Raw genomic sequence first — 288,358 nt, forward strand, 5'->3', positions numbered from 1 at the left:
CACTGCAGCCTTTTCTCAAATGTAAAAACCTGCTTTCTTCAGTTGCTTTCTCCACTACGTCTCAGTGACATATCTGTGTTATAAAGTCATATTAACATATTTACATTTCACATCTGAAAAGTGGGACTTCACATAAGCTTACCATGTCAGAAATGTTGCACGTGATTTCACATACTAAAGTAGAGGCAGACTGAAGCAAAGTGAGACAATGGAAAAAGATTGAACATTTATATACATCTATTTAAAACAGAGTTGCATGTCTATATGGAGAAGTGTGATGCTAATAACTAGTTAATATTGTAGGTATTCAGTCTAGTTCACTGTAAAATATGCAACATTTTCCAAAAAATCGTTCCAAAGTTCTCCTTATTTTTGCGCTGTAGTGCATCACATGACGTTGTCATCTCAAGGTTCGGCCACTATGTCAAATTGGCTTCAGAAAGGACCCATGCCATCTGTAGACACACACAAATGACCAGAGGTAACTAAAACACAACTATTCTCAATATGATTGTACACTAATGAAAACATAGTATACTCCATTTCTGGCAAATTCTGCCAACAAATGCCCATAAATCTGGACCAAAGGGCCAGTAGCATTGGGGATGAGTTTGAATGCTGCTGTTGGCATGTTGGGCCAGTAGTTAGAAAATGTATCTGAGGTGGGAGCTGTGAGACAGGGGGAAAAAATTAAAATTCCTCATTGGCCTGCTGTCAACCTGCGTCTGCTGACTGCTCAGAGGAGCTGCTGCGTGACGGGATTCCTAATGACACTGCAGCAGCCATTGCCACAAATTGCTTTGACTTGATTTATTTCTCCTTTTACAACCCCCCCCCCCACCAACACCACCGCCGCCGCCACCACCACCCACCCACTGCTGCTCCTCCTTTCTTCCTCCCAACATCGCCAGTCAAGCATTCAGTTTCTCTCTCTGTCTGTCTCTCTCTCTGTCTTTCCGTCTTCACAGACACATAACTGTGTGCACATGGGATACCATCTCCTCGTCTGCACCATGCCAGTGGCAGGGAACATCTGTCTCTAGGTCCCCCTGCCACACAGTGTTAGAGTCAGGAGAGGTCGCTCACTCGACTGGCCAGTCTGGAAAGGCCTGTGGGCAGAGCAGGACAGGACTGGCTTGGATATGAGGGCGTCCAGGCGGAAATTTGTCCCCAGGTCCATCCTGCTTTGCCTGCCTCATGCCATTTGTATCTGTTTGTGTGTGTCTTTGCATTTGTGTGTGTGTGGAGATTTTGCCAGCACAGACATATTTTGTAGGTCAGAGGGCACCAAGGCATCAAAAACAACTAAAGGCTGCTTCTATGTGTCCTCTTGCTCTGTGTGTCTTTTGCTGAGCGTCTCTGATGCTCATGTCTTTCTGTTTGACTTTGGGAAATTCGTGTGTGCCATGCACAAACCGCCTTGTGTGTTTCCCATTCTTGCAGCAGTGCATAACTAGCAGTGATGCATCCCTGTGCTCAGCCACTGTTTGGCCAGTTTTAATCTCCTTACATTTAGACTGTTTAAATTGTCTCAGTTCAGTTAAGTTCCTATTTACCTAACCAAAGTGGAATGCTATCAGAGGCAGCAGGCAGTAGTCTGCCAGTCTCACAGCAGATAGCTCCTTCATGCAGCGACAGCCCAGATAAGGGGGAATGGGGGGAAAGTACTGTTTAATCAAACAGTGGAGGGAATAGGGGATGAGCACAGGGAGCCTGGACTGGGTTCCACCAGCTATTCATAAATCCATCACTAGGTTTGTGTCTTAAGTCCTTCTCAGTAACTACGAGCCGGCTTGTGAGAAGCGATTTATGTGTGTAAATCGGTTGCTTGGAAACATCTGTAGCACTGTTCAGTCAAAAGCAATCAAGTAATAAAGAGGACGTCATTGCAGCATCACAAGCTGTAACTTAACTGCAATATGACCATTTTAGAATGAGCCAAAATATATATTAAATTTAGCAGTCAGTTCTTTGTAAATGTAGTTATGACTTTGTCTTATTCATACAGTCAAAGCTGTGTGTTTCAGATGTATTAATGCAGTTTATAGTGAGAGGGAAATATCTGTTTATGCTAACCTAATGGATGTCATTTAGCTAACTTAGTCATGTAGTGTTACATTTTGTAATTTAAGGTTATTTTTGTATTGTAGGTTATTATTTTGTGTCATTAACAGTATGTAGATATATTGACTATATTTCATAATTTTTACTTCTCACTCTGAACAGGTCATAAACAGTATTAGCAAGCAGATGTTAGCCTTGCCACTAAGTTCAGTTGGCTACACAGGCCTGGTTTTACAAGGGTGCAGAAGCATGCATTGCAATGGGAGTCTGTGTGACCACTAAATACATTGTGACATTTAAACTTCCTCGTCATATCCTGCCCGAACTGTTGGCTACACTGCAACACTGCCCCCATGACTACCTGTGGCACTGCTCCATTTCGTCCGTATCTAAAAGCTTTCAGAAAATGTGCAGAAATACAGATTAAATGAATCCATATCCATACGTGTATCTAACATTGAGTATAAATGAACCTTTAAATACTCTCTCAGCCATTCACATCACTGGTCTCGTAGCTGTGAAACAGCTGTGCCAGTCACAGTTAAATGTGATAATGACAGCTCAGCGAACAGAAAGCTTTACCTCAGGAAATGTGTCGATGATTCAGTGTGTCACAACATGAACACACATCACCACAAATCTGCACCCAGACATATGGAGTATGATTTTCCGTCACGTTATTATAAAAGTGCTAGAAATACTGACTTTCCCGCTTTAACCACATTAGACATTATTTTCTATGCCAACTGTGTTTGGAGACTTTGTTTAACTGAAACAAATTATTTATATTTTATGCATGAATCCATTGTTGCAGCAAGTATTTAGTTTGAAAGACAGGCGCCTGATTAACTAGCATACTGTATCAGCAGCCTGTTTAACCCTCACAAAACAAAGGGATTTAAATAATTCATATACAAATAAGTTCATTTCTGTTGGTTTTTTTTAAAGGAGAACAAAAACAGATTTGGGACCACCACAGTAGTATTGTTCAGGTTGTTCATTTTATATCCTGTTATGCTCTTTTATGTCAGTAGCTGGTCGTATTTAGTTGTGATTTCTCAGGGGACCAGAGTTTAAGGGTGTGGCTGCTGCTGTGAGTCATAAAGAAAACTGTTGCTGAAAAGGAACAACGCTTACTAAACTTTTTCCAGCTGTGTTTCAGCATAATCTTTTCATCGGGGATCAAACTCAGACCCGTAACATCTGCACTGTTTTTTCATGCGGTTGCTACTAGAGCACCACCAATAATTTCAGATGCGCCCGAAGTCATTTTGTTCTGGAAGTGAACCTGTAGTTATGTACATAACACTTACCCTTGGTAGTCAGTGTAAATATTTAGTTTGTAAAAACTGATCTCAGTGTCGAAACTAGTTAGTTTGTTTGGTGCAGTTTCTATTTTAATTTAGTGATGTATAAATCTTCACTCAGTAAACACTCAGCTAAGTTTGAATTTACGAAGAGCAGGTGCAACTGACTCCTGGTGCACTTACCGGACATTTCTACTCTGTCGTCTTCTTCCTTGTTGTTCAGTCTGTTTCATTTGTCCTCATTTTTCTCCTTCCATTCTCTAGCTTTATTTCCCTTCAATCACTCCATTTTGATATCTGTAACTGTCTGTCTCTTTCAATATCCATCCATCCATCTTTTTCCGTGCCCTTTTCGGGAGGTGGGGTATTTATCATCTCTATACCTGGAGGTTTGAGGCCCATGCATTGGTCTGATAGATGGGCCGGCCACTGATGTGCAACCACCTCAGGAGACACAAACCAGACAGCTATTTAGTATCTGAACAAGACACATTGCTTTTCTTTTATTGTTTTCAGACTGCAAGGATGTGTGTGTGGGTGAGTGGGTAGGTGGGGAGAGGGAGGTTTAAGAGGAGGAGGAGGAAAGAAAGAATGGAAAAAAAAGAACAACAGATGCTCCTTGGCTGTCCAGAAAAATGCAGCAACTGTGCACAAGATGGGCCATTATCCATCTACAGTGTATCACTATGTTGTTGACAAATCAATGGCTCTGACAGTGATGATTCTGTGTTACAGCAAACATAAAGCACTCAGACAGTCTCCCTGCCTGCCATGGAGACTGCAGCGAGGGAGCACTCGGGGCAAGGGTGCTCATAGCCAGGAGGGGTGTGTGTGTTTGTGTTAGTGTGTGACAGAGAGAGTTTTCATTGAGCACATTTGTATTTTCTGTGCTTCTGTGCAGGCGTGGGTGTGAAATTTTAATGCAGATGCACCAGAGTTGCTCATGAAAGCTTCATGCCATTGATCACATTTTATGAATCATACATATTATTGCTAAGGCTAAACATTAACATTAATTGGAAATACCTCTCACTCTGCCTGTCTCCAGACATTTCCCAAGTTTCCAGAAGTAGCAGGGGCAGTGCAGCACTCTAATTCTTTAACACAAATCACTCTTTTCAGGAACCGTCTGCAGAGGCTTTAATGTGAGGCAGACTTGACCTGCTCCTGGTTAAAGCTGCTCTGCATTAATGTCCTACAGATGAGACATCTTCAGACGGGGTTGTAGCTCAGCTCAGTGAGGAACCACGACTGCTGCCTGTAGCTGGATGTGCTACAGAACAGTAATCCATTCATGCAGACTTACTGTACAGTATGTGGGATTTATGGTTAACATGCAGCGTGCATGCTGAGACAGGGAGGCGCTGCGCTCCGGTGGGCACGTATAGAGATATCATCTGTGTGTGGAAACTGGGAGTCAGAGATGGGGTGGGGGTGGGATGTAATGAGTTAGTCAAGACTTGTATCGTGAGTCCTAAGAAAGGGTTAGGGGCGGGGGGGGGGTCGTCTGAGTTTGATTGACAGGTAGTCTCAAAGCCCCCTGTGGCAGGTGCCAGGGGCAGGTCAGTGGGGTGAGAGCACTGTTACCCATCTAGATATAAACGCTTGACTGCTGTCTTTGGCATATGGGCCTCATGATGTTCAGGACATATGAGCCCATCGGTTTCTCATTCCACAAAGAAGATAAGTGGCTCAGTTATGCTGGTTTATTAATTTATTCTCTTATTTTTTTTCAGGGACAGTTCACATTCATGGACAGAGAAACTGTAAATGTTTTTTTCTGTTGTCCTTGTTCAGATAGTTACATACAGAGTTACATAAAATAACAGTAATATTTAGCATGCATAGTACAAATGAATGAGCATAGAGGCATACAGTACAGCAGAGGAAACTGACAAAGAAATCCATATTATATTATATTGTAAACTTCATTAACCCTCATAAACAAGCACAACATTTTTAATCTGTTTTCAAAATAATAAACACAGTCTTTAAATAGAATTAAACAGTAAAAGTAGCAGTGACAAAACAAACACTACAGACTTGATTGTTTAAAATTCATAATTACCATGTAAAAGTAAGGTTCTTAAACAACGGTTTCACCATCAGATTGATTTCGTGTTTGGCCAGGTTTTAAGATTTTTTGCCTCCATCAAAAAAATAAAAAATGTATTCAAGTCACAAAGCTAACCATCTGATTTTCTGATAAATAAATCTTTAAAAAAAAAAAACAGAGGTCATTTAACAACACTCTCTGCTGTTTTGATTGTTTTTCTATAATCTCTTCTAACCATCTGGATAAAACAAAAGATTTGTAACCAGTTTGCAGCCGTATTTCCTATCCTGCAACAAACAAAAGAACAGAAAAAAGACAAAAAGAAAAATATCAGCATTTGTGTGATATATACATTATTGAAAAGATAAATTCATTAGTGATTAACTGATATAACTGATCATTTTTAATTTTGGTTTATGTTGTGCAAATTGAACCAGGAGTTATGTCATTTCTGGCTTTTGTTTACATTAAGAAGAAGAGAAGCAAAACTTTTATCATATTTTTTCATCCAGATGGTTTGAAGAGCCTTTGAGGATTTTTGAAATATCTTCAGGACAGAGGTAATTGTTGATTAACAAACTTATGTGTTTTTTAAAGATCGAAAATCAGATGCTGAGCTCTGTAACTTGACTATTTAACTGAACTGATGGTCTTTTCCTAACCTTAACCAACGTGCTTTTATTGCCTATAACCTACCAAAAATCACAGTCTCGCCTTACTTTAACCAACACTTTAGCTGGAGGAGTCTGGCAGTTCTGTGGTGTTAAAATCCTGCACTTTATACGCCCTCCATCCACCACAACCACCTCCTTGTGGATACAGCACTTCATATAAATGTATTGTTCCAAAGAAACATTGTCTGTGAACCAACAGTAATCCAGGCAGGAATTACATAGTCACAAAAACACGATTTAAAGAAAAAATCAGTAATACACAAACAAATGCAGGAAGTTAACATGGACATGTTACTGGAAAGACATGTTGCTGTTAATTTTAAAAAATATATTTTTCATATGTGTGAGTGCCTGAAACCAGTTTATCATTTCTCTGGGAGGTCAGATCTCAGGGTTGAGTCCCTGTACTCAACACAGCACCCTGCTGCCCAAATTACAGAGGCTACAAAATCTATTGTGATGTTAAGCAAACAGAAAGAGGCAGAGAGACAAAATAATGCCAGAAGTAAAAAGCCCTGCGAGTGTAATTCTCGACTCAACTAAGCGGCCGATGCCTCTGATGTTATCCAGAGAGGGGAGAGGACAGGGGGAGCTGGAGGGGTTAAAAGGGAACAACGTCAACGGCGCACAGGCAAGAAGACAAGTGTCGACAGCGACAGGAAAAAGACGGAGGCTGCCCGTGTGCCTATGTCCCCTCCACCCGACCCCCACTACCCCCAACCCCCCTCCACTGCAGACAAGCATATGTGGGCTGACAACATGACATTGCCAGTGAAGAGAGGGAGGGAGAGAGAGAGAGAAAGAGGGAGGACCAGGAGCCTCTGTAGCCCTGACATCCCCAACTCTGACAGCTGATGGAGGCAGATTAGGCTCATGCAAGCACACAACTGTCAACCATCTCCCACCCCACACCCATCTCCTCAATTCTACACCCCTCCACCCCATCCAAAAACCCCGCGCAGATGCCGTCCTCCACTCTTCCGCATCCCTCAACTGCTTCTCCTCTCTCCATCCTCTCCCCCTAGTCACGCAAAGAGCGCACCGACCCCCAAACTCTCCTCCCAAAACAAACACACACACATCACAGTTTTGGGAGGATTACTTTTAAAATGCACTCCACCACAGATCACTGAATGCATGTCCTGACATGTAATTTGTAATATATTCCATTAGATTACTCAAATTAAGTAACACATTTTCTATACTTTTCAATGTTACGTTTGGAATACTTCAAAATCATCTTGAGGTTTTTGTCTGGGTCATTTCATGGAAACATCCCTTTACTGTTCTCACTAGGTCCCATAGAGCTTGTTATGCATGCCACACACACACACACACACACACGCACACACACACATTCAAAGACTGAAACGTGAATTGTGTTGAATATGTGGATAGTATTTGCAGCCAATTAGGCAGCTAGTTACCAGCCAAAATAACGACCGAGGCAAATCATTTTTTTTCTTTTAGATAGCTCAATCTATGTAAACGACATCCTCTGTCAGGATGACACTAGCATGAAAAAAAGATAAATTAAAGGAGACATTTCTAATATATTTGCTGTAATAAATCCTAAAATGACCATGACATGTCATCAAAGATTAAAGAAACACGCAAAGTTGAAACACTTGCATCTCTGACAACAACACTACAGCTGCAGTGTCCTTGTTTGACATTTCTGTTCCAGCCATAACTTCCCTTTTCATGTTATTAAAGTTCAAATTAATCAATTTATGAGTCATAAGAAATCATTAACAATCTTTTAGAAAGTGTAGAAGTTTATAATAGTTAAACTGAGCAATATGTTCATGGAGTCACTGAGCTCCAAGATTTGACAGTTGTAAACAGTTGATCAACTTACAGTGCAGGATTCACCATCACGTGTTATTGTCAAACTACCATGTTGTGCTTTTCTTGTGCTCCTGCAGTCGTCCTGCAGCTTGTCTGAGTTTTCTCAAGTCTGTGGAGGAGGGGGCAGGAAGAGACAACTCATTTTAACCATGGGTCGTGCATTAAATAGGATTTCAGAAAGCAACACCGTGATGTTGTAACTTTCTTGACCATGTGTTTAGGTGCAATGTTCTTTATATTTCCATGACAAAAGCACATTCCTGACTGTGTCCTGGCTGTGTATCTCCTCTCATGTGGTGTGTGACAGGTGTACTTCACACACACACAAATTGTCGCACATTTTTAATCATTTCTTTTTGGTAAATGTGTGTCTCACATGAATTTTAGAGCAAATAGAACCAAACCGAATAAAATAATTCCTCCAACTAATCTGTTTTTAAGGACAGTAATTCAGATTATCACCAATTTAAACTGAAAATCAGTCCCTCCAGTAAATTGCGATGTTGGAATCACAATAGTTTACGCAAATTCAACCAATCCCTGAGAATTCTGCATGACCTTGCAATTTTGTTCAGTCACCACAAGTTTTCAACAGATTGTGTTGATTTGTTTTTTGTTTTTTTATTTTGTAACAGGGACTTTCATTGTTAATGACATTTATTAATGCTCTGTACACTTCTCTATTTTATATGTAATTTTGTGCTTGGTGATTTAACTGAGTTTGAGCTCCAAAAAGATTTTTTTGTTTCTGGAACACACCACAGGCGCACTTCTTTATTTACAAATGAATGATATTTTATTAGATTTTTTGTAATCCTGAGCCTTTTTGGTAAACCTTCATAGGACACTTAGAACAGAGAGCAGTTTTTTCTCTCCCTGGAACAAGTTGCCTTTGATTTTTAGTCAATTATACATAAAATGCTACTTTTTTGCAATTTACACAATTTGATTTTTAAAAAATCCTAAAAACATTGCCACGTGCGTCGCATTTTTTTTAATGAAAGCTGCCCTGAAAATTAAGCATTTGAACTTGCAACAATCCCTAAAAAAAACCTTCAAAATCCTGGAGGGACTGTAACCGTAACGCAGTACAGTTACTCATATTTTGTAACCGAAATTCGAAACACCACTTGTATTCAGTTAGCCCTCATCCCTGCACTTTCACACATTTTTTTTCCAGAGAAACAGGGCATCACAGTCTCAGCAGCACTGAGGGGATGATGTTATAGCCATAGGCTGGTTGTACTGATGCAGTGTTTATGCTTTTGCTTAGCCAGCTCTGACCCAGCTGTATTGACAGCCGAGGTCTAACTATCGAATCAAGATGCTAGTCAGAAACAACAATGTGGAGACCCGAGCAATTTCACACAAGCCCTGTGCCTGTTACTGTATACAGCAGATATCCATTACGGTAATGTCTGTAATCCCCGTGACTCAGGTGCCCTCACACAGTCCAGGCGCCTGCGCTGGGGTCAGCTGGATGTATGAACACACTTAGCTGGATTAGCTGTACATATACATATAACTAGACTGTGCATCAAGGGTTTTTTTTTTTTGCACTAGTGTCTTATCCCACTGTGAATAATAGGCTCAGTTTTTCTGGTTGGAAGTTACTGTTTATGATTTTAAAAGAGGAAGAAAGGAAGCCATTTCGTGTGTGTGTGTGTTGCTTGTATATTTCTGAGTAAGAAACAGAAAGCTAACATTTTACTCTGACAGATAGAAAGAGAAAGAAGGAGTGTGTGTGTGTGTGTGTGTGTGTGTGTAGTGGGGCAGACATCCACCCTGGGACAGTATGTCATCGATTGAGCTGCAGGAAGAGGCCTATTATCTCCAGCCATGGTTCAAGCGGGGGAGTCAAGTGTGTCATATGTGTTGGCTCTAATTGGCAACCCACCCTGGTGGAGGCTGACTGGGGCGAAGGCAGAGCTGCAGTAACTCTCACACCACCTCCACCCACTGTTGCCTCTGGATACGTTACATTGTGCTGTTCGAGCTGTTGTTTTTCTGCCCTGACAAAGAAATTACACATTTGTGAATGCATTGAATGGAAAAACACAAGGTGACTGCAATATAGTGTGCTGTAATGTATTGTGCTGTGTGTGTTGTGTACAGCGGCGCGTGTTGCAAGGCTTATTGCGTTAATTTTGATTAGCAGGCTGCACTTAACTGTCTGACTGTTGTATTGTGAGTCAGTGTCTGTTGTTTTGCCGCTCAGTATTTTACTCTGCGATCCTCAGGGTCATTATTTTTCCATTCTTCAAACATCTCTTGTTAGACAAACCCTCACAAGTTTTCTCTCTCTCCCCCCCTCCTCTCCAGCTGAAGGTTTACATGATCTAAGACTGCCCTCTGCAGGCGACAAAAGGCACAACATCTGCTGCAAAAACTAGAAAATACTAATAATCACAATCTTAATCTTTCTATGGGTGGATGAAGGCTGAACAAAAATCAGAAGCCAGCGGGTTAACGGTCTAATTAAAAAACACAGTTTGAAAAAAAGTCTGCAGTATATCAGATTTGTAAAAGGTCACATTCAGTCTCTTTTGGTTATTCATTATTAATTCGAAGTGGGTTTGTTCATTTCAGCCTTATTTTTATTGTTTGAAAATCTTTAGTTTTAATATAGTTTTCAGATTTAGATTTGTTGTTATTGCTTTTTTTATATGGGGGAATAATATATTAGGGGCAAGATCTTTTTGCACAGACTTTTATACTGTTTTATGATGTTTACTGCACATACCGTTTTTATATCTACCTCGGTCATCTTGTTTTTATACTTCCCTCTTTCTTTTCTTTTCCTTTCTTTTTTCTCTTTTCTTTGGGAGGGGATTTGGGTTAGTTAGATTCTTTTTAGGTCTCTTTTAGATGAAGGTCCTTTTGATTCACGGTCAGCTGCTTGTGTCAATAAAAAGACAAGACTTGACCAGACCTCTTTTGGGTACAAGCTGTTTTAGGGGTCATAACAATCATATGTACTAATGCCTCCTCATTCTTGTTGTTTTGATTTATTTGACCAAGTTACCAAAAAATTAAAGACATTTTCTGTATGTTTTTTAGTTAGTTTTATAAGTACACAATATACAACATTTAGTCAGTTTCAGTCTAATTTTAATGTTTATTTCTTTTAACTGAAATGTGCTTACTTTAGATTTAGTTTACTATAATAACTTTGGTTCAAGGTGTCTGGACTTGAGTCTAGAAGACGTTTCACTTTTCATCCAATTTCGAAATGAAGAAGCCTCTTGGATGAGAGGCAGAACGTTTTCTACAACTCAATCAAGTCCAGTCGCCTACAACAACCTTTTCTATCAACCTTGGTTCAAATATGGAAACTTTTTTGTGTGATACTTATTATAGATGAGACATTTTCGCAACAAATTTGCAAAACTTGCGACGTTCAACAAATGTTTTGGCAGCCAATCAATGACTCACACTGATGATTACAGTATCACTTCTACATTATACATGCATAAATTATATTACTGCTTTGCAATGCACTTCAAAGGGTGTTCAAGCTTTGGTCTAATAGGCTGCTTACTTAGTGGCTGTTATACTTTGTTGTCAGTTGAACTGACTTCTTGTCAAGGAGGCAAGCAGGCAAAAATAACCCTGATAATAACCGTAACCCTAAATCAAAGTCATAAACAAGTCCAGTCATTAGCCATTAGCTTTCTTGTAGAAGGGGCTTTCCAAACTAATGATTTATCAACACAAGATATGGTTGAATCAATACTTGTTCACAAAGAAGTCAAGAGATTCAAGCTGAGGCAGCCACAAGTAAACAAGCAACACAGGCTATATAGATAAATGAAAGAAAATACAAGTGAGATGACTTGTTAAACTTCATATGAGACCAATACAGATTTCTTTATGTGATTTTTGAAAGTCTAATCAACCCTTAAAGAGGGTATTTGGCTGTTAGAGGAGATTTTTCCTTACAGAGAAACAAAAACATTATATTTTCCACATCAAGTACTGTTAAAAATGTACAAAATAATAATATGTTTAGGTAAAACAAAATGCAAAAGACAGAAAGAGCAGATTTTCCAGATGGTTCACCACTTTGTCTGTCACTGGCATCGGTGATATAGTGTGAAAACGAGTACAAGTTTCCTCTGCCTCCCTCCAATATTCATCATTAATGGTGTTACTGTGTCCCCGGTGAGCCAGACAGCTAGCAGGTTAGGTTCCTTATTTCCTGATCAGTGGGGCTCCTCCTGTGTGTTCAGAAGAAGAATATTGCGTAGTGATCTGACTGCAGTTTCAAGAGCACCACAACGTCTTCTTCGCTATTATCGCCTCAGTGGGACCCTGCACGAACAAGCCTTTGAAACTCACGATCTCATTTCAGCGTGTCCTGCCAGGTCTGAGTAACTCAAAGTTGTCACTGTGCTTCAGTGCGTATGTGCTGCTTTTGCATTTCATCTCCTTTCCTATATAATTAACATTTCAGAAGTTCCTGTGTTGCTTGCACTGTCATCAGCATAAATATATTATACTATACTACTCACCAAACCTGTTGAACCTCTCCTGCCAAAAAGAAAAATATTGAAGGCTCTGATGCTTGTAATTTCTTTGAATTGTAAACTGACTTGACAGATAATTCTGTCACTCGCTTAATTTGTCATAGACTGAATCTTGCTTTCATTCTGAATGACTAGTTTGGATGTCAAGCATATTAACCCGCACAGCAGCACCAGAAGCTGATCCATTTGCAGTATTAGCAAGTACAGCGGCCTCGAAAGCTCAAGACACTGCAGCATACCATCAAATTAAGATTTATTCTTGTAGTGAAGGGTTCATTGCATGGGTGAAACAGTCTCAACAAAACGATCTAAAATGCAAGTCTCCTTCAAAAACAGTCAAGAATTTTGGTATTATTGGATATAATGTTTTTTAGGTTTAATTTTAGGTACATTATACATGACTAGTTAATTTAATAATAAAGCATTGCATCATATTTTATAAGCTCCCTGGCTGTTTTGCATGTAAAATCTAAATCTGAAAAGTAACTAGCAACTAAATACTAGTAATAAAAAGTACAATATTTATCTCTGAAACGTAATAAAGTAGAAGGTATATATAAAGTAGCATTAAATGGAATATAGTGCATGTGTAAATGTACTTTCCTTTAAAGGTTTAATCAGTATGTTTTGTCCAAGCTGTTCATAAACACAGCAGAAAGATACTAAGATTGTTGATTCTCATTCCCAGGATGTCAGATAGCAACAATCAGGATTGATAAAGTGTCCAAAGCACAGCAAAATAATGAAAAATAAAGGCAGAGGGTATGGTGTCTGCAGATATAGACACTGCCACACACTCAATTTCATGTGAAAATGGATGCTGAGATAAAGAAAATATATATTCTTTTCATAACAAAACAAAGAGGATAATTTGTTCATTTCATTCAATAGTGCCACAATTAAATAATCAACTCAGGATTATTGATTATAGATTCATTTTTTGCACACATTTATTGTTGTTATCTACAGTTTGTCTCTTTATAAATTGATGTAAGCTGTTTTTTTGGCCAGCAGTGGGCAGCAGAGCGCTGTCTCTGTAACTGCAGGGAAGAATTTTCTAATAGGGTGTCAGTAATCAGTTTCAACTTTTAACTTAAGTATCACATTTGGACCTGGGCTTATTTCTTAAAAAAAATAAAACACAGAAAACTTGTACAGAAAACATTCATCTAGATTGTTAAGCACACGCCACATGAGATGTGTGCATGCACTGTGGTATGAGAGCCTGTTGTTAGAAAAGTGTGTGTGGGGGGGATGACGGCAGGGAAACATCAGGGCGGCTCCTGCCAACTGCCTCTGCCTGAACAGACAGAGACAGGTGCTGCAAAATCACCCCTTTATACCACAACCCTCTCTCTCTCACACACACACACACACACACACACACACACACACACACACACACACACACACACACACACACGCTCATGGACACGGTGACACATGGAAGCATGCTGACACCCACTCGGAGCACACACAGTTTGCCTGCCAACACACTCAATTATTTCACTGCTGTACTTTCTAGCACGAGAGTTTCTAGACTGTAGTATCAACAGTATCACCGTCTCCTGTGTAACTCAGAGAGTTTCATGTGTGGAGCTGATTCCATGTTTGTAACTGTGGTATTTAAAGGTGCAGTAAGCAATTCAGGAGAACGATGTTTAATTGTTGAATCTTATCGACCTGTGATTGGCCAAAGTCTCTTCTCATTGGTTAGACTTTCTAAAGCCTGAAAACAAAGGCAAGAGGAGGAGCAGAAATCTAGTTTTCTCTTCTTTTTCCATTATGTTTCAAGGTTATTATGATTTATTTTTGCTCAGTGACACCAAAAGTAAACTGTGTACCCCAGCTTAACACACATTACATGAGCATTAAAATGTCTAAAAACAACTAGACCTATGTTATATACAGAAACAGAACTAACTGTAATGTTAATAAAAACTTTAATTTGTTTGTCACTGAGTATGATTTCTGCCTGAGTCATATCAGACTGATTTTTATCAGGAATGGTGGTTAAACTGCAGGCACCTAGGCTCACTGTCCCGGTCCAAGTGTGTAGGAGGAGCTAACGTGGCGCAAAACTTGTGCAAAACAAGAATCGAGAAAGGCTGTGTCTAAAGCCAGTGTTTGGTTGGTCTGTTCTGGACTTCTGTAGAAGTCCTCAGTCTGTCCTGTCCTGTGTCCTCTGTCTGCTTTGCCTGTGTGTGTGCAGGAGTGTGTATTTCTCTCTACAGCTCTCGCAAAGAGAGAGCAGAGGACAGAGATGGAGAAAGCAACATAACTGTTGGTGGCTACAATTTTATAGAGCCTGACCTCTCAACCTGTACACTAACTACATTGGCTGGAGGCTAAAAACCACTGCCAAGCAGATTGATCTCCTGAAACGTCCCAGACACAGCAAACTATGAGAAAACAAGAAGGGCAGAGTCTCTACAGATATAGACACCACCATACATTTCTAGAAAACGGGTCAGAAGTGATGATTGACCTTCTTGTATGAGTCTATACATAAAAATCCACATAGTATGCCATTAATATCCACATTTGTCTTCACTTTTGGTTTTTAGTATGAATGGATGTCTGTCCTTCAAGTAAAGGAGCTTCTCTGTGATGAAGGAGAAACCAGTGTGATCTGAAGATGTTTACTCTTTAAAGATCCGTATCGACCTTTGACATGTGACCAGACTTGCTGATAGGGTGTTGAAAGTAGCGTTGTGGGGATCTGGACTCCTTAACCCCCCCCCGCCCCCTTGTCTAGCCATCCCATAATGTCAAACACATCTTTCCTGCTTGTTGTGTCTCCCCTGAGAACATATGTATAACTTCTCACTCTGTTTTTCTGCCTAAGGAGGGCATCCGCGTCGTCCTGCAGCAGACGTGGTTACCTGAAACACTCATCAGTCATGGCAGCGTTTCAGTCAAATTTTAAGCATCGCACACATGGCGATCTCTGCTTTGACATCACCCACGGAGCACCATAGATCTTCATCTTCTGCTTTGACAGAGTGTTCAAAATAGCAGGAGATCAAAGAGTCCTGGCTGAATGTTCTGAATGTGTGAGGGCACGACACGCACCACACCGGACAGGGAGGTTACGTATGCGGCCCTGTGACATGAAGGTTGATCCGGCCAAGAAGGATTTAAGAAGAAAATGAGCGCTAAGCTACTTAAGACTGTAAACACAATACGAGTATGTTGTCCTGTCAAGTGAAGAAAAAAATTTATTGGTATTTTCCTCTCAGTGTGGCAGCAACAGATGTGAAAATACTTTTGAACAGATCGACGTGGAGTGTGGTCAAAAGGAACTGTTGAATTGATTTTTGTGGCAATTTAGTTAAAGGATTGACATCTTAAGCTGTTTTTCAGTTTTAACAAACATAAAATCGGGGTGATCTGTTTACAGACTGCTGAAAGAAAGAAAAGAGAAGCAAATGGATCTCTGCAATTCACAGAAACAACTGAAATCCAGGCTCTGAAACATAAATTTGCGGTTTCCATTTTGTGTCATGTTGGCTTTTGTGTGCCCTCTTTGCCTCATCTGTTTCCCCAGCATTGAAATCAGGTGCATATAAATGTCAGGAAACCTGAGGCCTGGTCACATGCTGATGTCCATGAACTGCTGTTTTTTTGGTTGTAAGGATCACTGTCAAGTCCAACTGTCTTTAATTTACATAGATGATTAATTGTTTTACTCCCAGTTTCGCAATTTCCCCTCGTAAAGGTAGCCATGTTGCAGGATGTTTAACCACTCAGCCCAACTAAGGGGGCGTCTCTAGGTGGGAGAGTGACATCAGTGCATACCCTCTATTTCTTCTAAGAGGTTCTATTTTGGATGTATAATTTGTATAATAGTTCTGTGTAGTGCTGAAATGATTAATGGATTTATTAATCAACTGACAGAAAATCAAGTGGGAACAATTTTGATAATAATTTAAGGTACAGTGTGTAAGATTTTTGGGAATCTCTTAGCAGAACATGGTGAAAATTGAGTATAATATTCATATATATGTTTTCTTTGGTGCATAATCACTTGAAAATAAGAATTTTGTTACCTTAGAATCAGCAGAGGACATGGCTCAACTTCCATGAAGTCTGCCAATGTTGCACTTCCATATTTCTACAGTAGCCCAGAACAGACAAACCAATCCATGCCTCTAGATAAGACATTTCATGTTTGTCCTACATGTTTGGAGGGGGAGGGAGATATGAGATGTTTGCAATCTGCAAGCTCACTGCTAGATGTCACTGAATCCTACATACTGGTCCTTTAATTGTTTAATAATTGACTCTTTTTCTTCTGGTCTCGGCTTCTGTTTATATCTGTTTCCTCTGTTTCTGCTTGTCTGTTTTATATCATTGTAAGCTGAAAATCTTAAGATTTTGGACAATTATTTCACTGAAATTTCATATTCTCTGCTTTGCATGTGTCCCGAGTTTACATATTACCATAACTTTCTTTATGTTTTCTCTTCTTTGCTTTGTGTCTCTCATTTTTCAGAAAAGTGTTGAAGTTTACTTACTTTTGACCAGTGAAGACACTGTTTTCTGTCCACACCACCAACAGCTGCCTTGCTTCCCTCTTCATCTCTCTGTCTCTGTCTCTCTCTCTCTCTCTCTCTGTCTCATCGGCCTGTGAGTGACAGCACATGTGCTGGGGTACATGGGAGGGCTGCTGCTGAAATTCTAGCCCCTTACCCCACGACTGTGAGACATACCCCAGCCATGGACAGGGAGGAGCTGTGAGAGACGAACGCTTGGGAGAGGAAAGGAGGGAGACAGACAGACAGACAGAGAGAGAGAGACTGGAAGTGCAAGAGGACAGAGAAAGAAGAAAAGAGAGGGACAGGGTTGGAGAGTTTGGCCTTTTTGCCCCAGTAGAGCCGCTCAGGAGCCCGGTCGTTATTGGAGGAGCCTCATTCAGTCATCTGAGGTCTTTTCATACTGAGCTTCTGAGTGCAGGTCCTGAGGATGGCAACACGGATGTTGATGGTGTGCGTTGTGCTGGGGACTCTGCTTTGTCAGGTAAGAAAAATCAGTGTCTCTTTATAGCTGCTGTCGACTAAAATGGACAAAATACTGGGGCTGCAGTTAACAGTTATTTTCATTAATTGTTTAGCCTATAAAATGGCAAGAAATTCTGAAAAAGTATTGTGCTCATCACAAAGTACCCAAATTACGTCTTTAAACCTCGGACTCTTCATTTACTATCACAAAATACACTTACTTATTTGAGCATTGAAGAACGTCTGTGTGGTTTTATGTGTTATATTCAGTGTCCACTTGACTGCGGATGAAGGGAGACTTAAAATAAAAAAGATATAAAGTTGTCCTTAAGTTGATTGCGGCGTCTAATGGAAGTTTTGCAGACAATATAAGCTTAAGCTGTTGATTTTGTTTAACATTTGACTCTATCAGTCCCACCAGGAATTTGCGATGTTTCACCTGCCGATTTTGCATGACCTTGCAATTTTGTCCAATCACCGCAACTCTTCCACAAATTTGACCAATCATCGTAGCTTTCCACAACTTCCACCAATCATAGCAGCCCCCAACACAAATGTCACACGTGTACATCTCAATGAACTGACTCAATTTTTTTTTGTTTTTTTTTGTTTTGTTTTTTTTTTGTCCAAGGTACTGAAAAGAACACAAGGTTTTTCATTGTTATTGACATTTATCAATGGTCTGTGCACCTTTATATTTTATAAATTTGTGCTCACTGCTTTGACTAAGTTAAAGGTCCAAAAAGATTGTTCTTATTTGTGGAATACCCTTGAGGTGCACTTTAGAAATAAAGTGTACTTTGTTAGAATTTTTTGGGGCCTGAGGCTTTTTGGTAAGATTACTTGAAACACTCAGAACACAGTGTGGTTTCATTCTTGCTGGGAATTGCCTTTGATTTTTAACAAATTATCCAAAAAAAAATGTAAAAAAATACAACTTTTTTTTGCAAATTCATTTGCTCCCACAATTTCTTTGAAAAAGTTGAAAAGCTGCCCTAAAACCAGACATTTTAGGCCACAACGATCCCCCCCAATCCCACCCACTGTATGGATTGTACAAGCTGTTGTTAAGGTCCCCCACTTGCTCTTAAGTTGTATTGCGTGGCACTGCCCCACTCTCTTCCCATGTAATATGCAACTAGTTTCAGCCTACAGCCCCAGACTTTTCACTTCCTGCCCCTTCAGAGTGATGCTGGGTAGAGATTGGCCTTCAGCTGCCCTGCTCCTCAAACATACAGTTTATGTTTTTACCTGAGTGATGTCTTCAACCAAACATCAACTGATTTTCATCAATAGAGGCACTAAACTGGCTCTGCAATCAGAGGTTGTGGCTGATCTAAACATTTCATCCCCGTTGGAAAGAGGATGATGAAGTGTTTTGAGGAGGACGAGACTCCAGATGTGTACAGAGGGCTCAGGGCATCATTAGTAGCTGCTGTCAGCGGACGCCATGGTGGGATCTAAAATGGATGACAATGTAAACTGACGTATTACCTACAGCACTTCCAACCACCATCAGTCTTTCTCTGTGTTTGGAGTAGTAATGGAGCCCAGGTTGGGAGGGCGAGTGAGTGAGTTGGCCTCCAAGTCTTGCTATGTTGTGCTCAATAATTCATCGTAAATGTTGCAGATGTTACATATATTGCTGTGAAAATGAATAATTCAGACCTTCTTGATCAGCAAAGTGTCTCTGATCTTGTCAGTTGTTAAAAAATTGTGCAAAGTTTTAGTGTTTGTGCGAGTGGAAGGCTTTACAGTGAATTTATGTTGCTTTTGTGGTCCATTTTCGTATTCCATGGCAAATTGATTGTGGAGAAAATCACTAAAAATATATCTGAACACAGAAGTGATTGATCAGTGACACAGCCACAAGGAAAACCAGTTTGTCACAGTGAGACCTTAGCCACTGGTGACATTTCACAAAAGATATTTTGGTGAAATCCCCAGGTCCTTATAATGATTTTACTTATTACCGTTTATATAAACATAAATAAATAAACATGTCAGTGGCTTAAAAGACCTGTAAACCCTGAAGCACAACCTTCAAGTTGCAGGAGAACTACTAAAGCTCTGTGTAGTGAGGCTGATACACGGTTAAATTGCACCTTCAAATGCCAGAGGTGTTTCAAATCCGATACGGGTGATAACCAAATAACAAAAAGCAGCTCTTCCAACTTGTTTACTGTGTTGAAATTTTGATTAAATCTATCTTTCGAGTATGAATCATAAAGCCCAATGGAGGCTTGAACGGGGGCTCTGAAAAACTTATATCTGACTCTTTCAAACAGCAGCGTTAGTTTGCTCCGATGGCAAGCCAACATCACAGCAAAATTAAGAGCTTTAAATCATCTCAAAACATTCAGACCAATAGCCCCCTTACCAGTTAATCTCAAAATACACTTTGTCCATTGAAGACATTGAAACTGCCACTGAGAAACCAGCCGTAAACTTTCAAGACTGCGGTGGTAAAAGCAGGGACTGAAATACAGGGGAGCTACAGGCTCCACTGTAAGCAATGCGAGCTACCCAGAAAGGCACATTTGAGGAATTCAGAGGGAGCTCTAAAATATCTTAATTGTTTGTTTTCTGTATCTATAAATTCATATTTTCCTGTATGATAGGCTAATAGTAAAGCCCGTGTCAATGTGCATGTTTATTTGAGCATAATATCATCATGAGATACAACCTGATCTGTTCAACAAAGTAACCGAACTATTGCCTGTCCACTGTACGTTCATATTTATGTTGTTTCTCTGGGGAGAACAGCTTAAAAAAACATTGCGATGTTTCTGTTTTCTGTCTGTTTCATTTACATTCATGTATTCATGTGCATGTGTACAGGACCCTCCCACTCCTGAGAAACAGGGCTCCCGAAAACCACAGTCTAATTCAAACACTGCTCAAAAGATACATTTTTGGTGGAATATTCCTTTAATGAGCAGAGTTCAATTAATAGTGGCCTTTTACGGTCTCCATTTCTCCCCATGTTGGAAGAGGACAAATGTCTTCATGCTAACAACATTTCTGTTAACTGATAACTGTTATTTCTGGAAAGAAACCACAGACCAAATATAATTTGCTGTTTTACTTTTTGTATCACTGCACATATTTTCTTTGTACAGTGATTCCCAAATATTGCAGGTGGCTATGTTGGGTCAATACTCAAAAACTTTAGGTATATCTTCTATTCTAGTACATGCTTCATAAGTAAAACATATAGACAACTGTCACTCTTACAAATAAACAGTCAGAGTAAAATTACTTCAATCGTCAGCAGCTGTCAAACTAATCGAAAGGCTTCGATCAGTGTCACCCGATAGCTTTCAGTTGTGCTCTTTTCATTTCCAGTAAGCTGGTGTTGTTTTGAACTGGTCAGTGGTGGGGCCTGCTGGGCGTATGCCGTGGTGAGGAGTGGGCAGCAGCAACAGCTGTTCCCAGATGCATACGTGATGCCATTTGTCCCGCTCTGTAATCCCCCTTGCGGAAAGAGGAGTGGGCCGCTCCTGGACCATGAAATCGGGTACAAATCAAGAGTGTGTAGCGGCGGCCAGCTGGTGCTGAGGTCTCACTCATCGGAAACAATCAGTCAGAGGATTTAGAGTCTGAATCACAGGTCCTGCTGGGTGTGGGTACCTGCAGGCTGTTTTACACTGACTAGGGTTTCAGTGGGAGCAAAGGGTAGAGAGACGACTTCCACGTCATAAAAACTAGTCGACTGAAGTCAGTTTCCTTTTTTTTGCCTCGTTATTTTTCACAGACGGAGACATGAAAGACCAAGTGGAGACAGTTGTTGTTTTATTGGTGAGGCACAAAAATATGTCAGGAGCAATATTAACATGGGTTTGTCACTTGTGCCATTTGGTATCCCCAGTAAGTTAATTATCCCATGTAGAGAGGTGAAAAAAAGAACTGTAGTTAATACAAAATGATCTCGCCACTACACAAGCATTTTTTTAGAAAGTGGTAACAGTGATTTTGAATATTTTTACATTCATACAAACTCAATCTGATGTAGCTGGTATCTTTGGCAAGTTTATTTTGTCTACTAAAACTTTAAGAGCTGTGTTATTGTGTGACTTATTGGTATTTTCAATTTGGATTTACCAAATTCGCACAATAACACAAAGAAACTAATGAAATGATCTAATCTAATCTACTGCTTCTGCTAAAGGAGTCTGGTTGCTTTGATTTTTTTTTAGGTGGCCATTCTTTCTACATAACTAAATACATTTTGCTGCTGTCCCAGCCACGGGTCCAGTAGAGTTGTTTGAATGAAGCGATTTTGGAGAAAGGTGGTTGGTAAATCTCATTTTCAAGGCATCGGATACTGTCGTTCTGCGTTGCTCGCTTGACCAAGATCAGAATCACTTATGGCATCTCTAAATAGATTGTGTTTTTGTTCGGGCATATTCCAAATACCAGAATCTGTCTGATGACATTTCTTTTTCCAAAAATGTATAAGGTTTCCAGAACAGTAGAGACGAGGGACAGTTCAGTTCATTGTATCACTTTGATTGTTAAATCAAGCAAAAAGATCCTTCCCCATCCTACATTAAGTAAAGAAATTATTATCTTTAATTTAATCCACCACTTTAGTTGTCAGATGACATTGTTCTATATTTTTTTAACTCCATGTTTGCACCCCTATAAAGCCTTATTTTTAGTCTAATATTATAACCTTGCTCAGCATTCCTAAAGCTCAGACATCTGCTCCATGGGAGACTCACACTTGTAGTGGCACCATAAATAGTGTGTCCATGCCCATGCCAGGCAGTCATGACTTAGCAAAGAGTCAGGGTGTGGGACCAGTGACTGACTGGTTGAGTGTCTGTGTCTGAGGACCAGTAACAGAAGTGACCACAAGGACACCTGTGTGACCTCTGACCCTGTGGCCGAAGGGACTGTCAGGCATGTTGCAGGCATCACCTCTCGACTGGACGGTCTTTTCTTGGAATGACTGTTCCACTCAAACATATCTGGAGAGGAGACACTCAGGACAATGGAGATTTAATGGAGATACACAGCTACTCAGCTGCTTTTAATGTTTTATCACAATTACATTTCTTTCTTTTTCATCTCTCCACATTTGTAGTGTGGTGTAAACATTCCCCAAACATGATACCATTACTTTAAACTTGTAATATTGCTGTTTTAAAATGCACCACAACTAAGGTAGTTAGAAAATAACATGACAGGATAGGCAACTGTGATAGTTCATGCATTAAAACCAAATAGCAGCACTTGAAAATTACAAACATGCATTCAAATTAAGCACAGTTGCAGCACTGGCAGAATGGAATTCTACTTTAATTTTAATGCTTGTATGTACCTTTGTTTCTGAAGCTTGGAAAAAACATCAGGATGGTTTATTTGTTTAGTATTATTTGGCATTTATGATGCTACTCTGGTTTTTGGTCTCCTTTTCTAAATAATAGTGTCTTGTAAACCTGTTTGGACTGGGTATATTATTTGTGTGTAACACAATAATTTAAAAAAGCTTCTGCAATGGCAAAGCTTGGAAAGTAAGTTTACAGTTACATGTATGTTAGTGTGTTTATTAGTCTTACACTATTTGTTTGAGTGAAGCTGATATGTGAACCCGACTCATCTCATCTATGTAGGTATGTAGTGTAACTATAAATAACATTACTTGGGAAATGCTACTTATCGGAGAACCTAATGCATTATGTTTTTGTATTAGTTTTTTATTAATACAGCTGTGACATCATTACAGGGTCTATTCGAATGATCCATTTAAGATTGCATTCATATTTTTATATATAGATTCAAAATCTGACTATGATACAGAGAGTGAATTAGTGCACATCCTTTGATTTAAAGTCTTTGAAATGAACCAGAATACTGTTTTCATTGTGACAGTACACTTACTTTCTCCAAAGCCACCATCAGGGAGATGAAATCGAACTTTCTCGCACTCGTAAACACTCCTCAGCAGCAGAGTGCCTAACGGTTCTTACTGTGAGGGCATATCATCCTGAAACAAGCTGTCCATACTCCTGTGAGGGCCTGAGGTGAAAGGCCAGGCTGTAAAAGTTTCTGGGAAAAGCCTCTGAAACAGTTAATCTGTGTGTGGTGTCATCGCTCAGCCTGTCAGAAGAGGCACTCATCGGTCTAATTGGTAACATGACACTTTGCTGTTACCGCATCTTGGTCTGGTAAAAACATTAAAACAGAGGCAGATACTTTGGTGGAGCCACAGTGCAGAACAAAGTGACGTGTTGAATTCAGATTGAAGGCGCAGGATGAGACAAGGAAGTGTGCGAATGTTGAAAGCTTTTCTGACTCATTAATGTTTTATATTCTGAAAAAAAAACTTTGTTGTTGTTGTGGTTTCAACATTACTGCTGTTAGTTCATGTACAGCATAAATGTGAATGTCAAGGTGGTCACATTATCCCAAAAAACATGTAGCAGACCTTTAATCCAGTACACACTGCTTTATTCACCAAATTCAATTAAATTGTCTCTAGCGTCCTTATACTGTATATGATCAATTGATCAGTAGTGTGATGTATAGATCACCACTGATACTAAACACACAAAACAAGATTGCCATCATAATATTAAATTACTGTTTCCATGAGCAAGATTTACTTACAGTATACACTTACAAGAGAAATATCAGTTATCACAAATCTTTTAATGCAGTCTTTTAATCATCAGTGGGTAAAATGGTTAAAAATCCTCTTTTCCTAGCATTGTGGCTCTAGAGAGGCTGATTTTGGTCTGTCAGTTAGCTGATCAGTCTGTTTGTCTGTCGGTCCACTACTTTTTATAGACTGTAATATCTACTGGACGGATTCAGTTGAAATTTTGTATAAACATTAGTAATCCACAGAAGATAAATTCTGCTGACCTAAATTATCCCCAGACTTTTCCCACAGTTCCATGCTGACATTTGTGTTTTTTAAGTGACTTGTTTTGACGGCTATTAGATGGATTGCCATGAAATTTGGTGTGGACATCCATGGTGTCCAGACGACGTGTCCCATGACATTGGTGATCCCTGAACTGTGCTTGCAGCTTCTCCTAGAAGGTCAGAGTTTCACTAACCATGTGAAGTTTTGTACAGACATTCATGGACCCTAGCTGATGTCCTCCAGTAACTTTGGTGTTCCCCTGACTTCAGCACAATCATGGGATTTGCATTTGTAGTTCTGACTCAATGGCTACAAATAACTCTTACAATATAGGCTTATGTTAATAGATATATTCATCTGAGCCCTCAGGAAACTCCTATGATTTGGCTTGTAGTGCCTCTTCACTTTGCATTCTTTCGTCACTGCAATGCATCTGTTGCACAATAAACACTATTGTGTAGTATTAGTTACACAATAGTATTAGTTATCAAATGTGTGCATGCTGAACTAAGAGGTGTCAACATTTATGCACGTATCAGCTCTAAGTCTTGAAGACCTAGTGTCCATAAAGGTATAAATTTATAGTATTATTTCACTTGATCATGGTGTCTGCATCACTTAATAATAAGCAAGACGTCCTGGATTTTGTATTTTTGCTCGTTCACATTTCCACGCAGTTTATTCAAGTCTCTTCCATCTCTTCATAGTAATGGATTATGCTAATTTCACTCAGTCATGTTCACCCTGTGGTTAACATTAACACATTCATTCTTTAACTGAATTCCCTGTTCATTTTGTGAATACAGCATCGTGAACTGGGGAAGAGTTGTGTGATGATGTGTACATAAGTTTGATTAATTTGTATTGAGGCTCACACCAGTCTGCACCTCCCTGTGTGTGCATTCTCAGCATCAGAAAAAGGTGATCATGTTAGCCCAAGTGTCTACAAACCAGGCAAACTTAGAAAGTGCTATACTTGGAAATGCAACTGTGATGCAGCTGTTATTGATGTTGAGGTTTGAGTAGCAATGCAGAATGTGTGCTATGCCAACAGAAGTTTGAGAGCTGATACATCCACAAGTCTTATGTTTTTAAGTCGATGGCAGCTATCAGGATGAATCTGTGCGGGCGACATGCTCTGCTGGAATGTGAGTGTAAACATCTCTGTGAGAGTGTAGATGACGATGGCTACATAAAGTTAAATAGGTAGGGGTCGAGAATATAGAACAGGCTAAGATTAGCCTGCCCTCTGACTCGGCCTGCACATGCCAGCCATGGTTGCCATTCTTCTCTGCACTGTCCAGCAGCGTGCCAGAGGATCAGGATATCAGATCACCCAGCCAGAGACAGGGCAAGGATCACTGGCCATTCACAAAATATTCACAAATTTACCCACTGATCCATCATTAAGCGTATTTGTACAGCAGCAGATAGAAAATTTATATTCAAGTAAAAGTACAAGTAAAAATGAAAAAACCTGTGTTTGAGAATCCTACTCAAGTTAAAGTAAAAAAAAAAAAAAAAGCACCTGTTAATAAATTACTCAAACCACAAGTTAATGCAGTTATGAAAATGATGCCAACATTGAAGGTGGGATTACGCACACCAATTTAAAAGCCCAACACACCACTAGTTACTGGAGGTGCACAGAGGCATTATTTGTATCTGTATCTTTATCTGTTCGACCAGCAAAATTATCTGTATCTACATTTGGATGGAAGACCAAAAGTGGACACATTTTTTTACAGGAAGTCACATTAAATTGGGCAAATGTTTTATTTTCTAACTTAATATTCAGTGGCAATGCAATTGTTGTGCCTACAAAGCATTGACATGATTTAATATCGGCATATGATTAATTACCTTTCACCGCTTTCATCATCTTTTTATTTTTAGACAAACTAAATTTTATGAATTGTCTGAAGCCCACCATCGTCACTTTTTGGAGTAATTATTTTTTTTTTTTCCATGTCCATAGAATAGTATACTCTGCATGCTTTCATACTTGACATTAATCAAATAAAATAATTTTGTATTCTGTGTATTATATTCACTCTAGTTTGCTAAAGTTTTCAAGCTTTAGGAGTAAAACTTTCCTGTACTGTGCTATTAAGACTAATTCCTCATTTTCATTAAACCAAATTAATTCATAATTTTTGGTCTGCATTTTTACAAAGATGCATGCAGGTTGTTAAATAAAGTAACCCACAAAAAAATAAGTACAACTGATATGGGGCACATGTCATGACATTCAAACATTAGCATGACAGAATGGTGCTAATTGGAAGCAGCAACCTACAATACAAGTTTTTAGGGAGTCCCTGTGTGACTTTTGTCTGTAGATTTTGGTATAAAAAGAGCGCCCTGGATTGTAGCTGGAAGCTGCCTCTTGTTCTGGGTTTTGCTCCATCATCATTGCATCGCGGTTACAAGATGTAAATCACGTCAAAAGATTCAGAGCAAGCAAGTTGTAACAAAGGTACAAATGGAAAATGTGGTGACGTAAAAAGTAAATTATACTGGCTCAAAATATACCTGAGTAGAGAAAAAGAACAGTTTAATAAAGGATCATGAAAAGTACTCGTTCCACAAAAAAATACTATTTTACTCACGTTTCTCATAACTCATTACTAATCACCCCACTTTATTTATGGTTCACATAAAAATCTATTGAAACAGGCTATAAATCGATATGGAGTTATATTTCAGTGAAAACACAAAGAAAAAACAGCCAAAACTTTTTGGCAGGTTAAGACATCCACATTTATCTCTGGTTCTATGGACTGTGCCTTTGAGCTGTTGAACATCTGGGATATAATGCTGAATCCAGTGAGTTCCCACAGAGGACGGAAGCAACTTACATTACGGAAATGTGTGTACTGTATATATGCGTGGGTGGGTGTTTTGTTACTGCATGCATGTCAGCCTGTGTGTGTGTGTGTGAGAGAACGCGTATATATGAGTGTGTCTGTGGAATTCCTACAGCAGAGCGGATCCGTAAGGTGACCCCAAACTCCCAGTCAGGTGCAGAGCTGAGCATAAAGGGGAATTTGTGAGTGTGAGCGGGAATGCGGGTGGGAAAGCACAGGATCTAAATCCATAGTCGACAGCTGTTGTGGGAGTGTTGTGTGTGGGTGGGTGTGTGTGTGTGTGTGAACGTAGTCAAGACAGCAATGTGGTGAATGAGGGCCTGTGAAATGAGCATGAGTGTTTGTGTTTCCTCGTCCTGAGATGAATTTGCACCCACATCAAAGGAGGCTGACAAAGACTTGTATTAGTGTGTGAAACCTGAAGCTGCTCCGGACAATCCCATGGATTCCACATTACTGTAGCCTCAGTGCCACAGCTAACATGCAGCCGTTCCCTCAGGCCATTGGGAATGTTACAGCCCTGAATGAGACTCCTGACATCAATTCAAACAGCTGCAAATGTCTATAATGACATAATGTGTGTCTTCCATGGAGGAAAATATATTAAAAAATGCACTTCCTGTGATCAAGCTTGCTCACATGCATTATATCGCATTGTCTGATTAATGGAGTTGGATGTGTGTTAATGTCTAATTAAAGGTATAATATATAACATTACTCCTTTAAAATTTAAAAAAAAGTTTGGCTGAGCTGTGTACTCAAATCATCCCAACTGTTTCCAACAATTATCAAGCCCAGAGAAATCTGTAATTAAGGTGTTTTTAGTTTACTGTTAGTCGCTAGATGCTGTAACTTCCAGGAAAACATGGGATACATCAGAGAGTGAGGAAGGAAGTCTGCAAACGTGACTAAATGTAATGAGAAAAAAACTTTAATAACCTCATCTGTGAGCATGATTTCTTTTCTTGGACATAATTCGAATGATCCATCAAACTACTACCTTTGTTATTGTTTTAATGTGAGAGACTGTATGTTCCTGTGACTTTCTTATGTGAGACCCATGCTGTTGTTGTTTCCTTCAGGTGTGGAGTTCTGCAGAACCTCATCACGATGAGGACGCGCGGCATCCTCGGATTCTGTACCCGTGGAGACATCGAGGCAGAGGGGTGGTCAGGGTGAAGAGGGACTGGATTATCCCTCCGATCAGAGTGCTGGAGAATAGCAAGCAGGTTCCTGAAGATCTTGTCCAGGTAAAAATGCCAAATTAAAGCTTTTGATAGTAGAATTTCATCAGTGGATAATTGTTGCGTCATATCTGGTATCAATGGCACATAAAAGGTGCAGGGTGTCAGATTTCGGTGGATTTACTGGCTAAATACATCAGAAATTCAGCATAAATTCATATGTATGTTTTCATGCGGCCACACTTCGACACATCTAAACCATAGACTGTATGATCTGAACCAATATGGGATTGTCTTGTGAGATGTAAAGTTTATTGTGTAAACTGGCAATTCAAGAGTGAATGAACTGACAGCTGCTGTGTTTATTGTGCAACAGATGCATTGCAGTGATGAAAAAATGCAAAGTGAAGAGGCACTGCAAGCCAAATCATGGCGAGTTTCCTGAGGGCTCAGATGAATATATCTATTAACATAAGCCTATATTATAAGAGTTATTCGTAGCCATTGATTGACAAAGTATTCTGTGTGGCCCGCAAACTCCCAGTGCTTGCTATTAGAATAGAATAGCTCTTCTTTAAATTCTTGGCTCACAATTTTGCAAGTCCATCTAAAAAAAATAGTCAGGTGCATATGTGTAAAACATTAACATTTATTATTGGAGGCAGTGAAAAACTCTTATTTCTTTTCCATATGAATAATAATGTATGTATGTAATAGTCTATGATGAAAATTAGACTACTATTGCTGTTTTTTTTCTTCTCAACATACAAGTGCTTGAATGAGCTGATGGCTGATTGACTGTAACTGTTTGACTTTATGGAGCTAAACGATACTGAACCCAGTTAAACTCAGTCCTATATAGCCTTGCACTGATGACTGTAATTCTTCATCACAGTGTTTAAAAGACATGTGAAATGTAAATGTTGTGTTAAGGCTGTTACAGACGACCAGTGAGTGTATAAATCCTGCCGTACAAGGAGAAATATTGAGCCACTTTTACATGGTGATGAAAACACAGCAGAGACCATATGTCAAAGAAAGTGAATGCAAAATGCATAAAATATAGACTCCTTGCTATTATTAGTCCAGAATCTCATTTCCTGCTGTATGTCAAAGACCTCTGTGAGCTTAAACACTCCTGTGTCAAGGTCCCTGACTGTCAACATGCTCACATCTGGTGTTACGACATGTTCTTTACAATCCTGCCCCTACCTTCCCCTGATGATCATCCACTTCATCTCCTCTCTTTGTCTAGATCAAATCAGACAAAATCTTCACAGGTGAGGTGATCTACAAGTTAGAGGGACCCGGGGTGGACCAGGAGCCCAAGAATCTGTTTGAGATTGATGATAAAACAGGAGTAATCAGGAGCAAGCGGCCGCTGGACAGAGAGAAATACAGCTCCTTCACGGTAAGAGAGCCTTTACAGGAGTTACACTTTAAATCAGCCAGACACTTCAAATGTGTTTTAAAGCACAATCAACAGAAGTACTTAACACAAACTACAGTGCACTCAACGCGACCTTACGTCACGTTTCTCGGAGCACAGGTCCATGTTTTTGTCTTTGAGCATACATCAGTGTCTCAGATGCTAGTACAAACAGCCAGAGGTCAGTTTCTGAGGGCCTTTATGGGCAACGAGGGAGAGACTTCAAAATGTTTCGGGCCAGATGACTGTGATGTAACCCAAAAAGCTGAAGCAAACATCCTGCACATTTCTTTCTGCCATGTCCATCATAGGTTGTGTACAGCAGGCCCCTAACAAGAGTATACCAGGGAACACTCATGTATATCCCTTGGAATAATTAATGTAGTATTTTTTTGAACTTCTAGTCTTAGTTGTGTCAAGGAACAACAGATGAGAAATGTTTTGGAAAGATATTAGACATACTTTATAAATATTTCTCAATCTCAATGCAGAATACCCAGAAGACTCTTCAATTAACATAAATTCAATTTGCTGCAAGGAACACTGGACCTAAACAAAATATTAAAGGCAAATCAAAATAAAATATGCCCATTTTTTTCTTATGTTTGTTTTTGTTTTTCATTTTCTTAATTTGTTGCAGTGGCTGGTCATTTTAAAAATCTGTCCATCTTCGTACCGAGATTCACGCTACATCAAATACCTGCATTCATCTTAAGCTGCCTGTCTGTTGTGTCTGTGTGTGTTTTGTGTGTTTGTGTGCAGCTGAAAGCCTTTGCACTCTCCCCCAGTGGAGAGAGACTGGAGAATCCTACCACCATAGAGATCGTGGTCCTGGATCAGAACGACAACAGACCTGCCTTCACCCAGAGACAGTTTTTTGGCACTGTCTCTGAGTTCTCAGTCCCAGGTACATCCATGTATTATATACTGTATTACAGTTTTTTTTTCATTTTTTTTCCTTCTTGAGCCATTTTAATTTCCTTCATGAGGTAGCTTCAAATATTTATAAAGTAGCTTTGACTGAAGTATAACTCCTACTATTTGATAACTGTCTGTTTGTTTCAGCGTCATTTAACTACAGTACACTGTAAAACTGCTTAAAGCTGCCTTAATTAATATTTTTACAATAACAGTGGATCACCTGACAGTGTGTATGTGAATGGTGACAAATAATTAGCTCCCACAGAATGTTTTAAAGTTGTTCAGCTCATTGGTTTGGTTTTACAGCCTGCGATTGTTTTTGGTTCACTCTTACCACTCTCACCAGCATCACTTTTAGACACAGCGGGCAAATGTTTTCAGCAGACACACAAAGTTAGGGACTAGCTGGTGAACATTATGGAGCATTTGGCGGCTGGACAGCCCAATAGTTCCCTCAGGAGTTGGTAGAGACCAAAACAGAGCTTAAAGAGTGTCGATATTAGACTTACTTGTTAATGTCTTAGTCATACTATATGAATTTCAAAATCGTCCGTTGACTATACTGTTCAACTGACACAACTTCTGTCTTGTAATTGGGAATCTTAAAGTCATTGTGGTTTGCAAGTTTGAGCTGTAACTGCTACTTTTTGCTATTTTTTTATATATATGGGCTTTTCTGGCTGCTGCTCTCCCGCTCTATCATCTCTCCCTCCCCATCTCTCCTTCTCAACTCCTCTCCTCCCTGCTCTGATTGGCTATAGCTGTTGCGTGGCTCCTGAACCAGTTCCCAACACAACCAGAATTCAAACCTGCTTGATATCTTTCAGGCGGCTGCAAGGCATTGGCAAGCTCACATTAAGCTCTCAGATCACATCTTTGAACAGTTCACACGTAGTGATCATCATTCATGATTTGCCTCTGATCTGGTGACTTTTGTCAACAATCTCCACAAACAGCGAGTGGAAAATCTAGGCTAAAATCCTGTAGTGTTAACTCAGCTTAACAAGTTTGCCAAATCAACTTACATCAAATATATAATAGTTTCACACTGCCTCAAAATAAATTTAGTTATTGCATCCTTAAGTAAAATATTCAAATGCTGGATGGCATTTATCAGTGGCTGCACTTTCTATTTTTTATTTTGTGCACAGTTACCCTGTTCTTGAAAAAAGGCAGAGCAAAACAGATCACAACTAACACCGAATGGATCACTTAAAATAAACTGATTTGCATTGAACTAATTATTCTCACCTATAGAAAGGCACATTGTCTTTCCAATCCAAGAACAGTGCACTTTAGGACTGTTAAATGCTTTAATTACTTTGTAATTCAGTGAAGTCCTGCAGCCTCAGCACATAATGACATACATATCCACAATTCATTCTGACGGATGTTTCCAGCTGATCAAAGCTTTCTTTTATTTTTGGCAGGCACGTCAGTGATGTCAGTGTCAGCCACTGATGCAGATGACCCAATGACAGAAAATGCTTTTCTGAGCTACTCTATCATTGGCCAGGAGAGCATTCCTGCCAACGCTGTTACCAAGACGATGTTCGGAATCAACAACCAGACAGGAGCCATTTACACGAGAGACGTGGGCCTGGACAGAGAGGTAAAATACAGGTTGAGGTTAAGATGTATATTTCTGTAGAACATAATGCAATAGTTTGGTGTATTTCACTGAAATGTGCTGTATTCTGTCGCAGGTGGTGAAAAGTTTCAGATTAAAGCTGCAGATTGCTGATATGGGGGGTATGGGATTAACAAGTGAAGGCGTGGCGATCATAAATGTTTCTGACATCAACAACTACGCCCCACAGTTCAGCCCTGACTTGGTGAGTCTCAGACAACAACATAAGACAGTTATCATCAACTGCTATTTAAAACAAAGACGATTGTTTGAATCTTTTGTTGTTTTGTATGTGCTGCCTGCAGTACACTATGATAGCAGTGGAGAACCAGCAGGACTATGAGATCGGCCGTGTGAACGTGACGGACAGAGATGATCGTGGAACAGGAAACTGGGAGGCCAAATACTTCATTTCCAACAACCCTGATGGACACTTCGCCATCAGTACGGATCCTGCCACCAACCAGGGCGTCCTGACAGTGGTGAAGGTACAGTGAGGGGGGGGCGGGGTGACACATTGTGGCTAAATGTTAGAGTGACGACAGTGTCTGTGGTTTCATCCATTTATATTGGGAGATCAAATGTTTGGAGTCATGCCAAACATCCAAAGTCACAGTGATGAATTTAACAATAAAGTAAGGAATCTGCGTCCTTGTAAGAGGCCCTGCATGTGGCGCCTGTAGTCGTCACATCTGTCTGTCTGTATGTGCGTTTGATTTTCTCAACAACCATTCATCTGATTGACTTCACACTTGGTGGTAGTATTGAGTGCAGTGCAGTCAAATTTGGTGCAATTTGGTCAGATGGTGGCACTATAACAACAAACCTTTACATTTTGGCCTGTAACCTTTGGAAGCCTCAGCAAAAAAGGAAAACACTGGATTCTGTGGGACCCGACAAATCTATCAATACAAACCACGTCTATTTGTGTCTAGATTGATTTGCTGTGATTTTTAATTTTTTTCAAAATCTGTTTTGTTTTTTTTCTCCACTTTTCCAATAAATTTTAAGCAGTTGACACCAAATTTGGTACAGAACATCTTTGGACCAAGCTATATACAAGCTGACTCCTGCACACTGACAAGACGTTGGATATTTAATAAATCAGCAGAAAGCGAGACAGTGCGCGGGAGTCTTTCTGGTTTTCTTTAAGTTGGATCTTCCTCTGACACACCTGTTATACATTCAGGTGTGCAGAGACCTTTTTTAATACCTATAATTACTTCCCAATTAACTGGATCTTTCTAGGACCCAGACTATTAACTTATTAGGAAATTACTGGAATTTTACACACCTATAACATAATATTCACGTTGCTGTGAATGTAAACTTGTTTTCCATCCACAAATGAGAGCTTGAGGACCTTTGGCAAAATGAAATGTGACCATTGCTGAAGCTGGTGTGACAAGGTTTTACGAGGCAACAACATCAAGTTATTTCTGTGCTCCAAGACAGTTCAGTCAGTTTTTTAAAGTGCCAACCATCCATAAAAAACATCCCTCTTCACTAATGTTTTTCCCTTAAGTTGTTTGTCACAAATGTTGACTGATCTGATCATTAATGTAATGATTTTTTAGAATTGGAGGTATTTCCCTTCAAAGTCAAAATGTGCTTTGAGGCCTTCAGACACAACTCAACAACACCCTCTTGTGGTTGAGTTTTAAACTACCAGTTACTCAGACAAAGATGCTTATTTGGATTTCTTTACATTATATGCAAGTTATTAAATTAGTTTGAAATGACTGAAATGTATATCTTGATTTATCATCCTTCCACAAACAGTCTTCTCTGCTCTGTTTTGTCTTGCAGCCTTTGGATTTTGAAGCACAGGATAAGTATGTCCTGACTCTGACGGTGGAAAATTTAAATCCTTTGAGCAACAAGGTTCACAATCTGCCGGTGAGCACGGCGACCGTGGTGGTGACTGTTGTGAACGAGAATGAAGCTCCACATTTCAGGGAGGACCCCATACAGATTGTGGTCCCTGAGTCTGTGGCTCCTGGGACGCTACTGAAAAACAATATCGCCTACGACCCTGATAAATCTGACCTGAGGTATGATACAGCATCAAAACCACAGGAGCACTTTTGTGTTTCAGAAAATGTTTAAGTGTGTAAGAATGAGATTAAATTAATAGTAGAGTTTGTGTGTCTGTCACATTAACTCTGCTCTCTGTGGCAGGTATGAGATTATCAGAGATCCTGAGAGGTGGCTGGAGATCAACAAAGATACAGGAGACATTTCTACCAGGCGAACCTTTAACATGCGTTCTCCACATGTTAAAAACAACATCTACAATGCTGCTGTCAAGGTTACAGGTCAGTTAATCTACTTAAAGGAGTAGTTTTGAATTTTTTAAACTAGAATTATATGAGGTATTTATCTTTGGTCAGTGTATTACCTGCAGTAGATGGACTGATATTTTAGACTAATTTGTACATCATGCAAGAACTATTTATACAGTTATAAACTGTTGGGTGCTTCCTAAATTTATGTTTCCTTACTTTTACATCCACACTTTGTAACAATGTCCTCAAACAAGTACGTCCTTATGAACAGCAGTCTAGCATGTTACTGTTGCTACAATTTGTCAGATTTGTCATATCAAACTACAAACATTACTAAGTATAAATAAGTAAGTAAATAAGTTTCAGCCATAAAATTTGTTAAGGTTTAACTTTTGCTAATTTATCTTGGTCTTGGTCGTGGACTGTTTTCACAGTCTTATTTTTACACTCTCGTACAGTTTGTTATTGTGTGACTTTGGTGTTTTAAATGTTAAGTTCAGATTCACCACAATAGTCACACAGTAACAAAAACAAGCTAATCAGTCGAGCAGTGGTCTCATGTTCTGCGAGGTAAAATTCCTGTTTTTGCCAAAGGAGCCTGAGAGAGTGACATTTGGCTCATATAGCAGCAGTCTTTCGATGGAAAAGGCTGTCTGACAGAAAGGTTAAGCGATGAAAATATTCTAAATACAGCAGACACTTAAACTGGTATTGAATTTTTTGCTGCTGACCCTGTCCACAGCAGTACATTTCTTACACTGGTACTGTGGAAAAGTACCTCATACCTGAACTATAGCTTTAATCTGCCAAACAGGTGAAATTAACACTTTTTTTCTTAGAAGAGGTGTAAAACCTGCTAGGCAGGACAAGATAAATATTTAAGTGACTTGTTTGCACTTAAAGATGAGTGTTGTGAGACAGACATAAACACTGAATAAGCTGTTGTAACTTAACGTGTCATTGCTGTGTATGTATGTTCTCTCATGCAGATGCTGATGGTGTGTCAACCACTGCCACAGTGGTCATCACACTGACGGAGACCAATGACTTCGCCCCTCAGCTCTTCCCTCTGAGTGGTTCTGTATGTAAGGAGGCGAGCCGGACGGGCTCTGGTCTGGTTGTGTCTGCCGTGGATGAAGACCTTCCTCCGCATGCTGCACCTTTCACCTTTGAAATGCCCGACGATCTGTCAGTCAACTGGACTGTTGTTCCAGTTAACGGTAAGGCAGGAGCATCAGGGGGTGAAGGTGGAGGAAGAGGTGAACGAATGAATCTCCTAAAGTCACTCCTTTCCCTGTTTTCCTTTCCTCTGCAGATACTCACGCTGTGCTGCGCCCTCGCGTGGAGCTGGAGGCAGGAGAGTACGCGGTCACAGTGTTGGTGTCAGACTCTGGCAGTCCAGTTCTGGGTGCTTACGCTCAGGTCAATATCACTGTGTGTGTCTGTGACTCGTTTGGAGACTGTAAGTCTGAGGCAGGGGCTATCCTTGGATCCAGTGTGGGAATCAGCTTCATCGCTCTCATCATCATCATGGCCAGTATAGCACTCCTACTGTGTAAGTCTCGTCTTCAACACGTGGTTGTCTCTTTCAAAACCTTTTTTCACCAAGAATTAAGCAAACAGGACCCTAATTTAAACTGATGTTTTCAGTCGTTTCAAATGGAAATCAAAAACATAGTAGATATTCCTTTTTTGTTAAGATGATTCTTAAAACAGGTGAAACTACATTTTAAAGAACTTGATATAAATGACTTATGAAAGGTGTGCTTTTTTGGAGGTCAGTATACAAATAATCACAAACCCTTCTTATATCTAATTTAGGGAGGCAAAAACTGTCATGTCATACACTAACTATGTAGAGCAGTAATCCACAGTAATTTAAGCAGTTTTTCAAGCAAAAATCACCCCAAAGTTGCTGTTTTCAGCCTGTCATGTATGATTATATTCTGCATTTCTCTGTCTTATATTATTGTAAATTTAATATTTTGGGATTATTGACTGTTGGTTCCACAAAACAAGACAACTGAAGATGTAACTTTGGACTTTGATGTATATTTTTCACTATTTATTCCATGATTTTTGTAAAAGATCACTTAATTATAATCTGCAGATTTATCAAAAACTAGTTGCAAAACTATGGAATGCAATTTAAGTCAATATTAACTAACTAAATAAATAAATATGTCTGAAATACAACATAAATCCTGATATAAATAAATGTAATTAATATATAAATAAATGTAAATACAAATACATAAATGAGTCAGTATATTTCAATAAATAAATTAGTTTAAATCTATTTTAATAAGGATGTTTTTCAAAGGACTACTTTTATTTATTTCTCGGGAGTTTTGCTTCATAAAGCCACTTTGATTTTCCAGCTCTTTTAAATTCCACCTGTTACATTCAAACGATACTTATAAATAAATGAATACTTGATGATTTCCCTCTGATTGATTGCAGTGCTGCTCCTCCTGGCTGTGGCGGTGACCACCTGCGGGAGACGACACCATATCAAGAAAGGAACAGGTCTGCTCGGCGGGGAATCAGAGGACGACGTCCGTGACAATGTCTTCAACTATGATGAGCAGGGAGGCGGCGAGGAGGACGAGGTAAGGCTACACGATCCTGTGGTCAAACTAAAATAGATGCTGATTATAGAGTGTGGGCGCAGGCATTTTCCATTTTCACCACAGATTCCGACATATCCACTTTTGTTATTGTGGGTTTGTTAAGTTTGTTTTTGTCCAGTCCATTATTTTTCGTTTATTTATTCTTAAAGCACATGCAGAGTCAATCTGTGGCCTCTCGCCCTGCAGAACGCCTTCAACATCGACCTGCTGTGGAATCCACATGATTCACCTTCAACCCCGGGATCCTACTACCCAGGCTGCGGTGTTCCTCGAGGAAAGCAGCCCCTCAGGAAGGACGCCCCACATAACCTGCCCTCACCCACCTACCCACGGAGGCCTCCTGCAGATCCCACTGACATCGAGGACTACATCAATGATGTGAGTGGTTTCTACCTTGACACAGTTTGACCTAAAATACATCATGAAAGTGTATTTTAAAGCCCTCAACCATAATCTGATGTTATATAAAAGGGTATACCCACCATAAAAATTCAGTAATCACTCCCAAAGTTACTGACAGGTCTTCAAAAAAGACAGACCAACACTGGAAAACTACATCTTGGCATTATGTGTTTTTTTGATGATGTTAAAAGTTTGTTTTGACCATGCCTATATTTCCAGTGGGGATCACTTTAAAAATACACTAAATGCTTATTTTTTTTCATTTTTAAGTGAAACTTTAAGTGGAATTAAAGGGAAACTCCACTGATTTTACACACAAATCTGTTTTACGGGTCTTGGGTTTACAGCTGCATATGTGAAAAAAAGTTCATTGAAGCTTTCTGTGGCACCAGAGGAAGCTGTGTGAAGTTTGATAAATTGCTTCAAGTATCATTTTGGGGTTGAAGACTACACGTTTGAAAATGAAAAATATCTTGGGGTGTGGAGAAGTGAGCATACGACACCTCTGTGGCCTGTCGCTCATCCCTGCCTGAGGCTGACAGCTCAAGTCTTCATTAGCAGCCACTAGTATAACCCCAGTCTCAGACCAAACTGTTGGCTTTGACTGATGTTCAGTAGTGTCTTTTTAAGAGAATACTGGCTATAAATAATTGCATTACTTTTTTTTTTTACCAAAAAGCATGCAGAGGTGTAATTTCAACCAATTCAGAGAGCAGATCCATGGCCTCTATGTAGCCTGATATGTGAGACCAAAGTCAGATTTTGGTAAATAAATCAAACCTTAAAAGTGAGAGGGACAAATACAATCCTTGTTTTTAATACATGATCCTTTCTGTGATGGCGGTCGCAAATAAATACATTTTCCAAGAAGTAAAAGCAATGGGAATTTGAGTTGAGATGTTATCTATCTGATGTAATGTCAGTATTACTAGTATTAGATGACAGTAGTGTTTTTAAATTAGGATTCTGGATGTTATTCCATCCAGTGACACTTTAGAGGAAAAAAAACCACTCATCCAGTATAAGACTTGGCTGAGGTGATTGAGCTACAGATTATCAAACTGAATGAAGAAAATATTTGCATAACATTTATCTCTATTGTTGTGTATTCTGTCTGTGAATTTTCGTGTCTAGCCACACAAATTGACCTGATTGACACAAGTGTTTAACCTTTTGTACTGCTGCATTCGCCTAATACCTGTTGAGACCTCGAAGAGTCTCTGACTGAAAGCCTGCTAATATTACTGATTTTTTTCACAAATTTATGCGTGCAGGTGCTTTTTTCAGACTAAATCTAAAATATTTTATCTATTCACGATTACAACTGCATTACCAACAATTTGCTTTGCCCCTGTCATTTAAAAAAAGTGTGTAATGTTTCTTCCCTCAGGGCCTGGAGGCTGCAGACAATGATCCTAACGTGCCTCCATATGACACAGCTCTGATCTATGACTATGAGGGCGAGGGCTCACTGGCAGGCAGCCTCAGCTCCATCGCTTCAGGCAGCTCTGATGGAGACCAAGACTACGACTACCTCAACGACTGGGGACCACGCTTTCAGAAACTGGCCAACATGTATGACCCCCGTTAAGGTGGACCGCACCCTGCAGAGAGAAGTGCGGTGGGAGGGACACAGATCATGCCTCAGGTGTTTTTTTTCCTGGATAAAAGAGATTTCGGTCCAGGATGAGATTTGAAGTGTGCCAAAGAAAAATAACCACAGGCCTTTAATCTAATGTGCCTCTGGTTTTTTATTGAGGATCATTTGGACACAGCTAACAAAATGGCTCATTGCAAAGTTTTGTGGTCAGCTCAGGAGAAGAAAATCAGACAGTAAAATCATGTGTTGACATGATCAGCCACGATGAGAGGAGCCGTGCATGCTACAGGGCAAACAGAATGTGTGTTGAAATGATTGTCCATGTCTGGTTTTGTTTAGCCTCAGACTTGGATTGCTCAGTAATGATGCAAACAACAAGCCTGAAAATGTATTTCTTTTTTTATATAAGTGATTATTTTATAAGATAAATTTGCTTTGATATTGATTTTGTTTGTTTTTCTTATCACAAATCCTCCATTCCAGCCTCCGTTAATCTTCTTGGACTCTCAGCATAAAACATTACTCAACAAACAAATTGTACCACAGAATATTCTGTAATCTATTCATTTGGAGGTGAAGATTGTGAATGATCTTTTTTAAATATGTTAATTGAATTTAGATTTTACCGGTGTCAACAGAATAAATGTAAATCTTTTATTTTCTGTGTGTATTGTTCATTGAGAAGTAAGACCCCCTTCACAGGCTCTACTATGTTTACTCTATATATTACATGAGACACACAATATTTAAATAAAAATTTATTTTAATATTTAGCAACATCATCCTTTGGGATCACACATTCATTTGAGGCAATCAAACCAATACACAGCCCCTGATACAAATACTTAATTCAAAGAAAACACTAAGTCAGCCTATTCCATCTACTCACTCTGTGTATCTTACAGTAGGTGAAGGAGCAGGGTGTGTTGAGTCATATCTATCACTTAATAATCAACGTGACAGATGCTTTGATATTTCAGCCTTAAAGGAGTATTTCAAAATGTAAAAATGTTGTTTTACACAGCAATCTACTACAATCTTACTACAGCTCAGTCCAATACCAATCACAATAATAATGGATCTTAAAGTGATAGTTTGGATTATTTGATGTAGGGCTGAATGAGGTACTCATCGATGATAAGTCCTGCAGTAGATGGCGGTTGACATGCCCCTAGTATGGAGAGGCAGAGAGGAGAACCAGCATGTTAAGCGATGTAAAGCTATGGACGGGGTCAGCATCAAAACAAATTTTTGACACTTTAAAAAGGCCCACCCAAAAAATTCAATGTCAGTTCAAGTGTAAGCTATATTTAAAATATTTTCACCGCTTTACCTTTCCATCAGACATCAGAAACCACCATTCTATAATATACCACTGCCTCAGTCTGTATGTTTGTGTTATTGTGAGACTTCTGTGTTGTAAAAGATTAGTTTGAAAGTCACACAGTAACACAAAGAAGCAGTTGTAGACCAGCAACCCCTGTGTTCTGTGAGGTGAAATTACTGATTTTGCTAATGTCTGGTTGAGCGAGAAAGAGTGATATTTGGCTTATATAAAGGTAGTTTCCTGTCAGGAAAAAGCTGTCTGGCAACAAAATAAAGTACTTAAAATATTCTGTAATATAGTGTACATTTAATAGATGGATCCTTTTTTTAAGTGGCTAAAATACATTTTGTTGCTGATCCTGTCCACAGCACTACATTGATTAGCTTCGGTGCTTTAAACTGGAGAACTCTACAACCCCACTTCAAAATCCAAACTATCCATTTAATGTGTTTGTGTAGATATGAGTCACCTGAATGAATACAAATATATTTGGTGCATATAATCTCTCTGACAAAGTACAGTCACCCCTGAAGTCAACTTTTTTTTTCAGTATAGAATGGCTTGAATTACAAAGAGCTGGCTGCTCCTTTGCTAAGTCATCTGCAGATGTGAAATAACATAAATTCTGAAATATGATACTTGAATCCAAGCCTGTATAAACTACAGAGTGTTTGCATAAAAATGACTCCACATCTGTTTCATGTATTAGCACGCTGTGTTTGGGAATTCTAAGACGGAGCATTTAATTGTTGATTTTACATACAGTAAATGTTGATTAGAGGGCTTTTCTAGTTAGAAACATTCTGTTTAAAAGGACCACTGCAGAATGATATGGCCGTGCAGCAAGCACATGAGAAAAAAGATGGAATCCCTCCCGAATAATCATTTTCAAAGTTGCACTGGGTTGCTTGGGCCTGTTTCAGATTATCTAAATGGGTCAGCTAACTGGAAAAGGTCTGCATGGACTGTAGAATTTTAAAAAACTTTGATGATTTCACTTTCAGGCCTATAAAGCTTCAAAGTCAGGAATCAATGCCAGGTTTTATGAAATTCACCCAAGCCCTGATAACCCCCACAAAATGCTGCGGCTGGAAAATAATTCAGAGACATATATTTGAAGATCAGACCAGCTGTGGATCCATGTCATCTTCTCTGCGTTTGCGGGGAGGCGGCGGAGGTTCGTCTTCTCCCGTGTCTTGTTTGTCCCTCTCAGCCTCCACCCAGCTCTGTGGGACTATCATCTTCTTGGGCCCGTGGGGGGGAGGACCCAGCAGGGCTTCGATGTCATCGTAGTTCACCACCTCACGCTCTAGCAGTGCATTGGCCAACTGGGAAGACAGATGCAGACTAGTTGTGACTTACAATTAAGACTAAACCAAAAGGAAAAAAAAGCTACGGTCTACACACAAACTGACCAGTGTGAGCTTGTCTCTGTTGTCCAGGAGCAGCTTCTCTGTGTGCCTGTAAGCACGAGCTATCAACATCTTAGCCTCCTGAAAGAACAACAAGTGCTGTCAAATTCTTTACGACCACATGCAACAACATTCACTGTGTTCTGGGTAAAAATTAACAGAGATGAGGAGTGCATTACGGTAAAAAGCTAAAAAAATCAAATAAAATACTTAAAGGTGATAACCAGAACTCATTCTGTCAACATTCACAGTGTGTTAATGTGGGCTAACAGAGAACTGATCTAATTTTAGAACCCACGTGGTCCATCTGCTCCTGCAGGCCCTGGCTGAAAGGACGGCGTCCAATGGCACCTTGCTCCTCTGTCTCCGGGAACGAGACCTGGCCAACACTGTCACACATGCCATACTGCTTCACCATGGAGTAGGCCACACGTGTCACCTTACGCAAGTCATCTTGAGCTCCTGGGAGAAGGGAGTGAGGATAATTAACACCAAGGTATACAACACAGTCTGAAAAGTTCAGCAAATTGTATGGATGTAAAAATACCAAAAGCAGGTTCGATGATAGAACTATAAAAAGACCACAGTATGATATTTATTGCAATACAAAAAGTAAAGAAAAATTGACTTGAAAAAATGTCTTTAAATAAATAAATCTGATGCGTACATCAATTTTGTTTCTATAAAATCAATTTTCCTTTTAACTTAAAGTGCTTCTGCTTTCTTTCTTTAATGAAATAAAATAAAAGTAGCCAGCAATGACCTAAGAATGTGCAAAAAATGGCATGAATTATATGTCTGATTTTTTTTTATTATGTACAATTGCAAAATAAAAACACTGTCCTTTTCTAAAATAAAATAATTAAAAGGTTTGAAACAAGATTTCTAAAATACAGATTTTAAAAATTCTTGTCATTTCAAACAATCAAAACAGTCTCACTCCATATCAGAATAAAACACAACAATAATAATTTGTAATAATGATTGAGAGTGAGGATGAATTTGAGCAGCAGAAAGCTCTGAAATAATTCCAGAGATATCAGAAGGATACGTGAAATCATCAGATTCATCAGGAGGCGATACAATAGATGGAGCGTACCTGTTGTAACCTTGTTAAAGGTGATAGCCTCAGCTGTTCTTCCTCCCAGAGCCATACACATCCTCTCAAACAGCTGCTCTTTGGTGAACAGGTACTGATCACGAGGTAGGATCTGAGCAAATCCCAGAGCTGCATTAGTCCGCGGGGCAATGGACACCTGAAAAACACACCACATGATCCGTCTGTGATTTCAACAAAGGTTAAGCTATTTCAGGACCGTTTTCAAGTTCTTTCTGTGTTATTTAATTGTCTATCACTCTGTGTATTAAATGTTTTTTTTTTGTTTAAGTCTGACCATGTGGGACGGGCCAAACATTTGGCATGTCAGAAATAAAACTGAACTAAACTAACTATTCAATCATAAACGTACCGAGGTTGAGATTTATGGTGGCTCATCTGGCAGGCAGTAACAATCTTCTAATGTTAACTGAGTGTTAAACATTTAACACATGGCTTGATGTCCTGGTCAGTCTGATTTTGACACATAGTCAGATGTGTGAATGTCTGATGGAGCAAATACTAGTCGAGGCAGATCAGCAGAGAAAAGAGACTTTAAAGAATAAACAGTTCCTTCATCTATATGAATTGCAGAAAAAGAAAAATTCAAGAGCCACTCATATCAGTACAGTGGAGAAATGGCAGATGAAACGTTGGTAGCTTTGGAGGAGAATTGATACTGAGTTGCTCCTCTTAAACAATTTCTTTAGTTATGGTGTCTGACTACTTTTTAATGTAAATTTACACTTAATCTATACTCTCAAATAAAATGCTAAAATACAAGCATCAATTAAGCCACACTGTGGAAAGTTACAGACTTTTCTCTATAGGACTAATCTGATTGAAACAAAATATGACAGACATACTATTGTTTAACACACAGGACACATCATATGTTGCATTCATGTGCTTCTTGGATGGTCCTGAGTTTATAAGTCATCCTTCCAACTTGATGAGTCATAATGTGGAAACAACATGGACCCTGCACCAGTACATTACCTGAAACACTACAGTATTTCTTTACCGTTATCAGCATTAATGCTTTTCTAACTAATCTAAGTCACTTAATGTGGACAGCAACTAACTGTTACAACCTAATACCATATTATAAATACAAGAGAACAAAAAATTGATGCTAAATAGTTGAAATATAGTTATCAACCCAATTTCACTTTGGACCACCATATTGCATGCCAACGGACAACTTCAGGGGAAGTGAATCGTCCCAGTCGGGAACTAATTTTTCCAGTTATTCCAAGAATTAATGCATGATTACATCTCAAATGACAACAAAAACTACATCGAGAAGCGGTCGAACAGAATCGTGTTACCTTCATGACTGCCTCTGTGTGCTCAAGTAGCCATCCCACTAAAGCATGTCCAGACTCATGGAAGGCAACCACCCTCTGCTCCTCTTTAGACAGGATCTTACTCTTCTTTACACTTCCTAAAACACACACACACAAACACACAGATTTGTCAGATTTTGCCACTGAGACATATGAAATGTGTTGTCTTCCTCATAATACAGTAGACCATCCTACCTGCTATCACTCTCTCCACTGCATACTCAAAGTTAAAGGTATCTATGGACTTGTGTCCCTCTCTGGCAGCATGCAGCGCAGCTTCATTACAAATGTTAGCAATGTCTGCACCTACGGAGACAAAGTGGATGGACAACAGAGATTTCCTGATCACCACATGAAGGAATGTCAGCACACATCGACAGTGTTGCAATGCCCAAAGATGTTTCACATTTGTTGATTGAGAGCTTATGTTTATTTGTGGAGGTTTATAGCTGTATGAATACCACTGAAGCCTGGGGTGAGCTCAGCCAGACGCAGAGAGTAGAAATTAGCTGGTTGTGTCAACTTCAAGATCTTCAAATGTTGCTCAAAGATCTCCTTCCTCTCCTGAGAGACAACCATAAAAAGGAGACAAACTAGATTTCATTGACAATCTCTTTAACCAACTAACCTGCTACACAGTTAATATGGTTTAGTTGTCTTGATATGATGAAGTTTGTCTGCTTGAGATAGAGGAACAGCTTAACAGGATACAAATTTGGGTAAAAGGGATGTAATGGCTCACAAAAAGAAACATGTTTTAGTTTGTGTTGAAAAGTTAAAGTGGTGACATCATTCAAGATATTTTCAAAGCAGCAAAAACAGAGGCTGTGTCTCATCTAAGATTCTAAATTAAGCTATGGAGTTTCCTCCCACAGAAACAAAGAACAACGTTTTGCTTTACAATAATACAAAAACAGGAAATATGATTTCACCTCTGCAACCGCATCACATAAGTACCTTCTGCTGCTATGTGTCACATCAAGACAATAACCAAAGACGTAGTCATATTCATCATTCATCTACAGTCTAGTTTTTATTTCAAACTAGTTTTAGTTTAGTTTTGGTTAACTATAATAAAAATGGCTGAAGGCTACCTGCAGTGTGGGCAGATCTATAAAGATGTGTCTGTCCAGTCTGCCTGGTCTCATGAGAGCATTGTCCAAGATATCGGCTCTGTTAGTGGAAGCAAGGACAATGACATGATCCGTCGTCCCCATTCCTGCAAAGGAAAAGAAGAGTTCAAAGTTTCATTATTCTGTTTGAAAAGTCGCCTCAGGACAAATTGCAGTTAAAGTTTTGCTCACCATCCATCTCTACCAGCAGCTGATTGAGGGTCTGCTCCTCTTCAGTGTTGGAGAAACCTGACATGTTGTTGGAGCGCTTCTTTCCCACGGCATCGATCTCGTCGATGTAGACGATGCAGGGCGCTCGGCTTCGAGCTTCCTTGAACAGACTCCTGACCCTGGCAGCACCCAAGCCTACACACAAACACAGTGTAAGTTGCTGCAAAACTTCTAACTGTCTATTTACCTCTAATGCTTCAGACAGCAGGTTCAAGATTTGGGCCACAATGAGGCTCACTGACTGCTGTGCCTTTATGAGAGAAACTCTAAAAGACAACTCACACTGAAACAGAAGGACTTTTTTTTTTATATCTATAAAGGAGACACAATTTCTATCCAGTGATAACAGGTAAATTTATGAGAAATACAAAAGAAATATGGATTGCAAAGCTTCACCAAATTTGTTTCTAGACTCTACAGTGGATTTGGAAATAAATCAATCTCTACATTAAGATTGAAGCAAGAAAGTTCCATGTCACTGACAGAGGAGAATGGGAGTCCATCTGTACTATCCAATGGCAAACAACTGCTGCTGTGAAGTGGCGAGAATTTTGCTGGAAGAATGTGATGCATTTTTTTATTACATCAACTAAGAAGAAAACATTTTACAGATGACTTCAAGTGCTGGAAGTCATATTTTTTGGGACTGCAACGTTATTCAGTCCTTTTGGTAGATACATGTGGTTACAGATACTGTATATTAAGATTCCATTCAGTTTCAGTAAATAATACTATGGACTACAGACCAATTACCTAAAAACATAATTTTAGGAAGACAAGCATTTATTTAAAATAATTTTCGCTGCAAGTAAGAAAGACAGAACTAGAAACTGGTTATAGCCCAATTATCAAGGATGTTCATGTTATGGAGAAGCTGACATATTCTTTAAAGCTTAATATAAATTAATTAAAGAGATTGGAATAAACTAGTGTTTATTCCAGTGTGCTCCCCATTTCTCCTAATTTCTTCTTATTCTTTTACATAGTTTGCTTGATTCTGAATGCTTTTCTCTGTTTTGCACTTGTCTTTCCTCATAGTCAGTGACTGCATACAGTATATGCAAATATATCTGAGAGTAATGATAAAAAAGGCCTATGTTGTACAACAGATGAAATTCACACACAACAAAGTTTTGAGAAACAATTGGTCATTTGTATTACCTCTTTCATACATCCAGAAAAGTCAAAATTTTCAATAAATTACATCGTATCCCTGCACTACAATGCAGGAACAGACATTTAATCTATCACAATATTATCATAACCAACAGTAACTTCTCTTATATCTGCATTATTTTGATGTATGTTGACGGGCTATTTGTCATAGTAACTGCTGATGCTAACTTTACAAACCTCCAATGACCTCCACAAACTCAGAGCCAGCCATGGCCAGAAACGGCACCTGGGCCTCAGTGGCTACAGCCTTAGCCAGCAGGGTCTTCCCACAGCCAGGAGGCCCAAGCAGCAACGCACCCTTGGGAACCTTAGCTCCCAGCTGGAGGTAACGTTCTGGATTCTGACAACGGAAAACATGAATATGGTAAGGAACAGACAGTAAATAAAAGTTTCGCTCATGAGATTACATGAGATACAATGGACTTCAGTTCATCAAGTAGATATTGTGGCAAAGTGTGAACTAAACCATCAATTAGATAAGATAAAAAAAAAAAATCATGGCTACAAACATTAGTCTGGTTTCTTACCTTGAGGTAGTCAACAAATTCCTTTACTTCCATCTTAGCCTCATGCATCCCTGCTACATCTTTGAAACTGACACCTTTACCCGACTTGCCATCCACAATAGTGAACTTGGCCATCTTCAGCTGATTCTGTTAAGCATGTTGTAATATGTGATTAATATGCCAGTTAAGTCTGCGGAAAGGAATAAATGTACACAGGTCAATTAGCTCATGTGGTCTCACTCACAAAAGCACTGAAGCCGCCCTCTCTGCCACCCATGCCTGCTAGTCGGAAGATATACCAGAGAATAGCCACACCGATAGCTGCCATGCCCAGAGCGTAGACCGCACTGCAAAGTGAACAGATGGAAAAACACTGCATTGAAGTGTTTTACTTTGACATCATTTTACTCTGTGTGGAGAGCATTCTTTAAAATTACTCATTGAAGCAGAAATCTGTAATATATTTACTGCAATAAATCATTAAATGACCATTATATGGCATCAGAAATTAAGGAGAAATGTGAAGTTGAAATATTCACTTCTCTGACATCAGCGCTGCTGCTGCAGTGTCCCCCTTCAAAATTTCTATTCCAGACATGAATAACTTCTTTTGTACATCTGTTTCAAGTTAATTAGAGTTCAAATTAATGCTGACTGACTTAGAGTCAGTCACATCAGTGAGAGTGTTTTGAGTTGTAAGAAAGCATCAATAATCTTTTAGAAGGTGTAGATCTTTATAACGATTAAACTGAGCAATATGTCAATGTACTCTGGCAGGCAGTGAGAGTGAGGGCTTTTGTTTTCAAGACAACAGGCTTAACTTTATATTGACCGTTGTAAACAGATGATCAGTTTTCGTCCTCCCTTGTGATGGTTCATTTACGATGGTGCATATGTCTTGTGCTCAGGCAGAGCTCCAGCAACTGTCCTTACTTATGCATGCATATTACATATTGCTCCTTTGAACCTTTGCACTTCATAAATGCATTTCTTTTGATTGAAAGTCTGTTCTCTTTTTCTCATTTTTTTTAACAACTTATACTATTACACACCTTATTCATTCATGTTTACTGTGCTATTACTGTCTTATACATAGATAAATCTTTTGTCTAATATATTCTTATATACTCTTATATATTTTATATATATATATACAGAAAGGCCTGAATATCTACATTGGTATTTACAATGTGCAATAATATATACTCACTGTGAAACCATTCCGTGAATCTGCTGCTTCTATCCTGTGCAACAAAATCTCTGTTGCAAGAATTTATTGCATGGCACAACATATGTACAATTATCCTGTATAACGGTCCATATATCTACATAAGTGAAAGGTGTATATAGTTTTTTTTTAAATTTTATTTTTATTTTTTTTAGGTGTTTCTATTTATGACTCACACTTTTCTACCGGTACTTTCCATCTTTGAGCTGCTGTGACAAGTAAATTTTCCCTGTATGAGATCAATATACAGGGATATCTTATCTTATCAAGGTTAATACGTTCTTACTTTCCGAAGAAACCGGTGCGTTTGTAGGACACTGGTATCCTGTCCTTGGTGTCAATATTCAGCTCTTCTTCAGCAGCTCTCAGCTTCTCTTCAAATTTATCGATGTTGGCTACCTGCATTCTGTACATGAGCGCCAGCCTCTGCAAAGGAAATGAGAGGTGAGCATGTCTTACACACTTCAGGTATTTTCAAGTATTCTTATACTGTATGCTGTGAACTTCTGCACATTCCTCGGTGAATACTTTACAAATACCTGCATAAAACTGGACACCCCTTTCATGTTAAATGACATATAATCTTCTTTTATAATTTTATAATTTTGAATAATATTTTTTCCATGTTACTGTCAATTTTCTATTTGTGCTTCTTGACTTTGAGCACTTGCTCTATTTATTTTTCTGTTTCTTTATTTGTATCGCACCAAAATCATCAAGGCAAATTCCTTGTATGTGTGAAACTGCTTAGCAATAAACTAAGTTCAGATGGTTAATGTGTGTTTGCATTCATTCAGGCACAACATACTGGCCGTCCAAAGATAACAGCTCCGGGATGAAGGTAAATTTCCACAATGTCACTCTCAGGAACGACTTGCACACGTGACACCTCTCCCTTCGCCAACATCTCGTTGACAAAGTCATTCCAAGAGATGTTCCCGCCGCTGGTATTAATGGAGTTCAGCAGACTCATGATGAGCGCGATGATGAAGAGGGTCCGCAGGCGCTCCCGGTACATCTGGTCCTCCTGCTCACGACGTTTCTTCTCCTCTGAAAAGGTGAGGCGGATTATGGAAGAAGAGAATAAAAAGGATCAGAGAAAGGACGCTGAGCAGCCATGTGCTAAAGCAGCTAGAGCAATTCATCACTTACCCTCATCTTCCTCTGGAGTTTTTCCCTTTGGTCCATTACTTTTATTTTTCTCTTGTTTTGATTTAGATGTACTAAAGAAGTTTGTTGACCCTGAAATCAAAGTGTTTCTTCATCATAAGGAGCTTTAAAATAAAATCATATCATATGTGTAAGTATTATAAAAGGTGTGTTTACCTAATAGATTTACCAAACCAACGGGGTTTCTCAGCAGGTGGCTCCTGATTAAATCTTTGCTAATTCCCAACGTGTCAGGACCCAGGGGTCTGTGGAGAAGACTCTGAAATGGGAACATTGGGACAAATTTTGTTGAGACAAAATACCAGAAAAACATGACAGAGAGGAAGTAAAACAATTGCTGCACATAGCAGAATAACACTTTAATCACATTTATTAAAACTGTCCTGGCTACAGACTTGGAAACAAATCCAACAGAGTTACAATTAATTTTGAATTCCCTTTAAATGTTTGTAATGGGGGCCATTGATTATCGTTCACTTCCAAATGTAGCCACCTGATACTGACAATGTAAGTTAATAATCCAACGTCAAGCTAAGGGAGACAGCTCACTCTGTTTAAAACCAGATATAGGCCTAAAAATAATGAAAAACATTAGTTATGGATGCACGATAAATATCAAAAGTAATCTTTTAATGATTATTTATTATTTTGAGACTGTGAAGTTAAAGCTGATGAATAGCATCTGATTTTACAGATTATGTCACAGAATTTATTTAGATTCATTGTGAAAAAACTATTTGTCCCCTTTTGGGGGGAATTTAATGAAAGCAAACACCATCTACTCCTATAATAATCCAAAATCTTTGAAAATATGATCAATGACAAATCTGCAAAGGTTATGCCAGATTTTCTTGGTATGAGAGCAAAGCAAAACAGGAGTAACACTGCTTCTGGATATTCACCATGGAAAGAACAGTTTGTGTTGATGTCTCTTCTTAATTTCTGCATGTAAGTGGCCCAGTAATATTTATTAACAATTTCAAAAGGATATCTCCTTAATCTTATCTTTTCCTTATCTCACATATGATCATATTTCTTTAAGAGTGATGCCAGACAGATTCAGTTCAGTCAGAGCGGTGGGATATTAAATCATCCATCTTTGTCCACTAGGGACGGACCAATACAATATTCAGTATCAGTATCAGATATGTAGGAAAAAGAAAAAGCGTAATCTGATCATGTAGGCTATGTGCTGTTGTTTTAAGCTCAAGCAAGAAAAAAGCAAAAAAGTTGAGTTATGCCATTTCTCTAAATTTAATTTTGACAGTTTGAATGGTGTTGACCAATCGCAAATGCTGCTACAAGTTTTGTGTGTGAAAAAGCTTCATTGAAAAGAAGCAACGACATAACTGAGTCATGTTGTGGGATGTGTATTTCTTCCTTCATGGGACTAGAATATTAATTTCACAGTTGGAGCATGATGCTTTTTTAGATGGCTTGGTTGATGCATCCATAAAAAAGTATTGATAATGCTTAGGTGTTTAAGAGAGAGAAAGAGATACTCAAGGTTGTGTCATCGATATCAGTGTCAGTCATGAAAAAGTCATGAAATTCTTTTTAAGAATACAAAAATGTGAAATTATCAGTATCAGTCATGAGAAGCAGGTGACTCTCGATTATCCTATCAGCTGCATTACTGAATTGCATCTCAGTTTGAAATTCTACTTAATATTATTCTACAGCAGAATCTTTTTTTTTTTTTCATTTTTTACATTTATAACGCAAAGAGTCTCAATGACAGGCTACAGGTATAAAGATCAAACTGCACAACTTCTTATGTTTTTTTTCCCCCATATTGATTAATGACTAAAACTACTAACAGGGACCAGTATCAACTATGAATATAAGCTTATAACGTTTGGTGAATCTGATATATTTTGTCTTACCTGGATGAGTTTCTGTGGCTGACTTGTGAGTGTCCGCTCCGATTTTGACAGAAGCATCTTCCTGACATTATCCCATCTGGACAGCACATTTTTAAAACTATCGTTGTATATCGGCTTGTTTGATAGTAAATGAGAGTTTCGTCTTGACAGCGTCCAGAGTAAAGCTCTGCTGTATTTTCTACAAAGGGCAGCGCGATGCTGCAACAACAAGGCTGACATAATGTCACTGGACGCGCTATATTAACTGAACACTTGCAATGCCATGGTTATTACTTTTCTGAGAAGCTAAATTGTGTGCTATAACGCGTTTGTTTACTTCCACCTCCTTTCAGAGCTAGCTTGCTGCTAGCTTATGTTATTTAACCGTGCAGCCGAGCAAAGATGTCAACTCGAGATCGACACTGCGACTAGTCACTCCAGGACCTCCTGAGCATCGAAAATAATGAAAAGAAACAACTCGTATTTACTCTAAAATTGACTCAATCCTTACTGTCTGATCAACAGTGTTGTCGAGACTGAGATTAATCTGTGCTGAAAATTGTGCGATGCTGTGTAACACATCTTGTAGCCATGAAAATATCTTTGCCTCGAACTTTGAACTTCAACCTCTCTGTGTGGTATTCAAGCAGCTGCGAGTTGCGCAGAGGTTTGCGCAGTTTTTTTTTTTTATATAAAACACAACGCAAGCGCTGCACTCTGCAGTATTTTCTGCAGCGAACACGTTAATAGTAACATTGAAGGTGTACAGTGCAGCCAGGTAAAATCCACACCTCAATCTCAAGGCTTAAGCTAAAGAAATCAATTTTATAATAAGTTTAGAACATACGTCATTTGCGTGCAATTATACGCAAAGCTTTTTGGGAATCAAAATTGAAAAAACAAGAACAAAAAAAACTCCTCTGTGTCTTTCTTTCTCTCTCTCTCAAAACAGAACAAACAAACAGTGGTGAAGGGAGTACTCAGATCTTTTAACATGATAAGAGTAGCAATACTACAATGTAATACTAAAAGTAAAAAATACATGATGGACAATTTCAGAGTGCTATATACAGTATTATATAATAATATGTTGTTTTTTTTTAAATTATCATTACTGTGTTCATGCTTTAATGTACAGTTGGTAAAGGTGGGGCTCATTGATATACTGCTGGATAGTGTAATGTATAGTACAGCATCATAATTTATAAGATTATCTATATTTGATATTAATAAATATAAAATAAATAAATGTAGTGAAGTAAAAAGTACAATATTAGCCCCCACATTGTAGTGTGTAAGTATAAAGTAGCGGACAGTGGAAATACGGATTACTTGAGTAAATGTACATTCTACTACTGTCTACTACACTAGAGAAATACTGTGAACCCAAGACATAAATATTGGTTCAGTTTATACAGTTGCTCTTAATACTGAGACGCTTTAGGCCCGGGGTTTGTCTTGTGTTGAGTGACAGTTTTATGGGATTAACACATAAAACATCGCAGATTTCCCATCTAATGTCATCACAGCCAGCTTTATTGGGGAAGTCGTGTACACATTCATGGAAGGAATCCCTCTGTTATTTTCATTGCTCGCAATGTACTTACACAGGAATAGATCTAACAGCTAAGAACAGAGACTACAGACTTAAAAATGTATGTATTGTGTATGTAGATGCCTTCATATGGGTGATCTGCATAACAATAAAAAAAATAGAAAGACACAGTTTAAATTCATAATGTTCTAAAATATTAACAACACAATATAATGATTGCACTTGGTGGAAAGCGTTTGAAAAGCAAAACTGAAAAATAAACCTCTTATTATCTTTTCCTCGTGTGCTGACAGTCCAAGAATACTTCAGCAGAGTGCGCTGTTGGTTCATTGAGTAGAGCTCAGGATTCAGTAGACCTCGGTTCAGGTTGTAGAGCACATTTTGTTATCATTTATAAGATCCAATTTGTAAAAAACCTATCACATGTTTATGAAATGGGGAATCATGGAACTGTGTACCATGCGGGTCAACGGATTTTCTTTCCAAATAATCATCTCAGGAAGCAATTTTAAAATCCTTTACTGTCGTACAATAGAATACAATGAAATTAGGAGGCATTGTATTTAATTATGACGTCCTCTTTACATGAAGTAGCACCAGTCAGCTGATAGAGTCTTTAGCAATTAGAATGAAATTATGCACATTGATGCTGCTCATATCGTCATCGCTGTTGTAAATACGTGTACAGGTCAGTTTGAGTGACATACTCAATAACCAATGAGAGTAGAGGCGTTTTCTTTCAACCAATGGGAGGCTTCCTTTCATCCTGTTGCGTTTCATTTTGATCCTGGGTGCGTCAAGTTTGTTCACCAGCACGCTCCGCTTTCTTGCCCACCGCGTGTCCTCTGACCCATACCTTGTGTTTGCGGTCTGGCTCATCACTGAAAACAAAACCTACAACTTGATAAGCATCAAAGTATACGCAGAGTATCGATGCATGGGATTATACTCTAATGAGAAGTGACTTAACAAATATCGGAATTTATTAAATCGTTTGTACAGCTTTAAAATATAGCAATTGAACCCTTTGCAGTGCACATCAAAATTTGCATTTCTAAAATAACCTATGAAAAATATAAATGTGTACGCAGCGAGTCAAAATAAATAAGACAAATGTTTCAAGGAATAGAATAAACAAAGTTTAAGGTTCCTGAAACCGTAGAAAACAAGTGCACCCAGTGCATGTACTCCATTTCCTTTCCTTGGTCTCCAACTATATAATGGAGTGTGGTCTCTCTGTAAGTTTGAAACTGTAAACTGTGGTCAGCCACGTTGGAGCCCTACTTGTAATTCTTCTGAAGCGTGAGTAGGCTGCTGTGTGGATCCAAAATGGCGTCTATTTCATCCTGTGCCGAGGAGGTACCCGCCTCCAGCTCGATAGCCAATCAGCATGCTCGTTTCATTCCCGAGGCGCTTCCGTCCCAAGCGTCCACACACTGAAGTCAAAGGCCGCTTGAAAACCGCTCGAATGGGTTGGCGGAGAGGATTAAACCGAAACAAAATACGATCTTTTAATGGTTTACGTTCACCCAAGCAAGCCTACCGTTGTACAGATGGAGTGTTGAAGAATCGTAATTTGTGGTGAAGATGAAATAGCAACGCTGTTAACGAGTTTTCGTGGATATTTTATTGTTTTTTTCTTTGGACGTCTGTTTGTTGGTCCGCACGGTTTTTAACAAGCTAGCGCTAGCCTCGATCCGAGTGAGCTGCTTTTGAGCTGCGATGGTCGTCGCCAGTTTATGCGGATGTCCCCGGACCAGTATGTACTGAACCGACGGCACCAAATGGGACCATCCAGCATCGGCCGAAGACACCGCGGCATAGACTAAACATTGAGACTCAGATAACTATTTGAATTTGTGGAAATTCAGACAGAGGTAAGTCGCATTTTACTGGTCCTGCTTAGCTAACACGTTAACAACAACAAACGGACTATTGCTGCTGGCCCCGTGGTAACTGGGGTTTGTGTGTGTTGCGACAAAGGTCAACTTGCAATATCTTCATTTACTTGGGATTTTGAGCATGGGGATGTTTAAATTATGTTGCGTGGCTATATTTATGTGATATACTTTGGAAATACTCAGATTTTTAGCATGCAGCTCTACTTCTTGAACGTAGCTTCTCTATGATTGTGCTTAGCTGTGTTTTTAAATGCAGATAAAATGATCCATAAAGGCATTTATTTTGTGTATTACACACGCAAGCTATCTTAAGTTGCGTAAGTAAATGATATTTAGCAGTGGTAAATCATTGCCCATGTGTGATGGGGCTGACACTTATTGTGTGTTGATATTTTCTAATTAAATGTAAATGTTTTGAGTATGCAAGTAGTGGTGCATACGTTGAGATCATCCATGCATTTATACGTGGTTACATAATTACAGCTTGATAGATGTGCATGTGTTTTGGAAGCAATATGAATTAACTTGTCACCTACAGTAAGTTGTAGAGAACCGTTGGGCTTAAATTCGTTGCATACTCAGAATTAGCACGAAGGGGATCTTGCAATATCCCACAAAACAATCATCATTACATTTCTCAAGGGAGTGCAATAATACCATCCAAATATTGACCTATTTTTGTTGATCTGAAGTAATACTAGCTTACCTGCTTTTCCAGTTAGGTTTGTATAGCGTCATAAATTCCTGTTATGAAGCGCTATCTCTTGTCCATTTGCTGGTCTGTGCTACAAGCCAAGCAATGAATTACACTGACATAACAAAAACTACTTAAGACGTGTGTGTTTTAGGACCATTAAAAGAGCTGTGTTTTGAAATGCCTACAGGCTATCTGGATTTATCAGGAAGTGTGTGTGTATACAGTTAGTTGAATAACAGTGGGCTGTGTAGATGGATAACTGTCACAATTTTCTTCAATAGTTCAGTGGAGTGCCCGTGTTTTCTGTTTTGAATATCGTGTAATTGAGGGGCACAACATGGTGGGATTTGAGATGAGCTGTAGAGGAGATGGAATATGGAGGAGAAGCTCTCAGCTTTGGTGCAGTACCAATGCTGAGGAAAACACTGCAGTGTCGCTGGTGGTGTTTTCCACCAAGATACTGAGAGTGTTTTAGCTTGTTGGGGCGTTCATGTTGACTACACTGCAGAGGCAGTGATGCATATCTCTGTCTCCCTTGAGCTTGCGTAGGTCCTATTTCTCTGTGCTATACTTAAAGCCTTAATTCAGATGGACTCACGTGTCCATTTTGATATACATTCAGATTATGATGTGTAAGGTTTAGATGTAAACTGGGTTTTTGCAGAATCCTTAACATATTTTTTTTTATCTCTAATACATTATCATGTAGCACTAATCTGTTTACATTGTGAATATAAGATTATCCACACTCAGAATGAAACCCTCATTGAAACTGTCGTTTCTCTTAAACACATGAAGTGTAATCATTGTGGCACTAAGTCTTTCAGTCAGTTTAATGGTTGAATTTCTTTGCTCTGTGACAGTATATGCTGTAAACCTATTTTTCACAGGTCTGTTTTGTAGTAGGCACTTGTATGCCTATTTTATTTTGGAATCAAATACTGGTGTTAAATTCTGTTTTATTGCTGTGGACTTGAAAGTTGCCAATTCAAGGCAGTTGTTAGGACCTGTAGTGGTGTGTGTTCCTCTAAATGAGGAATGATGAAATGTCATGTTGACGTTTATAATTAAATAGCACATACTTAATCTGTCTTAGTACAAATTATGATCAACAGCGGTCTTTATAGTAGAGATATTTTAGCATTTTAACTAAAAACATATCTAGTTGTAAGTAAGGATAATTGCCATGCAACGTGACACTCATGAACTACATGTCCCATCTACTTCCCATTAGTGATGGCTAGATTTTGCCCATGTTCCTATAAGTAGTACCAAAGAATTAAGCCATGCCCTCTGCCTGCAACAGGAAATGGAGTTCTGTAGGGTTCAAAAAGGTCATGAGGTGTGATTGTAGCTCAGGGTAATGCATTTCATGTAATAGAAAGGCAGGCAATGTTTCTATGTTTCTGCCCTTCCACTGCAGTGGCTCTTGTCTCACAACTCTTCAGACTACATTAATGGCCGTATTACCCAGATGCAGGAAATTTGCTGACCCGTATGCACCATACCACAGTTAGTCAGCCTCTGGGTTGCTTGCAGATCAGCCCACTGTGACAGTGCTGTGAGCAAAGTGTTGTCGTAAACATCCCTGGTTGCTCTGTTTCTCCTCCTCGATCCAAAGTTAAGGATTTTTGTTGCCTATCTGATTCTTAGGTGGCCTGCAATGTAGTTTTTTTCCATAGATATTTTTGTTTTGTTTTTTTTAAGCCGATTAAAAGGTTAAAGACAAGCACAAATAATCCTTGCACAATGGAAAAACACAACAAAAGTGAAAGCGAGAGAGCAAGATACTTCTGAATATTGTGTTAGGTGGCTCCTTAGGCTGCACAATTATGGGTAAAATGATTATTCTGATTAGTATCGAGATCACTGTTTATCACAATTACTCATTGATATGAATATGATATGATATTGCACTTTCATCTTAAAATAAACAGAGCACTGCTTTCACTTCCTGGTAATGTACAAATCTGTACATCAAAATAAGACTGCTCTTTATTCTTAATGCATTTTCTAGAAGCAAAAATATAAATAAAACTGTCCTAATTTTTCTTTACACAAAATTAGATCAACAGAGCACTGCTTTCACTTTCACAATGTGCAACATTCATAGGGTGACATGCTATTATGGATGTTTCAATTAACAATAGACAGCAACTGAGATTCAGTGAGGTAACATTTGCAATGTTATATCTGGGCCACACCGGCAGCGTGAGCAGTGCATGTGAATGATTGCCGTACCTGACAGTTTTTATGTCAGTGTCCATATTAACAGTGTATTTTCTCAGCAAAAATATACTGTAAAAATGATCTGTTTACAATCATATTGACAGTATACCGGCAACATGGCATTAATCTCATTTTACACTCTTTCAAATCACACTGCTTCCTGGTTACCATTCTCTTCTTTTCTCCTGAACTCTTCTGCACACTCATTGTAGAAAGATAGTGGTGGCAGCAGCAGCGCCACAGCAGAGGTGCTGTCCTTGTGGCCACCACAGACATCTCAGCCTCATCAGTTCAATGGCGTAGGCACCACGCACAGGTATGTGCAGCCAGTGCAGCTGGTAGGAATGTGTATTGGCAAGAATCAGGCAATATATGATATGTATCACGATATGAGGTTAAAAGTCACTATACTGTGATACTGTAAGCCAGATGATTAACTGCCATTTTTATATCTAATTTTAGGTAAACTTTCCTAGTATGAAAAAAACACACAACCATACACATATGTGAGTTGAGTTCAAAGAGTTTACTTTTAAATGCAGTCAGTACAGGGAAGATACAAAACAACATGGTTATGTAGCAGTCTGGGGTTTAAACGCAAAACAAAATGGACCTCCATCATGAATGTTTGCATTTATCACGGTATCATGAAATAGCGCTTTTGAGAATCACTATAGAATCACAAAACATAATATTGCAGTACTCAAGTGCATAGTTACACCCCTAGTGGTGGAACTTTTGGTCTTCATGCCTTCATTGTACTGAAGTTTAGAGTGTTTTTTTCAGGTGGTTGAAGAAGTTGTGAGTAATTGTGTTGCTTTGTGGTGCAGACACAAATCTCCTGCACTCACAGCACGAGAATTGTATCTGCATCATCTGCCTTAAATCAGAAATTCTTCCAAACAGACAATCATCTAGTCAAGGGACTTACTTTTTGCCTTCTGCTTCAGATAGATGATCTCTCTGTTGCAACGTCCAGGAAATGTACAGGCTGCCTCTGCAGGGTGGCTAGCTGTTAGTTTAGGAAGTGCTTGATTTGATATGCAGCAGAGGTTTTGATGAGCGGAGCACGCATTTTAAACTTCAACATTGCAGTCGACCACATTAATTTAATTGTGGCGAGCCAAAGTTGTGATTGAGATTATTATTTGTTTAATTGTGCAGCACAAATATTGAGGGAGGTTAGATTCTTGAAAAAGCAGATACAGAGATCACTGCAGTAGTTGCATAGTAGACATCATGCTTCAGAATATGACACTGCAGTTAACTTTTCAGCTGCATGGTTTGCTATATTCACAATCACGGCCATTTTCCTATCTCTGTCTGTTTTATTGACATTGAGCTACATGTTCTTGGTGAAGACCATTGAGTGTGTACCTAGCTAATATTTCATGTAACCACCCTGATAATTGTGTAAAATTTACTGTTGGGCCCTAATTTGTTTGGATTTGTGCAAATTGATTAATTTGCTTGAGCCTCTAGCAATTTTTAGAGGCAGTCATGGTTAGTTTGAATTTGGTTTTTGAGTTTTTATGTATTTAAGAAGTTGTTAAATTAATTGCTTTAGTTTTTGATATTTGAAAAGTTACCTGGTTCATATTTAGATTTGACTACATTAGCTTGATGTGACAGGTCCTTACTAGTGCTTGAACATTTAATAAGTTTTTGGGATGCCAAGATGAGGAAATTTTCCCACCTATTAATAAACTTGTGACAACACTGTTACCAGTTACACTGGACATTTTACAAGAAAAGATATTTGTCGATGATGCTCACTGTATATAGAGGGTTTACTTTGATCTTTAACGTTCTGACTTCTTCAGTCGAGCTTTCACTTCACTGCAGGGCACATTTTGGCAGCTGCACTCTTCTAAAATTCTTGAAGGTGTTTGTAGATCAGAGGTGTTGCTTCCAGATGCTGCAACCTTAATTAAAAGACAAAGTTTACTGATTGATGTCATCAGGTTCCCTATTATCATTGAGTTTAAATCCAAAATATTATGACCGTACCATGCTGACCAATAGAGCTGGTTGCTTGACCTTAAAAAAAAAAGTTGGTCCAAGAGTCGATGACATTGGCCTGTGCAGCTTTGTTTTGAGATGAAAAAATGGAATAAAGTGCTGCACAGTTGAGCTAGAGTACTGTTCTTGGGTAGAACATCATGGCCATGGATGACAGGCCGCAGACAGAGACTATAAAAATATCTCTGTCTTTAAGTAATCTTCACTTGGTTCACACCACTGTCTCCCCCACGGCCTCTTTGCCGACTTTGGCCCGTATTTGTGGAGGAGCTCGGCAATGACACAGAGAGCAGGGGAGAGACTGCAGTATGATAATAAATTACACCAAAATGTGAAAAGCACTGATAACATTGAAACTTTGCCAAATTTTAAGATTTGTGGCAAACTAAGTTGAACAGACTACATAAAGACAGCTTTGATTTTAGTGTACTTGATTATTATTTACTACATTGCACACAACAAAGAGGTGAAAAACTTTGTAAAAAGACTACAACTGCCATTATATGGACGTGGTTCATGTTTAAAAAGTTAGACTATAAGCAGAAAATGATGATGAATGAATTGGATGATAGTTTTTACAATGGTGGTAATACTTAATATACTTGAAAGGTTTTGTATTTTTTGTTTTTTCTGTTTGTTATTCAGGTTTTACACATTAAAATAGAGATGCACCAATTTCAATTTTCTAGGCTGATTACGATTTCTGAATTATTATTATTATTATTATTTTACGGGTCTGACCTGCCGATTCCGATTTTGGGTAGATTCTAATTTTCTGTCTTTCCAAGAACTATAATTGACAGCATTCACAAACATTTTTGCAACTTTTCTTGTAAAATGAAACTGGATGTTCATAACAAAACACTGACTATTAAATATTCATTAAATACTATTTTACATTTTCTCTAAAAGCCCTAGGTACTAGAGGGAACACAATTTCTCTGGCTTACGTTAGCCTGAGGAGCTAGTAATTTTGCGGCTGTTCTGCGACATTGTTTGCTGCTGCATCTCCTTATAGATTGTCTGTCTTCTCTTTATCCTCTTCTTGGAATCTGTTGTTAACACCGACTTCATGCAAGCGTGTATCTGTGGCTGTGATCAGTGCTTTTGTGGATGTTATGTTACGGTCAGCGTGTCTGCTGCAGGCATGACATGACCATCGTGCAGAATGTGTGTGAATATGACGGGCACAAAATCAGATAGTGACGCTGACTGGCTAGTCATGCAGAAATCCATCCAGTTACGGTCTCTGGCTGGTTGATAGGTGCATCCCTACATTAAAATAATGTTAATACATCTGTAAAAACAAATATACAATAACAACAAATATATATACTGTTACATCCATCCTTCAGATTGTATCATCGCACAGATTTTAAGCCATACTGCTCAGTCCTAATTTACAAATTTTTCATGTTGAAAACAGCTGTTCTCATCATGTTGTTAGCCGTCCACTGACAATTCCATGATGACTTGGGTTTAGTATGTCGACCAATCGGGTGTGTTCCTCACTTGTCAGCCAATCAGAGGCTGTGTTCCTGACTGAGCATGTGTATAACAGTTCTGATCTCAAATGCATTGCGTGACGGAATAGCATGAGATTTACCCAACAAAAAAAATTGTGGTGATGACAGTAAATAGTATAACCCTGTAGTAGGCATGACATGGCAGCAGTAGTTGCAAGTATTTCAGGTAAACATATTAGTTGTCTGTTGATCTGCAAGTTATTCTCCAAAAATTTAAATTTGAGTAGCCAAGATAATATTACCCAAAATAATGAGTCATTCGTTACGATATAGTTAGTTTAGTATTAATGCCATGTTTCTTTGTGTCCATAACATTTGTATATCCAATGTTACATTTGGATTTCCTTGTGCATTTTGCATATTTGTATATAATAACCTGGAGTAATATTTTAAGTAGTGGCCAAAAATACTGTTGATCTTTTTAGAGTTTATAAATGAGAGACAGTAAACTGACACAAAACTTTGTTGTTATGTTTATATATTATATTATAAGATGTATTATATAATAATATGTGTAGGTGGCTGACATAGTATGCAATATATTGTGCAATTTCTTCCTCAAATATTGCTGCAAAACCTGCTTGAGGTTCAAATAAATGAATAAAACCGCTAGTTGTGTTAGTTGTAAGAGAGAAAAGAACCCTTTAGCTGCAACTCCAGCACCCACTTGGCCTGCCTTCTGTCCATGTAGGCTCTCCCCTCCCCCTCTCGTGCTGAGAGTGGTCCTTTTAGGTAAACAAGCATGGCTACTCCTGTTTCTTGCCTGTCTTTGTCTCTCTCTGCCTTTTTGTCTCTTTTTCTCTGTCTGTCTCTATTTCTCTCTGACTCCCCTCTCTTCCTCCCTGTTCGAGTTGTGTAAATCTTTTATAGCTGCTGTTCTACCAGCACAATCTCTGCGGATACTCAAATGGCATCTGAAGCCCTTTGAAATTCAGCCTAGTCCTTTGCCCCCTCCTCTATCCTCGAAGCGAAATGGAACAAAATGGCGGGCCCCAATCCTGCTGTTTCCCTCAGGGACTGTAGAGCCTCATTTTGGGGTTTAGGAGGTCCTGATGGTTGATGGCGTCTTTAACTCCCGTTAGGTTGTGCTTACTTCGTAGCCTTCCGCTGCACCGCTCTCGATAATATTTTCTCTACCCTGAGTCTCTTGCACATCAAAGGAAAAGGTTCTCTATTCTGGCATGCTGCTGCTTCTCCAGAAATATGCCTTTTACAGACTTGGCTTTTGATCTTCTGATCGAAGCTTGAAAAAGGAATATTTTGTGCTCTTGTTTCAGGGGGGAACTTACTGATATGATTAATCATAATTTCAGGTATGCAGAAAATTTCTAAAAATTGTATCACACAGGATTATGCTCCCAGGGTTGCATATAATCTTGTCATTCTGCCATAAATATGTTATTATTAGGGCTGATCAGGCTATTTTACCATCTAGTTTACAAAGTATTTAAAATCCCATGATAGAACTAATGTGTCTTACAGTAAAGTGAATAAACATATGTTTTTTTTAAAGATGATAAAAAGCAGCAGTAGTAATAGATAGTAACAGATGTAACATTTATGTGAAAGAGTGTTTGGTAGGGAGTTTGGATTTGTAGACCATGATCTGAATTTGTGATCTGAGATATCTGTCTATGGTTTAATTACACTTTCAGTTTTGTCGGAATTACCCTAAAGATACTCTACCGTTACAAGTTCAAGTCAGAATATTCTCAAACTGTGAACTTCACAAGTGAATTTAATAATTGCTTATTTAATTTGTTCCTTACACCAAACACCATCTTATTAGTTCACATATTTATCATAGACATGCTAATATTGAAAGATAAGACAGGACTGTAGGGTTTATCTTAAGGAAGAATGATAATAGGTGAAAATCTTGGCTATAAAAAGCATCCTCACATCTGTGCATGTGTTCCACACTGAGAGAGCCTGAGTAGGTAACGTTATTAGGCAAATGGCTGTGTGTTTCAGTCTGGGCAAGCATGAATTAGGGGTGGTGCAAATCTGGAGACAACAGTTGGTGTTTTGATGGGATGTGCTGCTGAGCAGGAGGCTGCATGCAATGATGTATTATCCATACGTGGCATTGGAAATATTCTGAGGTTAGTCGGCCAGGTCTGATGGCAGAGACTGTCTGTGTGGTGTGTCCCTCTGGGCTCGGCTGTTCTGGTCTGTTCAGCCTGTTGCTGACACACAGGGAAAAAGACAAGACAGGCTTGCCTGCCTGGACTCACTCACCTTCTCTGTTTCTCCTCCTCTGTCCCAAGACCATTCGTAAAGGCTTTCCCATGCCTGTCTAAAACAAAGGTGGCCCTTACATATGTTTTTTAACCGTCTTATAAGTTGTGGTATAAAAACTAACTCAGTGTACAAATCACAGCCATAAGTCTGAGAGTGGGAGTGAGAGATTTTTTTTTTTTTCTGTTAAGGCTAGCCCATCATTTAGTAACCTGCAGCTCCTAGTTTTTCATAGCTGGAGTCTTAATTTAGTAGAATTGTTCAAGGCTTTGATTGTTTAATGGCCATTGCAATTCTTGTTGGTAGAATCATAGGCAGTTTTACACAGTGAACTGCTTAGACTAGAGCTGCAGGTGCTTATTGCAGGTTCAGCAATAATTTGGTAATGTGGTTTACTGATGGTGGTACACAACACCACCACAAGGAGTGGATTTATTTTACTGATAATCAGAAGCTTTATTTTTGCTTTCTGAGTTTTGAGTGTCAGAGCATGGAGTGTCTCAAATGATCATGACAGAGTTTTTTTCCCCCATTGCAGTGTTATCCCACTATCAGTATCAGACTAAATCTCCAGTACTGCCTACAATGGGTATTGGTGAGTATGTGAGTCACTGATCTGATACCACGTAATTTATTAGCCCTGAAATTGAACCCTACTTCCCAGCAGCATCTTGAACGGCTAATTGTATGGTCAGTGGAAGAGAAAAGCGCTGTGGCATCAGATTGCGTTGCAAAGTCTGTTATTGTAGCCAGTTTGTGGTAAGCAGAATATCTTTAGAGTATGTCAGAGTTTCCCAGTTGAAGTTTCTCCAGAGCTGCTGGTGTTTTAGCGGAGCTAAGACAGACATTGCAAGCCTGACTAAGTTACTGACTAACTGACTGACTCGCCATGAGTACCAAGTGTATATGTTGTATCTAATCTCTGTTACTGAACAGCAGATACCAACACTATTATTTCAATCTTTGTCTCTGGATTTCGTTTGTTTTTGTACTGTAAAAGCAAAAGTGGACTTTTTGAATCGTCTATCTTTTGAGATAGTGAACTGACTGAACTGTTTTGGGGTTTGGGGGAAAGGAAAACAGACTCTTTACCAAGGGGTTTTAACTCTGAGTTCTTTTTTATGCACTGTTATCAGATCAGTCCTTGATATTGGCTGATACGCAAAGTTTGGGTATTGGAACATGTTTACCTCTGATATGGCATCTTAACAGAAGAGTTTTGCCAGTTTGATGGTAAATGTGAAAGCAGTTTTGTCTTTTCTGTTCCCTATCGCTGTACAGATGGAATAGGATTGTGTGTCCTGTCCATAACCAACCTTTGTCACCGTGAGATAAATAAAATATGTCTGGGATTTATTGCCACTTGGAGAAATTGTTTGATGCTGACTACTGTTGTGCTCTGAGGCAAACGGCTATATCAGTTTTCTTAAAGCCCTCTTGTGCCCAGCCGGCCTCTTCATGTTGGGCATAAGCTATAAGCTGAGACAGGGGGTAAGGGTGTTAGGACAAAGTGTTGGGTGGGGGAGGGTAGAGGTGGTGTGGCCTGGCTGAATCTCAATCACCAAGGCCCTTCAGCAGGGCTGGCCTTTTGATGGGCCAGCTGCAGCCATTCATCCACCCATTTACATTGAAATGCAACAACAGGAAGGGGGGAGGGGAGGACTCTGGGCCTCTGCGCTTGTGCGGGTGGGATGTGAATGAAAAGCAAAGGCATACCTAAATACCAAAGAGATGAGGTCCGTCAGTCGGGGCCCATGCCCCTGCTCACCAATATGTGTGACCATACTTTGCCCCCCCACCCCAAAGCATGCTGTGGGGCAGTATACTTTACACAAAGGATCTAAGCACCCTTTTTGACCAGTACATGCATTTTCACCACTCAGCTCTTTTCTGTCTTTACAACCAGGCTGGTGGCTATAAAGAGGTTGTGATTCACCCTAGTGTCCGTTTTAACAGCACTCTACTGTTATGTGTATTGTTGATGCTGCTTTTGTACTTTGCCGTCTTCATATTTTGTGGGTAATTGCTTTCAGACTGATGATTTACTTGTGTGAGATCTTTATCAAGGCTTATTTATGAAGCCTGCATGGGATGTGGAGTTTAGAGTTTGTGTTCCTGGCTCACTGCAATGGAGGTCATATTGTGCTATTGGCTGGTTGAAGAAGCCTGTTCTGTAACTCATTAGGGGCTTCAGACACAAACTGTAGTTCAGACAAATGAGGCCAGTGTGTCATTTTTCTGAGTTCATCCAGCTTTCCAGGATAACTTGGATGTCCTCAGAGGTGTGCATGTGACATTGATTGAGAGGCATTTTGGGGGATGTGTTTAAGTCATGTTCAGACCGGCAGTAGCACTGCATGAAAAACCACAGCCCTTTAATTAATGTCAGTGAGACAAGTGCACTAGCAACAAAAATGAACTAAAACCTGAATCTGGCTGAACTTTTGTCACAACACAATGCAACATCATCGAGCAAAAATACTGTGTGGGCTGGAAGCATTCTGGTTTTCATTTGTAGCCCAAGTAGTATTGACCAATCATGTTTGAGTGGGCTTTGGTTGCTTGCAGGTAAACACTTGATGTGGAGAGCAAGAGAGGCGGAAGCATTGGCCAAAGTGCAATGTCAGCTTTTGTCTGACAATGATTTAGCTTTTTAAAAAATGTTTCTGCATTCATATTTAAATATCTATTTTATAGAGCTTAGCCAAGCTGAAGTTCCATTCTTGCATCTTAAGTTTCTATTCGTACTGTGAAAAATGACTGATGCATGGAAGAAGAAGTCTGGGGCCTGCTACACTGAAAGCCTCGAAACATTGGCAGTTGTCCCCACAGGCTAAATTGCTGTCAGACCTTTGTCGAGGGGTTCTGATTAGGGATGTACTAATCGACCAGTCAGAGACCGGAACTGACTGGTTTTCAGTGTGACCGGCCGGTCAGCATCACATATCCGATTCTGTGCCCGTTATTGTCACGCATGTGTTCTGCACGATGATCACATCATCACAGTAGACAAACTGACCGTGATATCACACCCACCACAACAAACTGTTACACCATGTCTCCCGTTTGTTTATATCTGTTTCCACATGAGATCACATGAGATCGCGTCCTGCGAAATCCTGTGAGATTCCATGATCTTGCGAGATCGCGTTCCCCCTATTTATAATCTTAATATAAAACTATAATAAGGCCTGGCTGTAACCTGGAGGACTTTGGAGAAATTGGAAAATAGTATTTAATAAATGTTTAATCATCAGTGTTTTATTATGGGCATCCAATCGAATTTTTACAAGAAAAGTTGCAAAAATGTTTGTGAATGCTGTCAATTCTTAGAGAGACTGAAAATTGGAATCGGCCCAAATCGGAATCGGTAGATCAGACCCTATTTAAAAAAAAATAACGGAAAAAACACAACGGAAATCGGAATCGGCTAAGAAAATTGAAATTGTTGCATCTGTAGTTCTGATTATGTTCAAGCTCACATTCCAGGTAGAAATGTTATGAATTGTAGGACTGTACCCAACTCAGAATTTTGTCACTGGAATTGCCTTATGTAATTCAGTACAAATAAGATTTGTTCCTGTTTTCAGTTTAGAAGCACACTAAACTTCTGTATCAGCCTACATATTTTACCAGGGTTTTACCAGTAAGACATGTTTTTCCCATTCCTTTTTCCTTCTTCATCTCTGATTTGAAAACATAAGATTTCCACACAGCCAGAGAAAATAAATGTGTCCATTCTCCTGCTCATAGTTCAATTAGAAAATCCCAGCATCTATCCCTGGCCTGTTACAGTGCTTCACTTGTCCTGTATGCTCAGAGGTGGGGTGGTGTGAAGTGGCTGACAGCATGTTACCTGCTCTCCTTTTCTATCAGCCTTCTCAGCTTCCATCACAGTTTTGTCATTTGTGGTAATTTAGAGATTTTATTTGTTAAGTTTACACCCTGCCAAGTTGTTGCATTACTCTGTGTGCAATGACGCAGCTAAAAAAAAAACAAAAAAAACAAGAAGAGAAACCTGTTTACCAACCACTCATTTCACCTCCTCTCATCAGCGCATGTTGTCAAGGATTTTTTCAATAGGTGTGCCAACTTACATAAAACTATATTAATGATTCCCCTTATTTATAATTCCTCAGTGAAATGTTATCCTTTTGCATTTTTGCAAGCTTCTATCTGTTTGATCGAATGCATACTGACTGACAAAAAAAAAACAACTGCTTGACATGGAAGAATGTCATTTGGCTGAGGGGTCTCTCTCACCCCATTTACACCTTGTAATAAAATGAAAACTGTGTATGGATACATTATTGAAATAAGAAAAATGTATGTTAATGCAAGGCGTAAATGCTAGGTGATCAGAATGTTATCAGATCAGGCTGAACACATTTGGAGGTAGTCTGGCCTGCATTGTGGTCAGATATTAGGTAGGTGTAAATGCAATCCGTACAACAATCTGGATACTGTATCCGGATACAGATCACATCTTAATTCCAGACATAAATGGGGTGTCTGATTATTTTATATAGTATTATTATATTATTTCAATCTAAGAATTTCAGGGGGCAGCCCTAATAAGTAGCATAATTCTTTGTGTTTACTTGATCACTTATCCTCCATTTAGGTGGAGTATAAGTGATTGCTGCCACGAGGACTTACAGAATTGAAAGATACTGTCTCAACACACAGCCATGCAGTATTTTGGCTTCAGATAAATGTTTAAAGTAACAAATCTGTCACTTAAACTGGAATTACTGGCTGATGATCCATCTTTTCACTTGTACCTGAAGTGAAATGCCCACACCAATGTATTCTCTTTCATTCTTTTTGAATGCAGTGCTATTTTTGGTTTAGGTGCCAGCTAACATAAGCACCAAGCAAGCGAAGCTACCAACTGCTGTTTCATTGGAAAACATCTCACATTCCGCAAAACTTTTGTTTTGACGTTGACCGAAGTGACACTTCGTTCAAGTACTCACACTTGAAGACTGAAAATGTCAAGCCTCGGATAACAACTGGAACAACCCAGAAGGAGCATGGGAGGACAGCTCTAACGGTCATGCCACCCCTCCAGTAGTAATGGCACTTGATTGACAATGAATACAATTATGGAATGGCAAAATGAACTATCCCATTGTTTCCTTGGCCTCTGGGAAGGCTGTGCTTAAGTGTTTTTATATGTTGTTCTCTAAACATTTGTTATTAACACCAAAATGGCTAATAAAAGAAAAGTGACTAAATATGTACTTATTTAAGTGTTATGGTGGTTGGTAAACAACAGATTGAGATAAAACTCACTTTTGTATCCTTTCAATGATATTGCTTTTTATGTTTCGATATAGAAAATGTGTCAGTGGTAGTGTTTTTATATCTTTTTATTTTGGCATATATCAGCATTCATGGGCTGCATGTTTTAATTGCAGGTATGCTACCTGTCAACCAGGTTAGTACATTGAGATTTATGATCAAATCTCAATTTTTTGCTCACAAAGCCCTTTGACAGTGTAAGCATAAAGACTTGTTAACAAAAACATCTGTGTTTTGATCATCTATATTTACCCTTGCTGCGATCACAGAGAACCAGAGATGGCTTCTTGATGTTGATGGTACTATTCAGGAAGAGCAGCACCTAATATAAAGTATTGGCATTAGGATTGGGCTGAAGGATGATACCATTGTCCATCGTGATTGCTGACAGTCATCCACCAATGAGCCTGCTGCCATCGTAACATCGTGATTGGAAAGTTTTTTTGATTTTGAGAGATAAAATAAGTTCTTGCTGCTGGTCATATTAAGTATTTTCTTTTTGAACCTGTCCCTTTAAGAGAACTTGAGACATTCGGTTACATTGGTGAGAGGTTTTCTGCAGGCTGCTGTTAAGTGTGTTATCAACAACAATGATCTAATCTAACCAATCTAATGTTTTGTTGTGAACAGTGTGAATGGAAAGTCACCACTAAGAGATTAAATTTGTGTATTTAGACTTGTATTGTGTGGGCGTTATTGCTATAGAATCAATGTCAGACGTCGACATTGTTTTGTTAAATTCTTTACCTCATCTGTTATAACAACAGAATTGAGGAAGCATGAATGCATTAGGTTTTAAACGTTGAGTTTCATATGCTGCAAACTCCATGTTGCCGTGCATGGACATTAGCAAAGTTTCATACATGATGGTCACTTTTCATTTTCTGACAGTTTTCTGATGTAAACATTGGCCAGTTGATCTAAAATAGTCAACAGAATAAACTAAATGAAAAACAATTACAAGTTGCATCTCTGAATAAATTTAATATTGTCTAGAATATTCTTACTATGTCATGGACAAGGTGAAAACAACCAGCTTAACTCTTTTTTTGGTGCAGGGACAGGAATTAACCATTGTGTTGAGTAGTCAGCAGGGAGTGGAAAATCACATCATCGTCAGTCAGCCTGCACAGGGACTTTCCCTCCTGAATATGTGGCAGCACAGAGCAGTTCTTAAAGCGCCAACCCGGTATGTGTTTGGCCCTTGTTTAGAGGCTTGTACATCGACATTGTATCCCTGTGTCACATTGTGAAGACACTTCAGTGAGGCATTTGTTTTGCCCAGAAAGGAAGCAGTCTAAATGAGAAGTGGAAAATAGGAGAACAGGAAATATAGAAGACATTTTAAGTTGGCCTGGAGCTACCAATAATCTTTCCAGCATTTTACTGTGTTTGTCTGCCAAGGCTTGGAATAGTCACAGATCTGTGATTGGGTGACTGGAGTTAACCAGACACTGATCTTTGAAGTTCTTTTGATACTAGAACCTTCTTCCCTATAAATACACTGCCTTGTTTTTGTGCCCATCTGTGTGTTTGTGAGGGTGTGTGTGTGGTTGTGTGTGTGCTTGTGTGTGTGCTTGTGTCACTCATACTCCCTGCAGTGGATCTTTTTATAGAAACAGCAGCCAGCAGTGTAATCTCTGGCGTGGATGTAGGACAGTCTTTTATTCCTCCTCATTACTTATGCAAAGCCAGTTCTCACCCACAATCACTGCATAGCCTCTTTGAACGTACAGTTTTCTTAGAAAAGGGTTAGCAGTTAAAGGATCATACTGGTGTTTTTGCATGTTTTAGCACAAGTACTACACATTGTGTATACTTTATCACTGCTGATCATTTTCTTTGAATATGACGCGTTTTTATTTTGAAAATATTTTTCCTAGCTTTGAGGTACCTATTTCACTTCCCTTTCTGCACTGTTTCCAAAATCTACAATTTGTAGAACAGAAAATTTCTTTATGTTATTGTTTTGGGGTAATGCAGATTTTTGTGTAGACATATGAGACTTAAATCATCTGCCAAAAAATATCATATTCATGGTCAATCGTGTCAGAAAATCACACCCAAAAGACAGGTGGCAAATATTGTTGTAATAGTAACACCATCATGAGTTGTGGGGCTGTATATGTCATTGAAATATTATTGAAATTGCAAGATGGACAAGTACAGTATCCACAGGGCTCCATATTAACACTTGCCTGGGGCAAGTAAACTCTGTTCTGGCTAGTAGTTGCCTGAGTTAACAAGTGAAAAATAAATGTTATGTCTTTCTCTGTTTTCCTGTCTTTCTAAGTGTGTGGCAGCTCTCATTTGAAACACACTGCACAGTGGATTAACATTTGACCATCTTGTTTTTGGGTTACAGTGTTCGTCTAACCACCTAAAATTGTCCAGTGTTTGTTATATAACATTCAATGAATTGCCACCGGTGCTTCAGAATTTATGAAATGCCATGAAGTCTAGGAGTGAGGGAAATGCTGTATTCTTAGATACATTGCAATGCGGGTGTGAAAGATTCTGGATCAATTCATAAATGTCAAAAATAGAATTTCTAAATGTTTATTAACATGATGTTAACAGATCAAAAAAGGCAGAACTCAGGGCAATACAGTGCTTGGACAGTCTACAGTATGCACTTGCTAGTTATCAGCAATCAACAAGGAAAGATGTACTTTATCTTCTCAAAAGGCATTGGTTGCAATCATTTTTTGATTAAGTATCTAAATAATTGCTTTTTAGAGACCAAAATGAAGTGTATTGTGAATACTTTATATGCCATCATCCTGAGACTAATGTCAAGATGTTAATGGTGCAGAGCAGCAATCAGCTGTAACAAACTAGAGCAACAAAAATGTTTGTGGATGCTGCCAATTATAGTTCTTAGACTGAAAATTTGAATCGGCTAAAATCGGAATTGGCAGGTCAGACCCTTCAAAAAATCGGAAATCAGAATTGGCCAAGAAAATTGAAATCGGTGCATCTCTATGCATTAAGTTTGCTTTTTTTGTACCCAGCTACCAGGTCTTGGATATTAGAGCCGCATTACATGCTCTAAATAATGGAAAAACAAGGATCCTGTAAGCCTTAAATATGCACATATTCTGCCATAAGCATTTCTTTTCATGCCATATATGTCAGAGGTTATGTTTTGGTTCATACCTTATCAAGTGCCCCTGGGTTTTGATCTGCCAAGTAGTGTCATGTGGTATGGCACCACTGCTGAACCTTTTAGAAAGTACCTTTCCTTTGCAGAAGGGTTCAAAATTGAAGTCTATTTAAAGCTACAGCTGTTCTATTATGAATGTTTTTCCTATTTAATTATTTAGTAATACAGGACTAAATTTGGAGAGGTTGGTGGTTGAGGCAATAGGGTTTTGAGTCCATCAACATAAAAATATGTAAGGTCAGAGGACTTTTCCTTTGCCTGTTAGCCCTGACCTTCTCCTGCACATTTTCATTGATTTATCCAGGATTATCCAGGTATGACTTTTTACAGCTGTTTTGCACAAATATTCACATGCTCGTTTTACTAATGTCCAACATAGCCTATCTGTTAAATTTCATCATATCACCCTCTGTGAGTCTTGGACAGATTAGATTGTCTGCTGAACTCAGCCCTCTGGTCCCCTCTGGTCTCTGTTATGCTGCTCCCTCACACACTTGGCTCAACTCTCCCCTCATCCTCTGTCTTTCCTTCCACCAACACCTTTCTCTCTCTCTGCTTTCACTTTCCTCTGCCACCTTTACCTTACCATCTTTACATGTCAAAGCCCAGCAGTACGCCTGCATTTACTGCATCCTGGCATACTTGTCTCCACTCTCTCCTCACTCTCTGACAGTCTCCTCCCCCATCTCCACCTCTATGCAGTAGCCCTGGTTCCTCAGGAAGCACTGCTTGCAGGAAGCTTAGGGCGTTGGACCTAACTGTTTGCCTTGTTTCCTCCTTTGACAAAAATCATAGTAAATTATGTGCACACACTGACAGCCTTGCTGTTTTTCCACCTTTAGTGTGCTGCATATTTGTGTAAAGTAATGTAGGAAAATTCACTAGCTATGCCTTTTCTGTTCTCCCAAAAATAGGCTAAATATGCATATTTTATAGTAATCAAGTAGTTTTTTCTCTGCTTGTAGATTCTGAAGCCTAATTTTAATGTGGCCAATATGGAGTGATGATGATAGTGCTGTTTTTCAAATTCGAATCTGTATATTTGAGTATTTGGAGTTCATAGAGATCTTTCCCCCATGTGTAAGATAGGGCTTGGCAATAAATCAAATGTTTGTTGCACATTCTATGAAAAAAGTCAGTCTGTGCAGTGAATGAAATGACAGTAGTAGCACCCATGCAATACAGCTTTATAGCGTGTGAGACATTGCTGCTTGTGTGTGTGAGGTGAATTGTTGTGTTTCCCACACATAGACTTTACTTGAGTGGTCCTCCCAGGTATAGAACAGCTGCTCAGATATATGTGGTTAGATTTCTTTATTGTTATTATTTGTTGTCTGACTTAGATGTTAGTTATCTGCCTCATGAACAGATGCCATTTTACTTCTGCAACTGTGCAGAAGTTTTGTGTCCAGCTCCTTTTGTTAATGCTGCACCAAAGCTTGTTTGTTGCCATGGACTCCGAATGGCAATGTCAGTGTCACACATGCTGCCGTGTTTTGTCGGTCTGTGTCAATCTCTTGCTGAAGCTGCTGCTGCTTCTTCCAGCATGCCTGCCTGCTTCTCTTTCTCTGTCTCTGACAGACACAGCAGGCACTGCTGCAGCAGCTTCAGCGCCAACTGAACTCACTGCTCCAACCTCGGACGTGTTTCTCCCCCACTAACTCTGTCGTCTCTTGGACCACCAACTCTCTGACGAAGAGACAGCAGCTTCAGCATGAGTGACACTGATGCTGTTACGCACAGCTCTGCTGTAGCCAGTAGCCAAAGCTTTGAATACTCGCTGTTAATTACTCCTAAACCTCTAAATCCAAAAATATGGTATTCAGGACAGCCCTGATGTGGGTGGTGGAAAGGCTCATGTTTACTGTCTCCATGTGTTTTTTTTTTCTTTTGTTATTTAATTTAAACAAAATGATTTTCCATAGATTCTACCTATTGCTTCCTAGTTGAAAGACTTGTGTGTCACATGAGGGGAGAAACTTAGATTCTGTGGAACTTAAACATACATGATTCTAGTACTTGTAATTGCAAACCAGCTGCATCTTGTAATATGGTATACTGTGTTATGATACTATGACTGTTGTTCTAGTGATGTGGTGTAAATTAATGCTGGTTTTTTTTGCCTTTAGACAGAAAGTATATACTAGGTATTTTTTATTAAATTGTCCGGAGTCTTGTATTTTTCTGCCTTAGTGTGCACATGGCTGTAGTCATTGTCAGTTGCTTTTCATCTGTGAGATCAAAGCCCTCTGCAGCAGACCCAGTGATTTTTCTTTCCCTTTCTAGGAGTAAGAGAGAAAAATAACATACAAACACTCATACCTCATGGATGTGGGTGTGTGTGTGTGTGTTCATGATGGTGTACATTAGGGCTGCAGCTATCGAATATTTTAGTAATCGAGTATTCTACTGAAAATTCCATCGATTAATCGAGTAATTGGATAAAACATATTTTTGTTTAGTTAAAGAGCAATTATAAAATATACATGAGAAAATAATACATTTCACCTAATAATGAACCATTGGTTTCCTTTTTTAGACAATCAATGTCTTTATTTTTAGAAGCACATTGTTTAAAAACCCTGAACTTACACCAGCTGACCAAATTCACTGCCTTCACTCAAAAAAACTAAGGATCTTACCAAGAAATGTTCTTATTTCTAACCTAAAAATGTCATTACACCTGATAACACACATCACTTAAAAGGTTAGGTGTTTTTCCCACGTGTTTCAATTGAACTTTCATTTGTGTCAATCACATTTTAAGTTCTAGTTAAGTTTTAAGTTAAAGTCTTGATAAGATTTTGAGTTTTTGCAGTGTTCAAAATAAAATTATTATACCTGCTGTATTGGAGCACATTAGGCACCAGTGCTACTTGATGTTTTATCCATCAATGACTACTGAGCTAAAATTGACAACTACCCAGTTAGCTTTATTATGTTTTTATTTTTCACCCTCATCACTCTACAGCGCTGTGTTTTTACAGATTAAATAAAGCCTGTATGAAAGGCACGTTAGCCACGCATTGACAGTAGTCATAATTAATAGAAACCTAGTCCTCCGCAGGGCTAACGTTATGTTAGCAAGGTACAGTAACGTTAATCTCATTAATTAGTGCAACGTGTCCAGCTTGAAATGCTCCCACACTTTTGACATTTTCTGCCTTTTCTTTGTGCCTTTCTCTTCGCTTTCGTCGCCTTCTTCGTTGTTACCTCTACATCGATGGTTAAAACCGAACATATCCGCCGCCTCTTTCTTCTTCCTTTACGTGCGTGACGTCAGCGCGTTGTGCCGCATTAAAAGTAGTCCGGGCGAAATACCATGCTTTGAGCTGGCAAAATTAAACGATTCCTCGAGGCAGAGAAAATTCCTCGATCATTTTTTGTAATCTAGTTACTCGAATTATTCGAGGAATCGTTTCAGCCCTAGTGTACATTCTTCATTGGCAATCAGTGTTTATAGTAGTAACTCAAGTATACTCAAGTATACATTGTCACCTTGACTCTTGTCAAGGTGACAATGGCACCATGCATGATGTGCATAAATTCACATATGCAACAAGCTGGGTTAGTTGTGCCAAGCAGTTTCTGTTACAAAGATATTGCCCAACCATATGCCTGCAGGTCAACTTAATGGTGAAATCCACTATATCACACCTACATGGGATTCATACTGTCTGATTAGCTCTCTCATCATTTTAAGTACATTTTGTATAGGGGCATGTTGTGAGGAAAGGAGTGGCTAGGAAATAGAATATGCATGGATAGATATCTGAGTTTCACATCCTTGTGTGAAATCAGAGAGCTGGCTTTGTAGCTGGATACATGATTTAGTATGTGTGGAGACGATGTGTGTCAGCTGGAGATATTTATTAAATGCCTACTTTTTAAACCGGCTGAGAATTGTGTGGGTGAACGGATGGCCGCCGGCATTCAGAACCAACACAGTCGACTTGTTCTGTGGTGTTAGAGCATGTGCGGGTGTTTATGTCGATAATGTACCATGTGCTGCTACTCCTCCATTTCCAATATTCATAGAGCACTGTCTTTCCCTGCAACCATGGCAACAGAAAATGACAAATGGCAGAACTGTGGAAATGCTCAGGTTGTGTGTGAGGCTGAATGACAGAGCAAGCTTTCTTGATAGAAAATCAAATCACATTGTCAGTGAATAGGCTGGCCCTCACTTACTGTGTACACTGCCACGGTTAAAACATTGAATATTAAATTGCAGGATCATCGAATGAAACCTTGCAGCTCATATGTAAATCTACCATACAAGGCTTTATTTTTTGTGTTTTTGCCTGCATTTGGCAAATTGGCAAATTTGGCTATTTATAACCAGAGCCTAAAGTGGTACATCACTTTCATAAGCTCAGTATGCACTATCATTATTAGAGATAGGAATATAGGCCTGTATATGGTTGAATTGTCCACTAGACACTTTTGTGTTGATATGTGCTGTTTTTCTGTTTACAACTGTATGTACATGACGGCAGACAAGTAGAAAATATTGGTTGCTGTCAACTAATATAGCATGATTGGTAAGAAAAAAAACATTGGGATTATTTTGACAGATATTGTGATTGCAATATGATTCACTTAGGGGGAATGATCACTTTTGCTTTTTATGCTCTTTTGTCACATTTTTTCCTTATTAAAACATTGCAGGTTCTGTACTTTGGATATTGCACTTTTGATAATATTATGTAGCCCTACTGTCTATAGGACAGTTTTTTGAGGTTGTGTTACTTTGATATATTAGGTTTAAGTAGCACTAATGGTAGGGCTGGGTGATGTATTGATTAAATTAGTATGACTTAATGTACGATATAGCAGATGATCATATCGTCATATTTGATTTTTTTAGTGTTACCACTGGTCGTTACTGAAGTGCACTTAATTTACTTAATTCAGGCATAAAATGTGTAGATCAGCTCAGATTGCAGTGTAATAGTTACAGGAAGGCTGTGTGCTGTATTTACTGCTGCAGAAAAGAATAAAAAGGTCCTTGTTTTATTTAACGTTATTATGGCGTCTTCCTGTACTCTTTACAGCAGAGCTGGTCTGTAAAAAGCTAATGTAGCATTTTAGCAAACACAATTAATTGTGATTTTTTTTTTATTTCACAGGGGGGAAAAAATACAATAAATCAGCTGATCACGCTAGCTACTCTACATGTGGTTTTAAGTTCCATCTGGAAAACTTCCAGTTTTAGACTGTGTTAATGGCCTTTAGCCTGACCTGTAGCAGCTAACTAGCTAGCTCTCTTTCACAACAAACTCCTATAATTTCTGTCTCACAGGTTGGTGGGGTTGCACATAAATTTACTGAAAGTGTCAAAACTAAATGTAGCATTACTTATTGTGCAGTATAATGGTCCCGTCAGTGTTTTACAATTCTGTCTGTTTTTGGATTAATATTACTGATGCATGAATGTATATGTTGAATTTTACTGCTGTAGATGTTTAAGGTTGAGCTCATTTTAACCACTTTATATAATGTTGGCTAGTTTATTTTATAGCAATGCATCATATTTTATAAGATCATGTTTGCACTATCTGAGAAGTTAAAATGTGTTATTTCAGAGAAAAGGTGTATATTTGGATGTAAATCATGGAAAAAACTAAAAATATCTAGATTTTTATTTTTAAGCCATCTTGCCCAGCCCTACCTACAGCAAGACTGAATGGTGTGATTGTGTTCCGTTCTGTGTGCATGTTAATAAAAGATGTGGAGAAAGAGAGACTGATACTTAGAGTGTGTGTGCTTACCTGAAAATAGTGAATTGTCACGGATTTAAAGCTATGGACAGGGGTGGTCTGATAACTCATGGGTATTAAGATCCATCATTTTGGCACTTGTGTGGGAAAGAAGCTCTTCCACCCTTATTATTTTCCGTATCACCTGACAACAGAAGAAATCAGCATAGAGTAGCTGGGATGTGCCAATTGAGAGAGAGTCTGAAATGAGAACTGCTGCTTTTCTGGAGCATCAGCCAGTGTTTATGCTGTAAAATAGGACAGGGCAGCAAGTCCACCCATGCCAACCCACGCCTTGTTGACTCTGATGTGTAGGTTTATATAGAAAATAATAGGAGAGGCTGTTTTGATGTGCATTTTCCATGCAAGTGTGTTTTGTACTTGACACACATATTTAATGCCAGCAGTGTTGCAGGTTCAGTGTGTGACATAGGCATATGTGACATTAACACCAGTAGCTTAGAGGAACTCTATGTAGCTTTTTTATCTATTATCCTTTCAGTAGCTAGAGTGTGTGAGTGTTAAGAAGTGATTGGGATCACCTTGGTCTCTGGTGACTTGTGATGGGCAGTGTCGTTGTTTTTGACATTTCACACAATAAATGATAGAGTAATTGATTACGTATTGAAGTAAAAAGATTAAATGGTAGTTGTAATGGATGGAATGGATAGCTTATAGACCTGCTGCTGATGTGGCTTGCCAAATACAGACCTGATTTGTCTCAACATTACAGTTTGTTCGGTTGTCGACATTAATTACATAATACATCTAATGCCACGCTCCTTGCTTGCCTCCCTCTGCATTCCTGTGTTTTGTTTATGCAGCATTTCTAGGCCTTGCCGCTATGATAACATGACTGCAAGTGCTACTTGTTTATGTTTATACACAATGTGTATAGCCATATATAATAAGATTTTAAAGAGAAGAAAATAAGCTGTATGTTCAAATAAACAGTGATCTCAAACATTTTATAGAAATGTATTGTCCAATAGTAATAGAGGGTTTAATCACTTCACTGTAATTAGTGGTCTTAAAAGGGAAATCTATAAGAAGACTGCTCACTGTATTCGCTGTAAGAAATACATTTTATTTGAATCAGCAGGAGAGGCACATTAAAGCAGTAACGATTCTGCCACCTCTAAAGTTGAATTTTGGTTCCTGTTACTCTGCTCTCCTGTTACTGTGCTCTGTTTTTGCATGTGAATTTGAAGAATTGTGTTTGATAATAGATCTGGGTGCTTGTGGGTATTGTGGTGATATCAGTCATAACTATAATACCATGATATTATGTTTATTGTGTGCTAAAGTGGTATGCTATGTATTGAGCACCCTATTTTGAATGTTACACTGAATGTTAGTAGAGCACTAAAATATGACGATGGAGCACCATTTGTGAAGCCCTAATAATGTAATTCATTTTAAAGTGGGAAAATTATCTTAAAATTGGACTGAACACACAGTAACTCTTAGTGAATTGCATTAGTTTTCTCCCTGCCCAAGCTTGGACATAATATAGGCTGCTTTTGGGTCATAAATTTATTTTTATGTGAATCCCCATGATCAGCAACCATGTGCAATTCCATGGATGTTTCACCTAGCCAGACATGATTGTACATAACAGGCAAGAGACTTTAGAGTTTAGCTTTTGTCTTGTTGATGAAGCCTTTAATTGATTAATTTTAATGAAGCAACTCTGAAGAGCATTACTATGAATGTTCCAACTACTATGTTTCATTGCTGTTATTTTCATTCCAGCTACATCAGAGAAAACACTCAATGTGTACTGGTAATGTTAAAATTCCATGGAAAAAAGAAGCATGTTTGTCTTTAGTTGTACAGCCAAGCTGAAGATACCTTCAATCTCACAGGCTCTATATTGAGAACACATGCGAGCTTCAGGTTGAGGCCAGCATTTGAAAAGACATCTTTTGAATGTGAAGATTTTTTTCCCAGTCCAGAGAGCTTGTTACCTTGACAACAGCAGAAGATTCGTAGCAAGTGGAGCTGAGCGAGTGAGCTGAGCTTGCCGCGGCATGGCAGTGCCGAACAAACAAGCGCTGTCGCTAACTGTGTCACGAGTGCTGCTGCTGCTGCCTTCTCATTGCAGCCCTCATCCCCTCCCTTCTCCTCCTCCTCCTCCTCCTCTCACTTTTCTGCCTTCATTTAATATCAGGCTTTTATTTAGCAGGTTTGTTGTTCAGCTGGTATCCACCCATCCCACCCATCTGACAGGCTCACCTTTTATCTTTGTTTTCTAGATGTTTTTTTTGCTAACTCCCTGCTCCCTTTTTCACCCCTTCTCATCCTCTCTATTGCATTTGGTTTTTATTACCTCTCATTGCCGTCTTCTGTGCTGATGCTTTATCTCACACTCGTGTGTTTGGTCTTTAGGTAAACTGATTCGGATGGAGCTGCCAATGTGCTGTCTGTGTTGGTTGCTCATGCTTGAGATATGGAGGATCAGTGTGCTGTGGTCCCTCCCTGCAGAAGCCAGGCTTTATCAATAATGTAGATGTTTTTGAAGAGGAGAGGTGTGGTGTGCATCTCTTTTTCTCTCTCCTCCCCCCTGGCCCATCTCCCCCTCCCCACAGTTGTCTCCCCACACCCTCCAGTGTCAGATTTCCCCTCCAGTGTTTGAGCATAGAGGAGCAGATGACTGAATCTAATTAGTGAAGATATTACAATAAGCTCTGATACCTGATGCTTTGACATACTGCAGGCCGAACCCAGGCTGGTATATTGAGCTGCTGTTACTTCCTATTGTTTATTTGGTTTAGTGCTCAGACTTTATATAGGGGTGGGCTCATTGTTGACTTCACTGCACGAACCATCACTGAGCTCTTCAGTGACATCCAACCCCCTCGATGCTATAGTTATCAGGCTAACACTTATTTTTTTAATGTAACAGTATTTTACAGTAAGATGATATATATATGTGGTTAATGACCAGTGCCATTTTTGCTCCCTCATTGGCTCTTTTTCCCTTTTAGTTGGGCACTCAGTCTCATAAATATCGTTTAAAAGATACACTTGTGTGCAACCAACTTCTCATTAGTTGGGCAGTTGCTGGTATTACTTTATTAAGGACAAAAGCGCTTCTTAATCCATTATTATGTGGGGTGGGACATATGCAAACCTGATTTATTTGAGTGACAAGCTATTTACTGAACATTTACTTGGCTCCAAACTAATTGACACCACGTCAAAGTACCAGCAGAAATCGCTACATTGGCCCTCAGGCTCAGAGCACAGAAGAGCTCAGTGGATAAAAAGTATATTTTTGATGACAACGTATGTGTGGATTTTCCCCTGCTAGTCTGGTATATCAGTAAGCATCAACTACTAGTAGGGATGTAATGCTACATTCAACTCAGGATTCGATACGATTTCCGATATTGGCTTCACAATACAATTTTTTCACTTTTTTTGTTGTTGTTGTTTTTAACAGAATGAGCTTGCAGACCAATTATTACTGAAATATATTCCTGGAATTATTTCTCAGACATAAAACACAACATGTCTGAGTTAGGGTGTAGCTGCAAAACACAAACTATGCAATAAATGTATATTTTAAAAATATTTATATATTTAAATATATTAAAACTACTACATCTATTTTCTCTTATCTTTAACAAATTAAAGAAAATCCCTTTTAATTTATGTATCTATGAGGTAGAGTAAACTGCAAAACAACTCATATGTCCTCTTCTGCAACTGAAATTATATTTTATCTTAAATAAAAATTGGATTTTTAAAATGAATCCCACATCAATATAACTAAATGAATAATACAAATAAATGAAATCAAGTCAAATAAAAAACTAAGGCCTACATGTGTTTCTAGTTTGAAAATCTGCTTGTCGGCGTGGATTGTCCTTTTAACAGTTTCTTTGCTCAGGCGTTGTTGACTTGAGCTTCTCACTATGGTGCTAGGTGACATGCTGCATCATGTTTGTTGCGCTACTTGTGTAGGTCATCGCCCTCTTGCAATATTTGCACGCGGCCTTGTCAGAGTCTTGTCTGTGATCTTCTCGTCCTCTTCATTTTTGAACACAGTGGGCCCTATCTTACACTGATCTAAAGTGCAAGTGGAAAGCATGAGGCACAGTGAATTTAATTTATTCAAGATGTGTCCGAATCCACCTTTGCCGACTTGCGACAGGGGTTCAGGGGTATCCTGTCCTGTCCTGCCCCTTGCACCACCAGCGCACTGCGGTATACACCTATCAGATGTGCCCAAGTACCCTCATTAATTCACAGGCCGAACATGCAATAAGCCGACCAGAAATTCGGCTCTCATCACTGCACCAGGAGTGCAAGTGATGGCGGATCTATCAGGAGGAAACAAAGACAAAAGATTTTCAAAGCGAGGAGACAGATCTCCTGGTTTGAGGAGTGAAAGTGCAAGAACGCGCAATATATCATCCTCATTTCCTCCTCCCATCCCCACTCCTCTGTCCCACTAACACTACTGTGGGTGTGGGAAACAGAATTTGAAAATGTTACTGAAGTTTGAAGAGCACAAAAATTATGCATGACATATCCAACCAGCTTTGTCAAAAGCACATATACATTCTTCTCTCTCTTTGTTGGGCTGGTCTCATGCAGTCTTACATGCTCTGGTCTTTAAAAGTAGCATCGCAATTCATTTTTCATCTCAACAGATTTGAGTCTTCACACATTTGTATCAATTTTTAACTGTCTCACAATGCATCCTTACATCCCTAACTATTAGCTGTTGAAACTCTATGATAGATCAATATTGGCTATCTCTCACCCAACTTCACACTTGAAAGCCACAAGTTTTGGCATGTTTTGCAGGTTATCCTGTTGAATTTGGTGTTAGCATGTTGCTAATGTGGCTATTCTCACAGGCTGGGGCATTGTTTAACTGATGTTCTAATATTGAGAGACAATCAAGAGAAACTGAACATGAAGCCTCATTTGTCAGCTAAATAATGAGAGTACGAGGTCGGATGCTGGTAACTGTTTTTTATGTTGCTTTTTGTGGAAGTTTACACTGCAGTGCGAGCTGTGCTAGCATTGAGCTAATATACAGAAGCCAGTGTGACCCTTGTCACTGGTGTGTGTTGTTGCTGGGGGTGGGTGATATGGCCACAAAATAATATCACGATAGTCAGGGTAATTTTGTGGTAACAATTAGGACTGCATAATATGGTAAAAAAAAAAAGGTCATATTGCTATTATTTTGACTGCAATTGCAATACAGTTACAATCTTCATTTTAAGTGAAAAAAAATGTGATGATGCAATATTTGTTGTCTGTACCATACAAACATGTTTTCTTTCATCTGAAGAACAGGATTTTTAGACCAATGTATCTCTGCAGCATTACAGTACTTCATTATAGTGCTGTTTTTCACACATTTTTCCTCTGTCAAAAAAAAATTGCAACTTGGTTCTGATTCTGCAATTTGGATGTCGTGTTTGGCCATATTGCGATTTTGCTAATATTGTGATTAATTGTGCAGCCTTAGTAACAATATTCTTGTCAGTATGACTAAATACGTAAAATATACAGTATATTTGATTCAGTGCTCAAAATAGCTGTTGAGCTCTCCTAATACTCAACAGGGTGTTGCTGCTTGTGGTGGTGAAATTACTTTGTTGTATTGACCCCCCTTTCGTTGTAACAGTTTTCTTTGTCCTCTTAAATTATTACGGTGGATTTTTTATACAGCTGATCTTTTGTAGCTAAACCACCTCCACACTACTGAAGTCACTTTTAGGACCCAGTTCCTCCATCATGGAGCTGGTAGTAACATTGATTTGGCTTTCAGGCATGCTATTCTGTCATCAGGTTGTAATATTTCCATTATCATATGATTTTTTTAGCATGAAAAAACTAGTACTGTCAAAGATACAACATGGTACATCCCTAGTTGTTGCTGTATGTAACATGGAATGTTGGTGATAGACATGTCCCGAAGGTAACAGTATACCTACATGTACAGAAAGACAAGGTGCAGGAATTCAACATTGTGTAACTTTTACAAAACGCCTATTTAGGCTGCTAGCTAAATGCACCAGAAAGAGAGTTCAGTTTTGTTTATCATTCCCAGGACATCAAATACAGACATTTTGGGTTGGTAAAGCGTTTCCTGCACCACAAAATAATGAGAAGTGAGGCAGAGGGCAGGGTCTCTGCAGATAGGTCTCTGCACACTTATATTGTCTCATTGAGTGATGAATTAAAGGGATTATATTAATATGAGGCTGTAAATTGTTGTTTTTTTCTGGAGAATGTTGCATATTATGCCTTTCAATTTAGAGATAATGTGCATTTTTCTTCCCTATCAACCAAACAAAAAAGTTAAAGACAATATCTAGATCCACGAGTTTGAATGTTTGTCACCTGCACTGCAGGTGACAAACACTGCACAGCAGCAATTATTTTAATCTGTTGTGATAGCGACTGCAAGGTAAACAGTAGAAATAATCTGTTCATGGAGAATTAAGTAATCTACCAGGAGTGAACATTTGGACATAGTATTTGATTGACCATTGTAGCACCTTGCTGAGCAGCGTCCTGTAGGTTTCCAACAAAAGTTGAGGAATGTTTGATTTTTATGGTCGACCACCCTGAATTTTTGGCGGTCCCATTGCGTCAACTGAGGGTTGGTCTGAATGCAACCATAGACTTATCTGATATAATCTTACTTAGTTTACCACATTGCTCTTGACTGGACAGCAAATGACTCAACTTGAAGGTAATATTGTAATCCCAAAGTCTGTCGCCAGGCTGTTTTGGGTAAACATGCTTTTAATTCATCAAGCCCAGCAGCGCTCCAGTTTTGTCTTGCTGAGATTCTGTACCAACATTTCTAATCCTGTGCTCACTGTGTCCTGTATATGAACTCCACAAAATTCAGCTAGCCTGTGAATTTTGTTAGTGATGATCGACTGTGCTGCAAAGACTGCAGTGTGAGCGTGAATAAATGTCCCTGCATGACGTGTACGAGGCCACACTTTATGAAATCAGACAGAGGTCAGTGCTGTTGTTCCAGGTCTCCTTTCAGCTGGCTCTGATCTGTTCCCTGATAGGACAGCCAGACAGGGCTGACTGAAGAGGTGCTCCGTAGCCCTGGGGGGCACACTGGTGTGTTTGTGTTATATGGTCCAGATTTCCCATATAGAAGCAGCGGTTTGTGGAAATGGAAGCTGTTCCTGTAATCAGATGCCAATTGACAGAGAAGCAGGACAAAAGATGCCTCTGTCCTGAAGCCAGCATTAAAGCCCCTGTCTCCTCCTTAATCCCACAGGGGAGCTCTCCCTCTCTTGCACACACACACAAACGTCATGTGTCACCACTGGTAATGTACATAGAATCAGCAGTCTCCCCGGTGTATTGTTTTTTTTTTTTTCTTTTCTGGAGGTTAGCTGTCAGAAGGCCTTGGTGGGTCTTATTACACCAATTACATGTCTCCCTAATATTTAATGTCTCCCTTCTAAATCTCTGTGGTGCTACCTGAGCTCACAAGCCTGATACCAGAACCATTCATGTTGGACATTGGCGCTTACATGGGCTGTGGTCATAGTAGAGTTAAAATTGTAGGGCATTTGCAGTGCTGATGCAGCTGTTGCATTGGTTAGGTAAAACCAACTGGCAATAAGTCCTGTTTTGCTGCTACCAAATGTGTCAGTCAGCCCGGTGCAATGTCATTCTCTGAGCTCCAGTGAAGAGATTTATCCTTATCTGCAGTCTTGTCCATCAGCATCAAAGACAGCGTCTGATTCTTGTTGAAGGTCTCTTTTAACACCAGGATTGGTCTTACTGACTCTCTCACTTACAGCAGTGTTTTGAAGCACTCGCAGGGCAGCTTCCTTGACTGCACACGTGTGCTTACACACATATGCTAGCTCACCTGTTGCAACTGTTGTGTTCCTCACCAGTATATGGCAACAGCTCCTATGCTGTGATGATTTTTTGCTCGAAAACACACTGCTGATATTTCAGTTGTTAGATAACAGGGACATAGGACGTGCAGAAGAATTAAATGCGCAGGCATGTTGTCATGGTGATGCAGAACTAGAAATTTGCTGTAATTATGCATGATAATGCTGAATGTTTGGCATCAGCTCCACACTGTGGAGGCAGTGCTTTTAACATAAGGCTAGCTGAAATGGAGCCCAACTTAAGTCAGGGGTTTGACCTTTTTATCAGCTCCTCTGCATTCTTCTTTGGCACTAATATTATCACACTTGTGCAATGCAGTGTTTTATCTTTCTGTTGACTAATCTGATTAAGGATGTAATTGACGTTTTTGTGTAAATTTGTCCTGTCAGCATTTTTTGTGTGTGCTACACGTGTCGTCCTCTCATCCTCTCCTAGTGTAGCTTAATCAAAGCTAATTAGCTATGAAGCAACCATTACTAAGGAGCCTGTCAATGCCACCCAATGAGCAACCACTCCAGCCCTGTAAACATGTTGGTTTAGTTGGAAATTTCTTCCTCAACAGTTCTGTTCTACACTTCCTACCGTATTAACACTGAGGAAGTAACTAAAAGATGTATGTCCAGAGGCAAACAATGACATAGTATTTTTTTTTTTGTTAATGTGCATGCAAAAGCATTTTGTAGACACATAGTTTTACTACCAGGATGTTAAACAATTAAATCTTTCCCATTTGAATAAATACAAGGACCACATTCTTAGGGAAATGTGTTTGGGAAGGCACAAGTGTGTATAGCCTGAACAGCTAGACTTGAAGGCAGAGTGAAAAGCCAGCTGCCGTAGGGAGGGGGAGATACGATATTGTTTAAAATATGGAGATAATAACCATTTCTCCTGGAAGGCATTCATAGTTGTATACATGAAAAGTGACAGAAATTGTTGTGGAGAGAATACGACAAAAGAGAGCTTAACAGAGATGTTCATATCCTTGCTCCTCTCACCTCTGCATAACTGGCCAGTCACTGTGTCAAGTGGGTGTATATGTCAGATTGTTGGTTTTGTTAAATAACAGAAATGGTCTGACACAGCCAGCCCAATACTGATTTTGGCAACTTGGTGAACACCTGTATGTTTTTAGCTAGGCTAGTTGTTAGTTACAAGTTTGACCTTGCAAAGAGGTGGTGCAACCGCCTCCTGATATGTATTTCCATACCTAGGCTCTCAGTAATTTTATCCATAGTATCTCGGTGCTTGTGGGCAGAGGAATGCGTCCTCTATATTGTCTTCTTGTTCCCAAGGTGAAGAGTGTTTTCTGAAGTGTGTAGTAAAGTTTTGTTGACCTAAGTGAAATGAATTGTCAGTCTGGATCCATTGTTATCTCTATTGGAGATAAGCACATCTTCTGATCATCTTCTGTAATAGCAAAATATCAACATTTAAATACAATTTTCAACCATTAGCAGCACTTAAGTGGCTTGGTACACCTGTGAAATTGGCTGACTGAAATGGACAATAGGTGATCAGTTTTTTTATTCAAGGTGGCACCACTTATTTCGCTTTGTGACTTTTGTTGTTTTTATTATGCAGTATTACATGACTCATTTCTTCTTTCAGCGCTTTTATTTCCTTGCTAGCTTGTCTTTAAGTTAGAAACTGGTATAAATTAAATTTTGTAATAAATGAGTAACACATTGCTCATGCCTTTTTGTCTATCTATCCCAAATTTAGAGACTATGCTAGGTCTACCCAAAGTTTCTGGATTTGCTTTCAGTGTTAGTCTTGCTGGTGTAGCCATGCTTTTTATAGTACACAGTTCTTGGTTAAATCTGTGTCTCTTGGCAGTTTTTGTAGGTGATCATCAAGGGGGATTATCTGTATGCTGTCTCCAAAACTCTGTTGGGAGGGTAGTGTTCTGCTTCCTGGCTGGATTATTACAATCCGTCAATCCTGTGCTTCCCGCTGGGAAAGCCCCACAGGTTCCACTCCAGTACAAACACAAATACGCATCTAACCATCATCCTCCTTACCACTTAGGCCAACCCAGTGAGGTCTGGCCTTAATCCTGGCCGGCATACCCACCTGCCACCCTGCCTGTACTATCAGCCTTTGCACTGTATCCTGTAAAATATTATATGGTAGGATATATATATATATATATATATATGTATATGTATATGTATAATATTCACTTCCCAGGTCCTTGCAGGTACTGTGTTTTCATGGTGTTAAACCTGAACACTAGTTGCTACTGACTTTGGGACTTCAGTCTTCGTGTGATGCCTTAAAAGCAGATTGATGGAACAAATGTGGGTTCAGATTGGGGAGGGGGGTCCCATAATCACTGGAATGTCACCAGTTTAGCTCAACACTGGGCCTCTGTTAAATACCCAACCCCCCCATGTCCTGCCTCCTAAATCCTGATAAATCCTTGTCCTCATAGTTGGGAGGGGATTGGGGGAAGGGCAACCAGCCAGGAAGGTTAGCAACATGGGCAGGACTGGGATGCTCTCCTTTAGCTGGTTAGGCCATATTCAGACAGAATCAGGCACTGTGGTGAAAACGCCAGTCATCTCATTCATTTTAAATGGGGTTAAGACGTTTAGACTACAGCAGTGAGGGCCGCAGAAGATGCTTTAAAAAGAAAAACTCAGCAGCATGTGTTTGAAAAGTTGAAACGTGTACCCAGCTTCCAAGTCTGGGTCTGGCTTACAGTTAATGCCATAGAAATAGCAACAGCAAGAAGCTTCATTTTGTTCGTTTCCATTTGTTTCTGAGAGAGAGAGAGAGAAAGAGAAAGCAGCTGCGGTGATGCAAGGTAGAGACTGAATTAGGAAAGGGACTGCTGGTAGCCAGATGGCTGGAGAATCAGATATAAAAAAGTTTTTTCCTTATTGTTTTACAGTGGTTATGTTCTAAGCACAAATAAACACCCCCACACAGCCCCTATGTTGCTGCACAACTCTGCTACCGACCAGTGAAATGCCTTATTCTGTCTTGGTGTGGCCTTGGTTGTCTCATGCTCCGTTGGACAACTTATTGTATGCAAATGCTTTGTGAGGGTAACCAAGCTCAATACGCTCTTCAGTTTGCTCCTATAGACGAATACAGTGAAGTACCCGTCAACATGCCACCATTACTTTTTATGTTAACGTTACTTTTGACAACAATGTCTAGGAAGTCAGGAAGAACCTGTGCAGTTCAGCTGCTCCAACAGTTGTGTCCAACTTCAACTACAAAAAAAAGGAATACAAAATACACAAGCCTTTCCTTCATTAAGAGTGCTGCTGTCTGAGAGACTCTACAGAGATTGATTGAGTGTGCAGAGGACCATGATGTGTCAGAGTGGATCAAAAGTATTATCAGAAGGGAACTTTGTTTCTGAAGATCTTGAGTACCTGATGGAAAATGTGAATTCATACATATTTTTCAGTATATATTATACATACTTCATCACTTAAGTATAGTGGAGGTGGTCCGTTTTTTCTCTTGTCCATTATGTCTTTCTTTTTATTTAATGTCACAACCAATGTCTAACTACTGTGTAAAATTTTAAGAACATTAATATCACCATCCTAAAAGGAACCTTCATCAGTTACTGATGACGGCTTTTTAACGTCATCAATCTTATTATCCATGTTGTAACTATTAGCAAGCCACAGCAGACACAGTGTCTAGAAGGGAACCCCAGATCCACAAAATCTTGCAAGAGTGAACATTTTGACAGAAACCATGAACAACCTCACGAGAGTCTCGCAAATTTGGGGTTCTCTTCTAGATGAGACCAGCAGATACTGAGAGTGACGGACATGAGGTGCCACCACAGAAATGGCGGCACCGCAAGATGGCAGAACATACAAATTGGTCGCCGGATTCATCTATAGTCTTTCCTATTTGGGTGTAACTCGTGACAAATCTTAGATAATGTTAACTAACCTAGGAAAATAACATTGCTGAGTCAGTTTACTGACTTATGGAGTCCTCTTTATATGTACTACTTGTCTAGTCCATTTAACATGAGAATACAAATAGATGTTATAAATATAAATCAAACATTGTGATACAAATGTCTGTTGCAAGAGCCTAAAAAGGATGGTGGCGACAGACATATCCAATTATAGTTGATATTTACATAGGTACAGCTATGCATTATCTTATACATATAAGAATATTGAATTGGTCCTCACAGATAGATTTACAGATTTTAATTGGGAAAAATAGAGGAATGTAAACAATCACTACTCTGTATCAGTAGGTGCCCTAAGTTTTGGTATTGAAGTCATTATTAGATGAGAAAAAGTCTGCATCTCTAGATGTAAAATCATTGTTTTGTAATATAACTGTGCTTTACATTTAAGCTCCCAAACTAACAAACTTATTACCAAGTCTGTTGAATTTCTGGCCATACTGTCACATCTCAGAAAGGTCGTCATGTGGTTTCATAAAGTTTTTGATCTTTGCTTCCCTCCCCCTTTATCTTAGTTCAACTGACCTAAAAGTGTGGTTGGATGAGACAATGAAATAAGATAACTCTATGCAGAGTTCTGTACTAAACCAATTAAATAAATGTGTGTGTGTGCACTGGATCCATTTTTAACATTTTATAGAATTTATGGATGATTTCCAAATGAACTGAGAATTAGCAATGAGAGCATAATGTTTGCAGTTAAATTGCCTACACAAATAGACCACCACACACATTTTACTGTCATACCTGAAGCTTTGAGCGTTTATTCAATGCTAATTGATATCTCTTTGCAAGATAGCACAAAATACAGGCTGTTTATTAGAGTTAAATCAAATGTTGCTGAATCTCTTTTGTAAATAAAGAATGTACAGATGATACTGTTTGTCATGTGCTTTCATGCTCAATCACAAAAGATGCAATTTTCTGCATTGTCTGTATTTTTCTAGGGTGTTATCAGCCGGTAAACTTTAAGTCAATTATCAGCCAATAAATATTGGTAAACTGATAATCAAGAGAGCAGTGGAGGTGCTGGCATGGTATATATGATTCAGGATAAGACTCAGTAGAGGTTTTGATACATCACGACCACCTGGGAGCACTGGAATTGAGTGAAGAATATGGTTATTTTGGATAAAGATAAGGTTTTGGGTGCCCTATGTCAAGTTTGAGGAACAAAAAGGGGACCAAATGCCCAACTACATGTCAGCACCCCTGTATCCTGTTCTTCCATAGGCCTCTCCCAGTTTGCCGTAGGACTGTGGGAGAACCGATCCTTGGAGGAGAAACATGACTCTCTGCATCTACCCCAATACCAATCTGTCGCAAGGAATGTGAAACTGCTTGTGCTGTCCTAGTAATTAATCCTTGGTTTTGTTTTCATCTTGTTTTTCAGGATTCTGTGGACTCTGCAGCGGCAGGTGTTTTTCTAGTTGGATTTTAGCCCACTGACATTCTCCCACAGCCATGGAATCGGTATGTTGACAAATAACATCTTTTTCAAAATATGACCATCAGGTTCTGCCCTTTTAAAGCTGCTTTCATTGAAACGTTGATAAAGCACTGGCTTCTTAAAAATATTTTTGGCTGTTTTTTTTGTTGTTGTTTTTTTGTTCTTTATCTGTTTATGCTGGCATCATAATACATGGTATGTGGTGCAATATGGTCTGTGTGTGTGGGGGCATTCTTGTGAATACAGGATTGAAATGTCACATTTACACTTTTTGTCTTTTTATCGTTCATCATCTGTTAACATTTTGGACCATACATAATTTTTACCATACAAGGAGTCTTGATGTGATGCTTTGTGAAATGGCGTTTGTTGTTGTCAACCATGTGGCACGGGTAGACATGTTGTCTCACATATTTGTAATTACTTCAGTGTAGTAAATGACATCATTGCAATAATGGTCCATCAGGCAGCTGAAGTACCTTGTCTAACTGTACAACCAGTGGAGTGTGTGTTTTTAGTTTTTTTTTCAGCTGTGTAAAGAGACTGTGCTTGAGTGTACTTGTATACATATGTGCTTACATACTACAAGCATCAGGCTCTACTCTTTATTGTCAGTCATGCAGGAGACTGTGTATGCAGGAGTTGCTTGTACCAACAGGCAGGCTGAAAGCACAGCAGCATTGAACTCTATCCACTGGAATGCATGTATTAAGAACGGGGCTTAGTGCATGCCTAACCTCTGCTTTCCTGTCCCTTTGTCAGAGGCTGTGTGTCTGTGTCTGTGCGTCCATGCGTTTGTGTGTGTGTGTGTGTGTGTGTGTGTGTGTGTGTGTGTGTTAGACTCTGAAAAGTAGGTCACAGCTTCTGTAGTGCAGAAGTAGCATGTGTCCAACAAAACCCCTCCATTACCCTCTCTGTCTCACTTACCACATGCACAAATACATCTATCTGTCAGTGAATGTGACTTAAACTCAAAGTCCTGATCATGGAAAATTCTCGATTATGAGCACAAGATCGCTTTTATCGTACATCTTAATGTCACATAAATTAGTGCTTACTGCTCCACACCAATCAAACCATTGGCATTGTATAAAAGCCACAGCTTGATGAAGGACATAGTTGTTGAAATTTTTGTCAACAAACAAGCTGCCTAGCTGTTACTGGAAGGTTTCAATCATGGATTGCAGTCCTGAACAGGAAAAAAAACATTATTTTAATTTTTTGAGGGACATTGTGAAATTACTGTGGCCCATCTTATCACAGACAGTTTATCATTAAAAATGTGCAAGAATGTTTTTAAGGAGGAATCTTGTATTCTATCCAAGAAAATATTCATGACATGTCATCATACAATTTTAGAATTTTTTGTATTTTCATTTCCTTGTTCACACACTTAGTTCTAAAAAAGTTATTAATTGTTGTCTCCAAAACCTTAAACTTAAAAGTAGGATGACTTGCTGACTATGCTGTTGAGTGGTGCAGTTAACATCACAAGACAAGCACGTCCATTCAGCTGTATTTTTCACCATAAGATTCTAAGCTATTTATTCCAATTAACATAGTGAGCAGATATTTGTTTGTAGGATTTAGTATGAGTCTATGATTCTCATAGACGTGATCTCTAGGTTGGCTGTTATGAGAGATACAAAGTCACCAAACCATCTCAGGTCACGACAGTTCTGATAAACTGCGGCAGGCCCATATAGCCAGTAATTATTTATGCCACAGTTTATTGGACTGACATGATTTATGGCAGCTAACATAGAGAGCTATCATCTACAGTATTTTTTAACTTATAATAACCTTATTGTGCCCACTGCAGTGTCATTTTCTTGTTTTCCTCAAAGACTAACTTTTTGCACATTTTGCAGATGATAATTAGGCTGAACAATATGGACCAAATTAAATATTTCAGTATTTTTGACCAAATACTTCTATTGATATTGTGATGGGTGCCTTCCCAAAATATTAACACACAATGATATTTTGGTAAATAATAATTAGTGATGTGGATATAATGACTAAGTGGGTAAAGGTAAACAATAGAACAGCTAGCAACAAAATGGGACAATCCGTTTTAGTTGTACTAAGGTGAGAAAATTACATCACTTTGCTGTAATGCAGCCTCAGAAGCCAGGAAAAGTCGACACTTATGCCATATCACCATATAAAGATAACCATAATCTGAGACAATATCTAGTCTCGATATATTGACCAGCCCTACCATTTAGCGCTGATGTACTTGTTTACTAAGAAAGATCAATCAAAGGATTTTAGGAATATATATTGGATCATTCAAACAATTGTCACAATTAATAGGAAAATTGATTTTTTTTAAAGTCTCAATATATTGACCAGCCCTACCATTTAGCGCTGATGTACTTGTTTACTAAGAAAGATCAATCAAAGGATTTTAGGAATATATATTGGATCATTCAAACAATTGTCACAATTAATAGGAAAATTGATTTTTTTTTTCTTTTATCCAGCCCTAACCAGCAGCTGCAACACTAGCTCATCCCCCTCGTCTGCACAAATGCATCTCTCTCCCTCTGTCTCTGACTGTCTTACTCTCCTCCCACCCGCCTCTCTTGTGTCTGTGTGCCTGTGGCTGTGCACCAGCAAGAGCTGCTACTGTTTACCTCTCCGAGCTGCCTATATCTGCTTACTGTCAGTGGAAACCAAGGAAACTGATCACAAAGCTTATTATGGTGCCAGGAGTGGAGTACATGCTGTGTGCGTGTGTGCCTATGGGGGCTGGACAGACAGACAGACACACACACACACACACACACACACACACACACACACACACACACACACACACACACACACACACACACACACACAGCCTCTGCCACTCTCCTCCTCCCTCTCCTCATGTGATGCCAGTCACATGGTTTCCAGGCAAGTGGCTAAGTAAATCAGAATCAGACTTTTATTTTTAACTGCTTTAAATCCTCCACCTGGTCTCCATGGTTAGCAGAAGTGACGGAGGTGCCTGTTGATCACTTGTCCTTTCCTTCACTCTCTGCGTTTCTCTTTCACGCTATGACTGTCTTGGTGCCACTTCCTCTCAACTTCATTGAGCTCATGCCGCATCTGTCTACCTTGGGGTTCAGTGTGGGTTTAACAATACTCTGCTTTGGTATGAAAGTGTGAATATAGAGCCACTATAATGTACAAATGTGGTAGACATTGGTGGCGACTCGAAGCCTGTTCACGCATACATTCTTCTATGATCTATTGCAGAGATGCTTGAATAAGATCTTAGAGCAGAAGCTGTTGCATAAAAAGCATTAAGTTTTTATAACATGACTGAATAAAGAGCTCTTACCGCACTAGAACAGAGCTTTTGCTCTGGCTGCTTTATTTAACCTCCAGTATAATATCTACACTGCAAATGTGACATCCATGTTTAGCACATACAGTTATTAGAAGTGTCTGGTACAACTGTGTAGAACTAATCACAGTTTTTGTTGACAATAAGTTGCGGGTAGAAAACCCCTGTGTCAGAATTTAATGGTGGGAACAGGTTGAATGTTTTCTTCATTATGTTATTTCAAAGTGTATGCATCTAATTAAAATAAAATGCATATATTATGCTTTCACACTGCAGGATAACAGCACTTTCACTAGTGGTAAGTTGGAGACCTAATTTACCTGTTGGGCCTCAGACTAAAGAAAATGACATCTTGAGTTTACCCAGCCGGTAGACTGTATTCAGACCAACTCTGGCATTGCGGTTATTAGGGCTGGGTTTTGCAGCAGTATTAGGGCTGGGCAGTATATTGATATTATATCTATTGTGATATGAGACTAGATATCATCTAAGATTTGTTACATTGTGATATGGGATAAATGTTGTCTTTTCCTGGATTTTATAGCTGCATTTAGGGATACATCAATCGACTAGCCAGAGACCTGAACTGGACGGTTTTCACTGTGACCAGCCCTGACCGGTGATCGGCTGGTCAGCGTCACATATCTGATTCTGTGCCCGTCATATTCACACCCATGCTCTGCACGATGATCACGTCATGCGTGCAACAGTCAATTTAACGTCACACTCACAACAGCGCTTTTCACAGACATAGTCAGACACATGCTTGCATGATGTCAGTGTTAGTGATAGTTTCCAAGAACAAGATAAAGAGAAGACAGACCGTCTACAAAGAGACACAGCAGCTGAGCAGCTGACAGTGTCACCATACAGCAGTAAACTTTGTAGGTCTTCAGGCTAATGTTAGCCAGCAGCAGACTACTGTTCACAAACTGACAGTTAAAATCTAATCTCCTGTCCTACCTGAAGAATAAACAACCTGTGTTGATGCTTCTCCTCCAACATTTTCTCATCCAGACTCATTTAATTTATGCTTTTGTTTTTCTCAATGCAAAGCTTTACTACAGCAAACTGTTGCACTGTGCCAGTCTCTGGTTTGTTTACATCTGCTTCCACATGAGAATCATGTTAAATTGCGTCCCGCGAGATCCTGCAAGAGTCCACAAGATCTCACAAGACCGCGTTCCCTCTAGTACAAAATCTTAATATGATAATATATTAAGGTCTGGCTGTAACCTGGAGGACTTATGGAGAAAATGTAAAATATTTTATAGTATTTTATTATGAATATCCAATTTATTTTTACAAGAAAAGTTGCAAAAATGTTTATGAATGCTGTCAATTATAGTTCTTAGAAAGATTTAAAATCAGAATTGGCCAAGAAAATTGGAATCAGTGCATCTCTAGCTGCATTACAATAAAGTGATGTAATTGTCTGCTGTCCTAGCTTTTCCCTACAATATTGTCCCAAAATTGAGGTATTTGGTCAAAAATATTATGAAATTTGACTTTTTTCATATTGCCTGGACCAATTGTTGGTAAATCTATTAGTTAATCTACAGTCAGGCATCATAGTCTATGAGATCATCATATGTTTTGCAGTATTTAAAGATGCTAGCAAAGCAACACAGTGCATAAAGTAAAAGCACAGTAGGAACATCTGACAGGTCAGACCACAGAGGCAGAGTCATGGCCCTTCCTGTCTCATGGGACCCAACTTCGGAAGGAATATGAACAGTGGTCAATGGAGAGAGACAAATAATTTTTTGTTCCTACATGGTACACATATTTATCAACTTAAAAGATCAGTTTGTGGTAGGTTTTGTTTAGTTCAGTGTGAAGTTGCTCAGTGAAAGTCGTCTCTTGTCATCATCACTAACATCACTGTCCCCTTTAATGTTCTCTTACATGATGTGTTTTATCCAGCAACTCCTGGTCCTTTTATCATGAGAAAGAACAAGCAAGAACGGTTGCTCGTGTGACTGCATCCCAGTACAAAAACACACATACATCAGAGCTAAAGCGGCAAACATTAGCTTTTTGGGGAGAGAAGGATATGAATCACTTAAGTGATTTCTGGCTGTTTAGGCTTTCTAATTTTGTATCTTCACAGTCCTATACTTCAACATTTTTATGACAAACGGCGACTGTCTTGACTTTAAAATTGTCTTTTAAATTCATAAATGTGAAATTTATGGCACAATTCAAATGAGATCAAAAAATTATTTGTCTCTCACCATTGACTATAATACATTTTTCCAAAGTAAGGTCCCCCATAGGTACAGTGTAGGGCAATGACTTTGCCTCTCTGTATCTCGAAACAGTCCAGTCATGGCTGAAAATGACAACATAATAAACAAGTTGGCAGATGTTGCACATCTCCACATTTCAAATCAAGTGCCAGTTGTCTACTCAAAAGTGAAAATCTGTTGGTGCGACATCATTGTGATTCAGTCTGCAGTCTTTGCAGTGCTGTGTCTGGACATACAGTTATGGACCTGGGGCTTGTGTGAGCTATGACCACCTTTTACTTACCTCTTATAAATAGTCTGAATGTGTATCATTATCACATGTAACACACAGGCTTTTTATATGAAAGTAATGACTCCTCTATATGCTGCAGCCAGCCATCAGCAGTGCGCATATCACTCTGTTATTTTTCAGCAGAGGAGCTGAGAGGGGAGGTGTCTGTGTCTTCGATTTGGTGCAGATGAAAGGCTAAAATTCTTGTAATCACACCTTCTCCGCTGGTTTCCTCACAGCTCCCCTTCTGTCTCCTCCTCCTCCTCCTCCTCCTCCTCCAAAGCAGGGCTTGTTCCTCAGTGGGGATTAGTGTGTGCAGCAGCTCTGAACAGGGAAGTGGGCCCTGCCAGTCACATTACATAACTCGCCCCCGCTAGTGCGGCTCGGCCTGGCCTGGCTGGAGAGACGACTATAGAGGCTTTGTTTTCCCGGCCTTCCCTTCTTCCTCCCCTCTGCTCCTCCTCCTCCTCCCCCTCAGGCAGGCTGCATACTGATGCCGTATAGAAGGAGTCTGTTTGCAGGGAACAGGCGAGGCACTGTGGCATGGAGTGCGGCGAAATACGCTAATAGCAAGCTGAATGGCAGCGAGCTCACATCTTAGGCAGAGGAATTTGAGGTCTGCCATAGGTCGTACAGTTTCAGGGAGATGGAAAGGGAAGGGAATGCAATACTATGCGTTACTGCCTGGCCAGGGGGGTTCACATCAGCATGGCCAGTGGTGACACAGAAGGTTAGACGTCCTTTGAGCTCTGTGTCAAGGTTGACAGGTTGTGGGATGGTTTGTATTCTGTGTATTTGTGCCATTGTCCTGTGCAGTTTGACCACATCTACGTACACACACACACACACACACACTCTTCCCCACCTGGCAGTTAGCCACTGTTCGTAGGGTGGGAGTGGGAGGCCAATGTGCTCTGTGTAATGGAGGTTCAGACCAGTTAGTGCACCGTGTGAGTAGAAGTAATTCGTAGGCGTGAGAGTGAAAAGGATAAATAGCAGTGCGTGGCGGCAGTTTTATGTACAGCATCTTGCAGCATTGAGTCCAAGGTTTGTTTTTTATTTCTGTATTTCTTTTCTCCGAGGAGTTGGGAATGTAACTGCTTAGAGATGAAAAAGGACTTCAGTAGAGAAGTTATAAAAAAGGGAAGCAACTTGGTACCAAAAGAACACTTGCTGTTAGGAGTATGAGCAGAGGTGGTGTTCTCATTTACCACATTAAGTAAATATTGTGACAAAAACATGTATTTGTTAGTTCTGATTTCTTTCTGATACTTGAATAGCATACCTATAATAATAAAAGAAGCATATTCAACAAGTTGTTGTCTATTATTCTTTAGAGTTTTGGTTATTTATATCAGTGTTAAAGGGCAACTGGCATTTTTCAAACTGAACTGATGTTTTTGTAACTAAGTGACTAACCTGCTGATTCCACTGGGCACAGCACGTCTGCACCACGGTTTTGAGCCTTTCTCCACATAGCTGCATGTCCCACTAATGGCGTCTTAGAAGCGGAGCATTTTCTCCTCCTAAGTATGCTGACTTGCTTAGATTTTGTTAATATAGTAATTTTCCCTTGCTTTTTATGCTTCTACTATGGATAAGTATGCTACTGAGTTAATTAGTCTCTTTTCTGCCTGTTTTTATGATCACATGTCTGCACAGGGTGTTTTATTTTGAAAATTGACTGGATTTTCTATCCTGTTTCTGTGCCTGACTTCCTGCCTGCTTGATCTGCTTTGTGTAGATTGATGTAGCATCCGCCAAAAATAGACACAACAATCTGCTCTGGCGGAGATAGTGCAGCCGTAATGCAATGCAACTAGGTCCAGTGGAATCAAGCTGTAATGGGTACAATTTTTGAAATTGGTCCAGTATAGAGGAAAGGCGAGGGTAGGTGAATTAAGGGTTCATTTCGACCAGACCAGGGCTGGTGATTGTTAGACCAGTGGAAAGATGAGGCAAGACATTTTTTGGGAGTTTTATTTTGTTTCTTTGTTTGGAATGAAGAGGACTATTTTAAAATTACAGTTTTGCAAAAGAGAGTTTGGCAATAATAGAGAAAAAAAACTGTCCCCAGTTAAACAAAATGAGTAGAATAACAACATGAGCCTATCAATGGAAAAATAAGCATTTTTAGTAAACATACCTTGGTGGTATGCAGTTGCATGTACAGATTATGTTGTCGCTTAGTTTTGCTTCTGCTGGTTTTAGTCCCCTCCCTCAGTACCGGACCACTTTCAAAAATTATTGTCCCCCTTAATCCCTTAGACACAAAAACATGAGAAATAGGGTCCAGTTTGAAAAATACCAAGGTTACCCTTTAAGAAAAGCATAGACCTATATGAATAATGGCCATAAAGTCATCTTGCATTGAAAACTCTATTGGCAACACAAAGAAAAAGAATGACCAACAAAATTTGATACTGTAAACATGTCTTTCATAACATGTGAGCCCCTCCTTCTGTCTAAATATAAATACAAATAATGTGGTTAAACAAATGTGTACGTAAAAATAGCCCAGTATCTGGTATCAAGTCGAGTATCTCTGTACAGCCATGAGCACAGGATGTTGGTTTGCTTTCATCAAGGTTTTTTTTTTCCTGCTCTTGCTGGGAGGTCACAGTTGCTTCCCAATCACTGTTTTCCAAAAGCTTAAGTACATGTTAATACACGCACGCACAAACAGGATCTGTACCTGATGGTTAAACTGATTTAGGCTCACTGCTCCTTTATGATGTTGGTGGTCTATGAATTGCTGTGGATTCTACTATCTACTTACTCCGTCACCAACTTTAACCCTGTGTTTAAAAAAAAAAATAGCGTGCTTCATGTCAGTCTCCCTGTTCAGTCATATCCGCTCCTTCTTCTTGTAATTTTAATTAATCTCAAACATCATTCCTATATATGCACAGCAGCTCTTTCTCATCTTTCTTTTTTGCAGTGTGGCTCACCCATATGATTAATTTATCTTGACAGAGATCTTGTCATGGCACATAGTATTTTTGGTTACTTGTAATTAATAGTAAAATACTGATTCGGTGGTTTGGTTGATGTTGGTGTCCTTAAATTTTTCAATATACATCATCAATATGACAACAATGTAAATAAGTTAAAAATAATATGGATTGTATGAAGAATAAATGGTTATATATTATTGCTGGGGTTATCTGGTATGCGTCTAAACAATCACTAAGCAACCTGTTTTCCCTATCTTGATATTTTTATACTACATTTTCTTGGGTTCACTCATATAATAAAAAATCATTCAGGCATTTTGATAATTTTATGATATTATTGTGCTAGAATTGATGAATATGTTATTCTGTGATCATTGACATAATACTGGTGATCTGTAAGTTTTGTTTATTGTTGTAGTCATCTACTTCAGTGTTACTTTTTGGCATTAACCTTTATCCAATGCTTCCAAAATGTAAAAAAAAAAAAAAAAAAAAAAATGGAGACAGTCAAGGACTGTGTGTCTCTAGTTTGCATTTGTATAGTATCTTGGCTTCATCGCTGCAGTTGGAGATGGGATTGAGTTTGCTTTCAGTGCGTCAGCCATGAGCCAAGTTCCCATCAAAGAGTAGTTGCTACACCAAAGACTGTGTTTAGATGTGACGGCTAATTTTAGAGCTGCTAGGCCCTTGTCCAAGGTGGGGGAGGATAAGATAACATTGAAGTAGCCCTCCCTCCTTACACAGTTTGGTTTTGTTTGTCCATCCAATAACCCTCCTCCAGCCACATCCAACAGCCCTCATCCAGCCCCTGTGGCTGGTGTACACAAATTCAAATGTTGGGTGTTATTGATATGTTTACAAATACAAACCTTATTCATTTTGTACACCTCTCGGTTGGTCTCAAAGCTCACTTAGTATCACAAAAGCAAGGACACATACTTAAATCTATCAGTATTTGTATCATTGGAATTTGTAATGTCATGTTAAGTATGTAACTAAAAAAGTGACTGTGTAGAAATACTGTGGGCCAAATAAAGAGTAGATGTCTGCTTGTTGGGGTTCCAAAGTTTTGAAAAGTGTCGTGTTTACTTGAGGTTAGATTTTATAAAGTTAACAGCTAAGCATCTCATCATTCGTTCTTTGCCTTGCTAATACTCCTATTGATTTGAAGACAGAGGGCAGATATAACAAAGAGACACATGCTTCCTTATATAGTTTTATGTCTCCACATCAGTGTGTAAGAGCTCAGCACAGATTAGCAGCTAGTTTGAATGGCTAAACTTAACCATATGTTTGACCGTGTTAAGTTCCTGGAGGAAACTATGCTCTAATCTTTCACTGTCTGAGAGTGCAATGCTAGTCAATAGGTCCCGTTTTCTAGGAGGGCAGTCAAAACCTTGCAAAGGGCTATTAAAGATTAAATGAGTGCAGAGAGCAGCTAAGATTCCCACTCTACAGTTTCTAGCCATAATGGCAGCAATAATGGACAGATTTGTTTATGTCAGAAAGGCATCTGGTTTCAGGAAATTCAGCCCTGAATGTTATTCGTTCATTTATTTATTTATTTTCTGCCAGTGATCTGAATTCCATCAATTTGAAGGCACGCACATACACACATGCACACATAAAGACAAACACAACAACAAAACAGGCGGTTACATACTCATTCAGCTTGCACAGCACACCAAACCTATACATAGGCAATGTGGCAGAGCTGTCCCAGTCTGGCCCCACTCTCTTGTCCCTCTCACAGCCACAGAGCAGTGACCTTGGTTTCAAGTAGCTGTACTCTGTTAGAAAGCCAACACCTCTCCCGGGATGGGCTGACCTTGTTGTCTGACATACTGTAAGTCTGCACACCCCTCTCTGTCTCTCCCTCTGTCTTTCTCTTATTCGCTCCCAACGTCAGCGGCCTAAACAAGTTCTTCTGTGTTAACTTCACCATTGCAAGTCCAGTACAGTATTCTGTATAGAAGCTGGTCTCTTTGTTGTGTTTTATAATTCAAAGATGGAAAAACTGTGGAGGGTTCAGCAGGTTTGAGCCTCTCCCTAACCAGGTGTTCATCAGACAACCTCTCCTATCTTTGACAACCTACTCTTTTATGAGGGTGTATGCAGCAGTGCACACTGTTGTCCCCTCCCTTTATGCTCCTGCCTTTGATTCCCTGCAGCTGTCCAACTGTGCACAGTGTATGTATGGGTCCAGGCATGTATATTTATTTAATTGAAAACGCATAGCTGAAATATTACAATATTCATATGCAGATCTCTGTCCATTAAGCTTATTTTTCGTATTGTAGACTTATTAGTTTTCAGTGTATAGGTTAGTGTTAAAATCAGTGGGCACAGGTAATGACACAGCAGTGTAGAAGATTATTTTAATTTTTTTATAGCTTTCACTATGGTGTAGTTAGAGGAAGTAGTATGGATAGCAAATTAGAAGTGACATTCAGTGTTTGTTTGCACACTCACTGTGATTATAATTAGGGTTGCTCTGATAGCGATAGGTATTGTCTCCAATACTGCCTAAAACGCTGGTATTGTTATCACTGAGTATGCAAGTTTATGCACTAATCCGATACCATGTAATTTATTAACTCTGAAATGCGACCCTGCTACCTCCTGCCATTATCCCATGCAACATTTTTACCACCCAGAATAGCAAAGTCATGTTCTATGCCAATTTTTTTTTTTTTTTTGTATTTGCTCAAATTGCATCTAAACAGGGATAGTAGTATACAGCCTAAACACATAGGTTGCATATTGATAAGGTTGGAAGAAAAAAAAAAAACAGTGTTAGAACATCTCTAATTATAATACATTGGGGTGTAACGGCAGACAAAATTCAAAGTTCAGCATCTACTGTGGTTTGGGGTCCACTGCTTGGTACATTTTTGGTACAGCAGGGAAAACAAAAAATGAAGAAAATAACATTTGTGGCATTTATCTTATCTTGGAAGAACTGTAAAATACAACAGTGGCTCGATGTCCAAAATTCTTACAGTTAAGGTACTTAAATACTGACATACTGTTAACAAGAAAGAATAAATAACAGATGTCAGCAATGATCATGAGACTGACTAGTTGACAATTCCTGTACAACTTGACCTTGTTTAACATGCACATGTGTGGCTACATTGTGGCAGGGCCCAAGCACTTTCACCAGATGCTTAAATCCTGGTAAGAGGGACATTAATATGTCATAAATGACGTGTTTAAAGTGTATTCATGGATAAACCTGACTTCAGCTGAACAATGTCGGCATACAGTTTAACTCATTTTTGCTGTAACTAACCTGGAAACTGTACCATGGTTAGTCAAGCTTGTGTAATGCTGCTGTTCCACTGTATTGGAGCATTAGCTGCTAAGCTGACTAGCACGCTACAGCTGATACATAACAACTGGTGCACTGCCAGTGCCAAGATGTTCTGGGTAAAAGTCATGTTGTAGAATTTCTGATCCATTGCGGTTGTCCAGTCTCCATCGACCTCTGTTTAGGCCTTTACTGTACTGTTTTGAAGCATAGGAAGGAGGCAAAATGTCATTCTGGATATATCAGAACTGCTCTTCTAGCCTCTAGACTTCTGAGTGGGTGGGCCACTGTACATGTTGAACAGCTGAGTGTGCAGCAGCACAGACACACAATGTAAACAAACTGGCCCTGGTAGTTTACCAGCCAAGGACAGATATCAAAAGATGACCCAAACAAATTCACATCTTAGATGAACATTTAAGATTTGCAGAAAAGTTGTTGAACTGTTCAAAATGCTACATCTAACTAGCGAATTAGCTGTATGTTCAACAAAGATGATGTTAACGGACATATTTTGCTGAGGTATGTTTGTTTACTAGCATGTTCAGCAAGCCAAGATGAAACACAAAATATGACTTCATGATTCTAGACAAGACGACATTAGCTAGAAAGACATTGGGTGGTGTAGTTTACATTCTATGTTTGAGTTTTAGCAAAGCACATGGACGCATCAATCAAGCCTTTACCCTTTTCTGTGAAGTGTTTCAGTGCCTTAAAACATACAGACAGGAAAATTATTTTATTGTGATCTATTTACTCTTGAAATGGTCCAGAAGTATTTCCAAGGAGGAAAATGGGTGTTTTGCTCGCAGTTTGTTCAGTATAAATATGGTGAAATGCTAAAGATATTCTCAGGTGTCTCACATAAATTTCTTAGCCAGGTCTTTGGCCCAGGGCATGAGTATCTTGTTGAAGGCCATCTGGAAAACCTATCCCTACTTATATATATATATATATAAAAAAAAGCTTCGCAAAAATGCTCCAACCTGTCAGCATTGTGGTTGTGATGTGTGCTGTCCAGTTGTGTGTATATGTTTATGTGCTTTGCGTTAGGCTGCAGGCTGTGTAAAAGCTGGGCTCAGGCCAGCAGCCAGCCAGGAGGACAGACGAGGAAGCAGATGGATCTGTTTGGACTTAACCCTTCCCACGCCACTTCATCCTCCTGGCCCTCCTCTTCCAACCTGCACGTCTCTCTGCAGAGTAGAGAGAAGGGAGCAGAGTCGGAGTGTGTGTGTGTGTGTGTGTGTGTGTGTGTGTGTGTGTGTGTGTGTGTGTGTGTGTGTGTGTGTGTGTGTGTGTGTGTGTGTGTGTGTGTGGTTTGGGGGATGGGAGGTGCATGTAATGCTACTAGTACCAAACAGAAAGAGCAGGAAGGCTGACAGAAACCAGAGAGAGGGAGACTTTGCCTTTGCAGTCCTTTCCTTACAGACACTGTGTGTGCTGAACTGTGTTGACATATGGCTCCTGCCTCCATGTTGGAACTCCTGGTCTGCTCTGCTCCTCTGCTGTCGCTCTGTAGCTCCTTTCCCCCTCTGGTGCAGTCTGCTGTCTGCTCTCTCGGCCAAACCAGCACTTTGCTTGTTTGTCCCGGGAATGGCTTGCCTTTTCTGGGATATAGAGTCACCACACCCTGTGAAATCCACTGGCTTTCTGCGGACTGTTTTAGCCACTCAACCTCCTAGTTTCTTGTACTGGCCGTCTCTCAGTGGTAGACGTTTCACCTGCAAACATATAATTGCTGTTGGTTCCATGGTAAAACCCTTTTGCCACAGACAAACTCCCTCAACACTATATACAGTTCACTTTTATGACTTTTTAGTATGCAGTAGTACTCAGAGGTGGTTTGATTGTGACCATGCTGCTCAGCCAGTTGCACGGCCTGGTAAAACTGTCTACAAGCATGCTTATTAGAGGATTTGCAAATGATGTCTCCCTATGCAGAATCTGCCACAGTCACTCCCCAAACAAGATATTTATCTATGTTGTCTGACATAAAAAAAAAAATGTTAAAAAAGTAATAAACAAGGTGTCTATTGAATAAATTGCACAAATGGGATACTTTCCAAGAGCTGTGTAATGATAACTTAATAAGCACACAGTTTTAAGTAGGAATACACCGATTGTGAAATCTGGCCTTGATATTGATGTTTATAACAACAATTTGGTGAATAGTTGATGCCATTGTTTTTGTGGTTGTTTATTTATTAATTTATGTGTTTGTCCCCATTTCAACCAAGGAGACATAAAAGTTTTCATTATAAAAACAATACCACAACATCCATTTCCCTTGTAGAGTTGTGTTCAGCCAGTGGCTTCTTCTCCAAAAAACAGCAGCTGGGTATACAAATCCAACCACAAATAACCAACACATTTAGTGAACGCAAATTGATGCAACACAACAGATAAGGATTGACCACTGCCATAGATGAATATCATTTTATTTGCTGATATGCAAATTGCTGTTAACAACAGGACTATTGGCCAATACTGATGTTCATATGATAAATCAGTGCATTCCTAGTTTGAAGTGGTCATTATTTTGATTAGGCTGACATCTTTTTTTGATATAAGACCAGATGCCTGTTTGCTTTGTTTAGTGTTACATAACTTTATGAATGTTGGATATGCATATATGTCATAAAACCCAATTTGTCAACATTTAGTGCAAACCACTGACTGTCTAAGTTGTTGTGTAGATATCCATCCTTACTTTACCAAGGCATTTGTATGTTTTCCTTTTCCCTTATGGTAGCAGCCGCCATTTGGTTTGCCACTGAGTGGTGTTTAAGAGTGTGGAATCACATGAAAATATGATGTGTATGTATGCATGCACGCCCTCTGTTTGATGCATTTGACAGTCACAGATTTGGTGGAAGAATGTAGGATCCGGGTTTAATTGCAAATCAATGGTTGCCGAGTAAAGTTTCTGGAAGACACCATCTCTGCTCTCCCTGCTAACCAGCAGACTGTAAATAGAAAACCCCGAGGGAAGATCAATACCAACTCTGTCTGTTGATGCAGAGGGAAGCTCACTGTGTGAACAAGTATAGAGGAGATGCACAGGCTGTATTATAGTGAAGTGGTCCTCACATGGTATCCAAAAACTTGCCACCACCCTCTTGTTAAGAGTGGCTGGGCAAGGTGTTCTACTTTTGTCTTTTTGTCTACTAAGCTATTGTTTAGGTTTTTGACGATGGTAGAAATATACAAACTTGAATCCTGGTTCTCTCCACAACATACTGGCTGCTCTTCTCTGCTTCTCTTCAAAAGAGAGAGCAGCTGTGGGCCAATGAAGTGGTGTCATCTATTGCTATATGGTAACAATAGCTGCAGTACCCCTTCTCCATTCCTTCCTACCACCCCTCCATTACCACCACAACCAATACCCACCCACTACACTCTGCCTCCCCTTTGCTGTCTACCAACAGAAGTGAGAGCTGAATGTGGCATGGGGGTGGGTGGCGGGACAGACATCTGTGGCCCTCTCCAGCCCTCTCTGGGCTCCACGGCCTTATTGTTCTCAGAGATGTAGATAACCATAACAGAAGGAGAGCAGGAGAGCTGCAGTCAAGTAGAGAAAGGGGCAAAGGGGAGGAGCATCGAGGGGCAGCTTTTGTTTGGAAAAAAAAGGTGTCAGGACTATAGTGTGTGTGTGTGTTTTATGGAGTAGTTTGTGGGGGATGGGAAGATGGGGTTTTTGTGGAGCTGACCTCTGATCTGAAACATGTATTCAGGATTATGGTATGTCAGCTAGTTAAGTTGACTCTGCTGTAGTTTCTGCCTCCTATCATCATCCTCTACAGAAGCCAAACAACACCCAAGGAAGGAGCAAATTCTGCTGTTCTTTCATAGTGATCATCAGAACTGTGTTCTACTCAGGCTTAGTATTTTGCCCCTTTTTGCTTTCAGGGCTGTTGGCCCCTTTTGTGACCTTTGGACAGAACTTAATGGCACTGCATTGACAGCCCACACCCTTTTCATCCTCTCACCAAATTGGCCAGTTTCTGAGTCGAGTTTGTGTCTGCTGTCTTTTAAACATTTTTACACTGAAATTAAGCAGAAGTCTTATATAGCTGGATAAGCTGTGCATACACTGTATAATTTTAGAAATGTTTAATTCCAACTCCTAATGTACAAGTAAATCATCCATGATGTAAAGCAAAACTTTGCAATTTATTTGCTCATGCTATATGGTCCAATTGTCAAGCCATATCCTGAGTGCTCACACTGTGTTTGCTCGCAATAATGCTAACAGTCTTGATCACCTGTAACATACTCTGTGCTTTAACTTAAAAAAGAAGAGAGGCTGCAGCAGATATAGACTAGCAGGTAGATAGGAAGACATGAACAGTATGGCTTGTCCATTTTGTTGTATATAATTGGAGTTAATCTAGCTATGTTTTACTGTACTTATTTACCATCCACGTGATGCGTCTTGTTGCTCTGGCAGTTTCAAATGCTCAGGTGCGTCCTGCTGGTGCAAGGAGAAAAATGGCACTGACTTGTGGCTCTGTTTCAGCTGTGCAAAAGGCCTGATAATGACTGACCAAAATTCCTGACATGTCTTGAAATTTATCTGAACATCCCATAGCCATTTAGGAGCAGCTGATTGCTCAAGGAAACTGAAATTCAGTCCAACTTGTACAGTTCAGCAATCGTGTCTGAAATGGGCTTAGATATACACTGTATGATTTAACTATATTTGACTTAAGATACTTGGTGCAATTTAGAAGTATTTAAAAGGGAAACAAGTAGATGTTTTCAAATTCAGTGAGGTATGTGAACAAAAATTTTATGTAAATGTTCTTGCTTTCATAAATATTTTTGTGTTAACTCTGAAATCATAAAGGGACTCCGGTCATAATTGTTGTCATTCACATTTTTTCAAAATATCCAAGCATAACTGAGTGAACAGTCTCTTTTCTGTAACAGATGATGATGACATGGGTTTTCCCTTATGACACATCAGAGTCCAGTAGACCTTTCAGTAGCCTTAGAATGAAGAATCAGGGGTGTGCGTGTGAGGTAGTATAGCAGGATTTTGAGATGAAGTCCATTTGTTTCCGCTGCACCGATGCCTGCCAGGCTCCCACAGTGTCTGTGTTGTACAGTACTTGCCAACTCTGACACCACCTCTCCTGTTTGACTTGGCCTCAGAGAAAGTAGAAATGTAAAAACTGCATTTTTGAGAAGAAACCCTCTGTGCCTTCGGTTTGTGTAACTGAGTGGTATTTGTTGATGTACCAGTAGTTCTAGAGACCCAGAGGACACAGTTGTATTAATATGGTTCATAAACTTCAAGTATTTTACCTCTTACATGCAGTTAATATCATTTATAGGCTTGTGCTTTTGTATTGTTTACATTTTTATTGAATTCTGGGTATTATAGACTTGTCTTCCTACCAGCTGAGATTTTATAGGAACACTTCAAAAATGTAAAGATGAATAAATTAAGGCTACAAATAAAAATTCTAAGGATGTATCATGGCATATTTAATGTTCCCATGCATCTGGCTGTGAGCCGTGCAGAAAAAAAAGTGGATTATTTCATTTAAATTTGTTGGCAAAATTTATCTGACGAGGTCTTCCTTTTCCAGAACCTCCCGCGCTTTATTATTCAACATTTGCTCCAGTTGTGGAGGGTTATATTTAGAAGTGTTGTTGGGGAAACCAACACACAATGTATACCAAATGTGGCTGGTGGGTCTTTCTGCTGTTTTGAATGTATTGCATCTCAACAATTATAGAAAACAAGCCTCAATCTTGATCACTCCTGTCCTGCCACTGTTTGTCAATTCCCCTGTCTTATCCTTATTGTCTCATTTCTCCCTTGTCTGTTTCTTTCCTCTTCACTCTCTCTTTCTGACAGCCACATCTACCTACACATTCAGTGCTCATTAAAACAGCCTATTTATTTGCCCATTACATTAGGATACAGTTATTGTTCAATTTCTTAAAATGTCAACTTCAGTGCAGCTTCAGTGTTATACATGACTGAATGTTTCACTTATTGCTGTATTTTTCTGCTGTTGTGCACCCGATTATACCATGTTCAGAGAGTTTTCCATGGCACTGTTGCCAAGTGCTTGCTCTTGGTTGGAATGGTTGGGTCTCTGTAAATAAAAATAATTATGAAGAATACATATAGACATGCTCTATATGAAAAGTGTTTTTTGGAGGTTTTTACTGCAGTTTGGGACCCTCAGCCTCTTGTCTGTTTACAGTCAGCTTTGTGTTTTGTAAACAAACCAACTAGCCAACAATATGCTAGCCTGGGGTAGAGATGCACAAAAGAAAAGCACAGAAGGAGTAACACACCTACTTTTAAACATTATGAAAGACTTGGATGTCAATGGGTTTTTGGTTATGCTTTGATATGCCTTGGATTTGATATAAGTTGCAGGATATACATCATTATAACTGGAGTATGCATGTCTGCATGTAAACAGTAGGATTGGACAGTTGGACAGCTATATCGTCTGTCGATGATGGGCTGAATCCATTGCTGATTGCTTTTTTTTGGCCAATTTTGGGGGCGATAGTTGTCATTTTATTTTGCTAATGTAATAGTCTGCAGAGTGACAGCCTGTGCTCTGCACTGCGCTCTCATCCAGCGGCGCAGTACGCACCCACTCAGCCGACCATGAGTGCTCTGAGCTGGGTTACAATTTAGAGGAGGAGGTGGGAGGGGGGACGAAGATATCGCCAATTGCTGATGGATGGGCTGAAGATGATCATTTGGAAAATTTTTACATATCGCCCAACTCTAGTAAACAGGAATAGCAATCAAATATTCATATTCTTTTTTAATTTTTTTTTTTAGGCATTTTTGCCTTTATTTGACAGTAACAGCTGAAGATGACAGGAAAGGGGATAGAGAGAGAGGGGATGACACACAGCAAATGGACCGCAGATGGGAGTTGAACCAGTGGTTGCTGCAGAGGACTGATAGCCTGAGTATACTGGGTGCATGCTCTACCAGCTGAGCAACAAGAGTGCCCAGAATATTCATTTTCATTAGCAATCTTAACAGATTAGTAGAAATATTGTCTTATTTGGAATAAGGGCAAAAGACGTACATGTAGACACGTCGTAGACGTAGGCGCATCTGGTTTCTACAGTAAATCCTGCACTGCTACACTTATACATTTGATTAAATCACTATTTTATGCTCCCAAAGTTGTTTCTAAGAACATAAATGTAGGTTAACAAGAACATCTGTATTATATAATTGGCTTTGTCATCATTCAAAAGGAGTGATTACAAAGAGCTGGGGGCAACAGAAAAATAGTTTCCTCATGTTAATGTTACAAAGCATGGCCCCTGCCATGTCTGTAATGATATTTGTCATCGTTTTTAAGAGCTTTGTTTTTCCATCCTCACAGTAATACAAGACTGGTATTTTGAGGCCTATCCACTCCGGGGAGTATTTTAAAGAAGAACCAAGATGGGTCTAAAATGATTGTCTAAGTGCAGGTGGAAGGCCAGAACTTGGAGAAAAAGATGCTTTTTCAAATTTAGCAGGCTTAGCTTGGACATAACTGACATCAGCCCCTCATAGTATGATGTTCCATCAGATTGCATCACTACTACTAACTAACTACAAATGATACATTAAGCTTGTAATGTGTTTGTGCTTTACCAGCTCTGTTTCAGCCTGACTTATATTAGTCAGTGGGTTCTATTAATACAATTGAATCAGTCCTGATCAATCAATTAATTAATTGGTGCATAAACATTTGAAAAAAAATTAAGTAGCTTACTATGTATGTATTTAAAGCAAATTTGTTGAAGCCCGGTCTCTCTGCCACAGATTGCTTTTTTTTTTCACGGCCAGAAGGGAGAGTGACTCACTCTCATCCGCCCTCACATTCAGAGAGTGTGTGTGCTTGTGAGGAGCGAGTGGCTTGTTTGTGTGACAGTGATGTGTTTAGATAAGACATCAGAGGTGTGGTGACTGTCTATTTTCTGTCCTGCATCTTTATCTGCTGCTCCTGGACACATCACAAAGCTTGAAACGCACCCACTGAACACCTTAAGTTGTATCGAATCTTTTACCTTTGTCAGTCAGCAATAACCATACTCTTCAGAAACGCCAGTGTTATTCGCATTAATTAAGCCAACTGGACACAAACTGAGAATAGTATTTGTTTTTTTGTCGAGTGGTATTTGCTGGAGTGTTTTTGCATTGTTTTTTACGGAAATTGCTTTGCAACCGTCTCTGTCACAGCACCCACAATACCTTAAACAAAGATGCACAACATAATAATACAACTCCTTGGTCTATATAATTTTTTTACAAAGCATATAACCCCAAAAGACAAAGAGCTGCCTGTGCATTGCCTTTATACCTTCTAATCTTTGAATGCTTTTATTCTTGAAAGGTGTAAGTGGTGTTTACTCTATGTTAAGCTTACCCCTCCTACACACAGGCACTGGGTTGGAGATGTGATAGCGTATTTACAGCTTGAGAAACTGAAATACTCAACCAGGGGATCCACCCAGGGATTTTATAGGGTCTGACAGCCATGTTTGGTCTGCTTTGATTTGAAATTCCCTGCTGAAATATAGGACTATGAGAGGATTTAATTGACTGATAATTTCTATAATAAGTGTGGCAACTTGTATTCCTTTTTTTAATCATTGATGTTTTTATTTTCACTTGACTTAATAATAGTTATTTTCATTTTCTATACATTGTGTTCCTGTATACTGGTTTTGGTCATCTAATGAGTTAGGCAGCTGTATTTGTGAATCCAGTCTTGAAGTTATTTAGGTGTGTGTACTGTTATCTTATAGAATGATTTGCCAGATTTTGTGCACAGTTTGTGTCAGACGTGTTGGTTCAGAGCTATTGTGAATTTTAAGCTGTCCTGCAGTGATGAAGTATTGCTTTTCATTTGCTGAAATTGTTGTTAAAACAAAACATTAAAATATTATTGTTGGTTCAAGACCATATTTAAAGCTGAGGGTCTAAACTGATTTTGTCAATTTGTTTAATTAGACTGTACCTGCTTTTTGTAATTGCTTTCAAATCTGTTCAAACATGAAGTTATGTGGGGTCTTAGTTCTTCTGTCCTCATCTTGCGAATAACTTCACATTGTCAACTTAGTAGGTCATTTTTTGTGACTTAGATGTTATTTGCCAGGTAGCAGGGCTTACCCGGTCTAGCAGTGCTTCAGTCGTTTCTATTGCTGTAGTTTGCAGGTTACAAGCGCTGACTAAGCTGTTTGTGGCTCTTGGGCTGTCTAGACAAAGCCTGTAACATTTCACCTGACTGTCCTGAGCATCTGCCATATGCTCCACTGAGATGAATGCCCTGTTCTTGCTAGGGCTACCCCTTACCAGTGGATAACAACTCACCTACAGTATACGCTGCGCAGTCTTTACAGTCATTTTCCAGTGAAGACTTACTCAGGGCTTTTTGTAAAGTATATAAGACCTTTACTAAAAGCAGCCAGATGATGCATCGACCCAATACTGGATTGGTATCTATGGAACTTATCAGTGCAACTCAGTAGACAACTTTTTTTTGTAACTTCTAGAAATTAGCACGAACTGAAGAAGAAGGTTGAAATAATACAATTTCTCTACATTTTTTATTAATTTGTAGAAATTTTTCATGAGCTGAAGAGTAACGTTGAAATGATTCAGTCATTTTTGCTTGGAAAATGACTGGGACAAATTATTGATTAGCAAAATAGTTAGCAGTTATTTTTCTTTCAATCAATTAATCAACTCATCATTGTAGCTCAAAGCACTGGTATTAAATTACGGTACATTACATTACATTCACTTCTGCCAAATGTGGCCAAAAAATTCAGCACATGATCATGTATAACTTGTGTGTGTTGTAAAATGCTTTATTTGTCAATGTAAAGAAGTCAAAGGGAATTTTCTTTGCTCATATTCAGTCACACCAAGGTTGTTCTCTATCCATTGCACTTTATCATGAGAAATTCCATCTGATTTCTGATATCATATTTTCTAATTTTTCATATTTATTGTAATGTGACTCACATTTCCAATTTATAATTCTGTGCGATTCTGCTTTGATATGGAAATTACATTTTGAAGTACAGATTGCATGAAGTGTACTGTTGTTCTTTCAAGCCAGAATTCAGTAGATGCTGCTTTGTCGATGCTGCTAAAACTGTCACTCTGATGTGGTTGAATGCCAGAATTGGACCAGTAAATTATCCTGCTTATTCCTGTCACACACAGTAAAAAGAAGGGGAAGGAATTTGTGCTCTCACATAAATAGACAAGTGACGTGACAAACATAGATGGATTTTATAAAACAATATAATTTATTTTTTAAGCACTACATTTACTCCTTGTTCTAATAATGGGAAATAATGTCCCACATTGGCTCCTTCACTTGTGGAGAGGGATTTTCTTGTTTTTGCTGTCATGTAGTTCATGAGCTTGTTTTGGCTGTCCCTCTAGTATTGGTGTGATGTGGAGCATTGTACCCTCAATAAGATAAAATAAACAATAAGAAGTCTAATCTATTCTCTGTCTCTCTCCCCTGAGGTTCATAGTCCTGTTTTAGCCCAGAGCAGAGTGAAATGCTACACTTTGGCATCAGTAAATGGTTGCCACCCTACCATCATGAATTAAAGTGGCAAAGCTGCCAGACAGTTTCTTGAATCCTGTTCGTGTGTTTGTGTTTTTCCTCCCACACAAACAGGTCATTGAGTTCAGCCAAGGTGTAGGTATCAGACATTTACACCAGCTCATTGTTTTTTTTTTAAAGCAGTTAAGATTTAGTTTCATCATGGAGCTGCTTTTCTTGCAGAAATGTTAATGGTGACCTCATGCTCCGTTCACCTGTGCCCCACTTGGCATTGTATTCTCCAACTTTCCAGTGCTGTGTCTCACGTAGCCAACTGGGGAGAGCTGCAGAGAAATGAGGTCCTGCATAGCAGTGAAAAAAACACAGCACCTGTCAGAGAGGCTTGAGGGGGACAGGGAGAATGGCAGGATGTTTCTGTTTCTGTTTCATCTATAGCCTCTATTAGTTATTAGCCCCTGGTTAGTAGGACTGCACAATTCATAGGGGTTTTATCCTTATTTTCTTAATTTCTACATGCTAAACTGCACAATATGAGGACTACATAATCTGAACAGATTAGGATGTGCATCAGGAGCCGGTACTTAACTGGTACCAGTTCCTGATAGGCCAGTACCAAAATATTGGCAAGCTCTTCGACAAACAGTGCTGCTGTCAGTAGGTAATGGTAATTTGCTCTAGCATAGCCATTAGTCAGTGCACAGTCGAGAGTGACACAGAGAGTGAGCGTGTTTGAGGTTATAGCTGTGGATGTAGCAGTGAAGTGCAGTGTATGTACATTAAAGGCTATTTGTAGGCTTTAACACCTCAAGACCCAAGCCAGGTTTCTTTGTCGTGTATGCTGCTGAAGGGGGTTAGCTCTGAAGATCCTGTAGCCCTTAACCCCCGTTACACCAGTTAAAAAACTGTTGATACTGTGGACAGTAGTATTTAGAGTATCAATAAGCAGTATCACTAAAATCCTAACAACACCCATCCCCACTGATGAGATTTATGAAGCTAGAAACTCCTACTTCATCTTTTGCCATGCTTTGTTGGAGCTGTACTTATGTACATTCCTGACTTGCAGTGTTTTAAACTCATCTGCAACCAAGTAGTGGTAAAAACTGGGATGAGTATTTTTAAGGCTTAGGACACCAGTTCTGCATGTCAATAGTCCACAATTTTGTCAATGAAAGGGAGACATTAAAGCAAAAAATGTCATTTTTACTTCTGGTAGAAATAATGTAAATACATGTTTGGAAGTCTGTCACCGCTTTAGTGCTGTTAAGTATCTGTACAATAAATAAGACCTTAAAGCAAATGTTTCTTCAAGGACAGATAATACATCAGATTTAAGGAAGCATTTGAAAACCAATGTAGCATATCTGTACATTGGTTCTTGCCAGGCAAGTACTGCTTACAATTAGACAAGAACTCGTTACCCACATCTACTGTCTCAGGTTGTTGTACTATTGTGCACTGTGTCTGTTATAGATGAAGAAATAGTGTGGAAACATTTATGGAAGCTCATGCAGGGATGATTGTAAATTGTTGTATATGCATATAACAATGTCTTCAACTTTTAGAGCAATGTAACATACAATATATATAATAATATATTATAGAAATGTGAGATGTTGCAAGTGAAAGGTGGTCACAATCAGGTGTCAACTAAAGTCAGCAGTGTTCCCACTTCTGGCACAGACAGGAAGTTAAAAGACAAAACATTGCAGTGGAGCGCATCCTTGTTGCTGGGAAACATGGGGTGGATAGCAACTGCTTTGTGTTCGGCCCACTTTCATAGTTTGAGAAGGGGAGGGTGGTGTTTGTGTGTGTGTGTGTGTGTGTGTGTGTGTGTGTGTGTGTGTGTGTGTGTGTGTGTGTGTGTGTGTGTGTGTGTGTGTGTGTGTGTGTGAGCTGGGGGTGGCGTGTCCTAATGGAGCTGGATCTGTACGTGATCAGGAATGAGATGAGGCAGATCTGCTTCTCACCTGTCCTGTAGAGACGGGTAATACACACACAGACAGACTTGCACACGCGCACACACACACACACTGCATCAAGGCAAGCCTGCCCTGAGTGCTGGCGGGATAATCTGATGAATCTCCCTAGCAGCATGTGTGCCCACCTGTTAGTACAGCCCCTAGTTCCCACTTCAATCACTACCACATTATTGAGGGGGGGCTAATAGTGTATGTATGTGTGGATGAGTGTGCAAGTGTGGCTCCAGGAATGTAAAGCCTGTTAACGGTGGAAGCTGTTGACTGTTGGGTATAGGACAATATAGGGTGTTGATTGTATATTGCATGCAATGGTAGAAAGGTGTCCACTGTTAGAGATTTGACAATACTGATTCCACCACCAGAGCTATTGCTGAGTGTCTCTGCTGTATGTTCTGGGCAGGCTATGTTGCAAATCAGGACTCGATTCTCTTGTGATCGCTTGAATTCAGCTGCCTCGCAAAGTAACGTGATTTGGGCAGCAAGACTGCTTACCATTTTCACACATGACATGAGAGTCAAAGTTGGTGTTAGTAATGCACCTCTAAGCTAGTTTGCCAACCACTGCAGAAGAGAAGAGTGAAATTATAAATGCAGAGCAGGAGGCATCCCAGTCAAGCCAAGATGGGGGAGAAGAATTTGTTTTTAAAAGAGGTTTAACTTCTGTCGTGTGGACATGGTTTATACTTACAAAATCCACTACTAAACATAAAGTTATGCTTCATACTCTCTTGATATATATTGTTACTGTTACATTCAATTGTGTATATTAGGGTTCTCAAACTCTAATTGGCTTGGTGCCACTGATTGTATTGTGATCTCACGGGGGAGGAACTTCAATGATGACATAAGGCAAACATAATTTTAAAAAAAATATTTTTATATATACATTAGTTAGCTATGTATTTGACACAACTCAGGAGCTCTTTTGTCACTTTGAATTGGTCATTAATGGCTTGCTGAGCATTCTTTGTTTTGTCTTTCTTTTGTCAAACACCACAAACTATGTGGTAAGAACTCTAGCTTTGTCACGTAACTGATCATAAATGTCACTTGATAACTTGCTTAATCTGCTCTGTTGCTGTGTTTGCCGATTGAGAAATAATCTTGAACAAGCCATTCCATTCTCGACATAGAATATCAGTGAATTGCAACATGCAATCCTTCACAAATACATACATACATTTAGGGCGCTACAGTATGGTTAAAAAGTCACATAGCAGTTATTTTGCACTCCATTTATGTGACATTTGTTGGGGTATGTACCAAACAAAAATGTTTTCTTACACCTGGGCAACAGGATTTGTAGGCCAGGGCATCTCTGCAGCTAGCACTACAGTACTTAATTATAATGTTGTTCTGTTACACATTTTTCCTTTATCAAACAAATGCAGGATTTTATCATTTGGATATTGCACTTGGACATATAATTTTGACAATATTTGTGCAAATGCGCAGCCCTACATAAAATACATTTTAAAATAGATTTTATTTTATTTCACTTGTATTCAGTTGAAGGGTACCTAAAATTGGTATGAAACAACTAGAAAAATGAATAGATCATTTTTGAGGTATGGATTATATTATATTTTTGACATCATGTTGTGGGAGTGCCGATTTAAGACCCCCGTCATATAACATGATGGAAGATTTTGATGGTATTGTCCATCCCTAATGGAGTTTTAAGCTTGTGTTCTCAAACCTGCCATACATATGTTGCTTTCACCAAAAGAATCCAGGTCTGTGTTAGGGTTGAGGCATGACTGGTTGAGTTATAAAACAAGGAGGTCCAGTTTTTCTAAGACCTAAAACCTTCCAGGGCTTTGCTGCAGAGCTGTGTACAATGATAACTTTACCAGCAAAACCTCTAAGCTACATCCCACTCACTGCCACTTCTCTGAAATGCTACTAACCAGCCTCTGTTTGTACTGCAAAGTAGACATTTTCAAACACCAATAAGCATGTCTTACTCCTGGTGGTGTGGTTTTAAGCACCAGCAGCTGAGTTGTTTAAATTAATCATCATGGTAGCTGATAAGGATAGCTGGCAGCCATTGGCTGTAGAATATAGTTGCTGACCAGCTGCTTCCTTTCATGCATTTTCTGCTAAGGAGGACTCTTATCTGTTGTCAGAAATCAGCTAAAGGAATTGACATGAATACTGCATTAGCTGCAATTTAAAAATTTTGTTTTTGCACAAAACAACTGACCAGCACCAAAACAATGTAAGATTGCTGACTGTTCTAATTCAGTGTTGTTTGTGATGCATGGAAGCTGTATTGTGAAACTGAATCAGAGACTGGTTAACACCAGCTTAGAGGCCTATAGCTTAGCAGCTAGTCAGGCCAGGTGGGAGAGTTGATGGTGATCCTGATGACATGTATGCACCCTTCAGGCTCCTGCAATATAGAAAGCAGAGAAACCCCGTAGAAGCCGGACCATCAAATAGTACATTCTTCTTCACTCCTCCAAAACATCATAAACCATCCTCTTCTGCATCACAGTTTAGCTTATTCCACACTGTGTCAGCTTCCCTTGAGTTTTACAGAGCAGCCTTAACAGCAGTAAGGGGGGATGGGTAGATTGAGGAGTGGGCAGTGATGTGAATAACAAAAAAAAGTGTTTGGGGGGGATCAAAAGCAGCAGCTATTGAGCGAGGTGGTGAATGTGGCAGAGCAAATGAGATGAAGCCGTGTGTCCTTCTCTTTCTGTGTGTTGTTGCTGAAGCTGAGTGTCTCTAGGCAGAAGTAACCAGCACACACTCATTGGTCTCCTGCACTTCCCCTCTACTGCTCAGTGGCTTTCACACTCTGCAGAAACGTGAGCCTGAATAAATTGTCACACGCTCACAGATTATCTTCCCAGGATGTTATTTTGTGCAGGGAGGATGTTTGAAATGCCAGTCACAGACACACTGCACCCTCCCCCATTCTCTCTCCCACACACACAGTCTTTTATAATGTACCGTTGAGCAGCAGTGGAAGAGTGCAGTGTAGTATTGCAGAGCTCTGCAGGGCTTATTTTTTTGTGTGTGTTTTTTTGAAGTGTGTGAGCATGCCGGCACACATTGTGACAGTGTGGCGTAACGAAGCAACACGTGAGCTGTTCTCACAGGGAGACTTTATGGAGAGGCTGATTTACAGGACAGCTATTCACACCATCCTGCTTGTTCCTCCAAACCCTCCCCTCTGTCTTTCTCATTGAGCATCTTCCTTTTTATCTCCTTTCAGTCCCTTTCTAGTCCTTTCTCTCCAGCTCTGTCCCTTTCCCATCAGTCCTTTTTTTTTCCATCCAACCTCCCTAGCTAACAGGGAGAGATGAGCCATCTGAAGCAGGGAGAGGGAGGGAGATTGAGCTCGGCCGAGGCATTGACAGAGTAGTGAGACCCAGCAGGGGTGTGAGCAGCTAAATATAGAGCGCCTCTTTGGAGCGGTGATGATGTCACAGGCCGGAGAGGAGAGGAGAGGAGAGGCAAACAGGGGAAAAAGAAGAACTGCAAGGCTTAGAGGCAGCAGTCACTTTACAGGTCGATAGTTAGTCATGGCCTGGCTCGCTCACTATTTCACCTAAAGCCATACACGAAGAGCTGTGTTTTAGGTATTACTGAAGCAACAGAAAATGTAGCAGTCTACACATTACTATTAGGGGACTGTAGTCAACCATTATACGTAGTCTTAAACCAATTGGGGGGGGTTGTTACCTCTAGATTAACTAAATCAGCCACATTGCACTGACCGACTACCTACCTATCCTAAGTGGCTGATCAGAGAGTGTTTTGCAGGTTGAGGTTTGTTTTTTTTTAATTGCTAGGCAACTACTGAATCAGCTGTCCTTAACAAAATGATTGAAAACAACTTACCCAAACTCTCAAGTACCTCCAGGCATCCATGCTGCTGTTTCCTGTTCAAATAATGGTAACTACAATTGGTTAAACTGAATAGCTCCATATATCCAGCAATGCCCACCACTATTTTGTCCTTTATAATTATTATTTCCAAGCATCTATAACCTTTGTCCTCACCACCACAGAAGGTGCATCTGTCAATATTAGTAGTCCAATTGGTCAATGCAAAAAAAAACAACACAAAATGACGTTGGGCAATTTTCCAAGGCACTTTTCCGTTCAGAGCTCTCCTGTAAAAATGCGAGGCACTTCAAGTGTCCAACGTGTGAGGAATCCAGGATGCATTAGCAGCATGCAACTCCTGCTTAGAGAAAACAACTGGAAAAAAATACCTCTTGTTGTCAAAATTGCGATATGTCTGATTGGAGCTTAAGTGGATGCTAATCAAAGTTACACAGTGTTGTTAAGCAAATGAACTCTTGTTGTTTGGCCATTTCTCTTTCACATGTAGCTATATTGTTACTGTCAGGTCATACAGTATACAGCAGCAACATACGCATACCTGCAAGCATCACAGAGCAGAATCATTTTCTGTATAACATAAAAAGCTCTAACCTATTTGAGCTAGTGCTGCAGTATAAAAGCAACATGAAAAAATTGTTACCAGCTTACAGCCTACTAATTTTGGTCTTTAGTTGGCTTCAAATGAGGCTCAGCGTTTGCATTAATTGTCCCTCAATATCACAACAGTAACCCAACATTGCCCCTGCTTTTGGGAATAGACACATTAGCAACAACATGCTAACATCTAAATCAACAGGATAGCCTTCAGAATAAACAGTAAGACATCACAAAACATGGCAAAACACTGAGCTTGAATCATTACCAGCTCTTGTTGATGAAGCAGTCCGGCAGACTGAAATTCACACATTGTCATGAAAAATATAATTTTTATCCACTCTGCTTTTTGGTCCTCTGAGGCTTGGGGCAGATATAATGATTTGTGCTGGTACTTTGAAGTGGTGTCAATTAGTTTGGAGCTGACTAAATGTTCAGTTAATAAACCTAAAAAATAAAATTCATCAGGTTTGCATATGTCCCTCCCACCCCCAAAGATAATGGATTAAGAAGCACTTTTGTCCTTGAAAGTGACCCCAGTGATTGTCCACTGATCAAAGAGGATTTGGTCAAGAAAACGTTTCATTTGAAATGCTTTTGAGGCTTTCCCATGGCATTTAAGTTTGAATAGGTGCATGATTTGTGACATGTTTAATGATGATTGGTATCTTGTATATCATTGACAACATGTTGGGGAAATCATCTTGACTTTTCTCTCGCAGTAGGCATCCTAAATTTAATATTGTTTCATTGCTTAAGTACTGATTTTTCTTGTGGAAACAGATTGAAATAATTTGAAAATTGTGCAGTCCTAATTTGTTGGCATGCACGGTAGGAAGAGATGGCATTTCACACACACACATGCACAGACATACATACATATATATACGTATAGAGGGAGAATGAGACAGATCTCTAGCAAGAGATAACTGTGGATATATGAAAGCATCTGTAATGGTTTGCAATAAGAGGAAATGTGGAGGACCGCTCGGTGTACTGCAGCAAGGTCTACGTGTATGCACACACATACAAGCCTCTACACTTTTTCCTCTGCTAGGACTGTATCATAACATAGTACAAGCTGCAGAGGAGTGTACAACGTAGTGAGCAGCATGTGACTGAAATTTACAGTTAAGGTGTGTGTTACAGTGTAAGGTGTAGAAGGCAGGGTTTGCTGGTAATCCAACACAGCCTTTTTATCAGTGTTAGCTTTTGCCGGGTCAGGCCCAGTGAGGCTTTTATTGCAATGCGGCAGCTGCAGCACAAAGCCAGGGCCTATTCCTATTGATCGCTAAGCCTGATGGATTCTTAAGTACAGAAGGTTGGCTTGTCTGGTTGAAGCTGTCTTACATCATCTGCATTGACTCAACCTGTTCACGCTGATAAGCTGACTGCCTTTAGAGAATCCCCTATAGCAAGTCAACCAGCAGCACGTGACCAATAAAGAATAAAAAAACAATCCCAGTCCCAGCAACTAAAATGTTAATTTTTAAATGAGCTGTACATTTGAGGTTGAATGGATGCCAGAGTAAATGACATCTGGCTGAGCTGAGCAATGCTGCACGGGACTATGCACTGAGCCTTTTGTGTTGGTAAACATGACGGCTGTAAAAGTGTGTAAAGCTGCCCCTCTTTATGACCCATCTTCAAACTGAGGAGTGTCTGCCTCACAATGGTTTCCTTTCTGTTGTTCTCACCATCTCTCACTGTTGTGGTTCCTGTTTTTCAGTACATTATATTACTTGTTTCTCTTTACCTAGCAACATGCTTTAGTGCTGGGCTCTCAAACTCAAATTGGCTTTGGGCCACTGATGGTATTGTCATCTTATAGGGTGGACACTTCAACATTCAAGTAATGCAGACAAGTGCAACATTTCTGAAAATTTACTTTTTTGTTTCCATGATTAACACAGCCTATTTTGGCATACTTAACAAAAACTGCAAAGAGCAGTTTCTATACATTTTTCTTAGTTAGACATGGATTGGACACAAACTCAGCAACTCTTCAGTCACTCCGAATTTGTCATTAAAACCCCTAATGAAAAAGGCTACCTGAGCATTGTCGGCTTTGTCTGTGCTTTCGTCAAACACTACAGATTATTTGGTGAAAACTACCGTTATTGCAAAACCGATCATAAATGCCACTTAATAATTTGCTTATCCACTCTGCCACTGTGTAGAGCAATATTGTTGAACAAACTGTTCTTTTCTGGACATGGAATATCAACGAATTGTGACACGCAGTCCTTCAGAAATGTATACATAGGCCTACGATTTATTTTTTTAAAGATTAAAATAGAATTGTGTTTCTATTTCATTTGTATTCAATTGGGTAGTGTAAATTGGTATGAAACAACTAGAAAAGATCATTTAACAGGAAAAAATATTTTGTGGTCCAGATTATATTATATTTTTGACATAACGTCGTGGGCTGGAAGGAGGGGCAGAATGCTATAATTGTCTTAGTCATATCACATTAAAATTTTCTAAGGACTAGTACTTGGCTTTGAAAACTGTGGTTGTCACTCTTAACAACACGAACACAGTTACAGTAAATGTTTTTTTTGAGAATAAATATGTTCTTGTCATTGATGTCTCAGGTATAATGGGAATTATCATTTTTTACCCTGTTATGAAAATAGGAGACACTAAGCTATATGAGGAGTTTCTATTTTTCAGTCTTTCTGCATTTGGCTTCAGGGGAAGCATAAACCCCATATTATTGTGTGTGTGGGTGTGCATGGGCATGCACATGTCCCTCATGTGATCTGATATAGTGTGGCTTTTCTTGTGTAGGTTGCTAGGCAACATGCTGTAGAATTCTCAGTCATAATCTTTGATTTTAGCTCAGAGAGACGGAGAGGAGCGAGGAGTGGAGGAGGAAGGAAGAATGAGCGAGCGCATTTCAGGGTGCATGGCTAAGCCCACCGAAAAAAACACATTCAGTTCCTTAACAAGCTGCAGTCCTCTCACTGTGGTTGCTGTGAATTAATGGTTGCTTTTATCATTTTCATTTTTTTGTTTGCTATTTAAAAACAGTTCTGTAGCCTGTAATTTTCTCTGTGCTATGCGTGATATTTTTAATGGCTGGATGTGAAATACAGAGAAGTCAAACTGTTGAATTTTGCTATGAAGCAGCTGCTTATATGAATGGCGAGAAGACTGTTATTCTCCCTTTGTGCTATCTGGATAGGGCAGCATGATGGGGTTTAAAAAATCATATTGTGATTATTTTGACAGATGTTGTGATTGTGATATGATTGACAATTTGTGGGAAATAGCGTTTTTACATCACGACTTCTCATTTTAACTGAAAAAAAAATCCTGACATCAAATTTTGTGTACAAAATGGAGATTTTCCATACCAAACATATTTTGTTAAATCAGGGGAACAGGATTTCATGGGCAGGGCATCTGTGCAGCACTACAGTACTTAATTGTAATGGTGGGCTGTCACACATTTTTGCTATATCAAAGAATTTTAGCTTTTGTAATTTGGATTTTGCACTCAAGCATATTGCAATATCGATAATATTTCAATTAGACCTAATTGTGCAGCCCTAGATCAAGAGTAGGATTGTTTATTAAAAGGAAATGGAATGCTTTCAGGTCAGTTGTTTTGTCCTGCACCTCTTAGTGTGTAATTGCTTAAGAAGTACAGGGGTAAAAAATAAAGCATATTCATACTGTACCTTGCACTTAAATTAAATTGTATTTTTGATGTGTTTTTGCCCTTAGTCGGAGGGGACATGAAATAAAGGTGATTGTTCTCAGAGAAGGGGAAATTTTGGCTGTGTAGCTCAATAGATACAGCATGACGGGTGTAGTAATTTGACTTATCCTGTAGTAATGCCTGCTAAGAATAAATGCACTCATGCAGAACAGTAACAATCTCTTTCCTCTATCACATATCAAGTTGGTACCAGTCACACATTTTGGTTGGCTGAGAAATTCCCTGAAGTGTCTACTCTCAGTGCTTATCATCATGGTATTATTCTGCCTTGTTTACATTGGTTTCATTTGTAGCTTGACACTACATATACTTAAAGCATTATGGTCAGACCACATTCAATACCCAGTGCTATTCAAATCCACTTTCCCATGGTTTAAATACTGTATGTTATCTGTCATGGTTATTGTATTACTGGTATACTAGCAGTATCACAATGTCTAATGTCTACATGTGGACGGTCTTTTCACAGGCTTATCCAAAATAAGTAGAAAAAAACAAACTAGTGAAGCAGGGAGAGGAAAATGTAAAGCCTGTTTTTGAAGAAGGCCGAACAGAAACTAGAGCGATGGAAGAGGTGGAGACTGGCTCATTGTTGAAACTGAATATCTCTGAGTAGAGAGCAAGTTGGTGAGCAATAGAAGAGGCAAGCTGGAGAGGAATAAGGGTGGAAGAAAGCAGCCGAGTGATGGCACAGAGGTAGTGTGTGTAGGCTGATGAGCTAGCTAGCACCCTAGCTGTAATGAAAAGCCTTTGTGTGCTTAATAAGAGTACTGGCAGCGCTCCAGAAGCTCTGGCTAGTGTAGGATTAGGCTTGGACAATCAGGACTGCAGGATCAAAACAAGGGGCAGGAACACCAGGGTCATTCTGCTTGCTAGGATACCATCTGCCCTGCTTGCCTGCCTGCCGCAGTCAGGGGGAGGGGAAAGCAAGAGCAGAGCAGAGAGAGAGAGAGGAATGGGGGAAGGGCAGACCAGAGCTCTACAGGCAACAACAATGTTGAGGCAGAGCTAGGCAGCTCTGTATGCAGGTCAGCTTTGCTCTGTTCAGTTCAGCATGCAGTGCTCTGCTTGCATATGCACATACAGAAACCCAAAATATATGCCTATGCACCAGTATCATCTGCAAATGTTTATACAGACAATAAAGACCATCTGTTTTTGTTCTTTTTGGACCCATACTATTCTATTAAATTATTAATATACTGAAATACATCAATTTATGATTACTGATGACAATAAGTTTTTTGTTTTTTGTTATTTTTTTGGTGGGGGGTATGTCACACTATTTACAAATTGCCTATTTTGTTTTGCTCTCAAGGAATACCTTTGCTTTCTGTCTACGGCTGAACAATTAAACAAAATATAATCAAAATGGCTATATGGCCAAGTCGCAGAAACCATATATAAAAAATGTGTAACCTGCATTATAATAAAGTGCTGTAGTGCAGCAGAGATACCCTGGCCTACAAATCTTGTTCTCTAAATCTAAGACATGTTTGTTCAGTACAAACCCCAACAAATTTTAAGTTTTTTTCAGTGAAAATGAAATTTTTGCTGCAAAAATGATCATTCTTAATTGTGAATCTCAATCCTCAAATCTGTCAAGATAATTGCAATATGTTTTTTTGTTTGTTTGTTTGTTTTAACCATACTGTGTAACCCTATGTCTGAGTATTGTGAGAATTGCCATAATGAGTTTTAGAGAGGTTTGTTTTTTTAATTCCATCAGTTTGCATGTACATGCTTAAAACTAACAATTGCAGTGATTGCACACACTGATCTTGTAAGAGATATTACCACTGCATGCTCTTGTTTTTCTTTTCTCCTTCCTCTCATGCTCTTGTTTTGACTTGGCAAAGAGATGATGCATTTAAGAAAAATGGTTCATGTCTGGGGAAATGTAGTATAACAGGAAATTGCATGCATAAATATGGATAAATGTGTTTGTCTTATTTCTCTTTGGCTGGGGTGGAAGGGTCTCTTGGACAACTGAGCTGATTGCTAAGGCTCTTATGGGATCTAGTTTAGTATTCCATCAACATCATGCCATCAGAAAATAAGCTGCTGCCTTCATTTTGTGATGAAAACACTACAACAAAGCATGCTACACTATTTCTCATACACTATTTCATAAATATCTTTCCTTTCCCTAATTTCTCCTTATCTCTATTTGGCTTCAGCCTTTCCCTTGCTTTCTCAGACACAACATTTCCTGCAGGCCCCATGACACACACTCTCTCCCTCCCTCTCCCTCTCCCTCTCCCTCTCCCTCTCCCTCTCCCTCTCCCTCTCCCTCTCCCTCTCCCTCTCCCTCTCCCTCTCCCTCTCTCTGTTCTCACACATACACACACAGCTCTGAGTAGGGGTGGCAGTCGCATTGGTTCAGTCCCCCCTTTGTGTTTGTGTGGAATAGATTTGTCCACCACCATGGGCTGTGCTTGGCCTGCATACAGTGTTTGTTGGAGCGTTGTTCATGTAGAGACTCAGTAGCCTCTATGTGAACTCAAATCTTGTGGTTGGCTTGCTCCAAATTGTGTACTTTAGCTCTCAACACAAGTATAATTTATTTCAAATTATTTCAAGCCTTTTGCTTGCTGTTTTGGATTTTCCATGTCAGAGCTAATATGAGTTTCTTATTGACAAGCAGGATCCAGTAGCCGATAGTGTGTTGGGGTGGCTGCAGGGAGAGGGTGAAAGAAGTAATGGCATGACAGAGGACAGGAGACAGGTTGAAGTAAAGAGACAAGAGGACAGACAGGCTAAATTGAGGTTGTGGGTGGTGGCTGAGAAAGAAGAAGCGAGGGGAGGAGGTGATGTAATGTGTAACAATATCCAAGCTCTGTGTAAATGCCTGTGTGCACCTTGAGTGTGTATGTGTGTCCATGCATTAGTACTGAGGGCCAGCCTGCTGGCTCTCATCAATAATTCACCAGTCCTTTTAGTGCGTCTCCCCTCCTCCTTACATCCCCACCCCCAGCTGCCTCCTCTGTCCTCCCTCTTTCCCCTTACCCTGTCTCCCCTTTGCCCAGGTCCTAAACACCACCCAAAAATATATATACACATATACACACCACACCCATTAGGGGTGCAACGGATCAAAAAACTCATGGTTCGGATCGTATCACGTTTTTGAGTCACGGATCAGATCTGATTATTTTTCGGAACTCCAAAATAGAAAAAAGTGGTGGGATTAGGGTTAAATTATTTTTAAAAATGCACTTGTCTTTGATCTTTGTAATTATCACCATAGTTATGTAATGTAATAATAATGATAATAGTAATGATAATGGTAATATATTAAAAACTTCAAACTTATACAGTGCTGTATTATACATATATTAGATCATTATACACTGCACAGTATAATACTCAACTACACAGTCTGGCTCAGTGTCCCACCTACAGCACAGCACATCTGATTGGTTAGAAGTCATGATCAATCAATCAGCAGACACACTGTGTCACAGATGGGTGAGACAGAGCTGCACCGGTGAGCAGAAAGGAGCTGTGTAGAAGTTAAGACAGCTGATATCACCAAAGTTTCAATAAACATCACAGTTTTATGATCCGTTTCTTTGGTGATAGCATAGTTACATCAGTGAAAAAAGTTACGGTCTGGATTTCACTCAAGGCGATGTGACGGCTTTTAAATCAGTCGCTCTTCGCAGAGATGCGCTGCACACAGCAGCATCTGTCCTGTCTTTTCACTGCAACTCTGCACTGAGATTTTGGGTATTAAAATTTATACAAAAGTAACAGTGACAGTAAAACTATGATGCTCACATGTGGTCCGCGGATCACATGCGTGCCGAACCGTAGAGGGCGATCCGTACGGGACACGGATCAACTGCTATCCGTTGCACTCCTAACACCCATCTTTACTTGCTGTACTCTTGTTGCTCCATTTTCCTCCCCTATGAAGTCCCCAGCCAGTATAGACCAACGTCCATTTCCATGCCCCTCCCCTTCCACTTATAAACAATTGGTGGCACTCCAGTCTGCTCCAACACTTTTGGAGCAGATGCCAAGCAACACAGACAATCACTTACTAATTTCTGTAGTTTATATTATCAGGTTTATAGTCCAGGAGTCATAATAGGGACATATCCCTAGATAATCCTTGTTTGTGTGTGTGTGAAGGAGAGGGAGAGCTAGTGGACAGAAATGTATTCAGAGAGGTGACGTAGTCGGTTGTTTTGGTTGCAGCCATCCTCTAGTGGATGGCAGTTTACAGCTCTTTGGCAGAGCTCCCATGGCCGCATTTACTGGTGATGCAGCACAAAACAGAAAGAGAAAGAAAGGAGACAGTTTGGGGGAGAGGAGTTCTGCCTCTCTCTTCATTACAGAATTGTGTTTTGCAGTAATTCTGTTCTTATTTTATTTGTCCTTCGTATCGAGTTGTATGAATCAATTGGAATGTGATTTTTTAAAAGCTAGCTATTGTAGTGGCCCAAACAATGCACTATAACCCATTTTACAGCCATATATGAAATATTTTGCAATATATTCACTTGTGACTCACTGATTAGAGTACTGTGTTTTCTCTATTTTAGAATTGAATATATACAGACATAGTATGATACTTTAAGCCAAGATTATTGTATATAATTTGTATGTTTTTAAATGCCAAGTACTGTGTCCTTTTGTTTAGTTTTAGCCAATGAGGTTATAGCTGTGAAGATTTCTTTAGGCTGGATACAATCTTTAAAAAGTATTAAAAAGTCTTAAATTCTGTTTGGAAAGGTCTTGGTTATTTATATATTGAATGCTGTAAGCATGGTCTAAAATTCACACTCAAAGTTGAATCTGAATGCTTCTATCTGGATTGCATGGAAGCACTAGCTAGTCAGCTAATCTGTACATCTGTAAATTTCTCTAGTGCTTCTGTTTAGCTGCTAATCTCCAGTATTTCAAACTCTCACTCATGTCATTGCACCCATCAACTTGAACTAGTGATTTGCATTGTATAGGTCCTCACACATTCCCTATTCAGAATATAAATATGACAAACAATACTGACTATTTTATTAATGTATAGGAAACATTGCTTGGTAAAAAAACAAATTCATCCACCATTATTTGGGCATATAACAAGCAGTAAGAAGTGAAGCAATCATGAGTCCAATCTACATGAGGAAGTTGAGTAGATTCATTATGACAACAGACTGTCTGTAGGCTAAATGAGACAGGATGGCATTTACCTGTTTATTTAAAATGTATAAATTATGTAACAGAGAACCACAATAGTTAATACATAGTCTAGATGACTTCCAGCATGGGACTATGAATCCTACCTTGATAGAGCCTCTTTAGACTCTGGCTGTAGGGCAGCTGTAGTGATATACATATACCTATAATTTAGAATTGGCTATATATATCGTATATATATTGCTAAGAAGATTATGTCTCTATTTTCACATTTGATGTTTGTTGTTACCGCAAAAAGTGTTTTTAAATTGAATTAAACTGTGTCATTAAAAAGTCTTACATTTCAAGATCCGATGTTAAGGTTTTTTCCTACTTGCCCTTCCCTGCAGGGCAAGTACATCTCAAATCTACTTGCCCCACCTAGGAGGTTCTTTTTCTGGCTGTGTGTTGCGTACTTTTGCTCACAGCTTATTTTTAACTAAAATCCATTGCCTGTTGACTGTATAAAACACTACACAACACTTCTTTCTTCAGAGAGAAGTATTTATTAGCTATATTATAGCCAATAAAGAAGGGATAAACGAGATAAAGAAGGGGGGATAGGACCAGAATTTTTTTTTTTCTTTTTGTTTTGTTTTTTTTTTTTTTTTACTTCCTCTTACCCCTATTGAACATGAGCCATATTATTTATTTCATTTATTATGTTCCTTATTTGTGGTTAATGGGCTGTTGAGGACCCTGTTTGTCTTTTTTCTTTTTTGTAGCCTGTTTTTATTTTGTTTGTATTTAACATGTTCAGTAAACATCAAACTCAGCTCAACATTATATTTTACCAGGAATGTACAGATCAGTACAGTCAGATCAGTGAAATGTCTGAGTACTAGTTACTAGGGTTGGGCGCTTGGATGACTATATCGTCTGTCAACAATGGGCCAAATCCATCACCGACTGCTTTTGGACAATTTTTAGGGCGATATTTGTCATTTTATTCTGCTAATGTAATAACAGTCTGCGGAGTGACAGCCTCTGCTCTGTACCGCGCTCTCATTCAGTGGCGATGATCGTTTGGAAAATTTTAACATATCGCCCAACTCTACCGGTTACACCCTTCATGCCCCTTCTGAACAGGTGAGCCACCTGTTTAATGCTGTTGTTGCTGTGGAAAAATGATCCATTTTTATTGACTTTAGCCGGGAACTCTCTTGCAGACTGTGCAGTACATAGCCGGCATTATAGCATTGCACTCTACCCACAGATATATTTCTTTCCACGAAGGGAGAAACATTCTGCGTCTCTTTTCTGTCTCATAAGCTAATTTAGCTAACTTTGGCTGCTAGCCCTCTGCCATGATGTTTGAATGTCTGCACATTAGCAGAGACGATCAGCCAATGGAGGCAGCGGCACGCTGTAACTGGCCATTCAGGAGCTCCGTAGTAACAGAAACGAGTGGCGAGAAAAATAGTGATAATAATAAAAAAATCATCAGAGTTGGTGCTTGCCTGATAGGGCATGTCTGGGCAGGTATTGCTTGCCCACCAGTTATTTTTAGTTGCCCACGGGCATTCGGGCAACCGTTAATGTCGGACCCTGCATTTAAATTGCTGATATATGTAGACACTCTGTTCTTTGATTCCCAAGTAAAACCTCATTCATTTTCATTGATTCCAACCAATGTAGAGTAAGGGGCCTCAACAACACAGAACACTGTTACTACCCCATACACTAATGAGAAAACCATTTCAACTGCAAATGATGTGGCACAGAGTCTGAATACTCAGCTCTCATGTTGTCCCATTTCCAGAATGATAGCCCCCCCACCCCCCATTGCCACTTTTCCTTGTTCTCTTTTGCTTTCCCTCAGTGCCTCTCACCACTGAAGCTACTACCCCCCCTTTGCCCAAACAGGCTGACCCAGCTCAGGCCCACATGTAGTGTGAAAACTGCTCCATTGTATTGGAAAATCTGTGGGAGGGACAAAAGAGGAGGAGGGAACAGGGTGCAGTGGTGGAGGTGATTAGGAAACCAGATCCACGGCTCGGCTTCAAAGGGAACTGGATCTCTCTGCAGTGCTTATTGATCAGCCAGGAATATTGCTGTGTCTCCTTGGTATTGGAGTGAATTCTAGCTGATATATCATGGAGACACCGCTCTGCCTCCACATACATTTAAATCAGAGTGCTTATCATTTTCTTGTAAGACAATGCCTGTAGAGTGCAGGAGATGCATGGCAGTTGAATACTGGTGTTTGGTTAGACTGTCTCTTAGCGTGTGTGTCTGTGCTTAGTCTGCCAGGTTTCGTGGCATTTTTCTTGAAGGGTAGATTTTGGGAAATAATTTTGGATGGGCTTTCTGTATGTCATGAAGAGCAGAGATCAAGGGAGGCAACAACAGTGACAGCCATTGTATTATTTAACTCCCTCTTTCCTGTCCTCTCATTTTCTTTTCCATCCTAATGTTATCTACCCCCCTCTTGCTTTCCTTTTTTCCCTTCCCTCCCTCCCAGAGAGAAGGAGCATGTAGAGCCAAGTAAACACTTTGATATGCGGAAGGAATCTCTCTCACCACCCCCACCCCCTTCTCTTTCTCTCTCACTCTCTCCCCACAGCCTATGTAGGTCATCATGACTCACTCCTTTATGCTTCAAAAGCCGGATCCCTGCTCAGTTGGTCTATCTTGAGCCCTCTCACGTTCAGCGTTGTGCAAGAGAAGTGTGTTTGAGTGTGCAGGCAAGGGAGCTACAGACCCTCCATTTTACATTTGAAATTGCTTTTCTGCTTAATTTGTACTCCAGAATGTCATGAGCATTAATTTTTACATTGTGTTGTTTCTCCAGTTGTGGACATAGCTTTAACCTGAAGTTTATCAGTTTTTACAGGGGAGAAACTACACCAATATGTTTAACAACCAGACTTACCTGGTTCTTCTTTTTTCTAAACTGCATCCACTCTGACCTAGATGCTGAATCCATCAGCTGCAACAAGCATATTTAGTATTGCATCAGAAATAAAATGCTATTTCCAGATTTCTGGCCAAGATTTAAGTTTGCCATCAGAGTGATGGTTTGTCTTGCCTTAACATTCTAATTATTTATCTTAAAATATTTTATTTATATTCTTTATTAACCTATACTCCTTAAAGGCGTACCATTTTAGATTAATATCTCACATGCTCACTGATTTTAAGCCCAGACCCATTGCGTGACCATGTTAACAATCCAATAGGGTCAAATCCAGGCCAGTGCACACTGAACATCTGTTGGTGGTGCTTGCTTTACTAGTCCTCCAGCCTGCTACCTGTTGACTGGTTAGCTCAGGATTTGTCTGAGTGTATGTTTCTCATCCTTGTGAGGGATTGTTTAGCCATGTTCTGCTGTGGAGGGAAGCCCTTTCTTCTGTGCACCTTCCAAACATGGCAGAGTATCTGCATATGAATACTGCCTTCTGCTTCTCAGCTCTGGTGCTGAAGCCCCCCACCCCCTCCACTCTATGGCCTCTTGACGTGTGTGCGCATGTATGTGTACACATGCGTCTATCTGTATTTTTCTTTGAATGCAAAACATTTCTTTTGACATTTTTAATTTGAATTTAGCAGAGTTGCTTGTTTCAAGTGCATCTTATTTTGAGTGTTTGTGGTAAACTGCCAGGGGCTGTGGTCTGTCGGAGGCATTTACTTGTGAAAGCCAGACTTCGAGGACCTGTTCACTATCCTGACCCAGATCCCAAATGGCCTTAGAGTGTCACATGTGTGTCCCTTTGTCCTCCTCTCTCCAGGGCTGCTTTCATATTGACCAGACCTTGGATGGGGGAGAAAAGAGTGCACAGGGGCTTTTTTTTTGATGAGTCACTCAACCGAACAAAAACAGAAGGAGGGGTGAAGGAAAAAATACAATGGCCTGCAACCCTGCACCCCCTCCAGTGCTTCCTGAAAACACTTCGATATTACATCACATGCGCAGAGGGCTGACAGTTAAGAGCGTATCTAGTAGTCCTAATGGTGGTCAACCGTTACATGCAACATTATGCCATAACATAAAAGGGACATGCTGAGAGCACATTTAAATTGTAAGGCAAGCATAATAGGGGAGAAGCTGAGGAGGGATGTGCATCTGTGTGCAAGATGAGGAGGGGGGTTGGGTGTGCCATGGTAAAATGGAAGCTTTGTGGAGGAAACCTGAGCAAGCTGGGTTTTGGGGCTGCACATTCACACACCGGTATCATCTATCCCTTTTCCCTAGCCTCAATGCACCCCTTGTCCTCTGAACTGCCTCGCCACATTGGACCCCCTTGCAGCCACTCTTCTACTAGTAAGACCAGAAACTGGGTCTTGACAAGAGACTCGTCTTCAACCACTTCTGTCCATGAAACAGTCCAAGCAAAGATTGAGACAGTTTCTAGTTTTGAGTTCTGTGTAGTAGAGTTGCAATGATTAGTTGACTAATCAATTAGTCAATCAAAAAACAATTAGTTCACAACTGTTTTGATGATTTACTAATCGTTGCAGACATTTTTATCAAATATTTGCTGCTTCCAGCTTCTTAAATTTAAGGTTTTGCTGCTTTCTTTTTGTCATTGCTAGTAAATGTTTGGGTTTGGGACTAGGGCTGCAGCTGACAGTGATTTTCATTGATTAATCTGTCGATTAATTTCTTGATTAATCAATTAGTTGTTTGGTCTATAAAATGTCAGAAAATGTTGGAAAATGTTGATCAGTGTTTCCAAAGTCCAAGAAGACACCCTCTAATGTCTTGGTTTGTCCACAACCCAAATCTATTCAGTTTACTGGTATAAAGGAGTAAAGAAACTAGAAAATATAAACTTATAATAAAATGGACTCAGAATATTTTGACTTTTTTGTATTCAAACCAGTTGATTGACTATTTATTTAATAGCCGACAACGAATTGCTGAACGAGTTGTTGCAGTACTGTTTGGGACTGTTGGTTGGACAAAAGATCCCATTTGAAGACATCACTTTGACCTCTGCAAAACTGTGATACACAATTTATTTTGACATGTTATCATCTAGAATATTCGTAAAAATAATTCACGGATTCAATTGATAATAGGGCTGTAACTAACAATTATTTTCTTGATTATTGATAAGTTCTTTGATGCATGAAATGTTAGAAAATGGTGAAAAATGTCAATCGGTGTTTCCCAAAGCCCAAGATGATGACCTCAAATGTCATGTCTTGTCCACAAACCAAAGATATTTAGTTTACTGTTGTAAAGGAGTAAAATAACTAAAACCTATTCACATTAAAGAATCAGTTTCAATCAATTTTTACTTTGTTTTTTGAATTTGAAAAATGACTTAAACCTATTAATTGATTATCAAAATAGTTAGTGATTCATTTAATGACTAATAATAGATTAATCACCACAGCTCTAAGTGATAATGAAAATAATTGTTGGCTGTAACCCTACTGTGTAATCCTGTGCATTGAACTGCCGCCCAACTTTTTCTCAGTGTTCCATATTCTGTCTTTACTATCAACCCCTTTTTATAGCCCGGTCAACAGCTCCTATTCCCTTCAGCTACATTTGTGTATTTTTCACTGGTGTTTGTGTGTAATTTTAGTAGTAGTTGTCTGTCTCTCTGGCATGGGTAAATAGGAAAGTGTGCCAGCAGTGTAAACTTTCCAGATTTTGCCAGAAGGCACCATCATGACATGCATTTCTATTCTGTAGTTTTCTCCTTCTTCTGTCTCTCGTGCTCATCTTCAAAGTAAGTTTTCCGTAAGAGAGTGGGCGTTTGCACTGGGCCATCAACAGGAAATTCCAGCCTCAGAGTGTGGGGGTAGGGGATGGCTGAGAGAGAAGTGAGGAAGATCAGGAGTTTGTTTGGCAGCTTTTTGAGAGTACCCAAAGGTCTCTGACTGGTTTGGTCTGCATGAGACAGTTGAGTGGGAAACAAAAAGCAATGTCTTCAATACTATTCTTGCATCAGCTCTCTCCTTAACCTTATTTTCTGTGTTGTTTTTTTTATTATAACCACCTTGGTTCTCTTTTTAACTTTGGTTTGCGTGTTGTTGGGTTTTCTGCTATAATTGCCCCTCCATCATACTTAATTTATTTGCCTCCCTTCATTTTCCACAGAACATGCTTGTGTTTGTGCTCAAATTCTTTGTTTAGCGTCATCATTGTTGCTGAGATGACTAAGCTGCTTTACCCACCACTGCTCTTGGGTTTCTAAAACTCTATATTATGTTCACAGACATTCTCATTAACCAAAGTTTTTATCCTCACTGGGGATGCAGATTTTAAGCAGTTCACTGAATCAATTGTGAACCATGTTAATGATCAACAGTTTTTAATCGTTAATAATTTATATAATACAGAATCTATGCTTTTTCCTCAAAGAAACATTTTATAAATGTTTTCTGCACAACCCAGATAAATTGGTCGTTTGGGTCATAGTTTTCACTGGACAACTTAATTTATGCACTAATAAACGCTGATGTCATTCAAGATTGCTCCTTGTACATGCCCTCAACAAATCACCACACTATATTCACAAGACCAACTGTAGCTAATAATTCTGTGGTTTTAAGGGCTTTCTTGGTGGACAAAAAGTAAAGGAGATTAACCACACAGGTCAGATGTGGCACTTAGAGCCTAACATGTCCTTCTCATTGTATCAGTGAAAAAGGCTCTAGCCAAGAGCAAGTTCCTGTTATCAAGAGGAAACATGAGATAGACTAATCTGATCTCTTGACAACAGACTGCAGTCTTACTGGAATTATTTTACTCCAGTTGGTAAAAGCAGCTGCTCGATGCACAAATACCTTTGAAAGGCTTCCAGCCAGGGCAACCGGTGATATTTCCATTCCACCAGTAGATAGGACAGTGCTTTGAAAAATCTTTAACTTCTGTTCTGACAGTGTCCTGTGTAAAGCAGTGCTAGTCCCTAAAGACTTATGTTAGTATCGTAACTGCAGCAGTGCAGCTTCAATGCTTGTTATGATGTCTGATGGGCTGTTTTCTCGGCTGCACTGGGAGCTGCTCAGAGACACAGGAATTGGTAGTATGGCATTAGCTTGGGCCAGCATGCTAACTTGGAGACATGACAGAATGCAACTTAGCTAGGTTTTACTTAGAATCGCCTTGTTGTGCAGCACTCATCAACTGTACAGTGCCAGGCTTCAAGTGCACTACATAATCTATTCATTCATGAGTGATAAAATAGAGATACCATGCAGAGCAAAGCAACATACACCTAAAGCTCCACCTCTGCCCTCTACCTGCATTTCCTAGTACTAAAACAAAAACATGATGTTTTTTCTGATCGTTGTTCCACACATTTTATCATCTACATTGTTAGGTAGTATATTGTTAACATGATTAATAGATTACTATTAGACTAACATCCCTAATCTAAAGCCTTTTTTTATCCTGGACAAAAAAACCTACTAAAACCCACTAACATCTGGCTGTTGGCTTCAATGGGAAAGTGTAAACAGCAGTCAGTTCAGGGTGAAATTACTCTGTACTAGTATTTATCAGCTCCAGCTTCAGTCGGCATTGATGGAAACATGACACCCAGGTGGACATACTTATTTTCGTCCATTTCCAGCAGAGACAATGAAGGTTTGTTGCCTCCGTCTGTAACTATTGTGACTTGTGCTCCTTTTTCATACGCACGCTGATTGGCTTGACTCAGTTTGACTTGGTTTATCAGCCCAGCATAGTTGAGTTTGTACCTACGTGAAGGTGTGAATTTTACTAATACGCTCTGGTCTTTAGTTGAGCATCTGGATGGTGGATAAACATCTTAATTCATATAAAATTTTCACCATAAAAAATTTCAGTTCTTTTGTTATCTAAAAGCATTTATTATAAAGAAGCACAATCGGGATGTGTTGGGGTTTCATCAGCACAACTCCATCAGACTGAAAGCAAACATGAAACAGTAAAATTAAGCAGAAACTTATACTTGGAAGTAGAGCCAGAACAGAATGAACACATGCAGCCAGTACAAACAGCAACGCTGTCTGTGAATGCACAGAAAAATATTAAAAACCTTTTTCTTTCCGCTTTCCTACACACATGAGTGTTTAAAAAGAGATTGCTCTTTACAATGATTGCTCAGCCTTAAGTCATGCGAGTAGGAACCAAATTGCATTCCTTCAACACTACAAATTTAATTACCCATCTTAAGTGCCATAATCTCAGTCATTACAACAAATTTGTGATGGGCAAAGAAGAAATGGGCACAAGCGAAAAAACCTGTCAGCAGTTGTTTTCTTACTTTGCCCAGTGAATGTGTACATTTTGAAAAACATTGTACTTTATGTCTGCATCTGCCATCATGACAAGAGTTAGCATAGTAATATGTTAATTCCATGTAAGGAGATACTTGATATTCTCTGTAATTAGGTAGAAAAAATATGTATATATATATATATGCATATATTGGTGTCAGTATTCAACTAAAATGAGTTGAAAAATATTGGATTACATTCCTAAGGAATAGTACAATATACATTTGCTTTGAGAGCTGGAATATCATATATGTTTTGTGTCAGGACAACAGAGATTGCCACCAAGCAACAATTTTATGTGGACCATGAATGACATTATCATTAAAAGACTGTATTCGTTCCTAAATTCATATCAAAGGTTTGCATTGGGTAATAGCCTTGTGAAATAGGGAATTGAAAAGGGAAATGGCCCAAGCAGTGAAAAGCACTGCTGTTTTCCATTAATATATAATTCACCCATTTTGTACTTTCTTATTGTAATATATACTTTTTCTTCCTGGTCTTCCCTCCTCTCACAAGAAATCAGTTTGTGTTACCTCTGCGGTAGGGCTGCACTGGGTTATGGGTTAAAGCTTTAATTGACTAAATTGCATACATATGTTGATAGATGTTGTCTGGAAGTGTGTTTGTGTGTGTGTGTTTGTGCACATCTGTGTGCAGGCTCAGATGCTAAGATGTGATACCTTGTGAACACCGGAAGAACAATTCCCTCAGGGTAGTGCCTTTTTCAATTATTGCAGTTTCCATTTCGAACATAGATGGAGAGTCAGTACACACGTGCGCGTGCACACACACACACACACACACGCTTACACTAGAGATAAACAGATGCTAATTCAAACCGTGCAAACTGTGTTGTGTTGCTTGGCTTAGGCATTAGGTCAGGTTGCCTAGTAGATAGGAGCCCTAGTTGCCTACTAATAGTCAATCAAATTAGCCTGCTGGTTCAGGGTCATAAAATTTGCCAACCAGTCTTTCTATAGTTCAAGTTGAGGGATATTATATTGTCACCTCCCTTACAGGACCCGTTTCTGATCACTGCATATACTTTTGTTCACTGATACTGTTTTAGGCAGTATCGGAGACATTTTATGACCTGGTATCTGTATCAAAACAACCCTGTTAATATCTAACAAGACGGATTTTGGTAACAATTGATTGTTGGAGATTTCAGAGTGATCTTTAGTCTCAACATTCAGTGAAAGTATCTTAAGGTGTCCCAAACAACACTTGCTCAAACGACTGATGGGAGCATTTCTGCCCACATGATGAGCTCATTGGTTGTTCCATTGTAAGTGACTGTGGCCTGCCAATGACCCTGTGTGGTCAGTTGTTAGTTTGATTGGCTACCTGTTAGGTTTATTTGTCCTCCTTCAGGATTCACTCCACTGAGGGCAAGACTAGGATTTGTTTGTCTTTGGCTACCTAAAATAATGAAGACTGTTTCATGGCAACAGTGAATTCAGATATGCATTGAATGCATGCACGTGGCAGCAATGAGTGTGTGTAACATTGGGTTGTGCACACACCCAAAACTACTTTGGACTTTAACTTTGGCTTCAGTTAAATATGAGTCATACCTGACCAGAGGGCAACTACTCTAACTGGTATTCTCTGATGGGGAATCTTTGGGAGTCCTACAATTCGATTTGATTTTGATTCAGAATCATTTGTAGAGTGCTCCCCTGTGCTGTCATTAACGCTTTATCTCCAGTAGTGGTTAACAGCCTCTCTGCTGAAACATTAGTAGCGGGTAGAGCCATTATTATCTGTAATGCTGCACAGATGTAGGTCTTAAATGAAACAGATTGTGGCTCGAGCCCTGACCACTTTTGGTTAGAGTTTTGTGCTGCAGTGCTGGTCAGCTGGTCTTGTGTTTTGGTTTCTTTGTTGTTGATGGGGGACAAAGTATCCACAAAACACCCACTATCATCATGTAAAATTATTAGATCCAAAATGCACCCAAACGCTTGCCGCTTTTGAAGATGAAATACAAGATAACTGCAGTGTGGGCACACCATATATGTCATCTGGTTGCTGCGCTCTTCTTGCAGTTCTGCTTTTTTGTTCCATCACCATGACAGAGTTTTTTGGTATAAATCAATCAATTCATAATCATAGAGAGTGAAAATCGTGATTCTTATGTGAATTGTTGTCTGACTTGTCTAGTACCTGTGATTCACTTAACCCCTTACATAGTTTTAGGTTGCTCATATTGTATAATAACAGGCCAAACAATCAGCCCAACAAGTTAAACTAATTGCTAGCTACACAAGCAGTTGTAGTTCTTGCTTTTTTGCAATGGTTGTTTAACAATTGTTTCCCCTTAAACATGTACTTCTACTTTGACTTATTGGGATGTTTTGTGAAAGCGCTGTCTGTTTTCTTGCAGTGTATTCATTTTTCATAAATGGAATGTTTTTTATTCTAAGTTGATGTTGCTTTAAATGCTATTTTAGAGAATATTTTATCATTCTCTTGTTTACATAATACATAGTTTACATAGTTACACTACGGTTACTAGTAGAACTGCATAGCCAACAGAGTCCTGAAGGTAAAGTGTTCTTCCAAGACTACAGGGCTGGGAATGGCCGTGGTTCTAATCATTTTAATGTTAAGTTATTGCTGGCAATAGGATGTTGAAAAATAGGGAAAAATTGCATGCAGGGATTCCTGGCTCCTCTGAATGAATGCAGTGGTGCAGCTGAGTCTAGGCAGATTTTAGAGCTCCTGCTCTGGATGATGGCACTGTAGGGCACAAGAAAGATGCAGAACCTCCTAATTTAACCGTCTTTGTGCTGGATGTGAGAAACCTAACAGGAACTTGTATTCAAGTGGGATAATCATCTGCTCAGCTTGATGGAGACATAGTTTCAAGGTTTGATTTCTGAGCTTGCTCAAGACTTATAAATGGCAGACAGACACTTTTTGTTTCCAGCACTCGCATGTTAATTTGTACAGGCAAACACACCCTAAAAATCTGCATGTGTGTATTCTTATTAAGATTATGCACATGCCCTCACCACAGCCTCAGTCTGGCATCAGTTCCCTGCCCCCTCTTTAAGCAGGCACCGCCCCAGCCCTCAGCTGGCTGTGCTCTGCAGTAGCAGGCCTTTCATCCCTCCATCCTTCCATCCCTCCATCCGGCCCAGCCCAATGATTTATAATTCATCTGGGATCCTGCCTCCCTCCACCCCTCTGCACCAGGACAGCATTAACATTCTGTTTGGTCCCCAGCTACGCTGCACCCACGTGCGTATGTTGGTGTGTCTGAGGAATGATTCCTCAGCCTCGCCAGTGAGGCTCCATTTGGAATGGCTGCATGTGTTCATTCTGTTCTGGCTCTGCCTGCGTTCCTCTGTCATTGTAGGGATCAGGTTGCTTGTCTGGCTGTCTGTCTGCTGCTGGTCTCTGCTGTTGGTTCTCCTTCTCCTCTATCTTCGTATGTGCCAAGTCAGCTAGCTGCCTGTCCCACCTTCTGGTCCCTGTTTAATAACAGAAAGCAGTGCGGCAGAATGTTTAAGAGAACAGTTATGACGTATTGGCTGTTTCATCTCAGAGGGGTCTTCACCAGTATTTCAAGTTTGCTCTGACCATGTGACACCAGCCAAAGTAGACCCAACCAATTACGAATTTCAGACAGGTTTTTCTGTTTCTGCAATCCAAATTTATGAACGCCAAATAAATCCACAATCAGCACAATTCATGGATAATTTTTCATCTTCCTTATTTGTTTCTTTGTGTTTGTTTCCTGATTTTTATTATTATTATTATTTATTGTCTCTTCATTATCAGTGTAGGGACTTTGGAATACATTCTTAAAATAGAGAAAAAAATATATATAGATATTATGAAGGTTATGATTTCAGTTTGTTTGTTTGTCAGTAAGATTAAGGGGAAAAATCACTCATTGGATTTTTGTGAAACACTTTGACATAATATTAATCGTTTTCTAGATATACTCAGACATATAACATTTGTGCTTGCTGAATTGCGTAGCAGAGGTGACTGGATTATTGGCCTTGTTGGAGATGGTGCTCTCCAAGTGCCCTTCTAGTTTATCTGTAGGTTTGAGGTCAATACATACTGTTAAGATGCATGTGTCAGGTTTTTGGTTGGAACTGTCCTGTCCATTTTTCCCTTTCCATGTATCATTTCTCCTCTCTCTACCAATGTTACCTTATATTTACTGGCCTTGTCCTTACAGGAAGACAGAAAGGGAGACAGAATGAGACATATGCTGAAGGGGAAAATAGCTTACCATTTAGCTAGCAGCGAGCTAACATGTTAGCTAGTTGATCTGAATCCTGTTGTATTTAGCTGTTAATTTAGCTATTTAGCTAAAAGATAACACATGCTTTCTCAAAAACAAACAAATTTTAGTGCAGCTGAGTTCCAAATCTCATGTTTGATTTAGCCTTTTTCTACATTAGTTTAATTGTTTGGATCATGGATTGTGCATATTAATAAAATGAGAATTTATGTCTCTGCCCTTTCTGAAATAAATCAATCAGTATTCTCAATTTACAATCACTGCATCCACCATTTCTGCTTTTCCTGTGAGGCCATGTATTCAGAGGGAGTGATGAATATGAAGAATTAGGGCTCTTGGCCTTAATTGGGATATAGACAGTTATAGTGACACTGTTAAGTTGTGACATGAAAACCGTCTATTTGTTGCTATTGTCATCTAGCTTTTGTTCCAAGGTTGAATATGTTTATCATAAATCATATTGGACAAATACACCTGCCAAATTAATGTTATGTAATAAGATATAGTTATTAAGGTTGTCAGTATGTTTCAGTATTTCAGTACTTTTTCAATACCACATGCTTAAAGTGATACAGTATCTGTTAATTATGGTACAGTCCTGCCTGAATTTGGGCTTTGTAGCATAGCAAAATCAATATTTTTAAGCATCGTTTTCTGTTCCAGCACTTTGTGCAGATTGTTCATTTAAACAAGAAAAAAATTAAATTTAAGTAATTTAAAATTGAAAAAAAAAATCTTATTTTGTGTGCCTAGGACCTATTTTTTCCTTTTGTTATAGTACCAAAAGAGGTGTCAAGTACAGTTTTTTAATACTAGTATTGTAGTAAGTTAAAAATTCTGTTATTGTGATTTGTGAAAACTAACAGATTATATAATGATTATTAACCCATACTTACAATACATACATGCAAGAAAATGAGCATGAGTCAAATGCTGAAATTAGAAGAAAGCAGAAGAAACAAAAGTAAACCGAGAAGTGGGGTAAAACATAGGTTGTAATGAAGCAGGCTCAAATAGGTCTGAACAAGTGAGATTGTGAAGAGAAAAAAATGTGGTCTGCTTAGAGCCTGATCATTATCCTTTAAACAGATCTTCTTCACCCATAACGTACAAGAACAAAAAGCGCTTGGTGTAAGAGATAATATGTGATAAGACTGTAGTGCCCAAAACCACTGTGTAACAGCAGTGCACTTTTAGTGAAATTTTATGTTACCAGAAACTGTTATCAGAACTGCATCTGTGCTTCAAATGTAGGATGCTTTTTAGATTTTTTTTTTTTTTTTTTAAGATTAGTGTGTGTGTTTGTTAGACATTATAATGCTTATCTGTGGAAAGGTCATATCCACCCTCTGTGCCTCTCCTCCCTTGCCTCTCTTGCTCTGTTCATTATCCATCCAGGCTTTCTCCCTCTGCTCTGCTTTTATTTTTACCTCCTCACGTAATCCTTAATTAATGTAGATCCAGTCACCGTGCTTCACATTCTACTACCATACACACTTACTTGTACACATACACTCATTCATTCATGTTCTTTCGAGCAGGCACACACACACATTCAATCATTTATCTTTTCTGTCAGTCTCTTGCAGAAGCATAATGATCTAGATAGCGCACACATCTTGGCACATTGCACATTTTACAATAATAGGCAGATGCGGTGGCCTCATTGCTCAGTGAGCTAAAATACATATACTCAGCCATCATGTCTTGAGTTCAAATCTTGGACTTGAACCCTTTACACATGTCATTTAATTTATTATTCAGCTTTAAATTGTTCTTTTTTTTTTTTTCAATTGTGACTGTTTTTTTTTTATCTTAAACAACAGACTAAATATGCTAATAACTTGTTACTGGTTTAGAGTATTTAGTAGTATCTTAAGTGAAATGATTTGCTGCCTCTCTTTGTAATTTGTGATAGTAAATGAAGAATATTTAGTTTTTAAACTGTTGGTTGGACAAAGGAAGCTATTTTAAGACATCACTTCAGGCTCTGCGATATTGTGAATAATATTTTTACATCTTGTTGTAGATTCTTTTTATAGACTGAACAATTAATGAATAATTTAAATAACTGTCAGTTGCAGTCCTAGTAGTTTGTGGTTTTCATATTTACTAGCACTGTCCCAAGACTAGATTCTGGTTTGAATGTTTAAATGTATAAAAAGCTTCATTTGGAGTAGAGATGCCACCAACACCAACTTTTAGTACGAGTACGTACATTTGGGCACCTACCAATATTGATACAAGTACTTAATAATGCCATTACAGTTCTTGCAATAACTTTAAAAACATGTTTTATTTCCACCAGATGTTCCTCACTTTCTTATTGTAACAACTTGTTGTTGCTGTTTCTTGCTGCTAGTGTAACCATAGTTACCATACACATTACACTTTTGGGTTGTGAGTTGTAAGTTACTTTACTAATTTTGTGTTCCTTGTTAAGCTGTGCAGTTTACTGTATACATGATATATGTCAGCATAATAATAACACAACATTATTATGGATTTGCTGTGTTTACTGTTACAAATGGTGTTATATATGATAATAATTTCATTATCATTTATGCCTCTTTAACAAGCATTTTAATTACACATTTACATGTGTAGTATTTAAGTTTCTTCTTCATGTCCCTCTTGCCTAAGAGCTAATTAGGTTCTACCTGCCGTTGTTTAGGGGGGACAGGTATTACTGGTGCCATGTGCAACAGTTTTCTTTATCTTGCTGTGAACCCCAAACATTGAAGTTGGGTGTACTGTGCTGTCAGGCCGTTTGGTGAAGATTAACAGGAGAATAAAGAAGAGTATAAAGAGAAGTTGTAGCAGCTTATTACCAAGAAAAGAGGGTTACAGACTGGTGGCAGCTTTGTTTTTTCTTCAGGCATTCAACTACTTTACGCCTGCCAGGACTTATTGGACAGCGGCTGGCTGCAGTCTACAGGTGGATTTTGTGAGGTTGTTTCAGTTTTACATGGACTTAGATGGAATTTTACAGACAGTTTCCAAAGTCGCTGCCGTCATTAGTGGATGATGTTGACGGCAGCAAGTCTCTCACTGATAATGATGGTGCAAACAAAAATGAGGGTAAGCATCTGCAAACTTCTTGAACTATGTTGTGTTGGATCTTTATATGTTTGCTTGTGTCGAGAAGCTATTTTTCGGGATGTGTTATCCAGTGTGGGGTATCAGAGTAGTTGTATGAGTATGAGTTTAGTGTTTTTTCTGTGGTGTCTTTTCCATCTGACTTCCACATTAAACTGCAGAGTTGTTCACTAAAATATAGCACTTGCACTGATGATAGAACATCATTCCTGGCGCTTGTCCATGGTGCCGCTAGTTGCCATGCAACCAGTAGCTTTCTCCTTGTCATTTCTAAACTGACAGATGCTTGTTAACAGAGCGCAGTAACTGAGTAGTGTAACTTATTAAATGTAGGCTATTGAAAGTGCTGAAATTGCCTGAAGCATAGTGATATTTCAAAGCTGAGCCTCCTTTCCAATGTCCAACCTTAGCCATAAGCACTAAACAAAAACTCGTTATTTTACGTCACCAGTATTATTAGTGTAAAGGCCTGAATGTAAGAGTCTGTAAATGCTGTTTAAAGAATGGGACAGCTCTTCAGGCTGTGGTGTTAACCCCTGGTGATTGCTCTGTTGCTTTAATTTTAATGTAGGACTCTGTCGTTTCTGCATTTATATTTGATGTGCTAACCACAGTATTATCCCTGTCACAAATATTTTGCTGGTGCCCCTATATTGTTGTTGTTGATTAGGCCTATATTTCATTAAGCTGCAGTGTGAACAATGAATGTTTCTGTGTGCTGTAAGTAAATGTGAAGTGCTAGCACTGGTGGTATCTGTAGGCTCTCTACATGACAGCAACACATTAAATGCTTAATTGTTTTACATTCCTCCCATGCTGGAGTAAAATGTTTCATCATGTGTGAGATACTTTTTCATGGCAGTAGGTTTTCTTACATCTGGAATTACATTCAGCTAATTCTCACTGATCCATTCAACGCAAGACGTTGAGGTGGTGTGACTGTTTTGAACTTTGTATTGGTCAGAAGTAGATTAACATCTAAGTATGGAAGAAATGCTACAGCTGATCTGTGCCGTTTAGATTTGCAAGCCTGGGGACCAAATGTTCTGCAAGCCAGTTTATAAACACTTCTTGAAGATTGGAAGTATTACTTGTTAATTTCATTAAAGGTTTATACGCAATGGGTGGTGCATTTTTGACCAATAAATAAACTAAAAAGAATTGAATTTGTTTTTGTTTCTTACAAGCACAAACTATATGGGATAAATTACTGTAAATAAGAGAATTCTATGTGATGAAATATTTAGTACTCATGCTGGCTTTGAAAAAATTGTATCGGCACAGAACTGTTTCTGTCTTGTGATCTAAATTCAGTGAGCTGCTCAGTGTGGGTGTAGCTTAAGGGTAAGGCTGGAAGTGGCTAGCCATCACACACACACACACACATACAGATAACAGACTTGGCTTGTGCCAAACAATTTTTAACCGGAATCCTTACAGATTTAGGCAAGAGTGAACGGTGATGTTGAGTTGAAAATAGCAAAGTATCACTTGAAATCACCCATTAAATAATATGATCAAGCAACAAGGACACCTTCAAGATGCATTGTTGTTATTTTGGTGCATTTTGTTGTTGGCTCTGTGTGATCATGATCCTAATCAGCCTGGGTATGTTCCCTGCAAGAGAAGATGGGTCTACCAAATATACAGTTCTCTCCATCAGTCCTGTTAAACAACAACTCACTTAGTGGGGTTGGACATGTGAAAGTAAGGCCCAGGTATCCAGAGAAATGGAGCAAATAATGTGGCTTCAGCTAGTTTTTTAAGTGCCATTTTTGTCGTTGTTGTTTGTAGTAGTGGTGATAGTGCTACAAACTTGTATTGACTATATTGCTAGATAGTGTGTTCACTACAAACAGTTAATGTTTTCAGGAATATTTTAGTGCACAGCCTTTTGTGTTATTTTCCTGACTATTGTGCAGTGTACATTGATGCAAAGTGACTGTAGACAGCTATCTGTGTGCACCTGTTCTAGAAATGACGTTTGTGAATGAGTGTGTAAATGAGTGAAACAGATCTGTTTGGTCAGACGGTGATCCAAAGGTCAGAAAGTGATTGAATCCTCATTGCTTGAGGTTGATATGCAGAAGCACTCTTCCATCAATAGGTTCCCTCTCTCCGTTCATGGCTCTTTCACTAGCTTCTCTGATAGGCCTGCATCTGTCTCATCCCTGAGTTGCTAGGCAACAGGCTTTCCATGTGTGTGCGTGTGTGTCTGTGCGCTCACACGTTGCTGTGGCAATGTCAGGCTTTTGCCTGTGAGAGAGGAGAGAGAGATGTTGAGAATAGAGAGAAAGGCAGATGAGAGAGAAGTACTCAGAGAGGAGAGGGGGAAGAAATGAGAATGAGTCAGAACACTGATGAAGCTGAGGGATTGGAGAGGAGAGAGCCAAAAAGCACTAGATTGTTTCTGGCCTTTCCTACAGCCTAGCTGCATATATATACAGGCCTGCCACTATCTTAGCGAGGTCACTGGCAAAGACGGCATGATTTACCAGACTGGCAGGCAGGCAGGCTGCAAGCACTGAGCTGTTATTGGATGGAACAGAGAGGTGTAAGGGAGAGTGAACGTGCTCAGAATAGAAAATCAGACCAAGTGATTGGATTCCTCCCCACATCTCACTCCTCTCTTGCTCTCTGGCTCTCTCTACTCCTAGAGCCTTATGGATAATAGGACCACTCCCACTCACTCACATTTCAAATATATTTTGTCATCTCTAGATGCCCTTGTGTATCACCTGCTGCTCATATCGACATTTAAGCATGAGACCTTTATTAAGCAGGAAAAGAAATAAAGGACTGAGATCTAATACTGTGACATTTAACCCCAAAACTTGTTTATTGAAAATGCAAACTAGTTCTTGGAACAAGTTCATGTAAACGCCTGTTCTCCACTTTCAAGAAGTACAGATAATTACTGTTCTTTATTACTCTGCACACAGTATTTCTGTGCCTTTCTCAGCTCCTTTTGTAAGCACACAGTTCTGCTCTAGCATAATGCATCATTCCTCTTGGTGCTTGTGTATGTGTTAGCGTGTGTGTGTGTACGTACGTTTATGTGTTGGTCTCTTCTTTCTCTACACAGGTTTATAATGAAGTGAATGGGCCCAGGTCAGGGACTGAGCAGCCAAGCTGGGCTCTGGTTGCCAGGATACAGCAGCCGAGCCCGGCTGGCTTTATTTGCACACCAAACAGGCTAGCTAGCTGCTGCTGCTGCTGCTGCCCATCTATAGACCATTCTCCTGCATGGCATGTCAATAGACTGCCACAGGCACTGCAGGGTACATTCATACACAAACCAGGGCTAGAGATGATATCATACAATTTTAATATCATAATAATAACTGGAATAGTTTCTATTAAAATATGTTGCAGTGGCTGTGTAGATATGTGAAACATTGTGTCATATAAATATACAATTTCAGCTGGCATTTTCTGGTATTTCATGAATGTCAAAGGACTGTAATTACTGTGTTGTATAATTCAACAACAAAATCTTGACATCACAATCATGATTAAGTGGAAATAGCATCCTTAATTATAATTTCAAAATGATCATAAATGACATTGCCATATATATGAGAGAGATTTTTTTACCTAGCCTCATCACAAAAGCAATGTAGGCTGTTGGCAAGGTGGGGACAACACTGTAGTTTTTGTGATTATTGTGTTTGAAAAAAAAATGTTGTACTAGAAAGTAATTTTGCACTACATTTGATGTGTAGTTAGAATGAGGATAACACAGTGAAGAAATGGGATACAGCAATGGATGACACTTGACCACTGACAGCATGGTCCAGTCACCATAACTAAAACCATATAGATAACCTAGTGGGAGGTTCAAGGCAAAGATGAGTAATCCAGTTAGTGACTCAAGAGTACAATAATATTACATCAGGTCTTACTTGCAGCTCATCTTCATCAGGATTTGTAAATAACTGCAGCTGAACAATACACTTTTTGATGATTGGTAAGTAAGGCAGTGTGACATATTTGCGGAAGCACCACCTCTGAAATGTATATTAGTATGCAGCAGTGGGTGGTGCTGAATCAAAACAGCAAGCTGTGTCAGTATCTGTGGTACTATGTTGCTTGTGGCCTTGGATATAAGGGACTTGAAAAAGGAAAACATCACTCCCAACAACATTTGCATTTTGCATTTTGTGTGTTTTTAGCTGTTAGCATTAGCCATAAATTAGATACAACATCAGATTCACTCAAAGTATCTTTGTGGCACACTAGGGCTGGAGAATATGTTGTCATATCTGTAATATCTGTATTAGGATATGAAACGTGGATATTGTCTCAGACTTCGGTTATTGTTATATCCTGATATGGCACAAGTGTTGTATTTTCCTGGTTTTAAAAGGCTGCATTACAGTAAAGTTGTATTATTGGCCTTTACCCAATTAGTCATTATATCCACATTACAAATAATTATAAAAAATTGCACTGTGTTAATATTTTGTGAAAGCATCAGTGGCCTCCCTACGATATTAATGTAATATTGAGATGGAGATTTTGGTCAGAAATATTATGGTTTTTGATTTGGCCATATCGCCCAGCCCTAATGGTATGTTATTTTTGAGAAAATGTTTTAGTGCAGCATAGTCTAAAAATATCATGATATCATTTCCCATGATTTATTATAAGCCATATCTTTGCCCTGGGCAACACAGATTACTTTTTGTGTTTTTCCTCCATTTGTGTGGTTGAAAGACAGGTGCATTAGGGGTGGGCAACATGGTCCTAAAATAATATCATCGTGATTTTGATCTGTGATAATAATATCCCTGTGCATATGACAAAATACTAAAAATTATTATTGGTTTAGAACTCACAATAGCTCCTTGCACAATTTTTGGCACTCCTCGTACTTAACCACGTGCTTATGTTTGAGGTAGTGAAATTAGTTTGTTGCATTGCCTATTTCTATTGTATTCTTGCACTTCTTACATGTTTTCATGGTATATTGTACATCTTATCTTGTGTAAACAAACCACTTTCACACACTTTATGGAACAAAATCCTCCACCATAATCACAACTATCACAATCTGAATTTTTAATACTATAATGTTAATCGTGATATTATTTTTTATCATGAAAATCAGAGACAGTATCAGGACTCTTCATCATAACTTACAATAATGCAGTGCAATGACAAACGTTTTATGGAGGAGACGAGCGTTTGTCAGTTTGGTCTTTGCAGCAACAGATATTTTAATCTGTAGTGTTCAAACCACAGAACTGTACAGTAACATCAGGATTCATCATCAGTAAAATTTTTAAATCAGTCAGTACTTCACACACTCACTCCCCCTCCCTCTCTCCTCTCTGCAGCTCGTCTCTTCTACCTCGCAATTGTGATCAATCAGCATGAAGTAATTAAGTATTTAAAAGCACACAGATCGGACTTGGAGTAAAAAATCACACACCACAGAAGTTTACATTACTATTATTATTCCTGATCATAAAAAGTTTTTATATCAAGTCAACACATCTGTTCATATTTACACGCTTTCTCCCTCTCTCTCTCTGTCTGCTGTGTGTCAGCCTTATTTTTACTTTAACCTGGTTTCAGGTGGAGCTACAGCTCAATCAGCACTCTCTCCTCTCCCTTTTCGTGTACTTATATTTCTTTGCAATGAGCCAGTTGACTAAACAGACAAGCCTGTCTACATTGTCTGGTGACAGAAAAACTCGCTTCTGATTCAAACTATTGGGCAGGCCAATACAACAGAACCCGTATTAATCGCGCGCCAAAAAAATTTGTAACATTAAAAGGAACTTGGATTAACGCATTAAATTTGACAGCCCTAATGAAGATCCATCATGAACAATACAGTATGGCACACCCCTAAAGGGCAATTGCATTATTCGTCAAAAATTGTGTCTTAGTATAAATCTTCGAGAAAATATATTCAATATATACACAACAAAACAGAAAGCTGGTGTGTGAATACATTAGTTTGGTTGCAGGTGTCTGATTTTGATTTGATTTTGACTTTGTTGCTGCAGCAGGTGTAAAATCAGAACCCTTAACTTGCATTTTGTGCCCCATAAACATCTCTGGTGTGAGGACACTTTGACCTTTATAACATTTGCTTCACCATTTATGTTACTGTGTGCGAGCTGTAGCATATCTGTTAACCAACACCAAGATATCAGTTGACTGACTGCCAGGCAGTGCGCTGCTGATTTGTATCTGATTGTGCAATAGGCAATGGGGTTTGTGCACACACCACACACCGCACACAAACACGAGCAGAGACAGAAAGCAACATGCCCATCCCTGTATGCAGCTGCTATGGTGTTCAGCTGTCAGTGTGGAAAATGTGAGGTGTGTTTCTGTGTGTACAATGAGAGTCATGAGTTAGGAGTGGCATGGGGTAGGAGCAAACAACTACTTTTTATCTCTGCACCTGCACCTTTGCTTCTTCTCAGCTTTGTGTTTGTGTTTGCATCCTCAGGTTTTCTCATTGATATATTTTGTTTCCTCATATATGATGAAGAGTGCACGTTGTAACAAAATTGCTTGCAATGCTTAAAATTGATATGGTTAAATTTGGTTCATGAGCCTGATTTGAGGTCATAGTTTTGTACATTATTAGTGTCGCAAAACCCTGGAACTAAATTAGCATTTTCATTCTTACAACCCAGCTGTTAATAATTCTTTGTAACCTCTTGAAGATACACTTCCACCTCTTCATAGAGTTTTTACAAGGTCTGAGATGCTTTTTGCTTTTATTAGATAGGGCGGCTGAAGAGCAGACAAGAGAGAGGGGATGACATGCAGCAAAGGGCCACAGGCAGGAATCGAATCAGCAGCTGCTGCAGAGGACTGACAGTCTCCATACATGGGGCGGACGCTCTACCAACTGAGCTACAGGGCCGCCCCAACGTAAACTTATTCTACCAAAATAGTTTGGACTGGGGAAATAATTAGTTACTAATCAAATCATGCTTGACATTTTTGCTTGTTATTACTCAGATAAGACGATCTTGATTTTAGGTTATATGATACATTGGCAGTCTTGAAGTCAGCCTTAATGTAGGGCTACACCATATGCAAAATTAAATCAATCGTGGGTGCTCCCCTAGCTCAGTTGGTAGAGCGTGCGCCCCATGTACCGAGGCTGTTGGTCATCTGCAGCGGTCGCTGGTTCAAATCCTGCCTGTGGCCCGTTTGCTGCATGTCATTCCCCCTCTCTCTACCCCCTTTCCTGTCATAGTGTCAGCTGTTCCTATCCAAATAAAGGCAAAAAAACCCCCCCAAAATTATCTTTAAAAAATTAATTAATTAATTTATCAATCGTGAGATTATTTTGACAGATACTACAGTTGCAATATGAATCTTGATTTTTGTAAGAATTGCAATTTTTGCATTTCATTTTAATTGAAAAAACATTTTTAAAATGATAATGTGGGTTTGCTGGGGTCTGTACCAAACAAGCATGTCCCCTCACATCTGAAGAATATGACTTGTAGGCTGGGGCAACTCTGTAGGACCACAATGCTTTGATTAATGTAACTCATTATACCTTTTATCAAAAAAGTCCATCTCCTGCAATCTGCATATTTCACTTGGCCATATAACAATTTTGATAATCTTTAGATTAATTGTCAGCCCTACCTTAATGGCATGTTTCTCAAATCAGTGGAGCTGGCACTATAATCCTGAAGTAAGTGTGCTGGTGGTGTGTGTCATTGCATCTGTGAGTGTGCACACACAGTATGCTGCAATATGCTGAAGTGTTGGCCTTTATCTGACCGCAGAGGGAGTGGCTCAGAGGATAGAGAGGATGCTAGAGGATGAAGAGAGAAAGGAATGGGGGACATAGCAAGAAAGGGGTGTGTGTGTGTGTTTATGCAAGTGAGAGAGAAGGGATGGATAGTAGTACTGGCAGGTCCTGTCCTTCATTTGGAAGAGATTGCTTCTCTGGCTCACCTATCACCACTTCTTTCTGCAGTCATCATCTCCATGGCCAAGTCTAAGTTGGCTGACGTCATGTATGAAACATTAAAACTCAACAGTGCTGCACCTCTTTTTTTTTTTTTTTGTCAATAACAGGTTGCTCATACATTAAATCAGGATACTCTGTTTGAATGTTTAGCTAAAGCTGAATTAATTTCTCTCTGAAATCATTTTTATTGATATTTTATATCTAAAAATCATATCTTGTAGCTAATTTTTGTCTTGTGTGCATTTTTGGGGTATAGTTGATTGAAAATATCACCACAAGTGCATTAAGTTAATCTTAATGCTTTTGTTTTTTCATATGATGGCTGTTAGAAAACAGGATGCTGGCTAGGAACGTTCATAACCACTTCTACTCACCACCACTATGTGTAACCTCATGATCTATTACTTATATTGGTGAATGAATATGAAGGCTAAATGTAACCCAACATAGCAAGTACATGGCTGGCAATAGCTTTTGCAGCAGATGACAAGCTAGCCATGTAGCCATTATACATTCCCTTATAAAGGTAAAAAAAAAAAAAAAAAAAAAAGATTTAGTAGAGTAATGTTAACTGTAACTGTTTGTTATTGGTGCAGCCTGAGGAAATGATGTTAATGTGAAAGTGTGTACCTGGATGACAACCAAAAACGAGAAAGGTAAAATTTAAAAAATGCTGAACATTTTTCAAACTTGCTCAAAAGCACCACCATCCCTATGGGTGGGCGGTTTAGCCAATATCTTCTATCACAGTATGTGTAATGTTATATCACAGTAACAGTATATAGTGCAATACAGGAATTGTCCTGTAAATTCAATTAAAAACTGGTTTAAAATAGCTGTACGGTACTTCATCATATCTGATATTTACGTCTTTTATTTCAAACATCCATGTAAAAAAAAAAAAAAAAAAAAAAAAAAACTGCCTCACACGAGCTACTCATATTTCCATGTCTAGCTATGACCATTGTGCAACAGAGGGTATAGGGTTCTGTTCAGTGTCTGATTTTCTAAATCTAAACAATGTCCACACAACAGATGTTGCACCCCTTTTAGTAACAAATTCCCTTGGGTTGGTTAGGATGCGTCCTGCTCTGTATTTACAATTTCACTCTCCTCCATGTTTTCTTGTCACTCTCTTCTTCTGCAGCAGTTGTCAAATCAACTTAGAGGTACATTACTGCCACCAACTGTGAGTCTCACATCTCATGAGGATGTGGTAAGCAGTCCTGCTGCCCAAATCATGTTATGTTGTGAAGCAGCTGGATTCATGAGAATTCATGTGAGAATCAAGCCCTGATTTGCTACATAGCCTGCCCTGAATATATAGTGGGCCCAATAAGGAATAGCTCCCATAGTTGATATGGTATTGCCAAATCTCCAACGGTAGATAAATTTCTACTGTTCCACAGTACCCAATCCTACCATCATTCCAACCCATTAAAAAGTGTGTAATAATTTGGCAGTGTTGGCAAAAGCAGAATAGCTTATGGTTTGCACCCTCCGTTTGTTTTTGGGAGTCCCCTTGCTCACGGGGCAGCTAGACAACCCTCAAGCCCTGAAGAATAAGTCATGATCAGATGCTGTGCTTCTTGACTTCATAAAAAAATATAATCTTTCCTACTGCAGAGAAATTTCTTGTTATTTTTTTTTATACTGGCCATTATTTTTTGTCAAAAACACTACTTGTATATGCACAAATACACATGAGAACTTAATCAACTCTTTAGTGGTAACAACACTTAACTGAGTGAAACACTGTTAGCAGATGTTATGTATCTTTTGATTGGGCTGGAATTACAAAGGAAATGAGGCCTGTGGTTTTGAACAGGCTTTCCTCTCTCTCTCTCTGTGAGCCTTTGTGTGACTGCTAGCTTGCAAACATCATTTTCCTGTATTTCGCATGTCAGCGAAATGCTCTGTTGCTATAACCGCCCATCATAGTAATCCCAAAATAGTGCAGAGATTATTGTTCTAGAAGCCCAGCTGACCCAGTTTGAGATGTGTGTGTGTGTGTGTGTGTTGCTGCAAGGTTTGTTTATTTCTGAGAGTAGTCGACCTTCCTGCCACTTTGTTTGGTGTGGCGAGAGGTGGGAGTTTAGGGGAGGTTGGTGCCCAGCAGTAGCAGAGAGGGAGAAACAATGAGCCATAGGAGAGAGGAAAGGGGCTGTGGTTTGCAGTGTCTCTCATGTCTCTCTTTCCATACACCAGTAGAAGGGGAGCAGTACATCCTCTGTAGCTGTGTGCCTCTCTGGTTGGCTGGCTGGCTGTCTTGACTTGACTGACTTGACTGGGGAGATATAAATAGCAGTCTTTGAATAGGATAACTGCAGAGGGAAAGGGAAGGGAAGGAGGTGGGGGGAGGGGAGGGGAGATGGAAGTGGCGCCAGAGAAGATAGGAGTGCCAGTGTCTCAGAGTAGAGAAAAATGATGCAGCCATGGTCTCATCTGTTCACTCACTCATTCAGTCACAAGGATGATCATACTTGGACGCACTCAGAAGAAAAAGTGCATTATGGAGGAGAGAATTGAGGGATGGAATATATGATTAATTCATGGCCCTGTGAAGCAGAAGGCCACTCTTCATGAAGGAAGTCAGTGGATAGTAATGCACATATGGTTGTTTTGTACTTTCATGCAGGTCAAAGTAGACTGAGAGCACATTAAACTGTACAGAACTATCTGTTCTATTAGTTTGACCAGTCACTCATGCCAGGTAGATTTCTGGTTCTTGCTGGCAGAAGGCAATGGTCCATATTGGTCTAACTGACTCTTGTAGGGATGCCATGAACTAGGGCAGGGTAAAGCTCACAATTACAAGGGGTGGCTGGCTATGGCGGTAAGTAGCTGTTTGGGTTTTTGTTGAGACGTGCCAGTCACGTTCCTGAAGACATTCCTCAGCTGTTCCTAGCTGAAGTTTATGCAATATCTTGCATGGTCTGTCCTGTTATAATGCTTAAGTTGCAGTGTACAGAATAGGCAACATGACACATTGCATCCTGGGTAGTGCTTGCCGTACTTAAAGATACTAGTCTTTGTTTACATTCATTTTACTTAGAGCAACCACAAGCACACAGCGACAACAAACACAAATCAACCGAGAAAAAAACACATGAATGGACCAGGTGAAAATCCTGTGCAAGGTTCCTTATTGAGAGAAACTAAACAAGGAGTCAAAGGAGCATTGCCTTGACAAAATAAAGGAAATGAACTGGCTTGATCTGTACAGAACACAGCAACAGAGTGGTCAGGTGATCTAAACAAACTAACATTACTGCAAGCTAACACAATACTTTACACACATTTACTTGTGCATTGTACTAATTAATATTGTGTTATACAAATAAAGGCATTCAGGATTCAAGTAATTTTGAAAAACAGAACTTCTTTGATTAGTTATGTAGCTATGCAATGCACCTAGCTAGTTGTGCAAAGTTAGCTGTGTAGCAGCAACAAACCGAACCCGACCTGGAGGCAGGCATTAAGAATAACTGTATAGAAATAGCAAGTCTTCTTGCTGATGGCCTCACTTGCTTATATAGGTCATATAGAGGCATCAGTAACAAATCAAGACTTAATAGCCAGTTAAAAACTCCCTTCTTAAAGTTTCTCACAGCAGCTCGCATCATAATCCCCTTGTCTATATGACTGCTTCAGTTGTAGTGTGGTTGATATGAATAGTGTGAATGTCTCTGTTTTGAGGGATTGTAGTGTCTCCTCATATAAAATTAGCAGAGACTACCAGGCATGTTTGAAGACACTTGGTTTTTCAGTCTCAAGAGCAGATAAGCTTTTTGCCTGATACAGCTGCAACCCAGCCTGCTGTTCTCCCTCTCAACTGCTCTTTCTCCAGAGCAGAAGTGTAATGGTTGAAAATAGAGTGCTTGATGTACCGCTAATGGCTGCATTGTCTGGCAGTGTGTAAATGTGTTTTCAAAGAAACGTAGTGGCCAGTTGCTAACTCCCCACCATCTCTTTTTTCTCTCTTTGTTCCAGACGGTTGATGACGATGCAATGGCAGCGTGAATGAAGCTTGGCGTGGGGAGAGCTGAACGATGCCCAAAGGTGGGGGTTCTAAAACCCCCCAGCTGGACCACTTCCCACTCAACACCGACATGGTGGAAAAGCAGGGTGGGAAGAAGGTAAGACTGAAAAACCTGCAAACACACACTGAATACAATAACCAAATGTTTGTACAGAGCATATATTCCAAGTTTCAATTGCTGCTTTTGTTGAAAACCAAGACTAAATCAGTGCATCTGATGAACAGCTATAGAAGTTTGCAATGTTGGCTAAAGTAAATAAGAAAATGGGATGGTAGCCAGAAGGCCTGGGAAAATCCCCCCACAACAGAAACTACCTGCCCCCCAAGTGTCCTTCAGTATGATATTTGCATGTTTACCAGTTTCAGTGGTACTTTTCTGTGGTTGATCTTATTCTCTGACCTCTGTATGGAGGAGGCAAGCAATATGAAAGTTTTGTCTGTAAAGTTGTCTATGACTGTGTATGTATGTAAGGTGACATTTTGTAGTAAGGCTTGAAGCTTTCATTTCATGTAATATTTTTCAGTAATATTTCAATAATATTTTTCAGTTACCATACAGAAAGTCCTAGACTGGAGTTGTAAAACTGTTTGGTTAATTGTTTAAGTTCTTCCTCACTTACTTTATGCGAGTGGCCTATGCAGTAGCCCAGCTTGTACCAGTGGCCCCTGTTATATATATTTGACAGTAGTGGTGTCACAATTTCAATATTAAATTGAAAATCAATCGTAATGAGGTTTCAGTTTCAATAATCAAAATCAAAGGCAGAATCTGCAATTCTCTTAGCATTTATTCTCTCTCTCCACTGAAAAACATTTTTTAAAAAGTAAATCAGGTTTGGAGAACTGCGACACTCCTGCAGTAGCCCAGCTTAGACTTGTAGCTAAAAAGTCAAGACTCGACATTCTAATAATTTTAGAGCCGTCAGTGGAAAAAAAAGTTTAAATAGAAACTGAAACTGAATCAAATCACGACCTTAAAATTGAATGGTGAGACTCCAACAGATGAGGAGGCATCAATGATCCACGGGATTGATTTAATAATGATTAACAGCATAGAACAAGAACTTACTGTTATGTACACTTTACAGGGGCTGTTTCATTAGATCAGTTCGTTTTATGTATTTACCAGTGATATCAGTGACCTGAATGCAAAATTCTTCTAAATTAAGTGTGGTTACCGTGGTTACTTTTTCCCAACTTCACCAGGACCACCTTAATACACAATTACACAACTGACTATTGCATAACGGATTGTTGGCTACTGATGGCTGCAAAGAATGCAGTGTTTGTGCCCTTGAAATTAATGCAAAACAAGGCTGAATTTCTCAGCCACATTCAAAGGCACTTTTGAAGTGGGACGGCCCGGTTGGCCTGTTAAGACACAGGCCTATTCGGTCTTGAAATGCAAGCTGTGAATGTAGCATCCCCTTTATTTGACACAGGTACAGTCATGTTGTTTGCAGTGGAACAAAGTGTCAGGCGCAGCTTGATGATGTCATGGTGTGTGCCAACTGTAAAGCTACCGGCAGCAGCACCAAGAGGCTAAGAGTGGAGAGGTACAGCTTATGCAGGCATGGATTTACAGCCCTCTGCAAAGGATTGCATCAGACTCTGGCATGGAGGAAGGGAGGGAGGGAATGAAGCGCACAGGGGTGGGTGGAAAACGGAGTGAGACGAAAAGAGCAGGCATTGCTAGGAAACCATCAAACAGGGTGTCTTATGAAGGCAGATCTGAGGAAAGTCTCTAGTTGTCAAAGCTTTCTTTAAATTTAATTCAGCAAAAAACAACCCACTCTAACTCTGGAGATAAGCTTTGGTGATATGACCATTTTCTACCGGTGCAATATAGCCCTGGGTTTACTGTGTGCTCTCTTAAAGAATTCACACTCTCGCATCCTGGTTCCCCAGCTTAGATATAATGTAGATTTTGCAGATGCCCAGATGTGTGCATCATGCTTTTGCTTGAGTTGTGTGTTCTCTTGTAAAAGCCTTTGTGTAGCTGAGTGGAGACGCAGACAGAGAGAGGAAGAGAGAGAGATCAGCTAACTGTAGCTGACACTGTTTGTCTCTACTGTACCATGACATCATAGTCTTATGACTGGGGCAGGGCAGGGGGAGGAGTTCAAAGAGTCGACACATAATGGAAAACCTGCCCCGAGGATAGAGAGAGATGAGTAGGGGACAGAGGGTAGGACAGAGAAATTAAGTGAAATGAAGGGAATGTGTACATTATATCTGACCTGTTCCTGCATTCCTATCATGAGACCCTCAACCTTTTGTACCTGAAGCATACTGATTAAAAACATCTTGACCTTACACCAAAATACACACTGTATCCTACAATTTACTGAAATATTCAGGTATCGACCAGTGAATTTAAGGGGTGTGCATTTAGTCTGCATTACATCAACCAGGACTGCACACAACACTATTTTTAAATAACAATAATGTACTTCAGTTCATACTATACATGTGTGCCCATATGTATTTACACTCGTTAAAAAATGCAATTGTTTCTAACAAGTCCTGGCAGTATTTAGTGGAATCATATTTAGGGCTGTGTGGTGTGGATTTTTTCTTGATACCCTGAGAAAGCAATGTATTCCTGTGGGATGGTGGTTTACCGTGACTGCCCGGATAATAATGTTTTATTGAACTTTATTGAAGGATACTGTCATAAGCGCAGTGTAGCTCCCTTAAAGAATAGGGCACTGCATATTTTGTGTTCAGTTTGCAAGTGAGGGGGAACAAGCAGCAGACTGAGAGTAACGCTACTGCTAGCAGAGCAGAGGAAATGGTTAGTATTAAGGTGTCAATCTGGCAGTAAATGTACCGTATAGGTTACTGTTTGTCAGTTAATAAACGCTGCAGCTTCTCAAGACCACAAAAAGTGTTGTCTGTTATTTCAGAACTACCTCAAACCCCAAAGTAAACAATAATATAATCTTTGTGCCTGCAACATCAGATCATATCCCTTTCAGAAGCTTTGTAATCCAACTTTGAACGTCAGTGTCTTGGAGAGGTAAATTAATTTCATAATGACAAATCCAACACTAAATGTCTTCTCTGATTGTTTATCCATGTTTTTCCCCTGTTGAAAACCATTGTTGTTTTTGTTAGCATGTTGTAAGCTGTCCCTTGGCAATCCCATGATATCTTGGGTTGGGTCTGTTGACCAATTAGAGGCTGTATTCCTGACTTATCGTGTGTGACAGTGCTGATCCCAAATGCGTTGCGCAGTGGAATAGCATGAGATTGACCCGACAAAATAAAATTTGAGGTGATGATGGTAATGAGCTCAAGCATGTGGTAGGCATCAAATGATTATGGTCAAGCATCACAGCCCTAGCCATAATGTATACAAAGTATGGATTTTTCTGTATTTATTTTGTTTTTGGTCCCAGATGCAGTCCTAGTCCTTTACTATTGAGTATATGCAAAAACAAAGACCGCTCTGGTATTTTATTTTTCTTTGTTTTTTCCTTATTAAGACATCTGTACACTGCACAATTAGGATAAATGTTTGCATTAAAATTAGTTAAGCATTTTAAATATGTTTGTTGTGAATAGCTTTAAAGTAGGTTTATATGGCCTGCAGCTCTGCTTTGACAATTTCCTGTTGTGTAGTATCCTACAGTGTTTGGTATATCTGTGTGCGTTTTGTTATGTTTTTTTTTTGAGTCTGTGGTTGTTTCCTTTGTTCAGTGATGCTTTGCTCTGTCATTCACTGGCTTCTCCTTACTCACTGTTTCATTTTGTAAAATATAATGAACAATTGCAAGTGAAAGCTTTGTATTTGCTGATATTTTCTTTTCAATACAGCTGTAAATTGAATGATTTGTATTTTTGGATTGCTGGTCAGACAAAATAAGCAATTTGAAAAAACAAATCAATTTGAGTTATACAAACGTGTGATTAATATAATAATGTTTACAATAAAATATTTCATAGTAACCCCTACTAACTACTCATTATAAACAACTCTAGACGTATTTCTTTGTGCCATGTTTTTTTTTTAGCTCTAACTGATGTAAAGCTGCTAGTCAGGACAAGCAAGTCACTATCAGATCCCAGGACAAAGAAACGAGTTTAACCAAACACATAAGTATTTACATCTGTTGATAGCAGATACACTTGGGCTTGTGATTGTTTCCAGCAGCTGTAGACCACAGAGCCGAGACGGCGTCAGCTTAGCCTCTTCTCCCTGTGCCTGGCTCTTTGTGCTGTGGCTGGGGAGCCAGGAATCTAAGAGGAAACTCCATGGAAAACTTGTGCTCTGCAGAGCCCCATAATAGCTAAAAAAGTCAGGGCAGAGAATGGGACCAACTAGAGGAGGAGGAGGAGTATAACAAAGAAAAAGCAGTAAACCCTTACATACAAAAAGATGGAATCAGCACATCTTTGCTTGGAAAATTACTGACATATCTAATCAATCAGTAAAATGGCAATTGATTAAGAAATAACTCTTTTGTTTCTGTTGTTCTTGCTCTTCTATTATTAGCCATTACCCGCTAAGTCATCATATCCACATTTATCAAAAATCTCACTGTGTTAATATTTTATGAAAGCACATTGTCCATATCACCCAACCCTAAAAGTTAGCCAAAGTTAATCTGGTAACTGGTTAAAAAAAAATTTAAATGTAAACTATTAAGCTGTTCTGGTCATCATAAAGTAATTTTTCAAGCAAAATGGCAGAAAATGCTGTTTTTGGCCTCTCAAATAAGGAGATTTCCTGCTTGTCTTTGATTCTTATCATATTAGGCTGAATATCTTTGGGTTTCAGACTGACGAAACTAAACATTTAAAGTCATCACCCTGGACTTTGAAAAACTGGGATGGACATTTTTCAAATTTTCTGACATGTCATATACGATACTCTTCTAGGGCCTCTTCTATGTAGCTTGATTGTTAATCCTCTTTTTGTAAGTTGCTTTGGATAAAGGGGCCTGCTAAATGCATAAATGTAATGTAATGTAATGTAATATACGTTGCAGCCTCAAGCCATTTAACTTGACTCTTTGTTGTTCAGGGCAAGTAAAATTTGACTTTCAGACTCGCCTTTATTTCAAGATATATATCATATATTGTGGAGTAGCCTTAAAATATTGGTTTTATTTGGAAGCCATATCATCCAGCCCTACTCTTAACCATGTAATTTACAGTGTTTTTAATTTCTGATTTTTTTTCTTTCACAGGATAAAGTGTTGTCAAACAAGACTCCCAAATTGGATCGCAGTGATGGGGTCAAAGAGATGAAAGAAAAGGCCCCTAAAAGGAAGCTGCCCTTCACTGCTGGAGCTAATGGAGACCAGAAAGATTCTGACTCAGGTAAGAGAATACTGGAAAGCATTTACTCATATGTTTTGATATCTCCACCTCCATGTGACTTTGAAGTGGGAATCAAAGAGGAACGTGAGTTATTACATCACATCCTCTCAAGCTTGGAGGAAGTACTTAGGTGTTAACTCTGTGAAAAGGGGGTTGGGCTTTGAGGAGTGAATGTGCTCCCAGCTCTAGCCAACTCAGCTGTGTGTCTGTGGCAGAACCGAGGGATTTATTCCAACAATCGTAGCCCAAAAGGAGGGAGACCACACGAAATCATGATCCAATTAAGTGGGAATTTGTATACCGTACAGGCCTGACCAGGTCTGGCTTTGGTAAGACTTTGGCTTTGTGTTTTCTTTAATTAGGGAGAGAAGGACTACTGCTCATGCTTGTTTGACTTTGGCTTTAAGGGTTCAGGATTTAGTTTGCTGATAATGGTCCAGCTCAGAGGCTTTGGTAACAGCCTTCATCATCAGCGTTGGCTGAGGCACTACATTGGTTTACGTTCTGTGATTACAGTTGAAAAAGAAAAGGAGTGTGAGGCTAAAAGCGTGCTATTGCAACAGATAACTGTTGTGGTGTCAGGTCAAGTTTAGTAAGAATGAACATGTATTGTGCAGACATGTTGATTTGTGTCTAATTACTGTGTAGCTCAAGGTAATTATAAATAAGTGGCATGTTTGATTGAGAAGCTCTGGCTTGTTTCCTCATTACTCAATTGATTGGCACTTGTGAGTCCCTTTTGCGTTTGTGTGTCGTTGCCTCTTGCTTGCTTACATTTATGTTGCAAGATTATTTAGTGTACTGCTTCCTCAGGAGTAATGTACACTTGTCTATAATTATTTTATTATTCTCATTAGTTGCTTTCATATTATTTACCCGGTGGCTTTCTTGGCCTGCTTCTTGTAGCTTCTCCTGAAAAAAGTCAACCCCAACCCCCTTAGCAAGGGGAGGTGTGAACTCTCATCCCAGGAACAATAGCTGGACAGTCTGCCTATTAGCATGCTAATTACTTGATCTCTTATTGGGTTGGGCTGTATTGTCTTTAAGCCTCTAACTCTCAACTTCTCTGTAACATATTATGAACTGAACTGTCTCTTGTGTTTACAAACTGTAGAGGTCCAGAGGAGCGCAGGTCTCATGCCACTACACAATCCTCACACTTTCTACAAATAAGTTGGTAGTATCTGGCTGTCATCTTATTACTTATAGCTTATTGGGATGTATTGCATCACATAGGAAAAAATGTTTTGCCCTAACAGTGGTTGGCATAGTAGTTTCATCAGGGTTTGAGAAGTGTATTTGTTCTGTATTTCTGCCTGTGTGTGTGTTATTATTCATGATTTAGCCTATGTGTCTGCATACTTTTCTCAGCTGTATGTGTTTTATAGTCTGACTTCGTTGCTTGGCCTTTTAAGTTTTGACCCTGCTGGGTCAGTGTCTAGCCCCTCTGCAAAATTTTACACCTCTGACCCGTCACAGCCCCCCACCCCACTTCCAACTCCCCATTCCTCTGTACTTTGATGATTAGCTATGACTGTGAGGTATGGTATCGTATGCCAGAAACTCTTTCGGACTTGTCCCTGTGTAACTCTCAGAAAAACATTGATATTTATTTTATCCATAGTTTTTTGTAATTACTGTTGACATTTAGTTTAAAAAAAAACAGCTGCACAGATAATTGAAATATTATCAAAATCACAATATGTCCAAGTGCAATATCCAAATCACAGAAGCTGCAGTTTTTGTTAAAAGGGGAAATGTGAGACAGAACAGTATTGTAATAAGGTACTGTAGTGATGCAGAGGTGTCCTGACCTATAAATTGCATCCTCCAGATGAAAGAAAGTCTGTTTGCTATGGATCCCAGCAAATTTCAGGTGCTCATGACTTTAATAGTTTTTCTAAGTGAAAATTGGAATGCAAAAATGATTCCCACTAACCGTGAATCATATCACAGTTGCCATATCTGTCAGAATAATGCTCATATGGTTTTATTTGCCATTTTGTACAGCCCTAATTGAAAATTAATTACAGTGAAAATATCCTGCCTTTTTAACCGGCTAACATACGTCTCACTGTAACTGCTCAGGAAAATGTAAACATAGATTCTACTGATCTGTAGAACCTCATTTACAAATGCATTGCAATTCTGCAATGGCCTAGAAATTACCCAGAGAAGCTGTATGTGAACACAAATGTCCACATTTTTTGGCCTTGATTTAACTCTTGAGAGCTCCCTACATCCGGGTGAGCCACATGTGTGAATACAGCAAGCCATAGTACTGAGCGAGCGAGTGGGCGTGTTGATGACGCTACACGGTTTGCAGCTGCCGGCCTATGAAGCCACTGATGCTTTTGATTTCATACAGACTACCTTCCAATTAGTATTAGCCTACGTGAGTCTTATATTTTCGTAGCTCACATTTTAATGCCTTTCTTCATCATCTGTGATGTAATAACATCAGAATACAGTCAGAAAAGGAGTGCACCAGAAAGTGTTTGTCCTATCTAACAGCAATGATTTTCTTCCCTGTATGGCAAAGGGATATCCTGCCCTACACTGACATGCCTTTGCCATCCTGGGAAAAAATATTACTTTTGAGGTGGCACACAGGAGTCCCCTAATCTTCGCATCTATCATCCTTCTCCACGTCTATCGCCTTTTGTTAATTTGGAGACTCTGGTATTGTTATTAGTGCTAAAAACCTCCTCCTTGCTCTGCCGGTGCTGCCCTTTGCCTAAACCATATCAGTTATTTCTAACATATGCAAATACATCTGATGAGGAGAATCTCCTTGTGGCTGCTGCATGTGTTAAAGGAATCAGTCAGATGATGTCCAGATATGATTCTCAGGACATAGTTCGGAATGAGTATAAGAAACCAGGTTTCATCTGATTTCCCAGGAAATAAATAACTGTATAGAAATGGCCTGTCTTTTCACCAGTGCTCTTGTTTGCTTATGTGGGACATATAGACACACCAGTATTAAATTGAGACTGTTTCATAACCAGTTAAAAACTTCTTGTAGTAGGTTTAGGGCTGCTGAAACATGCGTGTGAATTTGAACCAAAGATTAATAGCATGTTTCATATTTTTTGTGTTTAATATTTTACATTGGTGATTGCTTCATAATAACAATTAAGTGAACAGGAAGAAAATGTCAAATATGGTGTCTGTTTGACAGCTGGCATGTATTATTTTTAAACCTGTCCAATCCATTTCTGTCATATTTGGTTTCCCTATGAAATGTCTCAGCTATACTGTTTGGGGGTGTGTTAAAATCTAGTGTTCGAAATTGGCCTCTGATGAATACTAAATGTATCTAGAAGATCAACTGTAGCCTCAGCTGGAGCTGACTTTAAATGTGTTTCACAGCACTGCCCATTTCTATAATGGCAAATGAGGCCTTTGCAGTAATGCTGATGTTGTTTATATGCATTGCCATCAACTCAGCCTCTAATTAGCATGCACATGCTGCTCAGTGTTTACAAATATTACAAGAGCCTGTAAGTGAGCTAGAGGAGCAACAGGAATATGTAGTTGCTATACAGACAGTACTCTGCAGATCAGTCAAGTTGAAGTTATTAAAACCCTCAAAACTTCATTGCTCATCCCTCCCTTTGCAGAATCGCCAAGCCTCCCTTGACCTCCTCCTGACAGCAGTGCTAGACAGCAGCATTCCTCCTTCCTGAGGTCATCCTCCTTCCGCTCTTCTCTCCCCTCTTCCTCCTCACCACCACTATCTACAGCAGCAACAGTCAGACTTCAGGGATAGATGGTAGAATAATTTTTATCAGATTAAGACTACGCCCACACACTGATAATTCTGAAAATGCTGTTTACATGTAAAAACAACTAGAGACTTCGGTTTGTTTTTGTGAAGAGCTCCATCCTCACTGAGGTACCAAAGCAATACGAACACAACTAACGTTTTTCTTCATGGTCTAGCTCTTCTTTCGGTTGGTAAATAGTTATGAAATACAGCTATCATTCTATAATGAATGAGACAAATGCAACCCAGTGACTTCACTCTTCCCCTTCATTTTCTCTGATCAGTCTCTGATCGGTTAAATTACGTTTACCTACTACTGATCTGTTGTTGTTGACATATAGTGCTAAAATGCTTTATCTAAGTTGCTTTATCTATTAGTCAATTGACTGACAAGTTTATTGACTGGTCTCCTCTTCCTTAAATGTAAGGATGTGCTGCTTTTCTCTGTTTTTAGATGATAAAACTGAGAAAACTTTTGGTTTTGGATTGGTGGCTTGGTGGGCAATTTGATGTTATTTTGGGCTCTGAGTAATTTGTGCGATTTATTTTTTTTTGCAAAGACCAAATGGACTAATCGATTCGTCAGTAATGAAAACAATCATTAGTCGCAGCACTAATGTATTTATGTGTTAAATTGTGACTAATAAGTGCCACCTCTTACCCAAGGTGAAAAATAATTTCTGCTGCTGCTTGCTGCTTCTTGCTGCTCTGAGTCAGTCAATTAATTATTTATTTTGTGCATGCAACATTTCATGCAGTATTTACCATTAGTTTTTCAGAGTGCAATAATTAAACATGATTATCATGATTATTAAAATTTAAGTGGTAATACTAGTCATTACTGGGAATTTTATTGTGGTTTATTGTGAAAATGATAATTGTTTAATCTAGGGCTGCAACTACTACAATTAATTACAAAGGTAATTAATCTGTCGATTATTTTTCTTGATTAGTTGTGTGGTCTATAAAATGTTAGAATACAGTGATAAAATGTCAATCAGTGTCTTTCAGAACTCAAGGTGAGGTCTTGAAATGTCTTGTTTTGCCCACAGTCAGAAGGTATTCAGTTAACTGTCATCAGTGAGTAAAGAAAATAGAAAATAATCACATTTAAATAGCTGGAATCAGAGAATTTTGGCTTTTTTTCCATTAAAAATTTCAAATTGATTAATCAATTATCAAAATATTTGGCAATTAGTTTAATAATATTTCATCAATCATTGTAACTCTAGTTTCATCCCTACTTAGCATCTCTGCCATACAGCACCTTTAACGTTTTAATCTAGAACACATTGTTGCAAAGCATTTTTGTGAATAATTGTTTTGGGGTTTGAAAACTCCCACTTACAATTTGCAGAAGGCCAAAACTCACTGGCCAAACAAATTCAGCCTACTTGCTCTAAGTCATTTGTGTGTCTTAGATTCCCAGCTGTCTGTAACATGCTCAAAGTGAGTTGCTTTGTTTTTTTTTTTTTTGTTTGTTTTTTGCAGCTTCATAGGATATTAATTGTAATTGCAGCAGTGTCTTTGGAGCAGCACAGTAATGATGGTCAGATTTGTGAACGTTTAAGGAAGGTGTGAGCTGAGTGGTTTGCAAAAGGGAAACAGAGGTTTGCGCAAATCTTTGTCCTATACATATATTCCCCCTGGCAGGTTACAACACAGAGATTTGCTTTTCTGTCTCCCAGACTCATTCTGGTTCTGAATAAAACTAGTGGAGAAGAACAGAAGCTGTACACTCACTGCTTAACTGATTAATCAAATGTGCCAGTTAGACAGAGAGGACAGGTAGAGCATCACACACCCCACTGTATTCATACCATAAATTTACGAGTCTCTCTTGCTCAATGCAATGCATTGACAAAACATCCTGTTGGCCACTTCCTGCCTCTTCTCCCTTCACTTCCTGTTTATGCAATTTTTATTAGTCCCTAAGCAGAACATTGTTTCACTCTAACGTGCTACGGACAAACATACCTGGTCAAGCTGGTTGGAGTGGTTCTTCTTGTTGTGGATTCTGTTGTCTAACTGAACCAGACAGTCTCTTTGTTTTGGCATTAGTTAACACTGTATTATTGTCTGCCTGCCAAATCAAACTCTGCCTCTATTATACCAAGACATTTATGTTTGATGTGGTCCCCTCCCCTGGCTCAGGTAGGCAGGCTATTCATGCGTGGCTATCCTTAGCAAGCATGCTTTCTTTTTTTTATTATCCTCCTTTTCTCTTATCTTGTTAGTCAAGTTTCAGGCAGTAAGGAGGAGAGTAAGGTTTCAGGCCTGTCTGTAAGCTGAGTAATATCATTTTACTGAGACACATAAAAGCCCCAGAAGTGTTCCCTAAATAGACATCCAACAGAAATACATACTATGGGAGCAAGCACACTATGTTGTGCAATTGTTTGGTCATTTGTGTAATTCAATAATCCACATTGTATTTTTCCGGTTCAGGTGATAATGAAAAGTTGTAGGCAGACATTGGACACAGTCTTGTTCAATCAAGTTGTCTTAACCATTTCGAGACACATTATTCCTTAGGTTCTCAGCATGATTAGCCAAATACAATCCTTATGAAAGCAGAATCATACCCCTGCCTTTATAAATAAGCTATAAATAAGTAATTTTCCCACGACATCCTGTCTAATTCACTCACATCTTTGCAGGCAGTAGTTATAGGGTTAAGAATTTGACATTTTTACCTAGCTAAATGGCAAATTCCATATAGCTATATTGTGATAGTCTGCATGGCGTCAAATGTGAAATAACAGCCTGTAAGCTATGCTCTGTCATCTTATTAGTGTTGTTTTTTGGCTTTGGACACACCAGACTGCGAGTAGGTGGGGTTAGGGAGGGAAGAAATATTGACAGAATTGCTGCTTGTGCTATCGACTTTGATCATTGAAATCAAAAGCTCATCTTGATCAGTCAATATCCTACTGGACTGTGATGATATCTACTGTGATATTACATTGTTAACTATTTTATTATTTTCATTTTATTTTATTGAAATACTGCTGCATTGTTTTAGTTCAGCATTTATTTTATTTTACTTTAAAAAGCAGAAGCATTTAAGTTAAAAGAGAAAAACAAATTTTCAATAAACAAAAAATGCTGTCCACATCAGATTTATTGTTAAGGACATTTTTTTTCAAGCCTTCGTTTTTCTTTGATTTTGATATTGTGGTGAATATCGTTTTGTGAACTTTTTTATGATGGTATAATCTAGAGCCAGACAGATTTATGGGTCAACTGATATTATTGGCCTGATATTGGCCTATCACTTATATCAATCTATATTTTTATCGGCATATATGTAGCCAATATGTGCCTATATGTTTATATGTTATTTGTTGGCTTTATGGGAAGAATTTAATGTATATATTTTATGCATTTTCTTGATACAAGCTTTATATATACATATATTTTGCTCGATTGGTATGCATTTAGACCTGTGCTACAGGGAGAGTGATCCATGTCTGTGATGAACAGGCCTGTTGCTGCCACTGATGATGAATTTTGTATTAGAGGCTTTGTACGTTGTTTAAGCAGTCCTCTACATCTGTGCATCAGGGTAGTAACTGCCTTCCTGGTTCCCCATCTTGTAAACTAAGCCTGGAAAAGCTAGCGTAGCACTTTCTCTGTTCTGCTGTTTAAAAAACATGTTTGGATTGCTTCTGTGGTTCCTGCTGGTAAAGTTCTAGCAGAAGGAATGTGTCTAAATGGCAAATGCTTTGGAGAACGTGAGAGTGTATCAAAGAGGGGTGGGGGCACATTAGCTGTAAGTGTTCACAGATGTTAGTGAAAGTTCATCAGCTCTGTACTTGGCGACTGGAAAAATCTTTTCCTGGAAAGCCTTCAGCCACCGGAAGTGTGAGCCGCCATGCTTCCTTCGAGCCTTATTTACTTGTGTGTTTGTGGCCCTCAGCAATGCAGCCAGTCTTGAAATGAGAAATGTACCAAAGAAATCACACACAGTGAGACACATCTAAAGCTCTGGTGACTGTGTCTGTGTTCATGCACACTTAAATGTGCTGTTTCTATTCCTCTCTTTGTGGTAACAGTCTGCATTGTTGCTAGCGTCCTCTTGCCGTGGGAGTTGTTGCCCCTCAGTGATGAAGTGTTGCAGTCATGTGTAGCTTTACCCTCTGAAAGGGTCATCAGATGGTATGCTGCCACTGAAAATAATTACTGGGTGTGTCTTTGTGGAGCAGCTGCTTTTGTCCAGTAGCGCTGTGTCTCCAGTAAGCCTGGCAGGCGGGCAGGCATGTGGTGACCTTGGCAAGGCCACGTTGAATTGAAATGTAAACCAACTATTTCGTAATAACTGTGGTTCTGCCAAGTCACACCCTCTTTCCTCTCTTCTCGACTCAGGCTGATTGGCTTGGAGACAGACAAGCAGACATAAACACACTGCTTGTTAGCCCCTCCCTTCCTCAGGGGCAGCTGGGTAATAAGACAAAAGTACCCCCCACCACCACCACCACCAAACCTTTCACACACTGGGCTGCATGTACAGTATGGACTATGTGAGCAAGCAAGCTTTTTTTTTCCGTCTACCGAGGTTTATTCAGAATTCTAAATGAGAGGGAAGCCTATGAGAACACGATTTATTATATTTTTGTAAACTGAATACTTTTTTCTTTATTGTCTTTTTTGTAGTAAGCAGTGAGACACCAGAATGGATGGGCATGGATCAGTGTTTTTGTTACCTTAGAATGAGAGTTTATATCAGAGATGCAATGATCAATCAATTATTAAATGAATCGCCAATTGTTTTTGTAATCGATTAATCAGTTTGAGTAATTTGTACGGGAAAAGTCTCCTTTGTGACTTTAAACTGAATATCTTTGGGTTGTGGGCAACATTTGATGATGTCATTTTTGGGTTTGCGAAGCAGTGATCAATATTTATACCATATTCTGACATTTTATTAACCAAACAACTAATGAATTAATAGAAAAGAGAAAATAATCAATGAGTTAACTGACAATGAAAAAAAATCATTAATTGCAGCCCTAGTTTATATCAACAGAGGGCACAAGCCCATTTACATGCAGTCTGCCATTATGCACCACCATGTTTCTACAGTAGCCCAACAATACTACCAGCTTTCACAGCCAACATAGGGTCTCCTACAGGCTTTGAAGGGGCTGTGAGCCAAGGTGTTTGCAATCTGCATGCTTACTGCAATATGCCACTAAGTCTTACACAGTGGTCCTGTCAGTGCTTGTTGTTTTTAGTAGTCATAACAAGAGAGAGATAACACAATGAATAATTTCACAATAATGTTGAATGTTTCTCATTGGTATAACAATAATAAAACACCTATTACTCTCCCCTTCTGTAAGGTTAAGTAAATTAGATTTGTTTGCGTGCTTGAATGAATGTGTAGGAAAGTGTATCTCTGCAACGCAATGAGATTAACGTCGCTTTTCTCTTGTCATTCTCATTACAGAGAAACCAGGTCCAGAGCGGAAGCGTATTAAAAAGGAGCCAACCAACACCCGGAAGGCAAGCTTGCCGTTTGGAATGGGGATGCCAGGGATCCGGGCTGGGTACCCCCTCTCTGAGCGGCAGCAGGTGGCCTTGCTCATGCAAATGACAGCTGAGGAGTCCGTCAACAGTCCAGGTGCGTGCTTATCATGGAGGCCACGTCCTGTGTGGATGGGTGGCGGACAAGAGAAGAGGGATGGGAGGGAGCTTTATATGTGGACAGTGGTTGTGTGTGTGTGGGAGAGCAATGAAAGCATGGGGTTAATTGTTTTTGTTTATTTTCCGAAGGTTGACCATGTTGCCTGCTGTTTTTGCCATATTTAAGTCATATTCTCCCTCTGGACAGGACCAGTTACTTAATTTTAATCTAGTTATACAAGCTAATCCACATTAATTCTTATTATAGCTGCAATGCGAACTTGTGCTGTCAGTCAGAAAGAGGTTGTTTTATCTTAGCATCAGTAAAAGTCCAGTAATGGATTTTTTTAAATACAGTATGGGGTAGTGAAAGGAAATGAAACCAGCTCTCTGTTAGTCTGGAACCAGTGGTGCAATCTCAGCAGAGTCAAATCACCACAAACACCCAAGTGAAAAGGGCCTGCAAGCATTTTGTTTTTGTTTATTTGTTATCTGATATTTGCAATATCCTCTCTGTTGTCAGATGATTATTTATCAAATTTACTTCTTATTTATGTCCTTTCAAATGGTACATTCATTTTTTGGAGATAGTCATTTGGCTCTAAATGTGTTTGATACCTAAAATAAGATTATTGTTCCAACATTATACTTTTTTTCTTACAGTTGACATTCAGATATGGTTAGTGAGGACCAATGCATAGCGACTTTTATTTATATATTAATTCCTTTGTTGCATGCCTGAAGGCATAGACATAGATTAAGTGAGTGCGTTTCAAATATCATTTGGGACAATAGCTGTGCAAACTCAATAATGTAAATGTGATTAAGGCTTGGGTTTAATCTTGTAAATGTGATGAAATAAGCTCAAGTGAAGTAGGTCCAACCACTCTGCTGTTGATTGTTAGAGTAACATTGCCCCCTTCTGGCTGCAAGCACTTCAAGCAGACTGTTATTCATAGTGGTATAAAGTAAACATGATAAAAGCAAGTTGTAAGAATTAAATGTGCCATAAGAAACTGTTCTGTTGTTGAAGTGACGTGTCCATCTTCTCCCTACAGACACAACACCAAAGCATCAGTCACAGTCCAGTCTGGGTCAGAAGGGAACGCCAAACTCTGCATCTAAAACCAAAGACAAAGTGAATAAACGGAATGAAAGAGGGGAGACTCGGCTGCACAGAGCAGCAATCCGTGGAGAGGTACGCCGCATCAAGGAGCTCATCAGCGAGGGAGCTGATGTGAATGTAAAAGACTTTGCAGGTAAGAGGCTTTTTGCATAGACTGTCCTTGTCTTTGTGAATGTAGTGACGTACTGTATATCCATTCATATGTTGCATACACCTCTCTCACAGTAATTCTTTTTATGTTCAGGCTGGACTGCATTGCATGAGGCGTGCAACAGGGGGTACTACGATGTGGCCAAGCAGCTGCTGGCAGCCGGAGCAGAGGTCAACACCAAGGGTCTGGATGATGACACCCCTCTACATGATGCATCCAACAATGGACATTTCAAGGTAAAAAAAAAAAAATGCATAGTCAGTAGAGACAGCTCATGTCTGAATGCACTCAATGTTATAACAAAAATATTTAAGTTAGTTAAGCGAGTTTAAAGGAAGAATACATTTTATACGAAGCATTTATTCAATTTTTTATTATTCTTTTTTTAAAGTTATCAATCTCTTTATTTTTAATGTTGCGATAAGCATTGTATCATAGCTCTTTCATTTGAGTATTTGATATAGTTGTATCCCTAGTAAAGAACAAAATAACAAGTAAATTCACATAGAAGATGTTATCATAAGTTTCTGAAAAAGTAAACTAATCAAATCATTACTTTGACTGCCTGTCAAGTTTATCCATGGAACATTCAGATGATCAAATGATCACTGTGAAGCTAATAAGTTTACATCTGACCTCTAAATTCATAAACATATGACAATTTGGTAATATCACCTCTTGAATGGTAATGTATGTTAAATATTATATTTTATTTGTTTCAGGTGGTTAAGCTACTTTTACGGTATGGAGGTGACCCACGGCAAAGCAACAGGAGAGGTGAAACGCCACTGAAGGTTGCCAATTCTCCAACTATGCTGAATCTATTGCTGGGGAAAGGCACTTACACCTCAAGTGAAGAAAGTTCATCAGGTATGCATTGTTAAATCTTTGAGGCACCTAATTACCTGACTGTTAAAATTCATGTAGGTTATTAGTGAAGATGGGCCTGTATGTGTTAAATTACAACATGTATTGATTCTTCCTCTTTTCACTCTCCACAGAATCTTCAGAGGAAGAAGATGCCCCCTCATTTGCCCCATCCAGCTCTGTCGATGGCAATAACACAGATTCGGAGTTTGAGAAGGGCCTGAAGTCGAAAGGGAAAACCATGGACCCTCCTAAATCTGCTGTCACACCCGTCAAAGATGAATACGAATTTGACGAGGACGATGAGGAGGAGCGCGTCCCTCCTGTGGACGATAAACACCTCTTGAAAAAAGACTTCCGCAAGGATTCGATCAGCAAGGCCAACAGCTTCATCTCCATACCCAAGATGGAGGTCAAAACTTATTCCAAAAGCAACTCGCTCACACCAAAGAAAACTGTCAGGCGGATCATCTCTGACAGTAACAGTTCAGACGAGGATGATAGGACGTTGTGTTTCACACCGGCGCCTACGCCGCGGCAACAAGCCCAGCAAACAAATACCAAGACAAGAGACTCTGGCAGTATGAGCTCTAAACAACAGAAAGACAAGAATAAAGTCAAAAAGAAGCGGAAGAAGGAGAGTAAAAATAATGTCAGTAAAGAAGTCAGGTTTGGCAAAGTCAATGACAAATTCTGTACATCAGACTCTGATTGTGGAGACATGGAGAGTGAGGATGATAAGGGCTCAAATAGTATAAAGGACTCTTCTGCAACGAGCCTGAAAGAATCCCCTGGCTTTAATGCATCCTCCTCCTCTTCCCATGGAAACTTGAACTCTCAGAAACAAGTACCATCATTAGCAGAACAGCATCCAAAGCAGTGGAGGACAGATGGCTGGAAGACTGTCTCATCTCCTACATGGTCAGACGTCAGTTCTCTCTCAGATTCAGTCAGAACGAGACTATCCAGTGAGTCTGACTACTCCTCTGCTGATTCCAGTGTAGAGTCAATAAAACAAGTTAAGAGGAAAGCGCAGGAGAACAAAAAGAAGAATAACAATGTGCACAGTAATACAGTAGAGAAGAAAAATTCTGAGCTCTACAAAAACTCCAATGCAGACAGTGCAGTCTCCAAAGCCGATGTAGACGGCAAAGTCCTGAAAAAGCATAAAGTGAAGCACAAGCACAAAAATAAGGAAAAGGACAAGGCTCCTAGTCTAGTGCTTAATCAAGACATGAATGAGAAATTTGTCAAGAGCTACTCATTTGATTTTGATGATTCAAGGCAGAAGTCCCTAATTGTTGAGTCAGAATCGCCAGCTGAGAGCAAAGTCAAGTTATCGAAACATGAAAAAGATCATTCAAAAAAGGAGGATAGGCTATCAAAAAGCAAGTCCGAGGATAAAGAGTGGTCATCTGGAAAAGATCTGCATCGAACAGCAAAAGAGGAGAAAAATAAGAAAACAAAAGACTCCACCAAGGACAAGGCAAATAAGGAGGAGAGGGAGAAGCCTGTAAAATCTGACAAGGAGAGAAATGCAAAGGAGAAGGAGAAGCCCAAGGAGGATAAACAAAAGGCTCACAAAGAGGAGAAAAAGAAAAAGTCCAAGGAGAAGTCATCTTCAAAGGCAGACAGGAAAAGTGAGCAGAAAGAGGAAAAGCATTTAAAGATGGAAAAGGAGAAAAACACCAAGGAGGAGAAGGAAAAATGTAAAAAAGATAAAGCACAGAAGGAGGAGTCTGAGTATGAAAGCTATGATGTTAATAACCGCTTCCTCAACTTGGACGACACAAAACTCAGTGCCTCAGATGACCATCATGACAGATGGGGCTCCGAGATGTCCTCTGACTCCTCCCTTTATGGAGATGACAGCTGGGACGCTCCTGTCAAAGAGTACAAGGAATACAAAGCCAACAACTCTGTTAAACTGATTGTTGAGACTGTTAAGGAGGAGACGAGGAGGAAAGAAAACAAAGTCAAGGACAAGAAGTCAGATCATAATGAGAAAAGATCAGACAAAGATGCCACTTCTAAAAAGAAAGACAAAGACTCCTCAGAGAAGACAAATGAAAAGAAAAAAGACTGGTCAGAAAAACAAAAATTAAACTCAAGTCATTCTGTTGAAAAAGAAAAGAAGCGGAAGGAATCCACAGAAACAGTCAAAGATAAGAAAGACAAAGATTCTTTGGAAAGCAGTCGAGACCGTAAAGACTCATACGAGTTCATGAAGGAAAGAAAGGACCTAAAAATCAAGCAGGAATCTATAAGAGATGAATATGGCAGTGATACCTTCATTGATGCTGTCGGCAAATCGTGTGATATCAGAGAAAGAAACCACTCTGGAAAGGAGAAAGAAAAGAAGGGTGAGGGAGTGGAAAAGCGAGAAAAGACAAAAGCTGACAAGCACAAAGAGAAAACAAAAGACAGAGGAGCTGATCAGGAGAAGGATAAGGGCGAGAAAAGCTCCACAGAAAAAACTGTCAAGGACAAGGATGCAGACCGGGGCACCAAAGACAAGAAGGAGGGAGCCAAAGACAAACACAAAGAGTCTCATGGCAAAGACAAAGATCGAAAAGTGTCTTCAGAACAGACCAAGGACAAGAAAGAAAAAGCATCTCAAGACAAACACACTGACAGGGAGAAAGAGTTTTTAGAGGTAAAGAAGGAAGAAAGAAAACCTGAGAAAATCCGTGAGAAAACGTGGTATGTACCAGACATATTCACTGATGAAAGTGATGATGATGAGGACAGTTACAATGGTGGTGTTGCACTTGTGTCTGACTCCATCCGAAAAGACTCAACACCTGACCAGGATGAGCTGGATCACTTCCCCTCAGAAAAAATGAGAAAATCTTCTGCAGAGGCTAAACATAACACAGAAAAAGCGAAGGACAAAGAACACAAAGAAAAGAAGAAGGAAAAGGCCACATTTGACACAGGTAAAGAGAGGAAAGGCTCCCTAGAGAAACACAACAAAGACAAGAAAGACTCTGTAGAAGTGAAGCATAAGGAGAGAAAAGACAGAATGTCAGTGGACTCAAACCAAGACAAGAAAAATAAGCAGAAGCTGCTGGACAAAAGGGACACGAGTGAAGAAAAGACAAAAAGCAAATATAAAGACAAGCTGGACCATCCTAAGGAAAGGAAACCTTCAAAAGGCAGTGGCGAGAATGAAAAGTCCCTCTTAGAAAAATTGGCGGAAGAAGCCAGGAACGACTACAAGAATGACTCCAATGACAAGAACAGTGAAATCTCTTCAGACAGTTTCACTGACCGAGGTTATGAGCCCGTCATCGCTACTTACTATGACTCCATCAGCCTGACCGATGTATCCGAGGACAGGAAAGACTCCCTGTCCATATCTACACCACAGGACAAGTTCAGAGAGAAAGAGAGGCATCGACATTCCTCCTCATCTTCGTCCAAGAAAAGCCATGACAAGGACAAAGAAAAGGTCAAGAAGGACAAAGGAGACAAACGTGACAAGACAGAGGAGATCAGAGAGTCCTACAGATGCAGAGAGAGCCTACCTTTTGAAAAAGAGCCCATGCCTTTAGAGGCAGACCCTTACACATTCCCATATGGAGGTAAGGGAGACGGTGAAGATGACTTTGATAAAACATTGGAATTTGAAAAAGAGATGTCCAAAAAGGACAAAGACAAAGCAACCGGTCTCATTAGTGACAGGATGAAGGACAAAAAGAAAAAGGAGAAACATAAAGAAAAAATGAAGGAGGAGAAAAATAAGTACATCGATGGCTTTGGGTCATTTAAGCACTCCAAAGAGGATGTGAAGTCAGGGTTGAAAGATAGCCCACAGGTCACCGTTCTGAAAGACAGGTCAAAAGAAGACAGTCCTAAATTTGACATGAAAAAAGACAGAACTCGGGATGCACTGGACAAAGACAACAGAATGGACCACAGTAAATCTAAGGCTAAGGATGAAAATGAAAAGGTTGCTCAGTCCAAAGACACAGTTCGGAAAGATAATCGTCCACGTGAAAAACTCTTGGTGGACGGTGATTATCAAATGACAAGTTTTGGCCAGATGCTGAGTCTAAAAGACCAGGAGATCGAAGAGCGTCACAAGAGACATAAAGAAAGGATGAAGCAGATGGAGAAGCTGAGACCCAAGTCAGGGGACCCGAAACTCAAGGACAAAACCAAGTCAACCACAGAGGAAGTACGGAAAAACCGCAGCGAGCTATCGAAGAAATCCAACAGCCTGGAGACTGGTCTTAAAGAGAAGAAGCAGAAGGATGTGGGTCTCCCAGCGCAGATGATGTCTCCTGGCAGGAAGTTTCAGCCTACTGACAGTCAAAACTCTAAGGACTGGCTAGCTGGCCACCAAATGAAGGAGAACCTCCCAGCTTCTCCCAGGCCAGATCAGAACAGGCCAACTGGTGTCCCCACACCAACATCTGTCATCTCCTGCCCCAGCTTTGAAGAAGTAATGCAGACTCCACGTACCCCATCTTGCAGTGCAGAGGATTACCCTGACATATTGGATGTGCTGGACTGCCAGAACTCATCAGCTATGACCATGTCAATGAATGCCTGCTCGCCATCCTTCTTTGAAAGGTATTTAAACGTGCATTGGGTTATTGTTTAGATCACTTGAAGTGTTTTGTACTTTGTTTAATGTGATATATTTTCAAATTTCTTTCTGTTGTCCACCCAGCAGGTACTCTAACTCCCAGAATTTCCAGGAGGGCACCTGTCCTACCCCTGCGAAGAACCTCCAACTGCCACTTGTCAGTCGCTCTGCGTCCTCTGATGTCCGCAGGCCTCTGGAGGAGGAGTTCAAGGCTGAGGCTGACAAGTTCCTTCGACAGCAGAGTGATCCAGGAGCTGACTTTAACCCATCACCTTCCTCCCAAAGTCTAGAGGAGAAATCAGCAACCATGGATAGGCTAGAGTGTCTGCCATCTCCATATTTCTCCCCAATAAGAATGTTGTCTCCTCGGCGGGAGCCAGCCCATCCCACTCCAGACGTGGCAGCACCGGCTCTTGCTGGTACTGAAGGTAATGAACACCTTCCTGAATACAACAGTTTCTTGCCCAAACCTTCTACACCAGTTCACAGGCCGGACCCCCAGGAGCCCTGTTTCGACATAGCTGCGCCACCGACCCCAGCTCCAGCTGCTCTGCCACCCCTGGACATCGATGACATCTCTGAGCCTCACCACAGCGAGCCGAATTTGGTCCTCTCAGATCTTCCCTCTGTCACTGAAGAGCAGGAGCAGGAGGAGGATGAAGAAGAGGAGGAAGATGAGGAGGAAGAACATGATATGGGTGACTTGGATGAGGGAGCTGACGGAGACCACTGTGCACTGGAGGAGCCGGAACAAACAAGGGAGCCATGTTCCTTCTCCCCGCAAGTGGAGGACCCTCTGAGGAAGAACTGGCCTGCTGAGTCTCCAGACCGTCAAGATCCAGAGGTCCACCAGATCTCCCCAGCACACTCCGCACCCAGCCATGGAGAGAACTGTTTCGATCATGGCATGGGTTGGAACCCTGATATGGACCTCAAATCTCCTCACAGGACGTATGGTGAGATAGAGGCCGCCGTCTCCAAAATAACCAGTCCATACTCTCATTCAGACAATGAAATGCAGCATTTGCCTGGACACCCCTCTGTCACACCCCCTTATGCCACCTGGAACAGGTGGCACAAAGAGGACCCAGAGGACTTTGATGAGCAGAAGGAGGCTGTGGCTGACATCCCGTCTCCAGAGAGGCCTGACACCGCCATTGATGGGGAACCCAACTATCTAAACACCTCATCATCCTCGAATAGGCTAGAGTCTTTCTTCCAGGAATGTAACAAGCCGAGCATAGAGGAAAGCCATCACCAAATAGACACAGAGTCAACATGTGTAGAACCAGACAGCAGACAGAACACACACAGCTTCAGTGCTACCACTGAGGGTCACATGGCTCCAGCTGTGGGCCCTGAGCCTGTGGTGCCCTGGGCAGACCCGTTCTCAGCTGATGCAGATGAACTGGATGACCTGGGACCGTTCTCCTTGCCGGACCTACCGCTACCAGATAAAGCAGAGGAAGCTGAGGCTCGAGACCCAGAGCTAGCTGAACACAACAAGACTGTGTCGCCCCACATTAGACACACTATCACAGAAAGAGAAGACCCAGATGTAATGGAGGTGGACTTACCAAACCTGGCTAAGACGACATGCCCTGCTGGAGACTTAGGTTTAGGGGAACCTGCCAGTCAAGACTTGGTTGTACCATCACCACATGCGAACTTCCCTCAAGAGATGGACCCTGAGCCTCAGAGTGTGCCAGTCAACAGCTCTCTGTCTCTTACACAACAACAGAGTGGCATGTTGGAAAGAAAAGGACCTTACGGAGGACCGGATGAGTCAGATCCCAACATGTTGTATTCATCTGTGAAATCAGACGCCAGTCAGCAACATCACATACCGATCCACTCCCTCACTGAGTCGTTAGAGTTACCTATGGATTCAGTGTCTACCGTCAAGCCAGAGGTGAGACAGGAAGAGATGCCTGAGCCCGTAGCAGAACCTGTGTCATGTAGTCCTCTTCCTCAGCTCCCAGTGGCAGTCACGCTCTCCAGTACAGTCGATCTACCAGACACTCAGGAGACCACAACCAAGCTAACACCGGTAACCCTGACCACTGTGTCCGCTCCTGTAGATGTCCCCAAGAAGGTGGATGAAATTCCTCAAAGGATGACCCGCAATCGCGCCAAGAACAATCCCTCTGCTGCTGCTGCTGCCGTTGTCCCTCCTACCTCCAGCATAATAACCTCAACAGCCCCGGCCACCCCTGTAACAACCAGTCCAGCAGTGAGCATTAATTCGATTCCTACTAGAACCCCAACCCCCACCTCAGCCTCCTCCCTCACAGCTCTGAAGAAAGACAAAGAATCTGTCCTTAGTGTGTCCTCCACTGCATCTAATTCAACTCCAGCAGTGTCTGTACCTGCTTCTCTGACAACTCCTGTGCCAGTTGTTCTCAATAAGACGCCGAAAGGTCGGCCTCCTCCCTTGGACGATGAGGAAGCTCAGACCCAGCACCCACGGAAGAGGAAATTTCCACGTTCTGCTGGGCAGCAAGTCCAGGTCCAGCTGGTTAACACAGCCATGCAGCAGACCAGGGAAATGATTCAACAGACTTTGGCTGTAGTAGTCAACGCCATCAAGCTGGACGACATTGAGCCCTATCACAGTGACCGTTCCAACCCTTACTTTGAGTACCTGCAGATCAGGAAGAAGATTGAGGAGAAGAGGAAGATTCTGTGCTACATCACCCCACAGGCTCCACAGTGTTACGCTGAATATGTGACCTACACTGGCTCCTACCTGCTGGATGGCAAGCCCCTCAGCAAGCTTCACATACCTGTTGTAAGTTATTGAGTCTTTTTTCTGACTTTTTCCTTAAGGTTGTCAAAATTATCAACACTTGTTTTAACAATACTTTTTCAGTACCATGCATTAAACAATACAATATCCGTTAAATATAGTATCAAGGGTACGAAGCCATAACAAAAGTCAAAGTTCTCATTCAGTCTCTGTCATCCTGCCTGAAATTTGGCTTCAATCTGGTGGTCAGCCATGTTGGAGGTACTTAACATAAACAACACAACTGAACTTGCAACTGTTCTTTATTATTATTGTTTAAAATAATTTGCGTAAACAAAATATAAGCTTGCAAGAAAATAAACTAGTTAATTAACTGACTATTAATAAATTGGTTGAAGATGGATGGTTTAGTTGTTTGTTTATGACAGATCAGCATATTGATCTTAAAATTTCTATTAGTAGACTATCAGACTCAAAATCCTAAAAATCTTAGATATTTAAAGTTCTATTATGTAAAAATTAGTTCATCACCTACATTGGCCTCCACAGTACACATTATTAATGAGCTGATACTGTCCCTCTCACTGTCCACACACCATTAAACTGGGTCGTCATTTCAGTATGAAGGAACCAGCTCACAGGGATCATCACTACCTAAGAATCTTAGTTTCTCAAAATGTTAAATGAAGACCAAGCCCTTCTCTTTAAGTTTTAGCAGCTTCCACACATTTTCCTGAACTTTTGTGGTTTAGACATGGCAGTGCATCTGGGTTATTGACCAAACTGTGACATAGGTGCAAGCACTCTACATTCTATCATACTGTGGAAATGTAAACAAAGCTTGTTTTTATACTTTATGTTCTGTTTTAATTGAGGTCAGAAGGTAAAATAATGCTCTGTGTTGTTTCTCCTCATCAGATTGCCCCACCTCCATCACTGTCAGAACCTCTGAAAGAGCTCTTCAGACAACAGGAGGCAGTGAGAGGGAAGCTCAGATTGCAGCACAGCATCGAGCGGGTAAGAAATTTGCCCTTTGGATAATTTTCTGGCTTATTCTTTATCCTTAACTCACTCGTTGCTCACTCCCTGTCCCTGCATTCATACATATAGCTATACACATGTTCTCAGAACGCCATGAGCACTTCTTTGATGAAAGATCAAAGCCTGTTTTTAATAGAAATGGAAGTGAAATCTGCATACCCACTACTCCTTGGTTGAATCAGAGTGAATTGCAGACATAAATCTATTTCAGCTCTCTCTCTAATTAAATAGCAACCATTTCTGTGAAACATACATGGCAGCATTGTTGATCATTTCCGTTAACCTCAACAACCAGCCTGATGTCCAACTTTATATCTAACATTGATTTCCTTTCTCTCTTTTGCTTAATGTCCACAGGAGAAGCTGATTGTTTCATGTGAGCAGGAGGTCTTAAGGGTCCACTGCAGAGCGGCAAGGACAATAGCCAATCAGGCTGTTCCATTCAGTGCCTGCACCATGCTGTTGGACTCTGAAGTATACAATATGCCATCAGAGAGCCAGGTAGGAAATATATAAATATATCCCTGTGTCAGGTCGATTATAACTGATTTTATCAGACAGAGCCAATTAATCCATTACTTAATCTACATTGTAACTTGTTTTATGTTCTCAGGGTGATGAGAATAAATCTGTGAGAGATCGCTTCAATGCTCGTCAATTCATTTCCTGGATCCAGGATGTGGATGACAAATATGACCGCATGAAGGTAAATATCACAATTCTGAATGTGCTGTTATGACTTTAGTTACAGGGGAAGTGTTTTGAAGTGGGATTGTATGAGGTACCATATTTTGTGTAGAGGTTGGTCAGCATGTCCCCAGTTTAGAGGAGCAGCAGGAGTACCCATGTAGGACACTAGTCCTTTGTCGATACTCCTGCTGCTTCTCCGGATGGGGTGGGGGGCATGCTGTCACCATCTACTCTAGGTAATACACTGGATTGTTTTAAGGTAGGTTGTATGAGCTACTTATTCATAGTCAAAGAATCCCTTTCAGTTAAACCTGTTGCTACCATACCCTTGTGTCTGTACCAAGTGGATTTATTCTCGGTTTCTCCTCCCCCAGACATGTTTGTTGATGCGGCAACAACACGAGGCAGCAGCCCTCAACGCAGTGCAGAGGATGGAGTGGCAGTTGAAGGTCCAGGAGCTGGACCCAGCGGGGCACAAGTCCCTCTGTGTCAACGAAGTGCCGTCCTTCTACGTGCCAATGGTCGATGTCAACGATGACTTTGTCCTGCTGCCTGCATGACACACCTATGCTCCAAGATAGAGAGCAAACTTTGAATCACTTCTTCTCAAAGAGACTTCGTTGAACCGAACGAATGGAAAGGGCTAGCAAGTTTGAAAGAGGACTTTAGACAGGAAAAAATTATATTCTATAGAAAAAGAGTAAAGGTGAAAAACTTGCTCTCGATTCCCTTCCGTGAAGAAGGAAACATGTTTTTACTGGGGAAAAAGAAAATACACAACTTGCACTTTCATCCTCAAGGTTTTTACGCTTTTGTTTGATCAGAGTGCGAGAAGCAGAAACAGTTTTTGCTTTGAGGCTCTGATGTCGGGACAAAACTCCTCAGTGCTCAGTTACGGTGAGACGGGGACAGAGATATATTTTCTGAGTTCGTTTTTGGTCCCTGCTTCAATAGACCCACCGCTGGGAGGAGGTATCAGAGAAGAGCTCTCCCAACAGCGTGGTCCCTGTCCTGAGGGAGGACTGAGGAGAAGCCTCCCCTGCTGGGCCGGGAGAACTACTCCAGCGCTGACCCAGAGGAAGTCAACGGAGCCGTGGTGCATCACGTGGATCTACAGCAAGACACCTGGGATGAAACCTAGAGCCAGCCGCTGATGGTTTTGGGGCTATAAGACCATACACCCAGAGGACGCCCTCTCTGTTCACACTGCACCAAGCCGAGCTAAACAGTCGTGCGACAGAGCCCACAGCAGGCTGGAACACAGCCGAGGGTTAGCGATGTGTGTGCACGTCAGGGCCCAGTGTCTGAGAGGAAGAGACTGACCCTGCAGCCTCTCAGCCTGGCTACAACAAGAAGAGGACGGGCACGGATCTCTGAGGACAGACCGGAGTGTTCCTCAGCCACCCTGCTTGCTCCGACACAAACACATCAGACCGCCATGGACTGCAAAAAACACCACAGGACAACCAGAAGAAACAAACAAACATAAACGAATGTTGAGATTCAAAGAGACTATTGAGAAATCGTGCTTTTTGGCAGGAGGAGAGAAATATTGTTTTTGTCTATTTCTTTACTTGGGCATTTCATTGTTTCTGAGGAAGTGACTTGAAACACTACAGAGCCAATATTAGTTTAATGGAAAAAAACAAAAAGAAAAATGAAAAAAAGTTGTATTCCGTAAATTATGTACAGTTTTTATATTCGTTAACCAATGTATTCTTGCTGCCTTCTAGATAATTTATTTTGCCACACATTACTGCACAGTTGTAAATAACCTATGTACTGTAATATCACTCAGTTAAGTGTAAAGAAAAAACATAAAAGAAATAAAAAGTATCTTTTTATGTACAGTTCACTTTTGGGCAGCACTTTCCCCCCCTCATATCCATGGGCCAAAATGTGTACATGATTCTGTCAGTATTTGAAAGACTCCAGTGCACAGTTGTATGATCCCATCTATAGATTCAGTCCAGGTATTTACATAGGGCAACTCACCTGGACGCGGATCACCACAACTCACAAATATAGCTGACAGAGAACAGAAACCGGCCTCCCACAGGCCAACCACCATATAGTCCCTCAGATGTAGCAGAATAGTTGTTGAGGATTTATTTAAAGAATAGACAGAGGATTATTATTCATTGCTTTACTACACAATTATATCTGAAAAAATTCGAACCAAGAAAATGCCTTTTTCAGTGAAAAAAAATGTACTCATTGTTGGGCAAAGTCACATAGATGTATATGGGTGGGATGAAAGTTAGAGAGATGTCATTCACAAGCAAAACCATCACATTAATGTAAAATGGTTTCAAATTAATTTTCCGTGTTTTTTAATTTACAAAAGTCAGACTGAACTCATTTCTAGTCACCGTCAAAAACCAACCGGACACGGGTCTTTCAGCACATGCTCCGTCTGCTCTTCACAGTAAAAAGGTTTCATTCCATTTTGACTTTTAACGTTTGTTTTTGTCGGTCTGTCTGCCCCTTGTCTAACGTTGGAGAGCAGCTTATTTTCTAGGTGCTGTACCAACTTTTAACCACTGGATGGCGCCAGTGTGTCAGAAAACTCCAGATCTGTATTTGGCTTTGCATGAGACCTGTGGCCTTTCACTTGAATGGGTGTTTTTAAATATATTTCAATTTTATTACAGCCTATTAGGGAGTTTAATTCCCTTCTGTGATTCCAGTACAACACTCACGATCAGTTTCAGTCAGTTTGAATCATAACAGGCTTAATAGTCACATGAGCCTTTTTTATCAATGTTTAATCTACAAGGGGTTTGGCTATAGTGTTGTCAGGGATTTTAAATGTTAGGTTATTTCCTCATATTACTCTGTTGTGTGGTGGCATTTGTGTCAGGCCCAAGCAGACCGTCAACGAGACTTAAATCTTCACAGAATGAACCAAAAAGTGGACAGACATTAACACAAAACAGTGGAGGGGAAAGAAATAGCTTAATGCTGATAGTTTTTTGTTTTTTTTAATTTTCCTCAATTTAAAACCCCCATTGATTAATTTGTGATATTAATTCTTTATTTTAATGGGTTTTGAAGAGCTTTCCCAACCTACTATATAGGCTGCTGCTCATGTATCCTGATGGCAATATTATCTGAAACTCTTAAGTTATTCACACACTGTCAGTCAGCATAGCTGTGTATGGTATGTCTAGTCAAGTGCAATGGTTGTTGCTATTACACTGTGCAGACAAGGTGGCTAGATGTATAGTCCTGGATATTTTCGAGAGATAAAACACCTCCTGGTTGGTATACATATACAAACATATTTGGATACAAAATAGCCAGAACATTTGGTTTTTAAACCCCTATTTGTCATGGTTTTTTTTGTTTTTATCTTGTTGTTTTCTTACACCATTTTGGGGGACAAGGGTTAAGGGTGTCTTTTGTTCACAGAATCCTTGTGTGTTTTATAGCTCAGTGTGTGTAGTTTTGAATGTTGTTGTGTTTATCTTAGGGGTTTTTTGTTCCTGTAAAAAGCATAAACCACCAGTGGCATGTCAATCACGTTGCTTATCGAGCAGAATGTATACCGTTACTATGCCCTGACCGACCACACCCTCTCACTATTGTTTACAAGACATCAAGTGCGTGTTTCCGTTTCATGTGTCACCTTTTTTAAACGGTTTAAGCCCTTGCCTTGGTTTTTAATTCTGTAATCAGTCATTTATTTGAACCACAAAGGCTTGAAATGGTGATGGTTGACACAACTGACAGGCGATTTCTTCTTTCTCCCCTACCGGTCTGCGGTACACCGCTGCACAGAGCAATAGACTAAACACCTCCATCCACGTTGATTCTCCTCCTCACAAAAAGAGTGATTTCTGAATAAATTGAATACAAACACACATCAGCCCTCAGATGCACAGTAGAGCACTTGGCCGTGGTGATACAGATGCTAGCCTGGCACCACCTCAGTCAGCAACATATTACCTCTACTCTCCTCACATTCACTCATAATGTTTATTTTAGATTTGTTATTTGTTGTTTTTTCTTACTGGACATAAAAAATATACATAATTGCTATTTTTTCATTCTATAGAATCACGATTTCAAGCCTTTTTTTTTTCTAGTTTTTGTTTTTTGTTTTATTTTTTTAATTAAAACCCAGACTGTAGCTATTTCTTTGTTCCTTTTTTAGAGTGGAAAATGACTAATAAAAAGCATGGAGAACTACTCTTTAAATGGTGAGAAATAACCTATTTATTATCTTTTTGTTTTTGTTTTTTTCTGACACCTGTGGTATGTTTTGAGTTGAAGTTGGTCTCCGCTGTGTAAATTTTCCTCCTTGTAATGCGTGAAAGAGACATACTGTACATAGCTCTGTAAATAAAACCTCCCAGGACGTTTTGCACCCTCCTCTTTGTACTAGTCTGAAAAATTGCGTAGAATGTGGGGTTCTAACAGCAACGAGCTGAGTGCGCTTGCTGCAGGTGATTATGATGTAACAATGTAACATTTTTTTATTTGTACAATGTAGTTTATTTGTGTACATATTGTTGGAGCAGCTAAGAGGGGTGGGGTGGGGATATATGAGGGGGTTGTTGATGCTATTGTCAGTGCTGTAACAGAAATCCAGTACTTTCACCTCTAGCTGTTGTTGATTTCCTGCAAAAAAATAAAAGAAAAAAAGACATAAAAAAATAAAAACGCGAGAAACTGAAAATGAGGATGGATGGGAAAAAAAGACTAAAACTGAAAAGTAAAAATTCTAAATTGTTATTTTCTACAGTTGCATGTACAGAGAGCGCGAGAACTGCTGTTGTTCCTCAGAGATTATGTTCGTTAATAAAATTTTGAAATATTACCAGCCGTCCTCCGGTTCTTGATTTAGAGTTTATATTGTTTGTCTCATGATGTAAAAGCTGAATTGCATGTGAAAGAAAGCCTCATGAAGTGACTCTATAACCCTAACTTTTCCGTTTTGGTGTGTTGAATAGCCCCAGACGTCAGCTCAGGGATGAGTTAGTAAATGTTTATCACACTCCACTTGTCCACTTGTTGATTAGTTTATTATACAAAGGAACAGATAAGCAAATCTGTAGATCAAGCACATTCAGAATAAATTCAACTAATCCTGATCAGCAGATCTGTATATGGAGACTTGTTATATGAATATAACCAATAGCAAATGAACTGACAACTTAAGATTTTCATTTTTAGATGCCTTCTATCACTCTCTTGTATTAGCAGCAACAAAATATGAATCATTGAAATGGAATAAATGTAACATCTGTTAATAAAAGTGGTTCTCAAACTGAGGTCCTTAAGGGGAGTCTAGGGAATCCCCAGCAAAAGAGGGAATAATTCATTTTCTCTGTAATTCTATCCTTAAGTAACACAATGGCAAGTTCAGTCCAATAAATCTTTATTGTCCCTGGAAGACGATTCTGGTGCAGCATTAAAACATAAAACCACAATAAACATAAGAAACATACTGTACATTTATCAACAGAAGACACCTTACACAATGCATTGAATTAAGAAATGTGTAAGTAAAATAATGTGCTAAGTGAAACCATAAAAACGGTCATGGGAGTCATACATCACTGTTTCTTCCTTATGCACTTCCACAATAAGGAAATTACCACCACTTCAGTATGTATAAATACTGTAATGTAGACTGAATTAGTTAGTTAAATTAGAATTTAAGTGTAGTTCAGCTGCTTAAAACCTCAATTTAAAGCATGATGAAGATGAAACACTGCACATTTTCTGAAAGAAAACTGAAAGAGTGCCAGTTCAGTCCCTGACTTGCAGGATAAATCTGGGTGGGGAGAATGAAAGACAGCCCCTCCCTCATTACCACCACTGAGGTGCAAGGCCCTTAACCCCAACCGCTCCAGTGGAGCAGCAGATAAGACTGTGGTTGTACAGCTTCCAGTTGTGAATGTGATCAGTGTGTTGCTGCAAAGAGAGCATTGCTCTCAGTGGACTCTCTCTGAAAACAAAATATAAAAAGTTTGGCAGGGTTTTTTATTAAAAAAAAAATCTTTAGGTTTAAGTGTAACCAAATATGTTTCAGAGTCTGAATGTTTGAAATGCCTTCTCTGACATACCTGCCATTTTTGGTACATGTGATCATCCCACAGCCTGGAGGAGGTCAGTCACTCGACCACTGGAGCATATTGGAGTCCTGTAACCCAACAGATTACATGAATTTACCAAACATTTCAACGGCTGTTACTGTATTCAACATTATAAGCTGCACTGCCACAATGTAGAAAAACCAGTTTGTTTTATGTGTCATCAGTTGAATGTGCTGCCATTTCTTAAAACAGGTACTTGTAACTTGTTTGTTCTACCTTTGGGAACATGAGTGCTGACCTCCAGTGTAATATTTCCTGTCAAAGCCAGATGAAACAGATCTGTGACTGATCCCATAACAAACTGTGTAAAGACAAACTGAGGATAATAATCCTCCTAAACATGATTTTATTTTTGTAATTGTACACACACAATTCTAAAGATAATTCATGCCACTTTTTACTTGCATTTTATTTTATTTTATTTTTTTAAAGACGGAAAGCAGAAGCACTGTTGTTTATTATTTTTTCTTTGTTTTCTAGTATCTCGATCGTATAATGGAATTTTATGGTGGTATTATATCGTACTGTGAATTCTGGGTATTATTACATCCCTAGTAGAGACTACATACTTTAGATTTTTATTAGTGAAAAATTAATTTTAGTCATTTAAACTATATTTTACTATTAAACAACAAGCTGTCGGGATATTTACTCCATTTATTCACTCATCATTGAGTCACGTGGACGCACGGATCCAACATCATGACTAGTGACAAATGTCTGTAACTTTAGCAGTGTCTTACACAGTGCATCTATCTGCTCACGAGTTGTTTCGGTGACTCAGGGACGATCCAGAAATTAGTCACTGAATCAGACGAGTGTCATAGGTCGAGCCATGAACCCTCCTCCTCCTCCTCCTCTTCCTCCTCCTCTTCCTCTCACGCTCTTCACCTGCTGCTGGGTCGCAGCTGTGGAGTGTGCGCTCTCGCTGCGCCATGGCCACACGAGCGTCCGTCACCGCAAACACTCGTCTTCAGATGGATTATGAGATCAAGATCTTCCCTCACACCGGCGGATATGGACGCTACAACCGGATCGTGGTGGTGTTCAGCTGGTTCCCCACTTTCGCCGTCATGTTGAACCTCTTTAGTGACGTTTTTTACACCCTGATCCCGGACTCGTACCACTGCAAACCAGACCCGCGGCTGCTGCCCTCCACCTTCCTGCTCAGCAACTTCACCACTCAGGGATACCTCAACCTCACCATCCCCTGGATGAACGGATCCGGACCCAGCCACTGTGAGCTGTTTAAATATGCCTCCAACACCTCGGATTTCTCCGACAGTGCGCCCAGGGAGAGGGTGTCCTGCACCAAAGGGTGGGAGTACAGCCATTCAGCGGGGCTCCAGAGCAACTTTGTCACTGAGGTAAGAGGCTGTTCCTGCTGCAGGCTCATCATCAGGTTTGCATGAGCGTTTGGATTAAGTTTGGACCTCTTACATGCGTTGGACACAAGGATGAGGTGGAAGACAAACTCTCCTGACGTTTGTTTATTCACAGTTGTAGGCTGAGGAGTATGGAAGCCGGTTTCTGTTAGTAAAAGGATAAAATATCACCGTGGTTAGTCCAGTCTTATGAGATAAACAGCCATAATATGAGATGAAAGTTCTGCATGTGAGATAAAAAGTTGAAATGAAAGTCGAATGTGCTGCACAGTACAACAACCAATTCCAAAAAAGTTGGGAAGTTGTGTAAGACATAAATAAAAACAGAATGCAATGATGTGCAAAGGTTTTTTCAACTATTTTCAACTGAATACAGTACAAATACAAGATTAACTTTGCTTTTGTAAATATACACTTTCTGAATTGGATGCCTGCAACAGCTTTCAGAAAAGTTTGGATGGGCTCATGTTAGCGTTACTGTTCACTGTGTCACATCACCGTTTGTCCTTTAGAAGTTTAGGGGCTGAAGACACAAATTCTTGAAGTTTTTAGAGAAAGTTTCTTTCTTGTTCTCTTGCTGGATACGACTTCAAGTGCTCACCAGTCTGGGGTCTCTGTTGGGTTTTTTTCACACCTTAAATTGGACCTCGCATTTCAAATGGGATTTTTATCATGATTTCCAAAAACAGTCTCAAATGTGGACTCATCAGACCACAGCACACTTTTGCACTTAACCTCAGTCATTCTCAGATGAGCTCAGGTCCAGAGAAATCTGCAGCGTTTCTGGATGTTGTCAATATATGACGTTTGCTTTGCATGGTAGAGTCTTAATTTGAATTTATAGATCCAGCAGTGTTTACTGTCAACAGTTTTCCAAAGTGTTCCTGATCCTTTATAGTATCCTTTAGACAATTATGTGGATTTCTAATGCAGTTTTTACTGCATTGCTGCCTGAGGGGGTCAAAGGTCACAGGCATTCGGTGTTGGTGTTCAGCCTTGTCCCGTTTCACGCAGAAATTTCTCTGGATTCTCTGATTCTTTGGTACTTTTGATTCTTTGAACTGCAAATCATTGTATTCTGTTTTTATTTTTATTTTGTGTTACAGTGTCTTAAATTTTTAGGAGCTGGAGTGGTATAAATTCTCCTTTTTATCTCATAATTAAGACTTTTTTATGTCATAATTTTGACGTACCACGGGGATATTTTTATCTTTTCCACAGCATTACAATAAAAACAGCTTTTCTGAATCCAGTAAGACTGCAGGTTGTTGGGTTTATCCACATATTTATTTAACTGTTACACACAGTATTTCTGTGAATACAATATTTACTTTGACAGCTATTTAAATGTTTTGGTCCCGCTCAAAGACGGTGGCGCTGAACTGGATTAGTTCCAGTTTCCACTCAGTAACAGCAGTTTATCTCTGCTGGGAGTTTTCTGTGGTCACGAAGACGGTTGTTCACAGCATTTAGTCAATATTTGCTCAGGTTGAACAGTTGAAACTTTGTTGTAGCTCCGAGGCTTTTTCACTCTCACTTATCTGCTGTCTGGCACTGCACTTTTCCCAGGGTCACAGATAACAGCTCAGCCAGGCACTGGACAAAAGACTGCTTCTTAGACCATGGAAATACAGTATCTATACATCTGCATTAGGCTTATAAACTGATGCGTAGTCTGTATTCAAGATCTCTTTTGACTGCAAGCAGGATTCAGATCCTTTTTGTTTGTTTTTTACATACATATCGAGTGCCTGAACACAGAGGACGTGACTTGTTGTGCAACTACATGTGTAAATAAGCAGCAGGAACTTGTTTATCCTCTCCTCAGTCTGTTTTAGTGCACTACTTCAGCTATCCAAGGATCCGTCCCAGTCTGCAAACATTGATTAAGACTTCTAGCTAAAATATTTCTCAATGTGATCCTGTACAAACACCTCACATGTGCATGTCACATCGGAGTTAGAGCAGTTTTGTTTAACACATTAAAACAACATCACAGTATTTAATGCAGTCTCTAAACCGCAGTAGTAGTGAGAGTTATGAACTTCGGAAAAGACAGGCAGGAAAAAAGAAGTCATTATGACTAATTATCCCTTAACTTCTACTCAGAATATTGTCGGTGTATTGCGGCTTCAAGGAAGTCGACACTGGCAGTGCGGAGACTTTATCCCCCGTGATTATCTGGGTCTCTGGGAAGTCTGAGGCCTCCATGTTCCTTCCTGAGACCCTGAACGCCTCCTTCCACCATCAACAGCTTCCTCTCCCCCTTGACGTCATTCACTATGACAAAGGAAAACTTTATTCAAGGAAAAACTGAACAGAGTACAGTAATACTCATCACCAATAACAGAAACACCTTAGAGCAGTGGTTCTCAAGGGAGTCGTGAGGTACAACGTAATTTCCGGCGGTCTCCAGGTGGTTGCGGAGAATAAAAAAAAAACATTGTGGCAAGAAGAACGGAATGAGAGCCAGGAAGCAGCTCTTAGAGTGACGAGCCCCTTAATGACGTGAAACTTAGAGGACAGACACTCAAAAATATGCAAAATACATCAAGAAATGTAACATCCACCTTACTAATGGTTAAAAATATAAACCAGCACACAAATGACAACTGCGGGGTTGTAGTCAGTAGATGCCGGAGGACACACCCCCAGTTTGGAGAAGCAGAGAGGAGCATCAGCATGTAAGCTAAGTGATGAATACTGTGTAGCAAAAGGCATTTTAGCCGCTTAAAAAAGATCCACCTAAAAACATCAATATCTATTTAGGTGTACACTATATCTAGAATATTTTTATCACTTTACTTTGCCTTTTCTGGCTAGAAACCACTGTTATATGTCAGATATTCCTCTCTCCAAACTGAATAAACTCCATAGGCAAAATCAGAGTTGCACTGCCTCAGTTTATTAGATTTTGTCTTATTGTGTGACTTCCGTGAATCTGAACTATCCTTTTAATACACTGAAACACAAACTAACTAACAGATCGAGACAGCAGTGGACCAGCAACTATAAAAATAAAAATACAAAAACAAAAATAATTTTGTTTGATATGGAGAGAGCGATATTTGCCCCTTGTATAAGTGAAGTGGTATTCCAAATATTTTTGAGTGTTTATACACATTACTTGTTATTGGCCACTTTTGTGCCACAGTACCATGCATAACCAAGCAGCTATAGCCAGTTTTAAAGAGTTTCACATACAATGTCTACCATGGAGTGATGCCTTCTCAGAAACTGGGGCTGCTAGGGAACAGGAAACACAGCAAACGGCAACAACAGGAAATTGAGAATGTGTCTCAAGGTGGGTCACATGAACGTTCACCAGCAGCACCATCAACTGATAAACGTAAGGTGCCCATGTTTCCAGCAGAGCCCCGAGCTCCCACCAAGCTTTCCCAAGTGTCACCCTGACTTTCTGTAATATGGATTTTTTTGTAGGGACACCAACCTGATTATGTTTGGGGGCTGTGAGTTGAAAAGGTTAAAGTGTAACTAATGAGATTTGTGCATAATATCATATAAAATAGCATTTTTAAAACTTAATTTAAGATTGTTTGGACATAAAGACAAAAAATTGTAGGAAAATTGGGTTTGTTGGAGCAAGGCTCTTAAAAAAACGCAATTTTTCCAATGTCGCGTCATATGACGTAAGAAGAGGAACTCGCTGTGCCTGAGACTGCCTCTGACCTATGTGCAGAAGTAGGTTGTATTGAGTCTGAGTGGTTATCTTTCACTGGTGTTTTTTAGCTAGTTTTACAGTGCATTTCACGTCCGGTGACCACGCCGAATCATTATCAGGGACACAGACTTCTGCCTGTCAGGAAATCGAGTCCGTGGTTTTCCTGACAGGAGAAGAGCGGGTGCTGCCTCTCGCTCCTGGGTGCGTTTTGTGCAGCCGAAGAGGCGGGACTTCACTGCTGCCTCCGTAACTAAAACGGCGGTCTGACTGCCTGCTGACACTGTTATTTTCTGATAGTTTCACAGTGGTCTAGTTCTAAAGCACAAATCGACACGGTCACGCCTGCACAGAACCCTGCAGGAAGGTGCCGCATCGCCGGACTTAGTGTGAATAGAGCCGAAATTAACCTTCATTTCGTCCACTGTGTCCTCAGTCTGCTCTGCCTGTGTGTGTGTGTGTGTGTGTGTGTGTGTGTGTACAGGCAGAGGGCTGGGCCTCTGCAGATACAGACACCACCACATACTTCTAATGAGTCGTAAGTGAAGATTGAGCGCGACTGGTTTTGTATGACTGAATATGTTGTTATTTTAAGGAAATTCTACATAGTATACCTTTAAGAAGCTGAGCAAACATTTAAACATTCAATACCAACTTTTGAAACTTGATGTTTTTTTTTTAAACTTTGTCCTACAGGCACATTTTGATCAGTACCAAAAAATATTGAAGTTTGAGTTTGAGTTCTCAGTTCTCATCCAACCAGCTAGAGCCTCACAGGTGACCATCATATTGAACGGCCCCTCTGACAGTCAAAGAAGCTTTATGACTATTATTAGTATACTAATACTGTCTACAAGAATGTCATAATGTTCTCTTGTGTATAGTTTATATTCACACTGTTCCCACTTCTCATTTTTATTGAATACTACTAGAATTAACCTTTGATGCTTTGATTTTTGACTTTGTGGTCATGTTTGTGTGTCTGTAAAATGCTCCTTGTCCTGAAACACCTCAGTTAAACACACGACTTTGCAGAGGAGACCTGGGGAAATAGGAAGAGAGGGAGAGGAGAGAAGGAAGTGGAGAATATTTTTCTTACAGGCAGTGACTGGTACTAACCAGGCGTAGAGCTGCTGGCACGCTCTACTTTGAGCTCTACTTTGTTCTAATGTAATAACACTGTCAGCAGACATCTTAACTCAATTTGAAACGACATGATCTACATTCCTGCTCCCTCACAGAAATCTCTCTGTGTTTGTGACTCAACTGCTGCCCTGCTATTATCTGCATGTTACGTAGTCAAATTATGATGAAGGCTGCTTATTGGTATCAGTTTGTTCGTGCACCATTTATGACACAACAATAAAACACACTGAAATCAGTGACTGCCTGAAACATCAGAAGTCTGTGTACGTTTGCATAATTATATATTTAAAGAATTACAATTTTCCATGTTTTTCTTGTCAATAAATTCCACAGAAAGCCTGATGGAGCTCATTCCTCTGTGTCGTAGCGCTCCATTGTTGTCCAAGAACTATTAAAAACTCATTAATGAGTCACACCGGGTCACATACTTGTTCATAGCAATATGCAGGAGCACCGTGATTTATTTTTAGTAGTTCTCGCGTACATCATCCTACTGCTGTAAATGCTCACTGCAGCACCACATTTGTGTTAATCTGCAGCTGAAAATAGTCCCCAACAAATCCACTCAAAAATATGGAAGACTTCATGATTAATACAAAGACATAATCTTTTAACTTTAGTGAAAAGAATGCACACACAGTTTTGGTACATCTTATCAAATTGGTGATTCCCGCTAACCACACGGAACCTTTTTATTTAACGCTCATGATGTGTTGTAAAACAATTAGTCTCTTTTTAAAACCCTAATCGAATGGCAGTGCTCTCTAGTTTAGAGGCCTTTTTTTTTTTTTTGTCCAAGTCAATATTGAGTTTTGTTTTGGTCTGAGAACGTGTCAGTGAACATCTTTGTCTTCCGTTTCAGTGGAATCTGGTTTGCCGTGACTACTGGAAAATCCCTTTACAGCATATCTGCTTCATGACAGGATGGATTCTGGGATACATCTTCCTTGGCACATTGTGTGACTGGTAAGTAATAATCATTTTTTTGTATGGAACGCCAAAGAATTTAATGAATAAATAAATAAATAAATAAGACATTATTATAATGATAAAAGTGAATAAATTATCTCAAACACATAAATGAACCAACAATTTGTGAAATGATTGGAGAAATTATTAAACCTTAACTTATTATTATAGAATGTTGTTTTGTCATTGATTGTCCTAACAATGGAGTTTTATGGTTTATCATACCATAATTTCACGTGTGTATATTTTGTGCATGAGTGATGACAGTAATGTGACTTTGCGTGTGTGTTTTCAGGTTGGGTCGTCGGCGATGTTTCCTCCTCTCCATCAGTCTGTCCAGTCTGTTAGGGGTGGTCGTGTGTTTGTCCAACAGTGCAGTGGTGTTTCTGCTGCTGCGTCTCTCTCAGGGCGCCATGCTCGCTGGAGTGTTTCTGTCGTCCTACATCGCCAGTGAGTATCTTGCACAAACACTTAACTGTTGTCCCACTTATCCAGCGGTTAAGCTTCCTGCAGCCCTGTTCAGTAATTGACTTCTCTGGGGGACTGGAAAAAGAAAACCTCAGCTTCCTCATGCGCAGAGACTCACTTCTTTGTTTATTTTAGAGAGCACTTTTGAATTCCTGCAATTCACTCTGAGTCATTCGCTGGCACTGTGTTGGTGCAAATGTTTTTGCCAAATCATATATAATGATTATTTAATACTTAATTTAGATTTATCTTTTATTTAGGGATTTTCTGTTTGGTCTAAATATTGTGATAATGCATATATTTACTCTTGCATATCTGATGTTATGTAAATGTTACATAATGTTAACTGAATAAATCGTGGCCTCGTGATTCCCAGTGTGTAGAATAAATTGCTGTCATGCTGCTTACATACATTCAGGTTCAAACAGGTTCAAGCAGAGTGGCAGCGACTGCACAGTCACAGTTTGTTTTAGCACTTAACTCCGTTAAGGTTGTGAGATAAACTGGCCAATGCAAGCTTTTCTACCTGACTGACTGTTAAATTATCTTATCGGTCAAAGATAAGAAAAACCCTACTGGGCCTTTACAGAAGCAAACTACAAATCCTGCCTGTCTTTGTATCGCCATCTTATCTTTATTTCACAAAACAAACATCAGAAATCAGACTTTGATAATTTTATTTCTGATGTCTGAAAGTCAGGAAGAAGAACTTAAACACATTATAATGATACTTTAAAGTTAGTGTATGTGCTACAATAGTTTATTAGTGACAAGTCAATAGTTTTACTTTCTGTGGTTTCCAGGTAGTACAGTGAATAGGCCCATCTATGAAAAAGATCCTGCATGTTCTGTAACCTCTCTTTATGTAAGATTAAGTTATTATGCACATTTGTCATCAATATTACTTGAACAGTATATTATGTAGGAGAGGCTGTAGATAAATATAACCTCATAATGTTCAGGAGGTTATCTGTAATCACTTCCTATCTCTGAGTCTCTCTGATAACATAAAGAATAATTTAATTACTTCTATCTGATCATAACCACGAGTCCGATATAATGGCAGTTTATTTTATTAAGGTACTAAGATTATATTAAGATGCACAAAACACATTTTTGGATTTTGGGTTAAAACATCAAAGAGAATTTTTTCTACATTTGACAGAATACAAACCCCTCCTGTAGAATTAATACATTTGTATTCCAGGCATGTTGGATAAACTCAAAAAATCATGTTTGTCCACCTAAAAACATGATCTCTTTGTTACCAGATGGACTTTCCATCCATGAATCTCTAAAAACTCTACTTTTCAGTAACTGACATCTAAACCCACACAAAACTGCAAGTCAGTCTGATTATCAGGCTGTGTAACCACATCCTCTCAGGAGAAATAGTTTGAATTCAATTTGGAGGAAAAATTGAGACTGAAAAACACACCAACCTGAAACCAGAAAATATACCAATTAAGGCATGACGTTATTCTTAATGCAAAATGGTACAAACTGATACGTGGTCAAGAGTTTTGACCTCTGGTCACATTGGAGCAGAATTGATTATATTTTCACAGTAATTGTTGGCCTATTCTCTCTCAAAGCACAAAGGAAATGGAGGAGCTGCACACAGCTGCAATAAATGACAGTTAAGTAGAGATGGGTGGTTGGTCTGTGGAATCAATACTTGGATATTCACAAGCTACTTGTTTGGTATTGGTTGCTCCAAAGTTTATTGATACTGAAATGATATAAATACATTGGGCGCCCCTAAAGCTTAGTTGGTAGAGCATGTTGATCTCCCACCTGTGGCCCATTTGCTGCGTGTTATCCTCTCTCTCTCACTCCCCTGTGCTGTCATGTCTTCAGCTGTCTCTATCAAAATAAAGGCAAAAGCCCAAAAAATAATCTTAAAAAAATGACAAATACAAAACATGGATGGCATCACTTCCAAATGTTCTCAGTACATCTGCCAATAAACAGCCCTAAAATAGCTTCCTGGCCCGTGTCACATGACTGGAAAGTTAACCCATGAGACATGAGAGTCAGCGTGGAGCCGCACAGTCACACACTTCTGCATCAAACTTGTGAGAGATGGCACGAACACAGTATGGTGCTGCTTTTCACGCATAGATAAAAATACAGCAAGATGCTGTTTGTGACAACTAAGTGCCACACAGCAGCAACACGACTAACCTAAAACATTTAAAAACCCTGAAAGTTACAAGGATTATTAATATCATTGGTTTGAAAAATCACATACCCTTTTAAGAAATGGTCAGTATCTGTAAAACTGTAACAAAAAGTGTCGGTATGATATTGAATTTTAAGTTTGGGATCACACATCCCAACAGCCTGTGAGCACCACAGAAAACTGTGGTGTCTGTGATGATGAAAGATGTCTATTTGTGAAGTCTAAAGTAGTAAAGATTGCAGTCTTGGTTGGTTTCGTGACACCCTTGCTTACTTGTGGCAACAATAAGTGTTTAAAACTAAAACAAACTAGAGACACAATAGAAATCAACTGATGCATCTGTTTACAGTGCAGCCAAACAAACCCATGTAACGGTGGGATTACAAGCTGCATTGTTTCCTGTGCATTTGAATCCAGTATGGGAGTGGCAGACCCTGCAAAAAACAATGGAAAAACACTACAGACAAAGAATTACAGAATGTAAATATTTGAATAGTTTTTTGCTGAAAAAAGCTCAATGTAAAGAATATAAAAAATGTGAGTTTGATTTAATGGAAATCTTTATTATAACTTAAATTAGTAGTAGCAACTTAAACATGCAATTTAATTGTCATGCACAGCTGCACACTGTGTATAATTTCATATTGAAAACAGTTGTGTTTGTTGATCTGTTTGCTTTTTTTGTTATTCTAACTGCAAAAATACTAACACAAAAAGTATATAATATACTGTGTTAGGCACAGAGGAAAAACTGATACAACTTATATCACATAAATGTGCATGGCAATAATGTACCAATACAAAGATGAAGTATTGATCCGTTATTATAAGAACTATTAATATTGCAAATGTGAATTAAAGTGTTTGGTGCTAGAGTAATAAAATCTGTCTTGCTGGTGAGGTCAAAACATGTCACAGTCAGCTGGGCTGGTAGGTTTTTATGACACTGTTGGTCAATCTGTCTGATTTTTCTCCATTAAAAATGGCTGAAGTGAGATGAACAGACTGAAAACTTTGTCTTAAACAGATGTTCACAAAGTTTTGCTTGGGGGACATGCCGTTGAAAAAAGGTAATAAATTGTAAGTTGTATGCTTAAAATGGCAGTAATACTTATTCTTTCTTTCTGACTTAGGGATAATGATAATACCATATTGTGAGATCTCTGATGATTCCCACCCCTATACTGTGTACAAATATAATGTTGTATGCAATCAGGACACACTGTAGTTTTATAAATCAGTCGTGCAGATTGAATGAACATTGCTGTAGGCCACATGTTTGAATTGCTCTCTCAATATGACAAATATGGACATTTATTATTATGTTTGTATGGGTGATGTGTGTATGAGAGACAAGCGAAGTTGTGGGTGAATTTCAGCTGAGAAACTGAACTGACCTGAAGTGTGTTGTGTGCCGTGCTGAGCTGTGACTGACAGCTGGCAGCTGATTGGTTTCTCTTTACTTCTACCTCTCAGCTGTCTTCTTTTAGGGGCTCTCCACCCGGCGAACAACCCCTCTGTGACGAGTCTTTAGCTCCATGTCTTTAGTGTGACTTTTTCTCTATATTGAGATGTCACTGACTGGTGGGGATACTAAGTGTGTTTTCTTTCTGGAACTTTCTAAATCAAGAGCGAAGCTGCGTAGGAATGTATTTACGTACATGTGGTCCTGTGTGGGAGGAGGTGGTACCAGGTTAAAGTGGTCTCATCTGAAAAACATAAACACTTTTCTGGTTTTGACATACTCCTCCACATTCCTGCAAGGTCAGGGCTAGATTGAATCCAGATTTTCTTTTGGTTTTTTTTGTTTTTTAGGTTAGGCTGATGTTGGGCTGGGTGGGATGAGGGCCTGAGAGAAATCTCTCTCAGTGATGTCCTGCCAGCGCTGCTCCTCCACAGAGAGGACAAAACAACAGCAGGACAGAACTGAAGGCGAGGAAGTGAGCAGGAAGTGAGCTCCTCGTTTTCCTCCCCACTTTGACATGGGGGGGGGGGGGGAATGGAAACAGAGTCAGAGCTCGGGGAGGAAGGAGGTCAAAGTTCAGGAGAAACTCGAACAGTTTGACGCGTTCCCCAGCAGGTTTACGTCAGTAAACTGAGGTTAGAGTCCTCTGTCTCCCAGCAGCATTACCCAACTTGTTGAACCTTGCATCTGTGTTTTTTCAGATGGTTTGAGGAGGTTTGCTTTGCTTTAAACTAGCGAACACAGTGCATAGAGTTTGTAGCAAAAAGGCAAACCGAGGATAGATTCCATGTTATAGGACAGCTTAAGTTTTTGTAACTCCGGATCTCAACCCTTGAGACCCCAGGTCTGCGAGCCACTGGGAAGAGAGCAGGGTTTCTGTTGTCCTCAAAGTTTTCAATGTCCTGGAAAAATGGGAGAAATTTGGATCAAATATTATTTGTGTTTACTGAGTTTAAAAAAAAAGGCAGGCTATATAAAGCAGTGGTTCTCAGTTTGGGGTCTGGGGACCCCAGGAGTTCTTAAGAGGGTTTCAGGGGCTCCCCAACAAAAAGGGAAATAATTTATTTTCATCCATAAGTTGCACAATGTATGACTATTTGGTCATGAATCTATGTAGATGTGATATTACAACCTGTTTCACACAGTTCTTTAACACTAATGTTAGTTAGTTTATTGTTTGGAATCGAAGTGCACACTTAATTATGAGAATCAGGATCTGGAAAGCCTTATTTATGTTGTTTCTCTTATTATACTCTTTTTACAATAATAAATAATATAAAGAGCATTAGTACAGATACATCTCTCCCAGCTCTCCCTCTGCAGTATTTGTTGAATCACGCTGTTCTGGCTGCTGAAAACTCAATAAAAAGATTTTGTTAAGGCAGATTATTTTGCAGGGACGTAAATAAGTGTAAAAGGGTTCATGTTGTGACAGGTTGGTTTTGGACAGATATATTTGCTTTGCTTCAGCTCTGTTTTGATGTCGTCTCTCTTGTCTTTCCTCGCTCTTTCTCAGGGTTGGAGCTGTGTGACCCTCCCCATCGTCTCATGGTTGCCATGGTCGGCGGCTTCTTCGCTGTGTTCGCAGAGCTGCTGTTGCCGGGCATCGCTGTTCTTTGCCGCGATTGGCCCGTTCTTCAGGCTGTGGCCACTTTGCCTCTGCTGCTGCTGCTCTCCTATTGGTGGTGAGTCAGAAAGCGATATGTGGCGGTGCGTGTTGGTTGGAATGTATTTGATGAAGCCTTAAAAGCGGTTTATTATTTTACAGCGTACCAGTCGCACGTTATGACATAATGTGTTTGACCAGTGTGAATACACCTTCCAACAGCCACACCTGAATGCACATCTAACCACATGTTTGAATAAATAAAATCCTACTGAGATCATGGAGTCGAAGCACTGCTGGGCCTTTTTTCATGATCACATACAGGTGCTCTTTTGATACTTCGGGTGTCCTGTGCTTACAAAACTAATCTAAGGCACACTGTAGGGTTTGTGTAAAAATAAAAAGCCTTTATTTTATATGCCAACGTGTATTTAAAAAGACCCAATTTACATACTCTATGTTAACTGAGTCTCCCCTTTACAGACATGTCCATGCTAAATTTCCTTTAAGGTAACATGCAGAATTTTGCATGCAGTAAAATGTGTTATTTTTTCCTACTCTATTTGAATATTTCTGCATACTGGGGTCCGTAAACAGTTTTGGATAAATCATAAATCGGGTCTGACTGGAAAGCTGAGACTGAGCCCTCATGTATTCATGTGTGATGATGTTAGTTTCCATAGTAGCCGTTTCATTGCAGTGAGACCATTGTTTGAAACTTAACCTCACTGTACAAAAAGACCTCAGTATATCTGTCAGATACGATAACAGAGTCATTTTCCTCAGCTGTGCCTCGGTGTTTCCTGAATCTCCTCGCTGGCTGCTGGCCACAGCTCAGATCCCCCAGGTGAAGAGAAGCCTGCAGGAGTTCTCCATCAGGAACGGAGTCTGTCTGCGAGATGAAATCTACCCCGGTGAAACCCTGCTGTCAGGTACACACACTGATCTCAGAAGTTTTCCTTCCACAAGAGAAGTCCCCCATAAACCAGTTTGGTTTTTAGTGAAGCGTTAAAATACTGGGGAGACAACAAACTAAACAATTATTATTTTAATGTATAACATTACTTAGAGTATGAACAAGATGTCTTCTCTCATGCATGTTTCTCATGAGTTCCTGCACAGGAAAGTCAAAATAAACAAGACACATGGCTCCAATCCTACATTTACAGTGTCCTCGAATGCATCACCGGCTATGTCATATATTGGATTTGACAGACATGAAAGCAATATCTGTTTTCTTTTCTTACAATGTCAAAACTCCATCCATCTTGCACTTTACATGTTATTTTGTCAGAATAAATCTTACCAACCTAAATACTGATATTCTTGTTCTCATCAAACATCTTGTCAGTTAATTGTTCTCACATCAATCAAAACAAGGTTATTTTTGATTGTAAATTATTTTTGATATTAAATTATTTTATATTTCCCAAAACCACAGTACGTCTTGACATCCTCAGATGTTATATTTTGTCCAGCCAACATCCAGATACATCTACCAATTGAACCAATAAATTTGTGGTATATTTGCTATTTGCTCGTTCGCTCAACATGTTTTTTCCCTCTGCAGACCAGTGCCTCGATTGTACCCAGAATAACCTCTTAACTTGACTGATCCAATGATTTATCACATGTCCTGTTTGGCAATTTACCAAATCCATCTGTTGTGGAGATAATTAGATTTCTGCTCGTCTGTTTGACCTAAATGCAGAAGAAATGTTACCAGCCTGAAATGACATTAGGGCATGTTAGTTCTGCTGAATGCATGTTTCTTTCAAGTTTAAGAGCAAGGAGTTGGCCCTCATGAAAGCTGTGTTGTACAGTGGTACAAGAGAAAAATTAGTAAAAATTGTAACAAATAGATTTAACCCTTTCCTTAAACCCTGCTGAATTACACCTCGCCAGAAAACCAGTGGATGATGGTGATATATTGAATTCTTTGCAGGTAATTTTCATCGTCTTTTAATGTTTGTAGAGATCGACTCAGCATATGGAGAAGACTGCCAGCCGAAGTATGCTTCGGTTCTGGAGCTGCGTCAGACTCGCGTTATCTGGAAGAACTGCCTCATCCTCAGCTTCACACTGTGAGTTCATGTTCTCGGTGTGTAAAACCAGCGTTCACCTGAACTGACCTAACAGGCTTCACTGGTTTCACCCCCGAAATGTCCAGTTTGATAAGAGTGAGATGCAAAGTGCAGGATTTCAGATTATTTGCTCAGTCTAAATCTCTCGTCTGTCCTCCAGGTTCATTGGAACAGGGATCCAGTACTGTTTCACCAGAAACTTGCACAGTTACTCCACCAACTTCTACTTCAGCTACTTTCTCCGAGTGTTAATGGGAGCTCTGGCCTGCATCTTCATCTGCTTGTCCGTCAATCGCTTTGGTCGGCGTGGGATGCTTCTGCTGTCCGCAATCATCACTGGACTGTCATCGCTGCTGCTGCTGGCCCTCACTCAGTGTACGTTACATCCACAGCTTTTGTTTATCAACTTCTGACATCTTCTGTTGAGGCTACTGGCAATGATAAACCGTTTTTCTAACATGTTATTTCACCATCTTCAAACAGGGAATACAACTTCTTTAAAGTGTTCAGAACACCAAGGCAATTATGTTAATTAATCATATTTTGGAAAAAAGACAGACATGTTTTTGATACATTTTATTGTCTAATATGTTAATTGGAAAGTGACAGTAAAACAATCTGTAATTACTGGTGCCATAAATTTCCTAAATCAATAGATTAACTTGTAATGATTGTATTTGCTGACGATCAGCTGATTACCTTTGAGTTATCGAGGCATCACAAAGAACACTGACATTATTTCGTTCCTTCAAGTTGAACCAGAAATAAATAAACTGAATTCAGAAGTTTCTCAACATATTTTGTAGCAGAAGAATTTCAGCAAAACTTGAGGGGAAAAATTGACTTTTTTTTTTTTTATTTAATTCTCTGAAGACTTTTGACTATTAGCTGCTCATGGATTCTTTGGCTTTTGGCTTTAGGACATTTTTTTGCAAGTTCAAATATGAAGGAAACACTGTACATCATTTTTAGGGCTGCAACTAACAGTTATTTTCATCATCAATTAATCTGTTGCTCATTGTCTCAATTATTGGATTATTAGTTTGGTCCATAAAATGTTATAAAATTGTGAAAAATGTTGATCGATGTTTCCTAAAGCCTAAGATTTGATCCTCAAATGTCTTGTCTTGACTCAGAACGATAAATCAATTATCAAAATAGTTAGCAATTACTTTAATGGTTGATAACTAATCAATTAATTGACTCATCGTTGCATCATTTTGTCATCTTTGGGGGATGTCAGGTCAGGACCCAACATGGGACCTGGTAACATGAAAGGCATTTAATCCAAATGGAGCTGATTATCTCTACTTTAAATGATGCTGCAGTTGTATTTTTTTTTTTGCACAGAACAATAATAACTTCTCTTTTTATACATCAGACCTGCGCGGTGGCCTTGTGTTGGTGCTTTCCGTCGTGGGTCTCCTGTCCTCTCAGGCTCTCGCCATGCTCAGTGTGTTCTTTGCCTCTGAGGTGATGCCGACTGTGGTTCGGTAAGTGCAATGAGGCTGTCGATATACTTTTCTAATAGTCAACAAATCCCATGAAAAGACCAAAACATTCAGTAGAAATTAATCCTACTGAAGCTTGCCTGTGTAGCTAAAGCCTGGTACAGCTTATTTTGAATGTATTAGTCCGCTGCTTAAAATAGTTCCCTTTGCACAATTTACTAATGTTTGAGTAACATTTCTTAAAAGCTGACACTGCCCAACTGTTTTAGCAAATTAAAAATGAAACCTTATATTTGTATTTCTATGTGATTAATTTGGTGTTGTGTTAAAATCATGGCCACTAAGTAGCAGTGCTGTTATCTATCTTTACTGCTCTGATTGCATAAAAAAGTCAACTTTTTTCAAGATTTTATGCATATGGTCATGAGTTCTTTGTACTGTGATTGTTTTCCTAAAATTAGATGAAAAAATGGCAGTATATCACCTTGCTTATAGTATTACAGTTGAATAATAACACCTGTATATGTGATCTGTGGTATAAAAACTTTCTTTAGTCATGATTCCCTACAAAAGTCATGTCTGATCATTACACCTTCCCCTTCTATTCTCCTCTTCCCTCTCTCTGTCAGAGGTGGTTGCCTCGGCCTGGTGCTAGCAGCAGGTTGTGTCGGCATGGCCGCCTCTTCCCTGATGGAGCTCCAGAATAACGGCGGTTACTTCCTCCACCATGTCATCTTTGCCTCCTTTGCTGTCCTCTCCGTCCTCTGCATAATGCTCCTACCTGAGAGCAAACGCAAGCCGCTCCCAGACTCCCTGAAGGAGGGCGAAAGCCAGCGGCGGCCTCCTCTCTTCCTGTCCCAACCTGACAGGGACAACCTGCCGTTACTGCACACACGAGCCCCTCTGTCGGAGTACAACCCTGATAACTATTCCCGCCTGGTCTCTGCCACCAGGAAGATGTTGACTAAAGATAATTTGCCTTATAGGATCGCTGTGCAGGCTCACCCCCCTCTGCTGTCAGACAGTGAAACACAGGCGCAAGAGAATGGGACACTCAGAGAGGTCGTGTCTTAACTCCTTCTCTAAACAGACTTGGATTATCCCTCATCCTTCTTCCAGACATACCTCTACAGACAGTCTACTATCACCCTGCATTTAATTATTGTCTGGCTGGTTATAACTGAAGGAACGACCTCAGTTTGGACGCTGTGCACTTTACAGAGATGGCTCCAAGAGTGTTACTTTTCAACAACGGACCAGCCTCTTCCTGTTATATTTTATACTTGAAGCCAAAGTTGTTTTTTTTTGTCATCCAATCTCTTTGAACTGCTTTTGTGTGGTATATTCGCCCTTTCGCCAGTGGTGTTGAGGTCACACTCCTCTCATCTGTGTGGAACCAAATCGTCAGACACTAGTTTCACGAGAGAAGCTGGCTCAACCGGCATGCGTCTTGTGTCGATCATGTGAGCAGCACTCCTTTGTCCGTTTATTAGTAACTCATGCACTTTTCATTAAGTCTGTCCGTCTGATTCACCAGCAGTGTCTCGGTGCTGAGAGGATCCCGATGAGTTGGACACAAGGCTGGTTCACACTGTTGTTGTGGAGTCTTGTGTTATACTTGTGAAGCACACAAGAGGGCGCTATATGATGCACTTATCACTGAATATGATGACGGATATTCCGCAGGCTTTGTGCTTCCTTGTTCCTCTTCTGAACCTTGTTGAGCCACATATTTCAAGTATTTGAGGTTATTTTCACATCTCAACGTTTGGCAAGATACCAGTCAGATGGCAGTGAATTCTCCCTGTGGCTGACGAGTTTGTCTGTCTGTAAACCACTTTGTTAGATTACAAACTATTGTTAAGGTGCTATTTTTACATAACTTTATCTGTTAAACACTGAAGCTGATGTTTTGAAAATGTATTAACCACTGTAGCTGGCAGACAAAATGTTAAAGGTCCAGTGTGTAGGACTTAGGAGGATCTATTGGCAGAATATGACAGAAATGGGATATAATATTCATAATTATGTTTTTATTAGTGCCTAATTTTCTGAAAATAAGAATTGTTGTTTCATTATCTCAGTCCTTTGCTGATCAAACTAATCTAAAATCTAATCTAAAATCTTTAGGGCGGCCCGTCATGTTGGGGTGGTGAAATTGTGTTTACTACTGAGGAGAGTAGAGAGCTGCAGGACTGAGCCCTAAAGCACAGAAATGAGTTGGTGTATTAGAACACTGGTTCCCTCATCTTTAAGTCGATGTTTTCTTTGAATTGTTTCTTTGTTATTTGCCTGACATAAGGTTTGTAGTTTTGGCATGTTTTGGTCGATGACAAAATAACTCAGTAAATACCCAACTTGTGAATTTTGAAGCTTTTACATGTCTTAAAGCAAGGCGGTTTCTAATAATTGCCCAGGTGAGACTACTGAGATGGTTGGGGATGTTAAATGCCATCACGCTGAATGCAAGTGACATAGTGGTGGTGATGCTGAAGGAACTGTGGTATAGTCTGTTTATAGCTTGACATTAGCTTTTTACTTCTGTTGATTGCATATATGTACGAATCATAAACTTTTGTTTGCCACCAAGCTTAATTTATGCACTAATTCAAAATGCAAAAACCTCATTGGCTTTTTGTTAGGGGAACCAGAGTGAGGCTAACTTCAAGGTGGTCTATAAAAATATGTCGCCCCTGCAGCACTCTGTTGGGTGAGAGCGTTGTTTCCAGTAAAATGCACCCATGAGAAAATGTAAGGGGTGTAAGTTTGTTAGCAGCTGTACTTGCTGCTGTTCTAGCAGCTACCTTGCATTTCCAAAATCCCCGAATGATCGGTAGGCAGCAAGGTCTCTGTTTGTCAATTCTGGGCTACTGTACTAGTCTTGTAATATCAGATAAACCGGACACTGGCGCTAGATGGGGCCTTTCACAGGTTTTGTTGCCACCATAGGTCCTACATGCTTGAAAAGGGAGGGAAACTGCAGGTCCACAGCTCGTCCACAGCTACTAAATGTTACGCACTGATCCTTTAAACCTCTCTGCCTTGTAAAGTTATGTTGGTAAAAATGAACTATGGTTTCAGTGCTTCAGAATTTAACAGCTCCGACCTAAACTGGAGGGCATCTGATATTTTTCACAATGACTGCCTGATATAACCTGTTCTGTTTTTTTATGTTTAATATTTAATGTTTAACAGTGATGTGTAAACATTTTTGCCTGGTAACATCTCTTCAGCTTGATACTGACAGGATGTTGAAGTCTTCAAGGTTGCCTTTTGTATGTGTGCATAATAGGAGAAAAACACTACTTGACTGGCCTTCAGGAGGTGGCATCGTATAATAGTCAATTCATAATTTCACCTTCAGTGAGCAAACAGGTTTTTTTTTTTTTTTGTATTGATTGAAGGACTTACTGCCTGTTGAAACACTCTTTCTATAGACTGCTTGTTTGCCTTTCAATGTTCTTGTCAAGTCAAAACCAAAATAAATAAGAAATATTTACTTGGTTTTATCTCAGTCATCATGCTATCACTTTACAGAACTAAATTAAGTCACATGTTTCTGCCACAAAGTAAATTAAATCCAAAACATGCAATTAACAAGCCACAGGGATGTTTTACATTTCTTAGGCGCTACCCTCTCAAAACACTAGATGGAGCTCTTCTCCTAGAAATATTGACATGCATTGTACTAGAATGAATGGAACGGAAAACCTTTATTGTCCTTTGACAAGGTTCAACAAATTAACACATAGTGCCTGAGAAAATGATTATATTGATGTTGAGGAATATTGTTTTTGCGTTCAGATTACATTTGTGTGGCTTTGTAAGTCATTGTCTTCACATGTTAACATTTGGAGCCCCTTTCTGACAGTCCTACAGTGAGATAAAACAGCCAGATGAGTTCAGTAAACTTAACTTGGTCTGTCATGATAATCACTGTGCTGTGCTGGTTATTTTTAAATTTAACCCGCAAAAACCCCCATTAAAATCACAAGAAACAAGGTAAAAATCATTTAAACAACAAACTAAAGCTATTATTATTATTTTTAGATTAAATTAGAATTTACAGACACACTTAGCTGCATTGATAAGCAGCCTATAAAACTGCTATTGCAATAAGAGCCTGTAGAGCCAGTGTGAGCAGGGGGCCCATCGCGCTGAGAGAGTTGGCGGCGCCGGTGGTGTAACCATAGCTCGTCCTGCACGAGTTCTGCACCTCATCATATGGAATAGGCACATCGTCTGGACGGATGGTACTCAGCCTGTCACGGACCTGAGACACAAAAAATAAAGACTGTCAGGCAGACAGAAAGGCACTCTGACAGGCGTGTGTATGTTCACTCACCCGCTACCAAAGAACGTGTTTACATTCATGACTCCAGTCAGCATTTAAGCATAGCAGTATTGTGATTTCAAGGATAAGATAGTGGTACTACACATGTTTTATGACTATGAAAAACAGCCTTGCACAGTTGGACATACTGAATGCATGTCCACCAACATCTGTACGTAAACAACAGTATGACTGGATAAAAGAGGATTCAGATAACCATTCTGATGGGAAGTGTTTCTTTACACTTTGGTGAATCTCCATGGAAACTCATCCTGAATTAGCTACTAGAAGTGGTGGAAGATTTATTCTGATACTGTCAAATACTGTAATATGAAAATACTTCCATACAAGTTTGAGTACACTGAAAATGTTACTTGTGTAAAAATACAGAATTATGAAAGCTCTGAGAGGCAAGTGGGAAAAAAAAAACTGGTGGTCCATTTTCTTAGGCTGATCTAAATTGTTCTCTCTCTCCTTATGACTTAAAAACAGGTGAAAATGGTGTTGCCAGAAATTTTTTTTTAAGTGTTTGTTGTGACTCATTTCGACCTCAAGAGACTTAAGTACAGCTTGTCACAACTGTATGGTCTGAATAGACCTAAAAGCATTCATGTTTTCTTTCAGATCAGATTTAATTTCTTGGCTCAGATTAAAATACATTTCTAGCCAAAATAAAGACATGACAGTAATGTTAAAAAAAACTTGCTTACACATAATGTAGACCTACATTGTGTTTAGAGTGAACCTGGAAGAAACCCTAACCCTAACCCTAACCCCGTTTCTAGACTTTCTTAAGCTAAGCTAACCAGCTGCTGGCCATAGCTTCATATTTAACGTACACACAGAGGGGCACTGATCTTTTTATCTGTCTCGTGGCACGAAAGCAGCAAAAGGGTATTTCCCAAAATGTCAGACTATCCCTTTAATAAGAGGCAGTGCCTGAAAAAGTTTGGAAAATGCTTAACTTTAACCGTTATGCTTGAATTTGATTATACTCCTTAAAATATGCTAGATTTCCATATGATCTGGTGTTTCATATGCATAATAACTCATGGCAACTAAAAATCTTGGCATATTTGAAATGAAATGATCTGGTCATATTTGTTATTAAGTCCTCTGTTGATCTCTTCGTCTGGAAATTAGCAAGCATTAAATAATAAGGATCAAAATACACAGTCAAGGTTAATATGAATAGCTGGTAAAATAGACAAAGTGACAATATACACTGATTGCTGTGGACTTGAAAAGTGCTACAATTTTACTCTTAAAAAGATGTATTCAGTACACAGTATTTTAAATTTTTACAAATCCGTCTCTGCACAACTGCCTCAAGTTTTCTGATGATCAGAGTCTTTCCATTATCTACAGTCCATCCCGTATGACATAAGAGCAGCATTAGACCTTTTCTGTATGTTAGCAGGCACATCTTTCAAACTTTACACGCTTAGTTTGTAACTCAGGCTGTCTGTTATAAATTTGTTAACACAGTGGAATTCCCCTTTGAGAACAAAGTCGAGAAGTGCATGGTGCTGTGTTACGTGTGTGTGTGTGACCGTTCCTCACCTCCTCAGTCTGTCTTAGGACACGGAGCAGGTTGTTTCCCAGAGCAGCTTTGACCTCCTCATCGGTCCATCCTCTCCTCAGCAGTTCAGCCACCACATTGGGCACCTTGGAAACATCCTCTAGACCCTCTGGTAGTCTGAGTGAGAGATTTTACCTCCTAAAGCTCAGTTTCTTTATATAAAATCACATTCAACTTTCCAGAAGCCTATGTTTAAAGGCACACTTCACCCCAAAATAGTAAATACTTATTTTTCCTCTTATCCTTTGTGCTGTTTATCCATCTCGATAGTTTTGGCATGAGTAGTTTTGGAGATATCAGCCATAGAGATCGACCTTTTCACAAATATAATGGAACTAGACAACACTCGGCTTGTGGTGCTCAGCGCCAGAAAATACATTTGAAAAACTCAACAGTAATGTCTTTTTCCGAAAATCATGACATGGTCACTGAAGATAATCCACAGACTGTGTTGTGAGCAGTTTGATGTTGGAACTGCACTCTTTCTTCTGGACTACACCTGCCAACTGTTATCACTGTGCACAGAGAACTTCTCATCTACTCATGGATGATAAGTTATAGTTCAGCAGATGTGGACGCCATTAGCATTTGCACCTTGCATTGCAAAGATGGGGAAACGTGTCTGCGACCTGGACTCGAGTCGCATTTAAGTCACACTACACAGAGACTTGAGACTTGACTTGTACTAGGACTCGTCCTCAAAAGACTTCAGGAAATAAGGAAAGGAAATAATGAGCTGGATGTCACCTTACAGATCTGGCGTGCACAGCCACAGACTACTATAAGCTGCAGCAACAAAACAAGGCTAGCACACCTGCAACTGCGGTGCTGTTTCTAACAACCTTTGTCAATAATAATTTCACACAAGGCCCAAACAAAACACTCGCTAAAAGCAATGTCTGTGGAGATAAAGGATGCTGGTTCCACCACATCAAACTTTATCAGGTAACTGAAACCATCTGATGAGCCACTTTGTAAGTTGATGTGAAAGTAAACGTTCGTGCCTATAGACTGTTAGCAAACATGTTTAGCTGAGCATCAGCTATCTAATGTTAGCTTGGTTGACTAGATTGGTGTTCGCTGGATATTTTGAAAAGATGAATGTTTGTTTGCACACTTGTTCGAGTGCTGCTTTGCTATTACTGTAAAATAATTTTATTTCCCCCTGCTTTGCACACAGGAATGACAGTGGCTTCTTGGTCTTCTCCTGCTCCTTCATTAGCTTTTATCTGAGGGATCTCTCCATTTTTATGGCTCAGGTGATTCGGTTGTGCGGTCTCCCTCCTGCCTATTGGTACACAGACAGCTGTGTTTTTTTTCCCTACTCTGCTCCACCTGGACTGTCACAGCCTATAACCTTTGTCTCCTCTTTCTCACAGCTGCAGGCTTAATTTGCTCCCAGTCTTCTTCCCCTCATGGAGATATTAGATTTTCTACTGTGTTCAGCCACAGGGACGCATATGAGCTTCTGTATTACACACGATGATGTGGCTGGGTAAAATTTCATACTGCATTGCAATAGCCTGTTTAAAGTGATCATATACTAATCAGTGCTGATACTGTATGCTAATAGATAAAGGAATGATGATAATACAGTACATGAATTGAATTCCTTAGAAATAGTTATGCAGTGTCCTAAGCAGACTGAATAACATGCAGCAGGTGACAGAACGCTCATTACAAGACTTGAGACATCACTTGGACTTGTGACCAAAGATTTAAGACTTGACTTGGAATTGCAAAAAAAGGACTTTTGAGCATCTGTGCTGCAGCATCATGAGCATGACTCCTCCATGAGAAGGTGCCCGCTTTTGTGCAGTGGTGGGGGTAGTTAGGCAAAAAACAAACAAAAAACAAAAAACAAAAACAATAGTTCCTTCATGAAAAAGTTCACAATGAGCCCTGTGGGTTATCTTGAGTAACAGGTCATGATTTCTGGAAAGAGGCATTGTTGACAAATGTTTCTGGCGTTTTTGAGCACCACAAGTATCATCTAGTTTCATAATATTTGAAAAAGAAAAAACTCATACAAAACAATTTAGATGGATAAATAGCCCTACAGGTGTATTTTTGGACGTTAGGTTGAAATATCCCCTACGTCAGCCTTTGAATGTTTTGTACTCACCTTGTAACTCCATCATAATCTCCACCAAAACCGATGATTTCCGCCCCACCTACTTTCTTTATATGTTCAAAGTGATCTGTAATGAGAGAAGTGCATATGAGAACAAAAACAGACACAGACATGATGATAAAAGATAATGGGAAATGTTAATATTTAACCAGGTTTATAACACCAGTTTACCAGCAACATCTGAGAGGTTAGCGGTCTTGCTGCAGGTCACATAGTCGTTGTAGAAGTTCACCATGACAATTCCCTTTTTCTCCCTCTGGAGAGATGGACAGGATGTTACATGACAGCAAAACACTTACTGACCTAGAAACCCTGATCTATAGGATGGAAGGAGACACTGTCATTTCTGCTTTGTTAGACAGGATACACTATAGTGACTGAAAGTACAGAACATGAACAGGCAAAGACATGACATGGGCCAAGAGATGCATTCAGCCTCACAGTAATAATAAAACACAGGAGGGTATTAACCTTGGTATTCTTATCTTATTATCTTATTTTATTATCGTGCCTATCACGTGTCTTCTAGTTTATCTCTTGCAGTGCTGCACAATACCTCTCTTGTCTATTTTATTGTCTGTAATCTTGATATTTCCATTATGCATGTCTAAGTTGAACTGGTCACAAGGTGATGACTTAACAATTTCAGCTAGCAGTAAAGACCATTTACAGGGGTGTGTTCTCTGAGATAATAAGCCGCAAAGGCAGGATGCATTAACAGCTTCAGTAGGATGATCTTTATATCGCCTATTGTTTCCTGATACTTTCTGCTGTTTCATGTCAAAGTTTTCAAATGTTACTGGTGGGTTTACCCCACTAACATTTGGTTACAAGTAAAGTTTTGAGGTATTTCTATTTTCTGACGCTTTATACCTGCACTATAAAATTATAAAATTAAACTTATATATTAAATAATTTGAGGCATAACATACCATATGCATAATGTTAAAAATGTACCAGTTATTCCTAACATTTTTTGGATTAGTAGGGCTGGAACTATCTATCTATCTGTCAGTCATTTTCTCAATTAATCAATTAGTTGTTTGGTCCATAAAATATCAGAAAATGGTGAAAAATGTTGATCAGAGTGATGTCCACAATGTCCCGTTTTGTCCACAACTGAGTTAACTATCATAGAGGACTAAATACTCACATTTGAGAGATTGAAATTAGAGAATATGAACATTTTTCTTTTTTAAAAAAATGACTCAAAACAATTAAACACTTATCACAATAGTTGGTGATTAATTCAGTGACCAAAAACGAATCAATCAATCAATTAATTGTCGTGGCTCTGGTGGTAGAACAGCAACTCCTGTGTTCTGCAAGGACAAATCACTGCTTTTGGAGTCTGGTTGTTTTGGACAGAGTGTAATTTAGCTCCAATAAAAATACTTTTATGTTGATAAAGGCTGGGCTAGGTAAAGCAGTGAAAATTTTCTGAATATAGCGCACACTTTAACCGATACAGAAGTTTTGTGGCTAAAATACATTTTGTTGCTAACACTGCCCACATCAGTACATTGCTTAGCATCCTACACAGGTGCTCCCGCTGATCTTATATACTTCACCACCTCTCTTTAGTGCACAGCCCTGTGATTTCTGTGCTGCTTTTTTCACTTCTGGGCCTTGAATCACACTTACGACACTCACCACTCTCTTGAGAACATCATCAGGGACGTTCCTCTTGTGTTTACAGATGCTGTAGGCGGAGGAGTGGCTGAAGATGACCGGAGCTTGAGACATGTCCAGTACCTGGTTCATCACTTTTTCAGTGACGTGAGCCAGGTCGATCAGCATCCCCAGACGGTTCATCTCCACTATAACTTGCTGTTACAGACAAGAACTCTGATTGTTATGTATTTTATGTATTTGTAAAATTTGCGAGTACTTCTTTCATTTCTGTCATCACTGTTAATAATTTACTTAATTCATGTGGGAATAGTAAGTATTGTTTCACTTAACTGTTCTAACATTAAAGTTTTTTTTCTCTTGATTAGCATAAAAAACACATTAAATCTACTCTGATTCAATACTGTAAGACATAAAACTTTGTCAGCTGTATTTACATACAGATATTTCTTAGAGTACTTTCTTATATTGATATTTTAGGGGCACTTCCTTGTTATTTTTATTGCTAAGGCACATTTCTAGTACAAAGTCATCATTTCAATTATGAGAGTACACATGTTGAGGGTAATGTTTAATCATGCCTGTAATAAACTTAAGTTGAACAGAACACATAAACCGATTTTTAAACACTAATCTGTAACTTATTACAGTGTGAAATATGCTCATCACTGCCAGTACACTGACCTTGCCAAATGAAGATAGGCCATCATGTTCAGATGGCTCTGATCCTTGATCTACACGCCAGTTATCCGCCCTGATAAGAAAAAAACAAAGTTAGTTGAAAAAGCCAAATTGAGCAGGGAAACTAGATTGGATTTCATAGATTTAACATCTCTAGCCTGCAAACTACATTTAAGAACTCTTTAAGAGTTTATTCCCAAGTAAATTAGATGATTCAAAGGCTACATACTGTACTTTGCGATGATATTACAAATAAAGGTTAAGTACATACTGTGAGCTCAGTCTGACCAAAAAACAACAACAGGCAGGTGAAGAAGCAGCTGTCAGTGAGAACTTGCTTTTTTTTTTTTTTTTTTACAAGGTTTCTGTTTCATTATTACTGTAAATTTATCCAGCTCAAGTCGTCAGTGTAGCTGTGTAACTTAGTGATTTAGAAAAACATTTCAGAACCAAACCAGCTCTTCCAGAGAATCTGACACTACTCTGTATAGACCACACAAGGCTCGCTGGAATTCCCCGTACTCTCCACAACACAATCTGAACTGACCATGAAATCTGATGGGAAAACACTACACAGTTACAACTGAACCTCACTGAAAGCTCAGGTAATACAGGGAGGAAGAAAAGCTTTTATTCTTCCTAAATGTTATGTCTAAATACTAACTGAGACTGTATTTTCTGTCCTTTCTGTATTAAAATAAAATGTCAATAAATTAGGCATTTTAGCAAGGGAGAAAAAGAGTTTAACACTTGGTGCAGTTTAATGACAGAGTGAAACTGGGCGTTTATGTCAAATAATAACTAATAGCTCTTCACCTTTTGAATGTGTTTGTGTTTATGACATAAATGCATATATGTGCATGTATCTGTGTGCTCAAATCTGAGGTATTGGTCAATCAACAGAAAATTGCAAGTATTTTAATAAATGATTAATCACTTTAAGAGACTGTATCATAAATAGCAGACAGAGCATCTATGATGTCACTCATACATTTCTGAGGAGCTGTTCTGAAGCTAGAGTTTTTGGCACTTAGGCGTTGACTTAGCCCTATTAAAAAATTGTTCATTTAAAGTTTGCTCATCCGACTACAACAATAAAATGCTGTTAGCACATTAAGTTTTTTTGAAGTGAGTTTGTATGAGGTACTTATCCAAAGTCAGCATATTATCTACAGTAAGCTGTGCCACAATTCGGAGAAGCAGCAGGAGTTCCAGAGTAGGAACGTAAGCGATGCACTACTGTGGACAGTGTCAGCAGCAAAATGTATTTCACCTAAATAAATCAATATCAGTTTAAGTGTACATTATAATTAGAATATTTTCACTGCTTTAACTTGTTTATCCAACAGGAAGTCGCTGTTATATAAGCAAATTATCACTGTGTGCAAAGCAACTAGACTCCTTGAGGAAAACGGAGCTGTTGGTCTTGACAGATATCAATACAGATATAAATATCAGTTAAACTGACTTTTTTAAGGTGTGCCTTTTTTTAGGTAGCTGAAATACAGTGTGCTGCTGACCCTGTCCACAGCGGTACATTGTTTAGCTTCCAACACTAGTACCCTTGCTGCCTATGCAAAAAGGGGCATTTCTGTATCTAATGTACTGACTATGAATGAGTACCTCATACAGCCACATCTAACATGATTTGTCCCTTCAATGCATAAGTAATGATAATCTAATTTTCCTGATTACGCTTTGACTTTTATGCAAGTAACATTTTCAATACATGGGACACAAATCACCTCTCAACACATGCACAGACACACACACACATTCATACACTTGTATGGCTGCTGTAGGGTCACACGTGTGTATATTTCTCTTTGTGTGTTTTAATGGTATGAATCTGCTGTTTAGCCGGCTCTTACCAGGGAGTGTTGCAGGAGTGTGTGAGTGTGAGGTAGCGGACCCCCAGGTGGTACATGGTGCGCAGAGTTCCCAGACTGCTGTCAATGGAGTGACCCCCCTCCACCCCGATCAGACTGGCTGTCTTGTTCATGTTGAAGGCCTTCATGATGTCTGTGCAGCACAGACAAGAGAGATGATTCAGCCAGGAAGCAGAGGCAGGTATGAGGAGAGTCAAGATGACACTTAAATGTCTTCGATTACTAACACAGTCTCACCGTCACTACTTGTGGCAAACATGAAGATGTCTGGGTATTTCTGACACATCCTGTGAACCACATCTATCTGCTCCAGTGTTTGTCGGACAGCATCTTTGTACTGAGTGTCACAGGGAACGTAGGCTGACCAGAACTGAAAGAGAAACAGACGATGTGTGAATTAGCAGCAGCACCACTGTTTATCCAAGGAAAGTTTAAAGAGCTGTTGCTATGTTCCTAATTAGAACTATGTCCCTTTTTACTGGATGATTTTACGCATGCTTTGTTTACATAACCAGCAGTGTGAGACACATTATTGCTTTACGCTTTTATTACTTTTGACGCTTTAAGAGACACCTGGAAAATGGCTTCTTAAAAACAGTTAAAACACATAAACACATAAAATGAGACCTAAGAGATGCAGAATAAATCAATATAAAGATTTTATGTGGGGCTTAAATGCCTGATACAATTGCGACTTTCTAAATGAAGGTCCACCTGAGTAATCTACTGTGTTCACTGTTAAAAACTGAAGCCTTTTACAGCAGCAGGCAGGAAGTTCTTTTTCTCAGTGAGGTCCATCATGTATAATTGACAGTGAGGAGTTAATGTGCTGAAAGCAAAATAAAACAGAGATGAATGTAGACATAATCCTGAATCTGATGAACACATGTTGCAGGGATGCACTAATCCAAATTTTCTCACCTTATCCCAATACCTCAACTCTGTACCGGCTGATACTGAGTACCAATCTGATACCAGTGCTCTTTCCCAGTGACTTAAGTCATTCTTAGGTAAGAAGTAAAATGAGACCAAGGATTGCTGTAAAACTAAAAACTGAGCTGGAGGCCAGTCCTGACTGAACATTTAGGCTAAAAGTAAAATGACCAGGTCACGTTTGGGGTCAGCTACAAATCCTTGAAGTACATTTCAACCATCTCTACAATGGAGACAGTGTTATCAAGTCGGCCCAGAAACAAACGCTGTAGGAGGACATGTTTATGCTTTACCATAGACCACAGACTGACACAGACGACGAAGCTGCTGCATGTGACACGTAAACGTGACTTTGATCACCTCAGGAAATGCACAGTTTACAATTCTCAGGTTAAATACTCTGCGGCAGGAGGACATCTTCAGAGCTGGGCGGCAGTTACACAGTAATTTACTTTGGTTTGTTCTTCTACTGTCCTTCATCAAGATTCAATAAATACTTCTGCAAGCCACCAAGGTCACCTGAAACTTCCTCAGTCATGAGTTAACCAGCTCAAGATTTACTTCACTATTAATAGTCTATGGTAAATTTTACTCGAGTACAAGTGCAGACATATTAGCAGCAAAATGTAAGTTTAAAAAGTAAAAGTACTCATAATATAGAACCTTATATTCATGTGCATATATCATAGTATTTCTATTATAGTGTATATGCATTCAAACGTGTTTTTTGAATGTTGTGTAGTTAAAAAAAATACTGTCACATGTCATAAGATCATATATTAGGTTAATAAAATCTTAATCTACAAATAATCTACAATAGCTCTCAGATAAATGTAGTGCGGTAAGAAGTACACTTTGTCACTCTAAAATATAGTGAAGTATAAATGATCATAAAATGGATATACTCAGAATTGTACTAAATTTCAGTACTTCACTTTTCCACACTGCCATATTTTTTTTCTGTATGAGGAAAGCATCCCTCAGATTAAAATAAAAACATGCTTACAGGTGGAGGATCAGTAAATGCTTGATTTAACATGTGGCTGACTGCATAGATAACTGTCACCCACAATTAATCTTTGCTAGCTAAAGGTTTAATTCAATTTTGTTTAAAAACTTGGAGAAAGTACATCCACTAAAAGTGTTGTGCAACTGACTGCTCTTGTCAAAGCCGTCTGACCAAAGGAATCTGGGTTTGTCATTTCACTGCTCTAAGAATCCTCTGGTTTTAGAGGAATACACCCTGTTAGATATGAAAATGGAATCTGAGCAATGATAAATCAGCTATTTCTGGTTAAACAAAAAAGATCTTTCACTTTAACAAAAATGTTTATCTGCGCTTTGTCAATAAACCAGTGTGGTTTTGTTGGCTGCCATTTTGAGTTAATTAAACAATTGTGGTCAGCAGGGTTTTCATATCACCTTTTAGTATCAGTTGATCTCGACTGGAAAGCCAAAAAAAAAAAAAAAAGGCAAGTCAAGTTAAGCCATAACGTGCAACGTCAGGTACAAAAATATGGCACAAGTTATGAGTGAAGAGTGAAAGAGTGAAAAGAGTGAGAATTAGGATGCTTGTACTAGCAAGGCACAAGTGCTTATGAACTGGTTAAAAACATCATTAGATCTAGATAGATGTTTTGTAGATTGTACAGAAAATAAAGACCTCGGAAGGATGGTTTCCTGTTTGATTTCCCAGTTCTTGGTGCATTCTGTTCTGTGTGTGTGTACCTGAGCTCCCAGCCGTCCCTGCTTGATCTTAGGGATGTTGGTGTGTGTCGTGTCAAGTGTGTCAAGATCCACCAGGTTGAGCTGATTATTGAACTGCTTTCTAAGTTGCCAGGGCAGGTCGTTATGGCTGAAAAGTCAGAGAGCATAAGGTCACACACAGTCTCACAGAGCCTCTTTCATCATAAACTGTGATTTTACAGCAGGAAGGAGAAAAGCTCTGCACAAGAAATTCCTTCCAGAAGAGAGCTTTCACCACAGATCATATAATGTTTAGTGTTTGGTCATATGGCAAACAGCAGAAGCGTGAGTAAAATGATCATGTAAGGCACATTGTTCTTCGTGGAAAAGACACTTACCCATCAATGAGTGGGGTCTCAGACATCAGTTTCAGAGCTCTGGTCATGAATGGATCCTCAGCCGCCTTGTTGGCAGAAGAACTGACCCACAGAGCCAAACATACAGCCGAGATAACCTTAGAGAACATTTCTTCAACTTTTACTCACTATACACACTCTGCTCTTCTTTTCTTTCCTCTGTTTGCCCGATCTCAAGGTTATACTACTTGACGTTTCTGACTTATCCTGATTTTTAACAGCTGCTGCTGATCTCCTTCTGCCTTATCAGTCGCCAGTGGTTTAGTTTTTAGTTTGTATTTACCTTATCTACAGATCCCATCGGTTCTCACTTGAGTTTGATGTCTGTTCTAATGGGACCCCTGAATGTCTTTGAACATCAACGCTGCTCATTGTTCCGCCTCCTCTCTTTCAAATCTGTTACTCATTACAGCGTAAGCAGTCATAAATCCAGCACAGTAGCTGGAACACACTTACAATCTCAACAGCTGTTAGTCAACACATGTGGGTTAATGAATGATGTAACTTCTCAGTTTTACATGTTTCATTCCTGTGGTCTTGGAAAAACAGATTATCCAGTTTATGTGGAAAAATAAAAATTTATTCAGGTCACATTCTGTGGCTGGTTCAGATAAGTTTTATTTAATATGCAGTGGAGAGAGAGGGTCACAACAAACATGTAGATTCTCTCTGAAGGTCAATATCCAGAGCAAAGTTTTATATTATTACATCGAGGCTAGCCTTAAACTGTGGGTGGTGGGCTGGGCTAATCAAGAGGTCTGAGTGACAACAAAGGTATATGGAACTCACAAATTCAATTCAGTTCAATTCAATTCAATTCAATTCAAAAGAGGTTTATTCACATAGGAAACTGATGATTTACGTTGCCAAATCAAGTTGGACAAACAACAGATTATATCAAAAGTGTGCAAAGCTGTCATCAAAGCAAAAGGTAGCTACACTGAAGAATCTAACTTTTGCGCACTTGTAGGTCGACTATAAGTCGACCATCTTCTGCACTTGCAATCACAGATTTATTAATAACTATGTTATTAAATCTTGGATTGCAAGTACAGAAGACAGTGCTTTTTTCACATTTTTGTTTACAACATAATTCATATTTCATAGGTTTGATGTCTCCAGCATTAATCTACAATGCAGAAAAATAATTAAATTAAAGAAAAAAAAAATACTGAATGAGAAGATATGTCCAGACTTTTGACTGGTAATGTATATATACAAACAAGTACAAAAATAACGATTTCCCACTACGCCGCTGCTCTGTTTTAAGCGTAAGGAGGCCGTCACGTGACAAAATGGCGTAAGACTCGCATCGACTAGTCTTTCCAGTGATGAGGTTTGATTACAGATTACTTTTAGAAAACGTGTTTTATTGTTAGTCTCTATAGGTCACAACTTTCATGTAAAATGGCGAGTGTAACTGTTATTTGCTCCACAATGTGGTTGTAATTTGGTGGGCGGCTTTATATGGTGATACATGCTGACACTGGCGAAGTTGTAGTATTGTATTGTATTGTATTTTAGTTGTAGAATTGTAGTTGTTTAGTGTGACAGTACGATAGTTACGGCTGGATGCATATTTATTCCCCATTTACAGAGTCAAAGTCTTGGTTACAGGTCGGGGGTTAGAAGGCGAGGAGGAAGGAGAGAAAGAGGGAGCAGAGAGGCGAGAAGGGTCCAGCTGCAGCCTTGCAGACCCTCCAAACCACACCCAACCCAAACCACACCCCATCCAAACCACGCCCAACCTAAACCACACCCCATCCAAACCACGCCCACTATCATGGCACCAACTTTGCGCCCACTTTGACAGACACTATAGTGGCTTAAGAAGACAAGAACCGAAGTAAATCAAAAATAAATGAAAAATATTATTGATGGTAGCAATTTAGCAACTATTAGGCAAAGAAATAAGGGAAATCTTTGAGCCATGACAATATTTGACTTTCAGCATAAATAATGTGGTCTAATCAATGAATTAATGCAAACAAAAGGTGGCTTAGGAAAACAGCGTTTGAAAAAAATACTTGTAAATATTGGTATTTTAGCAACTACTAAGAAGAAAAAATCAGGATAAATTACAGATTATGTTGCCCTAACTGCTGAAATTATAGAAACATTTGCTTAAAATTGTATACTGTTAATTTTTAAGAACATCAAAATATGTATTTTTATTTCAGACAACCTTTACATTTTAAGATTTAAAGCATTCAAAAGATAGTTATGTAATTATTAGATTATAACCACACAGAGAATAAAGTAAACTTTAAATAGAATGAATTATCATACACTTTCAAAGCAAGCATATGAATAAAACTAATTCCAAAACCCAAACTGAAGTGAAATATTTACTAGACAGTAAATGGGCAATGAAACTCAAATTTAAAAACAACTCAATAAATTAAATTGAGGTCCTTCCAAACAACAAATAATATAATACTTCAGAACTCAGTGAAAGTTCACCCCCAAAATCAAAAACACATTTTTGCCCTGGCTTGTAGTGTGTTTTATTTTATTTTTTTTATTCGTTTTAGAGTGAGTTGCAGGGTTTTGGACGTATCTCCAAAACTCTGCAACTCACTCCAAAACTATTTCGACACATAAACAGCTCTACTTAACCATTTCAATGGCACTTAATGAACATGGTATAGTACAGTATATGGTATTTCTGAAACCCGTTCTAAGTACCACATGACATAAATCTCTTTTGAGGGAAACTCCTGTTAAAATCATGTTTCCCACACATACAGATATGTCTGGGTTTAGTTTATCCTTGAGGGGAGGCTGAGGTGCTCTCTCTCCCAGCGTCATTGTGCTCTGAGAAAGTTTTCTGTAACTTTGCACAACAGCGAGATATATGGGAAGTTTAAGGAATAAGCAGGCCCTGCTGGTGGATGGAAGATAAGAGAGCAACGAGTCGTGGGACAAAAAGTGTTCTGACTATATTTTAAAAAGTTAAATGAACACTTTCAGTGTCAATCGTGGGTTTCTGCAGCAACAATGCATTATTTCTGAGTACTATAAGAGATACTGCCTCTCTAAATGGGGACTCAAACATATCCTATGAATCTTGTGAAAACCAAGAAAAGTTGTTTTTTTTTTTTTTACATTTTTGAAATAGGCTTGTTTTATCATGTTAGATAGGAACAAAAACTTGAAGTAATCAATTACACTAAATATTAAAGGCTGTCTCAATGTAAATAAATTATTCAGTTTAACCTGTATTTTTTAAAACTCCATACAAACTATTTTCTAAAAGTGGAGCAAATCAGTTATTTCAAGTTGTCCTAAATAAAGAAAATGTTGCCTTTATTTACTTAATTCCAATCACTTAAACCTGAAATTTTTAACTCTGTGCCATTTTTGGAGGTTGGAGCAAACTGACTATTTTAAGTCCTCTCAAATGAAAAAATAAAAAACATTTATTATTTGAAACGTATACCTAATCTAATTTTAAAAAGTACTTTAAATACATTATGATACTGCATTTTGTACAAAACATTTTTGGAAACCCTTCATACAAAATAACATCTATTTGTAAAGAGGATTTTCTTCAACTTAAAAGCATGAAAGACCATTCAAAAATATACAGAAGTCTGCTGAGCGATCTCACTGTGCTGAATCAAGTTTTTGTGGCAGGTAATACAAAACATTTTAGTGGAAATGTGCCATCTTTGACCAGTATTGTAAGAAACGCCTACTGACTGACGCCCGGTTGAGGGGTTTGGATTTAATCTTTCTGGCTGACGCAACACTTGGGTGTTCATAACTTGGTGTCTCTCACAGAGACAGATGCACAGTGAGACAGCGGAGAGACAGACAGGCACGGAAAGGAAATTGAAAAGGAAAACTAGACAAGAGGCAGCTACAAAAGACAGAGAAACCAAATATGGCCAGGTTGGATGTCATGGAGATGTTCCATGGCATTTTGTTTCCTGGACACATTCACACTCAGGAATCGTTGCAACTTGCTCTGAAATTTCCCTTTCAGGACACGGATATCCTCATCGTCTCCTATCCAAAGTCAGGTAAGAAGACAGGGCAAGCTGTCAAGGACATGTAGCACTTCAAGTGAGCACGCTGAGTAACTCTTTGCAAACATACTGCTGCATTCCTTTAAGTATGTTAACGTTGCCTGGCATTTATACTTAGCAGTCTAGATTTATGAACTTTTTTAAAGTATATTTTCGCTGTTTTTATGAAAAGATTTAGTGAAAGTCAGCATCCCAGATGCTTCACTCATTTCTCTTAACAGGCACCACATGGATGCAGGAGATTGTGACCCTCATATCCAGCAGAGGGGACACACACTTGTCTCAAACTGTCCCAAACTGGGCTCGTGCTCCCTGGTTGGAGCAACATTATTTTGCTGCGGCACTGGAGACTTCATCCATCACACCTCGGATCATTACCACACACCTGCCTCATCACCTGCTGGGCCCCGGTCTGCAGGGCTCCAAAGCCAAGGTCAAGCAAATGTCAATTTATAGGCATATCTTACTGGCCTATATCAGTTTATTGCAGATATATTGGTATGAGTGTCACGAAACTGCTAAACAGAAATGCCAAGCTAGGTATGAGGTAATCTGGAAACACTGAGGTCATTTACATCTGGTATTACAATGAGTGTGAATGTATCCTGGATGCACTGAGTACACACATATACATAGTCACATTCTTTTAGTAGTGTTTATACACAATGTGTCATGGACCACACTGACTATGAGTACACAAGAAAAAGCTTTCTCATTCCCATTTGCAGTAGTAGAAGTCATGTGTTTTTGTGTGTACTCGTCAGCAAGATCAGGCAGCAGATGTTTGTCTTTGTGTGTTCAACTGCTCTCACCACTGACCACAACCACAGTATCCACAAGACTCCCTTAAAAAGTGTTCAGTTTTAAGAGTTGTTTAATTTTGGAGGAAACTTAATAAACTTTGTGAAACACTACGGCAAATTCTTAACCATTTGTGCCATCTTGTAAATTTGGAGAAGAGGAGACAGGAGAGACGCTCAGTGCTGCGCTGAGATCACTGACATATTGAGAAATGAGGAACATGAGAGCTGGAGTTGGGTATCACTGAGGGGTTTTTTCCCCCATACTGGTGCTAAAATTATACTTTTATAATGGTACCAGTGCCTAAACGGTGCATGAACTGATTTTTTTTTAAAAAAGAGCACAAAATGACAGTCAATGACAAGGCAAGGCAAATTTGAAATTAAACAATATATTAACTGTTAACAGTTTAAGGTATACTTACATACATACATATAAATAAATTAACATGATGATAAAACCTAACCCAACTACAATATATTATCACATGTACATAACTGTTACAGTACTAACAAAATAAATAAAACTTCCAGCTTCAAATTCAAGCAACTCTTCTGAAGAATATTATTATTAGAACAGTATTATTAGAACAGCTGCTGTCATCATCACCAGCTGTCTCCTCTTCATAGATACAAATGGCAAATCATTCTGACACGTTACATCTGGTGTTTCATATCTCTGCTCCCCATCTCTGAGGCCATCTCTCTGCTTACAAGTGTATGCAATTTATTTTCCCAGGATGGTGAAGTCAAGGCCCAGGGGACATGAGTTTACCATCCTGGGAAGAAAATGAATACAATGCGATGCCAGATGCTTCTCCCTTTCCCGATCATTAAAAGTCAAATATGGATACACTTAAGACCATTTATCTTGACATTTTAACTGTGTTTGCCGCGGATACTACCTACTTTAAATTGTCCCATTTTGTGTGCGACTTAAATTATTTAAAAATTTATTTCAGATCTAAGGGATCAGGATCAGCATTGATTGTGTGTTACATGTTTACATAAAAACAACAACAAAAGACTGGGTGTTACATTGTTACCAGATTTTTTTAAACTTCAAAATGACAGTACAGTACAAATATTGTAAGATTGCTGCTCTGTGTCATCTCACAGATAATTTATGTGAGCAGGAACCCTAAAGATGTGGTGGTGTCCTTTTACCACTTCCACAAAATGGCCAACTTCCTCCCTGAGGTCAGCGCATTTTCTGATTTTTTAAATCAATTCCTGGAGGGAACATGTGAGTTGAAATCAAGATAAATTATGTATATGGATATTACCGTTTTGTGATGATATGCTAATTTCAGCCCTGTAACCAAAAGAAAAAAATGGTCAAATGTATATATTTTGTCACACTAACTGTTTCAGTGTCCTATGGCTCCTGGTTTGACCATTTTAAAGGCTGGACCAGTCAGGCAACAACAGCTATGAATAATCTACTTCACATCACCTATGAAGAGATGTCTCTGGTAAAAGAGAATTGATTCATCATTCTCATCACACCAAATGTCCATTAACATATACTGAAAAAAGTCAACTAAGTGTGCAAATCATGTAAGATACTTGTTTATCTTGTTTCCAAGTCTGTAAATAGAAGTTAATTGGTAAAATGTTGTTTACAGCCATTTTAGTGTTTTTTTTGTCTGAGTACTTTGTTTTAAAAATGATTTAAATATCATTATTGTCTTTGTCCTGTGGTCAGGACCTGCACGGCACCATAAAGAGGGTGAGCTCTTTCCTTAAATGTCCCCTGGTGGAGGATGAAGTCAACAACTGTGTCAAGCACAGCAGCTTCAGCAGCATGAAAGACAACAAGATGGTCAACTACACCCTAATCCCTGAAGAAATAATGAACCACAGCAAAGGTGCCTTCATGAGAAAAGGTGGGTCGACTGATTGATTGTGTCATATGTCTCACAATATCTGATTCAATGAATGAAACAAGCAGTCACCAGTAGCACTTTACATTATAGTTTGGTAATAACCTGGTAAATGTGGGTTAATACTGCTTTGATAATACAGAGGTAAAAACTGAATAACACTGATATTCATGTAACAGGGTAATGAAGGTCCAAAGACAAAGAGTAATAAATAACACATTTAAAGAGAGCAATGAAGCAGAACTATTTAGTAATAGTATAGCAATATTGCGGTAACAATATGGTAACCTACTAACAATAAAAATACTTATATTTGAGTAACATTTGGATTACAAAATGGTAATATGGTGGGGTAATAACCTGATAATAATGAGATAATATAATCAGTGTAACACAATTAAAATCACATGAAAACTCTTTCAAGATAAAATTGGTAATTACCATTTTATAATGCTGAAATTCATCCTCAGTTACAGGGCTGCACATGAATCCCTATACGTTATTTGGGACAGCACAAATAATGCAATGAAAACAGATACTTCTTCTATCTTACGTTCCCCATTATCATTTGGAAAAAGTCCATGAATACCTCAGCATAGCTAAAAAAAAAAAGGCCACATCTACCTTAATCAGTCACTGATATTATGCACCAAAATTTATCGCTTCAAAAGATATTTTTCTGTAAAGGATATTTTTCTATACATAGATATATCTATATACATATATCTGTGTTTTCAATATCTGTCAGTTAAAGGGGAGGTGGTGGTGGGCTTCAGACTATTCATAAAACGTAACTTACTTAGAAATAAAAAGGGAGAAAGAGATAAATGAAACATACAAAATGAGGATGTGGAATTACATTTCCAAAAGACATGAGGCTATAAAATACATTTGCCTGATTTAATGTGATTATATCTGAATTCAGACACAGAAACAGATAATTTTGTTGGCTGAACAGATACAGATACAAATAATGACATCTCTGTGCATCTCTACTCAGTTATGTGTCAAAAATTCCCTTTTGTTTCAAAGTAATACTGTGAAAGTAGCAAAAAAGTGTCACATTTGCTTTGCTTCATAAGCAGTTCTCCTTTATTTTGATGACATTTCTGCCCTCAGGTCTTCTTCAAGATCAATTACGTTGATCCTGATGCTATTATGGTTTTAAATTTCACTTATTGGGCCTTTAATTAAATATCAACCCTTTTGCTTCATCCCTTGTTTCCCTTCTGCAATTCAGGTAAGATTGGAGATTGGAGAAACATGTTCACAGAGGAGCAGAATCAATATTTCAAAAGCGTCTTCAAGTCCAAGATGCACGACTGCACTTTAGAGTTTGTGTGGGAGGAGCACGATAAAGAGGAAACACACGGCTAATGAACAAACCCCACTGAAGAACACAAAATTGTGAATGAAAGTAAGGGAAGCTTGAAATATGTTGCAACTAACAATTATTTTCATTGTCGATTAATCCATCAGTAATTTTCTTGATTTATTAATCAGTTGTTTTGACTATAAATGTCAGGAAATGATGAATAATGTTGAGCAGTGTTTCCCAAAGCCCAGAATGATGTCCTCAAATGTAAGGTTTTGTTTGCAACCCAAAGATACTCGGTTTACTGTCAGGGAGGAATAAAGAAACCAGAAAATATTCACATTTAGGGAACTGAAATCAGAGAATTTTAAACTTTGATGCTAAAGGTAATTTAGATTAATTTATTAACAAAATAGTTTGTCATACAGTCTTGAAAAATGATGTAAAACTTTAATCAAATGTGCTTAAATAAATCACAGTTTAAGAGACAGTTCACCCGAATCAAAAATAATCAAAAATACAGATTTTTTTTTTCTCCCCTGGCCTGCAGTGCTATTTATTCATCTAGATTTTTTGGGTGTGAGTTGCAGAGTTCGGGAGATTTTCAAGTAGACAAAGAAAGAAAGTAGATCTGGTAGATTCTACTGCAGAAAGAAAATAGTCCCTACATGAAACTGCTCATAAACGAGGCCTGTGGATTATCTTGAGTAAGCGGGTCATGATTTTCAGAAAGACTGGATTTGAATCTTTCAAAAGTATTTTTTTTGGTGCTCTGAGCACCACAAAGTCATCTGTCTTTTGTCCCATTATATTGGAGAGAAGGCAAACATGTCTACAGCCGATATCTCCAAAACTCACCAACTCACACAAAAAACATCAAGATGGATAAATGGCACTACAGGCCAGGGGGGAAATATGTATTTTTGATTTGGGGTGGACTATCCATTTAAGTTGACACTTTGTAACATGCGATGTTCAGTACCATTCAGTGTCTCTTATGTATATTGTTTTCAACAATGAATCTGTGCATGATGTGATATTCATGAGGATATTTTCAATGTTTTGTTTAATTTTTGAATAAAAATCTGATCACCTGACTCTTCTTATGTTTGACAATGAGTGATGAATATTATTTGTTCTTTAGCGCAAAACAAGTGGCACTTAAAGGTGCTAATGCGTGGTTCAATCAAAGCAAACAAATTATAAGTTATGTAAGCAGCACAACAATAGGCAGAAGGGGAAGGGCAGGTCAAACGTTTAATATAAAGCTTCTCATCCACAGGGCTGGGCTGTCCTTGTGCGTCCTGTCACTTCACACACCCAACGAAAGGTGTTGTTCCCCCTCCAGTTTCCATGCACTGGAGTGCTTTGATCAAATCCTATCATGTGTGTGTGTGTGTGTTTGTGTATAAGAGTGAACATATGGTACAGAGTGTTGAGAACGCACTGTACTCTGTGACTGAAAGGATGAACTCTCAGAACTGGTGGAAAAGCATCGGTCTGGTCAAGGTTGATATTAGTGCTAATCCTCAGAGGCTCATAACAGACATCTGATTCATGGGAGGCATTCGTGGCTTTATCACATGTAACTTATATCACACAATAGAGACGGACTGTAGGATTTAAATGTTCCAAAATGTTAACACATCCATTATTCAGAGGTCAAAAAAGTTTAATCTCCCTAACAACTAGAATCACATATAGATATAGCTGGGTGAAAAAAACACTGGAAGTTCTTTATACCCCATGATTCTTAAAACATTTTCTATTTCGTTTATCAATTGTTGTTGAAGCCCTCAGGACCTCAGATTGTTTATGCATTGTTGTTTGAATTTAATCTAAAAATTGTGAAAAATTACTGTGTACTTTGTGTTTTTACATGGTATTATAGCATCAGCAAGGTAAACCAAATTATTTCAGAATGGGGAACTGGCATAATGACTTTACGGACTTCTTCAAAGCAAGCTAAAACAGATTTTGTAGTTTTGAATCTTTGTTGTCATTATTCTTAGAGCTGCACGATATGGTAAAAACATATCATTCAAAAAAAGGCAACTGTCATTCCAGAACATGACAGAAAGAAATGAGGTAGACTGATTCCAGTGTAGAAATAGTATTGATAAAAACTGAGAGAAACAAACAATAATTACACCGTTAGAATCAAACTGGTTATAAATATGTAAATCAAAGTGTAACACTATAAAAAAAAAAAGACAGCAACACCAACAAGGTGGCCAGTGCTCAAAGTGCTGCAGTGCTCAGGTAAACAGCACAATAAGTGACTGACGTAACAGCAATAGTCAGTGGTGGACAAAGTACTCAATGCCAGTACTTCAGTCAAAGTATAGTTACTCCTGGTCAAATATTACTCAACTACAAGTGAAAGTTGAAAACTTTACTCAAGTACTAGACTATTATGTGGTATTTTTCACCCAGATAAAAAAAATTCAACATTAAAAGCCTACCTGGAATTATTCTTCTTTTTCTAATTCTAATAACATTTTGAGATTTAATTTTGTCTTTCTTCTGCTCTCGCCACTACTGAGTTTTGTTTGAATGAAAGAGCACCTGGATGACACATTTCTATTTTTACATCAATCCCAGTTGAGAGCGGGTACTGTGATTGGTTTCCTTCTGTGAGGAACAGAGCGCGTGGCCAGTCGCATTTTAGAAAAGAAAAAAAAAAAAAAAACGGCAACAGCTGACAGAGCTCAAAGCTCTGCTTCGCCTAAAAGCAATGAGTAACGACAACCCTTCTAGAAATGTAGTGGAGTCAAAAGTACAATATTTGTCTTTGAAATGTAGTGGAGTGAAAGTCATAAGTTTCCAAAAAACAAATACTCAAGTAAAGTACAGATACTCAAAAAATGTACTTAGTTACTGTCCACCACCGGCAATAATATAAGGAGAATTTTAGAATAGCAGCAATTGGATACCAGTGATGAACAGCAGCAGGCTGGACACAGTGCAGCAGCAGTTATCTCAATAGATAGCAAGTTTATCAGTAAAACAGCATCTCAGTGAGATGCACAGTTCAACAGTCTTACAGCATCAGGGAAAAAGCTGTTGATCTAGTACATCTGGCCTTGATGCTTTATATCCTCCTGCCTGATGGGAGGGGAGTTAACAGTCCATTTGCAGTGTGGGTAAAGCCTTACGACGCAGGACTTCTCATTATTGAAATTCAAGTTAAGCATTGATAACCACTAACAAAAGTTAGTTTTCATATCTTTTGAAAACACAGCTACAGTTAAAATGTGTGCCATATAACCTTTTATCTCCTGACAGGGAGATGATTCAGCTGTGTGCTGATCATTTAAATAAACAAGTTTAAGCCGCAGCAGTTCCAGTCTGTATGCATTTGTCTGCCTTCAGTGCAACAAAAGTGTTCTGCTGATATCCACAGTGCCTGACATAAACAGCCATCCAGCTTATTTTGGATTGTGGCTGAGTGTCTGTGTGTATTTAAGGTTTGTGTGCAAGGATTTGTCTTCGTGCACTGACTTGCGTGTGTACATTTGAATAATGACCTGGCCTAATTTGAAAGAAATTACATTTAAACTCAGGCTCACGCAACCTTGAAGATGATCGCCTCGTCTTTTCAAAACATGGCGTGAAAGCCTGTTTCATCAAAGAATCATTATTCCTGCCTGTAAGTCTGTAAAGTGGATTCAGCTGTTGAGAGAGCCCACTGGACGATGAGATGAGTGACAGGAGGGTGAAGAATGCTGCGTTCTCTGCTTTAGTCTTTGAAATAAATTAATCTTATGGAACGGTAAGATCAATTAAAGCATTTTATTTTCTGTTATACTCTTAAATAAAAGTGATTTCTCTCTTCCTCTTCTTTCATCTTCTGTGACTGATGTGTTCAATTTTTATTAAACATGTACTGAATAATCAAGTTGACAAGGGCTCTGGCATGATGTTGTATCAGCTGCTAATAAAGTAAAGGCATGGTCACGCACACACACACACACACACACACACACACACACATGATTGTAGCATTTGAGCTTTCTGTCGTACATGCACACTCACACATTTCAGCCATGTGAGAAGCCTCTTCACACCTCTCTATATATCCGGCTTCAGACTCTGCTGAGGGGAAGGAGGGTGAAGGGTAAAGCTGGTGTCACTGCTAATTGCCTCAGATCACAAATGTTCAAACAAAACCACACGCTCTGGTCAAATTTGGGAATCTTTTCTATTATGAATGTGACTACTTATTATTTCTGTTGCTAGCCTGTTTTGGCCAAGAAACAAATTCTCAGTTGTTATTAACTAATATTTCACCCAAAATTTGTAAAATTTATTAATATTCTCAGATAAAATGATTAAACTAGATGAGTAACCACCAACCTTTTGATTAGTAACTGTAATTTTATTACATATTTTTGTCAGTAACTGAAATGGATTACGATTATATTTATTTTGTACTTTAATTCCATGTAACTCGTTACTCACCAACACTGCTAGTAGGTATGCCTTGTTTTAGCTTTGCAGCTGCTGATGACTCGTGGCCTCTACCCGCAGGTTGAGAGGAGTGAGAAGTCGGCAGTCAGCATATATAAAAATATTACAAAGGTTTCTCAAGTTTTCAAGGCTGACTGATCCAGTAGTAGGCAAGATTAGCTCCGGACAAAGGCTCAAATGGCTAAAGTCGTGCACGCATGCACAACTAAATGATCCTTTCCAGATTAACGCCTGGTCAAGATAATCATTGCCTATATCATTTCAGGGCCAGTGTGTAAGCTTTAGTGGCATCTAGTGGTAAGGTTTCAGATTGCAACCAAGGTGCCTCATGGTGCATCATGGTGAACACTGAAAGAAACCTATGTAGATATAAATGGGTCATGCTAATGACTTAATTCTCACATTCTCACTGGTGGTACTTAAACTCCCTTTAGTGGTAGTTGGAGGAATATCAGAAAATTTTAAAACTGAAATAAGTTAATTTAAAAACATATAATCAAAGTACTATAAAATTTCAAATTAAAACACTTAAACTATGCAATCTCTGAAATGTGACGTAAATAAGTTTTGTCTTTCCTCTAATGTTTTGTTTCAATATCAGCCTGCCTGCCGTTCATACACGTAGCCTGCACATAAGTCATCCATGATTATTACGAGCTAAACTGTGGTAGCAAGAGAATAAGCAGACGTATAAAGAAGAGACTGAAAATGAATGTAGGTGTGTGTGAAAGAGGGGCTGCATGCCCCTTGTGGTGTATGAACGCTGTATAGAAAAGTTTAAGTGGCAATTGTAAAGTGCGGCTCCCAGCAGTCAACAATAAATAATCTTCTTATAAACCTGTCTCCTGCATGAACTGTCTGTAGCTGAATAGTGTTAGTCTATTGTATTTTAATGTCAGACACAATGGTGGTATCTATGACTATAATACTGACTATAATACTTGTATATATAATACTACTATTCTAAGGTAATGAAAACACAATGATTCTAACTTTCAGGGAGTCATACACGACACACATACACAAAAACAAACTAATGAATATTGAATATGAATACAGTTTGGCCATATTCTGCAAATAAATCCCCCTAAATCATTCATACTGGACCTTCAAGGGGAAAGAGACCAGAGTCATTAGTTAATTTTTATGTAAATTCATTATATCCTGCAAACCCACACAGGTGCTAACTAAACCTCGGCTCAAGCTGAAACTGAAACATCATAAAAATAAAAGTGCTCCCACCCCAAAAGTTGCTGCATTGCAACTTTTTCATTTTAACCTCCATGTAATCTAATTCCTAACACTCAAATTTAAACAGATGACATTTTCTCCTAAATTACTGGGAAACTACCAGCAAACCGTAGGCTCCTTACAACTTGTTCATAGAAGGAAATGAGACAAAGACAAAGGAAATCATACTTCATCCACAAACCAACACTGGACTGTAACTACCTGTGCACTTATTTAGCATCATCTCATATTCACCATTTTGTAGTTTTGTAGTAATAGTAAAGGTAACTACATAGAGACGTTTATGGTTCTTGGTTGAGAAAGTACCTGGACGTTTGATTAATGTATTATGAAACAACATGATATAACTACTCTGACCACTAGGCAGCCTTGTTTAACCAGCATGCACCAGGGTGGAGGCATTTAGAAAGATACACTGTGTTAACTTTTTCAAGGTTTATTGACCTGTCTGGATGGATCAGCCTTTATGTAGGCTATATAAGGGTCTTAAAGGTGGACTTTTACACAAGGTCAGTTTACTCATCGTGGGTAGTACTACTCTGTGGCTCTGGTGGTAGTTTTGTTCTGGGAAGTCTGGGAAAAGTATGCAACATAACTTTCAAAATTGTCTCTTGCAGGTCGCCCAACTTTATCAAAGGGCAATAATTAATCACTGCAAACCCTCAAAACAATTTCAAAACATTGCCTGAAGACAAAAACGTATTAAGAGATATAAAGAGAGATATAAAGTGTAGATTTTCTTGACCTTAAAATATGACTTAAAAATTGACTCAAATATCTTATTTTAGGACAAATCTTGACACACATACTGTAGATTTATATTTGAATAATTTTACAAATTCAGAGTAAACCTCCTCCATCTGTCTGAATCTGATAAATCTTTGGTTTAATGCGCAAAAAGCTAGTCTATAAAATGTGCATCAATCCTCTTGTCGTTGTTGTTGGAGAAGGCGGAGGGATGCATCTCTGCAGAGCTGCTGCTGAAAACGTGTTGACCTTTTCTGTGTTGCTGTGGTACTGTAACATGACAACAAACGATATTGTTGGAGAAGGTTGTGTGCACTGCAAACTTCTCACTTGCACATCCATTCATGTCACCAGGATGGCCTTGACAGCACAGAAATGATACACTTGAGTTTGCAAGATAGTCTCTCGTCTTTTCCAAAAGGCTGGTCATAGGACTGTCATTACGCTGTTATGACCATGTCATGATGCCTGAGGACATCTGAGGAAGAGCGTACAGCTCGAAACATCACACTAATACATTTTCATATGGGAGCTCCTTTGGTGTGTGGATCTTGCCTTCTCTCTCTTCATGTCATGTCGCCTGTCATGACTATGAGGAAGTCGATGAATGTTTGTCATAGTTGTCATTAACCAAGTACCACCAATGTCTCTGTTATGACAACTTAACATGAATCAAGCCACTAATGTCTTTTTATCATGACAACTTGACATAAGCACATGTGAAGTTTAGTGTTATGTTTCACAACAAAGACGTCTCAAACAATGTCAACTTTGCATTAAAAGTGACATAATTGATCAAATGGCACTGAATGACAACCATAATAAACATTCAAAGACATTCCCAAGGTCATGACAGGTGTTATGACATGGTTATGGCAGTGTAATGACAGTCGTATGCGCACCCCTTCAAATAAATTTGCTAAGTATGTTGTTTTTGTGGGGGAGATTTTATGCCTCCCACCATTCAAAATTTGAAAAACGGTAAACATCTGAGTCACATCAACTCTGACCAACATTACGAATTGTTGTTCTTCCCTGATATGAGACTGGTAATAACACCCGGAGTTCTGAAGTGTGGCATGGCAGGCGGTTGTGCCTTGGACAAGAGAGGGTGTGACAGTCGTGGTATTTGCATGGCATTTAGTCCCTGTTAGCTCCATCATCTTTCCCCATTGCGTCAGAACATGAGGAGGCACCTAACAGTGGCAGAGGACGCAGTTTGGTTCTGTTCGTTCCATCTCAACTTACATAGATTAAGGTGCATCTGTATCAAAGAAGAACATACTGCTCCATATTTAGAGAAGACTGCAGGACTGCGCAGAGGTGACTGACTGTACATCTGTGAGGTGAGGTGTGAGAAGAAAAAAAAGACCCTGAGCTTAAATCATTTGCATGAAAATGTTTGAACCTGATTTGGTTTCGTACACGTCTCACTTGCGCCTAAGACGTTTTGTTTTGTTTTTCTTGTTTCCAAGGAACACACCTGGCCTTGAAACACTCATACTTGTTTTTTTATTACTCTTTTCCATTACAGCTGTAACATCCTGTCCCTCTGCGATAAAACACAGGACATTATTAGTTGGAAGCGCAAGAGCAAGGTTAAGTGTCAAGTCTAAAGGTCCCTGAGATGGACATCCTACTCTCTTGTGAAATGTGTTTTTGAAATGGAAAGTCAGGCAAACTATAAGCTTAGCATTCAAGTATCAACTGCTTCCAGAGCTCTGAATGGCAGCCAGCATCTAAGCGCTGGCATGATTGGAGCATCTTAGTGACAGCGAGGGTCTCACAATTTAATCACTGTTTTACATCAAAATACAGTTGAATTTGAAACTAAATGCAACCAATAAATACAATATAACATGTTCATGATCCTCTATAATGTAAGTTTATCATATGAGATACATGACATTGATAGTGTCCTCCACAATGGACTTGATGGGAACAATAATGACAGTGACACCCCATTTCACAGTTTGCCTGAACAACATGCAGTCTAGACACTGGCTGCTGTCCTCTGTAAACTGGCTTCATTTATGCAAACAGTACAAAGGCCATGGCTTAGTCAGTAGTGACTGAAAATGTTTAGTCACTATGATCAGTTAAAAAAACTCAAATCCTGCTGCCACCGAAAATGGTTAACAAGAACACTGTTGAACATGGAAGATTTTTTTTAAACCCCTTATGTAAGTTTATCAATGCAAACATATTCTATTATTAAGTCCTGCAAACAAGATTTTACATAAGTAAAAATAACCTCATGAATTTAAAGCTTTTTATGTTCTCCTCAATAAAAAGTGGACCATCGCCTTGTGTGATGATATGTGAGGAGGGGCTTCCCTCCTGTCTGTCTGCGTTGCTCCTCTCTCTCCCTTTCTGTCTAGAAACTACTGACAAATATGTGGAATAAGTATGTCATGTAAAAAAAAAACAAACAAAGCAACAATGATACTATTTCCAATACATGTAGTGGATGGGCACATTAAAAACTGGGTGAATTTAAACTCCAGGAAAACAAGAGGGAGAGACATAAGATAATATAAAGATCTATTAGCCCCACAATGGGGAGATTGCAGAGGGGGAATCTAAAACAGTTATTTCATTTATCAAAATCATGTTTATATCATAGATAATGTTTCATTTATATCACTTAAAGACTATCAGTGTGTTTTTTAATGCCAGATTCACTTTCAGAGTGTGGAAAAAACAGAACAGACACTGACACTATCACTGCAGATTGCAAGGACCCAGTGTGTTTGCTGCTGGCTGTTATTTTGAGGTGATTATAAAAACATACTTATGAATATTATATTAAATCTTACACACTGGTCCTTTATGTGCAGCATCTGAGTAAATGTACTTAGTGTCTTTCCACCACTAAACGAAGACAATATTAAACTGAGTAACTAAATGTTAACAAAAGATGATTAAACAGGCGAGACGTGTTGCTAAGCAACCAACCTATCTGTATCCTTTCTTGAATGGTTTAAGAAATGTCTTTTGTTAGTCTATGATTCATTGAAACAAGCCTTTGTAGGGTTTAACCATTCAGGCAGCAAACTTCACAACTGTCAGCTGATTTCCACTTTCCACTGCACTCCTCTCATTAACAAAATAAACATGACCACATTTAAAGGTGACAACTAACGGAGCTCAGCCTTGAACACCACGGTCTTCTGAGGATGGTGGATAAAAAGAACAATTCAACTTGTGAATTGTGAACAAACACCAGGAGGACAGAGATCAGCACTATGGTGGCACAGACAGCACATCACAATATTTTGAGATCATTATGTTTTGACGCTTGATTCTTCTGTCTATTTCCTGATCATATCTGTTTAATATTTGAGGGGAAGTATCATTCATGACCAAACAAGCGAGCATGAATAGAGCTTATCAATGACTAATAAAAGACACAATAAATCCTGTTTTGCTAAGCAGTGGAAAAAGGTTCGTCTGGTGATACAGTCCACCATATCTGTTGTATTATTGCCTTGTGAAAAGCTTGGGGTGTGTGTGTGTGTGTGTGTGTGTGTGTGTGTGTGTGTGTGTGTGTGTGTGTGTGTGTGTGTGTATGTGTGGTAGGTACAGTAAATATAAAGGCGCCTGGTGAAGCTCAGAAAGCTTCAGTTTCCCAGTTACACATGAGGACAGAGTACATAATCTGGCAGCTGAGTACACAACATGCTCGCATCAGCAGACTGGCTTAGAAAATACTGTTAATTTGTATCTTTTCTACCTCAAAGCCCCATTCTTGTATTTGATGACTGACTCTACAGATGGCCACTATCAGCAGTACATTCGCCTCGATGCTGAGTTTTGTTTATTGTAAGACACAATCAACATTACCTCTACGTGTCGGGATAAAGGAACGGAGAGCACCGTGATTAATGGATCTTAACAGAGTAGACTTGCTCTGTTATCCGTGCATACTAATAATGGCTATAATGAGACAAACCAATACAGTTATTAATTATTCATCATCATCATAGCCTGATTAGAAAACAGTATTACACACCTTTTCACAAAAGCAGAATTGACCTCCAGTACGTAACACTTGGACACAGTTATAGAGTGTCACAGAATATGAAAAACGTGATTCAAAAGAACCTCCTAAGTTCAACAACTGCGAAATTTTAGTACGTAATTACAATAATTAATATTGTGAACAGCTTGCCAGATGGACTGGTTGCTCAGAGATACAGGACACCCAGATTAAAAATCACGGCCAACTTCATCGTGAGGGAGGAAAATCCTTGCTGTCACTGCTTGAAGAAATGATGGGCCTGCTATATCCTCACCTTTGAATAAGACACAAGCTTGTCACTTAGATATTTAGATTTAGTGATAATATACAGTATACTCCCCACATGGCATGTAATTTAGTGCAAAAAAGCACAAATCACTGAGGCTTGGACTCCTGGTTTAGATTAAAATTGTTTTATTGTACATTAACTCCTACAGCTCTGTAATAAAAACACACAGGGAACTATTGAACTACTTAAAGGCACACAGGGGCCAAAAAATTAGGCAGCCTATATGGCACTTCATCGCATTTTCTGAAGGGCACTTTAGAAGACACTTTATCATGTTTTGTCCACTAGAGCAGCATCCTAGAAGGCATTTTGTCATGATTTGTCCACTAGAAGAGCATCTTAGAGAGCACTTTTGTGTTGTTTTTTACAACATGGGAGCAAAAGAGGGAGAAATCACCCCCCTGTCCCCTCCTTGAGTCCACCAGTGCTACAAGCCTCAGGGCTCAATTCAGATTTACTGCTCAGATCCGATCCAACAACCCTTATGCTATATTACAATATCGATATAACATCATTATATTGCAGAGCTCTAGTAGTGTGTGGATACAGAATCGGAATCGGGACTGATGGGTTTGTGACATGATATGATAAATCAGACCTGTATCTGATTTAGGACCACATATGAAAGTGGTTCAAATCAATTGAAAAGATCAAATTCAATATGATTGATGCTGTTGACACAGTTATGAAAAAACAGATCTGAGTTAGCAAAAAAGAAAACAGAACAAACACATACCGCATAACATTCTGGTTTATAGTGCGGTAAGAGATTGTTCTTGTTGTGACCTCAGTCAGAGCTCTGCAGGAGTGATGGAGCCAGAGAGAGTAGAGTACACTCTGAGACTGGTAGAGAGTAATGGCCCTTGACAGGGATATTAATAATTTAAAAGCCATAGAGAAGAACCTCCTGCACCCTGCTGCAGACCTGCTAAAAAGTACCCCTCACTCCCTAAACAGCTCCAGTTTTGTTTTACCTAAGAAATGCCAAAAATGGCATTAAAAGATTCACTCTTCACTCAGCAGCTGAAGAGGTAATTTGTCTCAAAATCTCTCTCTCTGTTGCCAATATGATATCAACAACTGTAAACGAAGACACACTCATGTACAAACTGGCTCATGATTACAAGGTGCTTCCCTTGGACAAAAGGTATGTTTGTGCCCCCACAAATTCTTGTGTTGGGTGTAGTGTGGTGAGGGTTTGACATTGTCTGCTGAAAGATGTAGGAGAGTCTCTCTGTGAGACCCAAATCAGGGTAAGGACAAAAAAGTCCACGAGCCAGGTTGCAAGGTGTTAAAACCTGAGAACCAGTGTTATATTTTCTACATGTCTCTAGAACTCTCCTGGGAGTTTTTCATTATCTGAAGAGACTGTGCTGTCCTGTAGGCATTCAGTTGGGTTGAGGTGAACACTGGGAATATAGCATGTGACTTGCATAATTTTTATGCTAATCAAACCATTCAGTGCAACTGCATGTGAACAGATTATTTTAGCACTCTGCCAGAGAGGAAACCCCATATTTCCTGTAAATCTCAGTATCCCCTCTCCGTAGCTTGCTTTTCTGTTAGAAATCATCCCACTGAATGATCAGATGTGAAATACTTTAATGTGAACAACTATGTGATCGCATCACTGGGTAAGATCATCATTTAACTTAACAAAGATCAAAACCAGGCCTGTTATTGCCAAGTTATCTTAAATTTCTGCTATTTGTTTTGTCAAATTAGCAACTGTAATCAGCATAATGTTACTGAGTATCAGTTTCCCCATTCATCCTGTTGACACCTCACATCTTCCCACCTCTGTCCTCTTAAAGACTTTTTTGGTTCGGCAGCTTATAAAAACTCAGTTCTGTTTTTTTTTTTTTTTTAAACTTTCGTAGTGCATCCCAGCACATATCACAGATGCTAATAGAATTGGCACAAACAATCAATGTGTAAATATTTGTCCATAAGTTATTTGGATGTTATCCACACTATCACCATGTATCAAAACATATTAGACTTAGTTCTACCTTTGATTTCAAACAATCAGCATAATTAATTTTTTCAAGACTCATTCTTCAGCTTTTTTTTTGCAAGTTTAGTGACTTTGAGCGATGCACATAAATACGAGTTGGTGTGTATGTTTGTGTGCACTGTTACACTGTCAAAATGTTATGTTTTGCATGTTTTTCAAGCAATGTCTATATTTTGATCAAGATGCCGTCAATGCAAAGGGCTTCCTACATGTCCCTGTTTCCTGTGGAACAAATCTGTGGCGAATATATAATTTATAGTGTACATTTATTACATATAGCTCTTCTTGGAAATATCAAGTAATTAAAGAAAATCAGCATATGTGGATCTTGTTCAGGAAATGATGATCAGAAGTCAGCAGCAGCCGGACAGAGGAGTGAAGGTAGATATGTAATAGACTAATCTAATGTCCTGCAGTGAATCAGGAGCTTACATTTCATTGTGGAGTCTTTATGGTTATAATTAGGCTGACATTGTTCATTACTGTGATCTTAAATATATAAGTGTGTTGTTTAATCTGCTATGTATGTCCATACCCTCAACCTAAGCTTCCATGTCCTCATATTACACTTAAAAAGACCTGGAAAAATAAAACCTGTTGTGTCCGCCTTGCACTTTCATTGTTCTTTTCCTCTCATCTTTTCCTTTCATATTGTGTTGGCTGGACAGGCAGCTGTCATCATCCCACATTTCTGGCCCAAAGAAAAGCTTTTGTTATTGAAGCAACACTTGAAAAACACAAATTCTGTATTGTGTCATTCACTTTTATTCCATCGTCAGCTTCTGTTCTCCGGCTGATGGCTGCACATGATGAAATGTTGTCTCAACCTTTGAAGCGCTCAAGGTCTCTTTTCAAAGTTACTTGTTTAACAGTGAAACGTCACACGTGGGAAGCAATTTAGTTTAAAAAGTCCTTCAAATTTGACTACAAAATTATCTTTTTAAAATTCTCCTCCCGAATGACACTTTTTCTTATCCGACCCCTCTCTCAGCAGGATGACATCTCTTGTCTTCTCATATATCTCCAACTTTATTTCTCCATATATTCCATCATGTCCTTCTCGTTCCCTTGATGCTGGTTACTTAACTTTTCTTTGCTTTCAAACTCTTTCGGGGGTTCAGCCTTCACCCACCTAGCTCCGCTCCTCTGGAATAACATGTGACTGCACATTCAGGAGGCAACCTCTGCTGATATATTCAAATCCAGGCTGAAAACACATCTGTTTTCTGTTTACGATGATCTCTTCTAATTTAACTGGCTGGAACCCAAATCACAATGATGATAAGTAGCTACCATAACCCTGTTATAATTATATGACCTCTGTTTTTCAAATTTGCAAACATCAATCTTGTTGTCATAGAGGTATTACCTGTGTATGTGTGTGTGAATGTGTGTGTACAGTGCCAGTCAAAAGTTTGGACAGACTTCTTCAAAGTGTTTTCTTTATTTTTATAAGAAATGGTTCAGTGTGCAAACGTTGTCATCAAAGCAAAAGACGGCTACTTTAAAGAATCTAAAATATCAAAGAGCAAAAACCTTTTGCACATTTGAAGGTCTGCAGGAGAAGACCATGGATCAACAATAAGAATCAGAAAGACTTGCACACACTGTCTTCTGTACTTGAGATAAATGATTTAAAGTAAAGGTTCGCCCCAAATTCAAAAGTACATATTTTTTTCCTCTGGCCTGTAGAGCTTTTTATCCATCTATACTGCTGGTGTGAGTTGCAGGATTTTGGAGATATCGGCCATAGAGATTTCTGCCTTCTCTCTAATATAATGGAACTAGATGGCACGAGACCTGTGGTGCTTAAAGCACCAAAAAAAGATATAAAAACAAAAACATTTTGGCAAAAAACTCAGCAGCAACGCCTCTTTCCAGAAATCATGACCAGGTTATTCAAGACAATCCGCAAACCTTGTTGTGAGCAGTTTCATGTAGTATGTTGTAGCTTGTATGTTCCTATTTGAAACTGCTCACAAAAAGGTCTGTTAATTATCTTGAGTAAAAGGTCATGATTTCTGGAGACATTGCTGACAAATGTATTTAATGTTTATAAGCCGAGTGCCATTTAGTTCCATTACAATGGAGAGAGGGCAGACATCTCCAAAACTCTGCATCTAATATGTAAAAACTACTAGATGGATGAGCAGGCCGGGGGAAAAGTATGCATTTTTGATTTTGGAGTGAACTGTCCCTTTACCAACAATTCTGTAATTAAATCTTTGAACCTCACCTTTTCTCTGTGGTCGAGTCTCCCCCTCTTGACTGTTTCATCTTGGTATGTTTTTTATGTTGTTTTTGTTGCATCTGTCATCCGACATTGTTTTTTCCATGAGTTATTGCGACATTTATTTAGGATCAAATTGGTCTTGATGTTGGGAAGGCAGCGTGCAATTATGCAATAAAATAATCAATGATTACCCTCAAATGCACTAAAACTACAGTAAAAAGCCTGATTAAAAATGGAAGGAGTAGAAAGTACTGCGATATGTCTTACATTATAGAGTAAAAGTAAAAAGTTGTCAGAAAAATGAATATTTAAGTAAAGATACCTTAAAAAAAAGTATAGCATAGGGCTGCATCTAATCATTATTTTCAATGTTGATTAATCTGTCATTTATGTTCTCAATTAATCAATTAGTTGTCTGGTCAATAAAATGTCAGAAAGTAGTGAAAAATGTCAATGAGTGTTCCTGTTTTGACTTTAATGACAATTAACCATCATGCCAACCTGTGATTGGCCACAGTCTCCCAAACAGGCTAGATGTAAGACAGAACACTGGGCTTAATGTTATCATGGAGCTTCTGCCCAAGGATGACAAAAAACAAAACAAAACAACAAAACTGCCTACTCCAGCCTTAAATGACAGAACACAAATGTGGTTGCATTATAAGCATTTAATGAAATTCAGTGGTGTAATACATTACAATGATTTCTTTACAAAATCAAAAGAACAGAGCCTGTAGCTCATGACGATGGGTACATCTTAGAAATTGCATTAGAGCGCACAGCAGATGAGTTCTCTGTATCTCCTCGCATGACACTGTGGATCCATGGCAAATAGTTGGCAATCTTCATGTAGACTGCGTAATGGTCCCTGTTGCAGGCCTTGTCATAGGAAAGGATCCCTGCAGCATAAACATCCCCAGTTGCAGGATCTCTGACAGCCAGAGCGCCTCCTGCATCACCGAAACAAACGTTGTGGTCAAAGTCACGGGGTCCGGTGCAGAACATGTTGTTGTCCACTGCTGGTTTGAGGTCACTACCTGCATATCCTAACTTACAGCTTGAGAGACTGGCCAGGGACAGGACCATGTGTTTGAGTGATGTAGAGGGGCTGAGGAAGTACCCCCAGCCCCAGCCGGCAATGACACCTGCAGCAGGGTCCTGTCCTCTTTCTGGCAGGGGAATGGGGGCCACCTTATCGCTCATAACCACTGGCTGCCTCAGCTTGATCAGAGCCAGGTCGTTGTCCCAGTCAGTTTGGTTCTGGAAGGCTGGATGGAGAATAACCTGCAGGAGGGGAAGGTAAAATACTGAGTGTTTGGTCTTTAATCTTGGCATTTTCATTCAACTGTAATGCAGTTGCACAGCAATAAATATATCCCTCATACATCCCTCTTATGTTTTTTTTTTTTAAATCAGCAGGTCTGTGCTAGGAAATAAACTACATCAGGCTCTTCATAATCAATACTTGTTAATAGGAAGAAAAGAGACTATCACCAGCCTTATCTTTTCAAGGTTATGCTTTGAGAAAGTCCTCCTATTCATCCTGAAGATTTAAATCAAAAAATATTTTTCAACCCAATAGGTCAAGGCAGATGGCCACTCACATAGAGTCTGGTTCTGCCCATGTTTCTGTCTGTTAAAAGAGAGTTTTTCCCAACCACTGTTGCTTCAATTGCTTGCTCATGGTGGACCTGTTGGGTCTAAACTAGGCCTACTCTACATGAAGACTTGACTGTTGATTGTTTTTGGCAATTGAATTTTTGCTTCCAACTTGAAATAAATCCAAACACTAAGGACAAACAGTAATGTGAAAAAACAGCCCCTGAGATCTTGAACATGGTTGAAGAAGTAACCGTTTCTATTTAACGTCCATCAATTCTCACTCACCTTCTCGACAGCGACCTCTGTGGAAGCATTAGCTTGTGCCCGCCCTGTGATTCCCAGGTATACTTTAGGGATGACAGGTTGTTTCCCCTGAGTGTCCTGTCGAGTCTTCCTGACAAAAAGGTTCCTGCCAGCCGTCAAAACCCAGCGTTCAGAGATGAGAGCACCACCGGCATAGCCTCCATCCAGAATACTGTCAGAGAGGAAGACCATGGCCTGCCAGGGGACATGAGGAGCCAGAGACCCCCCAACCATTCGCCTGGACCGGAGTGATGCTAACCTGGAGACTGAGACACAAGTCAACACAACAAAGACATAAGTTGATTTCTTTTCTGTATCTGAAGAGTCTGTTTTTTATGCTTTACATTACATGGACATTTTTCTCTTGATTTGTACAATGTAAATTTAGATCAACACAGCAAGGTATTTCATGCTATTGATCACATTTTGATTAATTGCTGATGGTTTCAAATTAAGTCCAAAAAGGGTCAATATTAAGGGTCCTACTGTTTTGTCTATGAATAGCCTAACATTTATTTTGAGGGCTGGATGAAACAAATGAACTTTTATTTTCTAAAAATGAACTCTTACTGTGACATAAAGTAGTCATTATACCAGAATTACAAACTTTAATACAATATTATATACATAATACTTGATACCTCTTTTGGTACCACAGCATATTTGTATCGAATTGATATCTATGAGAACTTTACTATAACAAAGTCGTGTTTATGTACTTGTAAGTGTTTTTAGTATTTAGCTATATTTCACGCGGCACTGGATCCTTCAGCAGAGACTTCTGTGTTTACTTAGGAAATCCCGCCTTCAGTGGTGTGTGACACTCATTAAACTCAAAATGTATTATAACTTTGAGAAGTGCAAACCACAGGCTACTCAGAGTCTCAGAGTCTTGTTTACTCAAGCATCTGGTTTTCTACTTGAGTGAAAAATATCTGTAATTATGCCACCTCTGTTGGTGGTGCAGTTCATTGGGGGATGTTGTCCCACTAGTCTGTTCTTTGATCTAATATTTCTATCATATAACAATCAGAGCACATTTAATTTTTACTTTTATCTCTGTACATTTTCATGTAAGAAATTTTAATTTTACTTGAGTGAAATATTCTGGTACTCTTTCCATCCCTGTTTTTATGCTGATACCATCTTGTATGCCGCCTACTCCACAGCAAACGAGACTTTCTCCAAGTTGCTGGCTGCTCTTTGATGACATCCATTATTAATCTAAAGCTTGTTCCAAACTCCAAAAAGAGCACATGTATGCATTTCACAAAAACACAAACCTTTGATCTTCCTATAAACTATAAAAGCTTATTTGCTGGATTTTCTAAATACTGTTTGAGCGTCTACTGTACGATCATTTGCATGTTTGGTTTTCTTCTGGTTTATATGTACAGCAACATGTTCTTAAATTTCTCTTGATCTAAATAAACAACTACTGAGTAATTCCTCTCCAAGAAGGCTGTCAAGCAAGAACGTCTCACCAGCTGAAGTTGTTTACCTTTGTGCGTTAAACACTGTTGACAGCATTTTTGTTCCTCCCTGTTTTCTCTCCAGAGGATCTTAAACATATTTAATAAAATATGATCTCCTCGACAGCAGGGTTATCACACTGTAGTGTATGCACTGCAGTCATTAGAGCATATTGTCATCACTTCCTGAGATCTGCTGTTAGATGGAGCTTGCAATGCTTTCAAGCACTGAGGGCTTTCTGAAGAAACAGTGGACTCTAATTATTCATAATGAAGCAAAGAAGGGAACCCATCTACTCCCTGTGCTTTGATCTGTGTGTTTCTTTTGTGTGACAAGGACGCCTGTTCAGAATGATTAATCATGCTGTAATTCTACATCCTGACAGGGTTTATGTACCAAGAATCATTTCCAGTGTCTTGTACAATCAATGTATTTAATGCAGTAAACAGTGGCTTACAAGGACAAATGAATGAATGATTTATTAGTTTGATGCATCACAAGAATCTGCATGAATAGAAAATGGATTCAATGTTTTCGACCTCTCATTACTCCTCTTATAAACAAAGGATTTTTCCACGTTTCCAGTCAATTTAGTCACATTTCTCACTTAACTCTGATGGTTTATTGCTATTTTATTTGTTTAAGGATTGTTTGAAGAGAAGCAGGTAAAGAGGTAATTTCCTTGTTAGATACTGCAGCGTTACGGCCAAATCAAGAGCAATATCTGAAATGAGCGGTAGTAGCTCAGCCCTTAGATCCTATAGGGAAGCCCGCATCATTTCATGCAGGAGTTATCTACCTGAACAGCAGCTGTCGAGGAAATACTGGAACCACTCGAATGTGTTCAGAAGTTAAAGGCTGCTGTTTAGATCTCTGGATCAATCATCGCCGGCAAAAGTGGGGTTACATTCTGACTGCAAATGTGTCACACACTCATGTCCCCCTGATGAGTTGTGATGACTTTGGTTGTCCCTTCTATGGCTTTCACAGACTAATCAACCATCAAAACAACTAGTCAACATTGTGCATTAGGGTTGCAAATTGTAAGAACTTTCCTTAAATTGATCATTGCTAACATTCACGGTCAATTAATAAATTAATTGTCATTAAAAAGTTTTTTCTGCTTTATTCCCACAGCAACATTTTGCATATTCTCTAACAGCAATCATGCTGTACAGATTAAATACAGATACTTAAATATTGAATAACATGCTCATAAAAATAATCTCGGTTATATTTCAGATTTTTATTTGATAGTAGATGGATTAATTTTTCTTGATCGACCAAATTCTTACTGAATAAATAAATAATCATCCCTACTGTGGGACATTGTAGACCAATTGTTCATCAGTATTTATTTTATCCAATAAAATCTTTTAATTTCCGGTTTTTCATTTACTTTTTTAAACTCCTTTAAACTCCTTTATTTTGGTGCTAATCATCAAATGTTAGTTTGCCAAATAAAATGTCAAAGATAGGAAACATTAAGCCTGCTAAACATCAGCATGTTAGCATTGTCACTGTATGTTAGCATGCCAACATTAGCATTTAACTGACGTTTGTACAAAAATAGTCAAAAATAGTTGCTGCTTAATTTAATAATCATTGCAGCTCTAATATGTTAGTGCGTGATTGTGTTACCTTTTTCAGTGTGAGCCACATCTGCCAGACAGACCCATGCAGCCAGGAGGAGTACAGTCCAAGAAAACCTTCAAACAGAGTCACATGATCAACAAACATTAAATATTTCTCTTATTCTGGCCTGTGAATCAATTGAGTCAATAAAACTGGGCACATTTAAGGACAAATTGTTAACAAATCAGTTATTTAATTAAAGAGTTAGATTATTAAGCCTTTGATTTACAGCAGCTCACAAAACATTACTGGTAATTTATTAGAAAGTTAAGTTGGATAGCTTTTTAAAAGATATTAGATCAGATATTTCGTAACAAATACATTAGAAAATTTACACAGGACAGATTTATATTCCAGGTGTATTCAGACAAATTTGAAAATAACAAAAAAGAGTTTTATTATATAGTATAATATATTACAACTTACCACATGTTGCTGATAATATTCTTCTTCTGCAGTGATGATTATGATCTCTGCACTTGAGCGTGTCGTGTATTTTGTAGCTGGGAGGTATTTATATCTCCTGACAGACAGAGACTCTGCCCTGGAAATTCCTGCTTGGCACAAAAACACTGATTCCCGGAGTCTGAAATAAACGGTTGTGAAACCTCAGTTTTCAAAATTTCAGAGACTCTCCACAGAACGGAGTCCGAAAAAAAACAAAACAAAAAAAACATTTAGCCTATCTATAATTACAATTTACTCACATTCAGCATTAGTTTCTTGTATGATATAAAGGAATTCAGCTTAGCAGTTTGATAATGTTGTGTAAAATATCCTGTTTGTGTTTCTATTAATGATTCACACGAGTCCAACATCTTTTCCAAAGTCAAATTCAAGTACTTTTCAAGCACTTTCAAAGCACATTTTCAAGCTTTTCCAGCACCTCCAGGCTGTGGTAAACTACAAATTTATACATGCTTTATACATATACTCAATCCAGTATCGCATCAGGGATGATATTGATGTATTTTGATTATTGGATATCGGGCTAACTTCAAAGAGCCACATACTTATCCAATTGCAGAGTTCTATGTTGTTATTAATTTAAATTTATGTGCTATGCAGTGCAAAAAGATACATAACTGTTCATAAATATGTATCCCAGGGGGAAACACAGTGCAAAAATGATAATTACCAACATAAACCACCATGTTCTGTACAATCACATTACATACACTGACAAAATAAATTAGCAACATGAACATTTAATAAGCTTTCCAGAGAGGAAAACCAAAAACAGTCCATGAACATCAACTACTTACTACTACTATTACCACTGACAATAGTAATAGTAAAAATAATAATAATGATAATTTCCAGGGTATTAAAAAATCCTGACAGTATGCTTTTCAATACTGTCATATATACAAATGCACCTCTTTCCATTAAACTGGTAGGGAGAGGCTGTATTGTAGTGTGCTAGTAAAAAAAAAAAAAAGAAGAAGAAAAATGTTTCTGATGTGGATTATTCTGCATTCAGTCCCGATAATAAAGGTAAGATAGTAAGCTAACAAATACTGCAGACTACTGACTGGGTAGGGTTTCGTCATGAATGTGTAATTTGAGTGAGGGTAAGAGAGGGCGAGGGTCAGACTAATTACTGTCTGTGATGTCAGAGTGATGGCGAATGCACACCAAGCAGAGGAAAAGCTGAGTGGTCTGGCAGTAAATGAGCAGCGACAGTGGTGTAAATGTGAGTTTGTCAGTGAATGAAATCTGCAGCTTCTCAAAATTGAAGCAGAGCTCCTGTGTGTGTGTGTGTGTGTGTGTGTGTGTGTGTGTGTGTGTGTGTGTGTGTGTGTGTGTGTGCTATGATGATCAGCTCTGCCTACGTTGAAGGAGTACTACTGCACAGTGGAGTACAGTCGAGCTGACCCATTTTACACAAGTTTTACACAAATACCGCCATACTACCATTAACGCCAGTGAAACGCCAGGTAGATATAAAAAAATATATACCACCCAAGCTTACTAAATATAAATAATAACAGAAATAACAATAAAATCCTTTTCTTTTTTTCATTTTCAAGCCAACTCTCATTGAAACGGTTGCCATCTGGCATGTTGTCGTTGGTTAGTTTCTCACTGAGGGCACACATCAAAAAAGATTTCGGTTTGAAAGGCAAGAGCAAATAGGCTCTCTCTGCCTTATTATGTTTCTTTATCAAAAAAGTGAAGTATTCAGCCCAGGAACAATTTATTATGAAAGTAATGCAATTACAATTCAAGCAGTGTCAAACACTTTATCCAAAATCCAAGCACTTTTCAAACTTTGAAGACACTACAGTAAAATTCAACTGTTTTCAAGGATTTCCAGCACCTGTACAAACCCTGAATTCAGCTTTTTTTTTTTTTTTAACTGTTTAGTTCAGTCATGGATCCTCCTTTGGTTGTTATAAGGTTGGAAATTTTGCAAGGTAAAAGTGCTTTGCAGGTCAGTTTGTACTGTTTGCACCAGAGTTGGCTAAAAGTAAACAATGACTGTTTCTAACATTTTTATCTCTTGTGGATGAGTACTAAGTACTGATATTGCACCAGACTGTACTGTTTTTTGTTATTACAGGAATTAAGGCACATATTGCCTCATTAGATTCTCCGCATGGTACCAAAAAAAAAAAAACAAAAAAAAAACCATATTTCATCAAATTCCTGGCAGTGAACAGTTAACTATGGCAGAAGTCAGATGTGCTGCAGGGAGAAAAGTCCAGCATTACTGTTTTGAGTATTTACAGGTCACAGAGGGGTGTACAGAGGTTTGTAATAATGGTTTAATTCCAGAGTTTGTTGCCTAGCATCTTACATTACAATTATTTAAAAAAGCTGCTCTTGTCTATTAATACACAGTGGTAAGTGTTTCGACAAGGTACGTTATTAGTAATAGTAAGTAAGTGAGCATTCAAGCAGTTCCTAGTGATCAAAAATCGTCTTCATGCAAAAATGAATGAATGACTAAGCACACTGAGTGACAGATAAAAAGACTACAGATTGACACAATAAAATAGCGCTTACTTTCACTTAAAAATCCTCTTACATGCCAACATGTAGTATGTAGAGAGTCTGTCTTTATATTGTAATAGGAGTATGTTCATGAACACCGGCATGGAACATGTTCAGAGGTCTCTCTTTCCCTTCCATGCAGTAAAATATGCATGCTTACATGTTCTCATGTGTAACAAGTCTGACTGGATAGATTGCAGATTCAAATCTTGGACTTTAAAGTCGGTTCAATTGTGCAAGAGGATTTAAGATGGGTTCTTGAGAGTCTTAGGAAATTATTTCCTGAGGCTAATTAGTTAAAGCATATAATTGGATATGAAAATTTTGAAAATCAAACGCTAATTTCAAATGAAGTCATTTCATGGTGGCAGTGTTGCTAACGCTCTGCAGTACTCAGTGACTTGAGGCAAGTGCACTCTTAACTGGATCAGACACAGATGATGTTCATTTTAAATCCACTGAGCTGGAATACTGAATCCAAATAATACTCGCTCGTAGGTACAGACTACACAGATCATACACATATATACACATATTTTCATAAGAAAGTTCTATAGATTAGATACATTTTAATGCTTTATCCAAGCAGCACAATCCACAACTTTTCCAGAGTGAAATATCAAAATAAACTTGGCATATAGCTACTATGGATTGTCATGAAAACAGACATTTATGTTCCCTTGTAGATGGTTTACCATGAATTTTGCACAGACGTTCATGTCCCCCATCAAGATGAATTGTAATAACTTTGGTGGCCCCCTTTTCATTGTCTTTTCAAACCTCAGTCAGATCAAGGATCAATGACTCAGGCAGACTAGACCAACATATTCAACTAAACAACCGCTCTGCTCCTGCACTCTCTCTGCTACTAGGGGATGGAGAGGTGCAATGGCGGGTTAACAAGGGTGATACATTTTGGTCATTTTGCTAACAAGGTGGATGCATCACTCCTCATATCACCTACTGCTTAGACCCCTAAGCCACCAGGCTTGAATCTAAAGTAATCTCTTGCAGAAAATACTTCTTTGGGTAAAAAGAGTTACATTATAAATGAAACAGCGGCTGTCACTCTCACCTCTGAGAGAATCCACACAGGTACACGCTTTCTGATTTGTGTTGTATTATTCATAGCATGACCTCCACCTTAGCTTATGCTACAATTTGACAGCAGGTTATAAATATGTTTATCTGTTATGTGCTGTAGCATTATAAGACCAGTCAGTCAAGTTACTGGGATCCCAGGTGTAATCACCCACAGGCCAGGTTACTGGAAAGCAAAATCAGACATACTATATGACCCTCACTCTGACATGGAATATGCCCTATAGTAATTTATTTGTCGGGTTTACAAAACGCTTGAGGATTAAGTTACATAATGCTGCTCAGCATACATGTCGCTGTTTATTCCCTCACTCTGGCTTCATCAACATTTCTTCAAAGTTTATATATCAGAATGTGAGCTTCATTTTCTATTTCATTTTCAATGTTGAATAACTTGAGACTGTCTCAGCTAATTTTTTAAATACTGAAGTAGCATCAAGGCAAGGACGAATCAGTGATGTGTCCTGCATGGTGATGTCCAGTGTTTCCAATCCTTTCTGAGGGCAGGAGTCTCACTTGAGTGCTGCACTAGTCTCTGCTCCCTGGGGGAAACATAAAGGAAGGGACGTGACCCGTGTGCCAGACACCATCAAAGCCACACATGCACATGGGCTAAGGCCATCGGGGGCAAAGCTGGACAAATGCCCACAAGAGGATGAATGTGATCCACCCCCTCTCATACAGTAATAGGGTCACCTCTCATTAGTACCATGTAGTACGTCTTTGAGGCTCTATTTCTATCTCTGTCTCCCTCATTCATTCTGTCTTTTTTACAGTAACCAAGGCATGGAAACACAGAACTAGAGAACAATGGGCCTCATTCACTAACGTGCTTAGAAAAGTTATTTCTGTGCACACAGAATAACTTCTCATGCAAAGTCATCATCTGATTCATGAAACATGCGCACCAGCCCAGTTTGTTCTTACCAGTTAGTGAATCAGAATTACTCTAAACTGACAGGACCTGCTGCCTGCAATCTGCATACTGACACTCAACCTTTTCTCTATATAAGGAAATATGTTTGCAAAGAAAAGTATCATAGAGGAAGCAGTGAAGTCGTCGTAACTTCACATTTAGGCTGAATCAAGTGTTGATGCTTTTGGGGGGCGGTATTTGTGTTTAGAGCTTAACCGCTGTGAAACAATCAGGAAATAATGTTTTAGTTTTCTGATTTAGAAGCTTCCTACCAGCGCTAAGCGCCACCTCCCCCCATTCAGTCTGTACCAACACACTGCTGCAGTGCCTGTGTCCGAGAAGGAAAGACACTTTTGCGACTAACAAGCAGCGCATATTATGTGCTTCTAAAGAATCCTTCTCTGAAGAAAAAGTTCCTCAAGAGGTTCTTTGTAAGACTAGGGGTTCCATTAAGAACATTAAGTCTCCATCCAAAGAAAGAATAAAAATCCTCAAATAACTCTTTCTTTAAGGGCTTTTTGTACCATAATGTCAAAGGAATTTCAATAGCACCCCCCAGTGGGTTCTAGATTAAATTCTTGGGCTATAAAAGTTTTCTTGGTAGAACCTTCTCGGTGGGTTCTAGATGAAACCTTTAGAAAACAAAAAGATTCACCGTGGAACTCCCTGTTTGCATTTGAGATTTAAAAAAAAAATCTTTGTGTTCTCGATTAAAACCTTGGAATATTAAGGGGTTTTTGGTAGAACCCCCAGGTGGGTTCTAGATAAAAACCCTTGGAATATAAACGTTTTTTTTGGTGTAACCCTTGTGTGGGTTCTTGATAAAATCATTGAAATATAAAAGGGTTCATGGTAAAATCCCTCGGGTGGGTTCCTGTTAGCAGCCTTAGAAGCTAGAAAGATTCTGGATAGACAGAGAGGCTGGAACCCTCTGAAAGACCCTTCAAGGATTGTTGAAATCCCTGGGGAACTCTTTCTTCAAGGGCTCTTTGTTCCTAGTAGAAGTCCCTGTTTCCGTTCTAAATGAAACCCTAAGAAAATAGAAGGGTTTTCAATACAATCGTTGAACCCTGGGTAGGTTCTAGATTAAACCCTTGGAATATAAAAGGTTTCCCGGAAGAACCCCTTGGGTGACTTCTTGTTACCACCCTTGGATGGTGGAAAGATTCTGGAAAGAACCCCCAGAGAGGGTTCTGTGTGGAACCATTACACGACAGGAGGGTTCTCTGTAGAACATCTCATTGGGGGTTTGTCAGTGAAACTTTTCACAGATGTTCTAGGTATAACCCTTTATATTGGGTTCTAGGTAGAATCCAATATAACGCCACTCAAAGGATTTCAGTTGGAACCATTATAAAAGGTTCTACCAGGAATCATAAAGGGATCTTCTATGGGGACAAGCCAAAAAATCCTTTACGGTTCTTGTTAGCGCCTTCATCTCTAATAGTGTACATACATGAAAGGTTCAAACAGTAAAGGCAAAAAATAAGAGTGAAGGGTACAACGACTGATGGCAAGAGTTCAACAGTGATGGAAGCTGTAAGATGTAAGGGATATTTGAAGGGATGAGGAACAAGGAAGGAGAAGATGACGGGGGCTGTGGGAGGAACATAAGAGGGAGACGTGGAGGGACAGAATGACAAAGGGGAGTAAAATGCGACTGTGGACGTTACCTTAAAGCTCTAGGGGAAGAGCGTGTGCATGTGATAAGGAGCAGCAGTGAATGCAGAGGCGGAGGTGGGGAGGAGGGGGAGAGGAGGGGAGGCAGTGGCGCGGGGACTGGAGGTTGAGCGCTCCACAGAGTGAGAGAGAAAGAGAGGCGAAGGAGGAGGAAGGGGGGGGGGGGAGGAGGAAGCTGAATCACAGGGACACAGAGCTAGAGTGTGTGAGAGTGATGCTTTGTGCTTAATGTGTGCTTCTCAGGAGAATGAATGATGCGAGGACTACAGCTCCACTTTCTTCTTCACTGGAGGATTTTTAACTGGATTTTACCTCCACTAAGTCACCGCTTTAAAACTGGATTGCTTTCCTGCTGTCAGCCTCTGTCTGCACGAGTGCTCCATGGTCATAAACAGTAGAAATGCCGGTAAGATCATCTGTTTTTTGTTTGTTTTTTAATATGTTCATGTGATATTACACAAAGCTTGTTTTTTTAAAAGTAAATACCAGACAAGGAGTTGAAACATTTCTACACATGTTAATTTTTTTTAAAGATTGCCAAACTTCTGTTTGAGCATTGATTGAAAACAAATGTGTCTCATGCTGTACTCAAATCTGCATTTGCACAATGAATCATTTGTTTGCTTGGATTGCTTAACTGTGCAAATTACTTTTTAATATGTGACATTCTAAAAAGTGACAAGTACAATGAAGCTCTAAAAAATTTAAAATGTTTCAATATTTTTGCTTAAATTTGACAGATTTTTTTTTCCAGGCATGTTAAGCAAATTTAATTATTACTAAGCACAGCACTGCTGCTCATCAAAATACTTAAATGAAGTGTCTGATAATGAGCAATGCGTTCTAAAGACAGATGTTCATATGCCTGGAAATGTCATTATAAATAACGGGAAGATTATATTTATACCAACACTGCAAATATTAAATAATTGGAAACTTTTTTCAGATTTTTTTCTTGATGCACACATTATCTGACTGGTTCATACATGCATGCACACAGACACACTTCATTCTGTCTTGTTGAATTTGAATTGCACTTTTGATTGCAGCTGTTGCAGTTATTATTGTTTCGTAGGGTAACACTATGTGGTAAAATAAATCATATTGTGATTTAAAAGACATTGCCATTATGATATGATTTACAGTTAGTTGGAATTATAATTGTTGCATCATAATTTTCATTTTCACTGAAAAAAAAAATTTAATCATCATGATCATATGACGTTTGTTAGGGTCTGTACCAAACCAACACCACATCTGGAGGAGAAGATTTTTAGGACGCTGCATCTTTGCAGCACTACAGTACATCATTTTAACACTGTTTTATCACACATTTTTACTTAATGAAGGAATTGCAGCTTCTGTGATTTGGATATTGCCCTTGGCCGCATTGCATTTTCAATAATATTTTGATTAATTGTGCAGCCCTACTGTTCTACATTTTGACACACCAAGAAAGACTGTTCAGTCGGAGGCTATTTGGGAAAATCTGCCTATATAACATGTAACTGTTACAATTCAAAGTTGAATATTGTAGATTTATGGGAAATTAGTCTTGTTAAATTTAGTTCATATGAGATTTCATAAGAAGAGCTCTGTCAGCTTTGTCATTAACAGAAATTTAAACCTCTGGCAGACCTTTAAAATTCTTATTTCTGAGCCAGAAATCAATTAAAAAGTATTTACTGAGAATGAAAATGTGGTTGGTGGATTCCTGTTTGACGTTTGATTGTTCAGGCATGCAGCAGCTGTCGAGTGAGTAAAGTGAGGTGGGAGGGACGGCTATTAGCAGTGTGTAATTTAGACTGGTACTCATTGACAGGATGGAGACACACACACACACACAAGCACAATTGCAGACACACACATCCACACCTTAAAGGGGCAGTAATCAATTCTGGAGAAGGAAATTTATTGACAGTTGATGACGCTTTGCATTGGTGGCTCAAAGATAATTGATTGTTGAGTCTCATTACCAGGTCATGAAATACTGATGTTTTGGGAATGAAAAATCTATTATCTTACTGACCTGTGATTGGCTAAAGTCTCCCATCATGGGATACAATTTCTAAAGCCTGAACAATGAGCCAAGAGGAGGAAAAGAATTTTAATTTTCTCTCAGACCACTTCCATCACATTATGCTTAAAGGTTGTTATTAGAGCTGGCTAAAAAAAAAGCATTATAATTTTCATTTTTTTCTGAAAAAAGAAGCTATTAAAATCATAATAGTGTCATATTTGTTGGGGTTTGTACCAAAGAAATGTTTTCTTTTGTACAGTACACAGTATACAATTTTGTTCTTGTTAAAGCTGCATGATTCCTGCTAAAATGTGAATCACGATTTTTCTCCCCAAGAACTGAGATCGCAAGTTTCTAACACGATTCTAATTTTAAACATTTTAGACGCTCAAGTAAGAAACACATGTAAGACACATGCTGTCAAATGAAGGTTTTAACAGATGATATAAACATATATCAAACTGCTGCACTTAAACTTAAAAATCTCTTGTAACAAAAAATTGTTTAGGCTCCTTTTATACTCTTTCTTAAAAAACCCTTGATTAAAGTGAGCTTGCCTTACCTTAAATGCTGCTTAATATAAAAATTATAATGGCGATGCACTGTGTTATTAAGAGTTTGAGTGGTCTGGCTGCTGGGGTTTTGTAATGTGATTTGTTTGTCCTAAAGGAGCGAGTGAATCGTCATAATTTAGAAATAACATCGCATAGATGTGTCAATTGACATCATGATTTTTTTTTATTTTTTTAAAAACAATGAATCATGCAGCTCTAGTTCTGGTTCTGGTTTGGACATTGCCCATGAAACTTTTTATTATAGCCTTAAAGTTTAATTATTTAGTGTATACAGGGTATCAATATATTTACTTGATACCTTTATGTATGCACAAGAGAAGAACATGAAACATTAAGAAATAAGGAGTTAACAATTTTGTATTTAAGAGGGACTTGAGGAGCTTTCACACTGCCATGCAGTAACCAACCTGACAACTGCCTGCAAAAGTGCTGCTGAAGCTGTGATCCAAACATACAATGACTTCAGTAAACATCATACCATGGTACAACTCACCACAAGTCCACAACATGTTACTGGGTAGCAATTCTGTTTATATGAACACGCGTACAATAGAGTTAGAAAAAACATGGCTCCATCGTCCTCGATAAAATAAAAAGGACTGAAATGATTAATCAGTTATCAAAATAGCTGGCAACTAATATTCTTTTGATCACCTAATCAATTACTCAACTTATAGTTGCAGCTCTAAGTACTCATATCTCTTAAGGAGAATTTATTTTAACTGAAAACGATCATGTTAAGGAATTTTATTAATCAACTAAAAAACTGGAGTGGTTGCTGGGAGGCAGAAGCATAGCCAGAAAAAATGCTGCCAGAGAAACTTTTAAGAAAAACTAGAACAAAAAGATGTAGGCAAGATGAAGTTGTAGGCAGGGATGAAAGATGAAACAACAGTGACAAGATAAAGTAACACTAGTTTTGTCTTTCTGTATGTGTGCTTGCGTGCATATGAATGTGTTGCTTGTGCACTTATCTGACAAACACAAAGGAAACAAACACAGACAGAATGACAGGCCAAGATGTGAAGAGAAAGTCGTCTTTCTGTTCATGTGCTGTGGCAGTCGGCCTTAGGCGACTCTGAGCCAGCCTGTCCATTATTACTGCACATGACCCTTCTGTGCATCGGGTGACCTGGCCTGAGAGCCCTGACCAAGCCCCCACGGTCCTCCTACATATGCCCGACCTGTCACTCAGGGACACAGCCCTGTCAGAGGGAATTCATTGCATGCATGAACAACAAGCTAAACCTAAACACAGCTATTGCAGTACAATGGTCTCCAGAGAACAACAGACTGTACAGGGGCCCCGTTCAATAGAAGGTTTATTTGTGCACATGGGATGAAAATATGAATAATGGACGCTTGTTTACAATAAATCAGTTAGCACCAATATCTGAACAGCTGTTGGATATATTGCCAAGAATGTTTGTACAGGTATCCTTGATCCCAAGTGGATATATTCTAAATACTGGGGATTCCCTGGCTTTTCCACTAGTGTCACCACAAGGTTGACATTTGTGGAGATTCGTTGGATGGGTTTCCATGAACTCTACTACCAATATTAAAGGTCCCTAAAGGATAAATTCTAATAACTGATAATCCTTTTCTTCCAGAACCACCATCAGGTCAGAGTTTTCCCTTATTCTGTGAAATATCTCAAAATTTACTTGACCGATTGACACAAAATTTTGTACAAACAATAATGTTTGCCTGAGGAAACCCACTGCTCCCCCGTTTACATGTATTTCTTCACAGGCCAATCATTTTCACTTTGATCCTTTAACCTTTTATCTAGTGCCATCATCGAGTCTTTTTTTTTTTGTCGAACACTTTATTTTCTGACCTAACACCTGACAATCCTGTCAGTCCCAGTTGTACTCTGTGCTTATAAATAATTAGCAAATATTAGCCTGCTAAAACAACTAGATGTGAACTACTAGTAGTAAATATACCTACAACAGCAACATTCTAGCTTGTAGCTAAAACTGGGCAATATGGACAAAATTTTTGACCAAATACCTCAATATTGATATTGTGACAATATTGTAGGGATGACTAGTGGTGCTTTCACAAAACATTAACCCAATAAGTTTTTTTTTTTTTTAAATAATCATCAGTAATATGGATATACATAGAACAGCAGCTAGAACAGTCTAGTAAGCTCAGAAAATCCCATCACTTCACATCAAAAGACAATAATGCCATATTTTAATATAAAGATATCCAAAATCTAAGACAGTATCTACTCTCATGTCAAGATATCAATATAACATTGTTATATTGCTGAGCCCTACAAGTAGCTTAAAGCACCACTGTGCCTAAGAACCTTGGTCTATTTTGTTTAACTTAAGGGCTTTCTGTCAGGAAGACCTCTCTGACAGAAAGCACCTTCTGCCAGAAAGGCTAGGGTTTAAGCATATAACTTCAGTCCTGGAGAATGGGGTCTTTATTTATTTATTTAATTATTTTGTTTCGTTTTCTCTCACAATTTTATTAGGTTTAGGCACCAAAATTACTAAGGTTTAGACACAAAACTTACTTAGGTTTAGGTTCTAAATTACTTTAGCCACCAAAACTACTTGGTTAGGTTTAGGAACCAAGTCTAATTTTCCTAGGTTTAGGCATCAAGACTACTGGATAAGGTTTAAGCAACAAAACTACTTGGTTGGGTTTAAGAATGAACTGTTAAGCATGTCTTTCAGGCAGACAGATCTGAAGCCTAACTTATTCCATGCACATAGATATATTGATTGCTTTGTCCTCACAAGTGCTTGCAATTATACAATCATTCCCACCGGTAAGGTCTGCAGCATTTGACTTAAAACACCCTGCCAGTTGCTAAAAAGAATCCAGTAATGTGACTGCTGCACACACCAGCCTTCACTCAACCTGGTAATAAGCATTATCCTCAACAGTGATGAGCAAATCAACTGCACCTTGATTGCGTGATTAAACTGATCAACAGCTGTTTCAGAGTGAGAATAAATCACCAAAAATTAATATTATTATCTTAAACTTACTGAAGAATATAAAAATAAAATAATGAAAACTGATACATGTAGAAAACTTTAACCTCTGCAGCTGTCTACTGCAGTGGTTGTCTTTAAAACCCTTAAATTAATAGCAATGTGCATCAAAATTCATTCTCCTCTGAGTTATAACCAGTTTAAATCAAATCTGACCACACAGACATTATACGCATATTTACAAACTGCTGTGACTTACCCTTTCCGAGGTTGCCACTGTCTCCGATGTCCATCGTGAATTAATGCCCATAAATCCACTTAAGAATCGTAGGAAAAAAGACGCTCCTCAACTTCAGAACTTGCCTGAGAATCGTGGCGTTTTTAAGTTTTCCTCAGTATCACTGTAATCCAGTGACAGATGTATGTACATCCATGGGCACATTGCAAACAGGAACTCCTAATAGCTAATTCGGCATACTTAAAATGCCGCTATTTTGCCTAAATTTACATAAACATAGACTAAACACGGGGTTCAACTTGTGGCCCACATGTAACAGGCTTACTGCGCATCCATGCTTACTCCATGGCAACATTGTACTTCCTGTCTACGCGTCCCACAGCATTATGGGAACCATTGTTCCAAAATATAAAGCAGATTTTCCCTCAAATCAGAGTAAGATAAAACATAATAATATAAAGGACAGATTTGACTGATATTAACTTTTTTTTCATGGTGCACTATCAATGTTGCTGTTGCTGTAGATGTTGATGGGGCTCAGTTGTCTCAATTTTGTGGGTGGGCCCACATTATCAGACTTTGAAAACTTATGTAACCTGGTGTTTATGATCCAGAACTCGTTTTTATTTGCTTAAACATGAAAACTTATCTGTATATTGAGAGTAAAAATTATGGTGAAATTGGGAACGCAGTTCACAAAAGTGAACCTACAAACAAAATTATGAACCAGCATTCAGCCTTCTGCGGTTATTCAACAAATGTCAACTTATAGACTGGGATGCAGGATAAACCGAAATATTATGTCTGTTGGTTTGTGTGGGTAACATTGGCAGTAGCTAAATCAGTGGAGCTAGTTAGTCTGTGCAGCTATAACATTAGCAGTTGATCTGTGTAGCTAATGTTAGTTGTCCTGTGTAGCTAAAGTAGGTGGTTGTTCTGTGTAGCTAACATTAGTTGTTGTTCTGTGTAGCTAACATTAGTTGTTGGTCTGTGTAGCTAACATTAGTTGTTGTTCTGTGTAGCTAACATTAGCAGTTGGTCTGTATAGCTAACATTAGTTGTTGGTCTGTGTAGCTAACATTAGCAGTTGGTCTGTGTAGCTAACATTAGCAGTTGGTCTGTGTAGCTAACATTAGCAGTTGGTCTGTGTAGCTAACATTAGTTGTTGTTCTGTGTAGCTAAAGTTAGTGGTTGTTATGTGTAGGTAACATCAGGGGTAAATCAATGTAACTAGTTGGTCTGTGTAGCTAACATTAGCAGTCGGTCTGTGTAGCTAATGTTAGTTGTCCTGTATAGCTAAAGTAGGCAGTTGGTCTGTATAGCTAACATTAGGTATTAGAAATTATGAATTGGCAACTGTCATATTAACTCAGACCAGAGTGGTGTTGAGACTGAAGTGTTGTAATGTGTGCACACTGCACATGGAAGTAATGCTTTCTTTATTGATCCTGCTAATAATACCAATTTTTATCCCAATTGTAACTTTAATCTGATTATATCCTATAATTTGATACGGACCCCTACAAATGTCACATCCTCATGACTTTACCAAAGTTTTTGAGTGAAAATGAAAACTATGCTGCAAAAATTATCATCAGTACTAATTGTGAATCACATCACAACTGCAATATCTGTCAAAAATAATTTCAATATGATATTTTTTTTACCTTATCACCCAGCCCTAATATAGATGTAGGACATGTTGTACTTTGTAGTGTTTCATTTTCTTATTGCCTAAAACACAGGTAGATCTCTCAATTTGTAATGATTGTGAAGATGTTGGGATTGTATCTCTCTAACAGTGTGCATGTGTGTGTGTGTGTGCATGCGTGCGTGTGTGTGTGTATGTTGTCGTTGCTGTCAGCTGCTTGTCTCACTACGCCTGAAGTCTTGCCGCAGGGAATACTTCCGCCTGTCATCTTCACTCAAGGTAAAGCTAAAAAGCCCTTTAATGAGGTTCATCCTCTTTCCTCCCAAAAATAAATTTTCCTTTGTTTTACCACCAACACCATCAGACAAATTAAAAGTGAAGGAACTGTACAGTTATGGCATGAAAATAATTCCCTTAAGCTGTTAAAACTACCATTCATTCTACAGTCAATGTAGTTATTGCATTCATAGATAATATAAAAAGCTGAAGCAGAATCAAGGATGAACTACTTCTCTCTCAGAGTGTCTCTCTTGTAAATCTTGGCCTTGATCGCTTTGAGTAATTAATTTTTCTGATTGTTGCTGCAGCTGAATATCGCAGCCACAGGTACGAAGTGATTACCAAGGTGCAGTGAGAAGGCCCAGGAAAGCCATGATGTATTTAGAACATATCTCAATATTAAAATGTTAAATAAATGTTTGGCACCTGCAGTATGGTTCGTGTGTGGTTAAAGGGAAACTTGGGCATTTTTCATGTGGATGTCCAGCAGTGTTGATAATAAGTGTACCCAGGTGAAGGAATAAATTCCTCAGTGTGTGCTATATTGACCAAGGAAGAAAAGTTCTTTAGCTGCAAAATCTGTAGTTCCTCCTGCATCCATTGATGTCGCTGGATGTTTTTACCAACAGAGCAGGCTCGACTGAGATGAACTGTGCCTTGCCTGGAAAGCATATGAGATCAGGCAGCCGCAGCAGGAGACGGTGACAAAAAGCTGCAGTTAAGTTAGATCCTCTAACTGTTCCATGATCCTCTGTTCCTTTGTTCTTTGTCTGCCTTGTAAAGCACTCTGTAACTGCTCACACTGATAAGCGACAAATAAATAACCTTTATTTCCATCATACCTGTCTAAAAATTAATTTCCCTTGGAGATTTCCTCTGTCCCATTTATAACTACAGATTTTAGTTCTTCTGCTTAATTATTGCAATATTTGCCGCAGTGGCATTACGTGCACAAATGACAATGACTCCTTTGATCATTAAACCATTGCTTAAATGATTTTTTTTATTGTGCATTGTATTGTCTGACAATTTCCTGTAATGATCAGAGAGGCTGCTTTCAGTATTTAATATACTGTTGTAACGTTTCTATGAGTGCTGTAATGTCACAGCAGTCGTCCTTCTGTGCGTCAGATCATCTTAAAGTGCACACACACAATTAGGACAAGGGGAGCTGCTGCATCCTATTTCACCCAACTGCAGCCCCACTGTTATTAATAATAATGTTAATTTTTATATGTACAGGTTTTTTTTAACAGTATTTTCATTGGGTTTTGCACATATTTCACACATACACACAGACAATAAAACAAACAGTCATAATACCTCAAATACTGAAAGAAAGAAAAAAAAAAAAAACATGTCACTGCTCAGGTGACAGCCAGGTGTTGGTGGAGAGCAACTGTGGTGCCTGGCTCTAAAACATGTGGCTATGTTCATCTTGTGAGGTTCTTGTTGCCCACATGTGCATGACATCAGAGCATCGGGATCAAGTTGGACACAAATCTAATCAGCATGCACTGTGCAGAAACTGCCGGTGATCAATTCTGTGCAGGCCTGGCTCATCTTGATTGAGCCTAGTAATAGCTGGACTAGGGTGGCAAGAGTCCTGAGTTCGCCTGTAATGCATCCTGGAACATCTAGGCATTGCTGCACAGCTCTGTGAGCAGGAAAAGAACATATTCTTGGTCAATATAGCACACATAGAGAAATTTATTGCTCAACACTAACTGGACATTCACATGAAGAGTTTTCCCTTTCAGGCTTGTTAGCAAAAGCTACTTGAAACTTTGGCTTATTTTAAAGAAGGCAGTATTATTGACCCCACACATAACAAATGTCACCTTCATCAAATGCACAAGTCCAGTTTGTGACAAAGGGGAGAATCATCACTTCAGAATTTTCCTCTATGTTGGGTTTTTTGTAAGTTTAACAGAAAAGGAAAAATGAATTGATTTTGCAGTATTTCTTATACAACCATCATCATTGTTTGAGGTCCCAGTGAATGAGGACACAAAGCCATTTTCAACATAACACAAGCGTTATTTCCAAGGGAGCCTCAGCTGTGCCTGTAGTTAAGCATGCATGAGCAGCATGTTTAATAAAATACACTATGCGCACTGCCTGTTGGACAACAAGACACAGATTCATGGAGACTGACACATAATTTGATGCTGTCCTCTCTGAATGCTGGTATGATGGCAACATAATACCAAGCCAACAGAGGCTACAAGCAATAGAATCAATCAAGCAATCATCAGGCAGGCACTGGACACAGCCTCTCTGCCGACTGGGATCCATGCTTTATGGTCATCTCCAGACCAAGACTGATAAAAGTTGGCAATTTGGATGCAGATACACTGAGAACAGAGAGGTCCTCTGGGAAGCTGATGAGTATAAGACCTAGAAACCTCCTTGGTGGTCACTGTTTTGCTTGGCTTAGCAATCAGAAAGCTTGCAGATGATGATTCTGAAGACTCAGCGTGACGCTGGTAAATTTGCAACTTGTCTGCATACAATATGGTTTGCCAAAAGCTCATTGGAGAAGTTCCACTGACATCAAATGAGATAATGGATGGCACTGGTCGATTCAAGGGGCGGGGCCTTTGGTTCCCTCATGTTTGAAAAAACAGGGCAAAAGTGCCCTCCTGGATGCCCCTACGGTAGATAAAATGTGACAAAGTGCCCTTTAAAGTCCCCTCCTGGTGGACATTTGTTTAAGTGCCCTCTAAAGTGCCCTTCTAGTGGAGAAAACACAAGGTGGTGTCAAGTTAGCTAGTTCCTCGTGTGTTTTTATTACAGTTGCAGTAGTTGTTGTACAATAAAATAATTTTAATCTAAACCAGGAACTGGAACTTTTTCACCTTAAATGCATGATGCGCTGGTGCCCCACCGCATACCGCTGGTGCCTTTTATTTTTTTCACCCCTGCTTTTCAGACAGTCTGCTACTGATACACAATGACCAGGACAAATGTAAGTAAAGCATCAGGAGTAAAACTCATGCTCAGTATGTGGTGTACAACGTAAACTTAAGCTTAAACTAGAGGCAAAGCTTGAATCTGTGACTTTGTTTCAAATGTTCTATATAGTGAAGCATTCTTTACAAAGATAACAAAAAGTGGCATTGCAATGCTTCTTTTCCATGTAAACATTGTGTTAATACATAGGAAAAGCATACTTCCTACATATTACAAATAAGGAATTAAATAGATACAAAAAAGAGAAAAAATATAAGATGTCTAACCCATAACCAACCTAAATCTCCCCACTTATCTACTCCAGACTGCAGATCAGATTTGGTTCCTTTTGTGAGATGAGAGACTACAGCTTGCTAAATTTTCTAAAAAATCTTAACTTGTCTTTAATGATAAATTGGATCCTCTCGAGGTAAAGTGTGTCAATCAATCATGAGTCTGTGTTTCAATGTTGGGACTTTTTCTTTTTTAAAAAAGAAATAGGATACGGTATATTTCAGTGATAAGGCCATAGGCCAGGAGGTGTTGTTGTACCTGTTTTAGTTTCCTTACATATTTAGATATCCACAGAATTATTTAATAATGTTTCCTTGGAACAGTGTAATCTGTGTATTACTTTAAACTGTATTAAAGAGTGATGTGTTTCGACAATCAGTTACTTTTTCCACTATCAAGACATGTGGTTGTAAGCTGTGAAGTTGTTTTTCACCTTCTTGTTATCAGGATGCAGCAAAAATGTCACTGACTGACCAGATAACACCGTATGTACAAATCCAGATAATGAACAGGTGAATCACGGAAGTGATAAGATTAAACATTACTGTCATCATGTGCAACCCAACAAGCCAAACCAGCATTAGCAGAATGTGATTGGTGTTTGCAATTACAGCAAGTGTATGGTTTAAATTTTTTTTACCATAATCCTTAACAGAGACCCAGGTGTGCTAAGATTCAAGCTGTAATTACTGCCAAAGGTGCATCTGTTAAATACTTTGGAGGATGTAAATACTTGTATATTTTGGATTTTATGTTTAGCCCCTTTCAGACATGCACCCTTTAATGTTAATCTGATGGGAATTTAAAATATGGGTCTCATATCAGTCCCTGGCCACTTTTATGTAGAACTCATAATAGCAGTTTTAAAGGTCAGACCACATAACATTTCTCACTTTCAACATGTCTGAATTGAATAACATCAGATTAACATAAAAGCTGCAACAGTATATATACATACACAGAGAAATACACTTCCTGTTACACCTTCAAAGAAGAGTCGTCATCTCTAAAATCAGTTTAATAAACTTAGACTGTGAAACAGTTATTATATTTAAGTATTTTTGTTCTTTATTCTATGTTTTTATTTCATTTTCAATTTTTGTTTTCAATTCAGTTCAGTTTCAGTTCGTTTCTAGCTTCAAACATATTATATATTAAATATTTGGACTGCATTACTCGTTTTTGAATGCTTGCTCTTTTAACTAGAATATTTTTGTCACACTCAGTTTCAGTTTTTTTTTAGTTTTATTGGCAATAATAAACTATGATAACTGTGAAAACTGCTGTGAAAGAGCCAACTTAAAGTTGTGGAGGAGCACTCTGTGAGCCTACATACAGGCTGTGAGCAAACAGGAATTTAAGGACAATACCAACAGTGCTCATGTGCATTGAACAGGCAGCAAAATTTACTCTCTAATAATGTTAACGAAGCGAGGTGAAAATATATCAGTAAATTTATTGTGAGTAGTGGTCTTTCATGTTGATGACGGTCATCAAAGCTTCAATGGCACAATCAAGTTTAAAATCCATCTGTGATGTTGTTCCTCTCACTGCTGCTTCTCACTAAAATGTGCTGTCGTGTCTGAATAAAGCCTTAAGGATCATTATTGTAAAAGACGCCTATCACTTTGACAGAAATGTCACATATTCCATGTCTGAAAAGCGCTTTTGTAATTCCTTCAAATCACTTTGTAGAGTTCTGTTTTCACTTTTTACTCATTAAAAATTCGTTTTCTGTTGTTCAGTGTCAGAAATCCACATTAAATCTACTTTGATTCAATGTTGTTTAAAATAATAAGAGATGAAAACCTCTAAGGGAGTCAATATTTTTTATATGCACTGTAGAGGAATATTTGATCAAAAGTAAAAAGAATTCCAACTTGTCCATTTAATTTTTTTATGCTGGTAGGCCTACGATGAAAAAACAATAAAGGTTTTAAGTTGAATTACATTACGTACATCTTATTATATTTACATGTTTTATTAGTACAGATTTGAACTGGGTCTCTGTAGGGATAATTCCCATGTGTTTTTACCATTAGTATATTTGAATTTAATTTGTGGAACAAAGACTGATATTCAAATTCAAAGCAATCAAGCAATTGTGAGCAAGCTATGAGTGCACACAAGCCTTTCATATGCAATTCCTCAGACTCTTCATTAAATCCTGAGCATTATGCTGGTCACAGAACATACACCCACAAGTGTTTTTTTCCTGCATTCTAGATTGTCTCATTATTCTGAGATTCATTCAGTGCTGGTAACAGTTATGGGATTTCAGGTTTTGTTTCTGTGCCCACAAACAGAGTGAGAACATGGGATTTGGTTTGGTTTTGCTCTGCTCTGGTCTGAATATGTCCATTCCTGTTACCCTTTGTTTTCTCGGATGTATGTACCTTCCTGCTCTCCAGCCCAGTGAACAGCATAAATGATTGAAGGACCCGTGTATTTAGTTGTCAGCTGAGAAAGACATTTGGTACTGAACTCAGAGTTTCTGCATGGGTACTGACAGCATCGAGGTGCTTCCAACAGTGTTAGGGCACAGGAACAGCATGTAACCACAACACACAAGGAAAAGAAAAAAACAAAACTGTCCTTACTCTATTTGGAAATCTTGTTTAAATTACTATCTACCTTTCATATGCCTGTCTTTTGCTGTATAATCTAAATTAACCCTTTTATCTAAAACATGTGTAAATTTAAAACACCACCTCCACACCTTAAAGCATGGCACATTCTCAGATAGCTATATGCTATCCCGTGTTTGCACCTTAAATGTCACGTCAGCATCATGCTCGCTTGATGCTTGCTCATCTTGTTCATGCATTTCAAAGCATTGGCAGAAAAAGGAGCAGCCAAATTTTCTGTGCAGTGTGCAGTTTTCCTTTGATATATGTGAATATATATATTTTTCTTTCATCAACACGATGCATATGATTGTGGCATAAGTATGGCAGTGTATCTGTGTGTAACAAGTGAGGTAGACAGACAGGTATGAGCAATCAGAACAGAGAGATTAAAGATTAGCACTGAAGTTGTGGCTGGTGGCAGTAAATGCACAGTTTGCCCATGAATAAATACTGGAAAAAATGTTCCTGTGTCTTGCCTTGGTAAAAAGAAGGGAGACTCTGTGGGACTACAGAGTGGAGCAGAGTGAACTGATCTCTCACTCAGCAACACGCACTGGTCTGCCTTGGTTGCAAAAGAAAGGTAAATATATGTATCCAGTGCCTTTTTATTGGGCATTAAAAAAACAGACTTGAATACTAAATACATCTTTCAGGTCACATTTATGCCTGTGAGGCACAGCTGAGACATGAGATGCACAATGTACAGATAGCTGTACAGATTAAAATGAAAGTACATCTATTGTGTGAGACGGGTAAGTAGAGACAATGTCTTACTCACTTGCAGTTGGGACTGGAGGCTTGTGTCAGAAATTAAAATAAAATGAGATATGGTGCAGTGTTGTGTGATGATGGTAGAAGGTCTTGTCTTTTTATACCGAAAGGATCCAGGGTTAAAGTTCAGAAAACAAACCAGTGGGGATCTGTCTCTTGAAAAGACAAACTATGGTGACAATGTCTTTGCTTTTTTTTCCCTGTAAGGTCCTTTGTGGCTAAATGATTTCAGGAGTAAGTTGACAGCAAAAACAATGAATAAATAAATAACACCACTTTGACTGAGTGTACTTTGTGAAAATGAAATTGTTTTGTCATATCTAATCAAAACAACCAAACAACAGTTTGATTGATTCCTAGACTGCGCGCGTGCACACACACACACACACACACACACACACTGTTTTGTTGTTTTTGTGATTGTTTTTGCAATTGATGACAGTTGGAAGGAAGGATTTTTGAAAGTTGAAAGTTAGGTTTGAAAGTTAGTATCTGCACTGTGTGACAAGAGTGGCTTGTGGTTCCAACAATCAAGACTGATGCTGTGTTCAAACGGAACTCTGATCTAGTAATTACAACAAAGAAGTCATGAAAATAACTAGTTTATTTGTTTTTAAGTGAGATAGAGTTGTGCTGGATTAACAAAGATTGGATTATTATTTGGACAGATGCTTTAGCTGCCTTCATATATATATATGTGTGTGTGTGTGTTTTTATCTTTCACCAGGATAGTGTCTCAGTCCAGGACATGGTTTCCTGAGTGGCCCACCCACCTGCACATCACACGGGGTAAAACCAGTCTATCCTGGGCCATGACTGCTCTGCCTCCCATCAGCGTTCCTGGGAGTACAGCAGTTCTGCTGTCGACTACAGACCCTCCGTTTAACTTGACTGCAGCTGCCCAGGCAGGACTGGCTTCAGACCAGTCTCTGGCTCCTCTCTGTACCCTCTGCTGCTGTGGATTTCTCAATCGCACCTTGGCAGTGGTGTTCATGGTCAGCCTGGCATTTGCCATTGTGGTTGGAAATGTGGTCACCCTCACTGTCTTTGTGCAGACGAGGCAGTCCCGAACTCCACAGGGATACCTGAAAGGTAAATGTTGTTCACCACTTGTTGGTGACAGAAAGTTGATCTTTTAACAAAGTTATTATACAGTGTTCATATGCTACTCAAGTCTACAATGTTAATCAATTAAAATGGGCGATAATCAAGTCAGATTTTATTTGTGTAGCCCAATATCACAAATCACAATTAGTCACAATCAGTAATTTAAAGGGGTTTACAATCTGTACAGTGATACCAAACTTTTTTTTGTTACCATATGGATATGTTTTGTCACAATTTTACAATACAGACACTGATTGTTTTTTAAATGGGTATGTAATTTATCAAAAGCAGACGTAGAAGAAAAGAAAAGATCCTCTTGGGTTCAATTCCAGTCTACGGCCCTTTGCTGCATAAGTTTACTCCCTCCTCCACCCCGACACCAAACCCTGTAGTTACTTGTTTGAGCGAAACAATGTTACTCAAATTATGCTATTATTATGCAGTGCACATTGTTACAATAGCTTTTGCCTATTCCTCAATTCAATATAAAACTGTGACGATTTCAATTTACCTCTTCAGTGAACATGGTTCTTTCCTCTCTCTTATTTCCAAAGTGGAAAGCAATTTGGTGTCAAAGTGTGTTCCCCTGACAGATGTGTTTCTTGTAGAGGTGACCTCTGCGGCTGCGGGGTAGCTTATGGTTAGGCATAGCAAAGTGTAAATAAGTAAGGGGGGACATGTATTGACTGGGACACAGATTTTGACACTTGTTGCCTTTGCCACAGTGACACAACAATTATACCAATTGGAAATGCTACAAGGTGGAAAAATGGTCTGTTTCCACTTTAACTAAAAGAGATGGAAGTGTATTAACAAGAAAACAGCCTGGATATGTCTACTTAGCTTTCTTCTTCTTTTATCCCTCTCTGACAGTGTCTCTGGCCATAGCAGACATGATGGTTGGTGTCCTGGTGGTCCCTTTCTCAGTCTACACTGAGATCTCACTGATGGTGACCAGCGCTCCTCCCATTTGGTACCAGGGCAGTTCCACTTCCCCGGCCACCTCCACCTCTCTTGGGGGTCTTGTGAGCCCTTGGCAGCCCTGCATGCTCATTGGCCCAGTGTTCGCTGGGTGCACCTTTGTATCCATTAGCACCATCTTTCTCATGACACTGGAGCGAAGTGTGGCCATCCTACGGCCACTCCACAAGGACGCTTTGGTGACCAGGAGACGGACTCTGCTCCTCATCCTGCTGTCCTGGGCAGCCAGCTTCTTGCTGGCTCTGGCGCCTCTCATCTTCAGCAGCAACTTCACGTTGGAATACAACGAGTGCAGTCGTATGTGTAACTATACCCCACTATTGTTTGGAGGCCAGCTGCCACCTGATGCCAACATTTTGTTGTTATTCCCAGCATTTGACTTCACATTGCTCGGTGGCACGCTAGCAGTTAACATTGTGTCCTTCACTAGCATCCGACGGTACTCCCGTAAACGCAAGTTGCTCTCGGAGGGGAGTCTGACAGACACAGGTGGAGGAGGAGGAGGAGGAGGTGGAGGAGGAGGAGGGTGTCCTCACAGGCCCTCCTTTTCAGACATCAAAGCTGCCAAGACAATTGGCATACTAACATTTGCCTTCACAGCTTCCTTCTCTCCCATCGCCGTGTTTGTGCTCGGGAATGTGGTGGGATACACATGGTGTAACTTTTCCTTTTTTGCCTTCTGGATTCTGACAGGAAACAGTTGCTGTAATGTGATTATCTACAGTGTCAGAGACCACCGCTTCAGGAAGGGTGTGACTCTGCTGTTTCAGCGAGAACAGTCCCCCCCACATGGAGAGAAGACCTGAGAGATACAAGAATTCACACGCAACAAATTTATGTTTTGTGGCTGCTTTTGATTTGATTTTAAAGGAATAGTTAGATATGTTTGGAAATATTCAGATTAATTTTCTTGCCGAAATGATACAGGCCATGTCTGTATGGTAAATATGCTAGAGCCAGGTGCCAGTTAGCTTAGTATAAAGATTGGAAAGGGGGGAAAACAGTCAAAGGTTACAAAAGCTACCTAAGAACACGTGTAAAGCTCTTTCTTTAATACATCATATCTCTTATATTGGTTAAAAACAAACAAACAGTGTAAAAAAACATTAAACGAGTAGTTGTGGTTTTCCTGGAGGTTATGTGCTGGACTAGCTTGGGATCACCAAACCAATTTGCAAATTTGTCTGAAACCTCTCACTTCATTTTTCCCCCCAAAGTGGATTATTAACGGACACACACCAAAATGCCTCTGGATGCTACTGGCCTTTCTTAAGTCCTGCCCTTTCTTGTTCTGTGCTCCAATAACAATTGAGCAAACTTGGTCCTTGGTACGTACAACTTTCTCCTGTAAAGGCAACATATGGGGTCACATCTTAAATTGGCTAATGTTAGTAAAAATGTTGGCTAACTAGCTGGCTAATGATTGATGTAGATTAGCTGGCTAGTTAGTTATAAAATTAGCTAATTTAAGATGTGTATTTATGTCATTTTCACAGGTCATTCAGTAATGTCTTTTAATCATATTCAAATTTTGCTTTTCTTTTCAGTATAGACAAACTGAGCACATAACATTTCAGTAAAAGAAACAGGAGAGGGTAAAGTTGACAGAGGTTCGAAGTGTGATTATCTGTCATTGGAGCACAGAGCAAAAAGGGGCGGGACTTAGAAAGGGTCAGGTGGATAGAACTACTGCCAATCAAAGCAATGAGACTTGTGATGTAGCATAATCAGTAATTTACCCAATCCTGTCAGACACACAGCAAATACATCTCTCTTATCAACACAAGCTTTAAGTGCAGTTCATTGTTCTCCTTTTAATATACTGACCAGTTTATTTAATAATTACATCATGGTGGATTCAACAGAAAACAGTTCCACATCAGCCATCTTGGTTGTTTATGAAAATGCAAATAAGGTCGCACTCCTCTGTACAGTCTAATCAAATCCACTCAATATTGGATACACGGCTGTGATTGGCCTGACCAGATCCAGCACTACTGGAAAACAGGAGGGTGGCGAGACGTATTGGCCAGTGCACAGGAAACATGTGCTTTCAGATTTGTGTGGTTCCTCGGCTAGTACAGGACTATTTCTTGGCTGTACTACCACAGCCTGTTATTTTTTATTTTTTACACTTGAGCTTTAGACAGAGTTGAGTTAGCTGTTTTGTTTCCAGCCTTTATGCTAAACTACCTAACAGTTTCCTGGCTCAGTCTTCATATTTACAGTACATCTGTGAGAGTTGTATCTATCCTCTTATCTAACTCTCAGCAACCATGGATGTATAATTAAGACCTGGATATGTCATCGATTCTTGCTTCCAATTCTTTCCAGTGGCCACTTGCGGTATTGCAGCAAAATAATTCCCCCGTGGCCTAAAAAAGCATTTTCCCCAAAGATCACCATTATAAAAGAGACAGCTGTGTTACTGTTCCACATACCCCTGGAAGTAAACCTGGAAGCTAGAAATCTTTCTGGAGTATGCACCAGGAGGGTAATTACTACTGGACTGAATGGTTGCCTTTTGTGGGTCATGTATCCAGGTCTTAATCATTAGTTTTCCTAAACCGTCAAACTATTCCTTTAATCAAATTGTAAACTCCGTATAAAATTTAGGTCATTCAAAAAGCAGAAGCATTGCAATTCTTTGTTACTGAAAATTGTAAAGTGAAGCCAAATCGAAAAAATTTCCAACTCTATCCACATTTGTCGTTGGACAAACAGATCTATATCTATGCATTGCATGATAAAACAGTTTTCAGGTTTGGACCAAACATACATACTGTAGGAATATAAGGGAAAGGGTCGTTCTAGTGCTACAAACAATCTACATCCTCTCCTCTGGTCTCTTTGTCTCGCCTTACCCCTAACCCCTAACCCCTAACCCTAACCCTATTGTCAAACTTCTTAACTTCAGGAACTAAACTGTATCGCCAGGATCTGCACTGATAACCACAATAATCATACAGTTAATATCATTTGTGATTTATCATCTATTAATTTGCAAGGGGTGTTGTTTCTGTCTTTAGAATTCCTCTCCTCTTTAGACAAATATTTTGGTTAAGGAGCAGTTCATAAAATACATTTGGTTCTGTGGTGTTACTTATATTTAATTTTGAGCATCTATTGTGGTAATAATCTGCCTCAAGTATCAGAAATGCACTTTATCAGTTACTATGTGAATCATTTGCAGTAATGTGTCAGGCAATGTTAATTTTTACAAGTTTTATTTTTAGCGTTTTATAATATTGATTATTTTATGACTGTAAAGCAAATGTGAATGAAAGAATAATCTGTATATTTATTGAATCAGTATAGACTAAATGAATGGGATGCCAACCACAGAGATTTAGTATAAAAAGCATTATGCTTATAGCAGACCCTCATACTGTGCCGGCCTATCCTTTCAGGGTATAATGTATTTGTAAAATGATCTCATCAGTGTGTCAGCTATAAGTCTTGTGTATTGTTTGGAACTTTGTATTGTACAATTTGACTATATAATAATATATAAAAATGAGATTGAAGAGCATTTCACAACATAAAATGGCTATATTTTCATTCATTATAAAATGGTTAGGTAATGGTTGGGTATTTAATGTAATTCTGACATAATTGACAGGCCTTTGTCATGGTAACAATTCAGCAACAGAATCAACAAAAAGGGAAAACTAAATACAATAGAGGGGATGTTTTTCTCATCATTAATTGATCTAATCTGCTTTCAGATTTACTTTGTGACTCTACAAACATTAACTTGCTCAATCGACAATAGAAGACAAAAACATTTTGTCCTGTTTACCATGAAGTGCCCGTTAAAGGAACAGTTTGACACTTATTTGGAAAATATGCTCATTTTTAATTTTAATTAGCTTCGTATAAAGACTGGCAACAAGGGGAAACAGCTAACCTGTCTCTGCCCTCCTAACAGCAGATATGAATTTGACTAATAAATATATAAAAAACTAATTTGTTAACCGTGTACAGAATTGTATCGCAGTAACTTCCTTTTTACATTTGTTTTGCTTTTTGCACAGATTAAACAAACAAGCTGTAACGTGTGCAGGTTGCAAAGCGTGAGCTGCACCACACTGCCTTTTTTGTTATAGCAATACAGTGCACTTGTAAACTTTGCTACACGACCACTGAATCACCTGTCTATAGCTTAACTATGATTTTGCTGTGAAGTAAACTCAGATCTGTGCCTTTTTATTTTGGTTAGCTGAAAGTAGCTAACTTCATAGCAAGTAGATAGTTAGCTACCTAAACATCTGCATGTTCTGACCCTGGCTGAAGATGAGAAGCTGTTTCCAAATACTACACTGGACAAAAGGAAACAGAGATCCAATTGGGTACATGAGACCCTCAGAAAGAAGGGAGATCATGGGCCAGCTTGCAGTTTTCCTAGGGAGATGGTGAAAGTGAGCTAATGTTAGCTTAACAGCTAAAATGCCTTAAATAAATAAAAACAACTTACCTGGTATTCAGTGGTGAATTGTGACTCCAGTTTGGTCAAAACTCAGCCAGACATACCAAAAAGAGAAAACATTTTTTCTGGAATAAGTGGCAGGCAGCCAGTTAGCTTGTGACAACAGCATCACTGTTGTGTGTAGATGTCAAACCCAGTAGAGGGCAGCAAATATCACACAATGATAGCAGAATAAGTAATTTTCTGAAGTTTTCTGTTCACGAACTTGTATTGAATGATAGATAATATCCATTTATTCTGTTACTATCCATTTGAATAAGTTATAAGATTCTGTTTGCTTGTGAGAGCAGTGATAGGCTATATGAATCATTCTGAGTTTCTATTTAGCATCCCTAATTCTCTGTTACACAATTTCACAGAAATACACAAAAACTAAAATACGAGGAGCCCAGTGCGCATTATCAACATGCAAAACCCTTATTGTCAATGGAAAACAACCGGAAAAAGACACGTCTTGCATCCTCCATGCAGCAAAGTGAAGAACCACTTTTTCAGCAGCTGTGTTGCAGCCACAACGTGGAATTTGCCAGTTAGAGGTGCTAGTTGGTGGATTTTCTTAACTTTGGAAAGCACTGGTTTCCCTTGTTTCCAGTCTTCATACTAAGCTAAGCTGTATCAACATGTGCTAACATGAAAGTGTTATCAGTCTTCTCACCCAGCTCTCAGCAAGGGTTTGAATAAGTGTATTTCCCCAAAATGCTGAACTATTCCTTTAAAGCCAATTGATTGACAATTCAGTGCATTTTCATGGAAGCGTTTTTTTTTTTGTTTTTTTTTTAAATATCATGGGTGCTGTGATGTAATTCAAGTTGACCCAATAACAAACATCAGGGAATCTAATGGTCAACAAAAAGAAAATAAATGTTAAAATGTCATGTATGGACTTCACTGAATGAATGAAAATTTTACATGTGCAAACTTAGAGGCATTTTCCGTAATCATGAAAAAGTTTGAAATCTGCTGCATTCTAATCATAGTTGGTTCTGTGTAAGAAAATTATTGTGCTGATCTTGAATCACTGTACAGAGTTGTATCAGTAGTGCATAATTCATCAATGGTGATATCATCAGATTTGGTAAAAATAAACGTGTTTGGGAACATTTCATTTGTGCCGTTAATGGGTTTCAGCGTGACAGTAATGCACTCAGCTCACTGCTGTAATATTCACAGCCTCAGCAGTTACACAAGCTGCTGGAAAACCACATCAGCATTTACTCTGGAGTATTATTGGCTCGATCCCACTGGGATCAAATGTGTCATGTTATGTAATGTTGAAAAGGTAACACTGCAGGACACTTGGACACCCAGCATGAAGGAATCTCTCTGATAATGTGTAGGTAAGAAAGTGGAGTGAAGCCTCATCTGTACACTGAAACATATAAAGTGGCACAGCTGAAAAGCCTGAAGACACAGAAGAGAATCTCCAAACCTAGTGACCCAAATTGTAATTTTAGGAGTGTGTGTGTGTGTGTGTTTGCAGGGATGAGGACAGTTTGTTTTTGTTTTTGTTAACAATTACTCTCTTAGACAGTGATCTTGCAATCTGAGAAGACATTAGAGAGTGAGATGGAAGGTGCAAGAGGCTGATGGCTAACGTCAGCAGTGATTTGATAAAAGCGTACTCCCACCTCCTGTCCCAGCATGAAATTAATGATCTCATACTTGCCCCCTCACGTGGCCGAGACCAAGGGCAAGAATGAAAGAAGAGCTGGTCGGAACAAGAGGAGGGCAAAGAGGCAGAGACGCTGAAAGCCAGAGATGAAAGCTTATGTGTCTCTTGTACAACATATCATGAATTATTGCATATTGATCTTAACAGCCTGATTTGGATTTGCAGTGCAGACATTCATGCATACATGAATCAGAACATTTCTTACACGGAGTAGTCCTGTGAAACATATTCGTTGTGCGTGGCTGGCAGCATTGTTCACTGTAGAAAGGCTTTCATACACAGCTACTGTGGTAGCTGTCGTTGTAAGCTGACTCCATGTACAACTGGGGATTTGTGTTAAAGTGTCAGAGTCCCTTTGTAGGTACTGATGTTTTCTTTTATATTTTGTTACTCTCAAACAGCTTGACAAGCTAAAAGTGTATATTAAGTTGCATTAGTCTCACAAATGCAGCCATTAAAATTGCAAAGATGGTTAAGCATCTACTGCTGTGTTTGTGAAGTTACATCGCTTCCTTTTCAGCTTCCTCTGGCTCCTTACCTCCCATCCCATCTGTACCATACATGCCACCAGGTCTAAAAGTTCTCATACTGCACAAACTTTTATTGTTCTCTTCCTTGTTGGCTTCCCCTTTTAGTGTTTTTCTGCCTCATGCATCATCCGTCTGCCACACATGCCACAAGGTCTAAAATTTTCCACATTGCACCTGCTTTTATACCATAACATTGGCTCTTAATCAAATTCTGAATTCACCTCCTTGTTATCACTTTTTGAGCTCTGGCTGGTTGGGTTCATAGTTTATTAAAGTTGCTGCAGGGAGGTGGTAACTTTCAAGCATATATCATGTTGTAAGCTGACCCCCGGCATGTCTGATTTGTGGGATTTGTGTTAAAGCATCAGAATCCCTTTTTATGTTTTTTTTTTTACTCACAGCTTCATACGTGTCTGTACAATGCATGTGTTAAGTTGTATTAGTCTCACAAAGGCAGTCATTAAAATGACAAAGATGATGAAGCATCAACTAATGTGATGTGCCAAGTTGCTTCACTTCTTATATGATGCCTATATGACCAGTGAGTCAGTATAAGGTCAAGTCAAAGCCTATAGCCCAATATCATAAATCATACTCATCCCCTGTCCTGTAGACCTTCGGAAGTGTAACTAAAAACTCCCCTGAAAAACCTTTCAACAGTGAAAAAAAGGAAGAAAGGTCAGGGAGAGCCACAGAGGAGGGATCCCCTCCCAGGATGGACAGATGTGTTATAGATGTTGTGTGAAACAGGTCCTATGAACTAGACTTCTCCAGGCCCTTAGGTGATTGCACATTTAAGGTCAGACTGCAATACATTTATATCATTAACCTGTTCCTGTCCCAATTTGTCATATAGTGACATTTTGTCGCCGCCCCTCAGTCTCGCATACTGATGCACAAGGTACCCTTTAGCTGTTGTATGAGACGCTGCCAGAAAGACTTTTTTAGACATGGTTAACGCTGTGAAATGGCCGCAGTTTGGGTAAACACAATAAAACTCAGTGTTTGCGGTATTACATTACATACATCTCGTGAGTGTCTGGCAAGACAAGAGTCACATGATGCAAATCATGTGATACATGTAACATTATGTACCTTAAAGCTTTAAATAATGTCTTGGTTTCATAAGGGACATGAACCCTGGTCTCCAGGGTGAAAGCAGACTTTCTCCCTCTTTATACTAAGTCAAAAGCCCTGGTGCATCTCATATAGCTGCAGATGGGTTTACACTGAAGTCATTTGAAAGGCCAGTGCATCTTTTTCAACCACTAACAGTCTGTATGAATCACTGATTGATTGGAGCTGAGAATGAAAACGGGCTGGCAATGCACCAATCATATCTCCAGGAAATGATGATTATATATTAATAATTTGCACTAGCAAATACATATTGGCAGAGTTGTGATGCCACCTGAATTATGTTTTCAGCCAACATTATGAAGACAGGTTTTATGAAAGTATCTCACGTCGCAAAATGTTGGTGCTGAACGTATTAGTATAACGTCAATGTATTTCATTTATTTCCACTAATTAGACCCATATTTGCTAGTTTTTGGTAGCTTCTTCATGTCTTTGTTGGTCCACTGCTGCCACCAAATGTCAAAAGCAAAGTAGTGTGAAACCAATGGCAGGATGTGAATCACGCATGTGTGTAATCATGTGTGATACCATTGACCTTCCCTTTGTACAAAAATGAATGCAGAATATCCTGGATACAAGTGGTGGCGTTGGTGAAGTCACCTGGAGCCCAAATCCGCCCAGTGGTGCTTGAGGTTGGAGCCATGGTAATGAGGCCCCGCCCACACACCCAGCCAACTCAACTGTGAGAAACCCTGTTTTTATAACATCAAATATCTAATTAAAACCAAACTTATCAGAAAAATTAATGTACATCAACATGATGAGCACTACCTGAAATGACATAAACCATCTTTGGGAAAAATTGATTTGGCGTGTACTTAGTGTTTTTTTAGTTTGGCCCATGTCAGCTATACTAACATTAAGAGGGAGGAGTTAATGACCTTTTGTGAGGGGCTTCACTTTTGGGGAGCTGTCTTATCATGTATCTTTGTATACAGTCATTGTGTGATACAAGCAAAATGGGGACCTTGTTTCATAGCACTACCAGTCATCACTGTATGTTTCTTTAAAAAAAAAAAAAAAAAAAAAAAAAAAAAAAATATATATATATATATATATATATATATATATATATACATACATATATATATATATATATATTTATATATATATATATATATATATATATATATATATATATATATATATATGCAAATTATTATGCGATTATTATTATTATTATGCAAATTAAATTAGAAGAAGATTTCTAGAGGACAGAGCTGCTTACGTTGAACTGGAGAGCTGAAGAAATTGCGGACCCTTTTAAGAAGCACTTCAACACTCACTAGGCTGTCGCAATCAGATCTGGTTACAGTCCCTGGTGACCTGGTGTGTATATGACTAATGTGTATGACACATTAACATAGTGAGCAAGTTTTATCAGACACAGGTGATCCAGGTCAACTTTAAAATCTTGATTTTCAATACCGTAGAGAGCAGAACTGTTTTAAAGCCAGACTACAAACTGGAGTTTGAGGGATTTAAAGAAGAAAAACCTAGAGTTCATCTAAGAAGCTTCGCTTAAGACAAGAGGGTTTAAAGTAAGACGAAAGTATGACTTTTATAGGGATATGGTCATGGGATAAAACATGGGACTCCAATACAGTTAAGGCCTATAAACACCGTCCATAGCTGAGATTGGGATAATTAAACATGCGTTTAATTCCTTTTCAGCTGTCTTAGCAAAATATGCCTGAACTGCTTACAAGTGGTTCAAAATGGTTCTGACCTTTGAAAGGTTTCAACATCAATCCTGATTTCTTCACACTGGCTTCTCATCAAATACAGAATCCATTTCAAGATTCACGTTTAGAAACCTGCCTACATTAAAGAGTTAGTGCAGCCCAGATATCATGCTGAATGGTTGAATTACATCTCCTTCATTAGAGGACCCTGACAGTGTATATATGATATCCTACTGTGTTTTCTCTTCATGCTTGGTCTACCAACTTAAGTCTGTGTTAACTCGTGTATTCTTTTTGTCAGTCTCAGTGTCGTTTACTGCTTGGCCATATAATTGTTTCTGTTCCATTGTCCTGTTTCTCAGCTCTTACATTGCCTTATGATGTAACTTATGTGTTGTTTTGCCATGTTTGAAAAGAAAAACAACGAAAACTACTCACAAAAAGAGCTACTGCAGCCATATAACACGAGTAAGAATCTGAGATCCTCTGATCAGGGTTTGTTGGGTTTTCTTCGCTCCAGGCTCATGACAAAAGGAGACTGTGATTTTAATGCTGTTGCTCTTAAACTTTGGAAGTCTCTCCCGTCTGACGTGAGATCTGTGGACACACTTAAAAAGCAACTCAAGACTTGCTTTTGTTAAATTTGTTGTGTTTATTTTCATTTTGCCTTGTTTTTTTTCTAGTCAGACGTCTACAATTAATGCCTCACTGTCTCTTATTTGCTTTCTTGTCTTTTAGTGTGAAGCACTTTGTGATGTCTGCTTGTGAGAGCTTCTATACACAGTAAATAAACTACTTACTTGCTTAATCAATCACTCACACAGCCACTTCAGCATTATTAGAAAGCCACTTTTCCGGCTGAATATACTTGCAGGTCAAAAAAAAAAAGGCTGCCACAGCCATGTTGTGTAGAGAAGACTGTATCATAACAGTGAGCATAAGACTGTCATTAAAAAGAAAAAATTGGTCTGTTTAAAGTGGAATTTTATGAACTACTTATTGATGATCAGTATATAACCTACAGTGAATGCTGGTTGACACGCCCTCAGTTTGGAGAAGCAGACAGGGACACAAGCATGGAGGCTAGGCCATGTACTGCTGTGGACAGGGTCAGCAACAAAACATGTTTTAGCCACTTGAAACTAACCTGACATGCCAGATGGTTTGTTACACAGAACCGTCTGGGAAGTTGTCCTTGGAAACTGTTTGAAAAGGGCAGGGACTTTCAAAAAAAAAAACAACAACAACAACAACAAAAAAAAACAAAAACACTTTGCAGGTGATTGGATGAAACATCTGTCTATCATGTCTAACAGGGCTAACTTCAATCAGATCAAACTCTTGCTGAAGCTGGTTAGTAGAAAGGTGAAAACATCTTTTCCATCAAGTAAATAATCAGTGCTATTCTTTGCTCTTCTCTAAGTCGCTTCCATGGATGCTTTTCACTGTCGTCACACCTAAAACCATACCCATAGCCACCAGTAGTCCCATTCAGGATGTTGATTGGCTGCACCACTTTTGTTGCAGACACAACTGGATAACTTGAAGCTTGGTAAGATGGATTGTCGCATGATCAGATGATCTTGCAAATCCATCTGTCTCACAAGGAAACCTTAAAACAGAACAAAAAAAAAATCAATATCAGTTTAAATGGATGTTATTTTTAGAATATTTTCACTAATTTACTTTGTTGTCAGACAGCTTTTTCTTTTTCTTTTTTCTTTTTCTCTCTCCAAATCAACCAAACTCGAAAGGGGAATTCAGTAATTCTACCTTGCTGAACACAGGAGTTACTGGTCTGTCTGTTGGTTTGTTTGTGTTATTGTGTGACTTTGGTGTCTTAAATGGGTAGTTCAGATTCACCAAATTCACACAATAAGGCAAACAAACAGTATAGACCAAAGCAGCAGAGGACTAACAGCTCTCATGTCCTGTGACATAAAATTGTTGATTTCACATTTGGGGTTTGGTCGGTCTGAAGTGCACAATATTTAAATTATACAACAGCAGTTTCTTCTCAGGGAAGGCGATCTGATGAAGTAAAGTGGTAAAAATATTCTAAATACAATGCACAATTAAACTGATATAGATTTTTTTTTAGGTTTGCTGCTGACTCTGTCCACAGCAGTATATTACTTAGCTTCTATGCTGACAGTCCTCTCTGCTTCTCCAAACTGGGCGTGTGCCAACCTCCATCTATTGTAATGCACTTAATATGGACCTCAAACAACCCCATATGAAAAAAAAAATCTGCTCTACGCCTTTAATGCAATGTCATGTTTAACAACTTGTGACTGAAAACATTTGTGGGGATCATCTAAATGCGCTAAAGAGAGACAGTAAAGCTTAATTTGCAAGTAAACAAACAACAGGGACAATGGTTATTTGTTAGTCAGAATCATTTAAATGTGGTCAGATGTCTTGAAGAGAGCAGAGCGGCTGCTTTGAGGAGCATAAAAATGAACTGAAACTTGCTATGCACAGAAGTGGCTGTTAAATGTTTGAATTTCAGAGGTTCAAACAACAAAGTGCATGAATAAATGTTCCTCTGCTGTGTGATTTTCAGGGTAACAGCAGGGCAGCTTTGTTTTCTATATTAGACAGACTCTGCATCTCTATTACACCACAACACAGCCACGCAGAGAGTCACACACACACGCAATCATGCCGCCAGCAAGAGACATTGTAGACGATAGGTCAGGGCACTTTGGAGCCTCAGCAAGGTTATGTATTGTTGTCTGTCCTATTTCTTTTTTATCCTCTCTCGTTTCATTGTCCTAATGAATTTTTAATTGTCTCTCTAAGCTCTTAAGGCAAGAGATGAGTGTCAGAACCAATAAAGCACAGAGACCACCTGTGGCTGGTGCCTGTTTTTGGCTCGACAGAGGAAAGGGCAAAGGCAGAGATGGCTGAGAGGGGTGACAGGGAGGGCTGGGTTTGGGAGCGACGCTGTGTTTCCTCCACAGGGGCAACAACAAGCCACGTCCACTCCAGGTTCACGGGAGTCAAAATAATCTGTAAGATGATACAGAACATCTGTGAATACCCTCCCCGTCCATCCCTGTCCTACTGCAAGAAGATTTATATCTTCCTCTGACAATTAAAGACCATTAAAGAGTGAGAAGCTGAGTAGAGGTATTTTTTTTATCTTTGTCGTGTGGTAATTTATTTTACAACCATGGATTTGCTGAGGTATTTTTTAATAACCAAAACATCAACACACGTTCATTAAGAGAAACTGTGTTTGTTAAGACATGGCTTATAACTAAACCAGAACTGTGTTCTTTCAGGATGATAAAATATGAATATGGAAAAGAGAATTATGTAATTTATCTAAGAAGCCAAGGGTTTTATGCGCCCAACTAGATCTGGTATTTTACCGCTCATTGTTGAAAATGGACAGTGTGTCATTCTGGAAGAAGAAAATCTTCATGATAAAGAAAACAAGCAACACTTATTTTAGATTCACTTAGATGAAAACATTTAACATCCATTAACTGTGAGGGAAAGAAACCATTTTGAGAATGCACTTTCTGATGGAGCGGTTTGAGAAGATTAATACCACTCATGCATCTATATGCAGTTATAGTACAGCCAGGAGCTGGTTAGCTTAGCTTAGCATATAGACTGGAAACAGGGAGAACCAGCTCTGTCCAGATGTTTTAAAGTCTGCCTACCAGCCAGTTCACAGACTACCCTGCCATACCTTGTTTGTTTAATCCATTCAAAAAGAAAAGAGTGGAAAAACAAGTTACAAATTCATATTTCTTGACCAGGAGTAGAACTTTAATGGTGCTGATTGGTGCATTTTTTTTCCTGACAGAGACACCCTTGCTCTTTCCCTTGATGCTAAACTAAGCTAACCAACACATTCTCGCTTGCAACTCATCAAATAATGTGGCAGGTTGGTCAGCGGCCCTCCGCTTCAGGTACCACTCTCTCCACAGTCAAGTCAACAATAATAAATATGTAATGTCTGGGTAGACTTGCAAAAAATTACTTGTAAGTAACTTGTAAGTTAACGTGCATAACATATTTTATGTTACATAACCTATGTAACATCTATTGCTTTCACACATGTGAAACCAATAGTCAACCAATAGTCCTTAGCTTCATTGTTAGAGGACAAATATGAGAGGGGTATTAATCTTCTTATCAAACACTAACTCTTGGCAAGAAAACAAATATACATATTTCCCAAAATGCCAAAAATGCCAGCTACTCAGAAATGAAGGGAAAAAAGGGGTTTATCAGCCTAAATTTGGGGCTTGTAGCATTTTGTTTTCTTTCCTCTTCTATTCGGTGTGCAATTTATTTGTGTATGTGTTATTAGAAGATATCATATTTTTGACGTTTGATAAGGTGCGCTGTCTTATAATTCCACATGGGATGGGCAAAATGTTTGGCATGACAAGGTATGCAACTAAATTTGTATAGCACCTTTGAAACAGAGACAATTTAAAATGCTTTCCATACAGCAAAGAAATGTATTCAAAACAAAATGAAACGGGAAATGGAGAAAATGAAATCTAATGAAGAAGATTAAGCAGAAATAGTGCAGTGATACTTTCCCAAAATTGAATAAAGAAAATTTAACAAAAGTGCAGTAGAGAAACCAACCAATCAATCAATCAATAAATCAATCAATCAATAGTGTGGAGAAAATAGCAGAGAAATATGAAATAAAAACCTGTGAGATGTGACGTGGGTTGAATTCATTGTCCAGTTATTATGTTTATTGTTACACTGAGGCTATAGTTCAGCAGCTGTTCACTCGACCACCAGGAGGACAGTCAGTCCCTGACATGCATTGATTGGTCACCGTCTGTAATTTCTTTCCAAACGTACAAAATAAAGTGCTTTTCTGTTTGCTGGTGTTCCTATTTTTAAATTGTTCTCTCATAATAAATATTATATACGTCAGTTATCTCTCTGCTGAAATGCTGTACATGGATGGAGTGTAAGGACAATTGGAAAAGTGTGAGGCTGGCGTGATTGAAGCGTGCAAGTGCCTGCCTGTGCTGGCTATCACTCACTGCCCTCACAGGACGATATATCTTTTAAGAGCAGAAGCTCCTTTGAGAGTCCAGAAACACTGGCTCCATCACAGTCCGTCCATCTTGCTCTGTCCCACACCTCACAGATATGTCATCTAGATTATTCACCCAAAATCACAGCGTGGCCCCAGTGATGCCACCTGCCCAGCAGACCAAGTCTCAGTCGACTGCTGGACTGGTGTCAGCCAGGTCTTCCTTGTTCTCTATAAATACACCCACCTGCACAGTTCATCCAGAGGATCCTCAATAAACTCACTATTGCACTTAAGTTGAGTGTTCCTGTCACTGCAGCTTGTCCTCAGACACAGAGGTTGCTCTGTAATATTTATCACAGAGGTTTGAAGAAGGTGGTATTATAACACAACAGATATTGCTCCTAAAATCATCAGTTTTCAAGCAAAAGGCAGTATACAAACTTTTTTTTATATTTATATATAAATATATGTTTATATTTCTATTAGATTCAGTCTTAAGTCTTAATAAAGATTAACAGTGTTGCTCAGTCACTCGAGGTTTTTGGGATTTGTTGTTTTTATGTATAGGGCTGGGTTAATATATTAACAGGCTGTAGTGAAACCACTTCCAGGGTTGAATGATGCCTTTCAGCTGACTAGTTTCACGCTGTCTTGAGCTAATGAGAGCTGAAGTCCCATATGGCTTTACTGCATGGCTGAGAGTGAGTGGGCGTTTGCTTACTTTATTGGAAAGGGGAGTTACGTAAAACTGGAAACAACTGTAGGACAACGCTAAAAATAGAGTGGGTGAAACGGTAGTATTTGGGAAGCACTGAAGTGGGGCACATGCGCTTTTGCCTTGATACATCCTGTGCTGTGAATCATGTAATGCACAGACCAGACAGCGCAGTAGTATCCAAACAAATAAATTATACATTTTAAATGAGAAATTATTAGGTTTTGAATTGTGTCACATACACATCACCGTCTTTAAAAGCAACTTTGATTTAGCAACATCTGCATCCAAAAAATCAACTGAGATTGTTTGCTTGTGTTATGAGCAATGTCAACCAGATCTTATTAAACCACACCCCTGCTGAAACCCATTAGCCATTTTTGACTGCTGCACGCTTAATAAATAATTACTAAGGATGTATTTATTCCAAATTTTCTCTTTTGTTGTGGAAAGGAAAGGTTTCTTAAGTCACAGGTCCAAGGAAGTGGATGATTTGATTTGATTTGAATTGATTTGATTTTTATTTAAGTGTCCTGCTTCATTTGGTCTTATTTGGGCCCAGCTCGTACGGGCTTACAAGACAAAAGAACAGCCAGGATGATCACATGACAAATCAATGACAGCAATTCCATAAATTCAAAAAAAAGGGAGCGTTTCAGAACCTTCAGTTTCCATGACAGAAACACCTTATGTTGGAACAGTTCTGTTATCTGCATATTGGAACAGTTGTCCACATCTTCTGAAATCGTCCTACGACAAACATCTCCTCATTAAAGAGCCAATGCAACATATCACCTTCACACAACCAAAAGAAATCGGGATTTTTCAGCTGGATTTTGTTAAAAGGAACCCTTCATTCT

At 39.2% G+C, this 288,358-nt stretch overlaps 8 protein-coding genes and 1 long non-coding RNA gene across 10 annotated transcripts; 5 read left to right on the plus strand and 4 right to left on the minus strand.

The window, feature by feature from the left end:
- Window positions 1-17,107: 17,107 nt before the first annotated feature.
- Window positions 17,108-39,978, plus strand: cdh15 (cadherin 15, type 1, M-cadherin (myotubule)). Its single transcript, XM_084715886.1, has 14 exons — window positions 17,108-17,503; window positions 28,317-28,484; window positions 29,674-29,829; window positions 30,610-30,754; window positions 32,199-32,380; window positions 32,475-32,603; window positions 32,704-32,886; window positions 34,208-34,452; window positions 34,580-34,716; window positions 35,676-35,906; window positions 36,002-36,241; window positions 37,150-37,298; window positions 37,506-37,697; window positions 39,112-39,978. Exons 1-14 carry the CDS (start codon window positions 17,450-17,452, stop codon window positions 39,310-39,312), a joined length of 2,412 nt encoding a protein of 803 aa, XP_084572012.1. The 5' UTR covers window positions 17,108-17,449; the 3' UTR covers window positions 39,313-39,978.
- A 633-nt stretch (window positions 39,979-40,611) lies between these two features.
- On the minus strand, window positions 40,612-52,389 carry spg7 (SPG7 matrix AAA peptidase subunit, paraplegin). Its single transcript, XM_084715874.1, has 17 exons — window positions 51,815-52,389; window positions 50,085-50,187; window positions 49,911-50,000; window positions 49,567-49,808; window positions 49,045-49,184; window positions 47,775-47,877; window positions 47,552-47,677; window positions 47,202-47,364; window positions 45,810-45,983; window positions 45,600-45,724; window positions 44,967-45,069; window positions 44,701-44,811; window positions 44,488-44,603; window positions 43,160-43,316; window positions 42,359-42,522; window positions 42,064-42,141; window positions 40,612-41,976 (listed from the first exon to the last, which is right to left on the minus strand). Exons 1-17 carry the CDS (start codon window positions 52,031-52,033, stop codon window positions 41,770-41,772), a joined length of 2,421 nt encoding a protein of 806 aa, XP_084572000.1. The 5' UTR covers window positions 52,034-52,389; the 3' UTR covers window positions 40,612-41,769.
- Window positions 52,390-54,766: 2,377 nt separating this feature from the next.
- ankrd11 (ankyrin repeat domain 11) lies at window positions 54,767-187,983 on the plus strand. 2 transcript variants are annotated; one of them, XM_084715899.1, is made up of 14 exons: window positions 54,767-55,225; window positions 91,471-91,550; window positions 157,158-157,303; window positions 162,405-162,537; window positions 171,762-171,935; window positions 172,996-173,196; window positions 173,308-173,450; window positions 173,937-174,084; window positions 174,216-178,662; window positions 178,763-181,469; window positions 182,346-182,444; window positions 182,826-182,969; window positions 183,082-183,174; window positions 183,533-187,983. In XM_084715899.1, the coding sequence occupies exons 3-14, from the start codon at window positions 157,217-157,219 to the stop codon at window positions 183,716-183,718; spliced, it is 8,562 nt and encodes a 2,853-aa protein (XP_084572025.1). In that variant the 5' UTR covers window positions 54,767-55,225; window positions 91,471-91,550; window positions 157,158-157,216; the 3' UTR covers window positions 183,719-187,983. The 2 variants fall into 2 exon arrangements, with proteins under 2 accessions (XP_084572025.1, XP_084572033.1); XM_084715907.1 differs by having other exon boundaries at window positions 178,766-181,469.
- A 924-nt stretch (window positions 187,984-188,907) lies between these two features.
- On the minus strand, window positions 188,908-190,135 carry LOC146332824 (uncharacterized). Its single transcript, XR_014769862.1, has 3 exons — window positions 190,030-190,135; window positions 189,236-189,312; window positions 188,908-189,117 (listed from the first exon to the last, which is right to left on the minus strand). It is a non-coding gene; the product is annotated as an uncharacterized LOC146332824 (long non-coding RNA).
- slc22a31 (solute carrier family 22 member 31) lies at window positions 190,119-207,088 on the plus strand. The gene is made up of 9 exons (XM_084715921.1): window positions 190,119-190,632; window positions 196,338-196,441; window positions 196,740-196,894; window positions 202,079-202,247; window positions 202,955-203,100; window positions 204,144-204,252; window positions 204,413-204,627; window positions 205,634-205,745; window positions 206,333-207,088. Exons 1-9 carry the CDS (start codon window positions 190,201-190,203, stop codon window positions 206,775-206,777), a joined length of 1,887 nt encoding a protein of 628 aa, XP_084572047.1. The 5' UTR covers window positions 190,119-190,200; the 3' UTR covers window positions 206,778-207,088.
- Window positions 207,089-209,529: 2,441 nt separating this feature from the next.
- Window positions 209,530-221,344, minus strand: dpep1 (dipeptidase 1). The gene is made up of 10 exons (XM_084715938.1): window positions 220,972-221,344; window positions 220,616-220,742; window positions 218,192-218,324; window positions 217,937-218,087; window positions 216,069-216,138; window positions 215,406-215,582; window positions 213,924-214,008; window positions 213,744-213,819; window positions 211,600-211,735; window positions 209,530-209,976 (listed from the first exon to the last, which is right to left on the minus strand). Exons 1-10 carry the CDS (start codon window positions 221,097-221,099, stop codon window positions 209,800-209,802), a joined length of 1,260 nt encoding a protein of 419 aa, XP_084572064.1. The 5' UTR covers window positions 221,100-221,344; the 3' UTR covers window positions 209,530-209,799.
- A 3,467-nt stretch (window positions 221,345-224,811) lies between these two features.
- On the plus strand, window positions 224,812-229,883 carry sult5a1 (sulfotransferase family 5A, member 1). Its single transcript, XM_084724114.1, is given in 7 exon segments — window positions 224,812-225,017; window positions 225,245-225,456; window positions 226,943-227,069; window positions 227,198-227,298; window positions 227,532-227,712; window positions 228,950-229,080; window positions 229,082-229,883. Coding segments are annotated over 7 exon segments (930 nt in total). The 5' UTR covers window positions 224,812-224,878; the 3' UTR covers window positions 229,121-229,883.
- Window positions 229,884-244,711: 14,828 nt separating this feature from the next.
- Window positions 244,712-249,589, minus strand: hp (haptoglobin). The gene is made up of 4 exons (XM_084715950.1): window positions 249,498-249,589; window positions 249,078-249,145; window positions 245,946-246,229; window positions 244,712-245,342 (listed from the first exon to the last, which is right to left on the minus strand). The coding sequence occupies exons 1-4, from the start codon at window positions 249,500-249,502 to the stop codon at window positions 244,797-244,799; spliced, it is 903 nt and encodes a 300-aa protein (XP_084572076.1). The 5' UTR covers window positions 249,503-249,589; the 3' UTR covers window positions 244,712-244,796.
- A 13,820-nt stretch (window positions 249,590-263,409) lies between these two features.
- Window positions 263,410-273,509, plus strand: LOC146332829 (beta-2 adrenergic receptor). The gene is made up of 3 exons (XM_084724126.1): window positions 263,410-263,497; window positions 270,875-271,239; window positions 272,128-273,509. Exons 2-3 carry the CDS (start codon window positions 270,960-270,962, stop codon window positions 273,039-273,041), a joined length of 1,194 nt encoding a protein of 397 aa, XP_084580252.1. The 5' UTR covers window positions 263,410-263,497; window positions 270,875-270,959; the 3' UTR covers window positions 273,042-273,509.
- Window positions 273,510-288,358: the final 14,849 nt, after the last annotated feature.

This window comes from Lutjanus erythropterus, chromosome 1 (assembly GCF_056507025.1).
Source record: "Lutjanus erythropterus isolate fLutEry1 chromosome 1, fLutEry1.hap2, whole genome shotgun sequence".
In the NCBI taxonomy this organism is placed as follows: Eukaryota; Metazoa; Chordata; class Actinopteri; order Lutjaniformes; family Lutjanidae; genus Lutjanus; species Lutjanus erythropterus.

What these genes read in the sequence shown, in the direction of transcription:
- LOC146332829 (XM_084724126.1), top strand. Translation starts at nt 270,960, where the DNA reads ATGACTGCTCTGCCTCCCATCAGCGTTCCTGGGAGTACAGCAGTTCTG. An exon ending in TCCACAGGGATACCTGAAAG is followed by an intron (nt 271,240 to 272,127) that starts GTAAATGTTGTT and finishes CCTCTCTGACAG; the next exon opens with TGTCTCTGGCCATAGCAGAC.
- spg7 (XM_084715874.1), bottom strand. Translation starts at nt 52,033, where the DNA reads ATGTCAGCCTTGTTGTTGCAGCATCGCGCTGCCCTTTGTAGAAAATAC. An exon ending in TGGTTTGGTAAATCTATTAG is followed by an intron (nt 50,001 to 50,084) that starts GTAAACACACCT and finishes CTTTGATTTCAG; the next exon opens with GGTCAACAAACTTCTTTAGT. An exon ending in TAGATCTGCCCACACTGCAG is followed by an intron (nt 45,070 to 45,599) that starts GTAGCCTTCAGC and finishes GTTGTCTCTCAG; the next exon opens with GAGAGGAAGGAGATCTTTGA.
- hp (XM_084715950.1), bottom strand. An exon ending in TGTGGCTCACACTGAAAAAG is followed by an intron (nt 246,230 to 249,077) that starts GTAACACAATCA and finishes CTTGTGTCTCAG; the next exon opens with TCTCCAGGTTAGCATCACTC. An exon ending in CAGAGGTCGCTGTCGAGAAG is followed by an intron (nt 245,343 to 245,945) that starts GTGAGTGAGAAT and finishes CCCCTCCTGCAG; the next exon opens with GTTATTCTCCATCCAGCCTT.
- dpep1 (XM_084715938.1), bottom strand. Translation starts at nt 221,099, where the DNA reads ATGTTCTCTAAGGTTATCTCGGCTGTATGTTTGGCTCTGTGGGTCAGT. An exon ending in CACTCCTGCAACACTCCCTG is followed by an intron (nt 216,139 to 217,936) that starts GTAAGAGCCGGC and finishes TTTTCTTATCAG; the next exon opens with GGCGGATAACTGGCGTGTAG. An exon ending in TCCTAAGACAGACTGAGGAG is followed by an intron (nt 209,977 to 211,599) that starts GTGAGGAACGGT and finishes TTTGTGTCTCAG; the next exon opens with GTCCGTGACAGGCTGAGTAC.
- ankrd11 (XM_084715899.1), top strand. Translation starts at nt 157,217, where the DNA reads ATGCCCAAAGGTGGGGGTTCTAAAACCCCCCAGCTGGACCACTTCCCA. An exon ending in GAATGTAAAAGACTTTGCAG is followed by an intron (nt 173,197 to 173,307) that starts GTAAGAGGCTTT and finishes TTTTATGTTCAG; the next exon opens with GCTGGACTGCATTGCATGAG. An exon ending in TCGCCATCCTTCTTTGAAAG is followed by an intron (nt 178,663 to 178,762) that starts GTATTTAAACGT and finishes TTGTCCACCCAG; the next exon opens with CAGGTACTCTAACTCCCAGA.
- slc22a31 (XM_084715921.1), top strand. Translation starts at nt 190,201, where the DNA reads ATGGCCACACGAGCGTCCGTCACCGCAAACACTCGTCTTCAGATGGAT. An exon ending in TCTGTCGTCCTACATCGCCA is followed by an intron (nt 196,895 to 202,078) that starts GTGAGTATCTTG and finishes GCTCTTTCTCAG; the next exon opens with GGTTGGAGCTGTGTGACCCT. An exon ending in GCTGCTGGCCCTCACTCAGT is followed by an intron (nt 204,628 to 205,633) that starts GTACGTTACATC and finishes TTTATACATCAG; the next exon opens with ACCTGCGCGGTGGCCTTGTG.
- cdh15 (XM_084715886.1), top strand. Translation starts at nt 17,450, where the DNA reads ATGGCAACACGGATGTTGATGGTGTGCGTTGTGCTGGGGACTCTGCTT. An exon ending in CACAGTTCAGCCCTGACTTG is followed by an intron (nt 32,604 to 32,703) that starts GTGAGTCTCAGA and finishes TGCTGCCTGCAG; the next exon opens with TACACTATGATAGCAGTGGA. An exon ending in GAGGCGGCGAGGAGGACGAG is followed by an intron (nt 37,299 to 37,505) that starts GTAAGGCTACAC and finishes CTCGCCCTGCAG; the next exon opens with AACGCCTTCAACATCGACCT.